This window comes from Carcharodon carcharias, chromosome 12 (genome assembly GCF_017639515.1).
Source record: "Carcharodon carcharias isolate sCarCar2 chromosome 12, sCarCar2.pri, whole genome shotgun sequence".
NCBI lineage: Eukaryota > Metazoa > Chordata > Chondrichthyes > Lamniformes > Lamnidae > Carcharodon > Carcharodon carcharias.
In genome coordinates, this window is record NC_054478.1 from 56357620 (window position 1) to 56635611 (window position 277992).

Genomic DNA, 277992 nt, shown 5'->3' on the forward strand with positions numbered 1-277992 from the left:
GCTGGGTGGGAGAGTGAGCTGTGAGGAGGATACAGAGATGCTTCAGTGTGATTTAGACAAGCTGAGTGAGTGGGCAAATGCATGGCAGATGCAGTATAATGTGGGTAAGTGTGAGGTTATCCACTTTGGTAGCAAAAACAGGAAGGCAGATTATTATCTGAATGGCTATAACTTGAGAGAGGGGAATATACAATGAGACCTGGGTGCCCTCGTACATCAGTTGTTGAAGGTAAGCATGCAGGTGCAGCAGGCAGTAAAGAAGGCAAATGGTATATTGGCCTTCATAGCGAGAGAATTCAAGTACAGGAGCAGGGATGCCTTGTTGCAATTATACAGGGCCTTGGTGAAACCACACCTGTAATACTGTGCGCAGTTTTGGTCTCCTTATCTGAAGAAGAATGTTCTTGCTGTAGAAGGAGTGCAGCAAAGGTTTACCAGAATGATTCATGGCATGGCGCGACTGACATATGAGGAGAGATTGAGTTGGTTAGGATTATATTCACTGGAAGTCAGAAGAATGAGAGGGGATCTCATAGAAACCTACAACATTCTAACAGGACTAGACAGGGTAGATGCATGAAGGATGTTCCCGATGGTGGGGTAGTCCAGAACCAGGGGTCACAGTCTGAGGATACGGAGTAGACCATTTAGGACTGAGATGAGGAGAAATTTCTTCACACAGAGAGTGGTGAGCCTGTGGAATTCGCTATCACAGAAAGTAGTTGAGGCCAAAACATTGTATGTTTTCAAGAAGGAGTTAGATAAGGCTCTTGGGGCAAAAGGTATCAAAGGAAATGGGGAGAAAATGGGAGCAGGCTATTGAATTGGATGATCAGCCATGATCATGATGAATGACTGAGCAGGGTCAAAGGGCCGAATGGCCTACTCCTGCTCCTATTTTCTATGTTTCTATGTCAGGTGGCTTGGAGGGGAATTTGCAGGTGGCTGTGTTCCTATGTGCCTGCTGCCCTTATCCTTCTATGAAGTAGAGGTAGCAAGTTTAGAAGGTGCTGTCGAAGGAACTTTGGTAAGTTGTTGCAGTGCATCTGGCATATGGTACATGCTGCTATGCACCAGTGATGGAGGGAGTGGATGTTTAACGTAGTGAATGAGGAGCTGCTCAAGTGGGCTGCCTTGTGCTGGATATCGAACTTCTTGAGTGTTATTGCAACAGCGCTCATCCAGACAAGTGAAATGTATTCAATCACATTCCTGACTTGTTCTTTGCAGATGGTGGACAGGTTTTGGGGAGTCTGGTCCAGGAAAAAACAGTTTTACTAATCTGATTGATATTGCGAGTTTTTAAAGTCTCAGATTGTTTTGATGGGTTTTACAAGTTATTCGTTGCCATTTCTTTCGGAATATAATATTGCTGCATGACAGGTATTCTCTCCCACACCAGCTGTTGTTACTCAGTCTCCTCCACCAGATATGTAGCATTCAACACCTCCATTGCGCATGCGTTTTGCCGGCCCCGTGACGTCATCGCGGCCCAATGATGGCGTCCGGCTTCAATCTCTGTCGGAGAATCCGGACCTGGGCCTTTTATATAGTAACCGGCATGATGTGTGCTGTCATCGAAACCAGTACCTGCTATACATGTAAACACCGTGTTCCGGATTTGAGAGAGGTGAGCAATAATTACAGGTAAATAAACCGAATTTATAAAGGAAAGGAGCTGGTAAGTTAGAGACTGAGAGACACTGAGCAGAGGAAGATTGAGCCGGAGCGGGCACGGGAGTGGGGGAGGGGGATGGAGCCGGAGCCGGAGCCGGAGCGGGCACGGTGGGGAGCCGGAGCCAGAACGGGCACAGCCGGAGCCAGAACGGGCACGGGGGGAGATGGAGCCGGAGCGGGCACGGGGTGGAGATGGAGCTGGAGCGGGCACGGGGGAGTCGGAGCAGGCACAGGGGGAGCCGGAGATGGAGCGGGCACAGAGGGAGCTGGAGCGGGCACAGAGGGAGACTGAGCCGGAGCGGGCACAGAGGGAGACTGAACCGGAGCGGGCACAGAGGGAGACTGAGCCGGAGCGGGCACAGAGGGAGACTGAGCCGGAGCGGGCACAGAGGGAGACTGAGCCGGAGCGGGCACAGAGGGAGACGGAGCCGGAGCGGGCACAGGGGGTGATCGAGCCGGAGCGGGCACAGGGGGTGATTGAGCCGGAGCGGGCACAGGGGGTGATCGAGCCAGAGCGGGCACAGAGGGAGACTGAGCCGGAGCGGGCACAGAGGGAGACTGAGCCGGAGCGGGCACAGAGGGAGACTGAACCGGAGCGGGCACAGAGGGAGACTGAGCCGGAGCGGGCACAGAGGGAGACTGAGCCGGAGCGGGCACAGAGGGAGACTGAGCCGGAGCGGGCACAGAGGGAGACTGAGCCGGAGCGGGCACAGAGGGAGACGGAGCCGGAGCGGGCACAGGGGGTGATCGAGCCGGAGCGGGCACAGGGGGTGATTGAGCCGGAGCGGGCACAGGGGGTGATCGAGCCAGAGCGGGCACAGAGGGAGACTGAGCCGGAGCGGGCACAGAGGGAGACTGAGCCGGAGCGGGCACAGAGGGAGACTGAGCCGGAGCGGGCACAGAGGGAGACTGAGCCGGAGCGGGCACAGAGGGAGACTGAGCCGGAGCGGGCACAGAGGGAGACTGAGCCGGAGCGGGCACAGAGGGAGACTGAGCCGGAGCGGGCACAGAGGGAGACTGAGCCGGAGCGGGCACAGAGGGAGACTGAGCCGGAGCGGGCACAGAGGGAGACTGAGCCGGAGCGGGCACAGAGGGAGACTGAGCCGGAGCGGGCACAGAGGGAGACTGAGCCGGAGCGGGCACAGAGGGAGACTGAGCCGGAGCGGGCACAGAGGGAGACTGAGCCGGAGCGGGCACAGAGGGAGACTGAGCCGGAGCGGGCACAGAGGGAGACTGAGCCGGAGCGGGCACAGAGGGAGACTGAGCCGGAGCGGGCACAGAGGGAGACTGAGCCGGAGCGGGCACAGAGGGAGACTGAGCCGGAGCGGGCACAGAGGGAGACTGAGCCGGAGCGGGCACAGAGGGAGACTGAGCCGGAGCGGGCACAGAGGGAGACTGAGCCGGAGCGGGCACAGAGGGAGACGGAGCCGGAGCGGGCACAGGGGGTGATCGAGCCAGAGCGGGCACAGGGGGTGACTGAGCCAGAGCGGGCACAGGGGGTGATCGAGCCAGAGCGGGCACAGAGGGAGACCGAGCCGGAGCGGGCACAGGAAGATTGAGCCAGAGAGGGCACAGAGGGAGACCAAGTCAGAGTGGGCACAGAGGGAGACCGAGCCAGAGCGGGCACAGAGAGAAAGGGAGATAGAGATTGAGTGGGTACAGAGAGCGAGCCAGAGACAGCGATTGAGCGGGCACTGAGGGCGAGCCAGAGAGCGCGATTGAGTGGGCACTGATAGTGAGTGCGCGATTGAGCAGGCACAGCAAGCGTGCATGATTGAGTGGGCACAGAGTGAGTGAATGATTGAGCGGGCACTGAGAGTGTGCGTGACTGAGCAGGTACTGAACACGTGCAATTGAACGGGCATGCAGCACTCTTGTGGCTGAGTGGGGATGGAGGGAGCAAGCGCGAGCAGTTGCGCGGGGATGGGGAGTGCGAGTGCTTCGTTGAACGGGCACGGAGAGAGCGCGCATGAGACAGCACACGGTTGAGCGGTATTGGAGAGCGCGAGCACAAGAGGGTGCGTTGTTGAGTGGGCACGGAGAGAGCGAGCATGAGAGGGAGTCTGGCCTAACCACAGAGCATTCACTGAGGGGGTGTGTGATCCAGGCACTGAGAGTGTACTGTGAGAGTTTGACTGAGGCCCAGAGAGGGTTGCTGAGGGAGATTTTGATTCAGGCACTGAGCAGAAGTAAGGGCTTTAGATTCCTGGTACTTTGGGACCAGGTCTGTGTGAGATGGGGCCTGTGCAGGATGCATGCTTTGCACCTAAACAGAGCTGGGACCAGTTCCCTTGCTAATATTTACTAGTGTATTGGGGAGGGTTTAAATTAACAGCGAGGATATGGGAACCAGGAGGTAATATTAAAGAGGACTACCAAGGTGCACAGAATATTCGAAGAGACTAATAGCACTAGAGTCAGAAATAATAAGTTGTTAGATCCACTCAGAGTAAAGTAATAAAGTATAAATTAGGGTTAGTGTGCTTGTATGTCTGTGGAACATGATAAGTAAGATTGGTGAGTTGCAGGCCAGATGCAGATTACCATATGGAAATATGATCTTGTGGCTATAATGGAGACCTGCTGTAACTTTTAATAGCCAGTATAAACATGGCTGCTTTAACCATGTGACCAAGACAAGTCCAGAGACCTTCCCCAAATATGGTAGTGGGTTGGGCCAATAAACACCCTGTGTTGTGGCCTTTCACACTTTCACTGTTTTGAGGTGAGGGTCAATCACAATACAATGAAATGCCAATGACACTCATTTCTGATTTGTCTCACACCCATTGTGTTTCAATGTCTCTGTTGTCCATGGTGAGGCAGGAAGATGAATTGGCTGGTATCATAGTCATGGAGGTTTACAGTTCATCCTTACAAAAGGACTTGTGAGCTTCAGAAGTGGCTGGGATTACTCTTATTTTAAAGAGGTATTTGCCTGAGTTTCAGGTTTTGTCTGGAGCTGATGTTGCCAAAGTCATATGATGTGTTGTCAACCATCTTAAAAATCTGTTCTATTTTTAAAAATACACCTTTAGAATTTTTAATATCTTTATGCCTGTACTGGCCATAACAAGAAGAACATTTCAGTGTTGGAGAGTGAGTATGTTCCAGAGGAGTCAAGGATAGAATCTATTTGGCTAGAGCTACGGAATTAAAAAGGTATAATTACATTGCTTGTTGTATTCTACAGACAACCAACAACTGGAAAAGATATACAGGACCAAGTTTGAAAGGAAATTACAGAGATGTGCAGGAATTGTAGAATTGTTATAATGGGGGTCTTTAGTTAGCTATATATGGTAGTGTAAAGGGAAGAGAGAGGCAAGAATTCCTGGAGGAAAAATTTCTACAGTATATTTCCAGTCCAATAAGAAAGGAGGTACTGCTAGACATGGTTTTTGGGAATGGGTGGACCAAGCGGATCAAGTGTCAGTGGGGGAACATTTATGTGACAGTGATTATTGTAACATAAGATTTAGATTGGCTATGGAAAAGGACAAAGAACAATCCTTCAGAGTAAGAATAATTAACTGGGGGAAGCCAACTTCAATGGGTAAGAATGGATCTGGGCCAGATAATTAGAATCAAAGGTTGGCAGGCAAAACTGTGACTGAACAATGGGTTGCCTTTACAGAAGAGAGAGTTTGCACACAGTCAAGATATATTCCCATGAAAGGGAAAGGTAGGGCAAACAATCTAGAGCTCCCTCTAAAGATAAAGATAAAGAAGAAAAAGTATGATATGGCAGATGTTGATGGATAATAAGAACCAGGCTGGATTTAGAAGGTTCAGAGGGGAATTGAAAAAGCAAATAAGAGAAGCAAAGAGAGAGTATGAGAAGAAACTAGCAGCTAACATAAAAGAAACTCTGAAAGCCTTAAATAGGCATATAAAAAGTAAAACGGTGGTAAAAGGAGGAGTGGAGCTGATTAGGGACAAAAAAGAAGATTTACGCATGGAGGCAGGGGCATGGCTGAAGTATTAAATTAATACTTTGCATTTGTTGTTACCATGGAAAATGATGCTATGCAGATCTTGTGAAAGAGGAGGCAGTTCAGACACTTTAAGGGTTTAACATTGCTAAGGAGTACGTATTGGATAGACTTTATGCACTTAAAATTGATAAGGCTGCAGGACCGGATGAGATGCATCCAAGGATACTGAGGGAAGTGAGAGTGAAAATTGCAGAGACACTGACCATAATTTTACAGTCTTCATTAGATTCAGGGGTGGTGCCAGAGGGCTGGAGAATTGCAACTGTTACACCCTTTTTCAAAAAAGTTGTAAAGATAAGCCTGGCAACTACAGGCCAAGTCGGTTTAATCTTGGTGGTGTGGAAGTTTCTAGAAGTGATAATTTGGAACAAAATTATTGGTCACGTGGGCAAGTGTGAGTTAATTAAGGAAAGCCATCATAGAGTTGTTAAGGGCAAATTATGCTTAGCTAACTTGCATGAGTTTTCTGACGAGGTAACAAAAAGGGTTCATGAGGATGATTCTGTTGATGTGATGTACATGGACTTCCAAAAGGCACTTGATAAAGTGCTGCACAACAGACTTGTGAACAAAGTTATAGCTCATGGAATAAAAGGAGCAGTAGCAACATAGGTATGAAATTTGGCAGAGTGACAAGAAACAGCGTAGTGGTTAATGGATGTTTTATGGACTAGAGGAAGGTTTACAGTGGAGTTCCCCAGGGATTAGTGTTAGAACCTCTGCTCTTCCTGATATATGTAAATAACCTAGACCTTCATGTATGTTAAACTTGTATGAAATACTGGTTTGGCTTCAACTGGAATATTGCGTCCAGTTCTGGGTGCCAGACTTGATGAAGAATGTGAAGGCATTAGAGAGAGTGCAGGAACGATTTATGTGAATGGTTCTAGGGATGAGGAATTTCAATTAGGTGGATAGATTGGAGAAGGTGGCTGTACTTTCCTTGAAGAAGAGAAGGTTGGGAGGAGATTTTTTAGAATTATTCAAAATTATGAGGGATCTGGACAGAGTAGATAGGGAGAAACTGCTCCAATTGGTTGAAAGATTATGAACCAGTGGGCTCAGATTTAAGGAAATAGGAAAAGAATGACAGCATGAGGAAAAACTTTTTAAGCAGTAAGTTGTTAGGATTTGGAATCACATGTGCTGCCTGAGTGTGTGGTGGAGGCAGGTCCAATCAAGACATTCAAGAAGGAATTGGATTATTATCTGAGAAGGAAGAATGTGAGGGCTACAGGGAGAAGGCAGGGGAATGACCAGGTTGCTCCTTCATAGAGCTGTCACAGACATGATGGGCCAAATGGCCTCCATCTGCATTGTAACCATTTTGTGATTCTGGAGAGAGTCTGACCCAGGCATAGAGTGGACACTGAAGGTGAGTCTGACCCTGGCACAGAGCAGGCACTAAGGGAGAATCTGACCCTGGCACAGCAGGGCACTGAGGGAAAGTTTGACCCTGGCACAGAGCAAGCACTGAAAGAGCCTGAACATACAAATATAAGAAATAGGAGCAAGAGTAGACCATTTGACCCCTTGAGCCATTCAGTGACATCATAAGTGACCTGATTGTGGCCTTAACTCCACTTGTGCCCCCCCCATAACCCGTGACTCCCTTGTCAATGAAATATCTGATAAAAATCTGTCTAGCTCAGCCTTGAATATATTCCATGACTGTTCTCTATGGAAGAGAGTTCCTCTGAGAGAAGAAATTCCTCCTTATCTTCATCTTAAATTGGAGACCCCTTAATATGAAACTGCATCCTCGATCTAGATTCTTCTAGGAGGGGAAGCATTCCCTCAGCCCCTGAGAATCTCATATATTTCAATAAGATCACTTCTTATCCTTCTAAACTTCTATTTGTATAGACCCTTCCTGCTCAGCCTTTCCTCGTAAGACAACTCCTTCATCCCAGGAATTAGCTTAGTGAACCTTTGTTGAACTGCCCCCAATGCAAGTGTATCCTTCCTTAAGGAGACCAAACTGTACAAAATACTCCAGGTGCAGCCTCACCAATGCCCTGTACAGTTGTAGCAGGACTTCCCTATTTTTATACTCCATCCCCTTTACAATAAAGGCCAACATCCCATTTGCCTTCCTAATTACTTGCTGCACCTGCATGTTAATGCTTTATGATTCATGTACAAGGACACCCAGATTCTTCAGTATAGTAGCATTCTGCAGTCTCTCTTCATTTAAAAAATAATTTAAATATGTAGTGTGACTCGGGCACCAAGCATGCAGTGAGGACGAACCTGAGCTTGGTCCAGGGTGTACACTAGGAAGCGAGTTGAGCCTGGATCCAAACGTGAATGCAATAGCCTGACAAACACTGTACTCAACGTAAACTGATAGGGAAGATCTAACACAGATATTGGAGACTGAGTCTACACAGAGTGGGTGAGTAGCACAGAAACTGGTCCTTGAGCCTATATAGACTTTTCTAACATCAATGTGCCATGAGAAACAAGATCTAATAATAGGGCATAATGCATACAGTGAGGTGGAAGATCTGACATATCAATACATGCTGGAAGGGAGCAATTGACACACAATGTGTATCGAGGGAGAAATTTGAGAAAAGTTAGAGGGAAAGAAAGTCAGACATGAGAACCTGAGTCTGCATTGAAGCAGAGAGTCTGATGGTTGGGCAGGAAGATAATTGTGCCACTAAATCCATATCCTATTTGGAAGATGACTGGATTTTTGAATGTATCGGCAATGAAGCACTACAGTTGGTGCTTGGTGGCCTTTTTTTAAATGTATTTTAGATGGCAATGTTAGCCAAGATAATTTAGCATTGAGAAATTGTCTGGAAAAATTAATTTATCTATTATCTGTACTTAAAGGTAACTATCTACTTTTTATGTTGGAATAATAACTTTGTTACATTTATAAATGATAATGAAGGATATTAACTCATTTAATTAGCCAGGAATAGAACATGGTGTTATATTTGAAGTTAGGTGTGCAGAACTGATATGCCCAACTGTTAAAGGTCCAGTCTTTATCTCCTTTTGTATATTGATGTCTCCTTTACCAATCCCATCTTTTTTGTTCTAGGTGATTTACCAGGTTTATTTAGAACCAAGTCGAATTACCAGGAGAAGTATTGATCAGCATCTAAGAATAAAAATTGTGTATGATTTAAGTATTGAATAGTAAGTATTGTAATTTGTTGTATTGGAATTTGTCATGTGATAAAATTTGTTAAATAACATCACCGACTTTAACTTTAAACATTGATAGCTCCTTTTTTATTTTTATGTTGCAGTTTACCCATGGATAAAAAATACTTAGTTAAGGTATGTACAAAATCCATGTATTTTACAATATGTAACTATAAATGTATATTTCAGTTGTAAGTTGTGCCTGAAATTCATTCCTTTGCATTATGTTTCTTAGAAACAAAATTAAATCTGAGAGTCCCTCAATCAAATTTAGTACACAAAAATGTAAGCTATAGCGATGGAAGTGAAGAAGGGTTAGTACTTAGCTTAGGAACATAAAGAAATGTAGTGTTAACATTTTAGGTCTTAATGACCCTTTGTTAAAATTGGGTTGCATTAACACCACCTTCTCTCCATAGGTGCTGTGTGTTCTCAACATTTTCTGTTCTTGAGTAAAATGTGGAGTAATTAAGCACTGATGTCTCAGTGAATCTGCAGGATAAGAGAGGAATTTTTGAAATTATTTTTCTGATTGAGTGGGATGATTTTAAGTTATTGCTATGGCTCATTATTTGTAAATTTTGGTGAAGTGTCTTGATATATGTATAGTGAATGGCATACCAAGTTAACTAGATACGGTAAGATGTCAAGTGATTTGTTGAGCAAAAGGAATGTGTAAGAAAGCAACAATCAGACTATTCAAATAAAAATCATTTTAGTCATTAGAAAACTTTAATGTTAAAGATCATTGTCAATATTTGTAAAAACCAGCACTAGAGCGATTGCTAGTATAGGACCATTTCTATGAGTATTTTTTTTCAATACTGGAGAGGTTTTCCTGGTTAAGTTTAAAATTGACTCTTTTTAAAATTTGTTCATGGGATGCGGACATCACTGGCTAGGCCAGCATTTTTGCCCATCCCTAATTTCCCTTGATCAGTGGGCATTTAAGAGTCAACCACATTGCTGTGGGTCTGGAGTCATATGTAGGCCACACCAAGTAAGAATGGCAGATTTCCTCCCCTAAAGGGCATTAGTGAACTAGTTGGGTTTTTATAACAATCGGCAATGGTTTCATGGTCATCATTAGACTTTTTTAATTCCAAATTTTTTAATTCAAATATCACCATCTGCCGTGGTGTGATTTGAACCCATGTCCCCAGAACATTACCCTGGGTCTCTGGAATACTAGTCCAGTGACAATGCTGCTATATCACTGACACGCAATAAAAGATTTTAAAATTGTTCATCATTTGATAGAATATACATGATATTCATAACTACGATAATATTGTGCACATTGAAGCAGTATTCACTTTGTGATGATTCAGTTGCATCTGAGTTTTCATTAAAGATGGCCGCCAATGAACTTCAAAGCAATTAAGATAATTCATTAGAAGGCCATTGAAACAAACAAACTGATTGGAAAACCATGTGATCAGAGTGTAGCCAATAACCCAAACAAAAATTATGGATGTGCAAACAAAGGAGTGGCAAGGTACAAGACTAGCAAAACCATTGTAACAGTTGTCATAGCTGGTGCCTGAGGGAGTAAAAACCATTATCAGGATAGGTTGGAAGTGGATGTGAATGTCCGCCTCTTCTGTTTATTCCCCTTTTAAAGTAGTGTTTGGTCATCCTTTTAATAATGTTTAATTTCAGATGATTACAATGGGGTATGCTTATGTTCAGTTCATTTTATCTTTTTTGCTTGGTGTCACAAATGCTTCTGTTGCATAAATCTAATATTCTCTCCAAAAATTTTGAGGTCGATTTATGGGAATTTGAATTTAAAAATGGAAAATCCAACACTTTTTATTCTCTGGTCTCTTACCCCCTGTCTCTCGCTGTTATTATGAGTAATGAGAAAGAGCGACTGAACCAGAACGGACACAGAGAGAGAGAGAGACTGACCCAGAGTGGGCACTGAGAGAGAGAGAGACTGACCCAGGGTGGGGCTTGAGAGAGAGAGAGAGAGAGAGAGACTGACCCAGGGTGGGGCTTGAGAGAGAGAGAGAGAGACTGACCCAGAGTGGGGCTTGAGAGAGAGAGAGAGAGAGACTGACCCAGGGTGGGGCTTGAGAGAGAGAGAGAGAGAGAGACTGACCCAGTGTGGGGCTTGAGAGAGAGAGACTGACCCACTGCGGGCACTGAGAGAGAGAGACTGACCCAGAGCAGGCATTGAGTGAGAGAGAATCTAATCCAGAGCAGGCACTGAGTGAAAGAAAGTGAGAGACTAACCCAGAGCGGTCACTGAGAATGAGACTAACCCAGAGCGGGCACAGAGCGAGAGGGATACTGACCCAGAGCAGGCATTGAGAGAGAGAGAGGGAGACTGACCGAGAGCGGGCACAGAGAGAGAAGGAGATTGACCCAGGGTGGGGCTTGAGAGAGAGAGAGAGAGAGAGAGAGAGAGAGACTGACCCAAGGTGGGGCTTGAGAGAGAGAGAGAGACTGACCCAGAGTGGGGCTTGAGAGAGAGAGAGAGAGAGACTGACCCAGAGTGGGGCTTGAGAGAGAGAGAGAGAGAGACTGACCCAGGGTGGGGCTTGAGAGAGAGAGAGAGAGACTGACCCAGGGTGGGGCTTGAGAGAGAGAGAGAGAGACTGACCCAGTGTGGGGCTTGAGAGAGAGAGACTGACCCACTGCGGGCACTGAGAGAGAGAGAGAGAGACTGACCCAGAGCAGGCATTGAGTGAGAGAGAATCTAATCCAGAGCGGGCACTGAGAGAAAGAAAGTGAGAGACTAACCCAGAGCGGTCACTGAGAGTGAGAGACTAACCTAGAGCGGGCACAGAGCGAGAGGGAGACTGACCCAGAGCAGGCATTGAGAGAGAGAGAGGGAGACTGACCGAGAGCGGGCACAGAGAGAGAAGGAGACTGACCCAGAGCAGGCACAGAGAGAGAGGGAGACTGACCCAGAGCAGGCACAGAGAGAGAGGGAGACTGACCCAGAGCAGGCACAGAGAGAGAGGGAGACTGACCCCGAGCGGGCGCAGAGAGAGAGGGAGACTGACCCCGAGCGGGCACAGAGAGAGAGGGAGACTGACCCCGAGCGGGCACAGAGAGAGAGGGAGACTGACCCCGAGCGGGCACAGAGAGAGAGGGAGACTGACCCCGAGCGGGCACAGAGAGAGAGGGAGACTGACCCCGAGCGGGCACAGAGAGAGAGGGAGACTGACCCCGAGCGGGCACAGAGAGAGAGGGAGACTGACCCCGAGCGGGCACAGAGAGAGAGGGAGACTGACCCCGAGCGGGCACAGAGAGAGAGGGAGACTGACCCCGAGCGGGCACAGAGAGAGAGGGAGACTGACCCCGAGCGGGCACAGAGAGAGAGGGAGACTGACCCCGAGCGGGCACAGAGAGAGAGGGAGACTGACCCCGAGCGGGCACAGAGAGAGAGGGAGACTGACCCCGAGCGGGCATTGAAAGAGAGAGTGGAAGACTGACCCCGAGCGGGCATTGAAAGAGAGAGTGGAAGACTGACCCAGAGCGGGCACCGAGAGAGAGAGAGTGAGACTGACACAGAGCAGGCACAGAGAGAGAGGGAGACTGACCCCGAGCGGGCACAGAGAGAGAGCGAGTGAGAGACTGTCCCACAGCGGACACTTAGGGTGAGCGACTGACCCAGAGCGGGCACTGAGAGAGAGAGGGAGACTGAACCAGCATGGTCACAGAGAGAGAGAGAGAGAGAGTGAGAGACTGACCCAGAGCAGGCCCTGAGAGAGAGAGAGAGAGAGAGAGACTGACTCAGAGTGGGCACTGCGAGAGAGAGAGAGTATGACCCAGAGTGGGCACTGAGAGAGAGAGACTGGCCCAGACCGGGCACTGAGAGAGAGAGACTGACCCAGACCGGGCACTGAGAGAGAGAGAGAGAGAGACTGACTCAGAGTGGGCACTGCGAGAGAGAGAGTATGACCCAGAGCGGGCACAGAGAGAGAGAGAGAGAGAGAGAGAGAGTGATCCAGAATGGGCACTGAGAGAGCGAGAGGGAGACTGACCCCGAGCGGGCACAGAGAGGGAGACTGACCCCGAGTGGGCACAGAGAGAGAGGGAGACTGACCCCGAGCGGGCGCAGAGAGAGAGGGAGACTGACCCTGAGCGGGCACAGAGAGAGAGGGAGACTGACCCTGAGCGGGCACAGAGAGAGAGGGAGACTGACCCCGAGCGGGCGCAGAGAGAGAGGGAGACTGACCCTGAGCGGGCACAGAGAGAGAGGGAGACTGACCCTGAGCGGGCACAGAGAGAGAGGAAGACTGACCCTGAGCGGGCACAGAGAGAGAGGGAGACTGACCCAGAGCGGGCACAGAGAGAGAGGGAGACTGACCCCGAGCGGGCACAGAGAGAGAGAGGGAGACTGACCCCGAGCGGGCACAGAGAGAGAGGGAGACTGACCCCGAGCGGGCACAGAGAGAGAGGGAGACTGACCCTGAGCAGGCACAGAGAGAGAGGGAGACTGACCCCGAGCGGGCACAGAGAGAGAGGGAGACTGACCCCGAGCGGGCACAGAGAGAGAGGGAGACTGACCCTGAGCGGGCACAGAGAGAGAGGGAGACTGACCCCGAGCGGGCACAGAGAGAGAGGGAGACTGACCCCGAGCGGGCACAGAGAGAGAGAGGGTGACTGACCCCGAGCGGGCACAGAGAGGGAGAGGGTGACTGACCCCGAGCGGGCACAGAGAGAGAGAGGGTGACTGACCCCGAGCGGGCACAGAGAGAGAGAGGGTGACTGACCCCGTGTGGGCACAGAGAGAGAGGGAGACTGACCCCGAGCGGGCACAGAGAGAGAGGGAGGCTGACCCCGAGCGGGCACAGAGAGAGAGGGAGGCTGACCCCGAGCGGGCACAGAGAGAGAGGGAGGCTGACCCCGAGCGGGCACAGAGAGCGAGGGAGACTGACCCCGAGCGGGCACAGAGAGCGAGGGAGACTGACCCCGAGCGGGCACAGAGAGCGAGGGAGACTGACCCCGAGCGGGCACAGAGAGCGAGGGAGACTGACCCCGAGCGGGCACAGAGAGCGAGGGAGACTGACCCCGAGCGGGCACAGAGAGCGAGGGAGACTGACCCCGAGCGGGCACAGAGAGCGAGAGACTGACCCCGAGCGGGCACAGAGAGAGAGGGAGACTGACCCCGAGCGGGCACAGAGAGAGAGGGAGACTGACCCCGAGCGGGCACAGAGAGAGAGGGAGACTGACCCCGAGCGGGCACAGAGAGAGAGGGAGACTGACCCCGAGCGGGCACAGAGAGAGAGGGAGACTGACCCCGAGCGGGCACAGAGAGAGAGGGAGACTGACCCCGAGCGGGCACAGAGAGAGAGGGAGACTGACCCCGAGCGGGCACAGAGAGAGAGGGAGACTGACCCCGAGCGGGCACAGAGAGAGAGGGAGACTGACCCCGAGCGGGCACAGAGAGAGAGGGAGACTGACCCCGAGCGGGCACAGAGAGAGAGGGAGACTGACCCCGAGCGGGCACTGAGAGAGAGGGAGACTGACCCCGAGCGGGCACAGAGAGAGAGGGAGACTGACCCCGAGCGGGCACAGAGAGAGAGGGAGACTGACCCAGAGCGGGCACAGAGAGAGAGGGAGACTGACCCCGAGCGGGCACAGAGAGAGAGGGAGACTGACCCCGAGCGGGCACAGAGAGAGAGGGAGACTGACCCCGAGCGGGCACTGAAAGAGAGGGAGACTGACCCCGAGCGGGCACTGAAAGAGAGGGAGACTGACCCCGAGCGGGCACTGAAAGAGAGAGAGATTGGAAGACTAACCCAGAGTGGGCACCGAGAGAGAGAGAGAGTGAGAGACTGACCCAGAGCCGGCACTGAGAGAGAGGGAGACTGACCCAGAGCGGGTACTGAGAGAGAGACTGACCTAGAGCGGGCACAGAGAGTGAGAGACTGACCCAGAGCGGGCACTGAGAGAGAGAGAGAGGGAGACTGACCCAGAGCAGGCACTGAGAGAGAGAGAGAGAAAGACTGATCCAGAGCAGGCACTGAGAGAGAGCGAGTGAGAGACTGTCCCACAGCGGACACTTAGGGTGCGAGACTGACCCAGAGCAGGCACTGAGAGAGAGAGAGAGACTGACCCAGAGCGGGCACTGAGAGAGAGAGAGAGAAAGACTGATCCAGAGCAGGCACTGAGAGAGAGCGAGTGAGAGACTGTCCCACAGCGGACACTTAGGGTGAGAGACTGACCCAGAGCGGGCACTGAGAGAGAGAGGGAGACTGAACCAGCGTGGGCACAGAGAGAGAGAGAGTGAGAGACTGACCCAGAGCAGGTCCTGAGAGAGAGAGACAGAGAGAGAGAGAGAGAGAGACTGACCCAGACCGGGCACTGAGAGAGAGAGACTGACCCAGACCGGGCATTGAGAGAAAGAGACTGACCCAGACCGGGCACAGAGAGAGAGAGAGAGACTGACTCAGAGTGGGCACTGCGAGAGAGAGAGAGAGAGTATGACCCAGAGCGGGCACAGAGAGAGAGAGAGTGATCCAGAATGGGCACTGAGAGAGCGAGAGAGAGACTGACCCCGAGCGGGCACAGAGAGGGAGACTGACCCTGAGCGGGCACAGAGAGAGAGGGAGACTGACCCGGAGCAGGCACAGAGAGAGAGGGAGACTGACCCAGAGCAGGCACAGAGAGAGAGGGAGACTGACCCAGAGCAGGCACAGAGAGAGAGGGAGACTGACCCCGAGCGGGCGCAGAGAGAGAGGGAGACTGACCCCGAGCGGGCACAGAGAGAGAGGGAGACTGACCCCGAGCGGGCACAGAGAGAGAGGGAGACTGACCCCGAGCGGGCACAGAGAGAGAGGGAGACTGACCCCGAGCGGGCACAGAGAGAGAGGGAGACTGACCCCGAGCGGGCACAGAGAGAGAGGGAGACTGACCCCGAGCGGGCACAGAGAGAGAGGGAGACTGACCCCGAGCGGGCACAGAGAGAGAGGGAGACTGACCCCGAGCGGGCACAGAGAGAGAGGGAGACTGACCCCGAGCGGGCACAGAGAGAGAGGGAGACTGACCCCGAGCGGGCACAGAGAGAGAGGGAGACTGACCCCGAGCGGGCACAGAGAGAGAGGGAGACTGACCCCGAGCGGGCACAGAGAGAGAGGGAGACTGACCCCGAGCGGGCACAGAGAGAGAGGGAGACTGACCCCGAGCGGGCACAGAGAGAGAGGGAGACTGACCCCGAGCGGGCACAGAGAGAGAGGGAGACTGACCCCGAGCGGGCACAGAGAGAGAGGGAGACTGACCCCGAGCGGGCAGTGAAAGAGAGAGTGGAAGACTGACCCCGAGCGGGCATTGAAAGAGAGAGTGGAAGACTGACCCAGAGCGGGCACCGAGAGAGAGAGAGTGAGACTGACCCAGAGCAGGCACAGAGAGAGAGGGAGACTGACCCCGAGCGGGCACAGAGAGAGAGAGGGAGACTGACCCCGAGCGGGCACAGAGAGAGAGGGAGACTGACCCCGAGCGGGCACAGAGAGAGAGGGAGACTGACCCTGAGCAGGCACAGAGAGAGAGGGAGACTGACCCCGAGCGGGCACAGAGAGAGAGGGAGACTGACCCCGAGCGGGCACAGAGAGAGAGGGAGACTGACCCTGAGCGGGCACAGAGAGAGAGGGAGACTGACCCCGAGCGGGCACAGAGAGAGAGCGAGTGAGAGACTGTCCCACAGCGGACACTTAGGGTGAGCGACTGACCCAGAGCGGGCACTGAGAGAGAGAGGGAGACTGAACCAGCATGGTCACAGAGAGAGAGAGAGAGAGAGAGTGAGAGACTGACCCAGAGCAGGCCCTGAGAGAGAGAGAGAGAGAGAGAGACTGACTCAGAGTGGGCACTGCGAGAGAGAGAGAGTATGACCCAGAGTGGGCACTGAGAGAGAGAGACTGGCCCAGACCGGGCACTGAGAGAGAGAGACTGACCCAGACCGGGCACTGAGAGAGAGAGAGAGAGAGACTGACTCAGAGTGGGCACTGCGAGAGAGAGAGTATGACCCAGAGCGGGCACAGAGAGAGAGAGAGAGAGAGAGAGAGTGATCCAGAATGGGCACTGAGAGAGCGAGAGGGAGACTGACCCCGAGCGGGCACAGAGAGGGAGACTGACCCCGAGTGGGCACAGAGAGAGAGGGAGACTGACCCCGAGCGGGCGCAGAGAGAGAGGGAGACTGACCCTGAGCGGGCACAGAGAGAGAGGGAGACTGACCCTGAGCGGGCACAGAGAGAGAGGGAGACTGACCCTGAGCGGGCACAGAGAGAGAGGGAGACTGACCCAGAGCGGGCACAGAGAGAGAGGGAGACTGACCCCGAGCGGGCACAGAGAGCGAGGGAGACTGACCCCGAGCGGGCACAGAGAGCGAGGGAGACTGACCCCGAGCGGGCACAGAGAGCGAGGGAGACTGACCCCGAGCGGGCACAGAGAGCGAGGGAGACTGACCCCGAGCGGGCACAGAGAGCGAGGGAGACTGACCCCGAGCGGGCACAGAGAGCGGGGGAGACTGACCCCGAGCGGGCACAGAGAGCGAGAGACTGACCCCGAGCGGGCACAGAGAGAGAGGGAGACTGACCCCGAGCGGGCACAGAGAGAGAGGGAGACTGACCCCGAGCGGGCACAGAGAGAGAGGGAGACTGACCCCGAGCGGGCACAGAGAGAGAGGGAGACTGACCCCGAGCGGGCACAGAGAGAGTGGGAGACTGACCCCGAGCGGGCACAGAGAGAGAGGGAGACTGACCCCGAGCGGGCACAGAGAGAGAGGGAGACTGACCCCGAGCGGGCACAGAGAGAGAGGGAGACTGACCCCGAGCGGGCACTGAGAGAGAGGGAGACTGACCCCGAGCGGGCACAGAGAGGGAGACTGACCCCGAGCGGGCACAGAGTGAGAGGGAGACTGACCCCGAGCGGGCACAGAGAGAGAGGGAGACTGACCCCGAGCGGGCACAGAGAGAGAGGGAGACTGACCCCGAGCGGGCACAGAGAGAGAGGGAGACTGACCCCGAGCGGGCACTGAAAGAGAGGGAGACTGACCCCGAGCGGGCACTGAAAGAGAGGGAGACTGACCCCGAGCGGGCACTGAAAGAGAGGGAGACTGACCCCGAGCGGGCACTGAAAGAGAGAGAGATTGGAAGACTAACCCAGAGTGGGCACCGAGAGAGAGAGAGAGTGAGAGACTGACCCAGAGCCGGCACTGAGAGAGAGGGAGACTGACCCAGAGCGGGTACTGAGAGAGAGACTGACCTAGAGCGGGCACAGAGAGTGAGAGACTGACCCAGAGCGGGCACTGAGAGAGAGAGAGAGGGAGACTGACCCAGAGCAGGCACTGAGAGAGAGAGAGAGAGAGACTGACCCAGAGTGGGCACTGAGAGAGAGAGAGAGAAAGACTGATCCAGAGCAGGCACTGAGAGAGAGCGAGTGAGAGACTGTCCCACAGCGGACACTTAGGGTGAGAGACTGACCCAGAGCGGGCACTGAGAGAGAGAGGGAGACTGAACCAGCGTGGGCACAGAGAGAGAGAGAGTGAGAGACTGACCCAGAGCAGGTCCTGAGAGAGAGAGAGAGAGAGAGAGAGAGAGAGAGAGAGAGACTGACCCAGACCGGGCACTGAGAGAGAGAGACTGACCCAGACCGGGCATTGAGAGAGAGAGACTGACCCAGACCGGGCACAGAGAGAGAGAGAGAGACTGACTCAGAGTGGGCACTGCGAGAGAGAGAGAGAGTATGACCCAGAGCGGGCACAGAGAGAGAGAGAGTGATCCAGAATGGGCACTGAGAGAGCGAGAGAGAGACTGACCCCGAGCGGGCACAGAGAGGGAGACTGACCCTGAGCGGGCACAGAGAGAGAGGGAGACTGACCCGGAGCAGGCACAGAGAGAGAGGGAGACTGACCCAGAGCAGGCACAGAGAGAGAGGGAGACTGACCCAGAGCAGGCACAGAGAGAGAGGGAGACTGACCCCGAGCGGGCGCAGAGAGAGAGGGAGACTGACCCCGAGCGGGCACAGAGAGAGAGGGAGACTGACCCCGAGCGGGCACAGGGAGAGAGGGAGACTGACCCCGAGCGGGCACAGAGAGAGAGGGAGACTGACCCCGAGCGGGCACAGAGAGAGAGGGAGACTGACCCCGAGCGGGCACAGAGAGAGAGGGAGACTGACCCCGAGCGGGCACAGAGAGAGAGGGAGACTGACCCCGAGCGGGCACAGAGAGAGAGGGAGACTGACCCCGAGCGGGCACAGAGAGAGAGGGAGACTGACCCCGAGCGGGCACAGAGAGAGAGGGAGACTGACCCCGAGCGGGCACAGAGAGAGAGGGAGACTGACCCCGAGCGGGCACAGAGAGAGAGGGAGACTGACCCCGAGCGGGCACAGAGAGAGAGGGAGACTGACCCCGAGCGGGCACAGAGAGAGAGGGAGACTGACCCCGAGCGGGCATTGAAAGAGAGAGTGGAAGACTGACCCCGAGCGGGCATTGAAAGAGAGAGTGGAAGACTGACCCAGAGCGGGCACCGAGAGAGAGAGAGTGAGACTGACCCAGAGCAGGCACAGAGAGAGAGGGAGACTGACCCCGAGCGGGCACAGAGAGAGAGCGAGTGAGAGACTGTCCCACAGCGGACACTTAGGGTGAGCGACTGACCCAGAGCGGGCACTGAGAGAGAGAGGGAGACTGAACCAGCAAGGTCACAGAGAGAGAGAGAGAGAGAGAGAGTGAGAGACTGACCCAGAGCAGGCCCTGAGAGAGAGAGAGAGAGAGAGAGAGACTGACTCAGAGTGGGCACTGCGAGAGAGAGAGAGTATGACCCAGAGTGGGCACTGAGAGAGAGAGACTGGCCCAGACCGGGCACTGAGAGAGAGAGACTGACCCAGACCGGGCACTGAGAGAGAGAGAGAGAGAGACTGACTCAGAGTGGGCACTGCGAGAGAGAGAGTATGACCCAGAGCGGGCACAGAGAGAGAGAGAGAGAGAGAGAGAGAGAGTGATCCAGAATGGGCACTGAGAGAGCGAGAGGGAGACTGACCCCGAGCGGGCACAGAGAGGGAGACTGACCCCGAGCGGGCACAGAGAGAGAGGGAGACTGACCCGAGCGGGCTCAGAGAGAGAGGGAGACTGACCCTGAGCGGGCACAGAGAGAGAGGGAGACTGACCCTGAGCGGGCACAGAGAGAGAGGGAGACTGACCCAGAGCGGGCACAGAGAGAGAGGGAGACTGACCCCGAGCGGGCACAGAGAGAGAGAGGGAGACTGACCCCGAGCGGGCACAGAGAGAGAGGGAGACTGACCCCGAGCGGGCACAGAGAGAGAGGGAGACTGACCCTGAGCAGACACAGAGAGAGAGGGAGACTGACCCCGAGCGGGCACAGAGAGAGAGGGAGACTGACCCCGAGCGGGCACAGAGAGAGAGGGAGACTGACCCCGAGCGGGCACAGAGAGAGAGGGAGACTGACCCTGAGCGGGCACAGAGAGAGAGGGAGACTGACCCCGAGCGGGCACAGAGAGAGAGCGAGTGAGAGACTGTCCCACAGCGGACACTTAGGGTGAGCGACTGACCCAGAGCGGGCACTGAGAGAGAGAGGGAGACTGAACCAGCATGGTCACAGAGAGAGAGAGAGAGAGAGAGAGTGAGAGACTGACCCAGAGCAGGCCCTGAGAGAGAGAGAGAGAGAGAGAGACTGACTCAGAGTGGGCACTGCGAGAGAGAGAGAGTATGACCCAGAGTGGGCACTGAGAGAGAGAGACTGGCCCAGACCGGGCACTGAGAGAGAGAGACTGACCCAGACCGGGCACTGAGAGAGAGAGAGAGAGAGACTGACTCAGAGTGGGCACTGCGAGAGAGAGAGTATGACCCAGAGCGGGCACAGAGAGAGAGAGAGAGAGAGAGAGAGTTTTCCAGAATGGGCACTGAGAGAGCGAGAGGGAGACTGACCCCGAGCGGGCACAGAGAGGGAGACTGACCCCGAGTGGGCACAGAGAGAGAGGGAGACTGACCCCGAGCGGGCGCAGAGAGAGAGGGAGACTGACCCTGAGCGGGCACAGAGAGAGAGGGAGACTGACCCTGAGCGGGCACAGAGAGAGAGGGAGACTGACCCTGAGCGGGCACAGAGAGAGAGGGAGACTGACCCAGAGCGGGCACAGAGAGAGAGGGAGACTGACCCCGAGCGGGCACAGAGAGAGAGAGGGAGACTGACCCCGAGCGGGCACAGAGAGAGAGGGAGACTGACCCCGAGCGGGCACAGAGAGAGAGGGAGACTGACCCTGAGCAGGCACAGAGAGAGAGGGAGACTGACCCCGAGCGGGCACAGAGAGAGAGGGAGACTGACCCTGAGCGGGCACAGAGAGAGAGGGAGACTGACCCTGAGCGGGCACAGAGAGAGAGGGAGACTGACCCCGAGCGGGCACAGAGAGAGAGAGGGTGACTGACCCCGAGCGGGCACAGAGAGGGAGAGGGTGACTGACCCCGAGCGGGCACAGAGAGAGAGAGGGTGACTGACCCCGAGCGGGCACAGAGAGAGAGAGGGTGACTGACCCCGTGTGGGCACAGAGAGAGAGGGAGACTGACCCCGAGCGGGCACAGAGAGAGAGGGAGGCTGACCCCGAGCGGGCACAGAGAGAGAGGGAGGCTGACCCCGAGCGGGCACAGAGAGAGAGGGAGGCTGACCCCGAGCGGGCACAGAGAGAGAGGGAGGCTGACCCCGAGCGGGCACAGAGAGAGAGGGAGGCTGACCCCGAGCGGGCACAGAGAGAGAGGGAGGCTGACCCCGAGCGGGCACAGAGAGCGAGGGAGACTGACCCCGAGCGGGCACAGAGAGCGAGGGAGACTGACCCCGAGCGGGCACAGAGAGCGAGGGAGACTGACCCCGAGGGGGCACAGAGAGCGAGGGAGACTGACCCCGAGCGGGCACAGAGAGCGAGAGACTGACCCCGAGCGGGCACAGAGAGAGAGGGAGACTGACCCCGAGCGGGCACAGAGAGAGAGGGAGACTGACCCCGAGCGGGCACAGAGAGAGAGGGAGACTGACCCCGAGCGGGCGCAGAGAGAGAGGGAGACTGACCCCGAGCGGGCGCAGAGAGAGAGGGAGACTGACCCCGAGCGGGCACTGAGAGAGAGGGAGACTGACCCCGAGCGGGCACAGAGAGAGAGGGAGACTGACCCCGAGCGGGCACAGAGAGAGAGGGAGACTGACCCCGAGCGGGCACAGAGAGAGAGGGAGACTGACCCCGAGCAGGCACAGAGAGAGAGGGAGACTGACCCCGAGCGGGCACAGAGAGAGAGGGAGACTGACCCCGAGCGGGCACTGAAAGAGAGGGAGACTGACCCCGAGCGGGCACTGAAAGAGAGGGAGACTGACCCCGAGCGGGCACTGAAAGAGAGAGAGATTGGAAGACTAACCCAGAGTGGGCACCGAGAGAGAGAGAGAGTGAGAGACTGACCCAGAGCCGGCACTGAGAGAGAGGGAGACTGACCCAGAGCAGGCACTGAGAGAGAGAGAGAGAAAGACTGATCCAGAGCAGGCACTGAGAGAGAGCGAGTGAGAGACTGTCCCATAGCGGACACTTAGGGTGAGAGACTGACCCAGAGCAGGCACTGAGAGAGAGAGGGAGACTGAACCAGCGTGGGCACAGAGAGAGAGAGAGTGAGAGACTGACCCAGAGCAGGTCCTGAGAGAGAGAGACAGAGAGAGAGAGAGAGAGAGACTGACCCAGACCGGGCACTGAGAGAGAGAGACTGACACAGACCGGGCACTGAGAGAGAGAGACTGACCCAGACCGGGCATTGAGAGAGAGAGACTGACCCAGACCGGGCACAGAGAGAGAGAGAGAGACTGACTCAGAGTGGGCACTGCGAGAGAGAGAGAGTATGACCCAGAGCGGGCACAGAGAGAGAGAGAGTGATCCAGAATGGGCACTGAGAGAGCGAGAGAGAGACTGACCCCGAGCGGGCACAGAGAGGGAGACTGACCCTGAGCGGGCACAGAGAGAGAGGGAGACTGACCCGGAGCAGGCACAGAGAGAGAGGGAGACTGACCCAGAGCAGGCACAGAGAGAGAGGGAGACTGACCCAGAGCAGGCACAGAGAGAGAGGGAGACTGACCCCGAGCGGGCGCAGAGAGAGAGGGAGACTGACCCAGAGCGGGTACTGAGAGAGAGACTGACCTAGAGCGGGCACAGAGAGTGAGAGACTGACCCAGAGCGGGCACTGAGAGAGAGAGAGAGGGAGACTGACCCAGAGCAGGCACTGAGAGAGAGAGAGAGAGAGACTGACCCAGAGTGGGCACTGAGAGAGAGAGAGAGAAAGACTGATCCAGAGCAGGCACTGAGAGAGAGCGAGTGAGAGACTGTCCCACAGCGGACACTTAGGGTGAGAGACTGACCCAGAGCGGGCACTGAGAGAGAGAGGGAGACTGAACCAGCGTGGGCACAGAGAGAGAGAGAGTGAGAGACTGACCCAGAGCAGGTCCTGAGAGAGAGAGAGAGAGAGAGAGAGAGAGAGAGAGAGAGACTGACCCAGACCGGGCACTGAGAGAGAGAGACTGACCCAGACCGGGCATTGAGAGAGAGAGACTGACCCAGACCGGGCACAGAGAGAGAGAGAGAGACTGACTCAGAGTGGGCACTGCGAGAGAGAGAGAGAGTATGACCCAGAGCGGGCACAGAGAGAGAGAGAGTGATCCAGCATGGGCACTGAGAGAGCGAGAGAGAGACTGACCCCGAGCGGGCACAGAGAGGGAGACTGACCCTGAGCGGGCACAGAGAGAGAGGGAGACTGACCCAGAGCAGGCACAGAGAGAGAGGGAGACTGACCCAGAGCAGGCACAGAGAGAGAGGGAGACTGACCCAGAGCAGGCACAGAGAGAGAGGGAGACTGACCCCGAGCGGGCGCAGAGAGAGAGGGAGACTGACCCCGAGCGGGCACAGAGAGAGAGGGAGACTGACCCCGAGCGGGCACAGGGAGAGAGGGAGACTGACCCCGAGCGGGCACAGAGAGAGAGGGAGACTGACCCCGAGCGGGCACAGAGAGAGAGGGAGACTGACCCCGAGCGGGCACAGAGAGAGAGGGAGACTGACCCCGAGCGGGCACAGAGAGAGAGGGAGACTGACCCCGAGCGGGCACAGAGAGAGAGGGAGACTGACCCCGAGCGGGCACAGAGAGAGAGGGAGACTGACCCCGAGCGGGCACAGAGAGAGAGGGAGACTGACCCCGAGCGGGCACAGAGAGAGAGGGAGACTGACCCAGAGCGGGCACAGAGAGAGAGGGAGACTGACCCCGAGCGGGCACAGAGAGAGAGGGAGACTGACCCCGAGCGGGCACAGAGAGAGAGGGAGACTGACCCCGAGCGGGCATTGAAAGAGAGAGTGGAAGACTGACCCCGAGCGGGCATTGAAAGAGAGAGTGGAAGACTGACCCAGAGCGGGCACCGAGAGAGAGAGAGAGTGAGACTGACCCAGAGCAGGCACAGAGAGAGAGGGAGACTGACCCCGAGCGGGCACAGAGAGAGAGCGAGTGAGAGACTGTCCCACAGCGGACACTTAGGGTGAGCGACTGACCCAGAGCGGGCACTGAGAGAGAGAGGGAGACTGAACCAGCATGGTCACAGAGAGAGAGAGAGAGTGAGAGACTGACCCAGAGCAGGCCCTGAGAGAGAGAGAGAGAGAGAGAGAGACTGACTCAGAGTGGGCACTGCGAGAGAGAGAGAGTATGACCCAGAGTGGGCACTGAGAGAGAGAGACTGGCCCAGACCGGGCACTGAGAGAGAGAGACTGACCCAGACCGGGCACTGAGAGAGAGAGAGAGAGAGACTGACTCAGAGTGGGCACTGCGAGAGAGAGAGTATGACCCAGAGCGGGCACAGAGAGAGAGAGAGAGAGAGAGAGAGAGTGATCCAGAATGGGCACTGAGAGAGCGAGAGGGAGACTGACCCCGAGCGGGCACAGAGAGGGAGACTGACCCCGAGCGGGCACAGAGAGAGAGGGAGACTGACCCGAGCGGGCTCAGAGAGAGAGGGAGACTGACCCTGAGCGGGCACAGAGAGAGAGGGAGACTGACCCTGAGCGGGCACAGAGAGAGAGGGAGACTGACCCAGAGCGGGCACAGAGAGAGAGGGAGACTGACCCCGAGCGGGCACAGAGAGAGAGAGGGAGACTGACCCCGAGCGGGCACAGAGAGAGAGGGAGACTGACCCCGAGCGGGCACAGAGAGAGAGGGAGACTGACCCTGAGCAGACACAGAGAGAGAGGGAGACTGACCCCGAGCGGGCACAGAGAGAGAGGGAGACTGACCCCGAGCGGGCACAGAGAGAGAGGGAGACTGACCCCGAGCGGGCACAGAGAGAGAGGGAGACTGACCCTGAGCGGGCACAGAGAGAGAGGGAGACTGACCCCGAGCGGGCACAGAGAGAGAGCGAGTGAGAGACTGTCCCACAGCGGACACTTAGGGTGAGCGACTGACCCAGAGCGGGCACTGAGAGAGAGAGGGAGACTGAACCAGCATGGTCACAGAGAGAGAGAGAGAGAGAGAGAGTGAGAGACTGACCCAGAGCAGGCCCTGAGAGAGAGAGAGAGAGAGAGAGACTGACTCAGAGTGGGCACTGCGAGAGAGAGAGAGTATGACCCAGAGTGGGCACTGAGAGAGAGAGACTGGCCCAGACCGGGCACTGAGAGAGAGAGACTGACCCAGACCGGGCACTGAGAGAGAGAGAGAGAGAGACTGACTCAGAGTGGGCACTGCGAGAGAGAGAGTATGACCCAGAGCGGGCACAGAGAGAGAGAGAGAGAGAGAGAGAGTGATCCAGAATGGGCACTGAGAGAGCGAGAGGGAGACTGACCCCGAGCGGGCACAGAGAGGGAGACTGACCCCGAGTGGGCACAGAGAGAGAGGGAGACTGACCCCGAGCGGGCGCAGAGAGAGAGGGAGACTGACCCTGAGCGGGCACAGAGAGAGAGGGAGACTGACCCTGAGCGGGCACAGAGAGAGAGGGAGACTGACCCTGAGCGGGCACAGAGAGAGAGGGAGACTGACCCAGAGCGGGCACAGAGAGAGAGGGAGACTGACCCCGAGCGGGCACAGAGAGAGAGAGGGAGACTGACCCCGAGCGGGCACAGAAAGAGAGGGAGACTGACCCCGAGCGGGCACAGAGAGAGAGGGAGACTGACCCTGAGCAGGCACAGAGAGAGAGGGAGACTGACCCCGAGCGGGCACAGAGAGAGAGGGAGACTGACCCTGAGCGGGCACAGAGAGAGAGTGAGACTGACCCTGAGCGGGCACAGAGAGAGAGGGAGACTGACCCCGAGCGGGCACAGAGAGAGAGAGGGTGACTGACCCCGAGCGGGCACAGAGAGGGAGAGGGTGACTGACCCCGAGCGGGCACAGAGAGAGAGAGGGTGACTGACCCCGAGCGGGCACAGAGAGAGAGAGGGTGACTGACCCCGTGTGGGCACAGAGAGAGAGGGAGACTGACCCCGAGCGGGCACAGAGAGAGAGGGAGGCTGACCCCGAGCGGGCACAGAGAGAGAGGGAGACTGACCCCGAGCGGGCACAGAGAGAGAGGGAGGCTGACCCCGAGCGGGCACAGAGAGAGAGGGAGGCTGACCCCGAGCGGGCACAGAGAGAGAGGGAGGCTGACCCCGAGCGGGCACAGAGAGAGAGGGAGGCTGACCCCGAGCGGGCACAGAGAGCGAGGGAGACTGACCCCGAGCGGGCACAGAGAGCGAGGGAGACTGACCCCGAGCGGGCACAGAGAGCGAGGGAGACTGACCCCGAGCGGGCACAGAGAGCGAGGGAGACTGACCCCGAGCGGGCACAGAGAGCGAGAGACTGACCCCGAGCGGGCACAGAGAGAGAGGGAGACTGACCCCGAGCGGGCACAGAGAGAGAGGGAGACTGACCCCGAGCGGGCACAGAGAAAGAGGGAGACTGACCCCGAGCGGGCGCAGAGAGAGAGGGAGACTGACCCCGAGCGGGCGCAGAGAGAGAGGGAGACTGACCCCGAGCGGGCACTGAGAGAGAGGGAGACTGACCCCGAGCGGGCACAGAGAGGGAGACTGACCCCGAGCGGGCACAGAGAGAGAGGGAGACTGACCCCGAGCGGGCACAGAGAGAGAGGGAGACTGACCCCGAGCGGGCACAGAGAGAGAGGGAGACTGACCCCGAGCGGGCACAGAGAGAGAGGGAGACTGACCCCGAGCGGGCACTGAAAGAGAGGGAGACTGACCCCGAGCGGGCACTGAAAGAGAGGGAGACTGACCCCGAGCGGGCACTGAAAGAGAGAGAGATTGGAAGACTAACCCAGAGTGGGCACCGAGAGAGAGAGAGAGTGAGAGACTGACCCAGAGCCGGCACTGAGAGAGAGGGAGACTGACCCAGAGCAGGCACTGAGAGAGAGAGAGAGAAAGACTGATCCAGAGCAGGCACTGAGAGAGAGCGAGTGAGAGACTGTCCCATAGCGGACACTTAGGGTGAGAGACTGACCCAGAGCAGGCACTGAGAGAGAGAGGGAGACTGAACCAGCGTGGGCACAGAGAGAGAGAGAGTGAGAGACTGACCCAGAGCAGGTCCTGAGAGAGAGAGACAGAGAGAGAGAGAGAGAGAGACTGACCCAGACCGGGCACTGAGAGAGAGAGACTGACCCAGACCGGGCACTGAGAGAGAGAGACTGACCCAGACCGGGCATTGAGAGAGAGAGACTGACCCAGACCGGGCACAGAGAGAGAGAGAGAGACTGACTCAGAGTGGGCACTGCGAGAGAGAGAGAGTATGACCCAGAGCGGGCACAGAGAGAGAGAGAGTGATCCAGAATGGGCACTGAGAGAGCGAGAGAGAGACTGACCCCGAGCGGGCACAGAGAGGGAGACTGACCCTGAGCGGGCACAGAGAGAGAGGGAGACTGACCCGGAGCAGGCACAGAGAGAGAGGGAGACTGACCCAGAGCAGGCACAGAGAGAGAGGGAGACTGACCCAGAGCAGGCACAGAGAGAGAGGGAGACTGACCCCGAGCGGGCGCAGAGAGAGAGGGAGACTGACCCCGAGCGGGCACAGAGAGAGAGGGAGACTGACCCCAAGCGGGCACAGGGAGAGAGGGAGACTGACCCCGAGCGGGCACAGAGAGAGAGGGAGACTGACCCCGAGCGGGCACAGAGAGAGAGGGAGACTGACCCCGAGAGGGCACAGAGAGAGAGGGAGACTGACCCCGAGCGGGCACAGAGAGAGAGGGAGACTGACCCCGAGCGGGCACAGAGAGAGAGGGAGACTGACCCCGAGCGGGCACAGAGAGAGAGGGAGACTGACCCCGAGTGGGCACAGAGAGAGAGGGAGACTGACCCCGAGCGGGCACAGAGAGAGAGGGAGACTGACCCCGAGCGGGCACAGAGAGAGAGGGAGACTGACCCCGAGCGGGCACAGAGAGAGAGGGAGACTGACCCCGAGCGGGCACAGAGAGAGAGGGAGACTGACCCCGAGCGGGCACAGAGAGAGAGGGAGACTGACCCCGAGCAGGCACAGAGAGAGAGGGAGACTGACCCCGAGCGGGCACAGAGAGAGAGGGAGACTGACCCCGAGCGGGCACAGAGAGAGAGGGAGACTGACCCCGAGCGGGCATTGAAAGAGAGAGTGGAAGACTGACCCCGAGCGGGCATTGAAAGAGAGAGTGGAAGACTGACCCAGAGCGGGCACCGAGAGAGAGAGTGAGACTGACCCAGAGCAGGCACAGAGAGAGAGGGAGACTGACCCCGAGCGGGCACAGAGAGAGAGCGAGTGAGAGACTGTCCCACAGCGGACACTTAGGGTGAGCGACTGACCCAGAGCGGGCACTGAGAGAGAGAGGGAGACTGAACCAGCATGGTCACAGAGAGAGAGAGAGAGAGAGAGAGAGAGTGAGAGACTGACCCAGAGCAGGCCCTGAGAGAGAGAGAGAGAGAGAGACTGACTCAGAGTGGGCACTGCGAGAGAGAGAGAGTATGACCCAGAGTGGGCACTGAGAAAGAGAGACTGGCCCAGACCGGGCACTGAGAGAGAGAGACTGACCCAGACCGGGCACTGAGAGAGAGAGAGAGAGAGACTGACTCAGAGTGGGCACTGCGAGAGAGAGAGTATGACCCAGAGCGGGCACAGAGAGAGAGAGAGAGAGTGATCCAGAATGGGCACTGAGAGAGCGAGAGGGAGACTGACCCCGAGCGGGCACAGAGAGGGAGACTGACCCCGAGCGGGCACAGAGAGAGAGGGAGACTGACCCCGAGCGGGCTCAGAGAGAGAGGGAGACTGACCCTGAGCGGGCACAGAGAGAGAGGGAGACTGACCCTGAGCGGGCACAGAGAGAGAGGGAGACTGACCCAGAGCGGGCACAGAGAGAGAGGGAGACTGACCCCGAGCGGGCACAGAGAGAGAGGGAGGCTGACCCCGAGCGGGCACAGAGAGAGAGGGAGACTGACCCCGAGCGGGCGCAGAGAGAGAGGGAGACTGACCCTGAGCGGGCACAGAGAGAGAGGGAGACTGACCCTGAGCGGGCACAGAGAGAGAGGGAGACTGACCCCGAGCGGGCGCAGAGAGAGAGGGAGACTGACCCTGAGCGGGCACAGAGAGAGAGGGAGACTGACCCTGAGCGGGCACAGAGAGAGAGGAAGACTGACCCTGAGCGGGCACAGAGAGAGAGGGAGACTGACCCAGAGCGGGCACAGAGAGAGAGGGAGACTGACCCCGAGCGGGCACAGAGAGAGAGAGGGAGTCTGACCCCGAGCGGGCACAGAGAGAGAGGGAGACTGACCCCGAGCGGGCACAGAGAGAGAGGGAGACTGACCCTGAGCAGGCACAGAGAGAGAGGGAGACTGACCCCGAGCGGGCACAGAGAGAGAGGGAGACTGACCCCGAGCGGGCACAGAGAGAGAGGGAGACTGACCCTGAGCGGGCACAGAGAGAGAGGGAGACTGACCCCGAGCGGGCACAGAGAGAGAGGGAGACTGACCCCGAGCGGGCACAGAGAGAGAGAGGGTGACTGACCCCGAGCGGGCACAGAGAGGGAGAGGGTGACTGACCCCGAGCGGGCACAGAGAGAGAGAGGGTGACTGACCCCGAGCGGGCACAGAGAGAGAGAGGGTGACTGACCCCGTGTGGGCACAGAGAGAGAGGGAGACTGACCCCGAGCGGGCACAGAGAGAGAGGGAGGCTGACCCCGAGCGGGCACAGAGAGAGGGGGAGGCTGACCCCGAGCGGGCACAGAGAGAGAGGGAGGCTGACCCCGAGCGGGCACAGAGAGCGAGGGAGACTGACCCCGAGCGGGCACAGAGAGCGAGGGAGACTGACCCCGAGCGGGCACAGAGAGCGAGGGAGACTGACCCCGAGCGGGCACAGAGAGCGAGGGAGACTGACCCCGAGCGGGCACAGAGAGCGAGGGAGACTGACCCCGAGCGGGCACAGAGAGCGAGGGAGACTGACCCCGAGCGGGCACAGAGAGCGAGAGACTGACCCCGAGCGGGCACAGAGAGAGAGGGAGACTGACCCCGAGCGGGCACAGAGAGAGAGGGAGACTGACCCCGAGCGGGCACAGAGAGAGAGGGAGACTGACCCCGAGCGGGCACAGAGAGAGAGGGAGACTGACCCCGAGCGGGCACAGAGAGAGAGGGAGACTGACCCCGAGCGGGCACAGAGAGAGAGGGAGACTGACCCCGAGCGGGCACAGAGAGAGAGGGAGACTGACCCCGAGCGGGCACAGAGAGAGAGGGAGACTGACCCCGAGCGGGCACAGAGAGAGAGGGAGACTGACCCCGAGCGGGCACAGAGAGAGAGGGAGACTGACCCCGAGCGGGCACAGAGAGAGAGGGAGACTGACCCCGAGCGGGCACAGAGAGAGAGGGAGACTGACCCCGAGCAGGCACTGAGAGAGAGGGAGACTGACCCCGAGCGGGCACAGAGAGAGAGGGAGACTGACCCCGAGCGGGCACAGAGAGAGAGGGAGACTGACCCAGAGCGGGCACAGAGAGAGAGGGAGACTGACCCCGAGCGGGCACAGAGAGAGAGGGAGACTGACCCCGAGCGGGCACAGAGAGAGAGGGAGACTGACCCCGAGCGGGCACTGAAAGAGAGGGAGACTGACCCCGAGCGGGCACTGAAAGAGAGGGAGACTGACCCCGAGCGGGCACTGAAAGAGAGGGAGACTGACCCCGAGCGGGCACTGAAAGAGAGAGAGATTGGAAGACTAACCCAGAGTGGGCACCGAGAGAGAGAGAGAGTGAGAGACTGACCCAGAGCCGGCACTGAGAGAGAGGGAGACTGACCCAGAGCGGGTACTGAGAGAGAGACTGACCTAGAGCGGGCACAGAGAGTGAGAGACTGACCCAGAGCGGGCACTGAGAGAGAGAGAGAGGGAGACTGACCCAGAGCAGGCACTGAGAGAGAGAGAGAGAAAGACTGATCCAGAGCAGGCACTGAGAGAGAGCGAGTGAGAGACTGTCCCACAGCGGACACTTAGGGTGAGAGACTGACCCAGAGCAGGCACTGAGAGAGAGAGAGAGACTGACCCAGAGCGGGCACTGAGAGAGAGAGAGAGAAAGACTGATCCAGAGCAGGCACTGAGAGAGAGCGAGTGAGAGACTGTCCCACAGCGGACACTTAGGGTGAGAGACTGACCCAGAGCGGGCACTGAGAGAGAGAGGGAGACTGAACCAGCGTGGGCACAGAGAGAGAGAGAGTGAGAGACTGACCCAGAGCAGGTCCTGAGAGAGAGAGACAGAGAGAGAGAGAGAGAGAGACTGACCCAGACCGGGCACTGAGAGAGAGAGACTGACCCAGACCGGGCATTGAGAGAGAGAGACTGACCCAGACCGGGCACTGAGAGAGAGAGAGAGAGAGACTGACTCAGAGTGGGCACTGCGAGAGAGAGAGAGAGAGTATGACCCAGAGCAGGCACAGAGAGAGAGAGAGTGATCCAGAATGGGCACTGAGAGAGCGAGAGAGAGACTGACCCCGAGCGGGCACAGAGAGGGAGACTGACCCTGAGCGGGCACAGAGAGAGAGGGAGACTGACCCGGAGCAGGCACAGAGAGAGAGGGAGACTGACCCAGAGCAGGCACAGAGAGAGAGGGAGACTGACCCAGAGCAGGCACAGAGAGAGAGGGAGACTGACCCCGAGCGGGCGCAGAGAGAGAGGGAGACTGACCCCGAGCGGGCACAGAGAGAGAGGGAGACTGACCCCGAGCGGGCACAGGGAGAGAGGGAGACTGACCCCGAGCGGGCACAGAGAGAGAGGGAGACTGACCCCGAGCGGGCACAGAGAGAGAGGGAGACTGACCCCGAGCGGGCACAGAGAGAGAGGGAGACTGACCCCGAGCGGGCACAGAGAGAGAGGGAGACTGACCCCGAGCGGGCACAGAGAGAGAGGGAGACTGACCCCGAGCGGGCACAGAGAGAGAGGGAGACTGACCCCGAGCGGGCACAGAGAGAGAGGGAGACTGACCCCGAGCGGGCACAGAGAGAGAGGGAGACTGACCCCGAGCGGGCACAGAGAGAGAGGGAGACTGACCCCGAGCGGGCACAGAGAGAGAGGGAGACTGACCCCGAGCGGGCACAGAGAGAGAGGGAGACTGACCCCGAGCGGGCACAGAGAGAGAGGGAGACTGACCCCGAGCGGGCACAGAGAGAGAGGGAGACTGACCCCGAGCGGGCACAGAGAGAGAGGGAGACTGACCCCGAGCGGGCACAGAGAGAGAGGGAGACTGACCCCGAGCGGGCACAGAGAGAGAGGGAGACTGACCCCGAGCGGGCACAGAGAGAGAGGGAGACTGACCCCGAGCGGGCACAGAGAGAGAGGGAGACTGACCCCGAGCGGGCATTGAAAGAGAGAGTGGGAGACTGACCCCGAGCGGGCATTGAAAGAGAGAGTGGAAGACTGACCCCGAGCGGGCATTGAAAGAGAGAGTGGAAGACTGACCCAGAGCGGGCACCGAGAGAGAGAGAGTGAGACTGACCCAGAGCAGGCACAGAGAGAGAGGGAGACTGACCCCGAGCGGGCACAGAGAGAGAGAGGGAGACTGACCCCGAGCGGGCACAGAGAGAGAGGGAGACTGACCCCGAGCGGGCACAGAGAGAGAGGGAGACTGACCCTGAGCAGGCACAGAGAGAGAGGGAGACTGACCCCGAGCGGGCACAGAGAGAGAGGGAGACTGACCCCGAGCGGGCACAGAGAGAGAGGGAGACTGACCCTGAGCGGGCACAGAGAGAGAGGGAGACTGACCCCGAGCGGGCACAGAGAGAGAGCGAGTGAGAGACTGTCCCACAGCGGACACTTAGGGTGAGCGACTGACCCAGAGCGGTCACTGAGAGAGAGAGGGAGACTGAACCAGCATGGTCACAGAGAGAGAGAGAGAGAGTGAGAGACTGACCCAGAGCAGGCCCTGAGAGAGAGAGAGAGAGAGAGAGACTGACTCAGAGTGGGCACTGCGAGAGAGAGAGAGTATGACCCAGAGTGGGCACTGAGAGAGAGAGACTGGCCCAGACCGGGCACTGAGAGAGAGAGACTGACCCAGACCGGGCACTGAGAGAGAGAGAGAGAGAGACTGACTCAGAGTGGGCACTGCGAGAGAGAGAGTATGACCCAGAGCGGGCACAGAGAGAGAGAGAGAGAGAGAGAGAGAGAGAGTGATCCAGAATGGGCACTGAGAGAGCGAGAGGGAGACTGACCCCGAGCGGGCACAGAGAGGGAGACTGACCCCGAGTGGGCACAGAGAGAGAGGGAGACTGACCCCGAGCGGGCGCAGAGAGAGAGGGAGACTGACCCTGAGCGGGCACGGAGAGAGAGGGAGACTGACCCTGAGCGGGCACAGAGAGAGAGGGAGACTGACCCTGAGCGGGCACAGAGAGAGAGGGAGACTGACCCAGAGCGGGCACAGAGAGAGAGGGAGACTGACCCCGAGCGGGCACAGAGAGAGAGAGGGAGACTGACCCCGAGCGGGCACAGAGAGAGAGGGAGACTGACCCCGAGCGGGCACAGAGAGAGAGGGAGACTGACCCTGAGCAGGCACAGAGAGAGAGGGAGACTGACCCCGAGCGGGCACAGAGAGAGAGGGAGACTGACCCCGAGCGGGCACAGAGAGAGAGGGAGACTGACCCTGAGCGGGCACAGAGAGAGAGGGAGACTGACCCCGAGCGGGCACAGAGAGAGAGGGAGACTGACCCCGAGCGGGCACAGAGAGAGAGAGGGTGACTGACCCCGAGCGGGCACAGAGAGGGAGAGGGTGACTGACCCCGAGCGGGCACAGAGAGAGAGAGGGTGACTGACCCCGAGCGGGCACAGAGAGAGAGAGGGTGACTGACCCCGTGTGGGCACAGAGAGAGAGGGAGACTGACCCCGAGCGGGCACAGAGAGAGAGGGAGGCTGACCCCGAGCAGGCACAGAGAGAGAGGGAGACTGACCCCGAGCGGGCACAGAGAGAGAGGGAGGCTGACCCCGAGCGGGCACAGAGAGCGAGGGAGGCTGACCCCGAGCGGGCACAGAGAGAGAGGGAGGCTGACCCCGAGCGGGCACAGAGAGCGAGGGAGACTGACCCCGAGCGGGCACAGAGAGCGAGGGAGACTGACCCCGAGCGGGCACAGAGAGCGAGGGAGACTGACCCCGAGCGGGCACAGAGAGCGAGGGAGACTGACCCCGAGCGGGCACAGAGAGCGAGGGAGACTGACCCCGAGCGGGCACAGAGAGCGAGGGAGACTGACCCCGAGCGGGCACAGAGAGCGAGAGACTGACCCCGAGCGGGCACAGAGAGAGAGGGAGACTGACCCCGAGCGGGCACAGAGAGAGAGGGAGACTGACCCCGAGCGGGCACAGAGAGAGAGGGAGACTGACCCCGAGCGGGCACAGAGAGAGAGGGAGACTGACCCCGAGCGGGCGAAGAGAGAGTGGGAGATTGACCCCGAGCGGGCACAGAGAGAGAGGGAGACTGACCCCGAGCGGGCACAGAGAGCGAGGGAGACTGACCCCGAGCGGGCACAGAGAGAGAGGGAGACTGACCCCGAGCGGGCACAGAGAGAGAGGGAGACTGACCCCGAGCGGGCACAGAGAGGGAGACTGACCCCGAGCGGGCACAGAGTGAGAGGGAGACTGACCCCGAGCGGGCACAGAGAGAGAGGGAGACTGACCCCGAGCGGGCACAGAGAGAGAGGGAGACTGACCCCGAGCGGGCACAGAGAGAGAGGGAGACTGACCCCGAGCGGGCACAGAGAGAGAGGGAGACTGACCCCGAGCGGGCACTGAAAGAGAGGGAGACTGACCCCGAGCGGGCACTGAAAGAGAGGGAGACTGACCCCGAGCGGGCACTGAAAGAGAGAGAGATTGGAAGACTAACCCAGAGTGGGCACCGAGAGAGAGAGAGAGTGAGAGACTGACTCAGAGCCGGCACTGAGAGAGAGGGAGACTGACCCAGAGCGGGTACTGAGAGAGAGACTGACCTAGAGCGGGCACAGAGAGTGAGAGACTGACCCAGAGCGGGCACTGAGAGAGAGAGAGAGGGAGACTGACCCAGAGCAGGCACTGAGAGAGAGAGAGAGAGAGACAGACCCAGAGAGGGCACTGAGAGAGAGAGAGAGAAAGACTGATCCAGAGCAGGCACTGAGAGAGAGCGAGTGAGAGACTGTCCCACAGCGGACACTTAGGGTGAGAGACTGACCCAGAGCGGGCACTGAGAGAGAGAGGGAGACTGAACCAGCGTGGGCACAGAGAGAGAGAGAGTGAGAGACTGACCCAGAGCAGGTCCTGAGAGAGAGAGAGAGAGAGAGAGAGAGAGAGAGAGAGACTGACCCAGACCGGGCACTGAGAGAGAGAGACTGACCCAGACCGGGCATTGAGAGAGAGAGACTGACCCAGACCGGGCACAGAGAGAGAGAGAGAGAGAGACTGACTCAGAGTGGGCACTGCGAGAGAGAGAGAGAGTATGACCCAGAGCGGGCACAGAGAGAGAGAGAGTGATCCAGAATGGGCACTGAGAGAGCGAGAGAGAGACTGACCCCGAGCGGGCACAGAGAGGGAGACTGACCCTGAGCGGGCACAGAGAGAGAGGGAGACTGACCCGGAGCAGGCACAGAGAGAGAGGGAGACTGACCCAGAGCAGGCACAGAGAGAGAGGGAGACTGACCCAGAGCAGGCACAGAGAGAGAGGGAGACTGACCCCGAGCGGGCGCAGAGAGAGAGGGAGACTGACCCCGAGCGGGCACAGAGAGAGAGGGAGACTGACCCCGAGCGGGCACAGGGAGAGAGGGAGACTGACCCCGAGCGGGCACAGAGAGAGAGGGAGACTGACCCCGAGCGGGCACAGAGAGAGAGGGAGACTGACCCCGAGCGGGCACAGAGAGAGAGGGAGACTGACCCCGAGCGGGCACAGAGAGAGAGGGAGACTGACCCCGAGCGGGCACAGAGAGAGAGGGAGACTGACCCCGAGCGGGCACAGAGAGAGAGGGAGACTGACCCCGAGCGGGCACAGAGAGAGAGGGAGACTGACCCCGAGCGGGCACAGAGAGAGAGGGAGACTGACCCCGAGCGGGCACAGAGAGAGAGGGAGACTGACCCCGAGCGGGCACAGAGAGAGAGGGAGACTGACCCCGAGCGGGCACAGAGAGAGAGGGAGACTGACCCCGAGCGGGCATTGAAAGAGAGAGTGGAAGACTGACCCCGAGCGGGCATTGAAAGAGAGAGTGGAAGACTGACCTAGAGCGGGCACCGAGAGAGAGAGAGTGAGACTGACCCAGAGCAGGCACAGAGAGAGAGGGAGACTGACCCCGAGCGGGCACAGAGAGAGAGCGAGTGAGAGACTGTCCCACAGCGGACACTTAGGGTGAGCGACTGACCCAGAGCGGGCACTGAGAGAGAGAGGGAGACTGAACCAGCATGGTCACAGAGAGAGAGAGAGAGAGAGAGAGAGTGAGAGACTGACCCAGAGCAGGCCCTGAGAGAGAGAGAGAGAGAGAGAGACTGACTCAGAGTGGGCACTGCGAGAGAGAGAGAGTATGACCCAGAGTGGGCACTGAGAGAGAGAGACTGGCCCAGACCGGGCACTGAGAGAGAGAGACTGACCCAGACCGGGCACTGAGAGAGAGAGAGAGAGAGACTGACTCAGAGTGGGCACTGCGAGAGAGAGAGTATGACCCAGAGCGGGCACAGAGAGAGAGAGAGAGAGAGAGTGATCCAGAATGGGCACTGAGAGAGCGAGAGGGAGACTGACCCCGAGCGGGCACAGAGAGGGAGACTGACCCCGAGCGGGCACAGAGAGAGAGGGAGACTGACCCGAGCGGGCTCAGAGAGAGAGGGAGACTGACCCTGAGCGGGCACAGAGAGAGAGGGAGACTGACCCTGAGCGGGCACAGAGAGAGAGGGAGACTGACCCCGAGCGGGCACAGAGAGAGAGAGGGAGACTGACCCCGAGCGGGCACAGAGAGAGAGGGAGACTGACCCCGAGCGGGCACAGAGAGAGAGGGAGACTGACCCTGAGCAGGCACAGAGAGAGAGGGAGACTGACCCCGAGCGGGCACAGAGAGAGAGGGAGACTGACCCCGAGCGGGCACAGAGAGAGAGGGAGACTGACCCCGAGCGGGCACAGAGAGAGAGGGAGACTGACCCTGAGCGGGCACAGAGAGAGAGGGAGACTGACCCCGAGCGGGCACAGAGAGAGAGCGAGTGAGAGACTGTCCCACAGCGGACACTTAGGGTGAGCGACTGACCCAGAGCGGTCACTGAGAGAGAGAGGGAGACTGAACCAGCATGGTCACAGAGAGAGAGAGAGAGAGAGAGAGTGAGAGACTGACCCAGAGCAGGCCCTGAGAGAGAGAGAGAGAGAGAGAGACTGACTCAGAGTGGGCACTGCGAGAGAGAGAGAGTATGACCCAGAGTGGGCACTGAGAGAGAGAGACTGGCCCAGACCGGGCACTGAGAGAGAGAGACTGACCCAGACCGGGCACTGAGAGAGAGAGAGAGAGAGAGACTGACTCAGAGTGGGCACTGCGAGAGAGAGAGTATGACCCAGAGCGGGCACAGAGAGAGAGAGAGAGAGAGAGAGTGATCCAGAATGGGCACTGAGAGAGCGAGAGGGAGACTGACCCCGAGCGGGCACAGAGAGGGAGACTGACCCCGAGTGGGCACAGAGAGAGAGGGAGACTGACCCCGAGCGGGCGCAGAGAGAGAGGGAGACTGACCCTGAGCGGGCACAGAGAGAGAGGGAGACTGACCCTGAGCGGGCACAGAGAGAGAGGGAGACTGACCCTGAGCGGGCACAGAGAGAGAGGGAGACTGACCCAGAGCGGGCACAGAGAGAGAGACTGACCCTGAGCGGGCACAGAGAGAGAGGGAGACTGACCCTGAGCGGGCACAGAGAGAGAGGGAGACTGACCCCGAGCGGGCACAGAGAGGGAGAGGGTGACTGACCCCGAGCGGGCACAGAGAGGGAGAGGGTGACTGACCCCGAGCGGGCACAGAGAGAGAGAGGGTGACTGACCCCGAGCGGGCACAGAGAGAGAGAGGGTGACTGACCCCATGTGGGCACAGAGAGAGAGGGAGACTGACCCCGAGCGGGCACAGAGAGAGAGGGAGGCTGACCCCGAGCGGGCACAGAGAGAGAGGGAGACTGACCCCGAGCGGGCACAGAGAGAGAGGGAGACTGACCCCGAGCGGGCACAGAGAGAGAGGGAGGCTGACCCCGAGCGGGCACAGAGAGAGAGGGAGGCTGACCCCGAGCGGGCACAGAGAGAGAGGGAGGCTGACCCCGAGCGGGCACAGAGAGAGAGGGAGGCTGACCCCGAGCGGGCACAGAGAGCGAGGGAGACTAACCCCGAGCGGGCACAGAGAGCGAGGGAGACTGACCCCCAGCGGGCACAGAGAGCGAGGGAGACTGACCCCGAGCGGGCACAGAGAGCGAGGGAGACTGACCCCGAGCGGGCACAGAGAGCGAGGGAGACTGACCCCGAGCGGGCACAGAGAGCGAGGGAGACTGACCCCGAGCGGGCACAGAGAGCGAGAGACTGACCCTGAGCGGGCACAGAGAGAGAGGGAGACTGACCCCGAGCGGGCACAGAGAGAGAGGGAGACTGACCCCGAGCGGGCACAGAGAGAGAGGGAGACTGACCCCGAGCGGGCACAGAGAGAGAGGGAGACTGACCCCGAGCGGGCGCAGAGAGAGAGGGAGACTGACCCCGAGCGGGCACAGAGAGAGAGGGAGACTGACCCCGAGCGGGCACTGAGAGAGAGGGAGACTGACCCCGAGCGGGCACAGAGAGAGAGGGAGACTGACCCCGAGCGGGCACAGAGAGAGAGGGAGACTGACCCCGAGCGGGCACAGAGAGAGAGGGAGACTGACCCCGAGCGGGCACAGAGAGAGAGGGAGACTGACCCCGAGCGGGCACAGAGAGAGAGGGAGACTGACCCCGAGCGGGCACTGAAAGAGAGGGAGACTGACCCCGAGCGGGCACTGAAAGAGAGGGAGACTGACCCCGAGCGGGCACTGAAAGAGAGAGAGATTGGAAGACTAACCCAGAGTGGGCACCGAGAGAGAGAGAGAGTGAGAGACTGACCCAGAGCCGGCACTGAGAGAGAGGGAGACTGACCCAGAGCGGGTACTGAGAGAGAGACTGACCAAGAGCGGGCACAGAGAGTGAGAGACTGACCCAGAGCGGGCACTGAGAGAGAGAGAGAGGGAGACTGACCCAGAGCAGGCACTGAGAGAGAGAGAGAGAAAGACTGATCCAGAGCAGGCACTGAGAGAGAGCGAGTGAGAGACTGTCCCACAGCGGACACTTAGGGTGAGAGACTGACCCAGAGCGGGCACTGAGAGAGAGAGGGAGACTGAACCAGCGTGGGCACAGAGAGAGAGAGAGTGAGAGACTGACCCAGAGCAGGTCCTGAGAGAGAGAGACAGAGAGAGAGAGAGAGAGAGACTGACCCAGACCGGGCACTGAGAGAGAGAGACTGACCCAGACCGGGCATTGAGAGAGAGAGACTGACCCAGACCGGGCACAGAGAGAGAGAGAGAGACTGACTCAGAGTGGGCACTGCGAGAGAGAGAGAGAGTATGACCCAGAGCGGGCACAGAGAGAGAGAGAGTGATCCAGAATGGGCACTGAGAGAGCGAGAGAGAGACTGACCCCGAGCGGGCACAGAGAGGGAGACTGACCCTGAGCGGGCACAGAGAGAGAGGGAGACTGACCCGGAGCAGGCACAGAGAGAGAGGGAGACTGACCCAGAGCAGGCACAGAGAGAGAGGGAGACTGACCCAGAGCAGGCACAGAGAGAGAGGGAGACTGACCCCGAGCGGGCGCAGAGAGAGAGGGAGACTGACCCCGAGCGGGCACAGAGAGAGAGGGAGACTGACCCCGAGCGGGCACAGGGAGAGAGGGAGACTGACCCCGAGCGGGCACAGAGAGAGAGGGAGACTGACCCCGAGCGGGCACAGAGAGAGAGGGAGACTGACCCCGAGCGGGCACAGAGAGAGGGAGACTGACCCCGAGCGGGCACAGAGAGAGAGGGAGACTGACCCCGAGCGGGCACAGAGAGAGAGGGAGACTGACCCCGAGCGGGCACAGAGAGAGAGGGAGACTGACCCTGAGCGGGCACAGAGAGAGAGCGAGACTGACCCCGAGCGGGCACAGAGAGAGAGGGAGACTGACCCCGAGCGGGCACAGAGAGAGAGGGAGACTGACCCCGAGCGGGCACAGAGAGAGAGGGAGACTGACCCCGAGCGGGCACAGAGAGAGAGGGAGACTGACCCCGAGCGGGCACAGAGAGAGAGGGAGACTGACCCCGAGCGGGCACAGAGAGAGAGGGAGACTGACCCCGAGCGGGCACAGAGAGAGAGGGAGACTGACCCCGAGCGGGCATTGAAAGAGAGAGTGGAAGACTGACCCCGAGCGGGCATTGAAAGAGAGAGTGGAAGACTGACCCAGAGCGGGCACCGAGAGAGAGAGTGAGACTGACCCAGAGCAGGCACAGAGAGAGAGGGAGACTGACCCCGAGCGGGCACAGAGAGAGAGCGAGTGAGAGACTGTCCCACAGCGGACACTTAGGGTGAGCGACTGACCCAGAGCGGGCACTGAGAGAGAGAGGGAGACTGAACCAGCATGGTCACAGAGAGAGAGAGAGAGAGAGAGAGAGTGAGAGACTGACCCAGAGCAGGCCCTGAGAGAGAGAGAGAGAGAGAGACTGACTCAGAGTGGGCACTGCGAGAGAGAGAGAGTATGACCCAGAGTGGGCACTGAGAAAGAGAGACTGGCCCAGACCGGGCACTGAGAGAGAGAGACTGACCCAGACCGGGCACTGAGAGAGAGAGAGAGAGAGACTGACTCAGAGTGGGCACTGCGAGAGAGAGAGACTGACTCAGAGTGGGCACTGCGAGAGAGAGAGTATGACCCAGAGCGGGCACAGAGAGAGAGAGAGAGAGTGATCCAGAATGGGCACTGAGAGAGCGAGAGGGAGACTGACCCCGAGCGGGCACAGAGAGGGAGACTGACCCCGAGCGGGCACAGAGAGAGAGGGAGACTGACCCCGAGCGGGCTCAGAGAGAGAGGGAGACTGACCCTGAGCGGGCACAGAGAGCGAGGGAGACTGACCCTGAGCGGGCACAGAGAGAGAGGGAGACTGACCCAGAGCGGGCACAGAGAGAGAGGGAGACTGACCCCGAGCGGGCACAGAGAGAGAGAGGGAGACTGACCCCGAGCGGGCACAGAGAGAGAGGGAGACTGACCCCGAGCGGGCACAGAGAGAGAGGGAGACTGACCCTGAGCAGGCACAGAGAGAGAGGGAGACTGACCCCGAGCGGGCACAGAGAGAGAGGGAGACTGACCCCGAGCGGGCACAGAGAGAGAGGGAGTCTGACCCTGAGCGGGCACAGAGAGAGAGGGAGACTGACCCCGAGCGGGCACAGAGAGAGAGCGAGTGAGAGACTGTCCCACAGCGGACACTGAGGGTGAGCGACTGACCCAGAGCGGGCACTGAGAGAGAGAGGGAGACTGAACCAGCATGGTCACAGAGAGAGAGAGAGAGAGAGAGTGAGAGACTGACCCAGAGCAGGCCCTGAGAGAGAGAGAGAGAGAGAGACTGACTCAGAGTGGGCACTGCGAGAGAGACAGAGTATGACCCAGAGTGGGCACTGAGAGAGAGAGACTGGCCCAGACCGGGCACTGAGAGAGAGAGACTGACCCAGACCGGGCACTGAGAGAGAGAGAGAGAGAGACTGACTCAGAGTGGGCACTGCGAGAGAGAGAGTATGACCCAGAGCGGGCACAGAGAGAGAGAGAGAGAGAGAGAGAGAGTGATCCAGAATGGGCACTGAGAGAGCGAGAGGGAGACTGACCCCGAGCGGGCACAGAGAGGGAGACTGACCCCGAGTGGGCACAGAGAGAGAGGGAGACTGACCCCGAGCGGGCGCAGAGAGAGAGGGAGACTGACCCTGAGCGGGCACAGAGAGAGAGGGAGACTGACCCTGAGCGGGCACAGAGAGAGAGGGAGACTGACCCTGAGCGGGCACAGAGAGAGAGGGAGACTGACCCAGAGCGGGCACAGAGAGAGAGGGAGACTGACCCCGAGCGGGCACAGAGAGAGAGAGGGAGACTGACCCCGAGCGGGCACAGAGAGAGAGGGAGACTGACCCCGAGCGGGCACAGAGAGAGAGGGAGACTGACCCTGAGCAGGCACAGAGAGAGAGGGAGACTGACCCCGAGCGGGCACAGAGAGAGAGGGAGACTGACCCCGAGCGGGCACAGAGAGAGAGGGAGACTGACCCTGAGCGGGCACAGAGAGAGAGGGAGACTGACCCCGAGCGGGCACAGAGAGAGAGGGAGACTGACCCCGAGCGGGCACAGAGAGAGAGAGGGTGACTGACCCCGAGCGGGCACAGAGAGGGAGAGGGTGACTGACCCCGAGCGGGCACAGAGAGAGAGAGGGTGACTGACCCCGAGCGGGCACAGAGAGAGAGAGGGTGACTGACCCCGTGTGGGCACAGAGAGAGAGGGAGACTGACCCCGAGCGGGCACAGAGAGGGAGACTGACCCCGAGCGGGCACAGAGAGAGAGGGAGACTGACCCCGAGCGGGCTCAGAGAGAGAGGGAGACTGACCCTGAGCGGGCACAGAGAGAGAGGGAGACTGACCCTGAGCGGGCACAGAGAGAGAGGGAGACTGACCCAGAGCGGGCACAGAGAGAGAGGGAGACTGACCCCGAGCGGGCACAGAGAGAGAGAGGGAGACCGACCCCGAGCGGGCACAGAGAGAGAGGGAGACTGACCCCGAGCGGGCACAGAGAGAGAGGGAGACTGACCCTGAGCAGGCACAGAGAGAGAGGGAGACTGACCCCGAGCGGGCACAGAGAGGGAGACTGACCCCGAGCGGGCACAGAGAGAGAGGGAGACTGACCCTGAGCGGGCACAGAGAGAGAGGGAGACTGACCCCGAGCGGGCACAGAGAGAGAGGGTGACTGACCCCGAGCGGGCACAGAGAGAGAGAGGGTGACTGACCCCGAGCGGGCACAGAGAGAGAGAGGGTGACTGACCCCGAGCGGGCACAGAGAGAGAGAGGGTGACTGACTCCGTGCGGGCACAGAGAGAGAGGGAGACTGACCCCGAGCGGGCACAGAGAGAGAGGGAGGCTGACCCCGAGCGGGCACAGAGAGAGAGGGAGACTGACCCCGAGCGGGCACAGAGAGAGAGGGAGGCTGACCCCGAGCGGGCACAGAGAGAGAGGGAGGCTGACCCCGAGCGGGCACAGAGAGGGAGGCTGACCTCGAGCGGGCACAGAGAGAGAGGGAGGCTGACCCCGAGCGGGCACAGAGAGAGAGGGAGGCTGACCCCGAGCGGGCACAGAGAGCGAGGGAGACTGACCCCGAGCGGGCACAGAGAGCGAGGGAGACTGACCCCGAGCGGGCACAGAGAGCGAGGGAGACTGACCCCGAGCGGGCACAGAGAGCGAGGGAGACTGACCCCGAGCGGGCACAGAGAGCGAGGGAGACTGACCCCGAGCGGGCACAGAGAGCGAGGGAGACTGACCCCGAGCGGGCACAGAGAGCGAGGGAGACTGACCCCGAGCGGGCACAGAGAGCGAGGGAGACTGACCCCGAGCGGGCACAGAGAGCGAGGGAGACTGACCCCGAGCGGGCACAGAGAGCGAGGGAGACTGACCCCGAGCGGGCACAGAGAGCGAGGGAGACTGACCCCGAGCGGGCACAGAGAGCGAGGGAGACTGACCCCGAGCGGGCACAGAGAGCGAGGGAGACTGACCCCGAGCGGGCACAGAGAGCGAGGGAGACTGACCCCGAGCGGGCACAGAGAGCGAGGGAGACTGACCCCGAGCGGGCACAGAGAGCGAGGGAGACTGACCCCGAGCGGGCACAGAGAGCGAGGGAGACTGACCCCGAGCGGGCACAGAGAGCGAGGGAGACTGACCCCGAGCGGGCACAGAGAGCGAGGGAGACTGACCCCGAGCGGGCACAGAGAGCGAGGGAGACTGACCCCGAGCGGGCACAGAGAGCGAGGGAGACTGACCCCGAGCGGGCACAGAGAGCGAGGGAGACTGACCCCGAGCGGGCACAGAGAGCGAGGGAGACTGACCCCGAGCGGGCACAGAGAGCGAGGGAGACTGACCCCGAGCGGGCACAGAGAGCGAGGGAGACTGACCCCGAGCGGGCACAGAGAGCGAGGGAGACTGACCCCGAGCGGGCACAGAGAGCGAGGGAGACTGACCCCGAGCGGGCACAGAGAGCGAGAGACTGACCCCGAGCGGGCACAGAGAGAGAGGGAGACTGACCCCGAGCGGGCACAGAGAGAGAGGGAGACTGACCCCGAGCGGGCACAGAGAGAGAGGGAGACTGACCCCGAGCGGGCACAGAGAGAGAGGGAGACTGACCCCGAGCGGGCACAGAGAGAGAGGGAGACTGACCCCGAGCGGGCACAGAGAGAGAGGGAGACTGACCCCGAGCGGGCACAGAGAGGGAGGGAGACTGACCCCGAGCGGGCACAGAGAGGGAGGGAGACTGACCCCGAGCGGGCACAGAGAGGGAGGGAGACTGACCCCGAGCGGGCACAGAGAGAGAGGGAGACTGAGCCCGAGCGGGCACTGAAAGAGCGGGAGACTGACCCCGAGCGGGCACTGAAAGAGAGGGAGACTGACCCCGAGCGGGCACTGAAAGAGAGAGAGATTGGAAGACTAACCCAGAGTGGGCACCGAGAGAGAGAGAGAGTGAGAGACTGACCCAGAGCCGGCACTGAGAGAGAGGGAGACTGACCCAGAGCGGGTACTGAGAGAGAGGGAGACTGACCCCGAGCGGGCACAGAGAGAGAGGGAGACTGACCCCGAGCGGGCACTGAAAGAGAGGGAGACTGACCCCGAGCGGGCACTGAAAGAGAGAGAGATTGGAAGACTAACCCAGAGTGGGCACCGAGAGAGAGAGAGAGTGAGAGACTGACCCAGAGCCGGCACTGAGAGAGAGGGAGACTGACCCAGTGCGGGTACTGAGAGAGAGACTGACCTAGAGCGGGCACAGAGAGTGAGAGACTGACCCAGAGCGGGCACAGAGAGAGAGAGAGAGAGGGAGACTGACCCAGAGCAGGCACTGAGAGAGAGAGAGAGAGACTGACCCAGAGCGGGCACTGAGAGAGAGAGAGAGAAAGACTGATCCAGAGCAGGCACTGAGAGAGAGCGAGTGAGAGACTGTCCCACAGCGGACACTTAGGGTGAGAGACTGACCCAGAGCGGGCACTGAGAGAGAGAGGGAGACTGAACCAGCGTGGGCACAGAGAGAGAGAGAGTGAGAGACTGACAAAGAGCAGGTCCTGAGAGAGAGAGAGAGAGAGAGAGAGACTGACTGACCCAGACCGGGCACTGAGAGAGAGAGACTGACCCAGACCGGGCATTGAGAGAGAGAGACTGACCCGGACCGGGCACAGAGAGAGAGAGAGAGACTGACTCAGAGTGGGCACTGCGAGAGAGAGAGAGAGTATGACCCAGAGCGGGCACAGAGAGAGAGAGAGAGTGATCCAGAATGGGCACTGAGAGAGCGAGAGAGAGACTGACCCCGAGCGGGCACAGAGAGGGAGACTGACCCTGAGCGGGCACAGAGAGAGAGGGAGACTGACCCGGAGCAGGCACAGAGAGAGAGGGAGACTGACCCGGAGCAGGCACAGAGAGCGAGGGAGACTGACCCCGAGCGGGCACAGAGAGCGAGGGAGACTGACCCCGAGCAGGCACAGAGAGAGAGGGAGACTGACCCCGAGCGGGCACAGAGAGAGAAGGAGACTGACCCCGAGTGGGCACAGAGAGAGAAGGGGACTGATCCTGAGTGGGCACAGAGAGAGAAGGGGACTGATCCTGAGCGGGCACAGAGAGAGAGGGAGACTGACCCTGAGCGGGCACAGAGAGAGAGGGAGACTGACCCTGAGCGGGCACAGAGAGAGAGGGAGACTGACCCTGAGCGGGCACTGAGAGAGAGGGAGACTGACCCCGAGTGGGCACTGAGAGAGAGAGACTCACCCAGAGTGGGCACTGAGAGAGAGGGAGACTGACCCCGAGCGGGCAGAGAGAGAGAGAGAGAGAGAGACTGATCTAGAGCGGACACTGAGGGTGAGAGAATGACCCAGAGCGGGCACTGAGAGAGAGCGAGAGACTGACCCAGAGCGGGCACAGAGAGAGAGAGACAGACCCAGAGCGGGCACTGAGAGAGAGCGAGTGAGAGACTGTCCCACAGCGGACACTGAGGGTGAGAGACTGACCCAGAGTGGGCACTGAGAGGGAGAGGGAGACTGACCCAGCGTGGGCACAGAGAGAGAGAGAGTGAGAGACTGACCCAGAGCAGGCACTGAGAGAGAGAGAGACTGACCCAGAGCAGACAGAGAGAGAGAGAGACTGACTCAGAGTGGGCACTGCGAGAGAGAGAGAGAGAGAGTATGACCGAGCGGGCACTGAGAGAGAGAGAGACTGATCCAGAATGGGCACTGAGAGAGCGAGAGAGAGACTGACCCAGAGTAGGCACTGAGAGAGAGAGAAAGAGAGACTGACCCAGAGCGGGCATTTAGAGAGAGAGTCTGACCCACAGCAGGCATTGAGTGAGTGAGAGAGAGCGAGCGACTGATCCAGAGTGGGTCTGTGTTCTGAAACATTTGTCTAGTCAAAATGCTACTTTTATGAACTTTAAAAAATATTGTGTGATATTACTGATATACTCACATATTTCACAAGTTGCCATCTCTGCAAAATGATTGTGGGAAATATACCAAGGATGAAAATAATCTTCCTACTATGGTTATCTGTCAGATTGTTTAGATTTTTGGCCTTATTGATAATGTTGGTAGATTTCTTAGTGGATACTGTTGCAACAAAGGTTTTTCAGCCTGGCAACAATGACATTGATTATGATTCACACACGAATTGCTTTTATGATAACAGGCTTTATTACAATGAATGATTTGGCCTTCCATTCGTATTAACTGACATACACATAAAAAACAGAAATTGCTGAAAAAACTCAGCATCTGGAGAGAGAAACAGAGTTAACATCTCGAGTCCGTATGTATGACTTCTTCAGAGCTAAAGAGAAGTAGAAATGTGATGGAATTTATACCGTTCAAGGGGGGGGTGGAGCAGGTGAGCAAGATAGAAGGTCAGTGATAGGTGGGGGCTAAGGATTGACAAAGATATCATGGACACAAGACAAAGGGAATGTTAATGGTAGAGGTGAAGACTAAAGAAGGTGCTGATAGTGACATAAAGGTTAAGAAAGCTGAATGTGTTAATGGCAGAACAAGGGTCAGCAGTCTGTGAAAGAACAACATAGGAACAAGTGACAGATAGACCTGTTTGGGGGGAGGGAGAGGTGGTTGGGGAAAAAATATTTAAAAATGAATAAAAATAAGTGTGAAAACAGGATTAAAATGTGGGTAAAGACAGAGGAGAGAGTTCATGGCCTATAGTTGTTGAACTTAATGTTAAGTGCAGAAGGCTGCAAAGTGCCTAATCGGAAGATGAGGTGCTGTTCTTCCAGTTTACATTGGGCTTCACTGGAACATTGTAGCAGGCCAAGGTCAGACATGTGGGCATGAGAGCAGAGAGCAGGATAGTGAATTGAAACGGCAAGCGACAGGAAGGTCTTGCGGACTGAGCGAAGGTGTTCCGCAAAGCGGTCACCCAGTCTGTGTTTGGTCTCCTCACTGTGCAGGAGACTGTATTGGGAGCAGCAAATGCAGTAGACCAAATTGAAGGAGGTGCAAGTGAAGCGCTGCTTCACCTGAAAGGAGTGTTTGGGCCCTTGGACGGTGAGGAGGGAGGAAGTAAAGGAGCTGGTGTTGCACCTTCTGCGCTTGCATGGGAAGGTGCCTTGGGAAGGGGATGGGGAGCTGGGGGTGATGGAGAAGTGGACCAGGGTGTCCTGAAGGGAACAGTCCCTATGAAATGCTGATGGGGGGTGCGGTGTGTGTGAGGGGAAGATGTGTTTGGTGGTATCATGCTGGAGTTGGCAGAAATGGCAGAGGATGATCCATTTGTTTTTTTTATCCTTTTTTTCCCCAACTACATCACCCCCTCCCACCCCCAAACAGATCCATCTGTCACTTGTTTCTATGTTGTTATTTCAGAGTGCTGACCCTTGTTCTGCCGTTAACACATTCTGCTTTCTTAACTTTATGTCACTATCACACCTTCTTTATTCTTCACCACTACCATTAACACTCGCTTTGTAATGTGCCCATAACATTTTTGTCAATGTCTTCTTAGCCCCCACCTATCATTGACTTTCTATCTTGCTTCACCTGCTCCAACCCCCTTAGTATAAATTCCATCACATTTCTCCTCCTCTTTAGCTCTGAAGAAGAGTCATACAGATGTGAAATGCTAACTCTGTTTCACTCTTCACAGATACTGCCAGACCTGCTGAGGTTTTTCAGCATTTTCTGTTTTTGTTTCAGATTTCCAGGATCTGCAGTATTTTGCTTTTATACAAATAATACAACCTAGCTTTCAGGCTCTGAGAACGCACTTTGACTTTGGAGAACAACACGCGTCCTGGAGTGACCAGTTCCCACCCTCAGGCCATCTGTATGGCTGCAATGCTCTTGACCTCTTAAATGCTCAGAGGTTGAAGACCTGGTTCTATTCTTATTCTACAATACAACCTTAACCTGTGCTTATGTAAAACTTGGTTTGGACATTTAGCTGCAGCCTCAGCTTTTAATCTTTTCAGCCTTTGTCTCTTTGCTGCAAGCTTTGTTAATAGTATGTTAAGTCCTGTTAAGTTTAGATCAAATATTTATCCTGTTACCTATACTGTTCCTATATAAAGACAAGATTAAAGCTGGGATTCGTTGACTTTTTAAATCACGTTAAAGCATTCTAGCAAATAATTTATTGTGTCATTTTAAAATATCCTTTTTTTGACATTTATATACAGAAACTGCAGGTACAACATCAGATGGAGCAGTCACCTCATGTTCCATCCTATAGTAAACTGATCTCTTTCCAAGATCATAATATGGTTTGAAAATGTGTACAAAAGTCAGGATTTGAAATTTGTATGTTTTGCTGCTGTTTAATTGTTATGTCATACGGTGTTTAGACATCTGTGCACAAACAAATCATAGCTTTTTACAGCATCGTCACCAACTTCCAGGCAAGCTGTTTTTTTTCAAAAGACAAGATTACATAGTTCCATGAATTGTACAAGACGAGATCCTGTTGAAGCTTTGGATATGCTGAGCAAGATTAAATGTAATAATAAATGCAACTGGCTCAATGAAGACGTATAAAAAATTATACATTTTTGTGCTGTATCTTCAAATGAAAAGTTAATTTAAGTTATTGAATTTGGTAAGCATCCTGATGTATATAAAAAATCTTTCCTAAACAGATTCCTGATTAAATTAAATATTCCCCAGTTTGTTCCTGTCTGCTTACAAGTTAGGAAATCTTTGGCTGGTGGTGACCTGTTACACACAGCAGGATTCTGCCAAGGAAGTCACTAGGGAATGGTGGAGTGCATAAAATTAATTTATCAAATGTTTGTAGGCTTTTAAGCAATGTACTACTTGATGTTACAGGTTTAGTTCTTTTCATTCCTGTGATTACTTTCGAGTTGTTTGAGCCAAACTGATGTGTGAAATAAAATAAACAATTTTTTTATTGAAGAATGGAAAGATTAAACAAGAACCTATTTCGATGTCTGATTTTCATTTTGGGGCAGCTGGATTGAGAGATTATGTGAGAACCCATTTGCACGTGTGCAGGCCAGCCTTAAAAGTGAGGGCAGAGTTAATGAATTCTTATCAGTACCAACTATTGAAATTCCCTTTCATACTTGGCAGTGAGTGGCATATGTAATCAGCAACAAAATATATAAGAATACAGTTAACATTTGGAGTCCAAATGACTCTTCATCAGAACTAAGGAAAAACAGAAAAGAAGTGAAATATAAGCTGGTTTAAGGAGGAGTGGGACAGGTAGAGCTGGATAGAAGGCCAGTGATAGGTGGAGATGGCCAAAAGATGTCATTTTTTGACAATCTCCACCTATCACTGGCCCTCTATCCAGCTCTACCTGTGTTCCCCCCACCAAATAACCAGCTTATATTTCACCTCTTTTCTACTTTTCCCTAGTTCTGATGAAGAGTCATTTGGACTCAAAACGTTAACTGTATTCCTCTCCGCAGATGCAGTCAGATCTGCTGAGTTTTTCAAGGTATTTTTGTTTTTGTTCTAGATTTCCAATATCTGCAGTATTTTGCTTTTAACAAAATATATAGGCCTGTTATGTAGTTCAATACAATTCCATATCAACTCAAAGTTGTATGAAAAAGCCATGGGAGGGGTGATGTGCACGTTATCTCCCATTCCACCTACCTCATAAAATGAAGATCAAACATCGAAGGGTAGGTACTCATTTAATTTTTCCACTTTATTTTGTAGCAGTGTTCGTTCAAAATAATGAGATTTTTACAGAAAACTCTGGCCTTACAATGCCAGCTCAATGAATAATAAACCTGGTCAATTTGTGGTTTCTGAAACACTTTTAATGCAAACCATTGACTGTTGCACGTGTGAGAAAGTGGGCAGTAATACCTAACACTATGCTTCATCCGTTTATATGTTGTAAATCCAAGTACATGTAGAAAAGAAAAACATACCCTCTCCTGAGGATCAAGTTGTTTCCAATTCACAGGTATTTTCCTTCTCCTGAGGATCAAGTTGTTTCCAATTCAAAAGCCAAAGAATAGTTCAATTCTTAATTCTGAAACAACACTATTCTTTCAAGCATGTCCCTTAATTAAAGCGAGCACTAGTATACCTTCTAATCCTGCAAAAGTACTGTTGCAAACGTATTTGCATTGTCTTTTAAGGGCTTGTTTTAAAATGTTTGAAAAGGTTTTTCATTACTCCATCTTAAGTACTTAAGGTCTGCTATTGGGATCATGGATAAATTAGCTGTAGATGAGGCTGCAGCTCTTGTAAAATGAGATTTCGGCACATTTACATCAATTCCAGCTTTGATCATGATGTGTATTTGTCCAGCTATTGTATCTGTAGTCACCTTTTTGTGTGATCTTCTGAAACTCTCAAAAAGATATTTCTCAGTGTTTCGAAGGTGTTCGGTGTGAAGAAAATATTTTCATAGATGTTTGTAGACACATAAACTTGGATCTGATGAGTTTGCTCTCAGCACAAGTTTGCAACCAGTTTTCAGAAGATCATCCACTTTAAAAATAAACGACATAGGAGATTTTTACATATTGCTTGTGTCAAGTAGATGTATGGCCTGTTGACGCTGTGTAGTCTCCAAACCAATTAACATACATGTTTTCATTGACAATTCTTGAAAAGTAAATGACAAAACAAGTGAAAGCTCTCGGAGGTGGTCTAGCACTGGCTTCACGTCCCCTGTGGTATGATATCTTGACACTGGTGGTTTGAGGTTATACTACTGAATGCACCTTATAAAATGAGTGACCAGTGGATGTGAGCCCAAAGTGTGCCCCTTTGGCAATGCAACAAAGGAAGACAAAACTGACTTTGCTGTGTTCATTAAACTGTACCCCAGTCTGTGAAATAATGAAGTTAAAAATTGCAAAACAGCTTCCACAGATGTTTGCAGTTGTTTAATTTATTGTCTACTTCAAATACTCATCCACTGATTATGTGAGTAATGTACTACTTCCTGGTCGATGACCGCCAGGCAGATAGGATGATGTCAGCAGTTTCTGCAGAAAAACCGTCATCTTGTAGTTTTTTTCCCCGATAACCTACAGGTCATAAAGTTAAGATGCTTGTAAAGCGGGGGGTATTTTGTTGAAGTAGGTTGAGAAATTAAATGCTTAATTATTGGGAATATCACTGGTTCTTGCAGTCATAAATTCAATAACTTTGCAATCTATGGCTGTGTTGGCTATTCCGTTACTATCACAAAACCATCAGCTTCCTCCCTTTTAATTTTCTGTAAGCATCTACTTCTCAGGCAAAATGGGGGAAATGCTTAGAAAAAAAAGCTTTGCCAGGCAATTGAAAAGGCATTTGTTGCCATGGAACCTGAGTCTGGTAACCAAGAAACAGTTTTCAACCTGTGCATTTAAACTTGCTGCAAAAAGATCAACATTTGGTTTTCCATACAACTTACACAGCTGTAGGAAAACAGTCCCATCTAGCTTCCATTCAAGCTGGTCATTGAAATTCTCTAATTTGTCATCAGTTATTTGATTCAAGACACTATGCAAAAGTTTAGAAGTGACCCAAATGACTTTCGAAATACACCCTTTCCAGCCTGTGATTTTGTTCCTCCTATGTTGTTTATGTATGCTATTGCAGTTGTATTGTCTAGCTGCATAGCAATGTGAACATGACAAAACTTGTAAGGTGACAAAACTTGTAAGGCAACAAAAGCAGCCTTCAATTCTAATTAATTAATTTAATTTCTTTCTGCTCATGCTGTTCCTTCAGTATTCCATCTTCCTTCAAAGTGTGTGGTACCACTGAATGCATTCCATCCTAATCCCGAGGCAATGCTTGCAATGTGTATTGTTGGTGTTCCCTTGTCAATGTTATTAACTGCAGTTGACACATCATCAACCCACCAGTGAGCTCATGGTGAGCTGCAGGAAAAAGAATCATTTTTCTGTCAAAATGTCCATTGTTTTCTTTCAAAGCCCATATTTTTTTCCTTTTTTAGCTCTTTGTAAAACAGTGGCCCATATTGTACACCAGGGAAAGCAGCCACTAATTTACCAATTACAGAAGAAACAAATCATATTTATGGTGGATATGGGGCCAATAAATGTTTGCAGAGACAATATATTTCCTCAGATTTTGTGTCAGTGAGACTGACTTGCATTGTGGAGGATTGCAGTATAAATCCTAGAAAGGTAATTTTGTATACTGGGTCAAGGACGGAATTGTGTGGGTATATGACAAAACCAAGGTCGGATAGTGTTTGGTCCGTTTGACTGCATCCATTGCTCCCTATTTCATTTTGGCAACAAGTAAGCTATCACCTATATATGCCACTACAGTATTATCTTTGCTCCTCATAGTTGCAAATGGTGGTTTCAACAACTTTGTGAACACATAAGGTCCTGAACTAAGCCATTTGGTAATGCTCTAAACTGCTGTAGTGTCCCTTTCCATCGGAACTTTAGGTATTCTCTCTGTTGCCTTGCAATCAGTACACCTTTGAGGTCTGTTGAGGCCATAAAAGAGACCTTCATGAGTAATTGGACAGCAACATCTAAAGCCTCCATTTTAAAACAGATTTCACATGGGTGGTCCATCTTTGACTAGAGGAACAGTAGATCTAGACCGATCAGCATCAGGCGGTTCATCAGAATCTGGATCTGGAATGACTGCTACACTTGAGGGTATGATATAATCATACTCATAATTGGCGCTTCCATGTTCCTGTTCAGTATAGACATCAGAGGGGATTGAGTTAGAGCATTGCTTATTATCAGTCAAATCTTCATGCTGATCTGCTTAAATGTGGTGACTTCTCGTCTGATGTGACTGATTGGCATTACTTGCACTCTCAAAAGTTCTGCCACTGCTGGCACTACTGGCATTGTTATTGGCACAGAGAACTTCAACCATACTTTTCAGATGCTTGCTTTCCTTTCATGGTTCCAGGAACATCACTTCCAAACATTTGGCTATTAACGAGAGCTAATAGCCCCTTTCTGTCTCTCAGACTCATGGGTCTGGCAACCTTGACTTCAGTTTTCCTGCCTAACTCTGCAGAGCTGGCTGTTCTGGTCTTAACCTTTGGGGGCTTGCGCATTGTGCCTCCTGCTGAGTTATTGCCTGCCCCTGTAAGGTTAGCCTTGCCCTGATCCTGTGTCGTAAAAATATAGCTAGAACCCTCGGGCTCTGCTTTTTGTGGTTCTTTCGTTATCCTTCCTCAAACAACAATCTTGAAAAATTTGCCAAAAGCAATGTTTTCCTCAAGTATTTGGATAAAAATCCCTCACATCCTTATGGTTAGCATGATAAGGTTTTGCAACATAGCGGACGAACTGGCTGCACGTGTGCGAGTGAGATCTCACGTTAGTTGGAATGAACACTTCTGAAATAAAAGAATAAGTAATAAAGATGCCCAGCTCATATCTGCCTTGCCTTTTTCCAGAAAAATATAGATTTGGGATAAAAGCAAAATACTGTGGATTCTGGAAATCTGAAATAAAAACAAAAAATGCTGGAAAAACGCTGCAGGCCTGGCAGTATCTGTGGAGAGCATAACAGAATTAATCTTTTGAGTGCATTTAACTTCAGAGCTGAAGAGTGGTAGAAATGTGATGGGTTTTATGCTGTTGATGAGATGGAGTGGAGAAAAATAGAAGGTCAGGGATAGGTTGGAGGTCATGAGAGATAAACTGACAAAGATGTCATGGACAAAAGACAAAGGGAGTGGCAATGATAGTGTTAAAGATTAAAACTGGCATTAATAGTGGCATAAAGGTCGGAAAGCAGAATGTGTTAGTAGCAGAACATGGATCTGCGCTTTCTGAAAACAAAACATGAGAACAAGATACAGACTGGCACTTAGGAGAGGTGGGAGGAATGGTGGGAGCTGGAAAAAAACAAAATGGAGGACAGAGTTCATGGTCTGAAGTAGCTGAACCCAATGTTCAGTCCAGAAGGCTGTAAAGTGCGTAATCGGAAGATGAGGTGCTGTTCTTCCAGTTCACGTTGGGCTTCACTGGAACATTGTAGCAGGCTGATGACAGAAATCTGAACATGGGAGCAAGATGATGAATTGAAATGGGAAACAACAGGACGATGGTGGTCATGCTTGCAGCCCGAGTGAAGGTGTCCTCAAAGCAGTCACCCGGTCTGTGTTTAGTCTCCCCAACGTAGAGGAGATCACATTGTGAGCAGCAAATATGGTAGATTAAATTGAAAGAAGTGCAAGTGAATCACTGCTTTACCTGGAAGGAGTGTTTGGGGTCTTGGACGGTGATGAGGGGGGAGGTAAATGGGCAGGTGTTACATCTCCTGTGATTGCATGGGAAGGGGATGAGATGTTGGGGTGATAGAGAAGTGGACCAGGATGTTGCAGAGAAAATGTTCCCTTTGGAGGGGAAGGTGTGTTTGGTGGCATCATGCTGGAAATGGCGGCGGATGATGAATATGGAGGCTGGTGAGGTGGAAAGTGAGGGCACGGGGAACCCTATCGTGGTTCTTGTAGAAAGGGAAGAAGTGAGGGCAGAAGTGCGAGAAATGTCAAAGACAGTGTGGGAGAAATCTTAGATCGGGGAAAAAAGAAAACGTGAGAAACACCGTTGTGGAAGGTAGCATCATCTGAGCAGATGCATCCGAGACAACAAACTGGGAGAATGGGATGAGGTCCTTACAGGAAGCAGGGTGTGAGGAGGTGTAGTTGAGGTAATTGTGGGAGTCAGTGGGCTTGTAATGAATATTGGTAGCCAGCCTCACCAGAAGGAGAGACAGTGAAGTCAAGGGAGGGAAGGGACATGTTGGAGATGGGCCATGTGAAGGAGAGAGAGAGATGGAAATTGGAAGCAAAAGTAATGAATTTATCCAGGTCCAGACAAGAGCATGAAGCAGCACCGATACAGTCATCAATGTACTGGAAAAAGAGTTGTAGAAGGGGGCTGAGTAGGACTGGAACAAGGATCGTTCCACACACCACAAAAAAAGACAAGCATAACTGGGACCTATGCAGGCACCAATAGCCACATCTTTTATTTGGAGGAAGTGAGACAAGTTAAAGGAGAAATTGTTCAATGAGAGAAGACGTTCAGCCAGTCTCAGGAGGGTGGTGGTAAATGGAGATTGTTTGGGTCTCCATTCAAAAAGCGGAGAGACCTTCGACCGTCCTGGTGGGGGATGGAGGTATAGAGAGACTGGACATTCATAGTGAAGAGGAGGCGGTTAGGACTAGGAAACTGCCAGGAGCAAAAAAAATCTCAAATTTGCATTGCAATAAATGCAGTTATTTCATAGAGATAAAAACAAAAAAACTGCGGATGCTGGAAATCCAAAACAAAAACAGAATTACCTGGAAAAACTCAGCAGGTCTGGTTCTGTCGAAGGGTCATGAGGACTCGAAACGTCAACTCTTTTCTTCTCCGCCGATGCTGCCAGACCTGCTGAGTTTTTCCAGGTAATTCTGTTTTTGTTTTGCAGTTATTTCATAGTCTGTGCAATTAGCATTTTACTCTTGTATTAGGAATAAGAGGAAAAAGGGTTTTCAATTTCTTCTGTTGGAAAAAATCAACCATGAAAGCCAGTATTTCCTCACCTGTAGTATTAAATTAGCAAAAAAAAAAAATTCTGAAGAATGTCTCCCTTCTCAGTAAATCATTGGACCTTTTATTTGATATGCCTTTCTTGTATTGGACTTCAGTTATGCAATTATTATTAGATTTAATTCTGGTTAACCAATCTTGTATTTTATCTCTATTTGTTTCTTTTCCATATCAGAATAAACTGTTCCCGAAAGCTATTAAGTATTTGCAAAAGGCATTGCAAGTTCGTAAAGTAGTTGGCCCAATTCTGCTAACCAGGTACGGTGAGAAGCTTTGTTGTCTATATAATTTATTACTATAACATTTTTGACTTTAGGAAAAAAAACATTTTTTAATTAGATTGGGAAGGGCAGTTGGTTAGACACTGACCTCACACTTATGGGAACTGTGTTCATTTCCAACCCACACTAACAATGAAAGATCTCCATATGTTGCTGGCATTAAAGGTATCATGTGAAATGAGTTTTAATAATTCTAGTCAAATTCCTCCTGTAAATTGCACTCTGCCCCGCCCCCAGTGCTAAATTGGCATTCACTCAAGCACAGGTTAGCTGCTGTGGTAAATGGAAATATATTAAAACTGTTTAGTAAAGATGCTCTACTGAAGATAGGGCTGGGGCACATTGTTGTGAAAGAGATTTATTCTGCAGTTAACTGTGCATATCTAACCTGGGAGTGCTTGAAGCTGATATTGAGTAGCCAAAGTAGACAGTGCTCCATCACCAGTACTGCCATGCTCACCATTAATAGCACAAAAACATTCTCAATCCAAAATATTTTCTTTTTATATGTTAATAGCATACATTAATTTGAGATTCATGTGTTTAAACTGTTAACTGCAACTTTTTTAGGACGATTGTAAAATATTAACTGTGTTCAATGCCCATCTGTCTTGCAGAAATAATTTTAATAGAAAGTTTGTATTAGTGAAAGAAATAATTGCTAATGTACAATTGCTACTGATTTGCATTTAAGCATTTATTAAGTCTTTAATGTTTATTATTAGCATGTCTAAACTAAACTGTTAATCTGTATTTTGGAAGGCCATGTGCAACCAATCAGTACTTAAGAAAAAAGGATGATCCGCACATGTATTGTCAAGGTGCCTGTGCTGAGATCACAAGATGTGGTCCAGTGATAGTGCCAGAAGAGCATTTGCAGGTAAAACTCCGATAATAATGGACATTAAATTGACTTCAGTATTTTAAAAAATATGTCCTGTATGTATTATTTTGCAAATGTTAAGGTTTTGTATTTTGAGAGTATTTATTTTCAAACTAGTTAGTCACCTGTGGTGCTGCACATGGAGAGTAAAGCTAAGTGGACTCCTCATGTCAAGTACATTTGGGGGCCAGGATAATTGGATCAGCAGCAAAAAGCGGTGGGATGAGTAAGACACTACAGCATAAAGATGAGATTTTGTTGGGGCGAGCAGCATAGTAGAACAAGGAAAGAGGCTGGGGATGAAATTCAAGCAGGGTTACAAGTCCCAGGTGTGGGAGAGATGGTACAAAAATATTTGAGGCTGGTAAACAAAGGAGGTAACACATAGCAAGAGGCTAGAGGACAGTTGAAAGAGTGCTGGAAGATTTTGGAGCAATCTGATGCCCAGAGGAAGTGGTTCACTGGTACAGTCACTGAGATCAGTATGGTGTCTAGATAATGTGGAGTAGCTGAGAATGATGAGAAGGAGAAAAGGGAGGTTGGCTTAATTGCTGTTAAAATATCACCCCCTCCCCACCTCAATACACAAACAGCCAATTATTTATTGAAAGAACAACTCGAGAGCCTTAATTTGTTTCGAGAAATAATCCTTAAGCAGATGAGCTAGAGGAGAAGTGGTCAAAGGAGATGGATAGAGAGAGAACTCGGTGGGGTTGTGGGCTAGGAAGAAAAACAGGACAAAGGATGTGTTGAGCTGGACAGGAGTGACTTGGAGAATGGGGAGAGGAGAAAAGTGGATGAGCAAAGTGGACGAGGAGAGAAGGGGGAATACCAAAAGGGATGTGGATGGTGGGATGGGATGGGCAAATGAGCAAGAGGAGTATGAATGACTGAAATGAAAACAGAAAGTACTAGAAAACTCAGCAGATCTGGCAACATCTGTGGAGAGAGAAACAGAGTTAATGTTTCGAGTTCAATAAGACTCTTGACATGAAGAATCTCATTGGACTTGAAATGTTAATTCTGTTTCTCTCTTGACAGATGCTGTCAGATCTGCTGAGTTTTTCCAACACTTTCTGTTTTTATTTCAGATCTCCAGCATTACAGTATTTTGCTTAGTGTGTATGACTGAAACAGTTTGCCAGAGCCCCCTTGTATGATTTGTGGAGGGGGAAACAAAGGAATAAGGATAATTTTCCTGTTCAGTGAGGGCGAGGCCTGGAATGGGGTCCTTTCATTGGCGAGGAAGGGCCAAAGCCTGTAATGCTGCTTTTTGAACGGAGCTATTTTCTGGGGTATGAATAAAGGAATTCATTGGGGTGAGAGAGCAATGAATTGAAATAGGACTGTCGGGAGATTAAATACAATGTGTTTTCATTTTCTTTTTTATTTGCCTTTACTAAGTACGACTGGTGATTAAAACCATACAAGTTCAAAATGAAACCAGCTCCAATTTTTCTTTACGTTTGTATTTTCTCATGTCAAGCATCATTCTAATGTATCTGCACTGTACCCCCTCTATTGCCTCAACCTCTTTCCCATAGAGTGGAACTCAGAACTGTACACCCTACTCAAACTGATTCTACTATGATTTTAAATACAACCACTATTACAGCTTTTATGTTCTGGGTCTTTTGCTGCAACACCTAATGTTCAATTAATATTTTTATGGCTTTATTTATTTGATGTGTTGCCTTTCTTTTGAGACTGTATTCCCAAATTTCTCTGTTTTTCTACCTATCCAGACTTCCTCCATTTAAAGTGTTGCTTTAGTTTTTTTCGATCTTCTTTCTATTATTTCCTGCACAATTATTGGCATTGCATTCACTCAGCCACAATTTTACACATTTAGTACTCCCTAGCAACCACCTGTAAATCCTACTTACTGTGCCTCCTACTTCAGTATCATCTGTAAATTTGGACACCGCTTTCTTTGGCCCTATATCAAAATCACTGTATCTAAACAACTCTATGCTCATTTTCAGTCACTGTGAGAGACTGCTTGTAACTCCTTTTCCATGTTTCCTCACGTCTTACAAATTTTAATCCAATTTTCTACTCTTTCCCCAATTCCATTGCCCTTAATCTTCCTCTAGTGTCCTGTGTGAATGCTTTTAAAAAACCTTTTGAAAACTTATGTAGACCACATCCACTGTATTTTCCTGACCTGTTATATTTGCCACCTCCTCGCTTACATGGTTTGTCAAGAAACTTTTCTTTCTGAAATCTGTGTTGGGTGCCTCTAATTATCTTCTATTTATCCAGATAATATTTTTATCTTTAAAGATAATTTTACCCATAATTACTTGTTTTTGTCTGTCTTTTTGAAAAAGAGTATTGTATTGATCATTCACCAATCCACTCTCAATAGAATCCAGAAATATAGGGCAGAATTTAAAGAGTGCGACTGTGGTCTCATCAACAAGTGGGAACCTTGCCTCCCACCTCTCTGGGAGGCCGGATGCAATTACCAAGTAATCAGGCACTTAGCTGGACAGTGCCATGGATCCTCAGACAGGATGAGTGTGGGCCTGATGGGGGTCACTGGCTGGGAGGTGGGATGTGGTTGCCAGAGGCAAGGGCAGGAGATTGGCTTCCTACAGGCCCCCCCACCCTCTTGATGCCAGGTCCTTCAATTGGGCACCGAGTGCAGGGTTTGGTGAGCAACATATCCAAATGCTGGGACCCTTCCTACTGCTGGTTGAATACCAGCGACACCACCTAGAGACCCTCAGGTGACTAGTTAAGAGCTTCAATTGGCCTCCAGGCAGGAAGGTCATCCTCCATTCTTCCCAACTGGGAGCTTGATCAGGAGAAGTTGGGAAACGATGGGGTACTTGCTGCACACCCTCTTATATGGCACCTCTCATCTCTGAACTCACCTTGGGAAGCAGGGGCTGGTATTAAAATCTACCAATAATTTCTAGTTCTCTTGGTATTAACTTAAAATATATGTACCTGCTTTTGTTTTAGCAGCTAACATTTTCTGATATTTAGCATAAAAAAAAAAACACCCTATTGCCACATCATGTATAACAGGTGCCATAGTTAAGTGTGCCCCCAGTGTTTCACTTGAGTGAGCGATGGACTTATGCTTGTTTTCATCATTGGCCTTCTGTTCCTCATTTCATAATCTGTTGTGCTGTGGCAACAGAAGGTGCTTCTGTACCTAAGTTAAGCAGACATTTTGATATGAGCATTCATGTTTACAATCAGTTTTTTTAGAGCTTTTGTGCCATTGTAATACCCTCACCTATTGGCTCTTTTATGTCACCCAAATATAGTAGGAGTTTCTTCCCATAGGAAGTTGGAGTTGTTTCAGGTTGAAACTGCAATGATACTAACATAGGACTTAGGAGCAACAGTTGGCCATTCAACCCTTTGATCTTGTTCCACCTTTCAATAAGATCATGGCTGATCTGGTTGTGGTCTCAACTCCACTTTTTGTCTGCCCTCCCTTGTCCCGCATGGGCCCCAGCTATGCCTGTCTCTTTATGGGGTATGTGGAACATTCCTTGTTCCAGTCGTACTCCGGCCCCCTTCCACAACTCTTTCTCCGGTACATCGATGATTACTTCAGTGCTGCTTCGTGCTCCCGTCGGGACTTGGAAAAATTTATTAATTTTGCTTCCAATCTCCACCCCTCCATCATTTTCACGTGGTCCATCTCTGACACATCCCTTCCCTTCCTTGACCTCGCTGCCTCAATCTCTGGTGATAGACTGTCCACCAATATCCATTACAAGCCTACCGACTCCCACAGCTACCTCGACTACAGCTCCTCACACCCCGCTTCCTGTAAGGACTCCATCCCATTCTCTCAGTTCCTTCGCCTCCGTCGCATCAGTTCCTCTGACATGTCCTCCTCCTTCTTTAACCGAGGTTTTCCACTCAGGGTAGTTGACAGGGCCCTCAACCGTGTCCGGCCCATCTCCCGCGCATCCGCCCTCACGCCTTCTCCTCCCTCCCAGAAACATGAAAGGGTGCCCCTTGTCCTCACTTATCACCCCACCAGCCTCCACATTCAAAGGATCATCCTCCGCCATTTCTACCTACACCAGCATGATGCCACCACCAAACAAATCTTCCCTTCACCCCACCCCCGGCGACATTCCATAGGGATCATTCCCTCTGTGACAAACTGGTCCACTCCTCCATCACCCCTACTCCTCAACCCCCTCCTACGGCACCTCCCCATGCAAACACAGAATATGCAACACCTGCCACTTCACTTCCTCTCTCCTCACTGTCCAAGGGCCCAAATAATCCTTTCAAGTGAAGCAGCATTTCACTTGCATTTCCCCCAACTTAGTCTACTGAATTTGTTGCTCCCAATGAGGTTTCCTCTATATTGGAGAGACCAAATGCAGTCTGGGTGACCGCTTTGCAGAACACCTTCTGTCTGTCTGCAAGCATTACCCAGACCTCCCTGTTGCTTACCATTTTAACACTGCACTCTGCTTTCTTGCCCACATGTCTGTCCTTGGCTTGCTGCATTGTTCCAGTGAAGCCCAACCCAAACTGGAGGAACAGCACCTCATCTTCTGACTAGGCACTTTACAGCCTTCCAGACTGAATATTGAGTTCAACAACTTTAGATCTTGAACTCCCTCCTCTACCCCCACCTCCTTTCCACTTTTTCCCACCTATTTCCATTATTTTTAAATGTATTCCACCCATCGTTTATTTCACCCCACCCTCACTAGAGCTACCTTGCTCGTCCTGCTCTCCAATCTTAATTAGCACATTCTTTTAGACAACATCGCCACCTTCAACACCTCTTTGTTCTTTTGTCTATGACATCTTTTGGTTATCTCCTCCTATCACTGCTTGCTTGTCCCAACAACCCCCCCCATTCTCACTCTGCCCCCCCTCTTAAACCAGTTTATATTTCACCCCTTTCTTATTTCTACTTAGTTCTGTTGAAGGGTCATGAGGACTTGAAACGTCAACTTTGCTCTTCTCCGCCGATGCTGCCAGACCTGCTGAGTTTTTCCAGGCATTTCTGTTTTTGTAACCTTTCTCTTTAGTTTGCTATGTTTCTGTTGCAGTCCTCAGACCACTTTATGGAAAGTTCCGAAGCCATCCAACCTTTTTTGTTTGTATTGCATATCATTAGTATACTTTTTAACCTATACTGGATTTGCAGGTTAACCAATGTGTGTTAAATCGTTTTCACCTTTAGAATAGAATGGGTACAGCACAGTAGAAGACCATGCAGCCCATCATGTCTGTGCTGGTCTTCTGAAGGAGTAGCTTACCTAGACCCAATCCCGTGGCTACTCCCCATAGGCTTTACTGACACTTAAATATATCAGGAACATATATTTTTATTTATCTGAGCATTTCTCCCTATTGAAATGGCATGCTCTTTTTGTCAAGAGTTGGTATTAAAAAGTAGAAACAGATCTGTGTCAAAAACATTTTCTGAATGGTACTGGAATAGAATGAAGGGAACTTGGTGTGACAGTAATCCTTATTCTCTTTGGAATTGAATTCTAAGTAGAACACTACAGTGTGACTTATTAATGTTTATTTGATCCATCCAGCAATGCAGGGTGTGTAGTGAAAATGGAAAATCTTGTGGGTCTGCAGGGTTAACTGATGGTCCAGGTGTTTTGGATGCCGACTTTTTACTCTATGTGAGTGCACTGACTACAGAACGCTGTGGACAGGAGGACATTGTAGCCTATGCAGCATACTGTCAGCTGGAAGCAGAATTGGACAGGTGAGATCGATTATGACTAGCCCTTGGTATAAAAATAATTGGAACTTGATTTTGAAGCATTCAAATTCAAAGTGCTTGCCACAATTTGTAAAACCAATATGAAATCATTACTTGGTACTTTGCAGTAATTGACTGTGCAGAACAAAGAAGCTTAGGGTTCAAAAAATGGACACTGAAATCCCTAAAACTAAGTTTTAGTGCTAAATTATTGATATAAGATGTATAGCAATGTTAGGATAATTTTTGGTATTGACCATGAGTTGGCTCAATTGACGAAGATTATTTAGAAGAAGTGAATTTTAGATGGCAATAGTTGTTACCCATGTTCTACACTGCAGGGGGAGCCACTTCATTTTTACTCAGGCACATTGGTAAGAATTTCTATCATTAAAAAAATAAAAATACACTGTAACTTTTCCAGTCCGGAAATCGGTTGTTTGGAAACGTAGGGCGGAATTTTGCAAGCTCGCTGACGGCGGGCATGATAGGTGGCATGCGTGGAAAATATGGCGCAACCTGCTTCACAACAGTGTGAAGGCAGGTTGCGATCGCCTGCTCAGCCCGCCGATGGTGAGCTGCGTTTCCTGCCATCGGTCGATGGGGAGCTAAAAGTAATACATCAGCATATAAGTTAAAAGGCCATCCTGCTAGGCTCTTGGAACCCCACTGTGTTGTCCATCCACTTTGGTGGGAAAGTACGCTGACATGTTTCACAACAGCACGCAGGTGACATGAACTTGGCGGCCTTCACTTTGGGGAAACTGAGGTGAGTGAGCAGCAGTGTTCTCCACAGCTCGCCTGTCGCTTACAAGCCTCGGGTGCCAGGGAACGGGGGCAACTGATGTCTGGTCCCGGAGGCGACCGCTATCGTGGGGTGGAGGGGTGTCTGGGGGCAAGTGCTGGCCAACCTCGGAGGCGACTGCTAAAGAGAGGTGGGGTTTGCGTCCGGGGGCAAGTGCTGGCCAGCATCGCAGGCGACTGCTGCATAAACTGACCGTGTCATTGCAACTGAGACAGATCAGGCGCAGCCACATGATATGATTGGGGTTGGGTTCCTAGCCTGCCCGCCGATGCAAGCAGCGCAGAAGCACCAAATGGCCACCAAGCGCTCCATACCTCACCCCCACCCCACAATCCACCACCCACAAATGCATCCATGAGATCACAGGTGCCACTTTCTCCATGGCACACAACTTTGTGCATTTCGCCTGGGACCGGGACAGCCAGGATGCAAGGGCCATTTGATTCACCCTGATCTCAGGATTCCTACAGGTGCAGGGTGCGATTGACTGCACTCATGTGGTGCTCAGGTATCTGTCGCTACACTTGGTGGATTTAATCAACCGCAAGAGCTTCCACTCACAACGTACAGCTGGTATATGTTCACCAGAAATGCATCCTGCAGTTGTGTGCATGGTTTCCAGTGAGTGTGCATGATGCCTGCATCCTGAGTCCCACGCAGATCCCTGCAATCTTCCAGGGTACACAGAGGCTGCAGGATTGGCTCCTTGGGGACAAGGGCAACCTGCAGAGGCCATGGCTGATGACACTTGTGTGGTGGCCTCAGACTGCAGCAGAGCGATGCTATAAAGAGGCTTATGCAGCAGCTCGCAACTTAGTGGAGTAGACCATCGGGATGCTGACGATGCGCTTTCAGTGCCTGGACCGGTCTGGTGGAGCCCTGCAATACTGTTCGCAGAGGGTGTCACACATCGTCGTCATCTGTTGCGCCCTTTTCAACCTGACGCTGAAACAGGGAGATGAGCTGGCTGAGGAGGAGATGGAGGCGCAGCACGTCTCCTCTGATGAGGAGGACACGGATGGGGATGAGGGTGAGGGGGTCCTCGGTGGTGACGATGACATGAATGAGACTCTCGCACTGGCTAGACGAGGCAGACGTGCTCGAGATGCACTCATAGCTGCCTGATTTGTGGAGGATGATGACGACATGCAGTGAGGTGTCCCCATAGATCCTCACATTACAGTTGTGAACGTTTGACTCCAGTCTGGCTTATGGCAGTGCCAACACCCTCTGTGTGAATACTCCTGTCATGATGACAACATACAGTGAGGACACCCCATAGATCTTCACATAGCCTCTGAGAATGTCTGACTCCTGTCTGGCTGAGGGCAACTCGCTTGCACTCCATGATCAGGACCATCTCCGAGATGCAGCCATGAAACTTTAGGCGCATCTGATGCTGTGTCCACCTTTAGTACCTCAGCCCTTCAGGAGCTGGTGCATAACATCATTGGTCGCAAATGCTGGTGTGGTGGGGGCCAGCTCCACCTTAATGGTGCTGAGAGCACAAAGAGAATAAGAGAACTTTGTGGCACCTGTCCACTACATTCTGGCAGCAGTGACCAGCACCGCTGTTTCCAGGGGGTGTGAGGCTGAACCATCACTTTGGTCTGAAGGCTGCACAGAGCACAAGGGAAGAGGCCGGACTGAGACACCTGCCTTTTGTCTTGCGCAGAAAGGCTTCACGTCTTAGCAACAAGAACACTGCTCATGAGAACAAGGAGTTACAGGCAGAGAGACATTCTTAGGAGTTTATTGACGATAGTGAACAATATGTACAAGTGATCAGCACCTGTGCCAGGCAGTGCAACTACTTTTACCTAACTTCCTAACTGTACTGCTACATCTTGGTGTACCCCGGACATCCACAGCAGAGGTGGAGGCAGCGTGCTGACTGTGACACCCTGTCTGTGATGACTTTGGCGGGCGAACTCTCGAGGGCTGACACTTGGAGGGCCCTGGCCTGCTTTCGGGGTCCGGTTGAGTGGCGATGGTACCCTCCTCAGCCTGTGAATGTGGAGCTGCAGAGGTCACGGGAAGAGGAGATTTGGATAGGCTGGACATTCCCGGAGTCACCTGGATGGATGGCCCCGGAGTGTGCACCTGCTGATCCTCCTCCCCATGGGTGCTCGAGGGCCCCTGGCTGACTCTGTGAGCAGAAGGGGTAGCTGGAGTGAGATCGAGCTGCCCAGCACCCCTCTCATGAACACACTGTTGGAGGCCAACAACGGCATCAGCGATAGAGTTAAGCCCGCGCAGCAGTAACGTCCTGGACTATGGTCTCCATGGCAGCCGGCATCCTACCCGTGTTAACCTCAGTGTGTTGCAATGCTGATGCTACCACCTCAGCCTGAAGACGGGTGGATGGACTCCTCCATCGTGTCTTGCAATCTGAGGAGTGCAGCGGGCATCCCTTCCTGATGTTCCCTAGCTTGCCTTTGCAGCTCCAGCAACTGTGACATGACTGAGGCTCATCATCTGTCTTGGACTCAGCAACGTTCTGGCCTCCAGCAATCCTCCGAGTGCCTGGGACCTGGGAAGTCTCTGCCTCCGCCTGCTGTGGATCAGAAAGTGCGAGGTGCTCACCAGATTGTGATCCCAAGGCCACTCTAAAGCTAGGTCCCACTAAGGTGTGTGCCTTTGCGCTGGTGGAGGGTGTGGGTGAATGCTGTGACGGGACTTAAGGGAGGGTATCTCCAGATTCCTTTTCAGGGATTTCTTTAGAGCTTGATAGGAGGCCCTGGGTCATGGACTCTGTCGGCTGTTTGGCAGATGTGCCTGCAAAAGCAAGGGGAGATAATTAGTGCATGGTAGTGGCCTGTGAAAGAGGACACATGACTCACAGCATGGTTGTCTGATGGATGTTGCACTGATGGATCCTCACTTGGTGGAGCAGCGCTGACCTCACTATCAGCACAGGACCGATCCCGGTCATCGCCGGCCAGCTGGATGGCTCTGTTTTCAAATTCTGTCAGAACTTTGATCTCTGGTATCCCTCCACCTATCTGCGACCTTTCTCTCCTGTTGTGTGCCAGTTTGTCCTGCATGGATAGGGATGGGGAGAGTGTATCAGATCACCTGCTGGGCCAGATGATAAGTATGCCTGGCCTCTGTGGGTTATGAGTGGTCCCAAAGACTGGATGAGGACAATGACTGTGTGTGTGAAAAAGAGTGAATGGTGATGTCTCTTGTACTGGCAGTGAGTGTGGGCCCTGTAGATGTGTGATGAGTTTGTGAGTGTGTGAGTTGGGGGCAATGAGAAAAGTGACTTACTCTGGCAGAATGGAAGAGATCATTCATTGTTTTGTGGCACTGGGCGGCTGTCCTCCTCTGCATGGTGTTTGCGCTGACCACCGCTGCCGTGGCTTCCCAAGCTGGGCTGGTGACTTTACCCTGCCAATCCTGCAGGCAGAGCACATCCCGGCGGGCCTTCACAGCAGCAGTCGCTCAAGGAACCTGTCGTTGAAACGGGGGGCTTAAGTCTATTTTCCTTTGCTGGCCTTGTCTCTTGGGCAGCGGTGGTGAGCTGGTGGCAATGAGCACTTTGCTGGCCGCTGCTTTTTAAAGATGGTGGCCGGCGTGATGCAACAGCGGGATGACGGCACGCGGGTGAATGAGAGCTCACCCGCCATGGAAAATTTGTGTTTCCTGGCAATGAATAAGTAATGAGGTGGGCTCAGGACAATACAGTGTGACAACCCGCCATTTTCATCGGCGGGTAGGACTCTATTTTACCCACCCGCTACTGCACTTAGTGCAATTCTGGGAAAATTCCATTCATAACTTTTCCAGAAATCTTGACCAGACCCACAGCAAAATTTGGGAGCAGAAACATGGAAAATATAGTATTTGGATAAGTGAATCAATTTTTATCACTGTTTTATGCTTTAGGTAAATATTTATATCTATGGTATTTTCCAGTTCACACATTTGTGGTTGAGCATTGTGATGTCGTTCTATAATACAGAGAATTCCAAAATCCGGGAATGACTTGGTCCCAAACATTCTGGACTGGAGAATTTGTAGTGTATTTGATAGGAGAAAAATATGAAGGATATATTTTTCTTGAAGTAAGATAGCCATACAAAACTGTTTGACCTGCTGCTCCGATAATCCTTATATCAACTGAAGTAATGAAACAAGAGTCAGTGAACTTTGTTTTGTGGCTCCTGTTCCTTCCTGTATTGCTATACCTGTCCTCATGTAACTGAGTCGGCGTTAAACTACAAATCCTAGCTCTACCAGAAGATGTAATTTGGACAGATCAGTTGAAGAGTGTTGTGGGGAATAGAGAGAGGAAGTATTATGGGAAACTAAAAGAGAATGCTAATGAAAAGTAGTGAAGATTAAACATATTTGAATCAATTATTGCAGCCTGTTGTCATAAGACGGATAAAAATAAAAGTATATAGTGGTACTATGACGATGATTATGTTCTTCTTTGATTTCATTCCAAATCCCTTTTTGTTCACAAAATTAATTGTCAAAATATTTACTTCCTGGCATTTTGACACTACAAAATGTACACTTGTTGAGCTTTTCAGCATTTCTCCATAATGCACTACACTGCATTCTCCATTCTGCTACACCAATGATCTTCTGTTCTTTAGCCTGAGAACTGTCTTAGTGTATGGAGTACTTCAATAATACCAATGTGCTGTAGATGTTTAATGAACAAGTAGTTCAATATAAATGTTAACAATTTAAATTATTTTAAAATGAAACATTCGAAAAGTTGCATTTTATTTGCAATAATGCATCATTTTCTCGAATACTGCAGGCCTATTGCTGGATATGCAAACCTGTGTCCAAGTATGATCCCCACTGAGCCACAAGAGTTCCAAGGCATGTTGTCAACAGTGAAACATGAAATTGTCCATGCATTGGTAGGTTAACTGCATGGTTTCATTTTCTTAGGGGAATTATGGCAATCAAAATTTTTGTCCATTAACAAATTTCACTTGACTTTACGCACTTTTCTGTGCCAGAGGAACATAGGAAAATGCAGGACTAGAAAAATCTTTGGACCAGTCCAAAAAATTAACTCAATCACCCAGAATTATATCCTAGATTTGCCACTTTATCTGCCTCCACTGCTTCCCTGGGCCACCATCCTTTGTGTAAAGTGGTTAAATGTAAACCAACTCAGCCTTTCCTTTTGAGCCTGTGACCCCTCGTTGGAGAACATGTGGCAATCTTCAACATATTATTGGGGTTCAACTTGCCCCTTGCTGTAAGTCCTGAATGCTTGACTGATCTCTCCCTTATACTTCTCCAGAGTAAACAATTCTAAGCTTCTAAAGCTTTACTTATATTGTTTCAAGCTCTCCTCCTAGTTCAGATCTTCTACGAAGTATTTATTTGGTTCCCTATTGCAACTTGTTGCCAATTGGGAAGCCTGGCAGCTTTCACTGCTCAGGTTATTGTAGACAAGAGGAGGAGGGTACATCCTTTATGGGCCTCACCCCACCCCTGGGTTTCCCATCCCCTCAGTCCTGTCCACCCTGGACCTCTACCTCCCTCACCAGGGCCTGGTAGCCTGGCTCCGCCAAGACACTGAATTCTACTGTCCAGGATATTGTGGTGACTTGCCTGGATTTGTTTAAAATCTATTTTTTTAAACAGTTGCCTTAATGGGGACTAGCTGGAAGCCAGATTAATTAGGAGTTATTATAGTAGTGATTTGTAGACCTATGTATGTGCTTGAAATCTTTTCTTTTATTAATAAATGTTTTATTTAGTTTTGTAAAAAAAAAACCTCTAGTGTCATGGTGGCTTTATTACTACTGAATTCAGGGCACACATCTCAAAATAAAGCACAAATTGCAAAATTGTTATGACCGCATGATCAAATTTCCCTCCTGGATTTGATCTGCCTGGCACACCTCATCTGTCACATCATAACAGTCCTACAGCGGAGAACAGACTTTACCTTCCACCAGTGCTTTTATGGACAGAAGTGGCTGAGGCTGGTAAATTGGTAGCGACATGGCTATGTCATTTTTTTCCCTGTGACAGTTTCCTCATCACCTTACAGGCCCTGTTATGTCTTTCAGGGTGTGATACATCACTGTGAAAAGGGATTCTATTCATGAGATGGCTTCATGTATGGTATAAAATGGTTATTTTTGATGAGATTGAATAAATTGTATAGAAACCCAACTAGTATAGTTTCCATAATAGAGGCAAAATACTGCAGATGCTGGAAATCTGAAATAAATTAGATTAATAATAGATTAGACTGAAAATTCTCAGCAGGTCAGGCAGCATCTGTAGAGAGATATAATGGAGTTAAGAGTTCAGGGCATTGACCTGAAATATTAACTCCATTTCTCTCTCCATGGATGCTGCCTGTTGAGTATTTCCAGCATTTTCTGTTTTTATAGTCCCCATAATATTTGTACTGGAAGAAATTTCTGTTGGGTAGTTTTACTGTATTACAGTTTGTTTTTCCGAAGAGACACATGAAAAAGCATTTCTTTTCTCTTTCAATTTAGGGCTTCTCTGCAGGACTTTTTGCTTTCTACCGTGATGATGAGGGAAAACCTCTAACTACAAGAAAGGCAAATGGTCTTCCACCTTTTAATGAATCGTAAGCTAGATATTTTGTGTTTTTTAAATATTGAGAGAACTTGTTTAGTTGTCACGCAGTGTATAAGAGATTTTGTTTAAATAAATCTTGTAGTTGTGATAAAACATTTACATTTACTTGTTTGTTTAATTGAAAGTCAAAATATTTGCATGATGTTTTAAATTCTAAATTGCATTGGCTACAGTTAGATTTTTTTCATGCCTTGTATGATATTACTATCACAACTTACTCATTTCTATTTGAATAGACTTGGATTGTATCAGTGGAGTGACAAAGTTGCACGCAAGGCAGTAAGGTTATGGGATATACGGGGGAACAAGAAGCTTAACCATGAGGTGGTCCTCCTTGTAACTCCACGAGTTGTTGTGAGTATTAACATAAATTCTTTTTTTTAATCTTTCATGATGGATAATGAGGATGCAATAGTGGCTTTTTAAAAACATTTGATAAAGTGTCTATGAGAGACCAAAGTGGTAGCATGAGTAGAGAATGACTAAATGGCAGAAAACAGAATAAGAGTGAATGGCCCTTTCTCATGGTGATAAAATGTAGCTATTGACATTATCAATGAATCTATCTTAAGATTGTTCCCATTTTAAGCTAAATAATAATACCAAATTTAGTATAGCAAAATGTGAAGACAAATGTGGGAGTCAGGAGGAGCACATTGAATTAGGAGAATAAGCATAAATGAGAATAAGCATAAGTCTAGTTGTTTTTGGTTTTCCTTGATTCACAAATTGGTAGCGTAAAATCATAACACTCCCTTTGTCTTGTGTCCATGACATCTTTGCCAATCTCTCCTGAGCTCCCACCTAATCCTGACCTTCTATTTTGCTCCAACTGCTCCACCCCCTCTTAAACAGTATAAAATTCATCACATTTCTACTTCTCTTTAGCTCTGCAGAAGTCATACAGACTTGAAACATTAAATCTGTTTCTCGCTTCACAGATGCTGCCAGACCTGCTGAGTTTTTTTCCAGCATATTATGTTTTTATTTCAGATTTCCAGCATCTGCAGTATTTTGCTTTTATATAACTTGCCGTAGTTAAGCTTGGCTAATAGTTCAATTAACAATTATTTTGCTATGATGGCTCAAGACGACAAGTGTGACATACCAAGACAGTAGATCTCCTGGTTGGAATAGCTACAAGTAGTGGCAGCAGCATGCTATACTATTCTTATATAGTACTACTTTTTACTTTTCTCGGTGTCTCTGGAAGATATGTGGCTTGATTATCTTTCTCTGAAGGCTATTGACAAAGACAGGCTGATGAATACTTTTTGAAAAAGGACTTGGGCTAAACAAATTTAAATAACTGGCCGCATTTTAAAATTTCATAATCAATCACTTATTTGAAAACATTCTAAAAGTTGCCTATGTTTAAGTGGCTGGGCCCCCAAGTTCTGATATCTGTCAGAGACAAACTAATTGTTAGCACAATTGTATCAGGTTAAGCTGAGATAGAATTCCGTTTTGCTTATGGAAATAAAAAGACAAGTGCTTCACTTTTATCACCAGAGATGAGGTTTTATTAAAAAAGTGGTGTTAAATACAAGATCAATGAAAATATGATGAATCTGATGAGCCATGTATTAGGCTTCAAATGGAGTTATTATCTGTAGTTGTGAGCCGATACTAATACATATTTGAACCTTGTAAAAGGTGGAAAATAAGATCACAATATGGCAACAGGGACTATGTAACAATCTTATGAGAGATTTAGAAAAGAAACTAGGAGTAATAAAAATTGCAAGTGTTCAAAATCTGAATTAAGACAAAACAATGCTAGAAATCCATGTGTTGATCGGTATTTGTAAAGAGAAAAGACAGGCTAATTTTTTTTAGTAATGCCTTTGTCACAACTGAGAACTAGACAATCAATGAGTCAGTAGAAGTTGCTTATGTAATAACTAAGAAACTGCATTTTAAGGATCAGTTTTATATTGACAGTACAAGAGAATTGTCCTTGTTTTTGACATGTTGGTGCAAATGGTAAAGTTTGTATTTGCTGTAAATATATTGTTTTTGCTCAGTACTCTCTATTTAAATAATGTTCAATAAATTTATCTAGTAGTTTAAAGCCTGAGCAACGTTCTGGGGGCTGGGGGTGGGGAGAACGGAAGGGTGAAGATTCAGGATGTTCAAAATCTCACTTCAGCAAACCTGAGTTTGATTTCCTCAGTGTATAGGAGACCATACAATGAGCAATACATACAGTATATTAGACGTAGATTAGAGGATGAATATGTAAATTACTGCTTCACTGTAGAGAGTATTCAGGGTCCTGAATAATGGTGTGCAAGAGGGTTTTGAATCATTTTCTCAAATGAAATAACAAACAAAAATGTGTTTAAAAGTGAGGAGGCTGTTTAAATTGATAAATCATCATTACAAAAGAATGAAAATGGAACACAAGTAAATTAGGGCAAAATGGCAACTTGGTGACTGTTTACTGCCGTGCTAGTTATGGTATGTTACAACAAAATGCATCAAGTAATTCAACTGGAGAACCTATTTTTATTCTTATTCATTAAATCTGACTATCTCTTGGGCAGAAAGAAGCTCAGAAGCACTTCAACTGCCCAATTCTTGAAGGAATGGAACTTGAGAATCAAGGTGGCATGGGTACAGAACTGAATCACTGGGAAAAGAGGTTGCTGGAGGTAAGATTCATTGAAGTTTTGTGTTAAGCAAGTTTTCACCAAAGCTATAATCTATAATAATTACTTGAGCTGTATATGATGTAACAATTTTGTATATTTTTAAAGGCAGAGTCAAAATGCAGTGAGTAGGATTATAACAAAGTACTGAAAATATTAGTTATGTTGGATAACTTGTTCAGATAAGAACAAAATTTCTGTGGTCTAAAATGCATTTGTGATATGAAGAGAATTGGTTCATTGACGGAAAAGCTGTGCATATCCTTAAGTACGGAAAATGCAGCCAATTATTTTGCAAAGACTAACTGTTTTTTCAAGCCCTTTGTACAATTAATTTTGTGAATTCTAAATTAATTAAAATGTCGCTTAATTAATCCAATAGTCTGTTTTTCTTCTAATTGGCATACATATGCTGTTTTGTAAATGCTAATTTGATATTGAAGTTGATATTACTTTTCAGAAGTTGCACTATGGTTTAATTTGTCATCTACAATTGAAAAGCACAGAATTTGCATCCAAACCAGTGGGAGAAAAAATTCCTAGGTCAAGACCAATTATTATAATTTACATGATTGGTCTTGTCCTACAAATTTTATTGTCTCACAAGAATGAGTACTCCACATCCACAAATCACTACATCCAGCAAGACTTCCAAAGTGAGGGGCTTCAAATCTGAATCATCTTCAAAGTTTGGATACAAATTCTGTGCTATTGGCTTTGCAAAAGAACTGGTAGCATTTTCTATCACTTCCAGATTTCTTTGTACTCCCACCCTCGTGCAATTGAGCCACTCATAGTGCCATGGACTTGGCTCTGCCTACATTCCCCACATGAATCATCACTCTCATCAGTATTCAGAACTGAATGCAGGTTTGAGAGTGGGGTGCACTCAAGGAACTCCTGCACCACTTGCCTGTTCCTGATGGTCAGCCCTTCCCTCTCTACCTGCATACCCATAAGCTGTGGGGTGACCGAATCTATAAACGTGCTATCCATGTAGCTCTCGACTTCGCGGATGTACCACAGTGACACCAGCTGCTGCTTCAATTCTGAAACCCGGAGCTCAAGCTGCTGCAACTGACTATACTGTCTGCCCAAATGGTTGTCCAGGACACATCAAGCGACTTGCTTGTACCACATTGTACAGAGTGGGCATTCTTGATGTTGGAGCAGTTGTGTCATTCCTTTTCTTATTATTTAACCTTGTTACTGTTTAAAAAACTTTGCTAACACTAATACACCTTGCTACTATTAGTAAACCTTACTAGTACTGATAAATCCTACCATACTTTATACTTTACATAACATACTTTACTAGTTATAATAAACTTACTTAAATAATTCCAGCTACTCACTTGCTCCTATTATTAATACTTAATGTATAACATTTGTAATTTGAGACTCAGTGCCTAAGCAACAATACTCACCAGCCAATCAACTTATGACCATCTTGTGATATCACATCTCGATTTCTGTTTTTGAAATCCAGCAGTGGCAGTGTTTAGCTCCTAGTCTCCTCTGAACTCTCGCCGAGGCCTGTGTATTCTCCGAGCTCTCGCTGAGCCCCGCATCTCCTCTGAGCTCTCACCCAGCCCCGTGTCTCCTCCAGGCTCCCACTCAGCCCCGCAAATCCTCCGCACTCCCGCTCAGCCCCGCGTCTCCTCCGCGTTCCCATTCAGCACCATGTCTCCCCCTAACCCCTGTTGAGCCCCGTGTCTCCCCTGAGCTCCCACTCAGCATCGTGTCTCCTCCAAGCTACCGCTCAGCCCTGGGTCTCCCCTGAGCTCCCGCTGAGCCCTGCGTCTCCTCCAAGCTCCCCCTCAGCCCCTAGGCTCCTGCGAGCTCCCGCTCCGCCCCGAGGCTCCTGTGAGTGGATCCTGAAAGAAAATCTAACAATGGGGACAACAGAATGCTTTGATTAGCCTTTTAAGTTCTATATTACATTTTGTTCTTTTTTTTCCATCCAGAATGAAGCAATGACAGGATCTCACACACAGAACAGAGTATTCTCCAGGTTAACCTTGGCAGCGTTAGAAGATACCGGGTAAGATGAATGAGGTGTAAGCAGACTTTTACACTGTACAGTAACTTGGGACAAACTTTTTTATTCAAATTAAATCAAAATATTTGAATTAATAATGATTAAAAACAAAAGTGTGAACACTGGAAAAATGAAATACTCATTTCGGGCATTTATGACCCTTCTGCAGATGATTCAAGCAGAACCCCCAGGTGTTGGGCAGTACTTCAATTCTTGGGGCTTTATAGCTTTTCAGAATATTTTAAATTAGAAAGAAAATGTTGTTAGAAAACAATGAATCTACTTTTCAGACTTGCTTGATGCAGGATGCAATTTACTGAGAATGCCCCTTCTCTCTCTCATTTGCTTTTGGAAAGCCAACTGATTAGGTTGTGACAAATCTTTTTGGATCACATGATAAAGCAAATAAATGGAAGATAAAATGCAATTTAACAAATTCTGAAATTGAAGGAGTTGCAGATCCAAACTTTACATGGATTTAAATTTAGAAATGTACAATTGAACAATTTGTTTATAATATGATTACTTCTTGACACATCTGTATCTAAGACATAGGTATTGCTGTAGCTTCTGGTCTCAGATTTCAGAGGTGAGTTATGCAGTCAGCACATCGGAACATCAGCAGTGATTGACTGTTGTGCTGAGGTCAGCAGCAAAAGAGTTTTCACAGGCTAGGATGTCTGTGCAGCGTTCACTTCCCAAGCAGCTCGTTTTGCCATTACTGTATTATGGGAGCATTGGTACTTCCTTGTAATTATCTAAAATTCAATTTCTAAAGGCTCCAGCAGATCCATTGGACTACCTGGACACTTTTGCAATGCAGTTTCAACCCAAGTTTAAAAAGCATTCTCAGGCTTTAATGCCATTTACAAGACCTGTGTTTATTACTAAATCTTCATTGTTTAGATTAGATGCAACTGAGTGGCTTGCTGCACTATTTCAGAGGGCCAATAAGAGTCAACCGCATTCATGTGGGACTGGAGTTACATAGATTAGTCAAGCTACAGATGGCAAGTTTTGTTTCCAGAAGAACATCAGTTGGACTTTTATGCCAATCTAACAGGTTCACAAATACTTCTACTGATATCAGTGTTTATTTCCAGATTTTCTCCATTATTAGTCCAGGCTTTGGAATCAAGTAACATAATCAGTACATTAAAACCAGTTACGAACCCAAAGTGCTACATCATTTTCAGGAGCAAACCAGAAGTTGTTTGGCTTTACTGCCCTCAGAAGTCCAAGTAGGATTGGACTCCAGCCACTTCCATGTCAATCCGCTGGCTGCAAAGTACTTTAAGATACCATGAGAATATGACAACGTTCAATGCACGTACAAGTTCTTTACTCTTTTAATGCACAGCTAAAAACATTGTGTATCAACATGCAATTAGAAATATAATTATGTGGTATAATTACTGTAATTACAGTATAATTACTGAAACCAGTTTAGGGTCTACATATGAATACGGTTGACTCCGAATGGTATTCTTCCTCTGTCTTCCATTTTATGTTGAGATAGGATGCTGCTACCTTTGAGGTTGTCACACAAGGTGAGTGACACATGAAGTGAATAGGAAAAGGAAAAATAACTCTATCCTATTATCTAAGTCTTCTCTGTCTTCCAATATTACTTACGTCTAGGTCAGTCAGGCATCCATTAATACTAAGCCATGCTTTGTAGAAAGTTGATGTAATGATGTTATAATCTTAAAATCTGTCTATGATATTAATTATAAAAGAGCAATCAATGATCAGGGCGTATGAAAAGCTCTATGTAGGTACCTGAACAAGTCACCAGAATAAAATGGCTTATGATCAAAAACGGTAAATTTGTAGGAATTCTGCGTTTGAAGCTCAGCTATATCGAAATGGCTTAATTTTTGTATGGTACAAATATGTGGCAATCTCCTTTAAAAGTTTTAATTATAGCAATTTCTTTCCTCTTTCCTACCACAATTCCCACCCACCACTACCCCCAGCTGGTACAAAGCCAATTACAGCATGGCAGAGAGACTGGAGTGGGGTGAAGGTATGGGCTGTGACTTTGTAACGAAAAGCTGCAAGTTCTGGATTGACCGACAACGGAAGATGTGAGCATTATGTTATGTGTGAATATATATTTTTAAATATAGTGCCCCTAATGACTCTCAGCAGTTTAATGGGTTGATGTAATGAGAGAGTAGTGCCAAAAATGATGACTAATGATGCTTGGGTGGTGGCATGCTTAGCTTTATTAATTATAATTTGCATAGCTTCCCAATACCTATTACTCAAAAGAAAGATTCCCCTGCCATAGGCAAGCCTTTACTTGCAAGCAACTGAAATAGGATCTTATAAATAAAGTATTGGGGATAATGTACAACTGGGTGAACAATAACTGGTACAGAATTGCACTCTGCATTCATGACCCTCATCAATTGACAGTAGACATCATGCTGACAAACTGAGTCAGGCTAAAAATCAGGAATCATGTTTGTTAAGAGTAATGTTAAATGAAGAAAGACCAAAAAATGGCAGTTTTAGCCAGATTGTAATATTTTTCTTATATAACAGTAAAAAATTCTGAATCTCCGGTAATCTCATAACCTTGCAACCCCAAACCGTGAAGGAAATCTTTTGTAAGAGAATGACAAGCTTTTGCTTACCTCCTGCCTTAGTAGTATAGGGGTTCCCTTTCCCCTCAGAGACCCTCCCCACACTCAAAGTTCGTGACACCAGATTCACAAGTGTTTGGCTTGAACAGAATGACCAGCAAGACAAGTTTCATCTGATAATTCACAATTGCTTTATTGAATCACCCACAGCCCCACAGTACAAAACTCAAAATTTAAAACAACCTATTCCCAGTACCCGACACAAAGTCACCACCACTCGGTTAAAACTTACAAAAACACAGGCAAAACATCACGTCCTGCCCTGAAACCTTAAGAAAAAAGCCCTCGGACCAATATCACTGAGATATGGCTGAAACAAGTTACAGGGTACTGGCAACAAACACCAAGATTTCGCTCCAAAATCCTCAGACCAATATCACTACAATTTGGCTAAAACTTACAATCCTCAACACAACTGGTCTGTCCGGTTTTGACTGTAGGCCTGAGTCAAAGTGACCAAACATGACCCTTCTTCCATCTGCAGCTCAGATGCTCAGATCTGCTCAGCTTTTATAATAATTTAACTCAGACACGTCATAACATATTTCCTAAGATAAAAGCAAAAAACTGCAGATGCTGGAAATCCAAAACAAAAACAAAAATACCTGGAAAAACTCAGCAGGTCTGACAGCATTTGCAGAGAGGAATACGGTTAAAGTTTTCAGTCCATATGACTCTTCAACAGAACATATTTCCTGTTGTTCCAATGTCCCTTTAGTTAATTCTATGCAAAGTCTAGACAAATGTCATCAGCTCCTGCTGGTTGAAACAATGCAGGGTTTTCCATGGAAGATGTATCCCGACGAATATTATCAATTAAAAGCAAAAAAACTGCAGATGCTGGAAATCTAAAACAAAAACAAAAATACCTGGAAAAACTCAGCAGGTCTGACAGCATCTGTGGAGAAAACACGGTTAACGTTTCGAGTCCGTATGACGCTTCAACAGAACTAAGGAAAAATAGAAAAGAGGTGAAATATAAGCTGATTTAAGGGGGGGGGGTGGGACAAGTAGAGCTGGATAGAGGGCCAGTGATAGGTGGAGATAACCAAAAGATGTCATAGACAAAAGGACAAAGAGGTGTTGAAGCTGATGATATTATCTAAGGAATGTGATAATAAAGGTACAGATAGCCCTAGTGGGGGTGGGGTGGGGGGAAGGGATCGAAATAGACTAAAAGGCAAAGATAAAACAATGGATGGAAATACATTTAAAAATAATGGAAATATGTGGGAGAAGAAAAATCTATATAAATTATTGGAAAAAAGGGGGATTGGAAAGGGGGTGGGGATGGAGGAGAGAGTTCATGATCTAAAATTGTTGAATTCAATATTCAGTCCGGAAGGCTGTAAAGTGCCTAGTCGGAAGATGAGGTACTGTTCCTCTAGTTTGCATTGAGCTTCACTGGAACAATGCAGCAGGCCAAGAATGGACATGTGGGCATGAGAGCAGGGCGGAGTGTTGAAATAGCAAGCTATAAGGGAGGTCTGGGTCATGCTTGCGGACAGACCAAAGATGTTCCATAAAGCGGTCACCCAGTCTGCATTTGGTCTCTCCAGTGTAGCGGAAACCGCATTGGGAGCAGCAAACGCAATAGAATAAATTGAGGGAAGTGCAAGTGAAATACAGCTTCACTTGAAAGGAATGTTTGGGCCCTTGAACGGTGAGGAGAGGGGAAGTAAAGGGGCAGGTGTTGCACCATCTGCGGTTGCATGGGAAGGTGCCGTGGGAGGGGGTTCAGGTGTAGGGGGTGATGGAGGAGTGGACCAGGGTGTCCTGGAGGGGACGATCCCTGCGGAATGCCGCCAGGGGGGGGCGAAGGGAAGATGTGTTTGGTGGTGGCATTATGCTGGAGTTGGCGGAAATGGCGGAGAATGATCCTTTGAATATGGAGGCTGGTGGGATGATAAGTGAGGACAAGGGGGACCCTATCACGGTTCTGGGAGGGAGAGAAAGCTGTGAGGGCGGATGCGCGGGAGATGGGCAAGACACGTTTGAGGGCCCTGTCAACCACCGTAGGTGGAAAACCTCGGTTAAGAAAGACATGTCAGAGGAACTGTTTTTGAAAGTGGTATCATCAGAACAGATGCGACGGAGGCGAAGGAACTGAGAGAATGGGATGGACTCCTTAGAGCTGTAGCCGAGGTAGCTGTGGGACTCGGTAGGCTTGTAATGAAATTGGTGGACAGTCTATCACCAGAAATTGAGACAGAGAGGTCAAGGAGGGGACGGGAAGTGTCAGAGACGGACCATGTGAAAATGATGGAGGGGTGGAAATTGGAAGCAAAATTAATAAATTTTTCCAGGTCCCGACGAGAGCATGAAGCAGCACCGAAGCAATCATCAATGTACCGGAGAAAGAGTTGTGGGAGGGGGCCGGAGTAGGACTGGAACAATTTGTTCCACATACCCCATAAAGAGACAGGCATAACTGGGGCCCATGTGGGTACCCATAGCCACACCTTTTATTTGGAGGAAGTGAAAGGAGTTTCCTCTACATTGGAGAGACCAAACGCAGACTGGGTGACCACTTTGCGGAACACCTTCGGTCTGTCAGCAAGCATGACCCAGACCTCCCTGTCGCTTGCCATTTCAACACTCCACCCTGGTCTCATGCCCACATGTCCGTCCTTGGCCTGCTGCATTGTTCCAGTGAAGCTCAACGCAAACTGGAGGAACAGCAACTCATCTTCCGACTAGGCATTTTACAGCCTTCCGGACTGAATATTGAGTTCAACAATTTTAGATCATGAACTCTCTCCTCCATCCCCGCCTCATTTCCGATTTTCCCCCCCCCCCCACTTTTTTTTCCAATAATTTATATAGATTTTTCTTTTCCTACCTATTTCCATTATTTTTAAATGTATTTCCATCCATTGTTTTATTTTGCCTTTTAGACTATTTCGATCCCTTCCCCCCACCCCACCCCCACTAGGGCTATCTGTACCTTTATTATCACATTCCTTAGATAATATCATTAGCTTCAACACCTCTTTGTCCTTTTGTCTATGACATCTTTTGGTTATCTCCACCTATCACTGGCCCTCTATCCAGCTCTACTTGTCCCACCCACCCCACCTTAAACCAGCTTATATTTCACCTCTTTTTTTATTTTTCCTTAGTTCTGTTGAAGAGTCATACGGACTCAAAACGTTAACCGTGTTTTCTCCACAGATGCTGTCAGACCTGCTGAGTTTTTCCAGGTATTTTTGTTTTTGTTTTAGATTTCCAGCATCTGCAGTTTTTTTGCTTCTAACTGATAATATTCATCGGGATACATCTTCCATGGAAAACCCTGCATTGTTTCAACCAGCAGGAGCTGATGACATTTGTCTAGACTTTGCATGGAATTAACTAAAAGGACATTGGAACAACAGGAAATATGTTCTGTTGAAGAGTAATATGGACTCGAAATGTTAACTGTGATCCTCTCCGCAGATGCTGTCAGACCTGCTGAGTTTTTCCAGGTATTTTTGTTTTTGTTTTGAATATTATCAGTTCTCATTGTATGAGCAATTCTTCTGCTGTTTGAGGTGGCACAGTAACAGCACCTGGCTCCAAAGTTAATGACCCTATTCCAGTACTATTGCCTGTGGTGGTTGAATAATTCCTTGAGTGTATTGTATTGATGATATGTCCTTCGTGCCATTGTATTGGGTAATCAGATTTCTTGATTGCATTAGTCACGTAACAGCACCTGGCTCCAAAGTTAATGTCCAAACCCTTTTGGTGAGTCACTGTTTTTCACTAAACATCCGAATTAACCCCTTGCTGCCCCGCTCTATACTACTGACTGCAGCATATCTTTTTGAAATTTATAGTTCCAATCATGAGGTCAAAACATGCCCGTGGGTTTGAAATTATGGTCCATAAATTTCCCAGTTGGAGGGGATTTTGTTCCTACAGTAGCATTAAAGCAAGAAGATACTAAAGATCGAGGAATGTCCAGCTCATTTTTAAACCGCACTCCCCTTTTGTGTGTGGTGAATACAAAAAGAACATCACAAAGAAATATTCATTGACTCACTTGAAATTCTTCTTACAGTGGCAGACCAGTCATTCATTAGATTTTACAAACACCAGGGTGGCTTTTGTAATACCTAACTACAAAATTTGTTCACTTTCAGGGAAAACTGGAAATGGGACCCTATGAACACAGACATCACTGTCAATAGCCAGAAAGGGCTCAAGCAATTTAAGTGCCATGGAGTATAAACTTAAATAGCTATCAGCTTAGCGTTTGTTAATTATTTCTAATCACCCGGCTGCACACATCTTGTATGCTTGTTAGGTAGTAAGATTAGCTCTGCTTTAAACAGTCAGCATCAATGTGAATGAGTCCTTTTCTTGGCCATCCACAGGTCCAGGTTGGACACGGCCCATTGGGGTGGTTGATCCGGATGCCTGCTTCCTTCTGTGGCCTTGTCCATGCGTGGGTGGCCCTGGAGAAGGAACAGGCCATATCCGTCGGTATGTTTAAGGCCTTCTGCGACCGGTGGGCAACACAGGGACTGGAATGTTTGAGTTATAATGTGAATGTTATTTTGGTTATAAGTTTTATTTGTTTTTGTTTCAGTCCTTTGTTAGTTGTACCCTCTGAAAAGGGTATGTTTTGTTTTTCTTCCTGTCTGTTGACACTGGGACAACACAGTGTCTCTTTATAATTAATTAAAGAAAAGGTAGACTGCTTTTGTGTGTTCAGTACCTTGTCCCCCATTCAGAAACATTTGTGACTGTGCAAAATTGATGGGCAAATAAAAATCAACTGTTCCATTAAGCTCACCCTGCACTATGATGGCAGGAGCATCATGATTGGACACTTCTTTACATCATGCTCCCTCTTCCCTTCCCTGTAGGTTTGTAATCACCTAGGAGACACAATAAAACAGAAACACATGGACAACAATGGAAAATAATACCCTGGAAACTTTCTCTCCAATCTCCTCAGGCAATCAAAGCCAGTCCAGGAGATAAATGGGCCATGTGTTTTATACATAAAGATACTTGAATTCTATATGATGCAAACTCTGCCCTCTTGAAGAACTGGTTTGGTTCCCTTTTGAAGGCATGCAGGGAGTCAGCATTTACCACATCAACCAGTAATTTAATCCAGTGGCTCAATATTCTCTGGGAAAAGATCATCTAATATCCAGTGTATTCCTGTTGCTTGGTTTAAACAAAATTATGTAAGAGTTAAAATTAAGGCCTTCAAGAAAGTTAGATATGATATAGTTGGTTAAAGTTTTGCAGTACTAAAAAGCTATGAGTAATTATATGGAGCACAAATATTCTAACAAACTGTAATAGGGCAGTTTTCCAATTTGTCACATGATACATCAACTGACTTCTTTTGAAAGATGATGGGATCCAAAGTAGCTTTTTTTCACTCTTCACCTTCACCCTGTAGTTGGTTTCTTCTGCTTAAGCAATTGTTTCCATAAGCATTGATGCTTAGTATGTAACATTATTGTATTTTCAACTACCCAAAATTGCCCTTGATAAAAGTTCTCTTGAATATGGTTCAAAGTGAAACCAGAATAAGATTGATTTAATGTAATTTAAAAGTTTAAAAATTAGTTTATACTACTCATTTCTATGCTTAAAAATAGAATGTGAAAACTGAAAATAGAAGTTTGTGTAAAGCAATTACATTGAATATTTCTCTTCAGGAATAAGAGTGTAACTCCATATTGTGACACACAGAGGGCATCTCCATTACAGTTGACATGTCGACAGGATCAGAAGGCTGTGGCAGTATGTAATTTAGAAAAGTACCCAACGCATCTACCATCCGAGTATCAGGTAAAATGGAATCCTTCTATTTTTGCACCTGGGCTAGCATCGTGTGTGTGAAGTTTTTAGTAAGCCACGGCTGCAAAAGATTCGACCCTCAACCACCACAGCTGAAATTAATCTTTCCTCCAAATTAGAATTGGTCATCGGCTTATTTTAAAATTTATCATTCTAAGCTGTATGACAATATAAGTTGCAAAGAAAGTGTATTTTCAGATTTATTCTTGCATTTGGAATTACTTATTTGGTTGGGGGAGGTGGGGTGGTATTTAAGTTGGAACTGGAGTAGTGAGAGATATCTTCCAATCATTTCCTGTTGGAACTAAAAGATTTGTTTCTTTCCCCTGCCTGAATCGGAACATATGATATACGTAGAGCCATACTATTGTTTGTCCTGACAAAATTCTGGCTGTCTTGTTGAAGATCTGAGCCCCAGAATATCCCCAGCTCTATTCAAGCTCTTCCAATATAGCTCTTATTCGTCCTTGGAAGTGAAAATGGCCTGCTCATTATCTGACGTGTTTGGTAGGGTTCTGGTGGGTATGTAGGTGACTGAAGGGCAATCTACGCCTAGAAGGTTCTGATGCAAATGGGACAGGATACCACAAACTATTGAGTTTTGGACGAGTTGCTGGCTCAGGATTTCCTCTGCTTGCGTTTTCTCTCTGCCTCTGATAGGCACTTGCTTTTGAAGGAGGCAGCACCATTTTTTAAATTTAGTTACAGTGATCCTGGATGAGCTTCTTCCAAGTCTCAAAGTCAATATCAAAACTCCTTCAGAGTGTCCTTGTAGTGCTTCTGTTGACGGCCATGAGAGCGCACCCCAGATTCAAGCTGTTAAAGAAAATTTGCTTTGATAAGTGAATGTCAAGCATTCTTGCTATATGACCAGCTCAGCACAGTTGTGACTGTCTCACTATGGCTCTGTGTCTGATATTTTGTCCTGCCATCTGATCTTCAGAAGCTTCTGAAGGCAGCTCAAGTGAAAGTGGTTGGGCTTCTTGGCATGGTAGGCAAACCTACTCCTCTTCATTCTTAAACTGATATTCATAGTCTGCTGAATTGCTTTGGCAATTCTTGCATGTGTCTTGTTAATCTAGCCAGTTTGAGAGAGAGTGCTGCTGAGATGAGTGAACTGCTGACAGGTTCTGGTCATGGGCTGAAACTTTGGGCTTGAGATAGGGCTTTCCTGGAGCAGACTGGTACATTGCTTCAGCTTTCTTCTGGCTGCTCGCAAGGCTATGTTGTCGCATAACAAAAACAAAAACAGAATTACCTAGAAAAACTCAGCAGGTCTGGCAGCATCGGCGGAGAAGAAAAGAGTTGACGTTTCGAGTCCTCATGACCCTTCAACAGAACTAGGTGAATCCAAGGAAGGGGTGAAATATAAGCTGGTTTAAGATGTGTGGGGGAGGGGGGGCGGTGGTTTGGGTGGGGGGAGAGAAGTGGAGGGGGGGGTGTGGTTGTAGGGACAAACAAGCAGTGATAGAAGCAGATCATCAAAAGATGTCACAGACAACACTATCAGGGAATGGGTCAAAAGACTTGCCATCGTCCGGGACACGTGTGAACATGCCCTCACGGAGCTGTTGAACCATTGTGATGAATTTCTCAGGACAGCTGAATTTCTCCATTACCTTCCAAAAGCCCTTTCCGCTGACTGTATCAAAGGCCTTGGTCAGTTCAATAAATGTGGTGTAGAGGTCCATATTCTGTTCTTGGCATTTCTCCTGGAATTGCCTAGCTGCAAACACTGTATCAGTGGTTCCTCAACCTTTTCTGAAACCGCACTGACTCTGGTAGCAGATCCTGGTCGAAATGTTGCAGTAAGTGATACAGAAGGATTCTGGCGAATGTTTTGCGGGCGATGGAGAGGAGTGAGATTCCTCTACAATAGTCACAAGATTGGCGAGTTCCTTTCTACTTAGACAATGGAGGCATCTCTGTATTCATGTAGGATGGTTCCTTGCTCCCATATACACTGAAAGAGCTTCTTGATCAGGCATTGATCTCCAGTCTTGTAGACTTCAGCTGGGATAGCATCAGCTCCTGGAACTTTGCTGCTAGACAGGAGTTTGATTGTGTTCATCATTTCTAACTATGTGGAAGAGTCATCAAGAGAGCAGTTGATGGCAACCTGTGGCAGCCTGTTGATTGCTTCTTTTTTGATGGATTAAGGCTGATTGAGGATGTGGTTAAAGTACTTTGCTCACCCTTCTAGAATTTGGCCTTTTTCTGTAACCATTCTTGACCTGTCAGCACCAAGGATTGGTGATGAACAAGTAAACTGGGGCCTGTAGACAAATTTCAGAGTATGGTAGAATCTCTTCCAGGCTTTGAGGTTTGCACATGACTGAAATTTGCCTGCTTTCTGATTCAGCAAAGTATTTTGCTTCTCTCAGAACTTGCATTGGTCAATCCTGTAGATATTTCAGTAGGTGTCGTCCTTGGATAATGATGACTTGTCACTTGAGAAAAACTCTGTAAAGGCAATATTTCTCCCCTAATAGGTTCTGGATTACCTCATTGTTTTCATTGAACCAATCTTGATGCTTATGAGAGGTAGGGCCAAGACTAGCTTTGCACCTTCCCCTTTTCCACGACCATTCCGCCACTCCAAAAGAATGTGTAACCACCAATTTCCTTGACTGACTTTCCATAGGTAGGCAAGGCTCAGTGACTGGGGAGGTGATCTGGACATTGTACCTAGCCAGCTCTCTATTGACAAGAGCAGTTCTTTTCTCCAGTCTATTGGCTGTGGCGTTGCCTAAGAGGGTGCGCACTTTTCATGTTCCAATGGTGACCAGTGTCACTTTTACTTTCTTTTTTGAGATTGGCTTATCACTATGTTGATGGGCTCCCTGCCAGCAGCAGCCTGCTGGCAAGGGAGGTGAGGCAGACAATGCTTAGGGCACCTTTTTTGAGCCCCTTCCTCAGACTAAGGAGGTGAGCAGTGTGGTCCTGAAAGGGTTGCCCAGTCACTCTGGGGGCTGCTGAGTTCCACTTCTGCTTCATTCCAGTGAAAATGACCCTATGGCCTGATCTGCCTGTGTGCAGGTTTGTGGCTACAGCTCCCAGTGAACCCAAACCTGCTGTTTCGTCACTCGTCCATCACCATGGGACTTGTGACAGATAGCTGATGGATGACAGATGATGAACATGACTTGTGTGTGAATTGGATTATGGTGAGGGAGAGTTTCACATCATCATTCTCACTCTCTCATCCTGACCTATCTTGGTCCAGTGGCAATATGAGTCTATACAGCTGGTGATAGATCCAGATGCAGTGGGTGGCCAGAGCCAGAGTATCTTGATGGTCTCTACACGTTCCATAACATGGTGCTGGCCTGCCTTCAAGACTGTTGGAGTTTGGATTGGTCTCACCATCCAGTCCACCGGAATTAGCCTTCACATGCGAGGGTAGGCAAATTCCTAAGTCATTGAGGGTAGGAGCCCTGACAGCCACCCTTACCTGCTTTGGCTCACTCATCGAAACATTTTAGCGAAATATGGCAGCTGTCGCATGCTAACAGCTGCAAAGAGCCAAAGGTGCGAGCTGGGTGAAGGTGAGGACCAATACAGGAAGAGCCACTTCAAAGAGTGTGGCGAGCCCACCTGTGAGAGGTGCTGCCCCTCCCTTACATCCCCAGTACAGCTACAACACTGACAAAAACCAAAATTGCCCACAGAAAGCAGGAGCAATCCAATTGAGTCCGTCATCAGCAATGTATTTAGAGATCTTGTCTATGATGCTTTTAAGCAACGCTTACCAATACCTGATTCAGCGATCGCAATTTAGGTTCTGCCGGGATTACTTGATCCAGATCTCATTACAGCCTTGTTAAAACATGGACAAACAAGCTGAATTCCAGCGGTGAGGTGAAAATCACTGCTGTTGACATCAAAGCAGCATTTGAGTGTGCACCAAAGAGCTCTAGTTTACTTGAACTCAATGGGCTGGGGTCATACTGAGCGCAGAGGAAGTTAGTTGCTGTTATTGGAGGCCAATCATATCAGACCAGGACATCTCTGCAGGAATCCTCAGGGCAGTGTCCTAGACCCAACTATCTTCACCTGCTTCATCAATGATCTTACCTCCATCATATGGTCAAAATGAAGTCCTGAAGCTCTGTAAGTAGCACCCTAGCCTCTGAGCCAGAAGCTTCTGGTTCAAGTCCCACACCAGGACTTGTCAACCACAGAAAGAGTGTTCATGATACCGTTCAAACAGCCAGCTAATCCTTCCAACATTTCCTCATTATTCCGCAAAAGGAAAAAGATACAGAATAAACAGAATATGGTCAAAAGTGAGGATGCTTGCTGATGATTATGCAGTGAATATCTTCATTCACAATTGCTTAGAATATGGAGCAGTCCATTCCCCCATGCAGAACACGTGAACAATATTCAGCTTTGGGCTGATGTGTTACATGACTTATTTGGCCATTTAAATGCCAGACAATGATCATCTCCATCAAGATAGAGTTTAACCACCACCTCAGAATATTCAATGACATTACCTTAGTCAACTACACCACCATCAACATCCTTGGGTAACTTAATTGGACCAGCGCCGTAAATAATGTGACTATAAGAGCAGTTGAGAGGTTGGGAATTGTTTGGCGAGTAAATCACCTCCTGACTCCCCAGAGCGTCAAATCAGAAGTGTGATGAAATACCCCCCAATTGTCTGGATGACTGCAGCTCCAACAACACTCAAGAAGCTTGGCACCTTCTGAGACAAAGCAGTCTGCTTGATTGGCATCCCAACACTATTTTAAATGTTCACAGCCTCCAACACGGGCACACGTTGGCAGCAGTGTGTATGTACAAAATACACTGCAATAACTTGCCAAGGCTTCTTCAACAGCATCTCTCAAACCTGCAACCTCTACCACCTAGAAGGACAAGAGCAATTGCTGCATGGAAACACCACCACCTGCAAGTTCCCCTTATACCATCCTGACTTGGAACTATATGGCTGATCTTCACTCTTGCTAGGTCAAAACCCTGCAACTTCCTTCCTAACAACACTGTGGGCTTTACCACTTGGACTTGTGAGAATGGATCAATTTTTAAAAGAATATTTTGGGGAATATTGTGTTATTCTGTAAAGAAGTTTGGGTGTCTGTGTATGTATGTGATTTAATTAAACTGGGCAGAGTTTGATAGGAGTCAGGTTGTCTGGGGGGTTTGAAACATGAAGAGGGATGGAGGTATTAAGTTTGAGGTACAAGTAAATAGGTTAGATCTAATATTTGCATTTTTAGATAAGTTGAGTTTACTTGAAAGGGGAGTCAGAGGTGCAAAAAACATGTTTGCATCTTACAGGAGTTCCATAAGTAAACCATAATGGGGTGATTATATTTTATTGACCCGAAAGCAAGGACAAGGTGGAAACGTGAAACATCTTATATTGGAAATGTTTGAGTTTCAAAGAGGTGTGAGAACAATGGAACTGAAATGAAAAGTGGCCGGGGTGGGTGGGGGCGGGGGGGGCGTATTTCTCCACCTATCTCCACCTGTTTGAGCTGTAGCTGGAGCTCTAGACTGAAAGAGGATGCAGTTTGAATCACCCGTCTAGTCAAGTCAGAAAAGTCTTGGGCTGCAGCAAGTGGTTTTATTCCGAAGTGGATTCCCCGACAGAGTGGGTCAGGGTAAAATTCATGTGGTGTGCCTTTATTGAAGCTACAGGAGTTTGCCTTGTGTAATATTACTGGATTTCATAGTAGACGTCTGTAAGGGAGTGTTGTCTGAAAGATGTTTACTTATGGGTTTGGCCAAGTAGAGAGTTTTTGGAGGAATGTTTTATAAGACTAACCTTAATTATGTAACTGTAACCTTGTGTGCTTAAGTTTTCTTTTATTTTTGTTAATAAACCTTTTACTCATAATTTTATAAATCCCAAAGTGTACCACACCTCTTACTGCTGAGATCGGTGCGTTGTCTTCTAGTTTTCAGAATACAGTAAAAAGGTTATGGCCTGCAAGCCAAGCTTCCCTCTGGGATTTGGTTTATGCAGCAATTAACACTGGCTGTGATCATAACAGACTGCAATGGAACAGCAGGCATTTCGCCACCATCTTTTCAAGGGCAACTAGAAATGGGCAATAAATGATGGTGAGCCCAGATCTTGTAAATGAATATAACTTTTTTAAAAAATCATTGTAAAATGAGATGTTATATTTGAAGCCTAATTGCCGTTGAATAAAACATGTTCCAAGTCATGAACTCATAATGCAGTTGGCTTCTATCAGGGTATTTCTATTTCCTGAAGCAAATGTCTCTTCTTTCCCTGATAAAAGACAACATGAATCTACTTATACGCTTTACAATCTTCCAAACTCAACATTGAGTTCCACAATTTCAGATCATCATAACTGGTTCTATTTTTTTGGAGAACAGGTGCAGATAATGATTCTACAGTTGCAATTTACAGCTGTTCAAGATCCATCTTCTGTTTCTTTACTTGTCCCATTACCATCTTTTGCCTTGCACCATCATCCCTTTTGTCATTTAATCAGTTCTGCCTTTCACCCTATTACAGACTTACCCATTTGTGCTTTCCTTCCCTCCATCTTTTACCTGCCTCTATACTTGCTTAAAACCTTTGTCATATCCATAAGACATGAAAGAGATCATAAACTGTTTAAATCAAACCTTACTTTCAGCTTATTTTAAAAAATAGACTTTGCTGGACCAAAACCATGGCTGCTGTAGGTCACATGATTTGCAAGTTGGCTACAGTTCTGAAAACTCCCAACAATAATTACAGGAAAAAGCTCAACCCTCAACTTTGTGGAATCTCACGCCTATCACTGTGGATCCATTACAATCAATGAAACAAGGGGACAGCAATCTGCTTCCTCAGCCTGGACTTATAACAAAGTGCGAGCCATCTAAACTTGTGATAACTGTGGAGTACTAATAGCCACCTTCTGCATCCTAAGGTGAACAATGGATTTTGACCAGAGACTTAGAAACTGATTTAAAAGCAAAATACTGCAGATGCTGGAAATCTGAAATAAAAACAAAAATAGCTGAAAAACTCAGCAGGTCTGACAGCATCTGCGGAGAGGAATACAGTTACTGTTTCGAGTCCGTATGACTCTTCGTCAGAACTAAAGAAAAATAGAAATGAGGTGAAATATAAGCTGTTTGAGGGGGGTGGGACAGGTAGAGCTGGATAGAGGGCCAGTGGTAGGTGGAGGCAAGGAAGATATGGCCAAAGATGTCATAGACAAAGGGGTGTTGACAGTGGTGATATTAACTAAGGAATGTGCTAATGGTGACTTTAAGGGTAGAAAGCAGGATGAGCAAGTGACAGACGGCCCTGGGGGGGGGCGGGGGGCGGTGGCGGGGAAGAATCGAAATGGACTAAAAGGTGGAGATAAAACAATGGATGGAAATAAATTTAAAATAATAGAAATAGATGGGAAAAGAAAAATATATTAAATTTTTTTTTTAATTATAAATTATTAGAAGAAAGAGGGTGGGGATGGAGGAGAGAGTTCATGATCTGAAGTTGTTGAACTCGATGTTAAGTCCAGAAGGCTGTAAAGTGCCTAATCGGAAGATGAGGTGTTGTTCCTCCAGTTTGCGTTGAGCTTCACTGGAACATTGCAGCAGGCCAAGGACGGACATTTGGGCATGAGAGCAGGTGGTGTGTTGAAATGACAAGCAACAGGGAGGTCTGGGTCATGCTTGCGGACAGACCGAAGGTGTTCCACAAAGCGGTCACCCAGTCTACGTTTGGTCTCTCCATTGTAGAGGAAACCGCATGGGAGTAGCTAATGAAGTAGACTAAATTGAGGGAAGTGCAAGTGAAGTGCTGCTTCACTTGAAAGGAGTTCAATAGAAACTGATTTGATTGTTTATCTGAAACTGACTCATCAGTGGGCAACATCACATGACCTAAGCTGCTTTGAAAACTTTTAATGTTACATTCCTGGACTCCAAGTAAATCAACTATTAATATCCAGCCTGTCAACACCAAAGCAGGGCTCCAGGCTGACAACAAAGCCTGCCTCAAGTCTAAACCTGAACATTCCTACCATCACCTGTTGAGTGGACCGAGTCTCTCTATACCAACCTTGTCTTGCTGCGTCATCACCAACACGCCACAGCCTATTTCAAAAATTAAAACACCTCTGCTTATGGACTGACAGCAAGAAAAATAAAGGAGTTCCATTTGCCTCTCTCCCCTCTTTGTTATGCCCAGAAATGTAATATTTTCTAGTTCTGACGAAAGGCCACAGCATAAATGTTAACTCGTTCTTGAAAGCATTTGCTGTTTATATTTAATTTTTCCAACAACTGCTGTATTCCGCCTTTGCATCATCTACTATATTGTCCTGCATTTCTTTCAGCTCTTAATTTTATCATCAAAGCAAAAATTGTGATCATTTAGTTAATAATGACTTACATTTATTTTCTACAGTATTTTGACTACCTTGATGGTGTACGAGAGGGAGAGCTGCAGTACTATGGTGGATCAGTGGAGATAGCTGACTACTGCCCTTTTAGCCAAGAGTTCAGCTGGTACATAAGTGGAGAATTCCAACGTGGCTCTGATTGCAGGATTTCTCAGAATCAACCAGGTTGGTTACATATCACAATTTATTTAATAGTCTTTGAGCCATGGTCAGATCAATAACAACACTGTGTTTGCTGTTGCAGGGTTGTGAAATTTGATATACTTCTAGAGCCTTTGTATTTACATTGTTAAGGTGTCCAAGTGCCTCGTTAGAAACATTGTCCTTGGTACATTTTATTATTGCACAAGTTGTGAAAGCATTTTGAAGCAATAATGAAGAACTGTATGCGTCTATATTTGTATATCTGGAACTTTATCTTGGCAATGATCATTTAGTACTTATTTTTTACCGATGTCAAATTAATGTATTGGGTGTGATAATTTCAGTGTCATTTTCTTGTTCTTCATGTATACAGCTATCATGGTTTGCAGGAAATTTTATCACACCTTTGATTCATTGGATAACTGATTCAAACCAAAGCTTGTGTTTTTCTTCTTTATTGTCACCAAAAACTTGAACAATGTGAAAGGTACAATTTGGAGGCAGACTGGATTGAAATAAAAAGAGAAAATGCTGGAAAAAGATTAGCAGATCTGACAGCATCTGTGGAGAGAGAAACAGATTTAACATTTCGAGTGCATATGACTTCTTCAGACCTGCTCAGTTTTTCCAGCATTTTCTATTTCTGTTTCAGATTTCCAGCATCCACAGTATTTTGCTTTTATTGCAGACTGGATTGACCTGTCTGCTTTCGTGTTTGCTTAATTTCTTTGAAAAAAAGAGGAAAACTATCTCAAGCATGCTCCATATACGTTTGAGAAATGTTGCAGCTAATGACATAAAGTCACATGTGACCCAAAATGGTTCTGAAAATTATATCTCGAGGATCAAGCAATACAGATGTTCTGATAATGCCATCGACCTGAAACGTCAACTGTTTCTCTCGCCACAGACGCTGCCTGACCTGCTGGTTACTTCGAGCATTTTCTGTTTTTATTTAAGCAATAAATACAAGCTTTTTTAAAAAAAAAAATCATTTATGGGATGTGGACTTTGCTGGCTAGGCCAGCATTATTGCCCATTCCTAATTGCCCTTGAAAAGGTGGTGGTGAGCTGCCACCTTGAACCGCTGCAGTACATGTGGTGCAGATACACCCACAATTAAGTTAGGGAGGGAGTTACAGGATTTTACCCCAGCAACAGTGAAGGAATGGCGATATATTTTCAACTCAGGATGGTGTGTGGCTTGGAGGAGAACTTCCAGGTGGTGGTGTTCCCATGTGTCTCCGGCCCTTGTTGTTCTGGATGGTAGTGGTCATGGGTTTGGAAGGTGCTGGCTAAGGAAGCGTGGTGAGTTCCTGCAGTGTCTCTTGTAGATGGTGCACATTGCTGCCACTATGCATCGGAGATGGGGGGAGTGAATGTTTATAGATGGAGTGCCAATCAAGTGGGCTGCTTTGTCCTGGACGGTGTCAAGCTTCTTGAGTGTTGTTGGAGGCATCATCCAGTCAAGTGGAGAGCATTCCATCACACTCCTGACTTGTGTCTTGTAAATGGTGGACAGCTTTGGGAGTCGGGAGGTGAGTTACTCGCCAAAGGATTCCTAGCCTCTGACCTGCTCTTGTAACCAGTCCAGTTCAGTTTCTGGTCAATGGTAACCCCCAGGATGTTGATAGGAGAGGATTCAGCGATGGCAGTACAATTGAATGTCATGGGGTGATGGTTAGGTTCTCCTGTTGGAGATGGTCATTACCTGATACTTATGTGGCGCAAGTATTACTTGTCACTTGTCAGCCCAAGCTGGATATTATCCAGGACCTGCTGCGTTTGTACATAGACTGTTTTAGTATCTGAGGAGTTGCAAATGGTGCTGGATATTGTGGAATCATCAACGAGCATCCCCAGTTCTGACTTTATGATGGAAAGAAGGTCATTGATGAAGCAGCTGAAGATGGTTGGGCCCAGGATACTATCCTGAGGAACTCCTGCAGTGATTTCCTGGAACTGAGATGATTGACCTCCTATAACCACAATCATCTCCTTTTTTGCCAGGCATGACGTCAGCCAACGGAGACTTTTCCCCCTGATTCATAAGACCATAAAACGTAGGAGCAGAAGTAGGACATTCGGCCCATTGAGTCTGCTCTGCCATTTAATGAGATCATGGCTGATCTGATAATCCTCAACTCCACTTTCCTGCCTTTTCCCCATAACCCTTGATTCCCTTACTGATTAAAAATCTGTCTGTCTCAGTCTTGAATATACTAAATGACTCAGCCTCTACACCCCTCTGTGGTAAAGAATTCCACAGATTCACTACCCTCTGAGAGAAGAAATTCCTCCTCATCTCTGTCTTAAATGGGCGACCCCTTAGTCTGAGATTATGCCCTCTGGTCCTGGACTCTCCCAGAGTGGGAAACACCCTCTCAGCTTCTACCCTGCCAAGCCCCCTAAGAATCTTATATGTTTCAATAAGGTCACCTCTGATTCTTCTAAACTCCAGTGAGTACAGTCCCAACCTACTCAACCTCTCTCATAAGAAAACCCCTCCATACCTAGGGTCAACCTAGTGAATCTTCTCTGGACTGCCCCCAATGCAAGTATATCTTTCCTTAGATAAGGGACCAAAACTGTTCACCGTATTCTATAATAAAAACAAAAAACTGCGGATGCTGGAAATCCAAAACAAAAACAGAATTACCTGGAAAAACTCAGCAGGTCTGGCATCATCGGCGGAGAAGAAAAGGGTTGACGTTTCGAGTCCTCATGACCCTTCAACAGAATTCTGTTGAAGGGTCATGAGGACTCGAAACGTCAACTCTTTTCTTCTCCGCTGATGCTGCCAGACCTGCTGAGTTTTTCCAGGTAATTCTGTTTTTGCACCGTGTTCTATGTATGGTCTAACTAGTGCCTTGTATAGTTTTAGTTAGACTTCCCTATTTTTATATTCCATTCCCTTTAAAATAAAGGCCAACATTCTATTTGCCTTGCCTATTACCTGCTGAACTTGTATGCTAGCTTTTTATGATTCATGCATCAGGACCCCCAAATCCCTTTGTGCTGCAGCTTTCTGCAGTCTTTCCCCATTTAAGTAATATTCAGCTCCTCTATTCTTCCCGCCAAAGTGCATCACCTCACATTTTCCCATTGACTCCAGTTTTGCTAGGACTCCTTGATGCCACATTCAGTCAAATGCTGCCTTGATGTCAGGGGCAGTCCCTTTCACCTCACCTCTTGAGTTCAGCTCTTTTGTGCATGTTTGAACCAAGGCTGTTTTGAGGTCAGGAGCTGAGTGGCCCTGGCAGAACCCAAACTGATCACCTGTGAGCGGATTATTACTAAGCAGGTGCCACTTGAGAACACTGTTGATGTGCCCTTCCATCACTTTACTGATGATTGAGAGTAGAATGATGGGGCAGTAATTGGCTGAGTTGGATTTGTCCTGCATTTTGTGTACAGGACATACCTGGGCAATTTTCCACATTGCCAGGTAGATGCCAGTGTTGATGCTGCATTGGAACAACATGGCTAGGGGCGCAGCACACGTCTTCAGTACTATTGCCACAATATTCTTATGGCCCATAGCCTTTGTAGTATCCAGTGCCTTCAGCCTTTTCTTGATATCACGTGGAGTGAATCAAACTGGCTGAACACTGGCACCTGTGATGCTGGGACCTCTGGAGGATGCTGAGATGGATCATCCACTCAGCACTTCTGGCTGAAGATTGTAGCAAGTGCTTCAGCCGTATCTTTTGCACTGATGTGCTGGGCTTATCCATCATTGAGGATAGGGATATTTGTGAAGCCCCCTCCTCCAGTGAGTTGTTTAATTGTCCGCCACCATTCATGACTGGACGTGGCAGCATTGCAGAGCTTAGATCTGATCCGTTGGTTGTGGAATTGCTTGGCTGTGTCTTAAGCTTATGCTGTTTGGCACGCAAGTAGCCCTGTGTAGTAGCTTCACTAGGTTGACACCTCAATTTTAGGTATGACTGGTGCTGCTCCTGGCATGCCTTCCTGCACTCTTCACTGAACCAGGGTTGATCCCCTGGCTTGGTGGTAATGGTAGAGTGGAGGATATGCTGGACCATGAGGTTTACACATTGTGGTTGAGTACAATTTTGCTGCTGCTGATGGCCCATAATGCCTCATGGATGCCAGGTCTTGAGTTGCTAGATCTGTTTAGCATGGTGGTAGTGCCATATAATGTGTTGCTTCACAAAGTCCGTACTTTGCAATTTTGTGGGCTGCCATTACGAGGAAGGGACTTCTGGCTATTATAAGAGCACTTTAACTTCGTGAGCAACCAGACTCTACCCTTACAACATTTGGCTAACTTGGGCTGCACATAGTTGCACAAGTATCCCACCAAGCTGATCTCATGCTTGAGATATTTACAAGATTTTTGAAAATTCATTCACTGGATGTGGGCTTTGCTGGCTAGGCCAGCGTGTATTGCCCATCCCTAGTTGTCCTTGAGAAAGTGGTGAGCTGCCAACTTGAACTGCTGCAGTCTATTTGGTGTAGGTACATCCACAGTGCTGTTAGGAAGGGAGTTCCAGGATTTTGATACAGTGACAGTGAAGGAACAGCGATACATTTCCAAGTCAGGATTGTGAGTGACTTGGAGGGAATCTTCCAAGTGGTGCTGTTCCCATCTACCTGCTGCCCTTGTCCTTCTAGATGGTAGTGATTGTTGGTTTGGAAGGTGCTGTCTAAAGAGCCTTGGTGAATTCCTGCGGTGTATCTTGTAGATGGTACACACTGCTGCTACTGAGTGACAGTGGTGGAGGGAGTGAATGTTTGTGGGTGTGGTACCAATCAAGCAGGCTGCTTTGACCTGGACAGTGTCAAGCCCCTTCAATGTGGGAGCTACAGTCACCCAGGCAAGTGGGGAGTATTCCGTCACACTCCTGATTTGTGTCCTGTAGATGGTGGACCACCTTTGAGGAGTCAGGAGGTGAGTTACTCACTGCAGGATTCCTAGCCTCTGACCTGCTCTTGTAGCCACAGTATTTATATAGCTAGTCCAGTTCAGTTTCTGGTCAGGACATTGATAGTTTTGGATTCAGTGATGGTAATGCCATTGAACATCAAAGGGCAATGGTCTTGTTGGAGATGGTCATTGCCTGGCATTTGTGTGGCGTGAATTTTACTTGCCACTTGACAGCCCAAGCCTGAATATTGTCCAGGTCTTGCTGCATTTGTTCTGAGCTTTGTGTTTGTACTGTAATGAGTAGGCTAATCTTTATCTAATTATGGCCTTACAGTCTTGATAACTGCCTTAGTGGTCTCTCGGTACTATGAGTTACTGTGGCAACTAGTATCTGATCTAGATATGGGCACTCTCTTGTAATGGCTGTTTATCATAGTTTTGAAACCTGAGCATTCTCTGTACTCTAGCTTCCAAATGTCATTTTGTTCCTGTACAAACATCTTACTTCTCTTCACATTCACACTCTGGGATACTTGACCATTTAAACCACTTTAATATATTCTAAGATACCTTCATTTAAACCTGAGTGGAAAAAGTCAATTTTCACTTTACTCATTAACTTTTTTTCTGGAATTACCTTGGATCACTTTCTAGTTCATAGTCAATTAATGCTACATTTACATAAGCACACATAACATATACCTGTTGCTACAGCAGTTCCTTTGGTCTGACTTCGTTTATTGATGATTATCAGTGACTTCCTCTGTACCTGGGACAGTGTTCTTTTTTTCTTTACAATTTGATGATATTTTGTCTGTGCAATACATATGTGATAACTAGTCTAGATTTCTTTAAGCTAATACTATACCCTTGAAAGGCTGGTAAAATAATGAGTTGTGCAAAATGCTACAGTGCACTTACTATATTATCAAAAAAACATGGACTTCAAATATTTTCAAATCTCCCTTTACCTATATCCATCTTGTAGATAATCTTTGCTAAGTGTTATCTCTTTAGACCTCAATTGTCCCAAATTCACTGTTAGCTCAAAGGAGGGTGGTGGAGGGGGGTTGCCTCACATCCTTTAAAAAGTACCTGGATGAGCACTTGGCACATCATAACATTCAAGGCTATGGGCCAAATGCTGGTAAATGGGATTAGGTAGGTAGGTCAGGTGTTTCTCACGTGTTGGTGCAGACTCAATGGGCCGAAGGGCCTCTTCTGCACTGTGTGATTCTGTGTACCTAACCATGAATTTTGTAAATCCAGATTCATTTTATTTTTAATCCCTCTAACAGGTATGGGCATTTAATGTGTAATCATTTCATTAATTCGTTTCTCTATGGGGCATGTGACAGTGCCTTGATTGAAAATCTTTCTTTGAAGCACCTTGGAATATTTTTCTATGTTAAGAACACCATACAAATGCAAGTTGCTGTTCATTTGGCTTTATTAATAGTTTGTAAAAAAAATGCAGCTCAAGAATATAATTTACTTCATTTCATGAGATTAACTGATAGACTCGCAGTGGGGTGCAATACTTGGAGCAACAGATAGCTAGCTATTGTACAATGTGCTCTCTGTATTTTGATTTAACTTGGAAATGAACATAATGTAGCTACATATGTTGAGATTTGAGTGGCTGGTAAAAATGTTAATCTATTTTCATTCTAGAACCTTCTCGAAACTATGGTGCTGAAGAATATGGACCAGACTCTGTCTGCCTAACTCAGAAATCTCGTTTTGTTATGCAGCAGTGCAACAAGAGCCCAAGCTCTCCAGATTGGGGTAGTGGGTGTTATAGAGTGAGTTGCAATATTTGTTTTTAATAAAGTTTTTTTCCCCCCAAGTCTCAAGCAAGAACGAGGCTTCCATTAACACTTGCCATAATGTGTCTGAAATGAATAGAGTAAGAATATTGTGTAAAGTTTACCTTTAATGAAATCTGTATTCTATAAGGGTGCTATTATGGGATTCCACAGTAGTTAATAGAAATTGTACTATCCCAGTGTACATCTCAAGTAATATTATAAACTTCAGACGAAGATTACAGATCAACCCTTGCAAAACATTTTTCTTATTAGGAAGTAATGATAGGCACTTATCCTGGACTGAGCATGTGATTAAAACAGCCTTTTCTGTTAGAGTTTTTTAAAAATTATGGAAATCTGAAATAAGACAGAACATTGCAGAAAATACACCATAGATTAGTCGGCATCTAATTTAAAAAAATAAACCTTATAAAATTTGAAATGGAAACTGAGCCACTCAGCATTACGACACTGACTAACATCCATTGTTGTCCTTAGCCCTGGCAATTTAAGGCATGGAACACGGTTCAACACACCTTAATCATGGGGTTTTAACATTATAAATTTGAAAATTAGCAAAGGAAATGGAAATTGGTGATTTGCATTGCCCACTGAGGTTAGAAGGCCTGTATTTATGATTTAAAAATGTTGAATTGTGCAGCAATTCAAGAAGGCAGCTCGTCACCACTTTCTCAAGGGCAATTAGGGATGGGCAATAAATGCTGGCCTAGCCAGCAACACCCACATCCCATGAATGAATAAAAAAAATGTGCAGTAATAATTTTGTAACATCTGTGGCGAAATAAAAGTACACTTCAAAAACAGGAGGAGGAAAGGGAAGCAAAGAAAGTTTGATTTGATTTTTTGTGTTTGCAAAACAAGTACATTTCCAGACTACGTTTTGTAATTTGGAGGATAAATTGATCTTTGTAGTACTTTCTGTTTTGTTCTTTAGGTTTCCTGTACAACTGAGGGACTAACCATTTGGGTTTCTAATAAGTCCTATTTATGCAGTCGAGCAGGGCAGGTACTATCTATTAATGTTATGAAGAATGACTGGGTCTACACGGGAAGCCTGGTATGTCCATCTTGTTTTGACTTCTGCAGTATTTGTCCACCAGAGCGGGATCCACCATCAAATAATTTCACAAGGACAATTCCGATAGGTAATATATATTTTTTCTTGCGGTATGTTTTTTGAGCGTCTAAGATTCTTTGTTAAAAGACCACTCACTGTCTGGACCAAAAATAATAATAAATTTAATTCAGAACTATGTTCTTATGTTCACCATCCATCAATATTATTAGGATTTCCAACTCTGGTTAAAAATTAAGATAAATCTGGTAAATTATTAGGTATACTGTGTTGGCATCTGTGTGATAGTTTTAATTTATGTGACGTAACTAAATCAATCTGTGTTTTAATACAATCCTGTATTTTAAATGAATATATAGTGTTGAATAGTTGTAATTTTTTCTAGCCCCCATGAAAAAGCATAGATTCCCCGTGTTTTGTGGTCTCTAATTTAGGAGTGGGGATAAAGGAACTAATTTATGCATGTTGCACTCTTGCAATCTGAATACTGAAACATCAAATATAAAAGCATGTTGTGTTTCCTTTGGCTCATGAGCATATTCGCCATAGTCTGCACCTCAGTAAGATTTTTGGCATTGTTCTCCCGTTTGCTGGCATGGTGAAACAAACTTTAAAATAGTCATAATGGGCAATAACCTCAGAGCTGAGGCATCCCCTTTGGAGGTTCACAGATAAGGTTTGCACGGCAATTGCCTGGAAGTGAAAATTTTCCTTGGGCAATTACTCTGCAGTGGGAACCATCCGAAAATGCGATTTAAATCACAAACTTTGGATGGTTCTGACTGTGTTACACCAATAGTTACCCAAAAAAGGTTTGAAGAAATCAAAACCTTTTCTAACCTCTTGGTAACTGTTGCACAAACCTACACCGCACCCCCCGGCACGGGCCTCTCTACACCCCCAACTCCTCCCAACCCCGCCCCCCACCTCTCTTCAGGCCCAAAGCTGGAAAAACTCAGCAGGTCTGGCAGCGCCTGTGGAGAGAGAAACAGAGTTATCGTTTCAAGTCCATAAGCCTCCAGTTCTGAAGAAGTCATATGGACTTGAAATGTTAACCCTGTTTCTCTCTCTATGGATGCTGCCAGACCTGCTGAGTTTTTCCAGCATTTTCTGTTTTTATTGAGTTAATGACAAACATCTGAGTTTCGGAGTATAACTTTGGTTCTCTGCATATCCTTACAATCTCCAAATTTGCCTTAGAATTTTGTAAGATAATAGTATTAGGCAAACTTCGAGATGAAGGATTAACTCCTAACTCCTGACACTGTTTTGATGATGTCACCTCTTTCATTGTGCATGTGCAAATAAGGCTTTTAAGTGATGTCAGGAGTCACAGTGAATATAAAATTAACAAAATGTAATTGAATGTTAATTTTGTCATTTTAACTTGGATGATATTAGCATTGTAGCTCTCATGTATCTCAGCATAATTCTACATATGGCATACCATACATTTCTCAAACTACAGAAGGCCCAAATGAAAAATTGCCTTGAAGCATGTATTGATTTTGTGATTGTTGTTAACTGTTATGAGAAGCTCTCCTGCATAATAAAGTACATCATCAGCATCAGTAAAAAAGCATTTAGAGTATTTGAAATATGGATCATACCTGATAGATTTAAATATTCTGTCATGTGTCTTATGAATAACCTCAAGTATTCTACAGTTGTGCCACACCATGAAACACTTTCAATTTCTTTTATTCTTTACAGTAATGAGTCTTTACAAAATGTTGCCATTAGAATTTATATCTCCCATTACGACTGTAAGATATGAATACTCTCTCCAGTTCTTGCCTATCACTAACATATAACAGCTTTTTTAAAATAAAGAGATTAATATACATGTTTGGCTTGCACGGACCATGAGAAAGGTTTACTAGTGGTCAGAAGTTGATTGCACATCGAGTTGCACATTGATCTGCATTCCACAGCCTGAAAGGGTAGCAAAAGATGATTCAACAGTAACTTTCAAAATACAACTGGATAATTATTTGAAAAAAAAATGCAGAGCCATGGGAAATGAGCAGGGGAGTGGGACTAATTGAATAGCTCCACCAAAGAACTGGCACAAATACAATAGGCTGGTTGGCCTCCTTCTGCACTGTTAAATTCTTTGTTGCCCTTGATATGCTTATTTTGCAGTAAGAACTCTTAATTTAATAATTTTATTATTGATGGATGGCCTGTGCATTCTGACCTACCTTGGCTTTTAGTCCAGCAATGCATTGATTTAAAAAACCTCTTTCTTGATTTAAATCTCTCCATGGCCTAGTCCCATTCTATATTTATAATCTACAAATCTCTTAGTGCTCCTTGAATTCTGACCTCTTACGCATCCCCAATTTTAATCACTGTCATTGGTATCCTTGCTGTCAGCTGCCTTCGTTCTAAGCTCTGAAATTCCCTACCTAAACTTCTTCACCTCTGCCTTTCTCTCCTCCTTGAACACACTTCTTAAAACCCACTCTTTGACCAAGCTTCTGGTGATCTAAATAGATCTTTTTGTTTGGTGCTAAATTTTGTTTGATAATATTTCTCTGAAGCCCCTTGGACCATTTTACTACATTAAAGGCACTATTAAATGCAAGTTTTTGTTGTTAACCACTGACCTTCCAACAGGGGAGGGCTTCAACAATGAAGAGTGGCAGATAATATTCAAATTGAAACTAACACTTCTGAACAATAATTTCACTGTTCTCTTTACTTACCTGTCAGTTGGAAGTGTACATTGCTGAAAAAAGAGACATGCTGTCAAAACTTTTTGCCTTGCTCTCATTAGGACAGATTCAAGAATGTCAAATTTCAAAGGGAGCAACAATTTTTACTGCAAGAGAAAACAATGTTGATTTTTTGGCAAGTCAGCTCTGGTCAAGATGTTGCCATGGGAAATACACCAGGGGATTATTGTTCTACTGTGCTTTTTAATTCAAGAAAGACACAATACCTGAACATGTTCCTTTTTGCCTACAGAGGACAGGTCCCTGTGCATGAATATCTGTAGCTTCCAGCAAGCGTAAGTGAGCCACATTGTGAGCTTGACTGATGACCTTAAATTGTTAAATAAATTGTTGCTCCCTTTGAAATTTGGCATTTTTGTGTTGTCCTAATGAGTTCTAGATGAAAAGCTTTTACAGCATGTCTCTTTTTTCAGTAGTACTGAAGTTCTATACTACAGGTACACTCGTACAAAACTACAAAGGATTCATCCATGTTTAAAAGTAGAAAACTGATGAATGCTGATCCAGCAATGGTCATATAACACTTATTAAAATAATTTTAAAACCATGTAGCTGCTTTTGTAATTATGTAACAAAACTCTTTCTAAAGGGAACACCTTGACTGATTGATTGATTGACCAAAACCAGTGATGGGTGGGTCCTCTTATGAGGAAAAGGTGGACAGGTTAGGCTTGTGTCCACTGACGTTTAGAAGAGTAAGAAGTGACTTGATTAAAAACTTAAAGATCCTGAGGGATCTTGACACGAGTGGATGTGAAGAGGATGTTTCCTTTTGTGGGAGAATCTAGAACTAGGAGTCATGGTTTAAAAATAAAGGGTTGCTCATTTAAGACAGAGATAAGACATTTTTTTTCTCTGAGGGTCATGAGTCTTTGGAACTCTCTTCCTCATAAAAGAGTGGAAGCAGGGTCTTCGCATATTTTTAAGGCAGAACGAGATAGATTTCTGATTAACAAGGGCGTGAAAGGTTATCAGGGGTAGGCAGGCGGCTACAATAAGATCAGCCATGATCTTACTGAATGCAGAGCAAGCCCGAGGGGCCGAGTGGCCTACTCCCCCTTCATGTTTGTATGTTGTATGTTTGTATGTTCGCACGTAACAAATTTCCACATTTCTAATAAACTTTCTGGTAGTTTGTGTTCTTAGACTTTCATATAAAAGATTTTAACATTCAGCTTATGGTAATGTATTGCCACCTCTAAAGGAGATATTTTGTTTTGGTGAGGAAGGAAAATTCCGTGCAGGACTTCATTAGAAATGTCCACCAATTTAAATGCAGCATGGCATTCTAACAGTGATATTGTTACGATGTTTGAATCTTCACACAGAAATATAATGAATAGATATTTTCTATGGTACAGAAAATCAAATTTAATTCAGTAATTTAGAGATTTTGTTCAATTTGATTTTTTTTCATCAACCCTTTTAGATCCCTGCTCCAGCTCATCAGGATTGGTGGTTACTCTTTGGTTGCTAGTGACTAACTTCCTCCCTCTGGTGGTTGGCTTCTTCCTTTGTGTGTGGAATTAACTTCAGTGCACTATCCCATTAAAGGATATACTAAAGTGGTACAGTTTGAACACTGCCACAGTTAAGCATCATTCTGCAAAGGAATCTACAAGGTGCTTTTACCAAAAGGACTGAATTCTGTCTTCATGGTAGGTACAAGGCCTGATTGCAACTTTTAACCTCAGTTGATTAAACACTTCAAGAAACCATGACTATGTTAAATGACAAGGGTGCTAACACTGTACTTTGTGTATTGAACAGAACTGAACTACCTCTACACCTCTTCATGGTGAAATGAGTTAAATGTAATCTCTCCTCTGATTCCCTGAATTTGCTCAGTGATTTTCAGTGTTTGAACGTCATACATAAATGGTACTGACTGGCACAAATTGTCGAGTAGACTTCACGAGCATGTCAATCCTACCATCACTATTTGCACTTGTGTTGCTTGTTTTACTTTTAGTGCCTCAGTTTTATCAAAAAAATCCTGCACAATTGTTAATAATTGGTAGAACTTCCGTATTAATAATTCTGTGAACATCAGAAATTTGATTATTGTTCTAAGTAAAAAAGTTTACCTTGGATGTCATGTTTAACAATAAGTAACGTTGCCCATTTTGTAACCCTTTTCTGTTTTCCTTGCACTGTATAGTCTGTAATCAGATGTAAAAATGCCCATAATTCTGGGTACCATAGAAGTTGGGTATACAACATTACTTAAAAGAAAAAATTGACAAGGGATTAAAATAAAATATTGAAGACTAGTGGATAACTTTTCCACTTGGATCCCTTAATGGCTCAATTGAATCGCTGGTGGGGAAAAAGGTCCCAAGTTGGATCAGGCTCAGTTACAATGCTCCACAAGATTGAATTATTGTGAATACTAACAGGCAAGGCTTGTAAATGAAGAGTTGTCACTTGTGTGAGTTATTGATGGCTGCCTAACACCTGTGACCCAGCAAGACATTGGCACTTTGAGAACAGGTGGAGGAAAAGCTGAATTAAAAACATTTATTTTTGTCAGTTTTTTAAAAGCTTATTTAAGGTAAAATTAAACCAGATAGCTCCCTTTTACAATGGACCTATAGAAGCCAAAGCAGTCTATGTAAGTTAATTTTATCTGTGATCATTTAACCATAACATTTAACTATAAAATTACTAAGATTATACTGGTCAGATAACCATCCTGAACAGGGAGAACAAATTTCCAATTAGGTATCTCCTCGTCTTTGTGACAGACTGTGAATATTAAAGAACTATGATTGTGCAATACATGTTTTGCAGGCACATATTAATGTTATTCAGTTATGGTTTCTTTTTCTAATAGGTCAGAAATTATTTGGGGGGTCAAATCAAAAACTGTTCTATTACAGAGCAGATAGGTCAGATTAGCTATGTGAAGAATTATTAGACCTTGAGAATTACTGCTGTTAAGATAACAGTTTTCATGTTGCATTGCAGTTCTACATTCTATCAAAAAAAAAGCAAAAATGTTTGTGACACAAAACTACTGTCAACTGTAATCTTTCAGGCTTCTCTTTGGTTCATTTGGCACCATGCCATGGATTTCACAAGATGATAATGTAGACCAAATAATTTTATTTGACCCTATGAATAAAAAGTGACCATGGCTTTACTCTGCAGTGCATCCTGTTCATAGATATGTTTTGTGGATTTGTTGGTTCAGTTTTAGGGAGGCAGTCTATGTAGACATAAAACATATTACTGTTTCACTGTTTAACAGTTACTTGAATCTTATTAGAGAGAATTTTCATGCAGATTAAATTTTGTTGTGAGTGTGTTTTGAATGTAGGTCTCAAGAATGTAATCAACTTATCTCAGGATATGAATTATCAGCATGGCTAAACACATGTTTTAATACTTAAAATATTCTAGATAAAAATCCTTTCTGTTCATTATGCTGTTAACTTATCAGGCACTTTCTAGTCAACTATATCACTTGCTAGCGTGAATCTGATGAAGATAAAAACCATGTGCAATATATCCAATGTTTTTCATTTTTTCCTAATAATTGTATATTAGGAAATTCATTGTACAAGCACAGGGGGCTAGCTACTGTTGCAGTTCATTTATTAGAATGTTCAAATGTGCTTTTTATATTTATATAAATTGAAGGAATGATGTAGATTATCATTATGCTCTTAGCAGTTAGGTCTAGAAGAAATAACTGACCTTCATAGCTCAATATTTGGATTACAAATGTGGCAATTGCTAAGAGTAGACAAATAACCTGTTTTTAAAAAACATCGTAAAATGGAGAATGATGAGTATAACACTTACAGTAACCGTTACACCTGATCAGGCAATTTACTATTTGTTGAATTTTCATGGATATGAAATAAAACATTAACTAAATCAATGCCTTGGTGTGATATAGTTGAGAGCAGTAATTATGTTTTCTTCTGACTATTTTGAAGATTGTAAACGCAACATGTAGCACATTGATAAGTAGAATTGTCAGACTGATATTTCTAATTGCTGAAAAAGTTTGGATGTTTCATTTCAAATTGCAATATTCAAATATTATTTATCAAGTTAGCCAGATTTGCTTTTGGAAGAAATTATGTAATGTTCTCAGAAATGGGAATATTTAGTATGAGGGGTGGGGAAATGTCGTGTTCTCTGCCATGTTTTGTGTTTTTCCCCTAACATACATGTGTTACGAAATCCATTCATCTGTGTCTCTGAGTGCTATGTAAGCTTATAGTCTGTAGAGATTGTAACATTTAAGGTACAGGATGTTCCATTGTTTGTTACATTTATTTCTGCCTAGTAACAAGGGTAGGACTCTCTTTGAGTGTTTTGAAAGGTCACCAGATCAGTTCAAGGGTCAATGAACAGTCAATTTGAGTCAGTCATTCAGTTTTAATCAGAAAATAAGTATCCCAGGGAGAGGGACAGGGACAGGTCTCAAAAGGAAGTCCCAGGTAAGATACAAACACAGGGGACAGAAACGGTTACCAGTTAAGTAAAAGGAAAGGATCAGAGAAACAGGCTACAAGTTAAAGAAAGGGCTGTGGGGAGTGGACTTTAAGTGAATTGGGCTTGGGAGAAGCGGTGATAATCTAAGGGGGCTCATAAAAAGACCTGACGATCCGAGAAGGCAGCCGAAGGTTGGTAACTCCGTGCTGCAGGCCACAGGGGCAAAGGTATTCCTTTGAAGCAATGGTGTCCTGCTTGACACCGCCAAAGATCTGAATTGTAAATTGATGCTTGAGTGTACTCGGAAATTCAGGGGAATGTAATCTCAGAGGGTGAGATTGAAATCCTGTGAGATGGGCCGTTGTTGAAACTGTCTGAGTTGGAGAGACTCCAAGGCAAGATCTTCGAAGTGAAGATTGGGAACCCTCATGAGAGAGACGAAGTTTCAGTGAGATTGCTTGACTCAGTGTGATGAACGTCTGGGCAGGTTGTTGAGAAATTGATGGAATCTATTTTGGTAGCATTTGGCATTTATTCTGTAGTGGGATGTGTTCAACCACAGTTTGCCTGTTAATTCACACATAATTCACACTTACCCTGAATGTTGGAGTATATGATAGATATTGTAAAGTGTTTACCTTTCTGAACTTGTATAGTAAAGTTTATCTTTGTTCTAAACCCATGAAATCCTGTGGCTTTCTTCACTCAGTAAGTGTCTTGAATCTCAAACTTTGTCTACTTAAAAAAAAACGTTATTGGTCCTGAACCGAGCCTCACCAACAACTTGGGGTCTGGCCAAGAATCGTAGCATTTGTTTTACAACTGGTTGGTGGGTGCATATATGATCTATAGCACTTTCATCTGAATATTGCTGTGTAGCTCAGTTTGCCCCCATGTAGTTAGAAATTTGAAGAAATTTTCTTTGGTACAATTCCCTTCATCATCAAGTATGTGATAAATGCACCATACTGAGTATTTACAAACCAAAACAGTCCTAGATTCAATTCTTTATTTGGATTGATTAAGGTGATCTTGTTAAAGGCTCAGTGTGCTACAGTTCTAGAATCCAAAATTCAAGATTTAGGCAATTCTGACTTCACTGTGTCGAGACAGGGACTGTCCAAAGTGAACTGGACAAATCTATTAATGGGTAAAAATAGACAGAAGAGGTGTTCACAAATAATTTAATGTTACAGGACTAGTTTATACCCTAAGAGACAAGAGCTCTACTCGCCAAAAAAGCAGCCATGGACAAAAAAATGAAGTAAGGGCAACATAAAACTAAAAGGTAAAGCATACAAAAATGCAAAAATACAAGCGTAGATCCTGATATTAAGTTATGCAGAAAACAACAAAAGTTGATGAACAGTTTGAGTTACAAGAAGGGAGTGTGAAAAGAAACTTTCAAGGCATATTAAAATCTCACAAAAATTCTTTACCATTAAAAAAAAAAGAGGGTGGTAATGAGCAATGTGGGTGCCTTGTAAACTGGTAACAATGGTATTATAAATGAAAGTAAGGAAATGGTGGGCATGTTGAATAATTACTTGGTGTAAGTATTTAGGGTAAAGGAAGAGGATAGCATGCCAGACATCCCAGGGAAATTAATATTCAGTCAGGGATGGAAATTCAACAGAGATAAACTATTTTCACTCATTGAGGAGTCTAGGACTAGGGGACATAGCCTAAAAATTAGAACCAAGCACTTCAGGAATGAAGTTAGGAAACATTTCCATACACAAATAGGGGTAGAAGTTTGGAACTCTTTTGCAAATAGCAATTGATACTTAGAATAATTGTTAATATTAAATCTGATATTGATAGATTATGTATTTAGGAATATGGAGTTAGGTATCTGATCAGCCTTGGCCTCTTTGAATGGCAGAATATGTGGTAGGTAGTGATCACAAGGTTTGATCTGCATAACTTAATATCAGGATCTACGCTTGTATTTTTGCATTTTTGTATGCTTTACCTTTTAGTTTTATGTTGCCCTGACTTCATTTTTTTTGTCCATGGCTGCTTTTTTGGCGAGTAGAGCTCTTGTCTCTTAGGGTATAAACTAGTCCTGTAACATTAAATTATTTGTGAACACCTCTTCTGTCTATTTTTACCCATTAATAGATTTGTCCAATTCACTTTGGACAGTCCCTGTCTCAACACAGTGAAGTCAGAATTGCCTAAATCTTGAATTTTGGATTCTAGAACTGTAGCACACTGAGCCTTTAACAAGATCACCTTAATCAACCCAAATAAAGAATTGAATCTAGGACTGTTTTGGTGCATTTATCACATACTTGATGATGAAGGGAATTGTACCAAAGAGTGGAGAGTGAATGTTGAGGTATCCCAGCATTACTGCTGTTATGCCCCTACCTCTGGTGGATCTATCTCAGTGATGGGGCAGGACCTAACTAGGGCTGGTGATGGAAGAGTCTCGGATGTTAGCTAATAGATATGATACCGTGAGTACGATATCCCAGGGGTCAGTATTAGGACCATTGTTTTTCTTGATGTGCATGAATGACCTAGATTTGGGTATGCAGGGCACAATTTTATAACTTGCAGGTGACAAAAAGCTTGGAAGTATCGTGAACTGCGAAGAAGATAGTGGTACACTTCAAGAGGACAGTGACAGGCTGGTGGAATGGGCAGACACTTGGTAGGTGAAATATATGCAGAATAATATGCTCCGAAAACAGGATTGTTATGCGTTTTGTTGAAGGGTCATGAGGACTCGAAACGTCAACTCTTTTCTTCTCCGCCGATGCTGCCAAACCTGCAGAGTTTTTCCAGGTAATTCTGTTTTTGATTTGGATTTCCAGCATCCACAGTTTTTTGTTTTTATCTATATTGTTATGCGCCCTTGGCCAACATATTATTGGGTGCAATGACATTGGGTCAAGTTCCCAACATCATCACGCCAGTTCTGGATAATATGGCAGTTGGGTGGGGCTAAAAATCAGGAGCCAGTCTGCCTTATTCAAATGCCATTAAATGGGGTATTTAAGATCATTAATAGGGCAAATGACTGGAGTAAAACGTCGTGAGTGATAAAACACTTGTAGAATGTATTTCATGCCAGGTGCGTTTCCCAGTTATATTTTTATTATTAGGCAGGTTGTTAGGGCGGGTTTAAAGGATTCAGCTGAGCCCTGAATTTCAGCTTAGCAGTTCGGAGTTTTGTGACTGCTAGAAGTACTTTATACAAGAAGCAAAGTTAGTATTTCTAACTGACCTTGTGTAGAGGTCTTATTCCTCATGCAAAGAGGTCCATTCAAACTTTGATCATCATCTTAGCCTTCAAATTGGACTAAACATGAGGATTGTGGTCTCTGTGGGAGACACAACCTCCAGTGAGGAGGAGAGCGAGAGGAAGAGGGGCACATCAGGAGGTCCAGGATGCACTGGTGATGCATGAGGGTGGAAACCACCATGAATCCCCAAGGGAGGCGTAGAAGGACTTATGCAGGCCCTTGAGTATATAGGCAGAGACTGAGCTATCTGCAGATATCCAAGACACAATGCAAGAGGTAGCTCAGGCTGCCAAGAGCCACAGTCACATCCCTTTATGACATGCTGGCAGGGGAAATTTTGTCCAGCTGCATTGGGGGTCACCCAATGCTTGTAGCTGTCAAGGTCACTGTTGCATTCAATTTCTTTGTGACATGATCCTTTCACGCAGCATATGGAGACCTCAGTGGCATAACGCAGCCTAATACACACCACTGTATCATCACTGATGCTATGTTCAGAAGGGCAGGAAATTACACCTCATTCACAATGGATGGCCAGAGACAACTGAAAAGAACCAGAGGGTTCACGACGATTGCAGGTTTCCCCAGGGTTCAGGGAGCCATTGACTGCATGCACATCACCATAAAGGCTCCAGCTGGACAGCCCTGCACTTTTATTAACAGGAAGGGCTTTCACTTGTTGAATGTTCAGCTTGTCCGTGATCATCATCGATGAGTCATGCAAGTATGTGCCAGGTATCTGGGCAGCAGATTTGAGTCCTTCATTCTGTTTAACTCACATGTGCCAGACCACAATAAAAGTCACAGAAGCACCAGGGCCATTGTTGAACAGATCATCGGGCTATTGAAAAGGAGCTCCAGATCCCTTAACAGATAAGGAGACAACTTTCAGTATGCTCCATCATGTGTCGTGGTGTGCTCCTCCCTCTATGACCTCACTATTCAGAGAGGGGATGTCCTTGAGGAAGAGGGGACAGTAGATAGGGGCCATTCATCTGAGGATGAAGGGATGGTACGTGATGACGATCAGGTGGAAGGCTCAGGACTTGATTGCTTGGATGGCTGGGACATTAGGGACGCCTTGATTAGGCAGAGGTTTCAATAGTTTATGAAGTTCTCGCCTCATGGCATGTGTCCAAACCTTGCTCCACGTGGAATGGGAAACTCATGTCACTGTCCTGTCAACACACTCACTCTATCCAGTTATTGACATTGAATGCATCCTGCCCTGCTTCAAATTATTAAAGCTAATGTCTATCTCCCTAAAGAGGTTCAACAGCATAACATATTAAAATAATCTCTACATGAGGGACAGCGAGGTTAGGGTTTACTTACATAATAACTATGAGACATTACATCAACAACCTTAAAAAACAGACTCATGTGACTCACCTGGTGACTACTGCAGAGTTTTCTTGATGCATTTCCTTGTGCTCTGGTGTAGTGCTCCCCCCCTCCCCTTGCTTGCAGTTGCACTGATCCACTTTCCTCATCCTGGATGACTTTGGCAGGTGTCCTCTATGCGTCTGAGGCCTTGAGCAACCTGCCACATTCGAGAACTACTGCTGAGTAGCAGGAGGAGCTTCTGTCACTGCAGCACTGGCCAAGGATTGTGTCAACAGCAGATGGATGAAGGAGATGCACCCCCCATTAGAAGTGTCCTGAGAGGTGTTTCCAGAGGATGGAAGCTGCTGCTTATCCTTTGCCACTGGGTCCATGTGGTCCTCCCTGCCTTCTCGTGAGGTCCCAGGAGCTGGCTTGGTGCCCATGCTCCTAGTCCCCCTGTTGTCCTGGCTATAGGCCCCTAAGATGAGATAAAGTGCAAGTTGAAGTGCATACCGATGATTGTGTCTGCAGTATGCTTGGTTTGCCCCTCCAGGACAGTTGCCAGTCTGCCCATGAAGGAAGCTTGGCACTCTGAAGAGTGGGTGATCACAGCGCACATAGCCTGGATGGGCACCTCCACAGTCCAGGCCAGAGTATAAAACCCCTCCGGTATATCCGCCAAATCCCCACGGACCTCGTGCTGGACACCCAGCATCTGCTGCCTCATGGCTGACTCCAGAAGCTCATCATTCAACTCAAAATCAGTCTCTGGATCACCCTGGGCACTCCTCCAGCAGCCCGAGGCCTGTTCCACCACATTCTCTGGCAGCTGCATATGCGAATGTGAAGTGGCCTCACCAGATTGTGCCTGTTTTTGTCCTGACACGCTAAGTCCTGCCAGCATGCCGATATCTGCACTGCTGCTTGGGCCAGAGAGAGGATGTGATGGTGCTTTGTCTGAGCGTTCTTCCTCATCCTTGGAGGAGAATGACAGCCTGTCAATGATATTCAGGTCAGCAGAAGAGACTTCACCTGCACCGGAGACAGAAGAAATGGCATTAGCAGGCTTCAAAAACCTTTCCACTGTTGTGCAAGGTCACAGTGCTGAGCAACTTTACAGTCATGTGTGCCATGATGTGACAATGCAAACACTATACACACTTACAGCTTTTGGCTATGAAGTTACCCGGGGTTTTAGCCTTGGGCTAAGATTCAATCTTTCTTTGAATCCTGCAAAACATCATCCACCTCCCACTTAACCTATACCCCATTCTTCTGATTTCAGTCATATGTAAACTCACCAGACCCATGCCTTCCTCTAATCTCACCTCTGCCAATCAACCTGGAGGATTCAGTAACGGAGAGCATGAGAACCTCTTCGAATGGCCTCAAACAGTATCACCAGGTCTGGCACACCCCCTCCAGTTTGGCCTCTCTCTCGGGCATTGTGAGCATTCTCTTGAAAATTGGTGTAACATTGCAATCATTAACATTGTTAGGTTATTTCATGTCATCCCACCTATGCATTATTAGCACAATGCTTGGCTGCCAAGATGCTGTCTTCATCTGCACAGGCTCCCGACCCCACACCCTCCACCTGGATCAAAGCAATAAGTGCACACAGACATCAGCACAAACACCAATGTCTTTGCTGCATCATGCTACCTTGGACCTCCTGACAAATTCACATGCCTCCAGCATTTGCAACGCTACCCTGTAACTTCTTGTCACAATCATGCACAAATTGAGGATTTACTCACTCTGGCCAACCTCAGGTCATTGAGCCTCCTCTGGCATTGTGTTCAAGTGTGCTGCACTAGCCCAACGCTGCTGACCTCTGCAGCAACCTCCTCCCAGGTTATGCGTCTTGCCATCAAATGTGGAGGCTGATTTGACCCTTCTCCCCTGCCTCTCCCCTCACTCTCTTGCCTCGGCCATCTCTGGAGGGAAACTGGAGGCAATAACTGGACAACTTCTCTCTGCTTAGGTCAGGAAAACTTGTCAATGTTCAAGTTGAATGCCATCTGCGATCAGTGGCAAACCATGAACATGTCAGAGAAAGCTTAAACAGATGCACAATTACCTTAAAGGCCTGCAAATATCTCCAAGTCACAAATGCTGAAGAACTGTGCTGGTGGAATACATTTTCTGCATCACCTGATTCTTCCCTGTGCCAGGTAAGCCTTTAAATGAGTGGCCGTGACCCAACAAGCTCTGACGCCGGACATCCCACTCTCCCAGGTTGATTGGGCAAAATCCTCACTTCCTTGGGACCTCAACCCGCCCTCCGCTCCCAATTGGCCTACTTGCCGTTTAGTCTGTTAGGATGGCGAGCCCAGAAGTCAGAAGGCCACCCACTTCCAGGTGCGGCTCCCACCCACGTGCCGGAATGTATTATTCAGCCCATAGAGTGTAAAAGCAAGTAAGTTATGGTGAATCTTTATTAAAAAATAAACCCTTTTGGCTCAACTGGAGTATGTCTCCAGTTCTGAGCAGCACAGTTAGGAAGAATGTGAAGACATTAAAGAGGGTGTAGAAAAGATTTATGAGAATGGTTCTAGGAATGAGAGACTTCAATTGCGAGAATAGATTGGTGGAGCTGGGGCTGTTTAGAAAAGAGAAGGTTGAGAAGAGATTTAATAGAGGTGTTCAAAATCATGAGGGGTCTGGACAGAGTAGATAGGGAGAAATTGTTACCATTGGCACAAGGGTCGAGAGCCAGAGGGGACACGATGTAAACTGAATTACCTAAAGAACCAATGGCGACATGAGGAACAACTGTTTTATGCAACGATTAGGATTGAATGCACTGCCTGAGAATATGGTGGAGACAGATTAAATCGTGGCTTTCAAAAAGGAATTGGATAATTATCTGTGAAGAAAAATATTTGCAGGGCTACAGGGAAAAGGCACGGGAGTGGCACAAGCTCAGAAACTGTTACACAGAGCCGGCATGGAGATGGCAGGTCAAAAGGCCTTCTGTGCTGTAACCATTCTATGATTCTATGTCAGGCTGCCAAGTCTGTGGGACAGCTAACCCAATTTAGGTATCAAGAAGAAAACTTAGCAGGGTCAACTGGGCTGAGATTATCCTCAAAATGCCTCTATTATTGATCATAGACATGTCTGATTTTCTTGCTGTATTTTGCAGTGAATGTTCACAACTGAATGGCTTGCCAGGCCAATTAAGAGGACATTAAATGTCAACCATGTAATATGGGAATGGATGCCAGCCAAGATATGTGACAACTTGGCTTCCCTAATGAACAGAAGTTTTTACAAGAATTTTTGTTGTTATATCGAGGCTGGCTATATTGCGGCAAGTGACTTCTCCAAACTCCTGATATCACAAAAGCTAAGTCAGAATTGTAATGGAATACGTTCCATTTGCCCAGATGATTGCAGTTGTAACAATCAAAAAGCTTGATACCATCCAGTAGAAAGCGGTTTGCTTGATCAGACTAACCACCATGTTTAAACATCCATTTCCCTGCACCACCATGGTGCACCATGGCTGCAGTGTGTGCTATCCATAGGATGCACTGCAGCAACCCAGCAAAGCTTCTTGAATGGCATCTTGCAAACCTATGTCTTCTATCACCCAGGACAGGTTCATGTGAACACCATTACCTGCAGATTTTCCTCTTAAGTTTTCTTCCAAGTTGCGCACCAGCCTCACCATTCCTTATTGTCACTGTGCTAATATCCTGGAGCTCCCTACCTAACAGCATTGTGCGAGTAATTTGACCACAGCCACTGCAGTAGTTCAAGAAGAAGGCTTCCATTCACACTCTCAAGGGGAAATAGGAATGGGAAATAAATACTCGCCTCGCCAGTACCGGCCCTGCATTTTTCAAAAAACGTTTAACATTTCTCATACTAGTCTACAAGTTAACAAATTTATTGAATTGAATTTCATAATCTGCCACAGTGAGATTTGAATGAAATCTGTGGGTTGCTAGTTCGATATTGTAACCATGAGTATGCTGTAAATATTTAAGAAAAAAATAATTATTTTAAATATGGTTCACTTTGTCCTGCTAGGCTGCTACATTTTTCCAGTAATAAAATGGATCCCTGAATGTTCTGTGAAGACCACAGTAAAAGCACTTTCAGCCGGCTGAAACGTTCGGCAGGATTTTATAGCCCTTACCACCGGTGCCGGTGGGATTTCTCGGTCCCACCGAAGTCAATGGACTTTTGAATGGCTTGTCGCGTTTTTTGGCCCTGCCCCCGCTGCAACGGGCTGTAAAATTCCACCCACTGATTCACAATTTCAGTCTGTCTTGAGTCTCCCGTTCAATTGGATTATGGCTGATCTACCTCAGCTCCAGCTTGCCACACTATCCTCCTCCCCATCTCTTAATATGCAAAAATCTATTGATCTCTGCTTTGAATATACTCAACAACTGAGTATACATAGCTCTCTGGGGTATGGAATTCACAAAGATTTCACAGTGAAGAAATTTCTCATCTCAATCCTACATAACTTATTTTTATTTTGAGCCTGTGACCCCAAGCTCTAGACTTACCATCCAGGGGAACCATCCTCCAAGCACTGTCTTCCCTGTCAAGTCCCTTAAAAAAATTGTTTCAATGAGATTGCCTCATGGACTCAGGGGATTGGGAGTGATATATTAGCATGGATAGAGGACTGGTTATTGGACAGAGAAGAGTAGGAATAAACTGGAAATTCTTGGGTTTGCAGGCTGTACCAGGGTACTACAAGGATCAGTACTTGGGCCTCAGCTATTTACAGTCTATATCAGTGACTTAGATGAGGTGACCAATTAATGTATCAAAGTTTGCTGACGATGCAAAGTTAGGTGGGACAGTAAGTGTTGATTAGGATGCAAAGAGGCTGCAGAGGGATGGAGACAGGTTGAGTGATTGGGCAACAAGATGGCAGATGGAATACAATGTTGTGAAGTTATTCAATTTGGTAAGAAAGATAAAAAAGGAATATATTTTGAATGTTGGGAGAATGGGAAATATTTGCATTCAGAGGTACCTGATTGTCCTTGTTAACCAGCAGGTTCAGCAACCAATTGGGAAGGCATTGCTGTAGTGTCTGTTATTACTAGTATCAGGGTCATGGTTACATCACAAAGTGTTCGTCTGGCAATGTGGTTTCCTGCAATCTATGCTTTCCATTGTTTTTACTGAAATAACTCCAGAATATATCAGCATAGCCTAGCAAGAAGATCATGTTTGCATACCTCTACCTAGATGAGAAAATTGACAAAGTAAACATTGAGTTTAACAAATGCAACATTTGATCACGAAACCTACATTAGGATCAAATGTCTGTAAATTTTCAGTTCTTAAATCTTCCAAAATTATAGCAAAAACATATACAAAAATTAAGGTTCCAGTTTTACGTAATCACCATTTGGGGTGATACTGACATCAAAGGGAAAGTTAAAAATCATAGAGTAGATGATAGTATCATCCAAATCATTCTTGAATTCATAAATTATTCTAAAGGGCTTAAATAGCTGTTTGAAAGAGTGAAATATCCAAAAGGAGGGCAAGCAAGAAAGAGAATGAGATGCAACTAGGTGGCTTAAATGGACAAACAGTAGGGGAGTTGATGAGCCTAATGGTCTACTAATGGATCATAATCTTCTGAAACTTTGTAATATTACATGAGAAATAAGCTTTGTGATGTTGCACTAAACTGATTAGTACTGTGGAGTCAAATTATTTAAGTGCTTCAGCACAAATATATACTTAAAAAGCTACAAGACCAGTATTATTACAAATATTTTATTGTGATTGAAATATAATTAGTTACAAAATTATCCAGTTTTTACATCACATTCAAGGCAAAGTTGGATTTTCTCCACTATTAATATCTCATCATATTTACCTAACCACAACATTTCTATGTTGACTATTGAACTGATTTATTTTTAAAAGTTAGTGTTTTTCTATGCACACAAGTCTCTGTAAACACTTACTGTTAATTGCATTATGTTTTTTAAAAATTCTAGTGCTTCATTTGTGTGAAGCCAAGCATGACAATGAGCAAGATATATTTTCAAAAACAATTACACTAAAATATTTCTTAGGCATAAAATTCAAATTTGTCTTCAATGTAAACATTATCTTTAATCAGTCCATTTTATTGAACCAAGGGCTACCATGTGCAGTCAATTCCCATAACCCTAAAATCTTCAGTTAGAATCAACACTCATTGCTGAATGAAACAGAACTGGATGACCAACATTTGCTTCATGATCTAAGGCCAGCATTTATTAATATAAAAGTTAAGGCAACAGAAGAAACATGCTGAAAAATTGCATTTATAAAAGTAGGGAATGATTGAAGATGTTGTTGAAACATCAATAAGCGTTCTAGAGCTTGCAACGAGTTTTCATAAGCACATATAAAAGCTACATTTCCCTAGTTCAAATGAAGAATTATTGTGGAATATGGAAATCGATTTTCATTAAGTTTCACAAAAAAGCCTATTAAAAGATCACCTTATCAAAATGATAAATTTAAAATAAGGCTACTGAAATAACCTGTTTCTATACTTTGGCTGCAAAAAATTGAAAAAGATTGCGATTATAACATGGACTTGCATGAGTTGGTTCAAGTTACATATGTTCTGGGTGGTTCTGAAGGCATGTAATGAAGTCTCTGACTGGTCTGCACTCATAGCAGATTTGATAAACTGCAGCAAATAGTGGAAATCTGTAAAAACAAACATTACAAAGGTTGGTATGAAGTAATTTAATATGGGATGCGACCATTATCCCCAAACTTGAAGTAGCAAGTGGAGGCTATGCACTTTAACAAAAACGCACATACACATTAGTGCTAATCATAGATTTTCATATATTTTACTGTAGAATGGATACAGTAGCATAGTAATTATTTTACTGAACTAATAATCCAGTCAGTTTTCGGTCACTGGCCTCAATACCTCCTTATGTGACATGGTGCAAATTTTATTTAATAACACTTCTGTGAAGCACCCTGGGGCATGATACTACATTAAAAGCATTATATAAATGCAATTTTTATATTATTACACAATCAATGATTCACTGACACATTCATTAAAATTATAGGTAAATAAGCCAACTTATTTACTCATCAAAAATACTTACTCATTCACTAAGTTCTTCTGTGCAAGTATTTTGTAAACTTCAGCTGAAGTCTGAGGACCTTGCAACTTCTGCCCATTCAGCAACTCTTTTTCCAACTCCTCAATGGACTGGATAAAACATAGGTGAAAGACTATGAAAATCTAAGGTATGACTGGCCTGTATTCCAATTATTTAGCAAAATCACAATTAGTGGCTAATACATTGTGCAACAACAGTGGTGCATATCTAGATGTGACATTACCAAAAACTAGAGTGACATGTGTCATCCAAAATACAATCTAGGGTCAGTCTCCCTCTCGCAACAAACAGAAAGACCTATTTTTCTATTCACTGAACTCTCTTATTTTTGTACAGTTTGACCTTTTGGGTTACATTTCATGGGACTTATGTTGTACTTAACCCTGTAAATCAATAAATGCTTGACTTCCAAGGATTGTTTATATTTAGAATGGGGTGTATTACTGCTATGTTATGAAATTGAGAGTTTTATCTTTCTACTCATTAATATGTGACTTTTTCATGAAAAACAAAACATTAAAATGAGAATTATTTCTTCAATGTCCATAAATGCACTACTCAACAGCATAAAATATTAAACAAAAAAAGCATTGTCATAACTGAGTTAAAATAACCCCTACTTTTCCAGTTTTCACAAATGCTTCTGCTACTTTTCTGTTGCGCCCTCCATAGCAAGTTGTAACAAGATCAGCAACTCCGCAACTCTCCAGGAAGGTGGCTGATGTAACTGGTCCTTTACAAAATAATTTGGCAAAAGATAACATTTCCATCAATCCCAAGCGGATAACAGCAGCTTTAGTATTGTCACCATAACCAAGCCCATCACAGAATCCAGCACCAACAGCCACAATATTCTAGGAAGTAAAACAGTTAATAAAATTGAGGTTAAAATACAAAGTAGGTATTGGAAAAGTTCAGGCTGAAATTCATATTTCATATGGAATCAATATATGAAACAACACAGATCAAGTGTGAAATGTGGAATTTAGTGGGGCTTTAAAAAGACTTCAGATCTTTTGTCTATCTACTTAAGTTTTCAAACTATGATTTCTGAGTCTTTTAGGAAGACCCAGGATTTCTGACAAGAAGTGATCAGATTTTCTATTTATTAACTTACAGGGATGTTAAATAAAAATACTTTTTCCGATGAGTGCACTAATTTTTTTTGATAGCTAATAATCTGTTAGAAGTTAGATCAGAGGAGGTCAGAACGTGTCAGCATTTATGGAGTTCTCTGAGGCATTAATATTTGCAATGGGTTCCTAGACAAAAGTCAGAAAAGCAGTTACTGCCAGCACTAATGTCTCTTAAAGATTTGGGTTAAAAGTTAACGTAGTGTAAGTAATTAAGTTTTTCATACATTTTGTCAGTATTTTCTAATTTTTCAGAAAGATTGGGTATAACCTTCAACCTTGGCAGTGGTAGAAAACTAGTGATTTTGGATTTCTCACTTGTTTCACACCCTGACTGATTTTCCTCTCAATCAATAGAGGGAAAAATTGGATAGAATGTATATAACAGGTGACCAATCTGATAAGCTGGGACAGGAAACTGGTGTTATATTGAAAGTTATCCCTGTTTTAATTGTAAATATAACTTTGAAGTAATTCATCTCATCTCCTAAAAACAAATACACTTTGTCAATCTGATTTCCCTTCACTAAAAGTACAATGTCAGGATACTATTATTTTTTATTCATTCAAGGGATGTGTGCTTTGCTGGCTAGGACAGCATTTATTGCTCATGCCTAATTGCCCTTGAGAAGGTGGTGGTGAGCTGCCTCCTTGAACCACTACAGAGCCTATGGTGTAGGGACACCCTACCTATGGTGTAGGGAGGGAGTTCCAGGATTTTGACCCAGCGACAGTAAAAGAATGGTGATATATTTCCAAGTCAGGATGATGAGTGACTTGGAGGGGAACTTTCAGGTGGTGGTGTTCCCATCTATCTGCTGCCCTTGTCCTTCTAGATGGCAATGGTTGTGGGTTTGGAAGGTGCTGTCTAAGGAGCCTTGGTGAGTTTCTGTAATGCAACTTGTAGATTGCACACACTGCTGCTACTGTGCGTTGGTGGTGGAGGGAGCGAATGTTTGTGGGATGGGGTACCAATTGAGCAGGCTGCTTTGTCCTGGATGGTGTCAAGCTTCTTGAGATTGTTGGAACTATGATCGATTACACCTCTCACTACCCAGGTGTATCATGGAAATTGTATCGTACTACAGTTGGACAGGAAATGTTATCTATTATTAAAGATTTCCTAAATCCAAAACAGAATCCGACAGGCGAATAAACATTTCTGTACATTTAATAGTTTTATTTTTATGTATGCATGCATTAAATATGCATACATACGTATTTTCAACAATGCCAAATTGAAGTTTATAGGCACTTCAGCAATAAATGTGTTTCCTTTTTATTTATGCTTTCCAATAGTAGTTGATGCATATATATTTCTGTTCAATGGTACAATGTGCAAAGCAGTTAGCAGCCAAGGGATGCAGCAGAAGTTGTATTTGAAAAGAAGGAGAAATAGAGAACTTTTGGTCAGTGGGGCAAGAAGGGGACAAATACCCATATTGTTTAATTTGTTGACAGCGTGAGTAGGATTTTATTCAAGATAGAAGCTATATTTATAAAGTAATAATTTCCATTATTTATTTTACCGCCTTGTCACCTCTCAAATCCATTCCTATCTTCCTGGAACTCCATGTTTAAATTCCAACAATTAGGTTTCCTCCCCAGGATAGTACCAAATGGCTCTTACCAACATCACAAATAGCATTCTATGTGACTGCCCCAAAGATAAACTTTCCCGTCTCATCCTACTCAGCATTTCTGCGGCCTTTGGCACATTTGACCACATCCTCCTCCCAAATTCTCTCCATTCTCATTCAGCTGGGTGGGACTGCACTCATCTGGTTCCATTCTTGTGTATCCGATCGTATCCAGAGAAAAACTGAAATGGTTTCTTTTCCCTCACCTGCACTGAGACCTCTGGTGTCCCCCAGGAACGATCCTTGGCCCCCTTTCTATTTCTCGTCTACATGCTGTCACTTGACAACATTATCCAAAAGCATAGCTTTCATTTCCAAAGGTGTGCTGACAATATCCATCTCTACCTAAACACCTCATGACTCCCTTCACTAAATTATCAGACTATTAATCTGATATCCAGTACTGAATGAGCAGAATTTTCCTCCAATTAAATACTGGGAAGACCAAAGACCAAAACTCCTCAGCTACCGACTCCTCTTCCTGACATCCATCTGAGGCTGAACCAGACTGTTTGAAATCTTGGTGTTTTATCTGACCCCGAGATGAACTTACAATCAAATATCCACGCCACAACTACAACCACCTATTCCACCTCCATAATATTGCCAAGCTCACCCTTGGATTAGCTTATCTGCTGTTGAAACCCTCTTTCCTTGTTACTTCTAGACTCAACTATTTCAATGCCCTCCTAGCTGGCCTCCCACATCATAAATTTGAGATCATCCAAAACTCTTCCATCTGTGTCCTTACTTGCACGAATCCTATTCACCTAATATTTTAGCATTTGCTGACGTACATTAGACTCTGTTTATGCAATGCCTCTATTTTCAAATTTTCATCCTAGTTTTCAAATCCCTCCATGGCCTCCCCCCTCACGATTTCTGTAATCTCCTCCAAATCCATAACTTTCAAGATAGCTGTGCTTATCTAATTCTGGCCTCTTAAACATCTCCAGTTTTACTTGCTTCATCATTAGTAGCTTAGCCTTTAGCTGTCTTGGCCCTAAGCTCTGGAATTCCCTCCATAAACATCTCCGCTTCTCCACCTCTCATTCCTCTTCTAAGACACTCCTTAAAACCTATTCCTTTGCCTAAGCTCTTGGGCAACTGCCCTTACCCTGTATATCAACTTATGTGGCTGGGTATCAAATTCTGCTTTACAGAACTTCATTGTATTAAAGGTGCCATATGAATACATGTTCTTGTAAGGTATAAAGTCAACTTCTGGAAAATTATGTAAAAATGGGTTTATCTAAATACAATTAGAAGAAAATAAATAAAATCCTGGTGTAAAATGTATGAATATTTCAAAAACTTTAACGATCTCAAGATCTACAGGAAACAAGTAGGAAAATGCAGCTCTTTTATGCATATTTCCAATCTATAATCCAGATTTATTGCTTAAAATTTATCAGTCACTTACTTTCAATGCTCCACATAATTCGACAGTGTCACATTCCGCTACTACAGTAATTCTGAAATTTGGGGTCTGCATCAGCTCCTTGAGGATCTCTCCATGAGTTTTATTTTTGGATCCTAGCAAACAGACATAAAAAAGAATAGTAAAAGTATCAGATCCACGCAGAGCCTGGAGGTTGTTTACAAAGCCTTGCTAAGCATTTCTACAGACCTTACATTGCAACATGATTACACCACAACCTGGATGCTGCAACAGCATGTTAGCTTAATTCTTGTTTACTAAATTTCTTTGTATGCACTTTGTTCTTCGTTTTTAAAGCAATAAAATTATATGTAAGCATTATGAATGAAACACTCATTTGCACAGAAAATTTGAGGTTTTATAACATCACCTTTTGGCAATAAATGAAACGGAGTAACCAGATTATACTCTTACCATTACAACACCAATCCAAAAGCAAAATACCACGGATGCTGGAAATCTGAACTGAAAACAGAAAATGTTGGAAATATTCAGTAGGTCAGGCAGCCATGGAGAGAAGCACAGCTAACGTTTCAGGTGGATGACCAGAACTGAACAAAGATAGAAAGGTAATATGTTTTGAGCCGGTGGAAGTGGGGGAGGGGAGGGTGCAGGTGTTACCCTCTACAGATGCTGCCTGACCTGCCGAGTATTTCCAGATTTTTCTGTTTTGATATACTGTATCTTTACCATTTTGTCAGCAACAATGGTGAAAAAAAGTCTGTTTTATATGAATTAAAGAAACTGGCTGAGATTAATTAACCAGTTACTGCTTGATTTCTTTATGATTGGAAGAGACTGAAGGTGTGAATGCCACATTAAGGGTGACTCCAGGTTCAATCACTAATTTTCCATTTCAATTTTTGTAACGCAGCTAACATCCAACTAGGAATCCATTAGTGCCGAGTGAAAAAATGCAAGTAAACTATAAGCTTATATATTATATAAACTAGAAGCTTATCTAGTTTTTAATAAACGGAAGAATGCCAGGAGCACACGGTGTCACACTCCTTACCAATTGTTGTCTCACAGAATTTTTCATCTGCTACCTCTTTAGCAATGTTGGCACCCATCAGTACAGACATTTCAATGCCAAGTTTTTCTTGAATTATATGTGATATTAACTTAAGGCCATCAGGACCTTCATCAATTCCCTGAAGAATTAAATATAAAAATTAACTTTGGTATGGTTAGCTTAACATTGTTAGCTTATAGAAAGAATATTAAACTCATACATGATAATATAAGAAATAGGGGCAGACGTTAGCCATATAGTTCCTCAAGACTTCAATATTCAATAAAAGTATGGCTGCTCTTCTACCTCAACCCCATTTTTCCCACCCTATCAGCATATCCTGTGATTCCCTTGGTGTCCAAAAATCAAATCTTCTGCCCTCAGTTTTGATTGGAATTAGCAACTTAATGGAATTAAGCATCCATAACTCCCTGGAGTTGAGAATTCCAAACATTTATTATGCTCTGAGAAAAGAAATGTCTCCTCATCTCAGACCTAATGGAAACCAACACATATGATCATAAAGCAAGGCTAGAAGAAATGCCGGTCACTATATGTAGCAATGCTGTAAGTGAGTTCGAAAGTGAGTTTTTGATGTTTCTCTCTGAAACTCCAAAAGTAGTTCTGCATCTAGTTTTTCCAAAATTAGCTCCATAATATTGTTCAGTTATGAAATGAAACCCGGACACGTTCAGGGCCACTGTCTGCTCTTCCCCACAAATTCACCACCACACCCACTGCAGCCATGGTCATGTTCTCTCCAGAACAGCAAGAGTTAATTGTGTAGAGTGTTAACTTGGCTCAGTTGCTAGCACTTTCGCCTCATTCCTGGACTGGAGTGCATAATCTAAATGGACATTTGAATACAATAAAAGAGTACTGCACATTTGAACTCTTGCATCATCATAGACAACGAAAACCTTGGAAAATGAGGCCTCGTTAGGAGATAAAACATCGGCACTGGTGCAAAAATTGTTCCAAGGAATAAAACTGCATTGAGTCTTCTGAATACAAAAGGCTTTTTTTAAAATTAGGGACACTTGTCCTATGTTTTTCTCAAAGTCTCCATTTCTTTTTCACACCCTCATAAGTGCAAAATTAGCAAATAACCTGCTACATCATCAAAAGTGTCCGATTTGGGGAAGTTTTAAAATGACAGATATAAGAAGCGCTTCTCATTACTTCCTGTACTAATATTCAATAGTGTAGTTTCTAACACTAAATTAGCCATTAGTTATAAATATATAAATAAGCTACCGTATCATATTACTGTACATAGTACTGCAAATACATTTAAGTATGGGATTAAGAAAATGAACTTGGAACATCTTATTGAAGAAGAGTATAGAGGAAAATACAGGTTGGAATTTTCCACTCCAGAGACTAGGTGCGGTGACAGGCGGGATTAGAGGTGAGCATCCCGCTGATTGGCAGGTCGGGTTCTCATGCCTGATCTTCCGCTTGAAACCTCATTAATTATGCACTGGCGAGCTGCTCGCTGAATCACATGGTGGGGTGGTCCGTCTGCCGCACCCTCGTGGGGTCGAATTCCTGGAGCCATAATTAAATGCCAACCAAACACAGACATTACTCTATGCAGCCCAGCTGTATGGTTGGAAGTTCCGGAGATGGTCCCGAGGAATGTAGAGTGCACTAAGATTTAGTCACGGCCCCTGGAGGCTTTAACTAGATAAGTCCGCCAACACCAGGAGGTCCTTTTTCCCAGGGATGGATCCAGGAGGTCCACCAATCTCACCTGGCTGGCCTGGGAAGCGGTCTCGAAGGAGGTCTGCTCCACGAGCAACTGCCAGAGAAATGCCGTCTAGTGCAGGAAGAAGATGAATGATCTGATCCACACCACCAGGGTAAGTCAACGTTCAGCTCACTCCAAACTCTCACTCTCACAATGGCATCATGCACTCAAAGTGTCACACATCTTAGGGATCTCACACAATATTAGTGGGGGAGAATATCAGCATTGAAAGCCTATTCACCAGCATCTCATCTATCATCCTGCACAATCTTCAGCCTTACTTGGGGTGGCAGGGGGGAGGGGCCAGGGGTGTGGGAGTTCAGCACGTACAGCAGGCATGCTTCTAAACCTCTGCTCCATCCCTTCTCATCACATTCCATCCATTTGTCTTCATGCAGGCCAAGCTTGCCTAGAACAAGAGGGAGAGATCCCAGACTGGAGGAGGGACAACCAACATCCAAGAGCTCTCCAAATTTGAGGAGAATGCCGCCAAGTTGGCGGGCATGGACAGAGATCCCTCCTGTGACGAAGGTGAGATTGGCCTCTCGCAGCAAGCCAGTGCGGACGAGCCCTCCATGAGTTGATCACGTTCTCACATTCACAGTGAGTGACATGCAATGTTGTATTTAACCTGTTCATGAACTAAATCCATCTTCCATCTCTTATAGACAGCAGCAAGTTCAGACAGGACAGCACAGCAACATAAGCCCCAGCCCTCAGGCCATCTCAGAGGAGGATGCTAAGGAACCATTTGAAGAAGACCTGTCACAGCATTCACCTACACCCTCCACCTGCGCAGAGATACAAACCCTGGTGGGTCATAATTCTAGATTAGACTCAGGGTCACATTCTGAGGAACACCTAATTGACATGATTCCACAACAGTCAGAGGCAATGACAGCCCAGGTCTCTGGCACTCGGAGGACTACTGGAGTACAGCCACCACTGAGCCTGAATCAGATGATGAGCCTCTGGAAGTGGCCGTCGCACACATGCTGGAGATGCAAAGACAGGCGGCAGTCCATCAGAGTTGCAAGGGGCTGTCAACAGACTAGAGCGAAGGATGGAGGAGTCTGTCCGCAATCCATCTAATGTCGTGGCTCCAACATGCAGGTTCCTCGGGGTCTCTGTGTGAAGGGTAGTGGCTGCCTTGGGGACTTTAGTCCAGCAGGTTCTGCCAGATTTGCATTTGGACCTGCGCTCCATTGCTATAGGCATTGCTGGGATCCACCAGTGGCTAGGCAAGAGGGGGGGCAGGGCACTTAGACTACCTTCTCCTTCGGGCACCACAGGGAAAAGGACCAGCAGCTAGACACTCTGAGGCCATCCACCCAAGTGACTCCGAGTGTTCAGCTGATCCCAATCCCCTCTGCCTTTGACCCCATCACTTCCATCTCCACAGGCTGAGGAGGGTGCACCTGCCTCACAGTAGGGGACCCAAAGGAGGCCAGGGCCCTCCAAAGTCATCAAAAACAACAGGGCGTAGCAGTCAGCAAGCTGCCTCCACCTCTGCTGCGGATGTCGGGGATGCACCAAGATCTAGCAGTAGGGTTAGAAAGATTAAGAAACCTTGATATCACTTTTGGGTCACAGGTGTTCACTCACTGTCTACATCAAGCAGCTTTGTAAATACATTTTCTGTTCATGACAATGGTGTCGTCATTTGAATGCATCCTGCATATGTATTTATGTGACCTCTTATTGTGAGGGTGACCCAAGCTCCCACTCCATGATTGCCTCCCTTTGTGAGTCTCACATTTATGTGACGTCCAGCTGACTCATGTTAGTTACTCGCCCCTTGTCTAATATCAGGGAGATGTGTCAACCTCTTTATTGAAAGTGACTGAAAATTGCGTTAGGAAGTGATATTAATTCAAAGACACCATGGAGTTATGTGTACTCAATTGCATTGAAGGGTTACCACTTATGTTACCTCATTATCAAATAGTTATCTTCATTGTTTGTGCCTGTAGCCATGATGGTCTCTCCAGTCATGTGTGCATCTCTGTGGCAGCAACAAGCCTCTTATTCAAGAGGCCACGGGTGCATCGAGTCCACTTGACGCAGGCTTTGTGCTGGTGCGCTGCCTTTCACTTCCCAGAGCGGCTGCATACAGCTTTGACCTTTCTAAAGATTAGAGCCTGGTGAAACATGAGGGTGGAGATCCAAGGCCCAATGCTGACATTGCTCTCGATGTCAGTGTTTGTAAAGGCCTTTCAGATCACTGGGATGCCATTAATGGACAGGAGAAATGGCTTTAGGTGCCCTGGCCTGCACTTTACTCTTCCTGGAACCTTGTGACTGTGAGTGTGTCATGGCCACGTCTTTCACATCTTGCAGCTTCAATTGTATCCTCACAAGGAAGCTCCCCACCATCATCCTCTTCAGGTTCCTGCCCTTGCAGTTCTTCATTGTCCAAGGAGTTCTCAGCCTCCTCCATTACGCCCTCTGGCAAATGATCTCCCCTTTGAAGCACAAAGTTGTACAGGGCGCAACAGACTACAATGATGTGGGACACCCTCTCTGGAGAGTACTGCAGAGCCCCACCTGAACAGTCTAAGCATCGGAAGCACATCTTCAGGATGTCAATGGTTTGCTCTGTGATGGATCTTGTCAAATTATGCACCGCTTTGCCATGATATATCTTTCCTCCCAGCACTTTGAGGACAATGCACGGGAGTCATGAGCCAAGCAACCGGTCTGTAAGTGCCACTTACCCGCCGCTTACTAAGTGTCTCAGGATGTATGAGTCATGGGAACTCCCAAAGTACCTGACACAAACATGCATGATGTGCTTCTGATGATCGCACACAGCTGAACATTTATTGAGTGGAACCATTTCCTGTTAAAGAACATCAGGGGCTGCTGTCATGGAACTCTCAAAGCCACTTGTGTGCAATCGATCACACCCTGTACTCTAGGGAAGCCAGAGTTTGCAGCGAAACCCAGGAATATGGCAGCCTGGCTAGCTGTCATGTAGCTGAGGTGTCATCTTGGTCACTTAGATCAGTGAGGTATGCCTCAACTGGAATGCTGGATCAGGGAAAGGCGAGTAGTGCAAATCCATCTCTAGGGCATGATAGTGGCTTTCTATTCTCGATTGGAAGATCTACTATAGTTGTCCATTACTCTTTAATCTGTTGGCTCTGACTGTCCACAGGGAGAAGAAGGATTGCATAATGGATGCTGCACTCAATGCTGCCTTCTTGATGGCAGTGGCTAGCTTCATCCAGTGTGAATTTCACACAATGATGAGCCTTACTGTAGAGGGCATCTGTCACCTCCTTGATACATTTATGTGCTGAGGGCTGAGAAATGCCACATTGGTCCCCTGTGGAACCCTGGAACAAATCGGTGGCAAAACAACTAAATGTGGCTGTGACCTTCAGGGACACTGGCAGGGGATGTCCTCCTGGTTCATATGGTGTTAGCTCCTCCCGCAGAATGTGACAGATATGAGCCACCACATATCTTGACAAGTGTAGAAATGCGTGGCATTGTCTCGTGCTCATCTCCAGATAGGAACAGTGTCTTCAGTAGACACTTGATCATACAAGCTGCCTCCATGGGATGGGTCTGACCTCCTCATCCCCTGGACCATGGTCCTTAGGCTGGGCTTCTTCTCGAAATTGCGGTAGGTGGCGCTGGGTCCTTCTTCTCTTCCTCTTCAATTGGATCACAGCCATCAAGAAGGCCGCATTGAGCGCAGGATCCATTATGCAATCCTCCTTCTCCTTGTGGACAGATAGAGCCAGCAGATTAAAGAGTAATGGACAACCAAAGTAGATCTTCCAATCAAGAATAGAAAGCCAATATCATGCCCTAGAGATGGATTTGCACTATTTGTCTTTCCCTGATCCAGCATTGCAGCTGAGGCGTACCTCACAGATCTAAGTGACCAAGATGACACCCCAGCTACTTGACATCTTAATCTCAGAGAGGTTGGAAGAGGCTTCAGTGCACCCTGGATATTTCAACCTTACCTAATGCACTCCTACTGTGTCCAATCTGGCATATTTTTTGTGCCTAAACTGCACTTTTGGAATGACTGGAAGCCATGCCAATTGCGGAAAGCACCTTAGAGGCTTTTATTGGTCATCTTGCAGATATCCAGCAGCTGTGCTCCCTTCATGGTTGGCCGCATCTTCCATTCTCACATTCCTCTCTGATAATACTCAAATTGATCAACTTCAGTGTGAACCCAATGACTCCTGCAGTCTCACATTAAAGCGCTCCAACTTTCAGTGGCTCCAATTGCACCTTCTCAATAAACTCTTCCTGAGTTCTGTCAGCTCAGACTCCATTTCCATGTTGTTACACTGAGCAGTGTGAGGGTGCCTCCTACTGCGGCCCCTGAGTCCAGCTGTGGGCTTCTCCTACACTGCCTCAGGCTTCTCCTTTGCAGATTCTTTTCCAGTTTTGATTTTAAACTGTATCATAGCTTTGGAGTCTCAAGATGGTGGTGCTGTATTTTTACTTTGAGACCAACTTTGACCCTCTGTCAGAGTTCGAGTCCCCCCCCAATCTTCCTGGAGCCTCACGATGTGCAGGTTGAACTTCCTCCGGTTATTCTGCATCCTCCCCCAATAACCCTGGATCCCACTGTCATTGTAGTGGACATTCCTGCCCCTACCCCCTGAACCTATCGTTGTCAATGTACTCATGTCCCATGTGGGCTTCACCTCTCCCCATCTTGAGGCGGTATGCATGGTCACATACAAAGGTGACCACCCCCCAGCACAAGCCCGCCAGAAGAGTTTTGAGTACCCCTTTCCCTTTATTACGTCATCCCCACTTACAGGCTACAGATATCTCCCCTGACCATGACCAACCCATCTGCAGCCCAGTACCAAGTCAGACACCCCTGACTGTGAGACAATGACCATGTTCTGCTCACACCAAGCTGTGTTGATCTCCGATGAGCACTCAGGCAGCCACCATGAGCAGCCCAGTCAACATCTGATACAACAGGATGAGCAGCCCAGCTCAACACTCGAGGCAGCCCCACCATACACCCCCACCAGTCTGGGCTAACACTGGCATTGCTGAGGAACCGGAGCAGCGCTGTTGCAGACAGACTTTGAATGTTGCACTCACCTCAAAGTCTCAAGTGAAATGAGGGTGGACAGCTGCACGCCACTTATATCTGATTGTGATTTAGACCGGTCTAATTTGCCACTGGCGTGTCACATAATTGGGAGGGGAATGTGATTCTGGCAAGTTGCGTTTTTAATGAGTATTCATGACATGCTAATACATACAAATGGAATTCCCGATATGAAACAGCAGGGAAGCTGAGCTGCCATAATCCCGTTATTAAAGTGGCAAGGGGAAAATTTTCCACTCCCACCCACCGCGAAACCAGTCGCTGGTAGGGCTGGAAAATTCTACCCCTAGATTTTTTTTGAAACCACACCTAGAACTGGAACGCAAAGCAATTTTTTTCAAGATAGTACATAGTCACATTGTGATAAATAGGGTTTCAGTCACATCACAAAGAAAAATGACCAAGACTTGTTATCTCAGATAATTATGAACAAGACTTCATCCAAAGGTAAAAGGTTAATAATTAACATGTGGCAGTGCCTGTTAAATTGGTGGTGCCTTTTGTTTCTGTATTTACATCTGAAAAAAACTACTTCAGCAGGTTCAGCAGGAAGTAATTCACATATAGTTTCTTAGACATTATACATCAATAAAACAAAATATGATTATGAGTGGCAAATTATGAAGTATGGCAGCACTGGAAATAATGCAATAGAATAGTATTAAAGTATATGATTCAAATCATTTTCAGTTTCTTAAAAATACTAGTATAATAGATCCTTCTTGCTAACACTCAGATATAAGCCACACATTAAGAAACCATGAAATAATGTTCTTGTTGTAAACACTTCCTGTATCAATCCCAGTGACTATTTTAGAAAAGATCTGTTGTAAATGTCTAATTTCTACAGCCATGAGGAAAGAAACATGTAGCAGTCTGAAAGTGCAAAGACAACATATTCTAAATTACATTTGCAAAAGAGTAATGAAGGAAAAAAATAAATCAGCAGCACAGGTCTGTTACAAAAATAAAACCAAGATCTTTTGTATTCATTGAATTCTCAAACTTTACCTTTATTAGTGAAATTCCAATTGCATCAGCCTTCACATGATTTTTCATTTTATCACAAAGTGACGCAATGAACTGATGGGGTAAAACAAAGACAAATATATCTGCTCCATCTGAAGCTTCAGTGATGTTTGGCACAGCGATCTATAAAATAGGAAATAATTTGTAAACTGAGTGCCAAAAATGATTGAACAAGTTGGAAGTTATTTATATTGTTGGACTTTACCAAAAAGAATTTGAAAAGTATAGGTATAACCTGTGAGTAAACCATCAATCAAGCTAACATCTAATATGGTGGAAGACCTATTACATGCATTCTGGAATGCAGTTAGTTAAAAGGGTTAGTCTTGCAGTCTGAGAGTTCCCTACAAGGCAGATAATCATTACACATTATGTTCATATTAAGTAGACAGTACCAGCCTGCTAAAATTCAAAAATACCAATATAATCTCACAAGATCTTGGAAGAGCACTGCTATCAGAAATTCTAGCTCCTCAATACAATGTATATTTGCAAAACAAAGACAGGCAAAAGAACCACTGATATTTACAACACAAGTTGCTATTTGCCCCTTCATGTGTGCGCGAGCTGTTTTCTAGAGCAATCCAAGACGAATTCCACTGCCCTGCTCTCTTCCGCTAACCCTGTATTTTCACCTGCTCCAAATATTTATCCAGTCGTCCCTAAAAATGCCTCAACCACACCCTTCAGCAAAACGTTTCATGCTCTAACAAGCCCTGGTGTAATCACATTTCTCCAAACCACTCTCCTTTCTTAGTAATAATTTTAAATTGGTAACCTTTTGTCGCTAATGCCTCATCCAGGAAAATAATAATTTCCTATTCACTATCAAAACCAGCCATGTACTTTTTAAAAAATTCTACTAAATCTCCTCATAGCTTTCTTTGAACTAGTAGAATTAGACACAGTATCTCATCCCTCCTCATAGCTATAGTTTTGCATCCTGGCATCATCCCGATGAATATACACAGTACACGCTTCGGTGCCCAAAGCTCTAACTGTGACATTTGAAACCCAGTGCATATAGATCTTAAACTAAACGGATGATTCTAACTGTTGCCTAAACAATATTTAGTATAAATTTATCATTGCTTCTTTACTCATGTATTCTGCATTCCTGATTTATAAACCCTAAATGTTATTGACTTATTTGTGGCTTAATCGACCAACATTCACACTTTTTTGGGGATTATGTACCTGAACTTTGGGGGTCTCTGTCATCTATACCCTTCAGTATCTTTCCATTAGGTATACAACTCCATTTCTGCCTGTCACTAGAATATAACAGCTTTTTTTTTCCCCACAAAGATGTTATTAATACATGTTTTTTAACAGCCAGAAAAAAGGTTTATCAGGTGTCACAGAAATTTTTAACACAGTGAGTTATTGTGATCCTGGAATACACTGGCCGAATGGATGGTGGAAGCAGATTCCATAGTATCTTCTAAAGGGGAATTAGATAAATACTTGAAGGGAAAAATTGCAGGGCTATAGGGGAAGTACAAAGGAGTGGGACTCATTGAATACTCTACCCAAGAGCTGGTATAGATATAATGGGCCGAATGTGCTTTATTGTTCTATGGGCAGAATTTTTTGGATGTTGGCATTTCCCACCCAGCTACTGAAGAAGTTGGCAGGGAACACGTCCTGGCTCCTGACAGCTGCCCCTCAATCATTTAATGCTCTGAAGGGTTATATGGCTGGAAGTGGGCTTTTCACCCCCATCTGGGAAGGAAGTACCACCCTGCAGAGAATTGCTGGCCAATCTGATTGGTTGGCAGTTCTCTAGTCCCAGCAGTACCACTGGGAACGGTGGCCACAGAACAGCCGGGAGCCCAGGATGCAGGTAAGTCTGGGGATCTCTCGACAGGACCAGAAGAGGAGGCCCTGGGTGGGGGGCCTTCTTGCATGGGTCTAAAAATTTCAGTCAGGCAGCACTCGGTCCTTAAGTGGTCACTTAAGGGCCTCAATTGCTGCCAGGTCAGGGGTAGGCGGATAGGCTGCAGGTAGGGCACCCACGGAATTTTATGGGCCACACCTGCAAACCTGCTGGCGGGGAATTGTAAAATTCTGCCCTTTGATTCTATAGACTCATTTCATATATTTTTTTCTCAAAATCTACTACCTTACACATATCCACATTAAGTTGTGTCTTTCACAGCTCTGCTTATTCTGATAACCTGAAGTATTTTATAGTTGCTCATTATTTCCCTAACTCCCTACTTTTGTGTTGTCAGTAAATTCTGAGCCTATATTCCATTTAATCCTATGATGAACTTTATAAGTTTCCATCAGGTTAAAACCACCCCAACAGGATTTCAAATGTTACACTTAGGACCCCATTATTTAAAAATCACAAAATAAACACTGGTTAAACTTCATACAAAAATATAATAAGTTTTCATAACATAGCTAATCTCAAAATCTAATTTAAAAGTCCAAAGTTGCATTTTGTTTCTACTTAATCTTATCTGTTAAAAGGAAATGGAACATTTTGCATGAAAACTTACGTGGAACTGCAAGTAGACTTTGGTAAATTTGAACGAGGGCAAAGTTGAGAAACTCCCATTTATGAGTCCTTCTAACTCTATGTGTCATACGAGCAACTGATTACAACACATATTTCCCTTCCACCATTTTCTTAGCTTCTTATTCATAAATACAATTTTCATAGTTTGTATGAATATAGTAACTTTTTCTAAACAAAGCAACCTTGAAATTTAAATCTTACTCCTAAATCACACATAACTTGGCATTAAGATGTAAACTTTTCTTAGCTTAAAATCAGGGCTTTTTCTCTGTTAATCAGAAATTGACAGTCATTTGACTTAACTTGAAATGGTACCATCTTGCTTATTTGTGTACCATACAGCACAAAGTGCCTTTTGAATACCAAAGTTATATGCCAGATTATTATTATGATTTTAATGACTATCACAACTACCACAGAAATGAAACATCCTTTTTGTGATTTACTGATATGTTGTATCTTAAGATTTTAAAAAGCAATTTTATGTAAACATATCCGCCTTGAAGTTCAATGTTTTAGCAAGATCCTTTTTTTAAGAAGTCATTGTGAAGTCTTTAAAAGGGTAATATTGAGAGTAAAAAACAAAAAACTGCGGATGCTAGAAATCCAAAACAAAAACAGAATTACCTGGAAAAACTCAGCAGGTCTGGCAGCATCAGCAGAGAAGAAAAGAGTTGCCATTTCGAGTCCTCATGACCCTTCAATAGAACTGATTTTTCTTTACAAGGAGAGGGGTGAAATATAAGCTGGTTTAAGGTGTGTGTGTGTGTGTGTGTGGGGGGGGGGGGTGTTGTTGTAGGGACAATCAAGCAGTGATAGGAGTAGATCAGCAAAAGATGTCACAGACAAAAGAACAAAAGAACACATAGGTGTTGAAGTTGGTGATATTATCTAAACGAATGTGCTAATTAAGAATGGATGGTAGGGCACTCAAGGTATAGCTCTAGTGGGGGTGAGGGAGCATAAAAGATGTAAAAATAATGGAAATAGGTGGGAAAAGAAAAATCTATATAAATTACTGGAAAAAAACAAAAGGAAGGGGGAAGAAACAGAAAGGGGGTGGAGATGGAGGAGGCAGCTCAAGACCTAAAGTTGTTGAATTCAATATTCAGTCCGGAAGGCTGTAAAGTGCCTAGTCGGAAGATGAGGTGCTGTTCCTCCTGTTTGCGTTGGGCTTCACTGGAACAATGCAGCAGGCCAAGGACAGACATGTGGGCAAGAGAGCAGGGTGGAGTGTTAAAATGGCAAGCGACAGGGAGGTTTGGATCATTCTTGCGGACAGACCGCAGGTGTTCTGCAAAGCGGTGGCCCAGTTTACGTTTGGTCTCTCCAGTGTAGAGGAGACCGCATTGGGAGCAACGAATACAGTAGACTAAGTTGGGGGAAATGCAAGTGAAATGCTGCTTCACTTGAAAGGAGTGTTTGGGGCCTTGGACGGTGAGAAGAGAGGAAATGAAGGGGCAGGTGTTACATCTTTTGCGTGAGCATGGGGAGGTGCCATAGGTGGGGGTTGAGGAGTAGGGGATGATGGAGGAGTGGACCAGGGTGTCCCGGAGGGAACGATCCCCACGGAATGCCGACAGGGGGGGTGAAGGGAAGATGTCTTTGGTGGTGGCATCATGCTGGAGTTGGCGGAAATGGCGGAGGATGATCCTTTATTCAGAGTATATCAGAGAGGACCACAATACCATGCAAGCTACAAAATGGCAAGTAAAATCTTATAATTTTTGTGCAATGTTTCTTGAACTTTGACTTACCACATTTTCTGGAAGCTTATAACCTGGCAAGTACTTAACATTTTCGTGGTCTGTGTTTATTATATCTGTGAGTTTTCTACCATTTATCATTTCTTCAAAAACCCACATTTTTACAATAGGGTCAAAATGGTTTGACTTTGCTGCATTTTTGCCAATAATCATGGCAACAGCAGAGCCCCTGAAAGAGACAGAAAGAAGTGAGTTATAAATTGTGACAGTCCTGTCAAAAATATCTTCCCTACCGATTGATTGAAAAGAAGGATATTGAGACTCTAAAATGAGTCTCTGCAAACATGCAGCAACTGACACCCATAACTCTACAAGCATCCTCTATGGCAACATTAGGGAAGCTTTATTTTGTTGCAGACCAATGGAACATGTGGAGGTTTCATTGGAATCTGCAGTAACTTGCTTCCCCTGATACCCTCTTCCCCAACGTCTTACACCACCCTGCAACTAAGACCCGGGACCAGCCAGTATCACATCCTCCTTGAAAGCACAAACTCCAACTCTGGGAGCAGCTAAAAAGAGATTCAACAGCACTTTAGCTTTCAGATACAAGGCTGGGATGTGGACTGATAACTTCCAGAATTTTCAAGACCCAATAGGAACATCGGAACAGAATGAGGCCTATGGGGGATGGTGGTAGCCTAGTGGTATTGTCACTGGGCTGGTAATCCAGAGACCCAGCATAATGCACTGGGAACCTGGGTTTGAATCCCGCCACGGCAGATGGTGAAATTTGAATTCACTAAAAATCTGGAATTAAAAGTCTGATGATGACCATGAAACCATTGTCAACTGTCATAAAAGCCTATCTGGTTCTCTAAAGTCCTTTAGGGAAGGAAATCTGTCGTCCTTACCTGGTCTGGCCTACAAGTGACTCCAAACCCACAACAATGCAGCCGACTCTTAAATGCCCTCTGAACAAGGGCAATTAGGAATGGGCAATAAATGCTGGCCCAGCCAGTGATGCTCAGATCCCATGAACGAACAAATAAAAAAAATTTAGCCTCTCAAGCCGTTCCACCATTCAATTAAATCCAGTTGATCTCCATCTCAACTCTATTCACCTAATTTTCCACAAACCTTAATATCCAATCCTAATGAAAATCCAGCAATCTTAGTTTTTTTTTAATTTTCAAATTATCTAGCCTCAATAGCTTTTTGGGATTCCAGAGTTCCACTATTAAAAAGGGAAGATGCTGGAAACAGGTAATATCTATAGAGAAAGAAACGGAACAGAGTTCATGTGTGGAATTTAATGGAGCCCTCTGGAGCAGGCATGAAGGTGGGGCATGGGGGCACTGTGTCCAGTTCCCAGCAGTGGGAAAACTGTCCTGCATTTAGTGGCTGGAGGGATGGGCCCGACGGATATTAGGCTCATTAACTCTTGAGAGCCTCTTGAGAGCAATCATCCCTGAGCCCACCGGGATTTAACATGGCTCGCACGGGTCTCCCACATCTCCTGAAAGGCAGCTGCTGGGTTTGCCTGTGGCTTTGTGGGTGGGAGGGTTGTCCCTCATTCACAGGCACTCAGTACCTGATCGAGGTATCTGGCTTCGGGAAAGTGGGGGTTGGGGGTGGGGTGCTTGCTGGAAACCATCCACTGCCCTCGCATCTGAACTCTCCTTGACTCCCTTTTCCCACTTGCTGGAAATCCCTTCCCCACAACCCCCATCTTGCTCCAGTTATCTGTCTCCAGACATCCGGCAATGATCCCTGGTGAAGGCACCTGAGCATTGCCGGCAGCAGCCAGCACTCCAGGTAATCAGCCAGCAGCTCACGGGAACAGGATTTCCGCCTAACTGAGGATTGATCGAGTGGGAGGCCTAACACTATCCAGGCAATTGTCTGATTCGACTTAATTGTGTCAGGCCTCCTGTGTACAAAGGTGACATGGTATTCCCACTGGTTCTCCAACCAGTGTGCAGGATCCCCGTCCCCTCAATTAAATTCTACCCAATGTTTCAGGGCAATGGCCTTTCGCTAGATTTCCACTTCCCTTCGTGTGGTGCTTCCTAACACTACCCGGGAACAAGACTAACTCTAATTTTAAGGTTGTGCCCTCCGTTTGTGGATTTTAAGGTTATACCCTCCCACCAGAGGAAATCCCAGCATTAGTACAGCGATCCTGTTGATCATAAGAGACACAGAGGCCAGTGGAATGGCAATAGCTGAAGCAGCCTGTCCATTTCTCAGGGCATCAGTTTATACCAGACCAGTCCTCCCCGCTCAGAGCACCCACCAAAGGAATGAAGGAAGTGACAACAGGCTACCAGTCACAAGGTCCAGAGATGCAGTCAGCGGTGATTTTCTCCTATGGTCAAGCTGCCCCTATCTCATAAGCCTTTAATGGCACAGCAGAAGTCAAACACCTCTCACAATACTGGCAGCAAGTTGCACAGAGAAACAGTAGAATAGAAGGAAACAAAAGCTACTTTTAATCTCCCAGGGAAAGCACAGTGTGAGGAATGGACAGATTGGCTTTGGTTCACTCTGGAGTTTGTCATTTTAAAGGAAAATGTGAACTTAATTTGTGCTTAGGTATTCATGGCGATCAGAGGAAAAGTTGCAAAAAGTGCACTTATTTCATGCTGACTACAAATTAGGTGATTATTGCTGGCATGGTCATGTACGAGATGGGTGAATGATGTTCTAATTACAGGATTGAACGATTTGTTTGTTATCAGAAGATGAGGGAGAAGGGAGTTATAGCAGTGATGACAAAGATAGATTGTGTTAAACGGATGAGAAAGTTTTGATTATTCTTCAATGCTTCAATGCTATTTGTAGCATTCCCTGAAAAGTGATAATCATTAAGATGCTCTCCCCCATCCACTTCTGACTAAATTAGTCTATGTCTAAATTTATTAGCTTGGCAAAGTTTTGCTGAGAACAGGCTACAAGTATGCCAGACATACAAAATGTTACATTTTTTCTGAAGGGGGTGCTTTGAGGGTCCCGATCTTGGGGGTTGGGTCAGCCTGATGGTTTGATGGGTGGCTCCACATCACCAAAAGCAGTGCCACAAAAGCACTTACTTGATGGATTCAGCCTCCTCACATCCTTTTGTTGCTGAGTTTCCTGAAATCCAGGAAACTCAGCCGCCTATGATGAAAGATAGAATAACAGTTAAAATGAAGGCACACATCCTTATTAGTTTATTTAAATTACCACCCGGATCCCTGTAGCTGATTGGTCACCTGCCCCTTGTGCTGCCTCTGTTAAAACCTGAAACTGGCAGGTTTGAGGAGGTTCAGTTCCTGGTCCAAATATATTTTTGCATTTTAACAAGCCCAATTTTTTGGAGTTAATATTCAGTTTATTTTGGGTGCAGATTGTACTTTATTTACCATGTATCTTTCTTTTCTCTGGAAATAAATCACGCATCACCATAGAAAAAAAGAAGAATTTGTAAGAACAGGAGACAGAAGAAGGATTTTAAGAAGTGGGTGGGTTGCCTGTTGGACTTCTGAACTTCTTTTATCCAACAAGAAAGGAATGTGAAAGCAAAGAGCACAGGGCGGGCTGAAAACTTTGTAATAAATTACAGCTAATATTGCATTGACGTGGAGGGTTCTTAACACATTTTTCCATAGAATCTGATTGAGATTAACTCCTTCTGTTGTGGAAGTTAAGGTTTAACAATTGCAAATTCATAGGGCAGAATGTTGCCTCTGGCGTGTGGGACCAGCGAGGCAGGGGGGAGCCACCCGCCGCTCGTGATCGGCAGCACACCACAATTTTATGTGGACGGGCCAGTTAAGGCCCGCCCAGCGTAAGATGCTGCTGCGGAATGAGCACGAAGGGGCAGGCGGGGGTGGGTGCTCAGTGTCCACTGGGTCCAATGGAGACCCAGCGGCCGATTCAAATGCGGCCTTGGCAGCCCCGGGAAGGCTGCCACTGAAGGACGTGGAAGTCATGATGGAGAGCGTTGCAGGCGGACACCACAGGCAGGAGGGCAGGTCGGAGGGGCATTCGGCCTTGTGTTTCTCCGATGAGTGCCTCGCTGCCCTCCTGGAGGAGGTGGCAGCGGGGAGAGAAATGCTTGTCCCCAGGAATGGGAGGAGGAGCCCACCCCCCCACCTCACCAAAAAGGCCTGGGAGGAGATGGAATCCAGAGTTAACAGCCACGATATGTTGAGGCGCACATGGGCGCAGTGCCGGAAGCACTTCAACGATTCCCTGCGAAAGGGAAGGATGGGTACCGTGTTGCCATGGGTCACTTTGCAGAGCAGTTAAGAGCTGCCCATCCCCTCCACGGACCTCAGAGGTGTTAGAGTGTGAGTGCCAAATGTCAGTGAGGCAGTATCTGCGCAAGGGGGTGAGCTCTAGTTGCTTGGATGAATGCCTTGCAGCTCCAGGGTCACAAATTGGCTGAGCCCTGCGAGGTCTTCCTCAGGTGGGATTGGCCAGGCTGGAATGGCACTACTAATCAATGCTCCTCTGTCCTTTCAAGGGGAAACATTCCATAACATCGTCTAATCCTCACTTGGTATGAGCAGGAGGCCCTGGAGCTGGAGAGGTGCATACACCTAGGTCAAGCGGCTGCAGTGAGGCTGGGGTGCAACAGGGAGGTAAGAGTGCAGTGTGCTGAGGTGAGAATGTCTGTAATTGCAACCATTCCACTGTAATCTCTATATTGATGTGAGCCTTGAACCTAGAATCCCCATTATTAATGGAAAGACTAGGGCACCCTGATGCATATCTCTGTCTCATGAGGGTGCCAGGCATGCACAGTAACAGTGTGATGATTTCAACTAATGACATGTCCTTGTTCTTCCTTTTAAGCTCACCAGCAGCCCTTTGGGATGAGGGGCTTGACCCCTGAGGACCACACTGATCAGAACGCACCTGCGTCACACCCACTCTCTCAAGCAGGCACCAGCGCAGATACCAGCACCTTGGTGGGCATTAGAAAGCCGGCTACTATCTTGGTGCACATTGGTGAGGGCACTTCACGCTTGCTTGAGGTGCAGGTGAAGGCAGAGAGTGCCCAGGGCACCAGCATTCAGAGGACTGCTGGGGACCAAGACAATGCTCAGTCAAAAGCTGATGATGTCCTCTGCAGTCATCCATGAGGTAGCAAATGCTGGACCTCCAGCAGGGTGTGCGGGAGGATCTGGCAGTAATACATGAGGGAATGCGTGCCATGGTCACCGTTGTGGAGGAGTCCTTGCGGAGCGTGAGCAATGCGTTGATCCTCATGGCCGAGCACAATGCCTCCTCCATGGAAAGAGTGGTGACTCTCATGAAGATACTCCTCCAAGAACTGAATCAGGGGTTCCTGGGGGTGTGCTCTGACCTGCAAGCCTTCATACTGGTAATGAGCTCAGGTGGTCAGTGTCAGTGTGGAAGTTAGATTGGGCAACCAGTATCCCAGCTAGGTGCCCATTTATCAATGGTGAGCAGGGAAGTCCAGAGTGACCTCATGTTGGCGCACGAGCTGCCTGTTGTCTCTGCAGCTTCCTTTCAGGGTGCTTCGGATGAGGCAGCAGCTCCTCCGCCCCTCTGCCAGTGACCGTGGCATCCGATGAGGCTGCTACGACTGGGGAGATGCCAGGCATTGCAGTGGCCACTCACTCCCAGGCGGGGCCAGCACAGGCTCCACAGGCCAGAGGGCACCCGCCAAAATTATCAAAGCCAACAGGACAGCAGAGTGAGCAGGCTGTCTCCAATGCCAGTGCCAGTGAAAGAGGAGCACCAAGACGTAGCAACCCCAAGTGAAAACTTAAAGCACCTTAATCACAACGTGGCCCTGATATTTGTTTCCCCCATTTTTCCGTTCAGTGTTCACTGGTGTGATGGAAAACACCCGTCAATGTTAATTTGTATAACATTTGCCAGGCATCAGTTAATTAAATGTGTTTTTGTGCAACTGGCCTCTGGATGCTTCATTTGTTCTGCAAGTGCCGGGTAAGCCATGATGTTATGATGGACGTGTTTCTCCTGACATTATGTGCCATTTCAATAAAGTTTATGTTGTTGACCAAGGAACTGATCCTGTCAGGGATCGAGTATGGAGCCTGCAACCCTGGCATGTGGTGGTGGCTCTTATTTGGTAGTCTAGCCGAAGGAGCGTTGGATCAAAGCGTCCTGCGTGTTCCTGCTCCCTGGAGGTTGCCCACGTCAGTGTCTATGCCCTCAGCGTTCTCCTGATCATGCTCATCTTTGGACTCACTACTGGACTCATCGTCTGTTGCCTGTGCAGCTGCGTCAAGATCTTCTTCCTACACTGCATCCCACCTTTCCAGTGCCAGATTGCATAGAGCACAGCATGCAACCACTATCAGTGAGGGGTATTGGAATGCGGCCCCTAAATGGTCCAGGCATCAGAAGCGCATCTTGAGAAGACCAATAGTTCTCTCTACCACCGCCCTTGTGGAGGCATGGCTCCTGTTGTACCGCTGCTTGGATTCTGTTCTTGGGTGGCGGAGAGGCGTCATGAGCCACTTTTTGATGGGATAGCCCTTGTCACCCAATAGCTATGATCCAGTCGGGGTAGAGCACTGAAGAGCCTCAGCACCTGGGAGTGTCTCAGGATGTAAGCGTCATGGGAGCTGCCAGGATACCTTGCACAGACTTGCAGAATCTGCATCTTGTGATCACACTATCTGCACGTTCATGAAGTAGAATCCCTTCCTGTTGACGAAGGCACCCAGCTCACCCATGGCACCTTGATGGTCGTGTGTGCATTCGATTGCACCCTGGATGCGGGAAACCCAGCAATCTCTGCAAAGCCTCTGGCTCACTCTGCTTGGCAGCCTCATCCATACTATAGTGAATGAAAGTCAATGCATGCCTGAACAGAGTGTCTTGACACAACTGTGGACAGCTGATTGGAAGACTCCAAACAGTTCCACCACTGACCCTCGAAGGAGCCGGAGGCATAGAAGTTGAGGGCCACCGTGACCTTCAGCGCCACTGGCATGGGTGTGGGGTGTCCACCCACACAATCGGAGCTGATCTCAGGGCCGATCCTCTGACAAATGGAGGTCACTGTCTCCCTTGAGAGACGGAGCCTCCTTCAGCACTGCACCTCAGACATACTGAGGTAGCTGCATTGCAGCCTGTAAACACTGGCAGCAGGATAGTGGCGTCTTTGGTGGCACCCACCTTGGACTTCTTGTTGGCCCTGTGCCCCTTGTGCCTGTGCCTCTCCTCCCAAAGATCACTCGCCTGGTGGGTGAATAGGGACACCTGGCATCCTCCCCCTTCTGGCCCTCTCTTTTTCCTCAGAGGATGTGCCTCCAGCAGAGACCACAATGCCCATTACCAGGGTAAGGGAAGACTGTCTGATACCTGGAACGCCCCAAGTGGTATGAATCCTCTGGGGGCCTGGAAAACAACACTGAGTCCTGAATTGAAGCCTCTTATTTCTGTCAAAGCAGCTGTGAAGCAAATGAAGATGTCCTGTTCACACAAGCAACCAGCAGGAAAGGGAGCGAGGCTACTATTTGAAGATAAATTTTGCCTCACACAGTTTTCCTACATTCTCTGTTGCATGGCAATGGCATGCAAAGGCAATCCCACATTTGTCCCTCTCTCTGTAGGAGAGAGTTCCAGTGTTCTCATAATCCTCCAGGCAATCAGGGGCAAGTACAATGGTGTCAAGGCTCAAAATAAAAGTAAGACATTGAAAAAAATAATTCCCAGTTGCAGTAATTGGTGCATAAACCTTCAACAGTATTCAGGCTCAAAAGGTCCTCACTTGCACTAGTCACAGATATCCTGGTGTGGCTTGTGTTTCTTCAGCTAACTTGGCATAATGTGAGCATAACTCCTGGAAGTTCAAGATACCAGCACCACTGTCCCTCAACTAAATGTATGTAAATCAAGTGCGCAAGGACCTGGTGACCAAATAATAATCATCAATCTCAGCAGTTTTATTTTGGGCCAGGAAACTGGCAGAAACAGCTTTTGCAAAAGAAAGACTTGCATTTAATTTAACACTTTTCATGACCACTTTTCATGTCCCAAAGTGTTTTACAGCCAATGACATACTTTTGAAGCGTAGTCGCTGTTGCAATGTAGGAAATTGATTTTTCTGGTCAGAAAATGTGACTGTTCCTATTTTAAGCCCTGCATTGGATTAAAAACATGGAAATTCGGGGCCAATTACATTATAACATAAATAATAGTGTTATAGAATACAATCATAAAATGATCGCAGCACGGAGGAAGGGTGTTCAGCCCTTTGTGTCCATGCCAGCTCTCTGTAAGGGCAACTCAGCTAGTCACACTCCCCTGACTTTTGCATGTAGTACTGCACTTTTTTCTCTTCAGATAATAATCCAACACCCTTCGAAAGCCACTACTGAATATGGCATTGCCACATTCTCTGGCAGTGCATTCCAGACCCTAATCCTCTGTATAAAAAAGTTTTTCCTCATGCCACCTTCGGTTTCTTTTGCCATTCACCTTAAACTGGTGTCCTCTGGTTCTCAACCCCACCTCCAAATGGAAACAGTTTCTCCCTATCTCCTGTGTCCAGACAGACACCTCGTCAACATTGGGATAACGTTTTTCAAACATACTAAAAGAAATAACGATACATTTAAAAAAAAATGCCCATATGAGAATCGAGGTACAATGTCAGGAAATTGGGATTAAAATTTAATGACTGGATCGTCAGTAATGAAGATTCGTCAGTAGCAGTGTATACAGTTCATGATCTAATATCGTTTTGCTGTTACCAGTGACTAGAGAAAATATTATTTCTTTTCTTGATGTTCCCTATTGAAGCCTGTTGAATTTTCTGACAGCGTTGGAGACATTCGTGCTCAGGGTAGTAATGGATTTGCATTCTACAATTAGCAATCACCAGATGCTGGAGTAAAAAAAACCCAAGGATCCTCCCTTTTAAACGGGACAAAACTAACAACATCCAAAAGGAAGAAATGTAACTAGTGTCCAACATACCAGTTGCCGGATCCAACGATGCAGATCTTCTTGCGATCAGGCATGTCAGTGTTGTTATATCAGACAATTTAGGAATAGTTGAGTTTCACCTGACCTTTTCAGGCTGTTTCTAGAGCTACACGGCGAGGTTGAGAAATCGTTGGAAATGCTGTAACTTCCTTGCTACCTTTCCCGTAGTCAGTGATTGGCTTGTGGCTCTGTCGATCATACAATCATATTCACATTGCACTGCGGTTACTGTCCAGAAGAGGAGGCATTTCTCATTGAAACCCAACTTCATCGAACGCCACTTGTCAGTGTTTTCTCTGATCTGAAATATTTTCCAATATTTGGATTTATTTCATCGCGGATAAATTAAACACAACACTTTAAATTATTCTGCATTTTTCAAGGCAGTGAAGATGTAAATTCAAATGTACAGTAGCCGTGTAATCAGTGCAGGCTTCAAGCCTAGTAGCCAGGGCACCCAGCCTATATTGTCGCCATTGTTTTCGGTCCTACAATGAAAATCAGAAAATGATCATCTAAAAGGGGCAAGTCACTTCAGCTTTCCAATTTTTGATCTAACGTTGGACCAAATGACCTGTTCCATTGCTGTAAATTCTGTGAAACAAAAACCATCTTCTGACAGGTCTGGGAAATTTACCACTACATATTAAATTATGTTACTCAATTAAAAAGCAAAATTAGGAGAAATAATTTTGTTTTCAAATAATAAAGAATATTTTGTCTAGTGCACAACGTATTGTCATGTATGAGAATAGAATGTGTATTTCTGAATAAATACCCCTATAATTTTTTTTTATTGTTTCAACCTCACCCTAAGCACTATTCCACAGGTATTAATCACCATCTGTTATCCTGCTGACGTTGCCATCCTTCATGTATGAATTTAAGATCGTGAAGGTCAGCAGAGCATATTCATCTGATAGCCATATAAGATCTCAGGAAGGGAATGTTGCCCAGAATTTAGCACCAAAATGTATTGTATCTTCCAAAGCCGTTTTTTTAAGTAGAAAATTGGAAATCATTGTGTTTTCAGTGCTCACATGTCAGTTCCAGTTATGAAGCAACCGTATCCGCACAAACAGTAGACAGTAATCTCATAATATCACATTTGTATTCGTTGTCAGGTAATGCATTTGGGGAGGGCAAACAAGACAAGGGAGTACACAATAAATGGTAGAATACTTAAGTGCAGAGGAACAGAGAAACCTTGACGTGCTTGTTCATAGGTCTTTGAAGGCAACAGGGCATGTAGAGAAGATGATTAAGAAGGCATTCAGGATACTTTCCTTTAACCCTGTAGTACAAGGGTCTAGTACATAACAGGGTCACTGAGGGACTGAGGACAGTGCTGCCCACACAGTGATGTAAGAGATCACGTGACCCACACCCAGGGTCAGTCTAGTGTTGGACAGAGTTGTGTATACCAGCAAGCATGGAGACAGCTCCTATCCTTTACTGTGTATTTGTAAATAATTCTAAGAGTCAATAAAGACTGACAGTTAACCTACATATGACTATGAAGACTTCTTCAGACCGACTGAACTGTAACCAACAGCCTACAATATGGTGGCAGCTTGTGCAAAAACCTAAAACCTAACAGAAAATGTAGAGAAAAACTAAAATGCTGCAAGACTGAGAAAAAATTTAACAAAGCATTCTGACCTGAAAAGAATCACAGAATCACACAGTGCAGAAGAGGCCCTTCGGCCCATCGAGTCTGCACTGACACGTGAGAAACACCTGACCTACTTACCTAATCCCATTTACCAGCACTTGGCCCATAGCCTTGAATGTTATGACGTACCAAGTGCTTATCCAAGTACTTTTTAAAGGATGTGAGGCAACCCGCCTCCACCATCCTCCCAGGCAGTGCATTCCAGACCGTCACCACCACTGGGTAAAAAAGTTTTTCCTCACATCCCCCCTAAACCTACTGTGCTCACCTTGATCTTATGTCCCCTTGTGACTGACTCTTCAATTAAGGGGAACAGCTGCTCCCTATCCACCCTGTCCATGCCCCTCATAATCTTGTACACCTCGATCAGGTCGCCCCTCAGTCTTTTCTGCTGCAACGAAAACAACCCAAGTCTATCCAACCTCTCTTCATAACTTAAATATTTCATCCCAGGCAACATCCTGGTGTATCTCCTCTGCACCCCCTTCAGTGCAATCACATCCTTCCTTTAATGTGGCGACCAGAATTGCACACAGCACTCCAGCTGTGGCCTCACCAAGGTTCTTTACAACTCTAACATGACCTCCCTACTTTTGTAATCTATGCCTCAATTAATAAAGGCAAGTGTCCCATATGCCTTTTTCACTACCCCACTAACATGCCCCTCCGCCATCAGCGATCTATGGACGCACATGCCAAGGTCCCTTTGTTCCTCAGAACTTCCTAGTGTCATGTCATTCATTGAATACTTCCTTGTCAAGTTACTCCTTCCAAAGTGTATCACCTCACACTTTTCAGGGTTAAATTCCATCTGCCACTTATCTGCCCATTTGACCATCCCGTCTATATCTTCCTATTGCCCAAGATACTCAACCTCACTATTAACTACCCGGCCAATCTTTATGTCATCTGCAAACTTACTAATCCTACCTGCCCCATAGTCATCTATGTTGTTTATATAAATGACAAGTAATAGGGGACCCTGTGGTATGCCACTAGACACTGGCTTCCAGTCACTAAAGCATCCTTCTGTCATCACCCTCAGTCTCCTACAACTAAGCCAATTTTGAATCCACCTTATCACATTACCCTGTATCCCATGTGCATTTGCCTTCTTTATAAGTCTCCCATGTGGGACCTTGTCAAAGGCTTTGCTGAAATCCATATAAACTACATCATCTGCATTACCCTCATCTACACACCTGGTCACCTCCTCAAAAAATTCAATCAAATTTGTTAGGGCTGACCTCCCTCTGACAAAGCCATGCTGACTATCCCTGATCAAACCTTGCATCTCCAAGTGGAGATAGATTCTCTCCTTCAGAATTTTCTCCAATAGTCTTCCTACCACTGACATGAGACTCACTGGCCTGTAGTTCCCTGGCTTATCTCTACAATCCTTCTTAAATAGCAGAACCACATTAGCTGTTCTCCAGTCCTCTAGCACCTCCCCTGTAGCCAGAGAGGAATTAAAAATTTGGGTCAGGGCCCCTGCAATCTCCTCCCTTGTCTCCCTCTGCAGTCTAGGACACAAATCATCCAGACCTGGAGATTTGTCCACTTTTAAGCCTGCCAACACCTCCAATACCTTGTTACTCCCTATATCAATTTGCTTAAGAACCTCACAGTCTCTCTCCCCGAGATCGATACCTTCATCCTCACTCTCTTGAGTGAAGACGGAGTGTCAACACTCTAGTGATGTCCTCTGGCTCCACCCATAGATTGCCCCCTTGGTCCCTTATGGGCCCTACTCTTTCCCTGGTTATCCTCTTCCCATTGATATACTAATAGAATAGGATTTTTACCAGCCAGAGCTGAAATGCACAGAAGACCAAAGATCATCCACGAGGTCGAGATTGCCAGCCTGGAAGACACACAACATGCTTCTTGGGTGAAGTCAAAGATCTTATTTTCTCATTTTGGGATGTGGACATTTCAGTCAATAGCCATTTAACAAATTTTAAATCAGACAGAGGAGCCAGCGTAACAGTCCTGTTGTACTAAGAACCATGGCTAAAAGACCTCTGGCTTCAAACAACAGACACACCACTCTATGGACCTGGAGGAATCTGACTTCCAGTCATAGGCATGATTCTGGAACCACCAATGTCTGGCAGCAAACAAATCTTCGAGCTGATGTACATCATCCATGACCAGCTTTTCTATCACTTGAGCAGAGATACCTGGATCTCTTTAAAACAGCAGAAGCTGTAAAGACAACCACTGTCGTTAATCATACAGAACTGCAAATTCCTGAGTATGCAGAGTATCCTAACTGGGACTTCAGCTCTGAACTGTCTTCTCTCTTTGTGGAGCAGGTTTGTCCATTCTCGTTACAAGTGCCGGAAAACCTTCAATGGTCAGACCAGCCAAACACCCAGGAGGTAACCACGATACCTCCATTGGAGGATGTGAAAAAGAGCAGCCAGTAGTCTGACGAGCCTCAACCTCCAGCTCCGATGATGGTACAGTAGGTCAACACTGCAACCATTGAACGTACACCTCAGCTCCCAGCCAGCATGCCAAAGCCACAAAAGATGCTGGAACCTGGTATCAGCCGTCTATTGCTGACAGCGAAACACAGAGGTGAGTATACCACTAAATCTCATTCTAGTCATAGGAATGTTTATCCTCCACCACAGAGGACATCGCCATGACCCACACGACAATGGAAGAAGCAAAAGAAATGACAAGGAGATGAACACAATGTCTATTCGCCTAGCAAGAAAAAAGTTAGGGTAGCAACCACCGACTAATGCAACAGCCGAACCAACCAAGTGCAATTCCTTACGAAAGAATGGAAGAAAAGGGTGAAAACATATTGGATGCCAGGTCAGCTTCCAAACCTACAGGAAGAATCAGCAGCGACAGAGCCTACCACTCCTCCGAAGTAGCGTAAACAAGATATCGAAGGGTTATAAGGCTCCAGACTGCCTGAACCTTTGAATTCAAGGACTTGAAGGGGGAGATGGGATGGTGTTAACGTAGTAATGACAATGTAAATATCTGATAGTAATAACATTTTACGACATAAAGTAAACTATAATCACTTAACTTACTTTGGCTAAAGACTTGGGAGAAGGTGTAGTATAAGGGTCTGGCACATATAGGGTTAATCTGGAACTGAGTACAGTACTGCCCACAAAGTGATGTAAGAGAGCACATGACCCACACCCAGGGTCAGCCTAATGTTGGACAGAGCTGAATGTACCAGCAAGCATGGAGACAGCTCCTAACTTGTACCCTTCACTGTATATTTGTAAATAGTTCTAAGAGTCAATATAGATTTACAATTAATCTACATATGACTATGAAGACTTCTTTAGACCTACTGAATTGTAACCAACACTTACAAAAAGCCCTATCAAAACTAAAACTCTCTCCACTGATTGGAGTCACATCTATCAAAAAGGAAGATGAGTGTGATTGTTGGAGGCCAATCATCTCAACCCAGAACATTGCTGCAGGTGTTCCTCAGGTTAGTGTCCCAGACCCAAACATCTTCAGCTGCTTCATCGATGACCTGCCATCCATCAAAAGGGCAGAAGTGGGGATGTTTGCTGATGATTGCACAATGTTCAACACCATTCGCCAATACTCAGATACTGAAGCAGTCCATTCCCAGATGCGGCAAGGCTTGGACAACATTCTGGCTTGGGCTTGCAAGTAACATTCGTGCCACACAAATGCCAGGGAATGATAATCTCCAACAAGAAAATGTCTAACCATCTCCCCTTGCCATTTAACAGCATTACCATTGCTGAATGCCCAACCATCAACATCCTGGGGTTACCATTGACCAGAAACTTTATTGGTCTAGCCGTATAAATACTGTAGCTACAGCAGGTTAAAGGCCAAGAATTCTTTGGTGAGTAACTCACTTCCTGACTCCCCAAAACCTGTCCACCATCTAAAATGCACAAGTCAGGAGAATGATGGAATACTCTCCACTTGTCTGGATGAGTGCAGCTACAACAACACTCAAGAAGCTTGACATCATCCAGGACAAAGCAGCCCACTTGATTGACAACCTATCCACCACCTTAAAAAAAATTCACTCCCTCTACCACTGACACACAGTGGCAGCAGCGTGTACCATCTACAAAATGCAGTGCAGCAACTCACCAAGCCTTCTTCAACAGCGCCTTCTAAATCCAAAACCTCTACCACCTAGAAGGACATGGGCAGCAGACCTTTGGGAACACCATTGCCTGGAGATACCCCCTCAAGCCACAAACCATTCTGATTTGGGAACTATATTCCCATTCCTTCACTGTTGCTAGGTCAAAAACCTGGAACTCCCTCCCTATTCACATTGTGCTTGTACCTACGCCTCATGGACTGCAAGGGTTCAGGAAGGCATCTTTTCAAAAGCAATTAAGGATGGTCAACAAAGTGCTGGCTTGGACAGCAACACTCACATCTTGTGAGCAAATAAATATAATTAACTGTGCCAGAGAATATAAAAGCAGGGAGGTTACGCTAGAATTGTATTAAACATGAGTTAGGCCACAGTTAGAGTATAGCATGCAGCACTGGTGACTGCATTACAGAAAGGATGTGATTGCATCAGAGGGGGAACAGAGGAGATTTATAGGATGCTGTCAGGACTGGAGAATTTTAGTTTTGAGGAAAGATTACATAGGCTGCGACTGTTTCCTTTGGAATAGAGGAGGTTGTAGGGAGATTTAAGTAATGTGTGTATAATTATGAAGAACATAGATAGGAAGAACCTATTTCCCTTAGCAGAAAGGTCAACAACCAGGGGACACAGATTTAAGGTAATTGGTAGAAGGAGTTGAGATATTTTTTCACCCAGAAGGTTAAAGGAGTCTGTAGCTCACTGCCTGAAAGTATTGTTGAGGCAGAAACCCTCACTGTAGTTCAAAAGCACTTCGTAATGCACTCTAAGTGCCATTACCTACAGGGCTACAGTCCAAGAGCTAGAAAGTGGGATTAAGCTGGAAAGCTCTCTCAGATAGCACATACAAGATGGGCTGAATAGCCTTCTTCTGTGCCATAAATTTCTATGATTTAATTCTCATGGAAAAGTTGCCTCAATAATTTTTCCAACAGTTTATTTGGTCATTTTTCTCAATAGTACATATTCAAAAGGAATGAATAGAGAATTAGATTAACATTAACTGGATAATTATTGAGCATCTTAAAAGCTGAAGAAAATCCCAAATGATTTAAAAAAAGACTAGTTGTTCTTGGGAGATCTGGTTTATGCTGGTAAGGCGACATTTACTGTCCAGTCGTAGTTGCTTGGAGAAGCTGTTGGCAGGCTACTCCATGAACCCATGCAGCCATGAGGTAATAGTGCTTCTAAAATGTGGTTATGTGAGAATTCCAGGATTTTGACCTGATGATGATCAAGGAAAAGTGTCAGCACATGGCTTGGAGTCTGCGACTGGAAGGGACATTAGAGGTAATTGTGTTCCTGTTATGTTTCCATCGTGCTATGATGAAGATAAAAGCAAAAAACTGCGAATGCTGGAAATCCAAAACAAAAATAAAAATACCTGGAAAAACTCAGCAGGTCTGACAGCATCTGCGGAGAGGAGCACAGTTAATGTTTCGAGTCCTTATGACTCTTCAACAGAACTAAGGAAAAATAGAAAAGAGGTGAAATATAAGCTGGTTTATGGGGGGGGGGTGGGACAAGTAAAGCTGGATAGAGGGCCAGTGATAGGTGGAGATAGCCAAAAGAAGTCATAGACAAAAGTACAGAGAGGTGTTGAAGGTGGTGATATTATCTAAGGAATGTGATAATAGGTGACATTAAGGGTAGAAAGCAGGATGAGCAAGGTACAGATAGCCCTAGTGGGGGTGGGGTGGGGGAAGGGATCTAAATAGGCTAAAAGGTAGAGATAAAACAATGGATGGAAATACATTTAAAAATAATGGAAATAGATGGGAAAAGAAAAGTCTATATGAATTATTGGAAAAAAGGGGGATCGGAAAGGGGGTGGGGATGGAGGAGAGAGTTCATGATCTGAAATTGTTGAACTCAATATTCAGTCCAGAAGGCTGTAAAGTGCCTAGTCGGAAAATGAAGTGCTGTTCCTCCAGTTTGCGTTGGGCTTCACTGGAACAATGCAGCAGGCCAAGGATGGACATGTGGGCATGAGAGCAGGGTGGAGTGGTGAAATAGCAAGCGACAAGGAGGTCTGGGTCATGCTTGCACACAGACTGAAGTTGTTCCGCAAAGCGGTCACCCAGTCTGTGTTTGGTCTCTCCAATGTAGAGGAAACCGCATTGGGAGCAGCGAATGCAGTAGACTAAATTGTGGGAAGTGCAAGTGAAATGCTGCTTCACTTGAAAGGAGTGTTTGGGCCCTTGGACGGTGAGGAGAGGGGAAATAAAGGCACAGGTGTTGCACCTTCAATGGTTGCATGGGAAGGTACCTTGGGAGGGGATTGAGGTGTAGGGGGTGATGGAGGATTGGACCAGGGTGTCCCGGAGGGAATGGTCCCTGTGGAATGCCACCAGGGGGATGAAGGGAAGGTGTGTTTGGTGGTGGCATCATGCTAGAGTTGGCGGAAATGTCATAGGATGATCCTTTGAATGCGGAGGCTCATGGGGTGATAAGTGAGGACAAGGGGGACCCTATCATGTTTCTAGGAGGGAGTTGAAGGCATGAGGATGATTGTGTGGGAGATGGGCCGGACACAGTTGAGGGCCCTGTCAACCACCGGTGTTGGAAAACCTCGGTTAAGGAAGAAGGAAGACATGTCAGAGGAACTGTTTTTGAAAGTGGCATCATCAGAACAGATGCGACGGAGGCAAAGGAACTGAGAGAATGGGATGGAGTCCTTACAGGAAATGGGGTGTGAGGAACTATGGTCGAGGTAGCTGTGGGAGTCGTTAGGCTTGTAATGAATATTGGTGGACAGTCTATCTCCAGAAATTGAGATAGAGAGGTCAAGGAAGGGAAGGGAAGTGTCAGAGATGGACCATGTGAAAATGTTGGAGGGATGGAAATTGGAAGCAAAATTAATAAATTTTTCCAGATCCAGAGGAGAGCATGAAGCAGCATCGAAGCAATCATCGATGTACCAGAGAAAGAGTTGTGGGAGGGGGCCGGAGTAGGACTGCAACAAGGAATGTTCCACATACCCAATAAAGAGACAGGCATAAAAGGGACCCATGAGGGTACCCATAGCCACACCTTTTATTTGGAGGAAGTGAGAGGAGTTTAAGGAGAAATTGTTCAGTGAGAGAACAAGTTCAGCCAAACGGAGGAGAGTAGTGGTGGATGGGGATTGTTCAGGCCTCTTCGCGGAAGAAGTGGAGAGCCATCAGACCATCCTGGTGGGGGATGGAGGTGTAGAGAGATTGGACGTCCATGGTGAAAAGGAAGCGGTTGGGGCTAGGGAACTGGAAAATGTTGATATGATGTAGGGTTTCAGAGGAATCACAGATGTAGGTGGGAAGGGACTGGACTATGATGAAGTTTGGCTTCTATGACAAAACAGAAAGAAATATTACAAATTATTTATCTAAATTGTATTTTGTAATATAGGAATTCAATAAGCTTTAAAGGAATCAAGATGTGAATCCCAGTTATTTTTTAAATACAAAGAAAAAATTACAGAATTCAGCATTTTCACTAAAATCACATAAAAAATTACTTTAACACCTACATACCTCCCATGTACATAAACCTCCCATTTCTATATCAATGATTAATAGTTCCGCCTTAAATAATTAATGCTATAGACACCTTATGTTTGGTATATCTCATGTAAAACATTTAAAAGCACTTTTGTGGATAGATGGGCATTGAGTAGTAAAAAGAGCATTTTTAACTGGGCAAGAACAAAGGTGGGGTAGAATGGGTGGGTATTTGTTGTTTGGAAAGATTTTGAATTGGGGATGGGGGTAAAGTGTAGAAAACCAAAATATTTTGTAGAAGAGAATTTGGAGCTCTGGACCAGAGTAACTGTTATCAGTCTCTCAGAAACAAGTAGAAATCCATAGTCAAAAGGAACGGAGAGTACAGTTGGTGAATATAGCTCATTTTGGAGACAAATAGGCCCTGGAGAGGTTTGAAGATGAGGACAAGGATACCAAAATCAATTCACTGGGCTACAGGGTATTATTGCAGCTCAGTAACAATGGGATATGACAAGACATGGACTGTGAGCATCTAAATCAGTGAAATTTATTAAGGGCAAAGTTTAAGAAGTCAATACGTGAGGCAATGAAACTGTGGATTAACGTTTCCATGGCAACAAGAGTCTGCAGAAAGTTTCTTGGACAAGGAAGAATCTGGTCTTGGCAACAGACCCATGCACTTAGGATCAAACAGAAGCGAAGTTTGCGAACCACCAGCTTCATCCTGAGGGAGAAGCTGAGGATGTTCAATGAGGTGGGGTAATTAGGAAGAGCAAGGGAAGGATTTGCAAATGAGCAGCTTCAGTCTCTGGGTGCAAGGAGCAAGGACGCCAATGAAAAGGAGTCGCTGTTGATTGTTATCTGTACAGAAGCAAAAGAGAGGCAGATGTGCCATGGCCAACATCAGCAGGAATGGATGTCAGGTCAGATCTGTGTTGGCTGTGCCCCGCACAAATATGGCGACTTGACATTATTAACAAAGGGGTTTCCCCTCTCACCTCGGTGGCAACCCGGAAGAAATGACTTTGAACTGACGTCACTACAGATGACCTCGACCGGCCATTGTGACGTTGTTGCGGGAAACCGGCGGCGCTCGTCAGTGGTTTCCGTTCCTCTAACAGCTTCCGGGTCAGTTTGGTGGGTGACAATGTGGGCAGGGGGTCTCTGCTAATTGTCACTTGTAGCGGAGGCGCTGGCTGGGTATCCTGCAGCCTGTAACACAGCCGCATCCCCAACCCCGGCGTACCTTCTCACCGGCTCGGTCTCACTGTAAACCCGGAGCCCCCGGCCGGGAGCGGCTGCAGGCGTTCAACAATGCAAGGAGGGGATGTGACAGTTACAGCTTCAGCCTCCATGAAAGTGCCTGAACCTGATGTGAAAGCAGAAGCGTCTGTCCACAAACTGGTGGGGAGAGGAAAGGGCTGGCAGTACAGGTAGGTGCGTCCTGGTGTTTGGAAAAGAGGGCAACCCAACAATACATAGGTTGTGTGATCATGGTCGAGAGAAACATGGAATTCAGTAAGGTGTAATTATGATGTGAAACCTCCATTGCATTTATGAATCGAGCAACACTGCTCCTTCAATCACTGACAGGAACTTGTTCTGGTTGGAAAGGCAATTTTGAACTATCTGGAAACCCTTCAGTTCTGTTACTTTCAGATAGTGGGATCTATTCATATCAGTGCATTTTGAGATAGCTTACACCAGTTGAAGCATTGATGGCTACAGTTCCATCACCTTTGGTAGGGAAGCTGATCCACCAAACTAGCCAAGTGGCACCACTGCGCCCATGATTTTTCTATTTTTGATTTTTTTTTTTTGATGAATGCTGTCTTTTAATTTGCATTGTTCGAGACCAAATTGGAATATTTGAAATAGATTTATTGGATTTGCTGGATTGCAAAAAAAAAAGGTATCAACTTTGCATCTTACAGCAGTTAAGATGTGATGGACAATTGTGTGATCTATCTGGCAATCTGTTTCCATATTACTATTCCAGGAATTTTACTTTTTCACAATATTGAAGTTGCTGCAAATGAAATTATCAGAATAATACCATATTCTTCTATCTCATCTTATACTTTATAGACAATATCCCAAACGCCACCATCACCGTCCCTAGGTATGTCTTGTCCCACTGGCAGGACAGACCCAGCAGAGGTGACAGCACAGTGGTATACAGTCGGGAGGGAGTTGCCCTGGGAGCCCTCAACATCGACGTTGCACCCCATGAAGTCTGATGGCATTAGGTCAAAATTGGGCAACGAAACCCCCTGCGGATTACCATGTACTGCCGTCCCTCAGCTGATGACTCAGTGCTCCTCTATGTTGAACACCTATGTTGGAGGAAGCATTGAGGGTGACAAGGGCACAGAATGTACTCTGGGTGGGGGACTTCAATATCCAACATCAAGAGTGGCTCAGTGGCACCACTACTGACCGAGCTGGCCAAGTCCTAAATGACATAGCTGCTAGACTGGGGCTGCAGCAGGTGGTGAGGGATCCAGCAAGAGGGAAAAGCATACTTGACCTCATCCTCACATCTGTCTGTGACAGTGTTGGTAGGAATGACTGCTCCACAGTCTTTGTGGAGACGAAGTCCTGCCTTCACATTGAGGATACCCTCCATCGTGTTGTGTGGCGCTACCACCGTGCTAAAAGGGATAGATTTTGAACAGATCTAGCAACACAAGCTGGGCATCCATTAGGCACTGTGGGCCATCAGCAGCAGCAGAATTGTACCCAAACACAATCTGTAAGCTCATGGCCCAGCATATCCCCCACTTGACCATGACCATCAAGCCAGGGGATCAACCCTGGTTCAATGATGAGTGCAGGTGGGCATGCCAGGAGCAACACCAGGCATACCTAAAAATGTGGTGTCAACCTAGTGAAGCTATAACACAGGACTACTTACGTGCCAAACAGCATAAGCAGCAAGTGATAGACAGTGCTAAGTGATCCCACAACCAGCAGATCAGATCTAAGCTCTGCAGTCCTGACACATCCAGTTGTGAATGGTGGTGGACAAGGAATCAACTCACTGGAAGAGGTGGCTCCACAAATATCACCATCCTCAATGATGGAAGAGCCCAGCACATCAGTGCAAAAGATAAGTTTGAGGCATTTGCTGTAATCTTCAGCGAGAAGTGCCGAGTGGATGAACCGTTTCAGCCTTCTCTGCAGGTCCCCAGCATCACAGATGCCAGTCATCAACCAATTCAATTTGCTCCATGTGATCACAAGAAACAGCTCAAGGCACTGGATACTGCAAAGACTATGGGCCCTGACAATATCCCGGCAATAGTACCGAAGACTTATGCTCCAGAACTTGCGGCACCCCTAGCCAAGTTGTTCCAGCACAGCTACAACACTGGCATCTACCCGGCTATGTGGAAAATTGCCCAGATATGTCCTGTACACATAAAGCAGGACAAATCCAACCCGGCCAATTACCGCCCCATCAGTCTACTCTCGATCATCAGTAAAGTAATGGAAGGATTCATCAACAGCGCTATCAATCGGCACTTGCTTAGCAATAACCTGCTCACTGCCCAGTTTGGGTTCCGCCAGGGCCACTCAGCTCCTGACCTCCTTACAGCCTTGGTTCAAACATGGACAAACGAGCTGAACTCCCGAGGTGAGGTGAGAGTGACTGCCCCCGACATCAAGGCAGCGTTTGACCGAGTGTGGCATCAAGGAGCCCTAACAAAACTGGAGTCAATGGGAATCGGGGGAAAACTCTCTGTTGGTTGGAGTCTTACCTAGCACAAAGGAAGATGGTTGTGGTTGTTGGAGGTCAATTGTCTCAGCTCCAGGACATCGCTGCAAGGATTCCTCAGGGCAGTGTCCTCGGCCTAAACATCTTCAGCTGCTTCATCAATGACCTTCCTTCTATCATAATGTCAGAAGTGGGGATGTTCACTGATGATTGCACAATGCTCACCATTCGCAACTCCTCAGGTACAGAAGCAGTCTGTGTCTAAATGCAGCAAGATCTGGACAATATCCAGGCCTGGGCTGCCAAGTGGCAAGTAACATTTGTGCCACACAAGTGTCAGGCAATGACTGTCTCCAACAAGAGAGAATCCAACCATCGCCCCTTGACATTCAATGGCATTACCATCACTGAATCCCCCACTGTCAACATCCTGACCAGAAACTGAACTGGATTAGCCATATAAATCCTGTGGCTGCAAGAACAGGTCAGAGGCTAGGAATCATGCGACAAGTAACTCACCATCTGACTCCTCAAAGCCTGTCCACCATCTACAAGGTACAAGTCAGGAGTGTGATGGAATACTCCCCGCTAGCCTGGATGAGTGCAGCTCCCACAACACTGAAGAAACTGGACACTGTTCAGGACAAAGCAGCCTGCTTGATTCCCATCACATCCACAAACATTTACTCCCTCTGCCACCAATGCATAGTAGCAGCAGTGTGTATCATCTATAAGATACACTGCAGGAATTCATCAAGGCTCCTTTACAGCACCTTCCAAACCCAGGACCACTACTATCTAGAAGGACAAGGCAGCAGATGGAGGGGAACTTCCAGGTTCTGGTGTTCCCATCTAAGTGTCTCACCATCCTGACCAGGAAATATATCACTATTCCTTCACTATCGCTGGATCAAAATCCTGGAACTCACTCCCTAACAGCACTGTGGGTGTACCTGCATCAAATGGAAGGCAGTTCACCACCACCTTCTCAAGGGATGGGCAATAAATACTGGCTCAGCCAGTGAAGCCCACATTCTGTGAATGAATAAAAAAAAATCTAATTGTATAAAGCAGGCCTCAAATGTTTTTTCTTTGTTAGCTACCTTGTAGTGCAAAGATGGTAAACGTTGGTCATAAATGACTTCTTTATCAGAAAGCCAAAGTACAAATGTCTTGAGGCTTGGTGTAGTGCTCTAGTGTCCTCCCATAAATGAGCTTCTGAAACAGTTATTCATAATCCAACCCCAGTACTATTTTGGCACCCAAGGCATCTTTATTGATTTCAAAGGCCTTTGATACAAATGTTCTAGCAAGTGTCAAGGGTGGGTGAAAGAATGAATTTGCATTCATGTAGCACATTTCATGTCCTCTGATGTCCTAAAATGCTTTATAGTGGTGTAGGTTCAGATGTAAATTTTGGACATTTGACAGGAATGCTCTTCTGCAAATAATGCCATGAGATCTTTAATGTACACCTGAACAAGCAGACTGGGCTTTAGTTTAAGATCCCTTTTGAAAGGTGACACCTAACTGTTGGATTCTGCCAAAGTGTCAATCCAGATTCTGTGCTCATCTCCCATTTTAGAATATGTTATCACTGTATGAAGTTCATGAGCTCAATTTATCACTGTTCCTTTTCTTTCTAATCCGAAATTTGTTGAAGTAAATTCAGAAACTCTGGAGTAAGCTGATTTGATTTACATATATCATAAATGTAAAAAAATAAAAGCAGAAATAGCCTGTTCCACTATTCCATAAGATTATGATGGATTTTCTAGACCCCACTTTCCTGTGCTATCCCCGTTTCCCTTAGTATCCAAAAATCTGTTGATCTTTTTCATAAAGATACTGAACTGCTGAGCATCCACAAACCCTCTGGGGTAGAGAAGTCTAAAGATTCACACTCTTCGGCTGAAGAAATGTCCCATCTGAGTCTTAAATGATTAACTAGGGAGATGCATGAAACAAAAACAGAATTACCTGGAAAAACTCAGCAGGTCTGGCAGCATCAGCGGAGAAGAAAAGAGTTGACGTTTCGAGTCCTCATGACCCTTCGACAGAACAGAGATGCATGGTTAACTAGGGGAGTCAATCTCTTAGCATCTACTTTGTCAAGCCCTGTAAAAATTTAAAGGCATTGTTCTCTAGTTGTGATCTCAACAAAGCCCTATACAATTGCAACAAAACATTTTTACTCTAAAGTCTAACTCCCTTGCAGACATTGGCTATAAAGCACCTTGGAACGTTCTGTGGTTGTGAATGGCACTATATAAATGTCAGTCTCTTTTTTCTTTTCAAAGGCTGACATACCTTTTCATTTCCTAATATTTTGTTGCACTTGCATGTTAATTTTCTGTGACATATACTTGTTAATTCAAATTCACTATTAGCTGCGTTATGGAGATAAAGCCTGCAATTGTCACCACATTTGCATGGCAGTACCAGTATCCAGGAAAATTGGAGAAAAGGAAGAGTAAAGGCATTATGGACATGACATATGCTCCAAATGCTTCTGAGCACCAACATTTACTAGTATATTACCTTCAAATATTAAATTCTGGTGTTCTACTCTTAGTGCAGTGGACAATTTCACATTTCTCCAGACTTTTTATTATTCATTCATGGGATGTGGGCGTCACTGGCTAGGCCAGTATTTATTGCCCATCCCTAATTACCCTTGAGAAGAAGATGGTGAGCTGCCTTCTTGAACTGCTGCAGTATACCCACAGTGCTGTTAGGGAGGGAATTCCAGGATTTTGACCCAGTGACAGTGAAGGAATGGCAATATATTTCCAAGTCAGGATGGTGAGTGGCTTGGAGGGGAACTTTTGGATTGTGGTGTTTCCATGCATCAGCTGCTCTTGTCCTTTTGGATGGTAACGGTCGTGAGTTTGGAAGGTGCTGTAAAGGAGCCTTGGTGAGTTTCTGCAGTGCACCTTGTAGATGGTACACACTGCTGCCAGTATGTCAGTGGTGGAGGGAGTGGTTGGTGTGCTTTGTCCTGGATGCTGTCAAGTTTCTTGAGTGTTGTTGGAGCTGCACTCATCCAGGCAAGTAAAGAGTATTCCATCACTCTCCGGACTTGTGCCATGTTGATGGTGTACAGGCTTTGGGGAGTCAGCAGGTGTTACTCGCCATAGGATTCCTGGCCTCTGACCTGCTCTTGTGGCCACAGTATTTATATGGCTAGTCCAGTTCAGTTTCTGGTCAATGTTATCCCCCAGAATGGTGGTTAGTGGTGGTGGTGGTGGTGGTGGTGGTGGTGGTGGTGGTGGTGGTGGTGGTGGTGGTGGGGGGGGGGTGGTGGGGGTGGGTTGTTCAGTGATGGTAGTGCCGTTGAATGTCAAGAGGTGATTGTTAGATTCTCTCTTGTTGGAGATGTTCATTGCCTGGCACTTATGGGGCGTGAATGCTACTTGCCACTTGTCAGCCCAAGCCTCGATATTGTCCAGGTCTTGCTGCATTTGGACATGGACTGCTTCAGTATCTGAGGAGTCATGAATGGTGCTGAACGTTGTGCAATCGATCAGTGAACATCCCCACTTCTGATCTTATGATGGAAGGAAGGTCATTGATGAAGCAGCTGAAGATGGTTGGGCTTAGGACATTACCCTGAGGAACTCCTGCAGTGATATCCTTAAACTGAGATGATTGATTGCCAACAACCACAACATCTTCCTTTCTGCTAGGTGTGACTCCAACCAGCAGAGAGTTTTCCCCCTGATTCCAATTGACTCCACTTTTGCTAGGGCTCCTTGATGCCACATTCAATCAAATGCTGCCTTGATGTCAAGGGCAGTTACTCTTGCTTCACCTCTGGAATTCAGCACTTTTGTGCATGTTTGGATCAAGGCTGTAATAAGGTCAGGAGCTGAGTGATCCTGGTGGAACCCAAACTGAGTGTCAATGAGCAGGTTATTGCTAAGTACGTGTTGCTTGATAACACTTTTGATTACCTCCTCCATCACTTTTCTGATAATGGAGAGTAGGCTGATGGGGCAGTAATTGGCTGGGTTGGATTTATCATGTTTGTTGTGTACAGGACATACCTGGGCAATTTTCCATATCGCTGGGTAGTTGCCAGTGTTGTCGCTGTACTGGAACAGCTTGGCTAGGGGCTCGGCAAGTTCTGAAGCATGTCTTCAGTGCAGGAATGTTGTCAAGGCCCATAGCCTTTGCAGTATCCAGTGCCTTCAGCCGTTTCTTGATATCACATGGAGTGAATCGAATTGGCTGAAGACTGGCATCTGTGATGCTGAGGAGGCTGAGATGGATCATCCACTCTGCACTTCTGGTAGATTGTTGTAAATGCTTCAGCCTTATCTTTATCACTGATGTGCTGGGCTCCCCCATCATTGAGGATAGGAATATTTGTGGAGCCTCCACCTCGAGTGAGTTGTTTAGCTGTCCACCATCATTCATGACTGCAGAGCCTAGATCTGAGCCATTGGTTGTGGGATCGCTTAGCTCTGTCCATTGCATGTTCCTTAGGCTGTTTGGCAAGCAAGTAGTCATGTGTTATAGCTCGCCAAGTTGATGCCACATTTTTAGGTATGGCTGGTGCTGAACCTGGCATGCCCTCCTGCACTCTTCATTGAACCACAGTTGATCCCCTGGCTTGATGGTATCGGTAGAGTGGGGGATATGATGGGCCACAGGTTACAGATTGTGTTTGAGTACAATTCTGCTGGTGCTGATGGCCCACAGCACCTCATAGATGCCCAGTCTTGAGTTGCTAGATCTGTTCGAAATCTAAAATAAAAACAAAAATACCTGGAAACACTCAGCAGGTCTGACAGCATCTGCGGAGAGGAATACAGTTGACGTTTTGAGTCCGTATGACTCTTCATCGAAATCTATCCCATTTAGCACATTGTGTGGCACTACCAATATGTTGGAGGGTATCCTCCCTGTAAAGACGAGACTTCATCTCCACAAGGACTATGCGATGGTCACTCCTACTGATACTGTCAAGGACAGATGCATCTGTGGCAGGCAGTTTGATGAGGATGAGGCTAAGTATGTTTTTCTCCTCTTATTGGTTCCCTCGCCACCTGCCACAGACACAGTCTAGCAGCTATGTCCTTTAGGACTCGGCCAGCTCGGTCAGTGGTGGTGCTTGACATTGAAGTCCCCCACCAAGAGTGCATTCTGCACCCTTGCCACCCTCTGCTTCCCCCAAGTGGTGTTCAGCATGGAGGAGTACTGATTCATCAGTTGAAGGGGGTGGGGTGTGGAGGAGGGGGGCAGTAGAGATGGTATTGGGACATGGTAATCAGCAGGAGGTTTCCTTGCCCATGTTCCTGGGATGGCGGCACTGACATATGAGGAGAGATTGAGTCGGTTAGGATTATATTCGCTGGAGTTCAGAAGAATGAGGGGGGACCTCATAGAAACCTATAAAATTCTAACAGGACTAGACAGGGTAGATGCAGGAAGGATGTTCCCAATGGTGGGGTAGTCCAGAACCAGGGGTCACAGTATGAGGATATGGGATAGACCATTTAGGACTGAGATGAGGAAAAGTTTCTTCACTCAGAGAGTGGTGAGCCTATGGAATTCCGCTACCACAGAAAGTAGTTGAGGCCAAAACATTGTATGTTTTCAAGAAGGAGTTAGATATTGCTCTTGGGGCAAAAGGGATCAAAGGATATGGGGAGAAAGCGGGAGCAGGCTATTAAGTTGGATGATCAGCCATGATCCAAATGAATGACAGAGCAGGCTCAAAGGGCCGAATGGCCTACTCCTATTTTCTATGTTTCTATGTTTAACCTGATGCCATGAGACTTAATGGGGTCCGGAGTCAATGTTGAGGACTCCCAGGGCAACTCCCTCCTGACTGTATACCACTGTGCGGCCACCTCTGCCTGGGTCTGTCCTCCTGGTCAACAGGACATACCCAGGGATGATGATGGTGGTGTTTGGGACGTTATCTGCAAGGTACGGTTCCGTGAGGATGACTGTGTCAGCCTGTTGCTTGACCAGTCTGTGAGACAGTTCTCCATATTTTGGCCTTATATTTGTAAGGACTCCTTTGGACAGGGCTGAGTTTGCTGTTGTCATTTCCAGTGCCTAAGTCGACACTAGGTGGTCCGTCCGGTTTCATTCCTGATTGACTTTTAGTGCTTTGTTACAAATGAGTGGCTTGTTCTGCATTTCAGAGTCAACCACATTGCTGTGGCTCTGGAGTCAAATGTCGGCCAGCCCAGATAAGAGCAGCAGATTTCCTTCCTTAAAGGACATTAGTGAACCAGATGGGTATATATGACAGTTGTTTCATGTTCATCATTAGACTTTTAATTCCAGATTTTTTTATTCCATCCTTGTTGGGATTTGTACCCAGGTCCACAGAGGATTAATCTCTAGGTTACTAGTCTAGTGACAATACCACTACGCTACTGCCTCCCCCTACACTCCGCCTGCCAACTTGCCTACTCATTTAACCTGTCCATATCCCCTTGTAGCCTCTGTGTCCTCCTCTAGATTACTCTCCCACCTAGCTATGTATTGTCAGCAAACCTGGGTACATTACATAGAAACATAGAAAATAGGAGCAGGAGTGACCATTCGCTCTTTGAGCCTGCTCCGCCATTCAATATGAACATGGCTGATCCTCTATCTCAGCGCCATCCTCCTGCTCTCTCCTCATATCCCATAATGCCTTTAGAACCTAGAAATCTATCTATTTCCTTCTTAAACCTATTCAGTGACTTGGCCTACACAGCCCTCTGTGGTAGAGAAGAAGTTTCTCCTCATCTCAGCCCTAAATGGCCTACCCCATATCCTGAGATTGTGGTCCCTTGTGCTACACTCCCCCAGCCAGAGAAAACATCATCCCTGCATCCAGTCTGTCCATCCCTGTCAGAATTTTATAGTTTCATAGTTTCTTCTAAACTCCAGTGAATAGCCAACCCAATCTCTTCTCATACGACAATCCTGCCATCCCAGGAATCAGTCTGGTGAACCTTTGCTGCACTCCCTCAATGGTAAGTGTAACCTTTCTTAGGTAAGGAGACCAAAGCTGCACGCAATACTGCAGGTGTGGTCTCACCAAGGCCCTGTACAGCTGCAGTGAGACATCCTTGGTCCTTTACTTGAGTCCTTTCTTAATGAAAGCCAGCATACCATTTGCCGCCTTAACTGCTAGCAGCACCTGCATGCTTGCTTTCAGTGATTGGCATACAAGGACACCCAGATCCCTTTGTCCATCCAACATTTCCTAATCTATCACCATTTAAATAATACTCTGCCATTCTGTTTTTTCTACTGAAGTGGATAACTTCACACTTATCTATGTTACACTGCATCTGCTATGTATTTACCCACTCACCATCCTCCTGCTCTCTCCCATATCCCATGATGCTTTTAGAGTCTAGAAATCTATCTATTCCCTCCTTAAACCCATTCAGTGACTTGTCCTCCACATTGGCCTACTCACTTGTCTAAATTGCCTTGAAACCTCTTAATATCCTCCTCACCACTCACATTCCCACCAAGTTTTGTGTTATCAAATTTCAAATTTTTTTGTACTCAATGTTTTTTTATTCGTTCATGGGATGTGGGCATTGGTGGCTAGGCCAGTATTTATTGCCCATCCCTAATTGCCCTTGTTCAGAGGGCATTTAAGAGTCCGCCAAATTTGCTGAGGATCTGGAGTCATATGTAGGCCAGACCAGGTAAGGACAGCAGATTTCCCACGTATCTGCTCCCAGATAATTCTAGCTGCTCCCATGCGGCATGTTATAATTTAACTAATCTCATATTCAAACATTCTTGCCTTGATTCTATCTCCCTCCCTCCAAATTGCAACAGCAAGTTCTGAAATTGCAAAAACGAAAGAAGAAAAATATAACATCGTGTTAACTAGATAATGAAACATCAAAGCAAACAGCTCCCTTTGCCAGAAACACTTGCTATCTAGTTTTCAAAGGTAAATTCAAATCTGGCTAATAATTAGCCGCATCATTGCACCACTCCTCTGACCCTCTCTCCTTGGCCCTGGAAACTTTGCTGCCTCCCTTTGCAGGCCATACCATCCTGGCTTTTCTTTTCTAATGTACCATGGTGCTGGCTGCTTTTTTTTTCTTTCTCAGCTGACTGTAGCTCCCTGAATTTTGCTGGAATGAGAAGACCTACCCTTTCTTCTGCCGTTGACTGATTAAGAATTTATCAACGAATTGTAGTACTAAGAGTAACTTTTTCCACGATCATGAAACTGAACAGGACAAATTAACTGAACAAGAAATAACATTTTACAACATGCCAAAATTGTATGTAAAATTTAGAAAAGTGAATTTGTGACAAGCTGTTAATTGGTTTCAGATCCCTCTGCCACAGCGATGTGAAATTGAGAACTTGGAAACATGAGACACCATGTAATAAAATTGTTTTTCCATAACTACACATTTACTGCCCTAAACACCCATCTATCACCTAGACAATCATGAAGTTTTGATCTTGAGTTTCAAAACTTGGCAAAGGAGCTTCCCTTTTCTGTGTTTTGCAATACTGATTTGAATCATGTGTTGTTGTACCAGTTGAAGCTAGTTTTTGTCAGTGAGTTAAAGGGGACATTTTTGACTATGCATTGTGTGTGCTAGTGATTTTACCCCTTCCCATAGCAAGTCGTACATTGCAATCTGGATTGTTGTACTGTAGAGTGGCTTCAAAGAAAGAAGGAGAAAAATATACTTGTTCATAAAGCCCATTTAAACTTTGAATTTAGATGTTTTTGGTGCTCGGGAACAACTAGTTTTCATGCACCTTTCCTAACACCTGTAGGATTCCGAAGCGCTCTCCATGCCTTACTACTCAACTCAGCATTCTGAACTGCTTGTAATATTTTTTATAAATATACATTTCTAATAATGCAGAGAGAAAGGCTGAGTTAGAAAAAAAACATATAGACTAACCCCCTCGCTAATACATATGGCTAAAGGGGCCATAATTAAAAGTAATCTCAACTATTTATTGCTTTATACTACATGGTTCTTGCAAATTGTAATAAGTTCAATGAATATTTGGGTAAAATAAATACCTTAAAGAGAATTATTTATTGAAATATAATTTTGCAATAATCATTTAGTTTGAAAAGAAAGAGGTTATGTGGAGAACAACCTATATTTTATCCTACCACTTTGAAAGACCAAGTAAAGGGATTGATGAAGTTATGAATAGGCTTTGTAGATATTTTTCTCATGGGTAGGCTAAAAAACATTCCCACAGTTAATTTTAACTACCTGTGAGAATAATTTTTTACCTATCCATGGTGGATAGAATGAATCTTGGATACTTTTAAAATTTTAATTACTTGCCATTGTATGAGGTAGCTTTATCCCCCTCAATTTTTTCCCTGTAGATTTTAAGTTGAACTGGTTGCTCTTCATATTCACCTGAGACGTTGGTGCCAGGCTCTTTATTCTCTGGGTCCATAGCAGCTGAGTCGCACCTTGATGTTATAAATCAGACTCATTCAATATAATGATTCAATACAATACAATATAATGATCAAGAATAGAAACTCGAGCTCTTTTTTTTTCCTTTTCATGCAGCTTTCACTTTTTTTCAGAGATAGAAAATTGTCCATGCTGTTGTGATTTATATTAAATGCCATAGATTGTTCAGCTCTAATTAAGTTTTTATTAGCTGGTTACCAAGATGCTTACAAAGTCTTAATTCCATTATTATCAAAAAACTTCTAAAACAATGTAGGCCTTTGCTAGATGAGTGAAATAAAGAAAGAGCTTTTGGTTTATATAGTTTCTCAGAATGCCTCAAAGGTGTTTTGCAGCCCTTTAGACTATTGTCACTATTCTTTTGCTGCAAACACAGCAACCAGTTTGTGCACAGCGAGGTGCCAAAACCAAAAATGAATGAATGAAAACATGTGTTCCCTTAAACAGATGTTGTTTCCTCAGAGGTGGAATTACTGACAATGCAACATGCCCTCAGCATGTGGACAACAATTTGCATTTATGTAGGGCCTTCAACATAGAAAAACATCCCAAGGCATTTCACAAAGGTGTAGTAAGAAATAACTGGGCCAAAGAACCAGGATATTAGGTGCAGTGGCCCAAAGCTTGGGTAAGAGTTGGCTTTTTAAGGAAAGAAATAACTTTCATTTGTTTAGTGCCATTCACAACCTGAGAATACCTCAAAGCACTTCCCAGTGAATTAAATATCTTTTGAAATGTAGTGCCTGTTGTAATATAGGGAAATTTTAGGAGGATCAGAGGGAGATAGATGTGGTGAAGTGGAAGGGAATTCTAAAGCTTGAGGCATAGGTGGCTGGAGGCATGTTAGGGCATTCACAAGAGAGCTGAATGAGATAAACAGAGTACAGAAGGGAGCTCTGTGGGAAGGAGTGGTGAAATCATGGGATTTAAACATAAGGATGAGAATTTTAAGTTTGACTCCTAGAGCCCCAACACCTCAATGTAGGTCAGCAAGCATTGCTGTACTGGGTGATTGATCTTGGTGAGGGATAGGGTTAGGTGATTGAAGTTTGTAGTGGATGGGTGGTTGGCTAGCAGAGCATTGGAATTATTGAGCTTGGAGGAGACAAAGGCATGAATGAAAGTTTCAGCACTGATGGGCTGCGCCAGTGGAAGAGGTGGGTGATGTTATACAGGTGAAGGTAGGCGGGGAGTGCATATGGAAGCCGATCTCATGTCTGTATTTGATGTTGCTTGGGCAGTGGCATGTAGATGAGGTGGCTGAGTGTAAATTCTTGGCAAATTGGAGTTAAAGGTGTGGAGGTTAAAAGAGTGGAACTTGGCAAAGGCAATCTTACTGAGCTGGACAATGGAGGAGAGGTATTGGAGGAGGATGTTGTGGTCGACTGTATCAAAGGCTTCAGTGTTCAAGGAGGGTTGTTACATTAGTCACATGATATCAATTATGACTTCTGTTAAGGCCATTTGATGCCTTGGGTTGGATGCAAACTTAATTTGAGTGATTCACACTTGGAGCTGTGGGGAAGATGGGCATGGACTTTGAATATGACAGCATGTTCAAGGGCTTGGCAGAGAAACAGAGACTTATCCTAGATTCTGTAGTTAAATCAATACCGGAAACTGTCAGTGAGAGAGCCGCTGACTGGATCAAACTGACATGTCAGTCAAGTAGTTTGAAGTAAAATAGTTTGATAATGTCAGTATTTTGGAGCAAAAGTCCAGCTCTCTACAGTTAAATCTAATTTCAGTAATGTAATTAAATGTAAGAGTTGGTCATACAACCACTTTGAAAATGACCAAAATGTAATTGGTATCGTATTTTGGGGGGTATATAGATAAATAGAAGAATTACAACTGACTACACATTATGAAAAGCTGAAATAAAAACAAAAATGGTGGAAAGGACAGTAGATTTATCAATAAGTAATAAAAGACAACTAGAAACTTTTGGGGAGAGACCCTCAGATGGGGAATGTAATGGGACAAGTACAAGATGTGCAATTATGGAGTTGTTTGGGGCAAAATGAAAATAGTTCTAATTGCATTCATGTTCTATGGTTAACAGTGGTTGATTTGCTTATTTTTGCAAAGATTGTAAATGCATGGTTGGTCCAATCTTTGAAACACGCAGTGAAAAAGTGAGCATCCTGGAATATGGTTTTTGTTTGATCTAGCTCGTTGTGCTTATTTTTAACACCAAGCATTGTTCCCTCATAGAACTTCCTGAATGAACCATTGGTTTACAGAAAGTAGCCTCAGTGAGAGGCTTTAAAGAATAAAGAAAAGAGAAAACTTGCATTTATATCACACCTGCTGCTACAGTTGTACTGGGCATTGTTGAGACCACATCTGGAGTACTGTGTTTAGTTTTGGCCTCCTTATTTAAGAAAGGATATAATTGCATTGAAAGCAGTGCAGAGAAGATTCACTCAGCTGATTCCTGGATGAAGCAGTTATCTTATGAGAAAAGGTTGGACAGGTTTAGAAGAATGAGATTCTAAAAAAAAATTCATTCATGGGATGTGGGCTTTGCTGGCTAGGACAGCATTTATTGTCCATCCCTAGTTGCCCTTGAGAAGGTGGTGGTGAGCTGCTTTCTGAAACTGCTACAGTCCATGTGGTGCAGGTACACCCACAGTGCTGCTGGGGAGGGAGCTCCAGGATTTTGACCCAGCGACAGTGAAGATATATTTCCAAGTCAGGATGGTGAGTGACTTGGAGGGGAACTTCCAGGTGGTGGTGTTCCCATCTATCTACTGCTCTTGTCCTTCTAGGTGGTAGCGGTTGTGGGCTTGGAAGGTGCTGTCTAAGGAGCCTTGGTGAATTCCTGCAGTACATCTTGTAGATGGTATACAAAGCTGCTACTGTGCTTCAGTGGTGGAGTGAGTGAATGTTTATGGATGTGGTGCCAGTCAAGTGGACTGCTTTGTCCTGGATTTTGTCCAGCTTCTTCAGTGTTGTGGGAGCTGCACTCATCCAGGCAAGTGAGGAGTATTCCATTACACTCCTGGCTTGTGCCTTGTAGATGGTGGACATGCTTTGGGGAGTCAGGAGGTGAGTTACTTGTCGCACGATTCCTAGCCTCTGACCTGCTCTTGTAGCCATAGTATTTATATGGCTAGTCCAGTTCAGTTTCTGGTCAATGGTAAGTTGATAGTGGGGGATTCAGTGATGGTAAGGCCATTGAACATCAAGGGCGATGGCTGGATTCTCTCTTGTTGGAGGTGGTCATTGCCTGACACATGTGTGGTGTGAATGTTACTTGCCACTTGTCAGCCCAAGCCTGGATATTGTCCAGGTCTTGCTGCATTTGGACACTGTTATTGAAACATATGATCCTGAGGGGACTTGACTGGGTGGATGCTGAAAGGATATTTCCACTTGGGAGAGACTAGACTAGGGGACACAGTTTTTAACAGAAGGGGTCTCCCATTTAAGACTGAGATGAGGAGAACTTTTTTCTCTGAGGGTCATTAGTCTGTGAAATTCTCTTCCCCAGAGAGTGGTGGAGGGAGTGTCATTATTTTTCAAGCTGAGTTAGATAGATTCTTGACTGACAAGGGAGTCAAAGGGTTAAAAATAAAAAAACTGTGGATGCTGGAAAGGATATATGGGTAGACAGGAAAGTAGAGGCCTAGCACAGAAGAAGTTGGCTAAGGTTGTTGGAGGTCAGCCATCTCAGCCCCAGGACATCGTTGCAGGAGTTCTTCATGTTAGTGTCCTCTGCTCAACCATCTTTAGCTGCTTCATCAATGACGTTCCCTCCATTATAAGGTCAGAAGTGGGGATGTTCACTGATGATTGCACAATGTTCAACACCATTCATGAATCCTCAGATACTAAAGCAGTCCATGGCCATATTCAGCAAGACCTGAACAACATTCAGGCTTGGGCAGATGTGTGGCACAAATGTTAATTGCCGCTTAAGCGCCAGACAATGACCATCTCTAACAAGAGAGAATCTAACCATCTTCCCTTGATATTCAGTGGCATTGCAATTGCTGAATGCCCCACTGTCAGCATTCTGAGGGTTACTACTGACCAGAAACTGACTTCGGCCAGCCATATAAATACTATGGCTACAAGATCAGTTCAGAAGCTGGAAATTCTGTGGCGAGTAATTCCCGCCCTGGCTCCCCAAAGCCTTTCCAGCATCTCCAAGGTGCTATTCAGGAGTTTGATGGAATACTCTCCACTTGCCTGGATGAGTACGACTGCAACAACCGTCAAGAAGCTCAGCACCATTCAGGACAAAGTGCCTGTTTGATTGGCACCTCATCCACCACCTTCAACATTCAATACCGGAACTTTCAACCCTTCAATAGATTTGAATGTGGAGCTGGGGAGTGAGATGCTGTCTGGTGCAGCCTATGGAGGGTTAGCACGCCTCAACAACAATAACCTGAATTTATATAATGCCTTCAACATATGGTAATGAAAAAGGTCTCAAGGCAACTTTACAGGATTGGATTGTTATAAAGCAAAATTTGACACGTTGCCATATGAGGCAACATTAGGACGGATGCCCAAAATTTGGTCAAAGGGATAGATTTTAAAGAGCATCTTAAAGGAGGAAAACAAGATAGAGCATTAAAGAGGTTATCAAGGGAATTCCAGAGCTCAGGGCCTAGGCAACTGAAGGCACAGTTATCAATGGTGCAACAATTGAAATCAATGATGCTGAGGAAGCCAGAATTAGATGAGCACAGACATTTCGGTGGATTGTAGGTTTGGAGGAGGTTACAGAATTTGGGGATGAGGCCATGGAGCAACTTGAAAGCAAGGATGGAAATTTTCAAAATGATCCATTGCTTGACTGTAAGCTGACGTAGATCAGCAAGCACTGGGGAACAAGATAGTGCGAGTAAAGTTATGGCCATCAAAGTTTTGAATACTCTCAAACCTACAAGTGTAGAATATGGGAGAATTGCGAGGAGAGCCCTGGGAGGCAAGGCAGACAGTTTCAGCAGCAGATGAACTGAGACATTGGTGGAGTTGGGCAATGTTATGGATGTGAATATAGGTGGTCAGCAATCTTGAAAAGCACTCCTAAGTTTTTGCATTTAGCTACATTTGAGCACTCGCCAGATTGTGCAGTCCAATTTGCACATAAAGCACATAAGCAGTTGACAAAAATGATTGTTTTGGTAATTTGATGCCTAAATAAACTGAACTATAAGGGGAATTAGGAATTGTATTTCATGTGAATGAACCATTATTCTCCAGTGCCTCATTTCCATAAACTGCCCTCATTTGATTCCACTTATCAAGCCTGAGCATCAGTACCAAAGGCTTCTCTGCCTAGACAGTGACCCCCTCACCCCACCCGAGATCTTCAAGGATCCATTGTTTGATTCTCAGCTGTACTTGCAGCTCCATGTCCTCTCTCATCTTCACCCACTTCCCCCTCATGAGGTAACATGGTGGTTATGTTGCTATCTAATCCAGAGGTTTGAAGTAATAATTCAGAGTTTGAATTCAATCATAGTAGCTTGGGTATTTGAATTCAAGTATAAAAAGGCTGGAAATAAAAAGCAGGGATCCTTAAAATTGCGTTGCCGCTGAGGGATTCTTGTAATGACACAACTAGTTTGCCAATGCTCTTTATGGAAGAAAACTTGATAATTTTACCGGATCTGGCCTGTATGTGACTCCAGTCATTGATTCTTGCCTGCCAACTGAAATGTAGCTAGCAAACCACTCACTTATACCATGTGAAGACAGCTCACCACCAACTTTCCAAGACAGCCAGTGACTCTCAGATCCTAAGAATTAATTTTAATTAAAATCCCTCCGTAGCAGCACCTGTCTCCATCCCCTGCTGTCAACATGACCTTAGTTCATCTGTTGTTCACATTCTCATTCATGTCTTGATCACCTACAGATTCGACTATTCCATTGCTCTTTCCATTCTCCACCTTCCTTCAATCTCTTTTTATCCCAAGACTCCTGCTGCCTGTTTCCCATCAACATGCGCTCTAATTTTTCTTATGTTGTATGCAACCTATTTATTTAATTGTGTGGAGCCTTTAATTTTTTTGCATGGTCATGCACGCATGCTAACTTAAAGAGGCTGACCTGTACTCAAACTTCTGGGAGTTTCTAGGTTGCTGTGGGGCTGGGCAGTTTAGAGGGAACATTGTTTCCCACCATTTCTCTCCCCACTGGCTCATTTGCATCCCAGACTCCCATGCCTCAACTGTAAAATTTGTATTTAAGTCCCTCCATGACCACTGCTTTTCTATCTCTAACCTCCCAAATTCACAACTTCCCAACCCTCGAACATTCCAGCTCTTTAATGCCAAGCTTTCCCCTTTGGCCTACCACCAATGGCTGAGTTTTTAACTGTCCGGCATCCAATGTTCTGGAATTCCCTCCCTAAACCTGTCCACTGTCCCTTGTTCCCTTAAGATCTTGACTTAAAACCCAACTGTTTGACCAGGTTTTCGGTCAGCTCTCCCTTTCCCTCCTTTGGCATCTGCTTTTCCTTATGGCTGAAGCAATTTAAAAAGTTTAGTTTTTCTACGCTAAAGTTGTATATAGATATAAGTTTTCAATTTAAATCATTAATGAGGATAGTTTGGCCTGCATAATGATTTTCTTACCCAACAATATACTCAGTTACCTTGATTATTTATTCTTGGGGAGGAGTTTCAATTGCTACTAATTGCTATCTTACAAATTGTACAAAGGCATCTTGAAAATCCTCATCAAAAAATAAAATCAGCAACTACTTGGAGTTCTTGAGACTCTCTTTAGAAGAGAAGCAACCTTGACTTATATTTAACTTTAAGAAGAGCAGTTGAGAAGTGGTTTTTGCTGGTATTGCTTATTTAACAGTAAAATAAATGACGTTCCCTCCAAAATGCTGTGGGTACTGGAGGTCAGAAATAAAAACAGAAAGTGATGGAAAAAGTCGGCATGTCTGGCAGCATCTGTAGAAAGAAGTAACAGAGTTAACATTTCAAGTCAATATGACTCCTCTTCAGAATTGAAAAGAACGCTACCTCTCTCCAGTTCTGAAGAAGAGTCATATTGGACACGAAATGTTAACTCTCTCTCTCTCTCTCTCCGCAGATGTTGCCAGACCTGCAGAGTTTTTCCAGTGTTTTTAACCATGTTCCCTAAATTGTTTGGTTGCCCTGCTGCTTCCTGAAGATAACTGTACAACCAAATGTAGCAACTACTGGCCATTCTCAGACAGCATTACTTTGCATTAAAAGTCTTAGGATTTATGGAGTCAATTTTTAAAACCTTATTATTCTAGTACACAACTTGATAACTGTCCTTATGTAAAATGTTTTCTCTTGCTCTTTCGGTTTCCTAAATGAAAGGACAGACAATTGATGTACTGCAGATATTATGAGTTGGTTGCTAGAGATGCACATGCTCATACATTACTAACTTGCCTACAGCTTCCTTTTATTTCCCTTTTCATGCCCTTGTGGGAGGAGCATTGGACCTTCATTTGAGGGTTTCTTTGGTACAATCAGAAGCAGAAATCTTAGTCCAGTTACATCAAGTTCAAGAGTGCCAAGCGCACAAAAGTTGGTATCAACAGTGGCTCAGTTGCAACTGAGACCCCAACATACTGAACCAGTTTTCAAGCTTCAGGAGAGGGAAATGATTTTGGGATTAAGAGGGACTGGTGGTGAGGGACGGTTGTGCAAAACTTTGATTTTTTTTTGTGGATGAGTTATCTTGCTTACTATATCTTTGCCTATGGTGGGACCTTTTTTCTGCTAGGCGTTCTAACTGTGTCTGTATGATTTTTTAGTATATGAGGGTCTCATTTTATTTTGTATGTATAAACTTCTGCATTTGACTGGTGCTACATTTTGTAAATGATTAAGTCTAAGGTCTTCATTTTTCTGTATGCGGGCATTTGTATTTCTGAACAATCATGCAGACTTCTGACTGGTCTTAACGAGTATCTGCCTCCTAAAAGTTGGACATCCTTGATCTCTGTAATTAAATCATGTTTGTGGCATGGAAAGCAGAAGAATGTTACTCCAGGGTGCATAGTGGGCATAAAGGAAGCTTTATTCTGCATATGTCCATCTGTTGTGCCTGACTGCAAGTGCTCAGTCAACAGGTGTCTTTTTTTTTAATCATTCATTTTTTAAAAATCATTCATAAATCGCTGGCTAGGCCAGCATTTATTGCCCATCCCTAATTGCTCTTGTTCAGAGGGCATTTAAGAGTCAACCACATGGCTGTGGTTCTGGAGTCACATTTAGGTCAGACCAGGTAAGGACAGTAGATTTCCTTCCCTAAAGGGGCATTAGTGAACCAGATGGGGTTTTTTTTACAACAAATTGGCCAATTGGTCATCCAAATTTTATTTTGAATTCAAATTTCACCATCTGTCGTGGTGGGATTTGAACCTGGGTCCCCAGGGCATTTACCTGTGCCTCTGGAATAATAGTCCAATGACAATGCCATCACCTCCCCTTGAAATGGAACATGTTCATTCCCCAGCACTACAAGCCTCACGCTGATGAATAAAAACTCACAAAAGATCATGAAGAAATGCTATCCTGTTTTATAGTGAAAATGTGAATGACAGCTTTCTCAACATACGAGAGCCACCCAAGTCATTTTGCCCATCTCTGATAAGCCATTTTATGTTGACACTAATAGGGCTTTATTCCACTTTAAACAGGCCTTATTACAGACTGGCCTTGGAGTCAATCTAGAACTACTGGACCCTGGAATGCCTGTAATTGGCTGGATTAGAAAGTTGTAAATGCCACATCATTATTCAAGGAGGGAGAGAGAAACTAGATAACAACTGATGTTAAACTAACATTATGTAGTGAGGAATCACTGGACTCTCCTATCAGACAGTGATTGAACTCAGAGAACTGTAGGCTGATCAGGGGGAGTTAACATATATTTATGAAGTATGGATAGAAGGCACATGATAAGGATTATTGGCAAAAAGGAAAGTGCACAAAATTGAAATTAACTTTATGGTTGGTAATTGGTTGGGAGATAGGAGACTAGTGCAGGGATAAAAAGTAACATTCTTTGATTGGCAAGTTGTGAAAAGTGGTGTTTGCCAGTAACCTATACAGGGACTCAGCATTTCATCTTATATGTTAATGATTTGAATGGGGTGCAGATAACATGCTACCGGACTAAAGCGTTAAATTATGAGGCCACATTGTATAACAATGACAACAGCACTCATTTATATAGTGCCCTTAACTTGATAAAATGTCCCAAGACCTCTTTAAATTTAATATGTTTGTATCTGAAATCTGTCTACTCCTAAATCAAGGGATATGTTTCCTGATTTGCCCATTCTTCATGATTTTTTGCTTTAAAGTGTCATGATTGTAACAGCTAGAAATGTTTCTGGTACAATGCTATTGATTGAACAAAAAATTAGTTATTTTAATAATGTAGCAATAAAATTTCAGAGGAATTAAAAATTTAATAACATCTAAGATTACACAGACTGTTTATGTTTATAATGACCAATATTATGTAGATAGATTTTCGTAAACTGTTGGCCCTCTGGTTTAAAAGATTGATCTACAGCAGGCAACTGTGTGCTTAAACTCGTGATCTCTTTTGAAATCCTATGGGTAATAGTTTGCTGCTGCAGTTATCACTTGCAGTCACATGCAGTACAAACTAGCAGAAACATTATATATCATTACCTGTTGGTCATATGTTTATAACTTAAATAATTGTGAAGCTAAAACTGAAAATACCTCTGTAGTCAAAATGATGAAGCAATAATTATTTCCTGTGTTCATTTTATTTCATAAATCCTTTAATACCATCCTCATTATGTAATGGGGGAAGTGATAACCAGCAGATTTTTTCACTGCATCTGCAGAAATGAAAAAGTGCTGTCAAATAGAAAATAGTGTTTAGATTTTTCTTTCATTGGTTTTGCGATGGACCTTTCTGGTTTTTCTGTATTATTATGGGTCAGAAAAATATGTGGATACTCTTGTGTACTCAATATTTTTTACCTGGTGGTGGAGTGGGGAGAGGGTTGGGTGGGGAGACAATAAGGATGTAATTTAGATGTGAAGTATTCAAATGAAATTTATACATTTTGGCTTTCCACTCGATAGTTGCCCATCTGCTAACAATAAAATGTAATCGACAATTATACCAGTGAGCGCTAAAAAACAACACAAAGCCAACAATGTAGCTTGAGTGTGCCAGCCCCAAGTTAACCTTCTAACAGCAGCAGCAGCAATTGGTATTTATACAATGCATTTAATGTAGTAAAACTTCCGAAGGCTCTTCATAGGAGTATCATCAAACAAAGTTTTACACTGAGCCAAGTTAGGAGATATTGGGGAAGATGACCAAAAGCTTGGTCAAAGATGAAGGTTTCAAGGAGTGCCTAAAAGGAGACAAGAGAGGTAGTGAGGTGGAATGGTTGAGGGAGGGAATTCCAGGGCTTAGAGACTTGGCAGCTGAAGACATGGCCACTATTGATGGAGAGGATAAAGCCAGGGATGCTTAAGAGACCAGAATTGGTGAAATACAGACATCTTGGAGTGTTGCAGGGCTAGAGGAGATTACAGCGATAGAGAGGTGTAAGACTGTGGAGGGCTTTGAAAACAATCTAAGCAGCCAGGAGTCTCAAAGCTTGTAATGACATCCTTTAATATGGTTTCAAGTTTTCTCCACTTTCATCCTCCAGACTTATACGCTGACGTATGTGATATTTATAAGTCAACCTTTGAAGCCTCAAAAAATCCTTCCATAGGAACATAGACCTTAAAAGCAGGAGTAAGCCACTTGGCCCTTCAAGCCTGTTCTGCCATTCAATAAGATCATGGCCAATCTGGTTGTGGTCTCAGCTCCACTTTCCTGTCTGCCCCCTGTTACCTTTGACTCCCTCATCCATCAAAAATCTATCTAACCCAGTCTTGAATAAATTTAAAGACTCAGCCCCTACTACTCTCTAGGGAAGAGAATTTCACAGACTCTCAACCCCCTGAGAGAAAACATTTCTCCTTATATCTGTCTTTAAAGGGAGACCTCTTATTCTTAAGCAATGTCCGCTAGTTTTAGTCTCCCTCAGAACAGGAAAATCTTCCGGATATCCACCCTATTAAGTCCCCTCAAGACCTAGAGGCCCAATCTGTTCATTCTTTCTTAAGATAAGCCCTTCATCCTAGGAATGAGTCAAGTGAACCCTGTCTGAACTGTTTTTAAAGCAGTTCTATATTTTTTTTCAAATAAAGAGATAAAAACTACACAGTTCCCTAGATGTGGTCTCGCCGAGGCTCTGTACAGCTGCAGTAAAACTTCCCTCCTTTTATATTCTATTCCTCTTGTAATAAATGCCAACATTCCATTTGCTTTTCTAATCACTTGCTGTATCTGCATACTAACTTTGTGATTCATATACCAGGACACACACATCCTTCTATAGCACCGAGTTCTGCAATTTCTCTCATTTAAGTAATATACTGATTTTTGATTCCCCTGCCACAATGGAGAAGTTCACATTTACCCATGTTATACTCCACTTGACAAAGTTTTGTCCACTCACAACCTGTCTGTATCCCTTTGCAGACTCCCTGCCCCTCTGACAACTTACTTTCCTACCTACATTGGTGTCAACACATTTAGCTACCATACATTTGGTCCCTTCATCCAAATCATTGATATTGACTGTAAAAAGTTGAGGACCCAGCATTGATCCCTGTGGCACTCCACTAGTAACAGCATGTTAATCCAAAAAAGACCCATTTACCCTTATTCTCTGCTTTCTGTTAGCGAACCAACCTTTTAACCATACTAATATGTTACCTGCTACACCATGTGATCTTACCTTCTGTGACACCTTTGTGTGGCACCTTATCAAGTGCACCATATCTGCTGGTTCCCCACTGTCCACTTTGAATGTTACTTTGTCAATAAACTCTAATAGATTAGTTAAACACGATTTCCCTTTTATATAGCCATGTTGGCTCTGCCAGATCATACTGTGATTTTCTAAATATTCTGCTTTGATAATATTTAATAATAGATTCTAGCATTTTCCTTATGACAGATGTTAGGCTAACTGGTCTATAGTTTCCTGCCTCCCTCCTTTCTTCAATAAAGATGTTCCCTTAGCCATTTTCCAACATGCTGGGATCATTCCAGAATCTAAGGAATTTTTGGAAGATTATAACCAATGTGTCTACTATCTGTGCTGCCACTTCTGTTAAGACCCTAGGATGCAGGCCATCCGGTCCTGGGGTCTTGTCAACCTTTAGGTCTAATAACTTTCCTAGCACCTTTTCCCTGGAGATCGTGATTGTTTTTTCATTCCCCCCGATCACCTCTTGATTATCAAGTATCTTTGGGAAGTTTTTTAATTCTTCTACAGTGAAGACAGATACAAAATACCTGTTCAACGCCTCTGCCATTTCTTTGTTTTCTATTGTCAATTCCCCAGACTTACTCTCTAGAGGATCAATACTAGCTTTAGTTACTCTTTTCTTATTCAAATATTTGTAGAAACTCTTACTACATGTTTTTATATTACTAGCTAGCTTTCTCTCATGCCCTCCATCTATCATGTTGTGGTTGTTATTACCTCAGGGCTTCTTTATCATGAGGTTATTGATTAATCCTCACTCATTGCACATTACCAGGCCTAGGATAGCCTGTTCCTTGGTTGGCTCTAGAACACTCTATGAACTCAGTTTCCAGGCTACCTTTGTCAATTTGATTTGTCCAATCTACATGTAGATTAAAGCCACCCGTGATTATTGCAGTACTGTTCTTACATTCTTCATTTATGTCTTTCTGTACACTCTGTCCTACAATGTAACTACTGTTAGGGGGCCTAGAGACTACCCCCAGAAGTGACCTCTTACCTTTACTGTTTCTTATCTCTACCCATATTGATTCTACATCTTGATTGCTTAAGTTAAGTTCATCTCTCAGTACTGAACTAATGTCATTCTTAATTAACAGAGCAACGCCACTGCCCTTTCCCAGCTTCCTATCATTCCGAAATGTCAAATATCCTTCAGAATTCAGGTCCCAGCCTTGATTGCCTTTCAACCACATCTCTGTAATGGCTATCAGGTCATACATATTTATCCCTATCTCTGCTAGCAGTTCACCCGTTTTGTTACAGATACTGCATGCCTTCGGATACAGGGTCTTAATGTCTTTTTTAAAAACCATTTTTGCGATCTCTGGCCTTAGTTGCACTTCCTGGTTCCTTCCTGTCACACTGTGGTACAAATTGCTGCCTTGTTCTTTTGCTTTGCTGTTTCCTGTACCACGTTGCCTGTCACTTGATCTCTTCCTTCCCACTATTTAGTTTAGAGCTTTCTCTACTGCCTTAGTTATATGATTCTACAGAACAGTGACCCCAGCATTGTTTAGGTGTAGACCATCTCTACGGAACAGCTCCTACTCTCTGCAGTACTGATGCCAGTGGCCCATGAATCAAAGCCCATTTCTCCTATGCCAATATTTGAACTACATATTCATCTTTCTAATCTTATTTATCCTATGCTATTTTACTCATAGCTCAGGTAATAATCCAGAGATTATTACCCTTTAGGTTCTGCTTTTTAATTTAGCCCCTAGCTTCTCATACTCCCTCAGCAGAACCACTTTCCTGTTTCTACATATGTCGTTGGTACTTATGTGGACCATGACAACTGGATCTTCCCTTTCCACTACAAATTCCCCTCCAGCCCTGAGCAGATGTCCCGAACTTTGGCACCAGGCACGCAACACAGCTGTCTGGACTCTCGCTCTCGGCTGTAGAGAAATGTGTCTATCTCCCTGACAATACTATCCCTACTACCACTACATTCCTATTTATGCCCATTGCTTGAATGGCTTACTGTAAGATGTTGCTGTGATCATTTTGCTTATCCACTCTGCAGCCCCTGCTCTCATCCAAACAAGCTGAAAGAACTTTGAACTTGTTGGACAATTAATTGCTGGTGCTGAGGCTCCTGCACTCCTGCCTTACCTACCTCACTTGCAGTCACACCCTCCTGTCCCTGACCACTGAACAAATCAGAAGACACTGTCCTAAGGGGGGGTGATTGCCTTCTGGAATAAAATATCCAGATAATTTTCCCCTTCCCTAATGTGTCTATGCCTGCAGCTTAGCCTCCAGCTCAATGACTCTCAGCCGAAGTTCCTCTAGTTGCAGACACTTAGTGCAGACATGTTTGACCTGGATCACATTGGCGTCCAGAAGCTCCCACATTCTGCAATCACAGCACATCACCTGCCCTGCAACCCTTAAATAATTCAATAAAATAATTAGTTAATTAAAACACATTATTTCCCTTTTCTTTATTTTATTTAGTGCCTTTCCTTACCACCACCACCTGTACGAATTTAAACCTTCATAATAGAATAGACCTTTACCATATAAAATATTTAAAAATGTATGTCTTTTCTAATTTTCAGCCATTTACACTCTCCCTAAGAGCAGTTACTCACCAGCCAATCAACTTACAATTTCTTGTGATGTCATGATTTGATTTGTTTTTTTCAAACCCAGTGTTCTCCAAAAACAGGGTTGACTTACATGTCGAGTATAAAAGTAAACAGCGGTATGGGTGGGCACCATCTTCGTCATTTGCCATGTGGGGTCTGCTATGTGTGGGTTTGTCTTTAACTCCTGTGCATCTTCATAACACAGCCCTTATCACCTGCCTCATCCATTGCACCCGGTTACAAGGCACCAGTAAGTAAAACGTGCATTTGTGGGGTGAAAAATTGAGGCTGACTACTAATATGTGTGACCTGTAATGGCTGAACAGGGGAGAACGACATATAAGCTAAGTAGACGCAAAACATGATTTTTGGGCTGAAAAATTGGTGTCAGCTTATTCTGCGCAATCTATGGTGGTGTTCTAAATGATGGATTTGGGAACAGGCTGATAATGTATGCTGTACCAGGGAGTAAGACAAGAATGTATAATTGATTCCTGCAATAGCCAATCCACAATTTAAGTTAAACCTTTTGCATTTATATGATATCTGAGGCTGAGTTTCAATGCAGTGACTTTTGTCTTTTGAAACTGGCAGCTATTCTGCTAGTCCCGTAAACAGATGTCAGATAAATGACTGGTTAATCTTTTCTTTCAATTGTCTATAGGACGAATGCTGGGATGCAGCTTCTTGGTGCTGCATCATATTTTTATATTTCACACAAGCTGTATGTGTCTTGATAGTGAATCAAAGGCCAATTCTTCAGAGAGTACATTAAAAGTAAGGCTGATGTTGTCCTTCCCTGATATCCGGCAGAGACTACTGCATAGTTAGATAAACAGGATTTGCATTTATATTCTGCTTTTCACAGCTTCAAGACAACCTTAACAGCTTCTAGCCAATTAATCATTTTTTGAAGACAATGGTTGTGCAAGCAAATGTGGCAGCCAGTTATGTGCACAGCAAAGTCCCACAGTTATGAAATAAAATAAATGACCAGTAAGTATATTTTGGTGGTTACAGTTGAGGGATAAATCTTGGCCAGGATACCAGAACTTCCCTGCTCTTTTTTGAACTGTGCCATGGAATTTTTTTTCTCCAGCTTAACAAGCAGACAAGGCCCACATTCAATATCTCTTCCAAAAGTCAGCACAGCAGTGAACTCTGCACTCCTCAGCATCAAAGCATTAATTCAGGTTACAAGTTTGTAATGGAGTTTGAGTCCACAATTGTTTGTGTTGAGAGTGCTGCTGCTTTACCATGTTGACACGTAGATAACAACCAGACTCTGTAAACTGTAACCAATTGTTCCCTTCTATAATTGCTATGTCAATCTCTGTAAAATAACAGAACCTATTTTCACCATCAATGATTTTCTCATTATGGCAATGCATAAGCTCTGCACTCTCAGGCCAGCAATGTTTCAATATTGTTGAAATGTAGGGAAAACATCTTTTTCCTTTTCCCCCATCTCTTAAGGCAGTTGTTGATTCTGCTCATAACCCCACAACTTTCTGGGATGTTTCTTCAACATTATATTTGTATAACTTGAATATCAGTGCATAATTATGTTAAATAGTTCTGTTAAATTGAATTGACCTGTATTTGCATCAGGCTTCAAATTCTGGTAATCTTATGGAACTTTCCCAGCTATTAGTTGACAATCTGTACTGTGCTTTTGTTTCCCTACTAGGCAGAATTTGAACTTGGAACATAGGTCCGAGGACCTACTTCTGTTCCTGTTTGGCCATTCAGTGAGATCATGACTGATCTTCAAGCTCACTCCATATTCCTGCCTTTTCCCCATATCCATTAATATCTTTGGCAAACCAAAACACACACATCTCAGATTTAAAATAATTGATCAAGCTACAATTGTGCACCGGTACAGAATTGAATTACTGTGAGTTTGGCGAGAAGGGGGTGAAATTTTGAATTTTAAGGGTTAATCTTTCATTAAATCTAGTACTGTTTGCTTGCAGTTTAGCATTTCACTTAAATTTACTGTTTTTAAGTCCTAAATTTTTTTTTAGAGACTTGGGTGTGGCTAATCGAGCAAATCAAGCCCTCTGCTGGAGAGCAGGTGAGATCAGCAAACTATGTAACTGGCCTATTCTGGTTCTGTAACGGCCAGATTCATTTGAATCCCAGTAGTATAAATAAAAGGAGTTAAGTGCCCTGGCATGGAGTGCAACTGATAAAGTGGAATTACTGCAAGTTTGGTGAGAAAGGAGTTTGGTTGGTGGGTGGGGGGAAGGAGGTGTTGTTTATCTTTTTCAGCCTGCAGGAGACCAAGAGTTGAAAAGCTGCATGAGAGGGCTAAGTTTTGAAAACATCCAACTAAACTAGATTGGCAGGTGGCGGGGAACCCAAGGGCAAATTCGGAGCAGGGAACAGGGGATGGAGAATGAGAGAGTGAGTGAAAGACAGAAGAAACACAGGTTAAAGAGTATTACCTGGAAAAACTCAGCAGGTCTGGTAGCATCGGCAGAGAAGAAAAGAGTCGACGCTTCGAGTCCTCACGACCCTTCGACAGAACTTGAGTTCGAGTCCAGACTCGAACTCAAGTTCTGTCGAAGGGTCGTGAGGACTTGAAGTGTTGACTCTTTTCTTCTCCGCCGATGCTGCCAGACCTGCTGAGTTTTTCCAGGTAATTCTGTTTTTGTTTTGGATTTCCAGCATCCGCAGTTTTTTTGTTTTTATTACAGGTTAAAGAGTGTATGGCACAGGAAATTGGCAGTATTAAAAGGTGTATATGTAAATGTAAAGAGTATAGCAATTAAAACTGATCAGCTGAGATCATAGATAGACACATGGCATCATGATATCTTTGCTATAATGGAAACTTGGTTTAAAGAGGAGCAAAAATGGCAGCTCAACATCCTTGGATATAGAATTTTCAGGCAGGATAGAGAGAGGGATAAAATGGTGGGAGTGTAGTATTATTGGTTAAACAAACAATTACAACTGTGAGAAAGGATGATATACTAAATGAAGCATCAAGTGAGGCCGTATGAGCTCAGAAATAAAAAAAAAGGGCAGCCACGTTGTTAGATGTGTACTAAAGACCTTGAAATAGTGGGTGGGAGTTAGAAGAGCAAATATGGAGGCAATTTTCCAAGTGCAAAAACGATGGAGCAGTAATATTAAGAGACTTCAACTACCTTAACATCAGTTGGGATGCGGACAGTATGAAAGGCACAAGAGGGTACAAAATTCTTAGAACTTTTTTTGCCAGCACGTATTAAGCCCAATGAGAGTGGGCACAATTTTGGATTTAGCCTTAGGAAATGAAGCAGGGAAACTGGATGAAGTAACAGTAGGTGAACATTTTGGAGAAAGTGATCATAATACAGTTAAATTTAGCATCATTATGGAAAAGGACAAAGAGAATAGGAGTATAAGTTCTAAGTTGGGGAAAGATAAATTTTACAAAGCTGAGAGTTGGACTGGATACAGCTACAAGAAGGGAAAACAGTGTCAAATCAGTGGGAGGTACTCAAAAACAAGATTCTATGGGCACAGTGTAGACGTGTCCCCCACAAAGAAAAAGGGTGGTACTGCCAAATCTAGAGTCCCCTGGTTATTCAGAAGCATACAAGGTAAACTGAAGCAGAAAAAGAAAGCTTATGACAGTCAGAAAAAGCTTAATACTGTAGAAAGCCTAGAGGAGTATAGAAAGTACAGGGGTGAGGTAAAAATGGAAATTAGGAAAGCAAAGAGACATATGAAAAAATATTGGCAGCTAAAATCAAAGGAAATCCAATGTTTCCAGTTTAACCAGTACACTTAAGAGCAAGAGACAAACTGAGGAAAAGTTCAGGCCTATCAGATGTACATGGTAACTTGTGTGTGGATGTAGAAGATGTGGGCAGGATTCTCAATGAGTACTTTGCCTCTGTGTTCACTAAGGAGAGGGATGATGCAGACATTCTAGTTAAGGTGGAGGAGTTTGAAATATTAGATACAGTAAACATAATGAGAGCATAATGGCACCTTGAAGGTGGATAAATCACCAGGGCCAGGTGGATTGTATCCCAGGCTGTTAAAGGAAGCCGGGGAGGAAATAGCGGATGCTTTGAGGAGTATTTTTCAATCTCACTAGATATGGCTGTGATACCAGAGGATTTGAAGTCTGCAAACATGGTGCCAGTATTTAAAAAGGGTGCAAGAGTGGGCCAGAAAATTATAGGCTGGTAAGTCTGACTGTGGTGGTGGGCAAATTACTGGAATCAATTTTGAGAGACAAGGTAAACTTGCTTAGAAAGGCACAGATTGATCAGGGATAGTCAGCATGGTTTTGTTATCAGAAGATTGTGTCTTACTAAGTTAAAGAAAATTTTTGAGGAAGTAACAAGGAGGATTGATGAGGGTAGTGCAGGGGATGTTGTCTACATGGATTTCAGTAAAGCATTTGACAAGGCCCCACATGGCAGACTGGTCAGAAAAGTGAGATCCCATGGGATACAATAGAAAGTGGCAAATTGAATCCAAAATTGGCTTAGCTACAGGAAACAAAGGGTAATGGTCGAAGAAAAACTTGGCGGAGGGAATATAATGTGGGAAAATGTAAGGTAATGCACTTTTGCAGGAAGAATAGAAAAGCTGAATATTATTTATATGGAGAAAGACTGCAGAAAGCTGCAGCACAGAGGGGTTTGGGAGTCCTCTTGAATGAATCCCAAAAAGCTAGCATACAAGTTCAACAGGTAATAGGGAAAGCAAATGGAATGTTGGCCTTTATTTCAAAGGAAATGGAGTATAACAATAGGAAAGTCTTGCTAAAACTATATAAGGCATTATTTAGACCACACCTAGAATACTGTGAACAGTTTTGGTCCCCTTATCTGAGAAAAGATATACTGGCATTGGAGGCAGTACAGAGAAGGTTCACTAGGTTGATCCCGGGTGTAGAGGGAGTTTCTTATGAGAAGACGTAGAGTAGGTTGGGCCTGTACTCATCGGCATGTAGAAGAATGAGGGGCGACCTTGTTGAAACATACAGGATTCTTAGGGGGCTTGACAGGGTAGATGCTGAGAGGTTGTTTTCCCTTGTGGGAAAGTCTAGGACCAGAGGGTATAATCTCAGAGTAAGGAGTCAATCGTTTAAGACACAGGCGAGGAGGAATTTCTTCTCTGAGGGTAGTGAATCTGTGGAATTCTTTACCACAGAGGGCTGTTGAGGCTGGGTCGTTTAGTATATTCAAGGCTGAGATTGACAGATTTTTAATCAGTAAGGGAAGCAAGGGTTATGGGGAAAAGTCAGGAAAGTGGAGTTGAGGATTATCTGATCAGCCATGATTTCACTGAATGGCAGAGCAGACCCGATGGTGGGATGGCCTACCTCTGCTCCTACGTCTTGTGGTCTTATGGATGTTTGTGTGAATGGAAAGTGGTTTCCAGCGGCGTTCCACAGGGCTTTGTGTTGGGGCACTTGCTGTTGTATATATTAATGAACTGGACTTAAATGTGGGAGGCATGATCGGGAAATTTGCAGATGCCACAAAAATTGGCCATGTAGTTGATATTGAAGAGGATAGCTGTTGTCTTCAGAAAGATATCAATGGTTTAGCTGAGTGGGCGGAAATGTGGCAAACGAATTTCAATCCAGAAAAGTGTGAGGTAATGCATTTGGAGAGGGGCAAACAAAGCAAGGGAATACTCAGTAAACGGGAGGATAATGAGAGGGGTTGAGGAAGTGAGAAACCTTGGATTGCATGTTCACAGGTCCCTGAAGGTGACAGGACAGGTGGATAAAGTGGTCAAGAAAGCATGTAGGATACTTTCCTTTGTTGAGTGAGATATTGAATACAAAAGCAAACGTAATGCTGGAACTGTATAAAATGCTAGGTCGGTCACAGCTGGAATTTTGTGTACAGTTCTGGTCACCACATTACAGGATGGACATAGAGAACAGTTGGCCTCATCTTAACGTCTCATCTGAAAGATGGAGAAAGAACGTACAAGATTACATGGAAATTATCTACCTTATATTTTGTTCATTTGCCAAATTGTCATGATCTGCTGAACTGGATAGGACTTTGCATGGGTTTTGTTACTTAAAAGTGTGTAGGTTTTTATTTTGAAATGCAGAAATAAAATCGATACAATTGTACGATAAAATGGCAATATTTGGCCCATCAAGTTTGTGCCATTGCCAGCTCTACACTGGAATGATCTATTCTAAACCCATTCCTTGATGTTTTCTTGTGCTGTTTTTCATATTCTTGTTGGTGGCAGCCAATTGTTTGCGTCATGGTAGTTGACTCCATGTTAAGCATCATCTGGTGTGGCTCAGGAACCCCACTCTGGCATGGCAGCCTCCACTGCAGATGAAGACTGGGCTGAGTTGATGCACAGCTTTCTGGTCTCTGTTTTCTCTGGGCCCTCTTGGCCTGCTGAGCTTTTTGTTTCTGCTCGCCTCTTCCAATGCCCTTCCAAACATCCAGCTTCCAGAGGTCACGTCCGTCAGTGACCGTCTCCCAGTTGTCGGTGTCAATGTTCATATCATGCTTGCAGGTGTCCTTATAGTGGAGGTACATACACCCAAGAGATCGTGGCCTAGTGGCCAGTTCACACTTATAAAATATCTTTGGTATGCGGCCATCATCTGTCCAATTAACTTAGCCAAGGCAGTGCAAACATCGTTGGCTTAGCAAACTAGCATGCTGTAGGACCTCTGAGTTGGTGATCTTGTCCTGCCAAAAGATGCCAAGGATTGTCTGAGACAGCGAAGATTATGACCCTGTACAAGAACAAGGGCAACCGCAGCGATTGCAACACCTATTGAGGCATCTCCCTGCCATGGGAACATCATGGGAAAAATATTTGTCTGTGTTGTCCTGATCATACTGCAGATTCTGGCTGAACGCATCTACCCCAAATCCCAGTGTGGCTTCAGAAGAAGATTTACAATATTCTTAATTCCCTTCTAAACATAATAGTTGACTTTAAATCAGTAAAAGTACCCAAGCTGCACTTGGAACCCCCTAAGCCTTAGCTATTGCCAACCAGTACCTAATCTATCTGGACTTCAGTAAATGAGATGTGAAATAATAGGGAAAGTGTACACTCCATATTATGTTTCCTTTCAGCTGCTTTTGGAAACTGTTAATTACAACAATGGGTTTCTATTCGTGCCTGACACTCGATTGACCAAAACAAAATTCAATAGTAATGTGCTCCACATTCTCGTTCTATCAATAACTTCTAACCACTACCTTTTTGCTTCTAATACTAATCTTAAACTTATGCCCTCTTGTTATAGATTCACTAATTAGAAGAAATAATCTTTTATTTTTTACCCTTTTCAACCTTTGCAAAGTTTCCAAAACTTCCATTTGATTAACCTGTAGTCTTTTATCCCCCTATAAATGTTGTTTCAAGTATCTCATAATTATGTCCTCTCATCCTTGGTACCATTCTAGTGAATTGGAACTGCGGCTTTTTCATGGCTCCAGTAACTTTTCTGTTACGGAGTGCCCAAGAACTCAGCACTTTTTTCATTTGAAGCATGTTCCTGTTTCCTACTTTCTGCCCAAAATGTCCACCTGCTCTTCTAATCTGTTTTACACCTTTCTCCAATCTCCCATCTATGCCCCTGCCCAAAACAATGCACAGGTCACAAAGGTCACATCACAAATTTCTATGGTTAATCACTGTAAAGTTTTCCAGTGTGTAGAAAACAAAATGGCTAGAATAGATATGGTTGTCTCATTGCTTTGATATTTTGAGTGACTAAAGTGTTCTGATGTTGTATTAGTTTCTTTGCTTCTGTAGATTTATGTGCCACTGAACTTTATTCTCTCTCCTACAGTGATCACATGGAGAATGTGTATGGATACTTGATGAAATATACTAATCTTGTTACTGGCTGGCAATATCGGTGAGTTCATTAAGCAGAAATTGTTAAATGGCTGTTTGGTTCTTCAGTTGACTCAGAGTGCTTTTACATACAAACTTAGTGTTGGTACAATGTAGTTTTGGCCTCACACTGATGCTTAATGTGTGTAAGGAGTGATTCAGATTGTATTTACACAACAACTAGCGCTGCAAAATCAAACTACTTTGTACATCTTTTGAGGTTTAGCTTAAATGCGCCCTCGGATACAATTTTATTTAAATTTTAGAAAGTGCTTTGCTTTTTCAACTGGATCATCTTGCACAATTGATATAAGATTAAAGCATTTGGTGTAAAATTGCAACTGTGGCTTTGGTTATAAAAGTAGTCACTGTTTTGAATTGTGGTTACATCAATTGAAGCAATTATGAAATAACAATCTTATTCATACATATTCCAATTTTTCCAGTAAAGTGCTTCCAAAGAATTAAGTGGGGTGAGGGATGGGATCTGCACTACTTGAAAGGGTGGTGGAGACAGATTCAATTGTGGCTTTCAAAAGGCTGGTGAGCACCAGAAGATAAAAAGCTGTAGGTTATGGGGAAAGGATTGGGTGGATGGGATTAGCTGAATTACTCTCCCAGCAAGCCAGTGTGGACTTGACAGGCTGAATAGCCTCCTCCTATGCTGTAACTATTCTATGATTCTAAAACATGGCTTTGTTTAATAAAACTGTTCAAGAGGGTTTTAGGGCTGGTGAAGCTTACAGAGATGAGTTTTTTTTTATTGTATATAAAATCCATGAAGGGGTTTCAACAAAGGGTTAAGAATTTAAAATGTTGAAATGTTGAAAGATTGGGAGACAATATAGGTCAGCAAGGATAGGGATGATGAGTGAGCTGGATTTGGAGTGGAATAGGATACAGACAACAGAATGTTGGATGAACTGAATTTGAGGGTGGAGGATGGGAGGTTGTACAGGAAGAGCATCAGAATATATAAAAACCTGGAGATGACAAAGACGTGGATGAGGGTTTCGGCTCAGTACATGGATTGAGGTGCTCGCAATGTTGCAGAGCTGGAACTGGTTTGTGTGTGCACATTAATGAGTGTAGGAAGAGAGACCTCAACATCTTTCTCCATTGAGCCAACTACTGGTCAAAGTATACAACAACATTGTGATGCTCAAGATGGTAAATTTGAATGAGAAATGTTGATGCAGTAAGTAACCATAGTTAAATTTTGACAGAAAAGCATGACTAAAATTCCTCACCACAAGAAGTAGAGTTTTTGGGTAAGGAGTTTGTGCCTCATGCAGAATTTTAAAGTATGTTTGTATATCTGCAGTATTTGAATACATGTTAGTATTGTTAATGTTATCAATTGCTTTGATATACACTGTATATGTTTGAAAGTGGTAGTTTTGACTTATGACATCTTCTGAATAATGTTGAATGCACATTTAGCCTAGAAACACTCTTTTAAAATTTAATGCATCCAACATTTGAATATTTCAATATGTTGGAATATCTAATTACAGAAATGGTTTGGTGCAGCTACTAAACTCACAATTTACTTAGTTCACGTGAAAGTAATCAACTTTAGTTCTGCTACTTAATTTAGTGTTTATTCCAGTATGTTACAGGAAAAATAACACTTAATCCAATACTTTTAATAGTGCAATACTTTAATTTATCCTTAAAATTGCATCCAATCATCTCTCCTTGCTCTTCTGCCTTGGTTGTGAGTTGAATGCTACCTCCAGGATTTAAGTATATAATCTAGACTCAACCATCTTCAGCTGTTTCATCAGTGACCTTCTCTCCATCATCAGGTCGGAAGTAGGGATGTTCGCTAATGACTGCATAATGTTCAGTACCATTTGTGACTCCTCAGATACTGAAGCAGTCCGTGTCCATATGCAGCAAGACCTGGACAACATTCAAGCTTGGGCTGATGTATGGCGCAAATGTTACTTGTCACTTAAGTGCCAGGCAGTGACTATCTCCAGCAAGAGAAAATCCAACCATCTCCCCTGATGTTTAATGACATTACAAACCATCAACATCCTGGGATTACTATTGATCAGAAACTCAACTGGAACAACCATATAAATACTGTGGCTACAAGAGCTGGTCAGAGGCTGAGAATTCTGCAGAGAGTAACTCACCTCCTGACTCCCCAAAGCCTGTTCATCATCTACAAGGCACAAGTCAGGAGTGTGATAGAGTACTCACCACTTATCTGGATGAGTGCAGCTCCAACTAAAGAAGCTCGACACCATTCAGGACAAAGCAGCCTGCTTGATTGGCACCCCATCCACCATGTTAAAAAACATTCACTCCCTTCATCACCAACTTAGTGGTAGCAGTGTGTACCATCTACAAGATGCATTACGGCAACTCTCCAAGGTGCCTTCGACAGTGACCTCTACCACCCATAAGGCCAAGGGCAGTCAATGCACGGGAACACCACCACCTGCTTGTTCCCCTCCAAGTCACACACCATCCAGCCTTGGAAGTATATCGCCATTTCTTCACTGTTGCTGAGTCAAATCCTGGAACTCCATTCCTAACATTACCATGGGTGTACCTATACCACGTGGACTGCAGTGGCTCAAGAGGGCAGATCAACCACCACCTTCTCAAGGGCAATTAAGGATGGGTAACAAATACTGGCCCAACCAGCGAAGCCCACATCCTGTGACCAAATAAATAAAAAAAGGTCTGATAATCAGTGCAGGCTGAGTTTTGCATTGTCAAAGTTTCTGTCTTTTGATGAGATGCTAAACCTGTATAATGGTTCAGCTGCATGTAATAAGTGGATTTTGTGAAGTAGGGTTCTTCTAGTATCAATCTAAACAAATTAATTAGCTTATTTTTCTGTTTTTGGAATCTTGCTGTGCATGTTTAATGAGTTTGTCTGTAAAGTAAAAGTAATTTGTTAGTTTCGGTGCTTGGGATGTCCCGAGGGCAGGTCAGCTCTGTATAAATAAGAATTCCTTTCTCTTTCCCTCCCTCAATAGTGTGTGTAGTCTTCGTATAGTAGCAAAAAACTGCTATTATTTTAGTTCTTTATAGTGATCATCTTTTTTTCCCCATCTACCAGATTCTTTGTTTTAAATAATGAAGCTGGACTGCTAGAATATTTTGTCAATGAGCAATCCAGAAATCAGAAGCCAAGAGGCACTTTGCAGCTAGCAGGGGCCGTCATCTCACCAAGTGATGAAGATTCTCACACATTTACTGTCAATGCAGCCATTGGAGAGCAGTATAAACTAAGAGGTACAGTACTGAAGATGGTGCTTCATTTTGATGCCTATTGATTTGTGCTGTTGAGACTAACATGTTTAGATGACATTGTACATTGGAGTCAGTTGTTGGTTGATCCTGAGCAGAAGAGTGAGCATCCTGGACTGTGTCATGTCTCCCATCCTACCCCCCCCCCCCCCCCCCCCCCCCCCCCCCCCCCCCCCCCCCCAGCAACCACTGCACTATGATGGAAATTTTAGGTGCTAGATGGCTGCATTTCACAGTATTGACTGCCTTTTCGTATTGAGGAGGAAAGAATAGGAACATTTTGTCCATGTTTCTTTTTCTTTGTGTTTCTTTAAATGATTGTTTAAACATGTTATAAGCAAAGTGGAAATTGCAACCACATTGAAAGCAGTTTGCCTGTTTGGTACCAACCAAATTAAATGTCTGTGGAGAACAATACATTTTAAAACATAAATAGGTTCATTGTAAAGTTGTTAAGTGCCATTGTTCCAGTAGTGCACTTAGTTTAGGTGTCGGCATATAAATTGATCTTTGAAGCCTCAAAAAATCTCACCCAAACCGATGGGTGGGGGTGGTCGACTAATATGCTGAATATAACAGTGAACTGGCAGTGTGGGTGGTTGCCATTTTGAAATGTCAGCCACATCCAGCGCAAAAAGTGGGCATATCTTAAAGTCAAGCGCATCTTTACAACACAGCCCATATTTGATCCCTGTTTGATCCCTTGTGGCCAGTTACAAGGTACGGTAAATAAAACATGCATTTGTGGCGTGAAAAATTGAGGCTGATTACTAATGTGAGTATAGCATGTCATGGCTAAAAGGGGGGATTGTCTTATACATCAGGTATATTCAAAAACATGTTTTTTAGGGCTGGAAAATGGGGCTGGCTTATACACAGCATTTTAGGGTAATGATTATCATTCATACTCTTTTGCCCAACAATTGATGTTATATAACAAAATGGTCACTTCATTGAACATTGGAATAGGAGTAGGCCATTCAACTCTCAAGCCTGTGCCACTGTTCGGTTAGATCATGGCTGAATGTACCTGACCTCCATTTATCTGGTTGTACTCCATATCCTTTATGACATGTCACAAAACTTTACCAATCTCAGCCTTGAAGTTTTAATTGACGGGTATCCAAAGCCTTTTGAAGAGAGTGAGTTCTGTTCCAGATTTCCAGTACCTTTGTGTGAAATAGTGCTTCCTGATTTCCCTCTCAAATGGGTACCCTCTAATTTTATGATTTATGCTCCCTAGTTCTGGATTCTTCCAACAGGAAATAGATTCTCTGTATCTACATTATGAATTCCTTTCTCAATTTCAGTATATCACCCTTTAACCTTCTAAACTCAAGAAATTGCAAACCAAGTTTTTGCAGGCTCTCCTCATTAAATTTCCATTTGCTTTTCAAGTGCTTTGCCACATTGGTAATTAAAGGTGATCACTCTATAAACCTGACCCTAAGCTTTTGATTTCTGGCCATTTTAATGTCTGTTCTGACCTTGGCCTTCTACATTGTTCCAATGAAGTTCCACAGAAGCTTGAGGGACTGCACCTCATCTTTTGATTAGGCACTTTACGCCTTATTGGACTCAACATCGCACTCAACAGTTTGAGATTGTAACCACTACTCTTTCACTTTCATTCTTTCCTTCCCTGCCTTGCTTCTCTACATCTATAATGTTTTCCAGCTCTGATAAAAGGTCAACAGCCTGAAACGTCAATCCCACTTTTCTCTCTACAAATGCTGCCCGGCCTACTGAGTATTTCCACCATTTTCTGTTCTATACCCAATAAAGTTTCTGGGTCCCTTTCTCAGTTTTCTATGTTAATTCAATTCCATTTATTTAATATTTGGTACATGTTTGACTTGTATGCAATACTTCACATTTATCAGTTTTGGAACATTGCCCTCCTTGTTGCATGAGTTACCTTTGTATTAACTTGGCTCAGGTGGTAGCACACCTTACTCACATTATGGGTTCAAGTTCCACTCCATGTATTAAGTACACAATCCAGGCTGATGTTTTAGTGCAATAACAAGGGAAACCGGAAGTTAACTGCCTGTTGACGCGGCATAAAAGGTATTGTTTGAAAAGGGGTGGAAGAGTTCTTCTAGTATCCTGGGCTATGTACCTCACTAGCCAATGCCATCAAAATAAAAATTGATCATTTGTCTCATTTGCTGCTTGTGAGATCTTGATCTGTGCAAATTCACTGTCATTTTTGTCTTCATGAGAACAGTGACTGTACCTAAGAAGTAATTAATTGTGAACTGTTTAGAACATCCTGATAACATAAGCTTTCGTGCAATCTTGAGCTGCATCTCTTTGATTGCATTTCCTCATTGAGTTAGACATATCGGATATGGTTTCCATTTTAATGTTCATTCATGATTGCCTTGATATATGGATTATTTTGCCAGGTAACTGGAAATTGTTTTGGAGAAATTATTTAGTTTTGCTTACCTTGCTTGAGTAAACCTAAATTTTTTTTATAGCCACTGATGCAAAAGAACGTCAACACTGGGTTAGTAGACTTCAGATCTGTACTCAACACCATACAGAAGCTATTGGGAAGGTGAGATGTGCTTGTGTTGAACCCAGAATTTAAATGTTTTGCACTTTTTATATTAATTAACATTGAATGATAAACAGTAAGTTTATTTTCTTTATACTTTAATAAATTTAGTATGGTTATAATGTCAATTACATATTTTTTATAACCATTATAGCATTAAAGTTTGCAAGTGTTACAAGTATCAGTAAATTTTAGCTGTTCATAACTTTGCAAAAATATGATTTCAGGGCTTTAAAGTTAAAACTTTTTACTGCTTGGACCATGATTCTTTATGCAGCAAATATAGCTAATCTATTTTTGTAACCCCTTTTGCCTAGGTATTTTTAAGTGTGATTTAAGTGCCTCTACCAAATATTCATGTCTTATTTAAACCTAATTTATAGAATAATCCACCCTTGAAATCTCGAAGTTTTTCCCTGGCTTCTCAGGGAAGCAATTCTCCAGGTGTGCAGAGAAGAGCAAGCCAGAATGCTGCTACTTTCTTTGGTGTAACTCATCACAAGGGACTGGGGCTGTCAAAGCGGTCCCACACCTTGCAGCCAGACCACTTGGTGGATGTTCGAGAGGTCGGTATTACATATTTGTTCTGTAATTTGTGTGTATTTTATTTTATCTAGAAATTCATTGTCAGTTTTAAAATTTAATCCTGTATATTTGCAATGCTTTTTTTTCAGCATTTGTTAACTGGAAAATTATTATGACCTTTTCAGTTTTACTGGTCCAACACTCCAGCTACCTGCCTCAGAATTTGCTGTACCATGTACTTATGAAAGATGTTTTGAAAAAGTGAGTGGGGGAGTTAGCTTCAGCCTTGTTAATGTAATTCGAGGAATAAATGCCTTTTACAGTTACAAAATAAACAGCTGAAATCACTTTCAGTAAACGGGAGTATAATGTTTTATGAAATGATTTCTTTTTAGATTGAATAGAACTTCGGCCAAAGTAAAAACAAGAAATGCTGGAAATACTCAGGTCAGGCAGCATCTGTGGACATGTGATTCCACGATTGGGCAAGATTTCCTAAATAATCCTCAGTGTGCTAAAAATTACCCTGACAACCAATTTAAGATTGTCAGGCGGGCTCGCAGTGTGGAGCAATTGTGTGTACTGGAAGCTACATATATTAATACACAGGGCTCTGTTTTTGCACATGAAAAGAATGTGTACACACACTGCACCTGTTTCAGCTAAACAAAATAAGTGACAGCCATTCGCTGACTCATTCCTCAGGGCAATGACTTGACCAATCAGGGTCAAGCTGTCTGGTTTAACTTTCAAACAATGCTTGGCAGTTAATTTCTGTTTATCTAGAACTGGATGTCAGATGAGGAGTCTGATAATTGAGCAACAGTGGAGGAATCGTTAGAGGTGGTGATAACGTAGAACTTGGTGTCATCAATACACATGCGAAAGTTACCACTGCGTTTTCGGATGCTGTCACCGAAGGGTAGCATGGAGATGAGAAATAGGAAGAGGCCATGGGTAGATCCTTGGGGGACATCAGAGCTAATGGGGTGGGGAGAGAAGCCATTCCAAGTGATTCTCTAGCTACGATTAGTTAGAAAAGAATGGAACTAGGCAAGTGCAGTCCCACCAAGTTGGATGACAGATGAGAAGTGTTGGATGATGGTTTAGTTAACCGTATCAAAGGCTGCAGACCAGCTGAGAAGGGCAATGAGGTGTAGTTATTTCGTCACAATCACATAGGATGCCATTTGCGATTTTTATAAGAGCCATTTTGGTACTGTAGCTGAGCTGGAAACTTTGATTGGAGGAACTCAAAATAGAATTCTAGGAAAGATAAGCACGGATTTATGATGTGGCAACAAGGACTTGAGAGGAAAAAGAGGGATATATAGGGCAGTATTTCACAAGGAGGAGTTTTTTTAGGGGAGTAGTGATGACAGCATATATAAAGCAGAGAAAGGCAATATCAGCCTAACATGGGGACCAGGAAGGGAAGTTGGATGGTCAGCATTGAACAGAAGGAAGCTGTTGTTCCACTGGGCCTGTGCTCTTGGGCAAAGCTATTCAGTTAGGGGGAAAGGGGAAAAAGCTTGGCTTTATATAGAATCTTCCAAGAACTCTAGGTGTCCCAAATTGCTGTACAGCCAACAAAATATTTTTGAAGTGCAGTCACTGTTCAAATGTAGGAAAACTGGCAACCAATTTACACATATCAATTTTCCACCAACAGCAATATGACAATGAGCAGATGATGTGTTTTTAGGAATGTTGATAGGAGGATACATATCGAGCAGGACACAGGGAATAACTCTCCTGCTATTCTTTGAAATAGTACCATGAGGTCTTTATACATCCCTTGAGAGAACAACCAGGGTTTCAGTTTAATGTCCTATCTGAATAACAGCATCTTAGGTAGTGCGGCACTCCTTCAGTACTGCACTGAAGTGGCAGCCGAGATTTTTATGTTCAAATCTCCAGCATGGGACATGAACCCACAACCTCTGACTCTGAGGTAAGGACTATGGATGACACTTAAATCATAGAACCATGGAAAAGTTACAGTACAGAAAGAGGCCATTCAGCCCATCATGTCTACGCTATCTAAGAAGAGAAAGAAGAAACTTGCTGCTCATTTTAATCCCACTTTGCAGCATCTGGTCCGTAGCCTTGCAGGTTACAGCACTTCGGGTGCAGATACAGGTATCTTTTAAATGAGTTGAGCATTTCAGCCTCAACCACCAACTTAGGCAGTGAATTCCAGATGTCCACCACCCTCTGGGTGAAAAAGCTTTTCCTCATGTCCCCTCCAATCCTTCCACCAATCACCTTAAATCTATGTCCCCTAGTAATTGACCCCTCAGCTAGGGGAACTAAGTCTTTCCTGTCTACCCTACCTAGGCCCTTCATAATTTTGTACACCTCAATGTGGTCACCTGTTAGCCTCCTCTGTTCCAAGGAAAACACCCCTACCCTATCCAATTTTCCCATATACATGCAATTTTCAAGCCCTGGCAATATTCTTGTAAGTCTCCTCTGCACTCTCTCCAGAGCAATTGTCTTTCCTGCAATGTGATGACCAGAAAGGCACACACAATTCCAGCTGTGGCCTAACCAGCATTTTATACAGTTCCATCATTGCATCCCTGCTTTTATATTCAATACATTGCCCAATAAAGGAAAGCATTCCACATGCTTTCTTGACCACCTTGTCCACCTGTCCTGCCACCTTCAAGGACCTGTGGACATGCACTTCAACGTCTCTCAATTCCTCAACCTCTCTCAATAACACCCCCTTTATTGAGTATTCCCTTGTTTTGTTTGCCCTCCCATATGCATTACCTCACACTTTTCCAGATTGAATGCCATTTGCCACTTCTCTGCCCACTCAATCAAGCCATTGATATCATTCTGGAGTCGACAGCTATCCTCGTCACGATCAACTACATGGCCAATTTTTCTGTCATCCACAAATTTCCCAATCATGCCTCCTACGTTTAAGTCTAAATCATTAATAAATGCAACGAACAGGGTCTCCAACACTGAGCCCTGTGGAATACCACTGGAAACCATTTTCCATTCACAAAAACATCCTTTGACCATTGCCCTTTGTTTCCTGTAGCTGAGCAAATTTTGGATCCAACCAGCCACCTTTCCCTGTATCCATGAGATCTCACTTGCCAGACCAGTCTGCCATGTGGGACCTTGTCAAATTGCCTTACTGAAATCCATGTAGACAATATCTACTGCTCTACCCTCATCAATCCTCCTTGTTACTTGATCAAAAAGTTCTATTACTTTAGTAAGACAAGATCTTCCCCTCACAAAACCATGCTGATTATCCCTGATCAATCCGTGCCTTTCTAAGTGACAGTTTGTCCTGTCTCTCAGAATTGTTTTCAATAGTTTGCCCACTACCAAAGTCAGACTGACTGGCCTATAATTTTCTGGCCCTCACACCCTTTTTAAATAATGATACAACCTTTGCGAGCCTCCAGTCCTTTGGGACCTCACCTGTATCTAGTGAGGATTGGCAACTGATCATCAGAGCATTCGCTATTTCCTTCCTAGGTTCCTTCAACAGCCTGGGATACAATCCAAAACAAAAACAGAATTACCTGGAAAAACTCAGCAGGTCTGGCAGCATCGGCGGAGAAGAAAAGAGTTGACGTTTTGAGTCCTCATGAACCTGCAACAGAACTGAGTGAATATTAGGAGAGGGGTGAAATATAAGCTGGTTTAAGGTGAGTGGGAGGGGGAGTGGGGAGGAGAAGTGGGGGGGTGGTGTGGTTGTAGGGACAAGCAAGCAGTGATAGAAGCAGATTATCAAAAGATGTCACGGATAGAAGAACAAAGAGCTGTTGAAGGTGGTGATATTATCTAAACGAATATGCTAATTAAGAATGGATGGCAGGACACTCAAGGTACAACTCTAGTGGGGGTGGGGTGGAAAGACTACAGGGCATAAAAGATATAGCTTTAAAAATAATGGAAATAGGTGGGAAAAGAAAAATCTGTATAAATTATTGGAAAAAACAAAAGGAAGGGGGAAGAAACGGAAAGGAGGTGGGGATGGAGGAGGGAGTTCAAGATCCAAAGTTGTTGAATTCAATATTCAGTCTGGAAGACTGTAAAGTGCCTAGTCGGAAGATGAGGTGCTGTTCCTCCAGTTTGCGTTGGGCTTCACTGGAACAATGCAGCAAGTCAAGGACAGACATGTGGGCAAGAGGGCAGGGTGGAGTGTTAAAATGGCAAGCGACAGGGATGTTTGGGTCATTCTTGCAGACAGACCGAAGGTGTTCTGCAAAGCAGTTGCCCAGTTTGCGTTTGGTCTCTCCAATGTAGAGGAGACTGCATTGGGAGCAACGAATGCAGTAGACTAAGTTGGGGGAAATGCAAATGAAATGCTGCTTCACTTGAAAGGAATGTTTGGGTACTTGGACGGTAAGGAGAGAGGAAGTGAAGGGGCAGGTGTTGCATCTTTTGCGTATGCATGGGGAGGTGCCGTAGGTGGGGGTTGAGGAGTAGAGGATGATGGAGGAGTGATTGGAGAGAACAAACGTAAACTGAGCGACCGCTTTGCAGAACACCTGCGGTCTGTCTGCAAGAATGACCCAAACCTCCCTGTCGCTTGCCATTTCAACACTCCACCCTGCTCTCTTGCCCACATGTCTGTCCTTGGCTTGCTGCATTGTTCCAGTAAAGCCCAATGCAAACTGGAGGAACAGCACCTCATCTTCCAACTAGGCACCTTACAGCCTTCCGGACTGAATATTGAATTCAACAATTTTAGATCATGAACTCTCTCCTCCATCCCCACCCCCTTTCCGTTTCTTCCCCCTTCCTTTTTTTTTCCAATAATTTATATAGATTTTTCTTTTCCCACCTATTTCCATTATTTTTAAATCTATATCTTTTATGCCCTGTTAGTCTTTCCACCCCACCCCCACTAGAGCTGTACCTTGAGTGCCCTACCATCCATTCTTAATTAGCACATTCGTTTAGATAATATCACCACCTTCAACACCTCTTTGTTCTTCTGTCTGTGACATCTTTTGATTATCTGCTTCTATCACTGCTTGCTTGTCCCTACAACAACACCCCCCCACTTCTCTGCACCACCCCCCCCAACCCCACCTTCCACCTTAAACCAGCTCTTATTTCACCCCTCTCCTAATATTCACTCAGTTCTGTTGAAGGTTCATGAGGACTCAAAACATCAACTCTTTTCTTCTCCGCCGATGCTGCTAGACCTGCTGAGTTTTTCCAGGTAATTCTGCTTTTGATTTGGATTTCCAGCATCCGCAGTTTTTTGTTTTTATCTGGGATACAATCCATCTGGCCCTGGTGATTTATCCCCCTTCAAGGACCCCAGTCCCTCCAGTATTTCCCCTCTCAATATGCCTATTGTATCTAATATATTTCACACTCCTCCTCGTTAACTAGAATGTCTGCATCGTCCCCCTCCTTAGTGAAGACAAAGCACTCACTGAGAACCCTGCCCACATCATCTGCATCAACCCACAAGTTGCCATGTACATCCCTGATAGACCCTACCTTTTGCTTATTTATTCTCTTGCTCTTAATGTATGGTAAAACATCTTCGGGTTTTCTTTGATTTTACCTGCCAATATTTTTTTTTGTATCCTCTCATTGCTTTTCTAATTTCCATTTTTACTTCACCCTTGAATTTTCTATTCTCCTCTAGGCTTTCTACAGCATTAAGTCTTTTCTAACTCTTATAAACTTTCTTTTTCTGCTTCATCTTGGCCTGTATGCTTCTGGATAACCAGGGGGCTCTTGGTTTAGCAGTACCACTCTTTTTCTTTGTGAGGACATGGGTACACTGTGCCCATAGAATCTCACTTTTGAATGCCTCCCACTGACTTGACACCACCTTTCCTACTAGTAGCTGTATCCAGTCCACTCTTGCCAGTTCACCTCTCAGCTCTCAGTAAAATTTATCTTCCCCCAGTTTAGAACTTTTACTCCTGTTCTATCTTTGTCCTTTTCCATAATGATGCTAAATCTAACTGTATTATGGTCACTATCTCCAAAATGTTCACCTATTGCCACTTCGTCCACTTGCCCTTCATTTCCTAAGTCCAAATCTATAATTGCACCTGCTCTCATTGGGCTTTTTATGTGTTGGCTAAAACAGTTCTCTTGATTGCACTTGAAGAATTTTGTGCCCTCTGTGCTTATCACACTGTTTGTATCCCAAGTGATACATTAGGGCAATTGAAGTCCTCAATAATTACTGCCCTATTGTTTTTGCACTCTGAAATTTGTCTACATATTTGCTCTTCTAACTCTCTTGCAGTGTTTGGGGATACACTGCTAGTCGTGTGACTACCCCTTTTTTTTATTTCTGAGCGCAACCCATTTGGCTTCATTTGATGCTTCATTTAGTATATCATTCTTGCTCACAGCTATAATTGATTGTTTAACCAATAATGCTACACCCCACCTTTTTTATCCCCCTCCCTATCCTGCTCGAAAACTCTATATCCAGGGATGTTGAGGTGCCATATGTGCTCCTCTTTAAGCCAAATTTCTGTTATAATGATGATTTCATGCTGCCTTGTGTATATCTGTGCCCTCAGCTTATCGGCTTTATTTACAATGCTCCTTGCATTTACATATATACCTTATAACACTGCCAAATTCCTCTGCTGTACACTTTTAAACCTGTGATGTTTCTGCCTTTCAGAGTCACTCAGTAATTCTCCATCTCCCGCTCCCTGACCTGAATTTGCCCGCCGGTTCCCATCCTCCTGCCAATCTAGTTGTCCGACTCCCTTGGTCTTTCCCGAAAGCTCTGTAATTTTTTTTATCTGAATGATTGTACAGTCCCCTTTAATATCTACCAGAGCTTTTAGCAAGAAATTGTGATTAAAACAAGTTCAATTGTGTTTCAGTGCTGAGTATCTGATTTTGCAAAAAGGTTTTGCAAAAAGACCACATTTACCTTCAGTCACTGGACCCAAAGGCAAGCCCTCAAAAATATCTTTATTCATGATCCCATTTATCTTAAGATAAAAAAAATTGAACTGTCATGTAAACACCTGAAAAAAGGAAACATAAAGCTCTTGTAATTTGTATTTGAGGGACATAGGAAGTGTTAGAGAAGGAAAAAAAACAAAGTCCATCCAGTTTGCCTTCTACCATCCTATGACCAAAAGACAACAGGGTTTTTTACTCATTGTAGTAATCAATCTCTATCCATTAGTTTACAATAAAGCAACGTGACTGAGAAAAAAAAACCCAGTGGTGTGGAGCTTTGGAAACCATGGATCCAAAGTCATCTATTGCTCTCAAGCATGCTATACCTCCCTGTTGCCATATCTCAAATTACTCATATACTATATCCCAAAATGTTAATTTCTGAAAGAAATCTATTTAATTTTCTTTTGAATCAATCAAAACTAACTACTTCCACCATCTCTCTAGGGAACATGTTCCATAGAATGACCACTCGCTCACTGAAAGATTATTCCCACAGATTAGATTTCATTTCACAATGTTCACAAGAGCAAGCTGTGTTTAATGATTCTACCATTCTATCAAGGTGCAATATAAAATTAAATTGAAAAAAATGCAGCAAGTGATGAGGACCTGGAGTGCACGGCCTGGTGGAGGCATTAAAGAAGGAATTGGGTTATATCTGAAAGGGAACAATGTACAGGGCTATGGGGAGAAAGTGGGGGAGTGGCTGTAGGTGAATTGCTCTTTCAGAGAACCAGCATAGACATGATGGATCAAATGGTGCCTTTTGTGCTGTAACCATTCTATGATTTTATAAGGAACAACAGAGCCCTGTGTTCCACTGAGCAATATTCTCTCTTGAATTTTTGATTGAAATCTTCATGTTGAACCACTTATTGCTTTTGATGACTTTGGCTGTAATTCAGTGATATTCACCACACAGCCCTTGGGCCACCTGCTCACCGACCCCCACCTCTACCGTCTTGCTCGCCACCTCCCGCCCACTTGCTGCCTCCCTATCACTCGCCGTCCCACTTGCTCGCCGCCGTCTCCTGCTTGCTGCTTCCCTCCCAAGCATCTGCATTGCCACCACTCCCACTTGTCACTTCCCTCCTGACCCTCCCACTCACTGCTTCTCCTGCTTACTGCTTCCCTCCCTGATCCTCCCACTCACAGCCCTTCTCGTCCCTTGCTCTCTCTCTCTCTCTCTCTCTTCCCCCCCCCAGGAGCCCTCTCCTGATGTTTTGGGAAGGGTAAGTAGCAAGTTGAGAGGCAGTGTTGATGGAGGGAGGGAAGCAGTGAGCGAGAGGGTCGGGAAGGGAAGCAGTGAGTGGGAGAATCACCAAGCAGGAGGGAGGCAAGCGAGTGGGAGGATTGGCCAATGACAAGGACGGGTGGAAGTTGCGAGTCAAGAGAGGTAGAAAACAGCCAACAGGCGGGAAGCTGAAAGAGTTCGTAAATTATTAAAAGTTAGCAAATTATGAGTTAGGTTATTGAGAGTTAGTAAGAGGATTTTCGGGCCAGTTAGGTTAACTTCAGCCAATAGGTTTCTAGTGTAAAAATGACAGGTCAGGACCATAAACCACCCATATCACAGCACATGTTTTCTTAGGGGAGAGTGATTTTCATTTAACACCGCATTTCTAGGAACATATTAGGAGTGATAAATGAGCGATGGCTATATAAAGTAGAGTGGTTATGCTCAATGTATTTCAAGCTTGGTTGGATCACACTTGGTGTACTATATACAGTAACTAATGTGTTTTCTTTTTTATAATCATTTTTTGTGTTTTATGTACCAAGATACCTTTTTGAAAAAATAAATTGCAATTATAATCTATAAATTTTTTTTAAAAATTCTGCTTGCGGCCCTATTAAAATTTTCCAATATCCCAAATGGCCTTCACTGTTTTTCTAATGAGCACCACTGCTATATTTAAAGCGGAAATGTCTGTTTATTCTTTTTGATGAAAATACGCAACAGCATTGTATTATTCAGCAATATTTTACTTTGAGCAGAAGATGAACCAGGCTGAAGGACAACACAAGGATCTGGTACGAACCATTGAAGGACTTCCACCCTTTGGAGAACAAATATCAGCACTGGACCAAGATCTGCTTATGCTCAAAGCCACTACAATGGCAACAATGAACTGTTTGAATGAATGCTTTCACATTCTGCAGCTCCAGCAGGCAGCCTACCAGAGAAGTCCCTTTTCTTCAGGTTAGTCATGTGAAGGGTAGAAATGTTTTCACCAAATAAAAACAGAAAATGCTAGAAATACTCAGCAAATCTGGCAGCATCTGTGGAGAGAGAAAATGCTGAGTATTTCTAGCATCTTGTGTTTTTATATTAGATTTCAATGGGTCGAATGGCCTACTACTGCCCCTATGTCTTATTTCCAGCATCTGCAGTATTTTGCCTTTGTTTTAATGTTTTCACCAAGCAGCATAACTGTGGCTGCCCCCTTGAAACTAAACCACTTGCAGCGTTAGTAGTGACACTTACTGTTCCCTTATATAAGTCAGCTTAGTTCAGGTAGTAGCACTCTTGCTTCTTGACTCCAGAGGTTGTGGGTTTAAACCTGGATTTGAGCATATAATCTAGGCTGACATTTCAGTGCAGCATTGAAGGAGTACCCAGTTTCAGGTGAGATGTCCACCCCTGTCTGTTGGGAAATTTTGAGACAATAATTCAGGACAAAATTAATTGACATTTGGAAAAGTATGGGCTAATAAATGAAAGTCAGTATGAATTTGTTAAAGAAAAAAAACTTGCATTTATATAGCGTCTTTCATTGTCTCGAAGCACTTCACAACCAATTAAGTACTTTTGAAACGTGGTAATTGTTGCAATGTAGGAAATACTGCAGACAATTTGCATGCAGCAAACTCCCACAAAAGGCAATGTGTTAATGGCCAAATAATCTGTTTTTGTGTTCTTGATTGGGGGATAAATATTGGCCAGAACACCAGGGATAACTCCCCTGCTATTCTTCAAAATAATGCCATTGGATCTTTCAGGTCTGCCTGAAGTTGCCTTGGTTTAACGTCTCCTCTGAAAGAAGGCAGCTCTGAAAGTACAGCATTCCCTTGGTACTGCACTGAAATGTCAGCCTAGATTTTTGCGTTTAAGTTCTGTAGTGGGACTGAAACTCTCAAATTTCTGATTGAGGTGTGGGTGGTACCACTGAGCCACAGCAAGTCTTCTTTTTCATTCGTGGGATGTGAGCTTCCGCTGGCTGGCCAGCATTTAATGCCCATCCCTAATTACCCTTGAGAAGGTGGTGGTGGGCTGCCTTCTTGAACAGCTGCAGTCTGTGTAATATCGAGTTCTTTGAAGTAATGGATAGGGTTGATAGAGGTATTACAGTGGATGTTATATATATGGAGTTCCAAAAGGCATTTGACAAAGTATCACATAATAGATTGGTTTGCAAAATTAAAGCCTGTGGAGTTAGAATTGGTTGCAGCATGGCAACAAAATTAGATAGGCACAGAAAGTAAAGTGTTGTGGTGAATGGTTGGTTATTTTTCAGACTGGAGGCAAGTGTGCTGTGGCGTTTGCCAAATGTCAATATTAAGATCATTGCTCTTTTCCTATACATTAATGACCTGAACTTCGGTGTACAGGGCACAATGTCAAAGTTTGCAGATGATATGGACCTCAGAAATGTAATAAACACTAAGGCAAATAGTAAAAGTCTTCAGGAGGACATAGGAACAGGGGTAGACTATTTAGCCTCTTGAGCCTGTTTTGTCATTCAGTGAGATTGGTATTGATCTGTGACTTAGTTCCACTTATTCTCTTTTCCTCCATATCCCTTAATACCTTTGGTTAATAAAAACTTATCAATCTCAGTTTTAAAATGAACAATTGATCTTGACTCAATCACTGTTTGTGGAAATGAGTTCCAAGTTCCTGCCACCCTCTGTATGGAGAAGTACTTATTAATTTTACTCCTGAAAGGTTTAGCTCTAATGTTTAGACCATGCCCCCCTAGTCTTAGACTCCTCAACCAGCAGAAATAATTTCTCTCTGTCAACCTTAATCTCGTGAAAACTTCGATCAAGCCTTGCTTTGATCTTGTAGTTTCCAGGGAATATAGCCCTAAATTGTCTCCTTGGAGTCCAGGTAGCATTCTGAAAAATCTATGCTACCCTTCCACCCATGGCCAATAAATACTCCTAAGGTGTGGTATCCAGAACTGCTCGCAGTACTCCAGGTGTGGTCTAACCAAGGCTTTGCAACTGAAGCATAACTTCTCTCCCCTTTCATTCTCATCCTGTAGCTATAAAGGCCTGCATTCTGTTAGCCTTTCTGATTTTTTATATACCTGTTCATGACATTTTAATGTTCTGTTTACCTGGTCTCCTAAATTACTTTGGACCTGCACTGATCCTAGTTTTTTCACCATTTAGAAAGTACCCTGTTCTATTTTAGATTTAAAGCGAATTGCCTTACATTTGCCTACATTGAATCATTTGCCATTGTTTTGCCCATTCATTTAATTTATTAATATCTCCCTAATTTTATGCTCTGCACTGCTTACAGTGTTGGCTATCAGTGTCATCAATAAACTTGGATATGTGGCTTTCTGTCATTTCTAAGTCATTAATCAATACAGTCCTTGGTTGAGTCTTCAACATGGTTCCTTGCAGGACACCACTAGTCACTTCCTAATCATTAGAGTGCCTAACCATTATCCCTTCTTCCTGTCTCTTGTCATTCAGCCAATTTCCTAACCAGGTCATTAATTTGCCTACAATTCATTCAGCTTCAACTTCAACTAATCTCCTAGAACCATAGAAAAGTTACTGTGCAAAAAAAGGCCATTCAGCCCATCATGTCCACACTGGCCAAAAAAGAGAATAAAGAAACTAGCTCATTTTAATCCCACTTTCCAGAACCTGGTCCGTAGCCTTGCAGGTTACAGCACTTCGGGTGCAGATCCAGGTATCTTTAAAATGAGTTGAGCATTTCAGCCTTAACCACCAACTTAGGCCCCCACCACCCTCTGGGTGAAATGGTTTTTCTTCATGTCCCCTCTAATCCTTCTACAATCACCTTAAATCTATACTCCCTGGAGATTGCCCCTCAGGGGAAACAAATCTTTACTCTCTACCCTGCCTAGGCTCCTCATAATTTTACACATCTCAATTAGGTCACTCCTTCGCATCCTCTGTTCTAAAGAAAACAACCCCAGCCTATCCAATCTCTCCTCACAGCTGCAATTTTCAAATTCTGACAACATTCTTCTAAATCTCCTCTGCACTCTCTCCAGAACAGTTATGTCCTTCCTGTAATGTGGTGACCAGAACTGTACAGAAAATTCCAGCTGTGGCCTAACCAGCGTTTTGTACAGTTCCGTCATTACATCCCTGCTTTTGTATTCAATACCCCACCCAATAAAGGAATGCATCCATTATGCTTTCTAGATCACCTTGTCAACCTGCACTGCCACCTTCAAGGACCTGTGGACATGCACTCCAAGGTGTCTCACTTTCTCAACAACTTTCCGTTTATTGAGTATTCCCTTGCTTTGTTGCCCTCCCCAAATGCATTACCCCTCACTTTTCTGGATTGAATTCCATCTGCCACTTCACCCACTCAACCAAACCATTGATATATATCTGGAGTTGACAGCTATTCTTTTCACTATCGATTACACAGCTAATTTTTGTGTCATCTGCAAATTTTTCGATTGTGCCTCCCACGTTTAGGTCTAAATCATTAATATAAACAACAAACAAGGGCCCGAACACTGAGCCCTTTGGAACACCACTGGAGACTGTTTTCCATTCGCAAAAACATCCATTGACCACTATCCTTGCTGTCACTGAGCCAATTTTGGATCCAACCTGCCACCTTCCCTTGTATCCAATAGGATCTCACTCTCCTGACCAGTCTGCCATGTGGGACCTTGTCAAATACCTTACTGAAATCCATGTAGACAATACCCACTGCACTACCCTCATCACTCCTCCTTGTTACTTGATCAAAAAATTCTATTACATTAGTAAGACATGACCTTCCCCTAACAAAACCATGCTGACTATCCCTGATCAATCCATGCCTTTCTAAGTGACAGCTCATCCTTTCTCTCAGAATTGTTTCCAAAAATTTGCCCAAAGTCAGACTAACCAGCCTATAATTTTCTGGCCTATCCCTCGCACCCATTTTAAGGAATGGTACAATGTTCACAGCCCTCCAACCCTCTGGGACCTCACCTGTATTGATTGGAAAATGATTCTCAGGATGCCAGCATCCCCCCCACCCCCCCACAGTACTTCCTCTCTTTCTATGCTTATTGTATCTAATACATCCTCCTCTTTAGCTAGAATGTCTGCATCATCCCTCTCCTGTGAAGATTAAGTACTCATTGAGAACCCTGCCCAGATCTTCTTCATCAATCCAAAAGTTACCATGTACACCCTGATAGGCCCTACCTTTTCCTCAGTTATTCTCTTGCTCTTAATATACTGGTGAAACATCTTAACACCTTAGGATTTTCTTTGATTTTTTACCTGCCAATATTTTTTTGTATCCTCCCTTTGCTTTCCTAATTTCTATTTTTACTTCACCCCTATACTTTCTATTCTCCTCTAGGCTTTCCAGAGCATTAAGTATTTTGTGACTGTCATAAGCTTTCTTTTACTGCTTTATCTTGACCTGTGTGCTTATGGATAACCAGGGGGCTCTAGATTTGGCAGTACTGCGCTTTCTCTTTGTGAGGACATGTCTGCACTGTGCCTGTAGAACCTCACCTCTGAATGCCTCCCACTGATTTGACACAATTTTTTCTTCTAATAGCCGTATCCAGTCCGCTCACGCCAGCTCACCTCTCAGCTTTGTAAAATTTGTCTTCTCCCCAATTTAGCACTTTTGCTCCTGTTCTATCTTTGCCCTTTTCCAGAATGATGCTAAATCTAACTATATTATGGTCACTATCCCTAAAATGGTCCTTCAGTGCTACTTCATCCACTTGCCCAGCTTCATTTCCTCAGACTAATTCTAGAATTGCACCCCCTCTTGTTGGGCTTATTATGTGCTGGTTAAAACGTTCTCTTGAATGCAGTTCAAGAATTTTGAGTCTTCTGTGCCCTTCACATTGTTTGTATCCCAATTGGTATTAGAGTAGTTGAAGTCTCCAATGATTACTGCTCTATTGTTTTTGCGCTCAGAAATCTGTCTATATATTTGCTCATCTAACTCCCTTCCACTACTCCTAGCAGTGTACTGTGGACCCTTGTAGTACACCCCTTTTTTATTTCTGAGCTCAATCCATTTGGCCTCATATGATGTTTCATTTAGTATATTATCCCTCCTCACAGCTGTAATTGATTCTTTAATTAATAATGCTACACTCCCACCTTTTTTACACCACCCCCCCATCCTGCCCGAAAACTCTATATCCAGGGATGTTGAGCTGCCACTTTTGCCCCTCTTTAAGCCACGTTTCTGTTATAATGATTTCATGCTGCCTTGTGTATATCTGTGCCCTCAGTTCATCGGCTTTATTTACTATGCTCCTTATATTTACATATATACCTTTAAACACTGCCAAATTCCTGTGCTGTACATTTTTTAACCTGTGCTGCTTCTGCCTTTCAGAGTCACTTGCTGATTCTTCATTTCCTGTTCCCTGCTCTGAATTTGTCCTCTGGTTCCCATCGCCCTGCCAATCTAATTTAAAACCTCCACCCCCACCCCCCACCTTTAACAGCACTAGCAAACCTCCCTGCGAGGAATTTCGTCCCAGTCCTGTTCAGGTGTAGACCATCCGGCTTGTACAGGTCCCACTTTCCCCAGAACCGACCCTAAAGCCTCAGAAATCTGATACCCTCCCTCCTACAGTAGCTTTTTAGCCACGTGTTTATTCCTCAATTCTCCTATTTCTATACTCACTTGCACATTGGACTCTGAGTAAACCTGAGATGACTGTTTTAGAGGTCTTGCTTTTCAGTCCCCTTCCTAGCTTGCTTTCAGGACCTCATCCCCTTTCCTACCTAAGCTATTGGTACCAACATGGGCTACGACCTCTGGCTGGTCACCCTCCCCCAAAAGGATGTCCTGCAGCTGCTCTATGACACCCTTTACCCTGGCATCAGGGAGGCAATGTACCATATCCATGGCCACAGCACCAGTCTGTTCCCCTAACTAATGAATCCCCCATTACTACTGCTCTTCCCCTCTTCTTTCTCACCACCAGTACAGCAGAGCTGCCTGTGGTGCCATAAACTTGGCTCTGACTGCACTCCTCTGCGGAATCAATACCCTCACCGGTATCTAAAACTGAAAACCGATTGGTGAGCGGAACCCCAGGGGACTCCTGCACTACCTGCCTTGTCCTTTTGGACCTCCTGGTAGTCACCCATTCCCTTTCTACCTCCAGGCTCCTAAGCTGTGGTGTGACCACCTCCCTGAATGTGCTATCCACATAGCTGTCAGCCTCGGAGCTTAAGGTTATGCAGCTTGTGACACTTCCTACACCACATGTGGTCGTCTAGGACACTGGTAACATCCATAACTTCCCCGCATATTACAAGACACATATTTCACTAGACTGAGCTGTCCTGACGTGGCTTCAATTTACTTCCCTTACATTAACTTTATTTTACTTTGGTTTCCTTATGCAACTTTATTTTACGTGGCCTCAACTCAACTTTATTTCCTTATTGCTTGTGTTTCTTACTTAAATTTAAGTAGCCCCTTATTTTAAAAAAAAAAGGGTTTTTCTAATTCTCAGCTACTTGATGACACTCCCTAATGGCAGTTTCTCACCACCCAATGAGTTTATGTTCCTCCTGTGATGTTAGGTGGTAGGCGCTGCTGATTGCCTGGCTCGGTGTCCTCCTCTCACACTCTCCTCCTATGAGTAACTTTGTCAAATGCCTTCTGGAATCCAAATAAATAACATATGCATTCTCCTGGCAACTACTTTAGGCACCCGTTCAAAAATTTCTACCAGGTTTGTCAGACCTACTTTTGCAAGTTTATATCCCACGACCGGGATGGGAGGAGTGTTCTGTCTGTCTCTAGTTCCACTACTCTGGGGGTCACAACATAATTTCAAATTATACTTCCAGCTAGCTTTATGGCCAAAAGTTTAAAAGACTAATAGAAGGTCAAGGGAAAAATATAAATGGTGGAGTCCTTGAAATGGCAACCGAGTTGGCTTCTCAGCACTGGTGTGCGAAACAATCAAATGACTCTTGCACTACTTTTCAGTTGAGCTTCTAGGAAAACTTGTAAGTCAGTTGATTTCAGAACATGGAGCAACTTCAGAGCAACTTCCGTTCACTTTTTGCTTTGGACTGGGGCTGGACTTTCAGGAGCTGTTGTCTTTTTTGCCCAAGCAGTTGAACCTTCTTGTTTTCTCCCCAAAGCGAAAACAGCCTACCAGCTTTTAAACAGTTTTCAAGGCCTAGTTTTTTCCCAAAGTTATAAACCACCATGTGACCCTGTTGTAAACAGTTCTCCCGGGACAAGAGGTTTCCAGCTTCTTTAAAACTGCTTGATTACCTTTTCTTGTAAAATGCTGTTTTTTTTCCCAGGAACAGCCACAAGCATCCTTGCATTAACTCTTTATGGGTCAGTGTCTTTTAAAAACCACAAATTCTTCCAGAATATTCTTAGTCCTGGAAGATTAACCAATTTCCATGATTGAAGCACTTATGACACTATCCTAACACTTTCTGATCATCTGAAAATTTTTAGTCACTCCATTTTTAATTCTAGTAATTTCCCAACAACAAGTGTTAGGCTAACTGGCCTATAATTCCATCAGTTTCCTCTCGTGACCATTCTTAAATAGCAGTACGGCATGCACAATTTTCCAATCTAAAAGAGCAGTCTATGAATTGAGAGAATGAAACGAGCTTAAAGTTAGGACAACTGAACTGCTGTGACCCACTTCCTTTGAAACCCTGGTGCTGAGAATATACCACTCCTTAGTGTCATTATTTACTTCATTATTGTTTGCTCATTTTGGTGACTTGATTCAGTATTAGTTTCCTTGGGGTTTCAAGCATGTTATCCTTTTTTCCTGTTTTAAGTACTGATACAAAATAATCATTCAACATTTCTGCCATTTCCTTATTTTTAATGACAGCATCATCATTATTAGTTTTTAAGGGTTCCATGTTGGTCATGTCCACCTACCTTTTCCTAATATAATTTTTTTTTTAAAAGGCATTGATTATGATATCTCTTGTAAGTTTTTTTTCTTACTTCCTTTTTGTAGTTTGTGCTATCTGGTTTGTCACCTTGTGCTGCTCTTTGTATCCCTCCCATTTGCTAGGACCTGTGCTGTTTTCTGCATTAGTATAAAAGCAAAATACTGCAGTTGCTGGAAATCTGAAATAAAAACAGAAAATGCTAGAGAAACCCAGCAGGTCTGGCAGCATCTGTGGAGGGAGAAACAGAGTTAACTTTTCGAGTCCGTGTAATTCTCTTTCAGAGCTGAAAAGAGATAGAAATGTGATGGGTTTTATACTGTTGAAAAGTGTGTGTGGAGCAAAATAGAAGATCGGGGATAGGTAGGAGCTCAGAAGAGATTTGACAAAGATATCATGAACACAAGATAAAGGGAGTTGTAATGATAGTGTTAAAGACTAAGGCAAGAGTTAATAGTGGCATAAAGGTCAGTTAGCAGAATGTGTTAATAGCAAAACAAGGGTCAGCACTCTCTGAAAACAAAACATGAGAACAAGTTAGAGACACAGGCCCTTGTGGGGGGAGAGGGTTAGAAAAGAATATAAAAATGGAGCACAAAGCTCATGGTTTGAAGTTGTTAAACTCAGTGTTAAGTCCAGAAGGCTAGTTCTGTATCACATCAAATGCCTTATGAATATCTCCCACTGCCCAATCTTCTGGCATTTTACCATTAACAGATTTGTCTAGTTTATTATAGACAGCCTGTCTTATCACAGTGAAGTTAGCCTTACCTCAATCTAGAATTGGAGCACCTGTTTTGTGTTTCTCCCCTTCAAACAGTTGTGCTCAATTGTATTATGATTGCTGATGGAAAAATATTCCTGTATCGTTAGGCTGTTAACTAATTCTGGCTTATTAGTTACTAATAACTCAAATATGGTTTGCCCCCTTTCTGGTTCCAGTACATCATCAGATTAAGCTTGGCCTAAATAGCCAAGTGGTTATGGTACTGGGTTTGTAACCCTAAGATCAAGAGTTCAAATCTCACAATGGCAAACTATGAAACAATGTAACTTCATCTGAAACAGATGGAAACAGGTTTACTCAAAAGAGTATCAAGAGTTCAAATCTCACAATGGCAAACTATGAAACAATGTAACTTCATCTGAAACAGATGGAAACAGGTTTACTCAAAAGAGTATCAAGAGTTCAAATCTCACAATGGCAAACTATGAAACAATGTAATTTCATCTGGAAACAGATGGAAACGTGTTTGTACTCGAAAGAGTTACATCATCAGATTAAGCTTGGCCTAAATAGCCAAGTGGTTATGGTACTTGGTTTGTAACCCCAAGATCAAGAGTTCAAATCTCACAATGGCAAACTATGAAACAATGTAACTTCATCTGAAACAGATGGAAACGGGTTTGTACTCGAAAGAGTTGCCCCCTTTCTGGTTCCAGTACATCATCAGATTAAGCTTGGCCTAAATAGCCAAGTGGTTATGGTACTGGGTTTGTAACCCCAAGATCAAGAGTTCAAATCTCACAATGGCAAACTATGAAACAATGTAACTTCATCTGGAAACAGATGGAAACGTGTTTGTACTCGAAAGAGTTACATCATCAGATTGATGAAATGAGCAGACACATGTCAGATTAAATTTAACACAGAAGTGTGAAGTGATATTTTGTGATGGGAAGAATGAGAAGGGGCAATATGAACTTAATGGCACAGTTTAAAGAGGGCGTAGGAACCAAGACATCCAGAGTTGTATGTACACAAATCTTTGAAGGTGGCAGGACAAGTTGAGACAGTTGCCTAAAAGACATGTAGAATCCTTCCCTTTATTAATAAAAGAATAGAGTACAAGAGGAAAGAAGTTGTGCTAAATTATATAGGTCACTATCTAGGTCTCACCTTGGGTAATGTGTTCAGTCCTGGGCACCACATTTTAGGAATGATATCAAGGCCTTGGAGAGGCTGCCGAAGAGATTTACTAGAACACTACCAGGAATGAGGGTCTTCAGTTATGTTGAGAGTCTGGAAAAGCTGGGGTTGTTCTCCTTAAGAAAGAGAAGGCTAAGAGAAGATTCTTCCTCTTTCCCCCAACTCCCATCATCAATCCTGGTAGGCAGAGAAGTGCTTTCCAATGTGGAAAATTGGAGAGGATGCTCGCCATTTTCACAATGTTACTTGAGCTCAGATGTCACAGATATAGATGTAGCGCATATACCAGTTCCCTCAAAACTGTGCACCAACAGAGAGGATCTAAAGACATTGCTGATGACTTTTTAGAAAGCAATTCAGAAGTTCTGAAACATTGTACAGATTGGTTGTGTTGATCTAGGTTAGAAAACGTTTTGAAACCTTATAATTTTGATGTGCCTTTGAAACTGATGAACTTTTAATAATTTATTAGGAAACAAGACTATGCTGATAAGAGGTACAGCAACCTGAGATCCATGAAACATTAACTGGACTGTTTTGCCAGTGTAAAGCTGTTGTAAAGCTCAACTTCTATCAAAGACAGAAGAATATTAATTAACAATATACTGTAATAAGGACATTTTTCTATGATTCCTCACTTCTTCCAATTTAAAAATTAGTTTGTCAGAACTTGTACTATATCATATTTTTATTTCTTCCTTTTTGGACTGGTTCTGAAAGGGTTTTAAGTATCACTGCTGTACTTTCCAGTCTCGGATGATTTTCAAGATCTGCTTGCCCCTATCATATTTCAGTAGATTTGATAGGCATAGATTAAAAAGAATGCACCAGTCAGAATCCTGATACCTTTAATGACGACAATAGGCGTTGTCGCCGGCTTCAATCATAGCCTTTTCCTTTGCAGGTTTTGTTTTGTTACTAAGGAATGCAACTAGTTTCAATGGCAGTAATCTTCTGCTGGGTGTGATTATGAAAAAATTTGAAGCTGAACTACCATATGTTTCAGGGACAACTATTGAATGGTTGGAACCCAAATTGCCACTTTCGGACCATCTTAAGAATGGAAGGGCACATCAATCGTCAACTGAGAAAGATCAGTCAAAAGCTGCTAGTGGGGAACAGCCTGTTTCTGAACCCTGCCAATCAACACGGGTAAGGTAATTCAGAAAGTAATTATTCTGGGGCCAAACTTTTAACTTTTTAAAATCTTGTCTAATATCAATGAGTCAGTGGCTTTAAAACGTTGAAAAAACTAATGCCACAATGTAAGAAAATGATGTCAGTGTTTCAAGTGTACTTGTAATATACCAATGTATGTGCTTTACAATTGGTTCAATAGTTTAAATTTGGATCTTGCTTTGGAAACATTCCTATCGTAGGATGGTTGTTGGGTGTGGTTTCCTTGAACAAATGTCTGTTTTTGCCCTGGGGACAAAGAACTGCAGTATGACTTGAAATGCACTAGGATGAGTTTAGTAAAGATTTTTAAAGATTCAGTTTACAATAGCAAAGAGTATTGATCCTGGACTCAGCCAAATACATTTTTGCTGTCAATTATGATTTGCAAACTCTTTTTTGATTTAATTATCTGTGATTGTCAGCATAATTTAAAATTTTAAAAGCTGTGAGTATTTAAGAAATATAGAATGGAAATGTCACTTTTTGTCATCTGACATTAAAAAATATTAAAATCGAGAAAATAAAGGGGTAGAAATTTTATACAGTGAAGTAATTCAGCAAGAGTATAAGTGTCAATCCTCCAAACGATCCAGTTTTTTTCAAATTATTCATATCATATTTAAATACTGTAAAGGAGGGCTAATGCTATATATGTTGCTCTTCACCCTAAGATTAAATGGGATGGTAGTTTTGTATGTGAATTAAAAACACAATAAAAATTTTTACGTTTTGAAATCCAATCTCTTCTTACAGAAATGCCCTTGCATACTTTTTCATCATTTTGAGGAGAAGTGGAGTGACCAATTGAATCTTGCTGAGCCAGGGTTACAGGAGAATGCATTAGGCAATAAGAAAGCTGTAACTTGCCCACTGGTACTTCATTACAATTTTTCTAAGGTCTGTATTCTCAGGCATCACTAGGGTTATCTTTCTGAGCTCCTTGAACTGCGTCCTGTTGTGCTGGCTGCTCTTGTCATTGCACCCCACAAGACGTTGCTATGCTGTAACTTCCCTGGCTTGTTCCTTCTACTTTTCAAATGTGCGAGTCTTGCACACCCCTACATCCTCATTGTGTTGAAATCAATATTCATTACATAGTCTTGTACTCTAACTTACTCCACTACATCAAAACTGTGGAACCCCTTGCCTTCCCCCACTTTTTCCCTTTCTCCTGTAACTTTCAGGTTGTTAAACTTGTGCTTAACATCATCCAATCACCATTTCTTGACTTTCGTTGGTTTCTCTTTTAATCTTCTATTTTGGTTTCTCAATTTGGAGGGAAAAAAACCATCTATGGTAGTTCCTGCTGATTGCAAATCCAGAAACTTAGGTATTTCAACATTATGTTTTTTAAAAAATTTTAATTCATGAAAAATACTAGATGACCTACTTTCCCAATTCAAAGAGACATAGAAACCCAGCTTCCAGAAGTAAGGAACGGCATTGTGAACCATTCCAGATTATTCTCATATACAAGACTTTTATTGGAGCGTTAGCATGTTAGAAAGTGAATTTTTAAAAAAAATTAAACCTCTTGTAATTCTATTAAGAAATATTAACCCATTCTGCAGTTTGAGTTTAGTTTGTCAGAGGCAATAATTAATGGAAAACTCCTTGCAAGGCACAAAATTGTTGTGAGATTTACTTTGACATCTTTCAGCCAATTAGCTAAGTAATTAAATTTAAACTTACAGCCATTTGATATCTAACTTGTCAGACACACGTATTTTGTATAATTGGATAATTGCGCTCATACCTTTTACCCTCTGCTCACTTTCACAAAGCTTGATGCTAATTTCAGCATCAATGCCAAGTTTCTTTGCCAAGAATTCTTATAATCTGGTGTTCTTTATTTATATATTCTATACAAGCATTATATTTTCATCACCCCTTTTTATTGGGAGATAGTGGGATAGTATTCCCTGAAGCTATTTTTGTGCACTTCCCTGGTACAATGCTCCAGTCAAATTGCTTTGGAACATGTCAGAAATTATCAGTTGTATTCACCATTCCTTCACCTTTCAAAATACATTTTGTGAAACTTGGTCAAATGTTTTTTCTGCTATGATGGCAAAAGGCTCCCCATATTTTATTATCCATTTTGTGTTTACTTGTAAATTGATCATTATAACGTGCGTAAACAGTAATGAGGGAAAATGATTTTTTTTTAAAAGATCAGAAAAAAGAGTTGAGTGTTCACAAATATTTCACCAATTTAAGATTGCTACAAGCACGTTTTGTAGTGGGCATGCTCTTGGCCACTGATTTGCTGCAATATGATGCTCTGCACTATTTATTTGATGACAATATTCTGATGACAACACTTTTAATTAAGGTAAACATGAGGTTTTAGGACAATTTTGTATGATAGCTAATTAATCTGGGTAGTAAGTTGAATTTAAAATTCCATTTAAAATTTTGGTTTCACTAATTTACATGATTTGGATTTAAGCTGAAGCCTGATAACACTATACTTTATTACTTATGCTGATCTGGATCAGATTTTGTTGAGAATTAGAAATATCTTGATATTTTTAATGGTTTGCACTGTAAAGCACTTAGAGTTTTCAGGATACATTTTGAATGACTGCAGTACTTTGCTGAAGCTTTCATCTAAGCCCTTTTTTGTAGTCCTCCTAGCTGCACCTCCTCCCATCTCTCCATCAGCCACTTCACATTTCCAGTTTTTTTTATATGACGCTAACTTTAAAATATGAATGTGTTTTTAAAAAAAATCTGGAGTTATTGTAAAGTATCCTAGTATTTCACTTCTTTCTTTATTAATTTTTAATTTTGACAGGAGTTTGGATCCGCTTTCTGCTCCTCCCCACTATTTCCCCCACTCCAATGACCACCTATGCTGGCTGACAAGCTCATGTTCCCTGTAGCTGAGTAATGATGTTCATGGGATGCAAATTATCTGCCCATGCCCTTTTTTTTAATTATCTCTGACCTATGATTATTTATTGCTGTGTATAGTGATACAATTGGAAGCCACATTAATTTGAGTGTCATATTTCCTGCAAAATCAATGTAAACCAAATTTTTGTTAGAAGTGGCATATTGTATATGCAAGTCAGCATTTATCTACCTGCCTTATATGGATACCTGTTAAAACTCATTTATCTCCATCACTACAGGCATTTGACTTGTGCAATTTTACTTACTTAAGCCTTTTTGAGCTGCCATACAGGTTTGCGAGTTTTTTTTTCTCAATAGCCTTTATAATTATGCTCATGCTTTTTTTTATCATTTTGTAAAAATTGTCATAAAAAGATATACACAAATTTAAGTCATGGTGACTCACACACTAAAACATCTTGCTGTTTGCTCTTGAGTTGGAACAACAGGGTATGTAAATCAAGTTGTAAAATTACACGCAAAAGTTGTTAGCCTAATCTGAGTTCTAGCTGGATTAATTTTTTTAATTCTTTCAATGGATGTGGGTTTTGCTGGCTAGGTCAGCATTTATTGCTCATCCCTAATTGCACTTGAGAAGGGGATGTAAAAAGTTGGAGAGAAGCAACATTCATTAACAGTTTGCATTAAGTTTAAACAGCAACAATAGACAGAGTTTGGTTTGTGAGACATGAGTGCCCCCTAAGTTTGCATCCCATGTGATCAAGGCCCCAATAAGATGGAAATCGCTCTCCCGAGAGCTGTAGGCCAATCAGAAGTTGGCAACTCTTCGTTACTGGCAACGCCACCGAGAGTGGTGACTGCTGCTGGTAATGCTCAGAGGCTTTGACTGGGCATCATCACTGGATCTCTGAAGACAAGTGGGTGGGGCAAGATGGGGGTTGTGGGCAGGGTGTCACTGATGAAAAGGAGCAAGAGAGACATAAGCATGTGCAGGGGCTGATTTTCAGCACCACACCCCTTCCCAATGCCTGGTCCCTTAATGGCGCATTGAGTGCCTGTTAATGAGGACCCCCACCCCTGTAGGCTACTGGCAAATGGAACAGGGTTGTTTGGGAGGCATGGGAGACCCATGTGAGTCACTTTAAATCCCTGAGCCACCATTAAATCCTGATTAGACTCAGATAATTGGCTTTAAGTGGTGCCAATGAGCTCCATTAAATTCTGCCCAATATGTTTTCCTAAATTTATGCTGCGCAATACCTTGCCAGTATGAGTGTGGAAATGTACATGTCTTTTTTATATTCTTTTCATGAGATGTGGGTGTCACTGGCTAGGTCAGCATTTGTTGTCCATATCTAATAGCCCTTGGGAAGATGGTGGCGAGCCACCTTCTTGAGCCATGTGGTGTTAATGCACCCACAGTGCTTTTCGGAAGGGAGTTCCAGGATTTTGACCCAGCAACAGCGAAGAAACAAAGATATAGTTCCAAGCCAAGATTGTGTGTGACCTGGAGGGGAAGCTGCACTGGTGGTGTTCCCATCCATTTGCTGCCTTGTCCTGTTAGCTGGTTGAGGTTGCAGGTTTGGAAGGTGCTGTCAGAGGAGCCTTGGCGAATTGCTGCAGGACATTTTGTATATGGTACACACTGCTGCCACTGTGCTGCTGGGGTTGGAGGGAGGGCCTGCTGCCTGTGTTTCACAAAATATTGCATGTTGGATTTCTTTGATCTGGTTCAGTTATAACCTTTTAAACTGTACAAATTATGTTAAATGAAAAGCAAGTGAACAAAAAAAATTTAATGATGAATCACTTTTACACTTGCTGTGGATTGGCGGCAGTTGAGGACACCCTCTAAGTTCCCTGCCAAGTCACACACTATCCTGATTTGAAAATAATATCACCTTTTCTTCATTGTCATTGTACCAAAATCCAGGCACTCCCTACCTAACAGCACTGTGAAATTACCTACACCACACAGACTCCCCACCACCACCACCTCAAGCAATTGGGGATCAGTATTAAATGTTGGCCTTGTCAACCTTGCCCCTGTCGCATGATAGATTTATTCAGTCTCTAACCTTAGCTATGCTCAAGGTTGAAAAATTATACAATTTGTCTTGCTAAACATAAAGACAGGAGATGCATTTGGGAAAAAGTGAACAATTGTTTTTATTAAAATTCTGTAATCTCTCATCAATTCTGAGTACCAGTGTACATAAGAATTTAAGAATGAACAGCGAAGCTGCAATCTATTTGTCCAATCCCAAAGCTGCTTTTTCCACCAACAAACAAAGCTATTCAGCTCTTGAATGCACTGACACCACCCATTGTCTGTTAACGGATTTTAAAAAAAGTTTTATGAATGCTGGAAAGATGAAATAGAAACTGAAAACACGCTATGTGAAGGAAAATGTTAAACCATTGTTTCTGTTGAGGGATACTTACCCTTAAGTGTTAATGTGTCTTTAGTCATCGTTTGACTGTGAGACGCTTTGGAATAGCTTGAGGATATAAACGATGCTATATAAATGCAGGTATTTTCTTTCTAACCCAGAATGAATTTACAGTATATTTCTAGTTTTTTCATTATTTCTTCTTCTTACTCAGTAAATGGCCAACCTATTGCAGTAGTTGTCCACCTCTTAAATGAGCAATAGGACATATAATAATTATTTTCACTAGCTATTATTGCTTTGTAGGTTGCAATTTAACACTTTCTCAGCCACCACAAAAGATGTTCCAAATATTCTGGTACCTACTTTCCAATGAATGTTACTACTATCAAATGTATTGGCATTTCTCATTTTATCACAAATGCTAACAGGTAGATAAGGGTGAACCAGTGGATGTGGTATATTTGGATTTTCAAAAGCTTTGATAATGTGCGACAAGTTACTTAACAAAATTAGAACTCAGAAGTTGGGATAATATGTTGAAATGGATTAAGGATTGGTTAACAGACAGAGAACTAAGAGTAAGAATACACAGGGAATTTTTAGGTTGGCAGGCTGTAACAAGCAGGGTACCACAGGAATCAGTATTTGAACTTCCACTATTTGCAATCTATATCAATGATTTAAGTAAGGAGACTGAGTGTAATATATCCAAATTTTCTGATGCTGTAAAGTTAGTTGGGAAAGTAGGCTATGAGGAGGGTGCAAAGAAATACAGACCGGTTAAATGAGTGGGCAAGAACATGGCAGTTGGACCATTATGTGAGAAAGTGTGAGCTATCCACTTTGGTAGGAAAATAGAAAAGCAGAATATTTTTTAAATATTGAGAGACTGGGAATAGTTGGTATCCTGAGGGACCTGGCGATGCTTGGACATAAATAACAGAAAGTTAATATGCAGGTACAGCATGTTATTAGGAAAACAAATAGTCTGTTAACCTTTATTACAAAGCAATTGAATGGTTAGATTAAAGAAGTCTTACTGCAATTATATAGGGTCTTGGTGAGACCTGCAGTATTGTTTGTAGGTTTGGTATCTTAATCTAAGGAAGGATATACTTAACATCGAGGGAATGCAACGTAGGTTCACTGGACTGATTCCTGGAATAATGGGTTGTCCTGTGAAGGGATATTGAGAAGCCTAGGCCTGTATTCCCTCTAGTTTAGAAGAATGAGAGGTAATCTCATTGAAATATAAAATTCTTAAGAGGCTTTATAAGGTAGATGCTGAGATGATGTTTCCCAGGTTGGCGAGTCTAGGGCTAGGAGTCATTGTCTCAGGATAATGGGTTGATCATTTAGGACTGAGATGAGGAGAAATTTCATCACTCAAAGTTTTTTGAGTCTTTTGAATTTTCCAGCCTTGGCAGCTTTGTAAGCTCATTCGCTGAGTATTTTCAAGACCGAGCTTGGTAGATCTTGGGGTACTAAAGGAACCCAGGAACTGCAGGATATGCGAATAGTGCAAGAATGCAGAATTGCAGGAGAAAATAGTCATGATCTTATTGAATGATGAAGAAGGCCCAAAAAGCCAAATGGCCTTCTCTTGCTGTTAATTGTATGTCAATTTTGTTTAATTATATGCAGGAAAGGACATTAATTGGGGTTTGAGTTGAACATATATAAGGAGAGACTTACTGAAACTGTGGTGTTGTTGAATTAGAAGGTGTATGCTTGTAATGTTTTGCCCTGTAAGTAAATGTAAGACTGAGTAAGTATTGGTTCCAGTATCATCCTTCACCAACTGGCTTTCTGGAATAGAATGTTGCTCCTATTTCTTATTGCGTAAGTTCATGATCACACTGCTTTGTGCCTTAATCATGCAAGGAAGTTTGCTATGCATACTAAGAACTATAAATGCAAAATTTTTTTTGTAAACTTCTAAATGAAATGCTATAATTGGACTTAACTCCTAGAGCCTGTCATTCAAGACCCAGGAGCTCAAACTCTGGTTTCTTTGGTAACTTCTTCATACTGCTGTGTGAAAACTGTGCAAAAGACTGATAAAGGATGTGTTTAGAATCAACTTTATAATAAAAATATGACTCTGGTAATCATGTTTGCCAACATAATTTTGTCTTTAGGAGCCTGAGAAAATAAATCCAGATGATGAGATAGAAGATGCTTTTGAGAACAATGAGGAAGATGATGTTGGAGTTGTAGAAGAGCAGCGTAGTGTAATATTGCACTTACTGTCTCAGCTGAAGCTCGGTATGGATTTGACACGAGTAAGTGCATAGTATTAAAACTAGCAGTATGGTAAGCATAACAATTTGTAATAACACATATATTTATAATTGTCCTTCATTGGTTGTAAAGTGTTTTGAGACATCTGGTGATATTGTGTAAGAAAAATTAATATAAGACTTCATTTTTTCTTTTATTTCAAGTATGCCATCATTAAGTATAGATGGTTTTTAGGTGTGATTGTTTTAGTTCCCATCTGCTAACCTTTTTTAAAAAAATTCTTAGTAATTTTTTTTTGAAACCAAAGGTACAAAATTCCCAAATACATCTTCTTTCTTGCTTTAATCCCCTAAGAATAGAAAGAAAAGGTTTGTTTCCAGCATACTTCCCCACACTTCAACTGGGTAATTAGGGTGTTCTGATCACAAGAGGCATTAAATAACCTGATAACATGTTGGAACTGAGCGTTAATAACCTTAGAACATTAATAGTTCAGAGAGTTTTCTGAGTCTAACAGCGCAACTAGAGTACTTCCAATTTAGTAATCAAAATTACTGAGCCATCCTGCATTATTTAACTGTTAATTAATTACTATTAAATTTAGTAATCCATAAAGTAAATTTTCTTCCTTGCTTGCATTCTCTTCAATGTCCAAGCTTCTTAAATAGTACCAATGATTCTGAGCCCAGAATCAAAGAATTTGATTATACTAAAAGGCTTTCTGCAAACGTATAATTTATTTACAAGTTCTAGATTAGAGGCTTTAAAAAAAAAATGAGGAAACCAAGGTGATGAAATCATTGTGCACCAGTAAAGTTGAGAAAGTTTGAAGAGAAGAATTGTTAGGTAGTGACTAGATCAATGATATTCACTAGAAAAATAGTGAGGCCCTATTGGCATATCGGGAAATCTTAATCAGGCCTCAAATAGAATTTAAAATAATACTTATAGATTCATTGCAATTTATTTCTTCAAAAAGGCATCTTGATATGTAAAAATGATTATAAAAGGTAACCACATTATTAATTCTATGCAGTACGCCAAGTGTGATCTAGCCAAAATCTATATACATTGAGCATAACTGCACTATCCCTTGTTTAGAATTTCTAATAATGTTCTTAAAAAAACATGATAAACAAAAATGTGGTAAACAAAAATCACTTTCCACAAAACATGTTATAAGGGTGGGTTAGGTTCTTGACCTGTAATTTTTATATTAAAAACTTATTGGCTGCCTTAAACCTAACTGGCCCAAAAATTCCCTTAATAACTTACTAACTCTTCCAACAATGCCTCACTGTTTCTGCCTTCAGCTCAGCACTTCTACCATCTTGCCACCTTTCTTGACTTGCCATTTCCATTCTTTCCCCTCCTACTTGACGACCCTTCTTCTTGCCACTTCCCCTCGCCACTTCCCTCCCTGACCCTCTTACTCCTCTAGGCTCGCCAACAATCTCTCTTGACTCGCCGCTTCCCTCCCTCAAACCCTCACTGTGAGTGAGGGCTTGGGAGAGGGACAGCAAGAGAGTGGAAAGCAAGCAAGGGAACGAAAGAGGCTGTGGGTGGGAACTTCGGCAAGTGGAAGGGAAGCAGCAAGCTGGAGAGGCACTTAGTGAATAGCACTGGACTGGATGAACCAAAACCTGAATTTCCCTAAATCCACCTGCCCCTAAATCCTATAATATAAACAGTGAATACTCACCAGATCACCCAGTATCTGTGGAGAGAGAGTTAACAGGCTGAATTTTAGCATCTGGGATGTGGGAACGCAAATCCTTTCCTATCGCCATGCCGTTTTGCCAACCACTGGAAAGTTGCATTATAGGGAGATGGTGATGTGGTGATGGTGTCACTGGTCTAGCAGTCCAGCCCAATGGCTTGAGGTTAGGGGTTCATAACATACCATGGCAGTTGATGGAATTTAAATTCAGTGCAGTGATGATATTTCTCCTGGCTGCAGAGGTCTAGAACAAGGGGTCACAGCCTCAGGGTAGCCATTAAGGACTGCGATGAGGAGAAATTTCTTCACTTGGAGGGTGGTGAACCTGTGGAATTCTCTACCACAGAAGGCTGTGGAGGCCAAGTCACTGAATATACTTAAGGATGAAATAGATTTCTAGACACTAAAGGCGTCAAAGGGTATGGGGAGAGAGCAGGAGTATGGCATTGAGGTAGAGGATAATGTAGAATGGCAGAGCAGGCTCAAAGGGCTGAATGACCTCCTCCTGCTCCTATTTTCTGTTTCAAAACTCTGAGAATCATAGGATCAAAGAAATGCTAAAGATGAGAGGAGTTCTGTAGTTTTCCAATCAGAATAGGAGATGATGAAATAACTTTCATTTCAACACCAGTTGGATATAGAAAGGTGGGAGCACATCGGGTGGTAGCTTAGAGCTGGGACAAAACATTCAGAGGAGTACTGACCATTATCCTCCTCCTGCTCAGGTACCATGTGCTAAGAGGGTGTTGGCGACCATGGACTTCCATTGGATTGGTCCATGATTATGCTTGGCAACTTACTGAGATGGTTTGCTGCTGCCTTCTGTAGTATGGTTGACCAGGAAACATTCCCACTTTGGGCATACTAGAAAGATTTACAGGCTGATAAGCAACCTGTTTGACCACGCTATGAATGCATCTTACATGGCCATCAAACCCTTAAGTGGGACTTGAGCATGGAGCTTCTGGCCAAGAAGTATAGATGCTACCACTGCACCACAAGACCTCCCATTGACCATTATAGCACTGCTAAAAGATACAAAGGAAATTGCAACAAGGGTAGACAAGAGACAAAGATTGCTCCAATTGGGAGTTGGAGGTAAGAGCTTTGTTTAGAAGGGTTAACTAACCCAGCTGTGAAAAACAATGTTCCAATCCTGAGAGTTAAGAATTCTTATGTTGAAAACAAATCTGTGGCACTAAAGAGGAACTAAGCTTTTTACCGACATCAGTAGAGAGAGAGAGACGAAAGAGACCCAATTAAGTTCAGAAATGATGTCAACAAAAAGGTGCAAAGTGAAAAAGGATAAAGGGTAGACCATTTAAAGCCAAGTCAGCAGTTGTTGTTTAAAGTTATGAAAGGTATTAAAATTTCTGAAGAAGCAAAAGAAATTGAATTATCACTGATCTATTGAAGCACACGGAAGAGGTTCAAGAGAAATACATTCCTCTTGCATTTCAAACAGACGTTCAAGTTTGAGCTCTAAACTGTTGATTTATGTTGCTTGTGTATTTTTTTAAATCTCTTAACACAGTGAGTTATGCTATTTTGTTCACCCACTAACTACTATACCACAGGAGGAAACAATGCCTTGAACTTCAAGCTACATGCAAGTGGAGAAGCTAATTATGTATTTGTTGAGGCTTGCAAGTTGGGACAGCATCCTTGACTTAGGAATTCAGTCATGCTAATTGATTTCCAGTTTCTGTTGGCTGATTTACCTTGAGAAGGAAAAACAGGTCTTTGTTGAGAACATTGCCATCAATGAATTGATTCGGGATGGAAAAGGAAGGAAGAATGCATTTATAAAGCAAATTGTTTTTAAATACAATACACACTGGATTTAACATTTCACACTTGTAACAATGCAAAAGGCCCCCAGACTGCAAAATATAACAGTTATATGGATATTTTAATAATAGCCCTGATGAAGTAAATTAAGATAAATGCTTTCCACTGGCAAACGGAAGTCAATAATTAGAGGACAGAGATTTAATATAATTGGCATAATAAAAGAGATGAAAGTTTTTTTGTACACAGCAAGTTGTGATCTGGAGTGCATTACCTGGAAGGGTGGTGGAAACAGATTCAATAGTAACATTCAAAAGGGAATTGTAATATTTGCAGGTCTATAGGAAAGAACAGGGGCATCGGACTAATTAGATAGTTCTTTTATGTGACACCCATGATGGGATAAGTGACCATATTCTGAGCTGATTTAATGAGGAGCTATGCAATGTGACTTTGTGTAACTAGCGAAGGCACTCAAGAACGTGAAGAATCAAGATAGGCCAAATGGTTTCCCTAATCATCCTGTATAGTGCCTATTTGCTAATTACCATTTTGTGAAATTTCACTGAATTGAGGGTACATTAAGGGTGCATTTAAAATGTACTTTTCTGCATCTGCCATAGGTGGTTCTTCCAACTTTCATACTGGAAAAACGTTCGTTGCTGGAGATGTATGCAGATTTTATGTCCCATCCAGACCTCTTCATTGCTATCACAGATGGTGCTACCCCTGAAGAGAGGATGATCTGCTTTGTTGAGTATTACCTCACCTCATTCCATGAAGGCCGCAAGGGAGCCATTGCTAAGAAACCATACAATCCAATTATTGGTGAAACATTTCACTGTTCATGGAATATACCAAAAAACACAATAAACAATAAATCATCCAATACCTCATCGCAGAGTTGTCATCAGAAGACAAAGTGTTCTGATGGGACAGAGGGAGGAGGCCAGTCAGACTATCATTTAAGATTTGTGGCAGAGCAGGTATCCCATCATCCACCTGTTTCAGGATTTTATGTAGAGTGTGAAGAGAAAAACATGTGTGCAAATACACATGTATGGACGAAAAGCAAGTTTATGGGCATGTCCATTGGAGTTGTAATGATTGGAGAAGGTAAGGATGCAGTTGCTTCTGTCTTGAAGAATGAGAGAAGTGGGTGATATAATGGAAACTTTGTTATCTTATTAAATTTAATATCCACAGGTTCGAAATATGACCAGACTGGGTACAGTTATGAAACAACAAATTTACAGTAATTGGGTTGTGAGCTTTAAAAAAAAATTGAGTTCAGTTTAAGTTTAAGGTTCATGGCTGGTATGAGAAACTGATGCCAATAAAATTGTCATACGGAGTTTTTACATGATATAGTATTTGATTAGAAACTAAAGCTAACTCACCATGATGATCCTTGATGGCACAGTAAACTACACACGTTTTGCTCCAAGGAGCGGCATAATGTAGATTGGCACCTGTAATTTTGTCAGAGAAATCCAAGGAAAGAATGTGAGTGGTCATGACTTTTCTAATAGCCTTCTCTCTCTCTTAGGAGTAGTGCAGAAGCATTCTCAAGTACAGTGACACTCAATTAACAAAATTGTGAGGAAGAGTATTATCAAACAATGACCAGTTGCTTTTGTGGGTAGCAGCAGATTCTTTGTCCAAGCTACTGTCTGAGCTTTTATCCCTTATGTAAGTTCTTGAGCCACCTTGGAAATGGTCCAAGAACAGCTTAGTCCACCTCCCCTCTCTTTGGAATGGTATTAACCTTGGTGAAGAGGTCTAAAGAGAAAGACATTTTGCTTGTTTAAGTCACATTGATTGTCCATTGAGACTATTACTTCCCAGCTGAAAACATTTACATTCCTTTTACTTATATGTCCAAGGAAAAAGTGCTGTAACTTGACTTGTAGCACAACAATTATCTATATTGAAAACATTAATACTACCCAGAAGCTTTAAACTAAACCTTCTATAAGAGGAAGAAATCTAGCAACTTCAGATTTTGTGTTACATTACCCAAGTCACAGGTTTATGATTGACTCCTGAACAAGAGATGTGTGGTTTAATATGGTTCATGAGTTGTATCGATTTAGTTTAACACAAATATTTTTTTTGTGAAATATTAGATTTCTGATCAACATAAATAACTAGCAATAAGACTGAAAAGTGATTGTTGTTCGAGCTTTATGGGTTGATGAATAGATCGCACTATAATATTCTGATGAATCAAAACCCCTGGCGTATTTCTGATTTAATGTTGTCCTGACATAGGAAATGCCTTCTGTTCCCATATCAGGAAGTCATTAATGACGATTCCCCTGTGTCATATTGCACTTTTCTCATCTTCAAACCTTACAGGATGTATGAAAACAATAAGTTTCATACATTTGATAATGATATTAGTAAATTACTTAAGAAGGTCATGGTTTCATTTTGAAGTTTAGTTGGTTTTAACCCACTTGAGGTTTACTATTATAGTTTGTGGTTTGGTTGAATTTTTTGATTGCCTTGTTACTTGCTTTGCTTTATTGAAAGCTGGTTTCTTTGATATTGTATTTTATCAAAAAGAGGCGAAGAGTCTGCAGTATTTTGCATGCTTAGGTTTTCAAGGTGAATCTCCATTATGTTATGTGTATATATATATATATATATATATCTGCTTAATATAAATATCAATGTTTAAACTAGAGTTATAATTTTCATTCAGTTATTATGAGCTTTGCATTTTCGAGTTTATTAGATTCACATAGTCTTCATTTCCATATCCTTCATTTCAGCATCCTTTACATTCTGTAGGATCAGCCAAGTTGTCATTGAGAAAAATCATAAGGACCCAGTCTCTTTAAGATATGTTTGTACATTACCTATGTGACTATGCTATGTAAATGAGCCCCCCTAAGATGGTAGTCAGTTCTGAACACTACTGTCCAACAGAACAATTTCTATCATTGCTGCATTCAGAGTTTTCATATCATGTAACTTGAAAAAGCAAGTCAGCATTGCACTTTCATCTACTTTGCTTACAAATGATGTAATTCCTTCAGGTAATAATCATTTTTGAGACTTGAGCACTGTGTGAATTCCACAGTTACTGCTGAGATTCATGAATTTTGCCTTTGTTGGCATTTCTAACTCTAACTGACCTGACATGGCTGTTTGTCAGTTGTACCTGGAATTTGCTGCCTTTACTGCAGGTGCAAGTAGGATCTCTTAGGACAGGGTTCACCAAAAGAGCCAACCCTGTGTCTTGACTTAGCCAATGCAATGCTTTGATGGTGTAACTGAGAAGCGATACCTGAAAAGTTTGTTCTCCTGGCGCATCAGCATTGTGTGATCATGACTCTTTTTCACATTTGCTGTTTGATAGTGCCACTTGCTGTTACAACATATTACTGCATAAGAAATTATGCAATTTTCCCGAGGACACGCTAGGTCTTGAGCATCTTTTATTTTAGTTTTGCTGCTGGGATTCAGTCCACAAATCTCTCTCTTATGAAATGGCAATTAACTCATCTGTTATTGTTACCAATTTGATTATGCCCTGAAGTAAAGTTATTGGGGCACTGGAGCATTCCTAGATGTTATGCCACCCCTTCATGTTTTGTAGAGACATTTTCTTTCCATCCTTGTAGACTGCTAGGGTGTAGTGGAGCAGAAAATGCTTCAATAAGCAGGTGAGGTCCAAAATAAACTGCATATACAGAGATTTTACAAGCCTCTTTAGATTGTGTATATTGCAACAGCAACCAATCCTGCAATAGTCTGCTTGGTGTAATTGAAGCCCAAGAAGGGACCCTCTAAGGACAGAAATTCCATGTTACTACTTGTGGAACTATGTATAATGAACATCACTGTATCAATAGTAACTTGCTACCACCCTCAGTGGTACAATTCATTCTCCAAGCGTCATCAGAAATCTTGTGTATGCATTTCTGAAGCTCTAGACCATGCTTATAGCAATGTTTGATATGAATGAGATTCTGCTGGTGTGTTGTAAATGCCAGCAGGAGAGCTTCAAGACTAATGATTACTCAATATGGCACAAGTCACCTTGGCCAAAGACACTGGCAAGGTCTTTAACCCTTTTGAATTCCTGAATCAGGAATTCAGTAATTACTTCTGTCAACGTCCTTCAAGCAGGATGTTTGAAAAAGCCCCACCTCCTGACAGGCTACCTCAACCATTCAGCAATTATGCCATTTTGACATTACTATGTGCATCCCAGGTGAGGCACCAATTTTTTCTGTCACAACCCTGTGAAGAACCATTACATCAGATAAGTGAGTCAGGGAAACAGTAAAGGAGCTTACTCCTTACCAAGGCTGGTGGAAATGAGCATTCAGACAATTTGCCAAACCCAGCTTTTGCAAATATTGCAGTTTTGCTGTACTGTGCTGCCAGAGAGGAGCCTGAAGTTAGAAGGAAGTCGTGAGGCTGTCGGGTCTGAGGCAAGGGCTGACAGGCTGCAAAACTGTGTCCAGAACAAAGCCCAAAATGGTGGCATTGGGACTGTGCCCCTTTTTTGAGAGGAGGATTGGGCATGAGGTTTGCTCGGGTGAGGAACTGTCAGGGCAGCAGTATTTCAGTTTTTTTAGAATTGTAATTGTTGAGGGTTAGAAAGGAGAACAACACAAGCACTCAAGAAAATCTAAAGGCTGCATAAGTATTATGAAGCTTTGCACTTTGGCCCTCTGAATATTTTAATTGCCTGTTGAATATAATGAGCATGAGTAGATATCTTGGTGAACATCCTTTTATGCATATAAGAGACATGGTCAACTAACCCAGCTCTCAAAAGCTTATTAGGCCTTCTATTTACTCTGCCAAAAACTTGTGTATGCATCATTCAAAGTTTTGCTGTAATTATATTATTACATGAAAGCTGCACTCTTGATGACACTGACCATGTCTAGCCAAGTCATTTAAGCCCCTACACCAATGGTTGATTTGTCCTCATTTTGTAAGTTATGATAACTGTATCATCCCCAACTTGTGCTATCAAAATTTAATCTTCTGCAGCAAATACTGTTTTTTTCTACTCAACCTTCACAAGGATAGGCTTGGTTGTAGCTTTGTATATGTGGATGCTAAATGGACCTTCTGCTTCCATGTAGATAGAACCAAGTCAATTTGAAGAGCTGGGCTTCTGGTATCATGTAGATCTCAAGTCTCTAAGTAAAGATTAACTGTAGCTTATATAATTTTATCCTGTTGCCAATTTCAGGCAGGAAACCTTTCAGGAAATGATAATTCCAACACGTCTTGTGCTACATTTTGAGCCAGTTATATTTATGCTTTAAGTCGCTTTAGACAGCATCTGCAGTAGTGCATCTGAAAATAGTCCTTTTACCAAAATTGGCTGGACTTAGCCTGGAGTTAAGAATGGTCTTTTGATTTGGAAAACCTGTTCTAGCTACATATATTTAGTCTGAACCTGAAGCCCGTGCCTACTATGTGGCACCACTGGGTTAAGCTCCTATGGTATGTGGCGGATGTTAGAATGAATATCTACCAGTGAGGTTATCTTTCATTCTTTGTAGTTTCCTCCACGTACCAAGGATCGGCTGATTCAAATCCTTCATTCCCATTTCCTTGAAGGGTATTTAAAATCCATGTTTAAGCTAAATGTATGTCTGTGTTGACAATTTCTTTGTTCTGCTCCCTCTGGTTAAGAGCTACAAAGTAGCCCAGGGAGGTGCCTTTATATGGCGCAAGAAGGGAAGATCACATGATGTCAAAACTATCTTAAAGGGCCCTTGTGATTTTCTCTGTTGACAACCTGGGCTGATCCTGCGGTATGTGGAGGATGCATCCTTTTGAAGAATGAAGAATGTCATTCAAGGTAGGGAATTGCTTTCCCTTTAATTCAGTCATTATCCGGTAACTTGTGTTTCGAATGTTTTTTTCCTTCTCAAGGCAGTGACTCATACTGGGTTGTTTACGTTGGAACCAGTAGACTGCTTGATTTTAGATATGAGTCTAGGTCATGAATACTGTGTCGACATAAAAATTCAGTCTGGACCTTTCCTCAATCAGAATCCAAATAATCATATTATTCATGAGGGGTTATTAAGAGGACAAATCATGATTGACTTCCCTTTCACCTCAAATCCCTGCAATTAGTTTGGAAATGCTGAAGCTACTTATAGTGCAGGTCACTGCCTTGACTCCAATTCCACCACCCCCACCTCAAAAAAAAGAGAAACTGACACCCATCAGGCAACAGTATAGATCAGGGGACGAATCTGGGGCTTTCCTGTATGACTTGGTGTGCATCATATAGTGCACAAATCCCCGTCCCCTCAGAACCATTGGAGAACTGTTTATTCAATAATTAAAATTTGGGCTCCGGATAATGAATGAACATAGCTTAATGGAATGTGCTGGTGTTTTCCAGTAGCTACTTGTATGACACCTGATTTTTTTTTCTAAATACTGCATTCGAAATTATTATTATGACACATGCATTTTGAATTCTCATGATACCCTGTAAAGAAATATTAGATAGTCATTAATCTCAATTTGTGCATGTAATAGTTCTAAAATAGTTATCTTCTTCTATAAGAATATATAAAACAATTTGGACCAAATGCCCAACATGCTTTTTATAGGTTGCTTTTCCGTTTGATAATATGCAAGCCAATTTATAACAAACAAATTGCTAATAATACAATGTTCTGAGCTTGCATTGAAGGCTACAAACCATAGACTGAATTTATTTGTATGGTATCTACTCTAACAGTGTACTGTTGTAGCAGTGCCTTTTCAAGTGATGCAAATGAAAATACTGTAAATGATAAAAGCAAAATACTGCGGATGCTGGAAATCTGAAACAAAAACAAAAATTGCTGGAAAAACTCAGCAGGTCTGACAGCATCTGTGGAGAGAAAGACAGAGTTAATGTTTCGAGCCCTTATGACTCTTCTTCAGAAGTCTGAAGAAGAGTTAAAAGGGCTCAAAACATTAACTCTGTCTTTCTCTCCACGGATGCTGTCAGACCTGCTGAGTTTTTCTAGCAATTTTTGTTTTTGTTTCATGTTGTAAATAAATATCTTTTTGCCATTTAGGTCTATTGTGCCTCTTGGAGCATGGAGAGGAGTACACATTTACCCTTCCTTGCGCGTATGCTCGTTCCATTTTGACAGTTCCTTGGGTAGAACTTGGAGGAAAAGTTAATGTCAACTGTGCAAAGACAGGTTACTCTGCAGCTATAACTTTCCACACAAAGCCATTTTATGGTGGCAAACTTCACAGGTACAGTTATCCCTAGTTACGTGCATCAATAATCTTATGGTAACATTTACACGCAATAGAAGTGTATAGAATTTTAAAGCTTTCTTTTAAATGTAAAGAAAATTGCACAGCAGATAAAAACACATTGAAATATGAAGTACAAATCTGTAATAAAGTGAATACTCAGGAATATACAGCACAAAAACTAGTGTAGATTCTTTTTAGACAATGACTAAAAGACCAAAGTGATAACTATAAAGTGTTTTACTTTCATTCTGCAAAACTGTTCTGTAGACATTTGGATTTCAAATTTCTGAAACATCTGTTTTGTTCTATGATTGCAGCTCCAATAACAGTTTGTATTTAGCATAGAACAATATCCCAATTTGGCTGATAGAGGTTGGAATGGATGAAAAACTTTAATGAGGAAAGTGAGGAGAATGCTTTATTAAAGTCATGGGCTTTAATAAAACCAAGCCAAAGTGAGATAGAGAGAAGGGGTTTCAAATGGGAGTTTCAGAGAGTAGAGCCATGACACTCAAAAGCTTTGCTACCAAGGCAGGATGTTAGGAGAGGTGATGTACAGAAAGCCAGAGTGAGAGGGCCAAGGAGTCGCAAGGCTCTAGGAGGTTGCCGAGAAGAGATGGGGAGAGTATGGAGGCATTTAAAGAAGAGGACTAGAGTTCCAAATGCTATGAGTTGGGGATTAAGAGCCCTATATAGGTGAGCAAGGATGGGGAGGATAAGTGAGCAGAACAGGTTGTAGGCAACTGAATTTGATATGCATTAGAGATTATGGAGAGTGAATGATCAGAGTTGGCAAGCAGGATGTTGAAAAAAGTGTCTCAAGGTGATGCATGGTTGAGGGTTTCAATAGAGGTGTGTTCTGTTGAAGAGATGAAATAATTGATCTGGTGGGCAATAGGATTTAGAGTTTGAAGCTCAACTCTGCATTGGATAGGTTGCTAAGCAGCCTGGGCAGGCAGATGAAGTCAGTGGCAAGGAAATAAAGTTTATGGTAGGGGTTGAAAATCATGACGTTAGCCTCGCCTGAGATCAGTTGGAAAATTTTTGATTCATTCACAACTTGATGTCAGACAGACAGGAGCCTGATGGCATTGATATGATGGAATAAAGTAATGGAGCAATAAAGCATTCTCAAATACACATGAAAATTGACCCCCTCTCTTCAGAAGTTGTCAGTGAGAGCAGCATGTGGGTGATGAAGACAAGATGGTTATATCCCCTTGTCCAAGACTTGACACCGGCGGAAAATGTTTCTGTCTCACGACCCTGTCAATTTCTTTCAAAATTCTAAAAACATAAAACAAGTCGTCCCTTAACTTACTATGTTCCAAGGAATTCAAGCCTAGTTTATATAATCTCTCCTCATAATTTAACCATTGGAACCCTGGTAACATTCTGGTGAATCTGCACTGCACTCCTTCCAGGTCAATGTATCCCCTCTATAAAGTACAGCACTCAGTACTGTACACAGTACTCATAATGTTGTGTGACCGAGGCCTTGTGTAGCTATAGAAAAATTTTCCTTTTCTAGCCCTCTAGATATGAAGGCTAACCTTCCGTTAGTCTTTAATGCTGCCTTTCATCCAAAAACACAGTGTCATTTTCCACTCATATGCTGATATCTACCTCACTACCACCTCTCTCAACTCCCCCACTGTCTCTAAATTGACTGACTACTTGACTGGCACCCGTTATTGGATGAGCAGAAATTGTCTCCAACTGAATATTGTCTTAGGTCCTTGCCACAAGTTTCATCCCTTCGCTGCTGACTCCCTCCCTCTCATTGGCTGAGGCTGAACCACCATGTTTGACTCCGAGAAGTCCTTCCAACCACAAATTCACACCATTGCTAAGATTGCATATTTCAACTTCATTGACATCATCTGACTCCCCTTTCTCAGTTTATTTGCTGAAACCTTCATCCATGCCTTTGTTTCCTCTAGACTTCCAATGATCTCCTGACTGGCATCCCATCTACACCATCCATAAGCCTGAGGTCACCCAAAACTCTTCTACCTGTATGCTAACCCATGCCAAGTTCACCTATCACACTTTTGCCTGCTTACCTACGTTGGCTCTGTTAAGAAAAGCCTAATTTTTAAAATTCTCATCCTTGTTTCCAAATCCTTCCATTGTCCCACCTCCCTATCGCTGTATCCTTCTCCAACACTACAACCCTCAGATATCTACACTCCTCTATTTCTGCCCTCTTGATCATTCCTGATCTAAACCATTCCATCATTAGCCACTGTGCCTTCAGATGCTAAGTCACTGAGCTCTGGCATTCTCTCTCTAAAGTTATCTGTCTCTTCCTCTTTTCAGACTCATCTTAAAATCTACCTTTTTGATTAAGCTTTAGGTCATCTATTCCAATATCTCCTTATGTAGTTCAGTGTCAAATTTTGTTCCAAAAAATTCCCATGAAGCACCTTGAGACGTTTAATGTGTTAAAGGTGCTATGTAATAAAAGTTGTTTTCTTGTAGCTGACTATGAAATTTTAGTGATCTGTCCATGGAACCTTAAATCTCTTTCAACCTCCAAACTTGGCTATATGCCTCTCTCTTATGATATCTAAGCCATTAATAAATATGGTGAGTAGTTGAGTCCGCAGCATATATCCTTGCAGAACACCACTTGTCACTTCTTTCCAATTCGAGAACAGGGTCATTGTCCCTACTCCTTTGTTAGAGTCAGAGAGCAGTTACAGCACAGAAGTAGGCCATTCAGCCTACTGTGTCCATTCTATTGAAGAGCAGCTCAGCTAGTCCCATTCCCCTATCTTTTGCCCCGACCCTGCAAATCTTTTCTATTCAGATAATTTTCTCATTCCCTTTTGAAAGCCATGATTGAATTTGCCTCTACCACACTCTCGGACAGTGCATTCCCGATCTTATAAAAGTTTTTCCTTGTTGCTTTTGGTTCTTTTGTCATTTACCTTAAGTCGGTGGCCTCTGTTTCTTGACTATTCTGACAATGGGAACAGGTTCTATCTATCTCATAAGACACCCGATGATTTTAACACCTCTCTAAAGTCACCTTTCAACCTACTGTCCTCCCAATCTATCCATGTAACTGAAGTCTCTCATACTGGGAACCATTCTCATCAATCTTTTCTGCACCCTTTCTAATGCCTTCACATTCTTCCATAAGTGTGATGCTCAGAATTGGACACAATACTTCAGTTAAGGCTGAACCAGTGTTTTATAAAGGTACTCGATAATACCTGTTTTTGCATTATGTATCTCCATTTTAAAATCCCTGAGTCCTGCATGCCACTTTCTGAACCTGCTCTGCCATCTTTTGTACACAAAATGCCAGGTGCCTCTGTTCCTGCACCTCTTTTAAAATTGTATCCTTTATTTAATATTGCCTCTCTTCGTTCTTCCTACCAAAACATATCACTTTACACTTCCCTGCATTAAATTTCAGCTGCCCACATGTCCACCCATTCCGCCAACTTGTCTATGTCCTCTTGATATCACTTTCCTTCCTACAGTCCACAGCACTTCCAAGTTTTGAAATTGTGCCCCTGCACATCCAAGTCAAAGTCGTGGATAGAGATTGAGAAAAACAGAGGAACAAATACTGACTGCTGGGAATCCTCATTGTTATTTCCTTCAGACTGAAAAGCAGCCATTCACTATTACTTTCAGCTTCCTGTCACTCAGCAGACTTCGTACTCATGCTGCCACTTTCCCTTTTATTTCAACTTGGGCCAGAAGCATCCTGACCTGAAAATTCTCTTGAACATACTTCAGAAACTTCCCTTTGTACAATTACTATCTCAGTCTATATTAGGATAATTAAAGTCCCCCATCATAACTGTATCGACTTTGTGCTCTATAATTTCCTTGCAAGTTTATTTCTTTACATCTTTCCCAACAGTTGGTGCCTTATAGTAGTGTATATATACTATATACACTACTATAAGTAGTGTAATGATACCTCTTGTTTCTTAAATCTAACCAAATGGATTCTGTCCTTGACCCTTCTCTTTCCAGCAGTGCAATATTCTGCTTAATCAAAACTGCCACCTCTCCTCCTTTCTTTTCTATCTTTCCTGAACGTGTTATCCAGAAATATTTAGTAATCAATCCTGTCCTTTTTTAAGCCAGATCTTTGATGTCACCCTGACATCATATTCTCACATGACTATCTGTGCCTGCAGCTCACTAATCTTATTTACCACTCTCTTTGCGTTCACAAACATGCATTTAAACCTAATTTAGACCTTACTACATTTCCTTTTACTCTGATCCCATATAATACCTGAGTATTTCTTACTATAATGTTTTGAATCCTCTAATTCTTGGTGCACTTTGTTTTTCCTCTTTAATGTTACAACCTGGTTCCTATCCCCTGCCAACGTTGTTTAAGTCTCCCCCAACATTACTAGCAAATCACCCCACAAGGGCATTGGTCCCGGCTCTGCCTATTTCTGTATTCACTGGTGTGTATGGTGTGTGTGTAAAAATAATGGAAAATGTTTGCATAAGCTTGTCACACTGTAATTCCAGCCTTCAACCAAACTGCTTTAAACCTACCTCACTTATTCCATTTAGTCATTTGTCCTAGTGTCTCATTGTTTGGCTTAGGTGTCAATTTTTGACTGATTACACTCCTGTGAAGTACCTCAGTATGTTTTAAGATGTTAAAAAGGCCATATGAGTGAAAGTTTTCATTAAGATGGAGAAGTGGTTAGAGATGTGTCTGTAGTTTGGGAAGGATGAGCGATTCTAGAATGGACATTTTGAGCAGGGATAACAGTAGCTTTAAAAGGGAGAATGACAATTGGAGGGCAAAGGGAACTATTAACTAGGTCACCAAATATGGAGTCTGATAAGTTAGAGTCTGGTAGGATCTGTAGAGTCAGAGGTGAGTCTCCTGAAAGAGTTGTTCCGTGAGAGGATGATTGGGTAAAAAAAGAAACTGCATAACTACATGGGAATTGGGAGTAGCTTGATTGAGGGGCTGGGCAGATCACACAGATCACAAGTGGGAAAGGAGATAAAAGCCAAGGCAAAGGCAGTCTGTCTAAGTTTTGGAGACTAAAATTAATCTGCTCCATCCATTTGACCGAGAAGTAGATAGAATTATGTTTGACAGCTGAAGAAGATGGGTGTTCAGCTGGTATTTCATTCTTGCTCCTGGATATTTTGATTGTCCATATTCATAGCATAAGAAGAAGCTGGAACTGAAGTTGCTTTTTAGTTTACTAAATTCTGATGGATTATATTCCAACACATTTTTATGTGATGTGGAAATGTGTAACTTCTTTCTTCAGGGTGACAGCTGAAGTAAAACACAATTTAACGAACACTGTTGTGTGCAGAGTGCAGGGTGAATGGAATGGCCTGCTTGAATTCACTTATAACAATGGAAACAGTAAAATCGTAGATGTAACTAAACTTCCTGTCACAAAAAAGCGAGTGCGACCAACTGAGAAACAAGGCCCCTTTGAATCCAGGTAAGGAAATTAATAATGCTCGGTATTCAGCATAGTACATAGAACCATCATTTCTGATACTACAATAATGTTGTCCAATTTGAAATTACTGACTAGCCACAGACACAGCTATTGCCACATGCATCAATTTTAGTAGAAAACACATTCACAATACAGGTAGGTGTTCTTCACATGCATATTTGCATGACTCAATGTGAAACTTTGCAGTCTTTCCTCTTCACCCAAGTTTCAATTCTAGCTTGAATTTTTCAGACATAGCACATCTTAACGCAGCTTCTCGATTTGGTCCAGCAGTTGTGATTGATACTTTGACTTAATTGGAGAGTTTGCTGAGTACTGAGTCTTGCAAGATAGGCCAGATCTGCCCCTGCTTTCCAATGTAGTTAGATAGCATTTTATCTTTGCTACGACATGCCTTGTTAGAACAGTTCATTGTTCATAGTCCTTGCTTTTTCAATAGCCCTAGATCAGTTATTCCACAATGGTAGCTCCACACTCCATTCAATGTTGATGATGTTTACCTGGTGATGATGGCCAGTATTTTGAGTGAATGGACAAAACTGTCGCAAATGGACTTCAATCTAGGCAAATGTGAAGTCATCCACTTTGTTCCCAACAAGGATAGAATAGCAAAACAAAAACAGAATTACCTGGAAAAACTCAGCAGGTCTGGCAGCATCGGCGGAGAAGAAAAGAGTTGACGTTTCGAGTCCTCATAGCCCTTCAACAGAACTGAATGAATATTAGGAGAGGGGTGAAATATAAGCTGGTTTAAGGTGGGGGGGGTGGGGGGAGAGAATTGGGGTGGGGTGTGGTTGTAGGGACAAGCATCAGTGATAGGAGCAGATAATCAAAAGATGTCACAGTCAGAAGAACAAAGAGCTGTTGAAGGTGGTGATATTATCTAAACGAATATGCTAATTAAGAATGGATGGCAGGACACTCAAGGTATAGCTCTAGTGGGGGCGGGGTGGAAAGACTAACAGGGCATAAAAGATATAGATTTAAAAATAATGGAAATAGGTGAGAAAAGAAAAATCTATATAAATTATTGGAAAAAACAAAAGGAAGGGGGAAGAAATGGAAAGGGGGTGGGGATGGAGGAGGGAGCTCAAGATCTAAAGTTGTTGAATTCAATATTCAGTCCGGAAGGCTGTAAAGTGCCTAGTTGGAAGATGAGGTGCTGTTCCTCCAGTTTGCCTTGAGCTTCACTGGAACACTGCAGCAGGCCAAGGACAGACATGTGGGCAAGAGAGCAGGGTGGAGTGTTAAAATGGCAAGCGACAGGGAGGTTTGGGCCTTTCTTGCGGACAGACCGCAGGTGTTCTGCAAAGCGGTGGCCCAGTTTACGTTTGGTCTCTCCAATGTAGAAGAGACCGCATTGGGAGCAACAAATGCAGTAGACTAAGTTAGGGGAAATGCAAGTGAAATGCCGCTTCACTTGAAAGGAGTGTTTGAGCCCTTGAACGGTGAGGAGAGGGGAAGTGAAGGGGCAGGTGTTGCATCTTTTGCGTGGGCATGGGGAGGTGCCATAGGTGGGGGTTGATGAGTAGGGGGTGATGGAGGAGTGGACCAGGGTGTCCCAGAGGGAACGATCCCTACGGAATGCCGCCGGGGGGGCGGTGAAGGGAAGATGTGTTTGGTGGTGGCATCATGTGAGTTGACGCAGAGACTTCTTCCTACCTCTCCCTGGACCATGACCCCACCACTGAACATCAAGCCATTGTTTCCAGGACTGTCACTGACCTCATCTCCTATGGCGATTTTCTTCCCACACCTTCCAACATGATAGTCGCCCAACCTCGGACGGCCCGCTTCTACCTCCTACCCAAAATCCACAAACAGAACTGTCCGGGCAGACCGATCATGTCAGCCTGTTCCTGCCCCACGGAACTCATTTCTTGTTATCTTGACTCCCTCCTCTCCCCTTGTCCAGTCCCTTCCTACCTACATCCGTGATTCCTCTGACACCTTACGTCACATCAACAATTTCCAGTTCCCTGGCCCCAACCGCTTCCTCTTCACCATGGACGTCCAATCCCTCTGCATCTCCATCCCCCACCAGGATGGTCTGAGGGCCCTTAGCTTCTTCCTCGAACAGAGGCCCGAACAATCCCCATCCACCATTACTCTCCTCCGTCTGGCTGAACGTGTTCTCACACTGAACAATTTCTCCTTTAACTCCTGTCACTTCCTCCAAATAAAAAGTGTTGCTATGGGTACCTGCATGGGCCCCAGCTATGCCTGTCTCTTTATGGGGTATGTGGAACATTCCTTGTTCCAGTCCTACTCTGGCCCCCTTCCACAACTCTTTCTCCGGTACATCGATGATTACTTCGGTGCTGCTTCATACTCTCGTCGGGACCTGGAAAAATTTATTAATTTTGCTTCCAATCTCCACCCCTCCATCATTTTCACATGGTCCATCTCTGACACTTCCCTTCCCTTCCTTGACCTCTTTGTCTCAATTTCTGGTGATAGACTGTCCACCAATATCCATTACAAGCCTACCAACTCCCACAACTACCTCGACTACAGCTCCTCACACCCCACTTCCTGTAAGGACTCCATTCCATTCTCTCAGTTCCTTCGCCTCTGTCGCATCTGTTCTGATGATGCTACCTTCAAAAACGGTTCTTCTGGCATGTCCTCCTTCTTCCTTAACCGAGGTTTTCCACCCACGGTCGTTGACAGGGCCCTCAACCGTGACCGGCCATCTCCCGCGCATCCGCCCTCACGCCTTCTCCTCCCTCCCAGAAACATGATAGGGTCCCCTTGTCCTCACTTATCACCCCACCAGCCTCAGCATTCAAAGGATCATCCTCCGCCATTTCTGTCAACTCCAGCATGATGCCACCACCAAACACATCTTCCCTTCACCCCCCCGGCAGCATTCCGTAGGGATCGTTCCCTCCGGGACACCCTAGTCCACTCCTCCATCACCCCCTACTCTTCAACCCCCACCTATGGCACCTCCCCATGCCCACGCAAAAGATGGAACACCTGCTCATTCACTTCCCCTCTCCTCACCGTCCAAGAGCCCAAATACTCCTTTCAAGTGAGGTAGCATTTCACTTGCATTTCCCCTAACTTAGTCTACTGCATTTGTTGCTCCCAGTGCGGTCTCCTCTAAATTGGAGAGACCAAACGTAAACTGGGCGACCGCTTTGCAGAACACCTGCGGTCTGTCCGCAAGAATGAACCAAACCTCTCTGTCGCTTGCCATTTTAACACTCCACCCTGCTCTCTTGCCCACATGTCTGTCCTTGGCCTGCTGCATTGTTCCAGTGAAGCCCAGCGCAAACTGGAGGAACAGCACCTCATCTTCCGATTAGGCACTTTACAGCCTTCTGGACTGAATATTGAATTCAACAACTTTAGATCTTGAGCTCCCTCCTCCATCCCCACCCCCTTTCCATTTCTTCCCCCTTCCTTTTGTTTTTTCCAATAATTTATATAGATTTTTCTTTTCTCACCTATTTCCATTATTTTTAAATCTATATCTTTTATGCCCTGTTAGTCTTTCCACCCCGCCCCCACTAGAGCTATACCTTGAGTGTCCTGCCATCCATTCTTAATTAGCACATACGTTTAGATATCACCACCTTCAACACCTCTTTGTTCTTCTGTCTGTGACATCTTTTGATTATCTGCTCCTATCACTGCTTGCTTGTCTCTATAATCACACCCCACCCCACTTCGCTCCCCCCAACCCTCCCACCTTAAACCCGCTTATATTTCACCCCTCTCCTAATATTCATTCAGTTCTGTTGAAGGGTCATGAGGACTCGAAACGTCAACTCTTTTCTTCTCTGCCGATGCTGCCATACCTGCTGAGTTTTTCCAGATAATTCTGTTTTTGTTTTGGATTTCCAGCATCCGCAGTTTTTTGTTTTTATATACGGATAGAATAGCATACTTTCCAAATGGTGAAAAACTAGAAACAGTGGATGTCCAAAGATACTTGTGGTCCAGGTACATAGATGAGTAAAATTTCACAAACAAGTAAGAAAATAGTCAAAAAGACTAATGGAATGCTGGCCTTTATATACCTAGAGGACAAGGTGCAGTGGGTGGAGAATGGGTAGAAGTTATGCTACAGCAGTACTAAAGACTGGTTAAACCACACCTTGAGTACTGGAGCAGTCCTGGGCACGACACCGTAGGAAGTATATATTGGCCTTAGAGGGAGTGCAGCTTAGATTTACCAGAATGATACCTGAACTTGAAGGGTTAAATTACGAGGAGGGATTACACAAACTGAGGTTGTATTCACTGACATATAGTAGGTTAAGGGCTGATTTGGTCAAAGTTTTCAAGATATTGAGGGGAACAGATAGGATAGATAGAGAGAAACTGTTTCTGCTGGTTGTAGAGTCCAGGACTAAGGATCATAGTTTAGGAGTTAGAGCTGGACCTTTCAGGAGTGTAATTAAGAAATGCTTTTTACACACAGTAGTATTGGAAAACTCTTCAGTAATTGATGCTAGATCAGTTGTCAATTTTAAATATGAGCCTGATAGACTTTTTGTTAACTAAAAGTTAAGTAAAACTATTTTGCAATGAGGCAGCTTTAAGCAATCTCATATTAGAAGATTTTCTGCAGGGGTGGGGGGTGGGAAAGTGACTTAGTACAATTGTATTCCATGTTAAGTTTGAAAGTGGCATATCCCAGTCTCAAACAAAAACCTTAAACTTAAAGTGAATTACATAGGTAGAAGAGGAAAGCTGACTAAGGTTGATCAGATAAGTAGACTAAAATGTATGGCAGTAAATAAACAATGGGAAACATTTAAAGAAACAATTCAAAATACGCAACAAAATACGTCCTATCAAAAGCAAAATTTCAGTAAGAAAGATCGAGCAATGACTTAGTAGGAAAGCTAAGCATAGTAATGGGTTAAAAGAAGAGGTTTATATTGTTTTGAAGAATAAGAAGAAGCCTGAGGATTGGGAGTGTTTTAGAAATCATCAAAGGACAACCAAAAACTTAATGAAAAGGGAGAACGTAGAATGAGAGTAATCGATCCAGGAATACAAACCAGATTGTAACTGCTTTTATAAGTACATAAAAAGGAGAGTAGCTGAAGTAAATGTTGGTCTCTCAGAGGCAGAGACGGGGAAAATAATCATGGGGAATAAGGAAATGTCAAAGACATTGAACAAATATTTTCTGTCTTCACAATAGAAGATGCAAATTGTAAATGGAGAGTAGCCATGGGATGAATAAGAATGAGGAACTTAAGGCAATTGGTATCAGCAGAGAAAATGTATTAGAGAAATTTAATGGACTAAAAGCTAGCAAATCTCCAAGACCTGATGATCTACACCCTAGGGTTTTAAAAGAAGTAGCTGCAGAAATAGAGGATGCACTGGTTATGATTTTCCAAAATTCCCTAGATTCTGGTATGATCCCAGCAGATTGGAAGTTGGCAAATGTAACTCCGCTACTCAAGAAAGAAGGAAGAGATGAGAGAGAGAGAACTACTAGCCTGTTAGCCTGACATTAGTCATAGGGAAAGTACTGGAATCTATTATTAAGGAAGTCTTAACAATGTACTTAGAAAATCAAAGTATGATCAGATAAAGGCAACATGGGTTTACAAAGGGGAAATCATATTTGACAAATTTATTGGAGTCTTTTGAGGATGTAACTGGTAGGCTAGGTAAAAGGGAGCCAGTAGATGTAATACGTTTAGATTGCGAAAAGATATTTGATAATGGGCTACATAAAAGATACGAGATCATGATGTTGGGGGTAATATATTAACAAGGATAGAGGATTAGCTAACTAACAGGAAACAGTCGGGATAATTTTCCGATTGGAAAATTGTAAGAAGTGGGATACCACAGAGATCGCTGCTGGAGCCTCAAAAACTATTTATAATCTATATTTATAACTTGGATAAAGGGACAGAGTGTATTGTAGCCAAATTTGCTGACAGTACAAAGATAGGTAGGAAACAAGTTGTGAGGGCACAGTCTGCAAGGGATATCGATAGGTTAAGTGAGTGGGCTAAAATTTGGCCTATGGAGCATAATGTGTGAAAATGTGAATGGTGTCTACTTTGATAGGAAAAAAAGAAAATACAGTTTTGGCCTCTTTACTTCGGGTGGGATATACTTGCACTTGAGGCAGCTCATAGAACGTTCAATAAGTTGTTTCCTGGGACAAAGGGGTTGGCTTGAAAGGAAAGGTTGGGCCTATACTCACTGGATTTTGGATGAATGAGGGGTGATTTTATTGAAACATATAAGATTCTGAGGGGGCTTTACAGGGTGGATGCTGAGAGGATGTTTCACCTTGTAAACTTAGAACTAGGGGGCACGGTTTTGAATTCTCTACACCAGGGAGCCGTGGAGCCTGGGCCCTTGAATATATCCAATGCTAAGTTAGTCGGATTTTTGATCCACAGGGGATTCGAGGATTATGGGGGACAGGTAAGAAAGTAGAGATGAGGCCATGATCTTATTTAATGTATAATGTGGGGAAGTATGAGTTTATACACTCTGGTAATAAGAATAGAAAAGCAGAATATTTTTAAATGTGTGAAACTTATAAATATTGATGTTCAGAGACATTTTGTTATAATTGTACGAGGAACACAAAGTTAGCATGCGGGCACTGCAAGCAATTAGGAAGACAAAACGCACGTTGGCCTTTTTTGCAAGGGTTTTGGAGTACAAGAATAAGAAAATCATGCCTCAATTGTTTCGGGCTTTGGTGGGACCACAGTAAGCACAATTTTGGAAGAATGTACTTGCCTTGGAGGCAGTGTAGTGAAGGTTCATTAACTTAGTTCTTGGGATGAGAAGGTTGTCCTATGATGAAAGGCTGAGTAAATTAGACCTATGCTATCTGGGCTTTAGAGGAATGAGAGGTGATCTGATTGAAACATACAAAATTCTGAAGGGGCTTGACAGGGTAGATACTGAGAAGTTGTTTCCTGTGCCTGGAGAAACACGGGCACAGAGTCAGGATAAGGGCCTGATCACTTAGGGCTGAGATGAGAAGTTTCTTCACTCAAAAGTTTATGAATCATTGGAATTGTCTACCCCAGAGGGTTGTGAATACCCCATTGTTGAGCATATTCTAGACTAAGATCAATATACTTTGATTTCTCAGGGAATAGAGGAATATGGGGAACCGACAGGAAAATGGATTTGAGGTCAAAGATCAACCAAGATCATATTGAATGCAGCAACAGGCTTGAGGGGCCAAATGATCTACTGCTGTTATTCCTTATGTTCTTGAAGGTATTGAGATATATGGGGCAAAGACATATATTTGTAGTTAAATTGCGGATTAACATGATCTCACTGAATGGCGGAACAGATTCAAGGGACTAAATGGCCTACCCTAGTTCCTGTGTTCCTGTATTTTTACCCATGCTGCACAGCATTTTAACCAATAAGGAAGCAAGGCAAACACAAGAAGAAAAAGAAATCTCTCTGCTTTTTGAATCATCATTTTACCAACAAACATACAAGTATTGAAAGCACATGCTTAATGACAGTATCCTTAATTAATTTAAAAAAAATTATTGATCAAAATTATTTGACAACTCGAGTTAAATGTTTAATGGATTTTCATTAAATGAATAAAGCACTTTCTTCCTCTGACAAATTCCCTTTTGGTACCAGGCAAGCTGAAAATTATTCTTCATGACATTTAGTGATGCACTGCAGGAATTCACCAAGGCTCCCTCAACAGCACCTTCCAAACCTGTGACCACTACCACCTAGAAGGACAAGGGCAATAGATAGATGGGAACACCACCACCTCGAGTTTGCCCTCCACGTAATTCACCATCCTGACTTGGAAATATATCACCGTTCCTTCACTGCCGTTGAGTCAAAATCCTGGAACTCCCTTCCTAACAGCACTGTGGGTGTACCCACACCACATGGACTGCAGCAGTTCAAGAAGGCAGTTCTCCACCACCTTCTCAAGGGCAACTAGGGATGGGCAATAAATGATAGCCCTGCCAGCGAAACCCACATCCTGTGAATGAATTTTTTAAAAAAATTAGTTGTAAATGGGGATTGAATCTGAGGAGGGAGAAAGAAATAGAATGAATCAGCTCCACATTACAATACTTCAAGTAACTGATGTGACATGGAGCAGTCACTTCAGAATACACTGCATTTTCCTGTGATTTATTGCAGCTACAATTATAGATGCTGGGTAAATTAAATAACAACATGATCACCTTGTTCTTTCAAACTGGCCTAATGTTGCTCTTACTAGCATATATCATGACATATTCTTACCCATACCTTGTATCCTTTGACAAGGTTGACCACACCATTCTCCTCCTCCACCTCACCACTGTTTAGTTGGGCTGTGTGCAATTGGTTCCATTCTTGTCCAACTAATCGTAGCCAGAGAATCATCTGCAAAGGCTTCTATTCATGCTACCACACTGTTACCTCTGGTGTTCCCAAAGATCTGTCTTTGGTCCCCTCCTATTTCTTATCTGCCCCTCAGCAATATCATTTAATAACATAGTGCCAGTTTTCACATGTCTACAACCAGTCCACCACAGTCTCTAAATTGTCAGATTGCTTGTCCAGTACTAGATGAGCAGGAATTTCCTACACTTAAATATTGGGAAGACTAAAGCCATTGTCTTTGGTTTCTACTACAAACTCTATTCCCTAGCAATCGACTACATGCTGCTTCTTGGCAACTTATCAGACTGTTTGCAACCTTGGTGTCATATTTGATTCTGAGATGAGCCTACCGATCACGTATCTGTGCCATCACTCAGACCGCCTATTTCCATTTCTATAACATTGCCGACTTCGCCCAGACTCAGCTCACCTGCTGCTGAAACCTTCATCCATCCTTTGTTATCTCTGGACTTGACTGTTCCAATGCACTCTTAGCCGACCTCCCACATTCTGCCCCTGTAAACCTGAGGTAATCCAAAACTCCACTGCTCATGTATTAACTCACACTAAGTCACATTCTCCTTTTACCCCTGTTCTCTCTGACTTGCACTGGCTCCCTGTCAATCAATGTCTTGATTTTAAAGCTCTCATCCTTGTTTTCAAATTCCTCTTTGTCATGTCCCTCCCTAACTCTCTAATCTCCTCCAATTCCACGACCTTCATATTTTCTTTTTGAGTTCTCTGCCCAAAGGCTGGTCCTTAATGATTATTTGCTGAACACCAACTAAGTGCCATGGTTTCTACTACAAGTTTGGTGAGGAGGCAGGCCTCAAGTTAGAATCAGAATCCCATGCTGTTGACGTTAGTCGAATTCACACACTAGCCGCCTAGCCAACAGAGCTAACTAGCACCACCCCCGACCATCTCCAAACATCTGCACTGATCTAATTCTGGACTCGTGAGCATTCCCAATTTTAGTTGTCCTACTGTTGGTGGCTGTGCCTTCAGCTGTCCTAAATTTTGGAATTCCCTCCCTAGACCTCTCCACCCATCCACCTCTCTGTCCTCCTTAAGATGGTCCTTAAAACCTACCTCTTTGATCAAGCCTTTTCTGACCTAAGATCTCCTTATGTGGCTCAGTGTCTAATTTCATTTTAATACACTCCTGTGAAGTGCCTTGGGATGTTTGATTACATTAAAGGTTCTATATAAATGCATGCTGTTAAGTTTTAATTTTTTTGAATCGTGGTATTTTGGGAATTGAATATTAGCTGAGGCAGATGTCTAACCAGGCTTGCGTACTTCTCACACATCTGCTTACTTTTTGTGTTTGGGTGCAGGAAATTGCTGTAGGTTGCGAGAATTCTTTGTCTCATAATAGATAAGGAGTCCTTGCCCGCAGCATAAAGTACACTGTTAGAGTGAAGCAGCAGTGTAAAGTCCTTCCAGCAGCCACAACCAGTAGTGATTTCATCAAAGAGGTAGAAGTCCTATATGAACTGGTAAACTGTGTTTGAGAGAAAAGGGATATTCTCCCTGAATTGTAGGGGATGGGATAAAGGAATTTATGATCTTCTATCTAAAAAGCGAGAGTGTTACCACTGAGCCAATGCTAACCTGACTTGTCATTTTTTGACAAAAATGTGAGTGCAAGTTACATTTAAGAAGCATTTTCACCCTTCCTGCATTGCCTCACACCACCCACCTCCCCGCAACCTCAATAGTAGTTTGCTGTTTCTGCCCATGTATGTCCTGTCCACAAAAAGCAGGACAAATCCAACCTGGCAATTGTCCATCAGCAAAGTAATGGAAGGAGTCGTCAATAAATGGCTTGCACGTTTTGGGTTCCACCAGAATACTTTGTTCTGAATCTTTTTACAGCCTTGTCACCTGAATTTCAGGCAACGATTGAGAATGACTGCCCTTGTCAACAAGCCATTATTTGACTGAGTGTGGCACCAAGGAGCCCTAGTCAAGCTAAAGTCAGTGGGGATCAAGGAGAAATCTTTCCAGTGGCTGGAGTCATTTCTAGCACAAAGGAGTATAGTTGTGGTTATTAGAGGTTAGTTGGCTTCAGCAACCCCTACTTCATAAGTTAAGAAGTAGGCTCTTTGTAACAAAAAAGATTTCAAGCACATACGTAACATTACAATTACTTAATTTTAGGATTTGTTATAGTATTAATTAACCTAACTCCCAACTACACACCCCCTTTAAGGCAACAGTCCAAAATAGATTTTAAATTAAAAAAAACAAGCCAGCAAGTTACCACAGCACCACTTGACAGTAGAATTCCAAAGGCTTTTCTCCAACTTTAGTTACTTGACAAAGCAGACTTTTGCAAAAATGGCTGGAGGCTTCTTCAAGGCTGTTTCACACACCCCTGATAGACCTTACATGGCCCCCCCAACATATTCTCTCATTCCCCTTTATATATGTTTTTCTCTCTCTTTAACCTGTAAATTTCATTGTTCCATATGTCTTTGCAAATTTACTTTTCCTATAATATAAAAATCTTTCATGTTGCCAATATGACCTCTTTCCTTTTGGGAAAAGTAAACACACTGCTTGGCCTTGGTTATCTTGCCAGTTGTAAACATTTTACCATCCCTTTGAAATCTAAACAACTCCTCCACTTATCTAAAAATGCAAATTTCCTTCACACTTTATATGCTAAGATCTCATCCATGTTTACTCATTAGAATTTCAAGTACACTTCTATACTTAACTCCTTTTGATAATTTCAAGCTTGTAGCCCAGCTGACTCCAAGTCAATTAAATCACACACACAGAATTATCCATACTCACCCCTATAAACCTACCTTATAATAATGTTATGCAAATTATTATAGTTTCGTGACACTGCTTAGATAATGAAGCAGTCCATGCCCACTTCAGCAAAATATTCAGCTTCTTGTTGATAAGTGATGAGTAACATTCTTGCTCTCTCTCTCCCTCCGTCTCCCCCTCTCTCCCTCCGTCTCCCCCCCTCTCCCTCCGTCTTCCCCTCTCCCACCGTCTCCCCCTCTCTCTCTCCATCTCCCCCTCTCTCTGTCTCCCCCTCTCTCTCTCCCTCTGTGTCTCCCTGGCTCACTCCTTCCCCCTCTGCCCCACTCTCCCTCTGTGTGTGTGTGTGCCTCTCTCGTTCTCACACTCTCTGCCTCTGTCCCTTCTGGCACCATGCCCTGAAAGATTGTTGGCTACCATGACTTCTGTGTTGGCCCATGGTTCATAATTTTGGAGCTCCTTAACTAACAATATGGACTGCAGTGGTTTAACAGCATGACTCTCAACCACCTTCTCAGGTGTGATAGGGATGACCAATAAATTCTGTATAATGTATCCAATTGTGTAATTTGTATATTTGACAGACACTTGTGGCAACGTGTTACCGAAGCTTTGAGGATAAGCAACATAGAGAAGGCAACTGAATATAAGAGCTTACTGGAGGAACGTCAGAGATCAGAAGCACGACATCGTGCAGAAACAGAGACACCATGGCAGACAAAATATTTCCATCAGGAGGTAACCTTTTAAATGTAGATCCTTATAATTCATGGAAAAATCTTAAGTATATATTAGTAACATCCTTGTAGAACTGAGGAATCTTGAATTATTTGTATGCTGTTTTGGTCACTGCCATTTTTCAGGGTCAAAAAGGAGGCCTTACTGCTGTTTTGATGAGTGTTTCCATCTCTATCAATTTTGGTATTTTTGGGGGGCTCCATGCCAAATACTGCAATTATTCCCTGAAATCTGCAACTTCTACTGAACTGCCTGATGATTCTAAATTGCGTGCAGGTTTCTCTGAATAAATATTATTTTCACAGGATTTGTTTTATAGCTTGTTGCAGTTACTGTAGGCTGCTGGTGAATATCTGTGCTGTCAGTCCTGTTGCCAAGTTGATTTCGAAAATTATAGCACTGAAATAGGCAATGTGATCCATTATTTCTGTGCTAGCCCATTGTTAGATCAATACAAAACTAATTACAATGTCCTGCATTCTCCAGCCCTGTCTTTTTCTGCTTCAAATCTTCATAGAAGATACGATCAAAAAGACCATTCAGCCATTGTGCTGGCTCATTGGTAGAGCTATCCAATTAATCTAACTCACCTGCTCTTTCCTGGTAGCCCTGAAATTTTCTTTCTCCAAGCATTTATGCAATTGTCTTCTTAATGTTACTAATGAATCTGATTCTCATCATTCTTCCAGGCAATGCTTTTCAGATCACAGGTACTCGCTGTATAAAATAGTAAAATATTGTCATGTTGCCTCAGGTTGTTTTGCCAATCGCTTTAAAACTGTGCTTTCTGCTTATCAACCCTTCTGCCACTGGAAAAAAAGTTTCTTCTTATTTGCTCTATCAAACCTATTCATGATTTTGTGCACCTCTATCAAACCTTCCCTTAACCTTCTCTGCTCTAAGCACATCTCCAGCTTTTCCATTCTCTCCACATACCTGAAGCCCTAATCCCTGGTACCATTCCAACAAATCTCTTATACATTCTCAAAGGCATCATCTCTAAGGTGTGGTGCCTGAAATTGAATACACTACTCCAGCTGAGGCCTAACCAGTGTTTTATAAAGGTTTAGAATAACTTCATTGCTTTTGTGCTCTGTCTCTATTAATAAAGTTAAGCATCCCATATGCTTTTTTGATAGTCTTCTCAACTTGTCACTTTCAAAGATTTTCAAAGTAAAACACCTTCGTGTCTCTGTTACTGAATACCCTTTAAAACTGTATATTTTAGTTCATATTGCCTCTCCTCATTCTTCATACCAAAATGTATAACTTCACACTTCTGTGTTTAATTTCATCCCCCATGTGCCTGCCCATTTCACAGCCTGTCTGTTGACCTTCTAGATCTGTTATAATTCTCCTTGTTCACCAGATTTCTGAATTTTGAGTCATTGGCAAACTTTGAAATTATGTCCTTTTATATGCAAGTCCAGGTCATTAATATGTAACAAAAAGAGCAATGGTCCTAATACAGACTCCTACTGAATACAGCTGTATGCTTCAGCCTGGAAACAATTGTTCACCACTCTTCTCGGCTCGCTATCCCTTAGCTAATTTTTATGTCCCTTCAGCTACTCTGCCTTTAATCCCATTGACTTTAATTTTACCAACAAGTCTAATATGTGGTACTTTGTCAAAAGCCTTTTGGAAGCCCAAATACACAAGACCTGTGGCTGTACCCTTATTAGCTTTCTCCATTCCTTCACCAAAGAACTTAATCAAGTTAATAAAACACTATTTGCCTTTAACAAATCTTTTAACAAATCTTGCTGACTTGTTTATTAAACCATGTTTTTTTTCAAATGGCAGTTATTTAATTTCAATTATTTTGCCCCAAATAATTGTCTATTATGAGAAATGGAATTTATTTTTTAATATTTTTGAGAAATATTGTGTTATTCAGTAAAGAAGGTTGTGTGTGTGTGTATAAATGATTTAATTAAGCTGGGCAAAGATTACTAGAAGACAGGTTATCTGGTGGAGGGGTACATTTGAAAGGATTTGAGTTTCAAAGAGGTGTGAGAACAATGGAATCTGAGATGAAATGGGAGGAAATGATATTTTGGAGTTACTGTGGAGAGCTTGGGGTTGAACTGTTGGGAGATGGAGCTATTGGTTATAGCTGTTGGCTGTGTATGGAAGATCTCCTGGAAACAGCTATAGGCAGGGAGAAGATGCAGTTTGAATCAGCCATCCAGCCAAGCCAGAGAAGTCTTGGGCTGCAACAAACAGTCTTGTCCTGAAGTTTTGGATTTCCACAGTGGAATGGGAGAGAGTTTGAGGTCATGTGTTATGTCCCTATTAAAGCTACAGCAGTTTGCCTTGGGTAATATTACTGGATTTTTATAGTTAAACATCTATAAGGGAGCGTTGCCTGAAAGGTGTTTACTTCTGGGTCTGACCAAGTAGGGCATCTTTTGGGGGAAAGTTTTTAACTGTGCAACTGTAACCTTGTGTGCTTAAGTTTTCTTTTATTCTTGTTGATAAAACTTTTACTTTTAATTTTTTAAATCCAAGACGTGTTACGGGACTTCTTGCTGCTGAGATCAGTACATTTTCTGCTTGTTTTCAGAATACAAAAAAAGGGTGTGGCCCATAAGCCAAGTTTCCTTCTGGGATTTGGTTTGCACAGCAATTAACATTGACTGTGGCTATAACATCTATAAAAGTCCACCTGACGTTAGGCTGGTTGACCTGTACCTGCTAGGTTTATCACCTACCTCTCTTTTTGAACAGAGTGTAATGTTTTCAATTCACCAGTTCTCTTGTACCACCCCAATTTCCAAGTGCAAAGGAAAATTGTAGCCAGCGCCTTTGCAATTTATACCCTTACTTCCTTCAGTGACCTAAGATGCATTCTATTTGGATAAAGTGACTTTTTGTCTTTGAGAATTTTAAAAAAACATCTTTTATCTATTTATCCAATCCAGTATTTCAACTGTCTCCTCTATTACTGCTATATTTGCAGCACCCTCTTCTCCAGTGAAAACAGATGCAAAGTATGCATTTCATGCTTCAGCTGTGCCCTCTGACTCCACAAGAATCTTTCTTTTTTGGTTCCTACTCAGCCCTACCCTTTTTAATTACCGTTTTACTATTTGTGTTCCCAAAAGACTTTTGGGTTGCCTTTTTATGTTAGCTGCTGATCTAATCTCATACACTTTTCCCCTCTTCTTCCCTTTTGTAATCTCTTCTGTACTTTCCATATTAGCTTTGTTCTCGACTGTATTATGAACATTTTTCTGTCTCATTTTATCCTCTATATTTTGTTGAGTCTTTGGGGCAACCCTGGTTTTGGATGCCTTTTTACCCCCCAACATGCTCCTGCACCTCCGACCCCTACGGCCTCCTATTTTTCAGTTACTGCTTCGTCTCCCAATTTTTGATTGTGATCCACCTGGACAAGACCCCTTCTTGACTCAATGAATCTAGCCCTCCTGCAGTTAAATACTTTTCCATTTGAATGTTCCTTCTACTTTTCATAACTATTAGCCTTCCCTTAGAAGATATCTTGGCTATTCCCTTTTGGAAAAGCATTCTATGCCTAATAACATTTTGCGACCATAAGAAATGGGAGCAGAAGTAGAACATTTGGCCCATCAAACCTACTCCACTTTTCAGAATGATCATGGCTGAATTTCTACATCATCTTCCCCACCCTATCTCATATCCCTTGATTCCCTTAGTGCTCAAAAATCTATCAGTCTCATTCTTGAACAAATCCATCAACCACTGGGTAGCGAATTCCAAAGACGTGCAACCTTTTAAGTCAAGAAAAGTCTCCTCATCTCAGTTCTTAATGACTGACCCCTTACTCTGAGACTATGTCCCTATTTCTAGACTCTCCAACCAAGGGAAACAGCCTCTTAGCATCTGCCCTGCTCTCTAAGAATTTTATGTCGCAGAGAATATAGCCCTATTCTACTCATATCTCTCAACATAGGACAGTCCTCTCAGCCCAGGTATCAATATAGTGAATCTTTGTTGCACCACCTCTAAGGCAAGGATATCCTTCCTTAGGTAATGAGGCCAAAAGCTGTACCTGGTGCACCATGTGTAATCTCATCAACATCCTATATAATTGCAGCAAGGCTTCCATTCTCTTATACTCCAATGCCCTTGCAGTAAAGGCAAACATACCATTTGCTATTCTATTTGCTTGCTGTACCTGCAAGTTAACTTTGTGATTTATGTTCAAGGATCCCCAATCCCTCTGCCAACATTTTGGTGTCTCATCTTTGAAAACTTTCTCCCCCCCTCTTAATTTATAAATTTAAACCTGCTATAGATATCAAAATTTTTCTTTGACCCATCTTTTGTAGGGTGATGCATGGATCTACTACAAGCCACTATGGAGATCTACAAGAGACAGCATTGAGACAACTGCACCAGCACCTTAGATTCTGCGCAACTGGACTAGAACAACATGGCTTTAAGTAATAAGCATTCAGAAACAAAGCTGTGACCAATGTTGTTTAGCCATAATGACTTCATATTAAAATGTAAAATGCAGTTAATCTCTCAGCTGCTTTTATCCAACATTGTGTGTCTGTATGAGATTGTATAAGTGCTCTAAGTGCACATTGGCATGGTAACATGAAGGGGACTTTAAAGTTAAGGAAAACAAGTGAACGCAGTTTTTATCTTCAACTACATTTTGTATCTTACCTAAAGCCTTTTGACTTAAATTACTTTTTGGCAAGGATCTTGTATTATTTTGACACCAGTACTTGAAAGAGGTATTGCTTCAGTGATTGATGCTGCCTCAGAACAAAGATTTATTTCTAACTGGCACAGTGTAGTGCTTTTTTTGGCTTGTTTGTGCAGTTGACAAGAATGGCTGAGAGACAGGACTGTTGATTCAGCCTGTGAACTGTTGTAACTAAAAGATGCCAGGGTGACCTTTTGGCTTAATCTATTATTTAAGTTGTTTTTTAAAGAAAAAGTCTATTCGGGAGAAATTTGTCGTAAGAAATTCCTTTTAAGTACATTTCTTTAAAAATTGCAGGCAATTAAAAAAAAATCCCAACGAAGGGTAAGCAAATTGAAAACAGAGTTCTTGTTACATTGAGTAATGTCATTCAAAACACCTCGTTTCCGAAGCATTGTGCCTTACGCTGTATTTTTTTTAGCATAGTCTTCCAGTTAGTGCATGTGACATTGTCTGTTGCATCTTAATTATGGCTGAGTTAACTTTTCTTCATGAACTGAAAGTATAATGAATTTTATGAATTATTTGTTTCAAGTTTCTTGCAGAAACGACTTAGTAAGTAAACCAGCATAAGTATGAGGATGTGATTTTAAAATAATTACTTTCAAGGGAACAATATAGAAAAAATGTCTCTAGTGATGGTGAAACCATGATGATTTGCTTCATGAGTGGAAAAGTCCCATATGTCATGATTGCTATTGGCACAAAGTAAACTATGGTCTTTCACACTGGTGGAAAAACCTGGAACCACTAACATTGCTGAGATATGCTGTTTACTCTTTGCGTGTGTGGCTCTTGAGCATTGCAATAAATCTGATATGCCACAAGTTACTGCTGACCATTAATTGTTATGTCACATGAATTTTTTTCTCTTTAGTTAAATTTTGACCTTGTGACAGTGAAAGCACTATTCACGCTTCATGGAATAAATTTTGCAGTCCATGCATTGACAGTTGAAAGATGGCTTTTTCTAATTTATGTGAAAGACATAGCTTACAAAATAAGCTTAGAAGTTCTGCAATGTTCCACATGTTAGATAAGTTGTCACTCATTTGTGTGAGATTCTGTTTGTATTTTTTTTTTAAGTTTAATTGAAATTTAACAGGACAGATCTGAATTCAAAAAAACCTTATCATGTTTAGTTGCTGGGATATTTAGGAGAGAAATGAGCAGTACACATACTGTAGAATTTTTCATCTGAGGTATCTTAATATCTAAAGCAGAAAACATCATTACTCATTGTGTTTAAAATCAAAATGAAAGTGTATTGATAGTCACACAACATTTTGAAGATGCTACAGTCCTGTATATTTTGCAATCATGTACAATGCACTGAAGGAAACTCAAAATGACACTCCTGTAGTAGTAGCAAGTGTGAAAAGATTGAATTAAATATACTGCAAAAACAATCAATTTTACGATATTTTATTTTAAAGTTTTCCTATTTGCACCTTTCAGTTGTCAATTGTAAGTGCAGAATGTGTGTTGTAAAGCTGATCTTTACAACTAGGTTAATGAATAGTGGCTACAACCAGTAATTCAGATAAGTCTTTATAAATGTGTTGAATGTAGTTGATTGCAGCTGTGTTTTGGAAGGAAACTTTTTCCCTCAGTTAAGAGTACAGAAATACTCTGGTATTGTCACAAATTTTGGGCTTTTTTGCTGGTTATTCTTTTGGGTTAAGGATCATTGGGCAATTCTGAAGCAGCCATCACATCCTCCATGATTAGGTTCAGCTTTTACTGCCCAGTATCTAGTTAAACATTAGGATAACACAAGGATCTTAAGAGAACTCTTGCTCCATATACTGACTGTCAAAATATTGATGTTCCACCATATGGATTCTCTCTAAAGAAGGTGCACTGAAAAGCATTACATCAAGGCAAGACTTAATTTCAAGTAACAACTGGTTTCTTTTGAACAAAATCCATTAAGTGAACAGTATACAGATTTCACAGTAAGAACAGTAAATATCTTACATTTTATGTTTGTTTGAACAAACCTTTTCCTTGGCAAATAGAATAGGATGACACCTGGTATCACAGGTATTGCATGCAGTGCTGCACCGAATTTGCCCTGACACGCTTGAGATTATACATTATCATCTCAGCACTCCTTTGAATAGCTAATTAACACTTTCAATTTCAGGTTGCTGGCTTGAAGAAAAATTATTAATTTTAAATCAAGGATTTTTTAAAAATTAATTCATGAAGATGTTGCTGGTAAGGCCAGCATTTATTTATTTATTCCCTTCTGACCACTGTGCTGCCATCTCTGGTGAGCCTGCCCGACAGATGGAACAGGACACACCTAGGTATAGTAATATAGGCACCTGGCATGTTGGCTGAGAGAGATGATTCTGAGTTTGTTCCTTGACTTATCTGTGGGACAGCTTCCCAGATGTTAGTGAGGAGGATTTTGCAGGGTCAACTGGGTTGGGTATGTGTTTATCATATCTGTTGCCTAGGCTGATGCTAGCTGGTCCGTCCTGTTTTATTATTTGTCTTATTTATAGATATTTGATACAGCTGAGTGGCTTGCTAGGCTATTTCAGAGGCCAGTTAAGAGTCAACCATATTGCAGTCATACATGGGCCAAACTGGGGAAGAACAGCAGATTTCTTTCACTTCTGGTTATTAGATGGGTTTTTGTAACAATCCAGTAGTTTCACGGTCACTATTACTGATATCAGTTTCTTTTATGTTCCAGATTTATTTAATTAATGGAATATAGCTGCCTATACTTCACTGCAAGGAGTCTAGTGAATAAAGCAGATGAGGGGAGGATACAGACAGACACTTGGAAGTATGATATCATAGCTATTACTGAAATATGGCTTAAAGAAGACCAGGATTGGCAGCTCAACATTCCCAGCTCCAAGGTCTTCAGCTAACATAGAGAAGGAGACATAAAAGGAGCGGGTTTGCAGCATTGGTTAAAGAAGTAACCAAGCTGAGGCAGGGTGATCTGCTAGAAGGATCATCAAATGATGCCATGAGGGTTGAATTGAAGAATAGAAAAGGAACAATCACACTGCTGGAAGTGTACAATCAGCTCCCAAACAGTCAGAGGAAGATGAAAGAGCAAAAACAATTGGCCAGTAATAGAAGGGGATTTCAATCACCCTCTTACTAACTGGGATAAGATTAAACAATTAAAAGGCACAAAATTCTTAAAATACATTCAGAAGCACTCTTGTTGGCCAATACAAAGCAAGTACAACAAGGGAAGAAGTAATTCTGGACTTAAGTTTTCGGGAATGAAGGTAGATGGAAGCAGTATTGGTGGGAAAACATTTTGATGATAGTGCCCTAATTCAGTTAGTTTTAGGGTGGGTATAGAAAAGGACAAAGATAAATGAGAGAGGACATATTAAGGAAGTTAGCATCTTTTTGAAAGTAGATAAATTACCAGACCTGGATAAGTAATACCCTAGGCTGCTAAGAGAAGCAAGGGAAAATATAGCAGAGGTTGTGACCACCATTTGCTAATTCTCTTTGGCTACAGGCTTGGTGCCGGAAGACTGGAGAACTGATAACGTTGTACTGCTGTTTAGTAAAGGGAGAAAAATATAAGCTTAGTAATTACAGGTTAGTCAGCCTAACTGGTGGGAAAATTACTGGAAAAATTCTGAGGGCCTATACTGTCATTCAGAAAGACACATTAATCAAGGACAGCATGGATTTGTTAAAGGTCTTGTCTGAGTAACTTGAGTTAATTATTTGAAAAGGTAACGAGGGTCGATGGGGGAAGTGTGTTTGATGTAGTCGACATGGATTTTAGCAAGGCATTGGATAAGGTTCTACATGGCAGACTGGTCAGAAAAGATATGTTATTATTGTACGTTAAAGGTGCTATATAAATACAAGATGTTTTAGAAACTAGGAGCAGGAGTAGGCCATTCGGCCCTTCGAGCCTGCTCTGTCATTCATTATGATCATGGCTGATTTTATGGTGTCCTCGTTCCCTGATTCCCACAGTTTAATTTAAATACTAAAATAAAAGCAAAATACTGCGGATGCTGGAGATCCAAAATTAAAACAGAAGGCGCTGGAAAAACTCAGCAGGTCTGGTAGCATTTGTGGAGGGAGAAACAGAGTCAATGTTTCGAGTTTCGGAACTGAAGAGAGGTAGAAACATGATGGATTCTATGGTGTTACAAAGTGGGGAGGGTCAGGTGGAACAAAAGGGAAAGTCAGGGATGGGTTCAAGGGTGAGGGAGATTGAATACCAACGATATCATGGAACAAAAGGCAAAGGGAGTGGTAATGGTTGTAGTAAAGTGTCAAAGCATAGGTCTAGAGCAGCTGTTAATAGCAGAATAAAGGCCAGCTCAGCCTGAAATCAAAAACAAGATTTAGACAACCATTTGGCAAAAGAAATATCAAAATGGAGGACAAGAGTTCATGGTCTGAAGTTGGTGAATTCAATGACTCCAGAAGCCTGTAAAGTGCCTAATCAGAAGATGAGGTGCCGTTCTTCCAGTTTGCATTGGTCTTCACTGGAACATTGTAACAGGCCGAGGACAGAAATTTGAGCAAGAGAGCAAGATAGTGAATTGAAATGACAAGCGACCGGAAGGCCGGGGTCATGCTTGTGGAGGTGTTCTGCAAATCAATCACCTTGTCTGCATTTGGTCTCCCCAGTGTAGAGGAAGACCACATTGTGAGTCATGAAAACAGTAGACTAAATTGAAAGAAGTGCAAGTAAATCACTGTTTCATCCAGAAGGAGTGTTTGGGACCTTGGACAGTGAGACTTGAATTTAAATTTTAAATTTAAACACTCTTTTTCATTAAGCTTTTCTTAGCCATTTGTGATCTACACCCTTCTAAAATCACCATTCTGGTGCCTCCTTTCGAGACTGAAAATCTCCAGTTCTTTTGTGTAACTCAGACCTCTGACATTAAGGATTTGTCTTGAGTCTTTGTACTGCTATTATTGCTTGAATGTCTCCCTTATTTCTAGGTGAGCAGAGCTGGACATGGTGTTCAGGGTGGCTTTGACTAAAGCACTATACAGTTGGATCAGGGCTTCCTCTAACTTGTTACCTCCACCACTGAAGTTGTGGGGAGGTAATGTTTCGCCCCCATTAGTTTGTATGTCTGCAGACAATATATCTCAAAAACTAAAGGATAGATTTCAACATATAGGGTATAGCCCAAGGAAAAACAAATTAGTTTTTGGTGAAGATGTGGATCCTGATCTGGTCCTGGAATTTTTAAAGAATCCATCTGTTAAGATTGGGAAATAGGGTGCACTGCATTTTTCTTTTAGATTTTTATGGGTTGTTTGATTTAGAATGTGGTTGATTGTTTTAGAATCTTGTGGATTGTCTCAGCTGCTTTAGTCCTCTTTGTCACAGCTGTCAACATGTGAGCTGAGTTTTTAGAGTAGATTGTTGGATATCTGTGAATCTCCTCACTAGCCTCTCAATACTCTGGGATAAATTCCATCTAACCATTCAGATTTAGTTGTTTAAGCCCATTCAGCTTGTATAGAACCTTGATGACCTTATCTTGAAGTCCTAAATTATGCCAAGGACCTATTGTTCACATCCACCTCTGTGAATATTTGAGGCAGTAATTATTCAGAATCAACAGTAGATATTGGCTAGGCTGGGGTTATTTTCCCTCAAACAGAGGAGGCTGAGGGGTGACCTAGTTGAGGTGTACAAAATTATGAGGGGCCTAGATAGGGTCGACAGGAAAGACCTGTTTCTCCTGGCTGAAGGGTCACTTACCAGGGGGCATAGTTTAAGGAGATTGGTAGAAGGATTAGATGGGGCATGAGGAAAAGCTTTTCACCCAGAGGGTGGTGTGCACCAAGAATTCACTGCCCGAATTGGAGGCTGAGGCTGAAATGCACAACTCATTTAAAAGGTACTTGGATTTGCATGTGAATTGCTATAACCTGCAAGGCTACGGACCAGGTGCTGAAAAATGGGATTGAAATGAGCAGCTAGTTTCTTTTTTCCTCTTTTTTGGGCTGGCACAGAAACGATGGGTTGAATGGCTTCTTTCTGTGCCATAACCTTTCTATGCTTCTATGGTCTCAAGCCTATTTTTAATGTTCTCACCTCCTCTGACAATCCACTTGCTTTTGTAGTACTCAATGATTTTTTTGGAGATGTTATTCTGCCTCTGCATATATACCCCTGGGCTATTTACCAATGACAGACCAAGATGATCAGTGCCTCTTGTGGCTTCCCTTATGTGCTGAGACATAAAGAAACCATTCAATAAATTTACCAACTCTGACTCTAAACCACTTGGATTTTCTCAAGTAATATTGGATTATTTACAGTCTCTCATTACAATGATGTTCCTGTTTTCCTACATAAATCTTATTTCTTGTATTGCCAATATTTTTCAATGCCAGAGGCGAAAAGGTCATGAGAGAAGCCAGCCCTGCTCTCCCAGAGCATCTCAGCATTGGTGTCACAACATCTGAAAAATCGATTTGCTGATGGCACCATCTTAATGGCTGAAGATGAGCGAGACCTATCCATAATGGCTGAAGAGCTGAGAAGGTCAATTTGAAGTCTGAGTTGAACATCAACCACAGAGAACATTGTGGCATTTCAGTCCTCAACCATTGAGAACATAAATCATTTTCAATTTCTGCAACCAAAAGTGACCAAAAATGGAGATAGCAGCACTGAAATCAAGACAAGGCAAACAATTGCCTGCTCTACAACTTGGCAGCTAAATGAAATACAGAGGGCACATAGTTATACTGCACAGAAACAGGCCATTCGGCCCATCTTGTCTGTGCTGGCCATCAAGCACCTATTCTAATCCAATTTTCCAGCACTTGGCCCATAGCTCTGTATGCTATGGTGTTTCAAGTGCTCATTTAAATACTACTTAAATGTTGTGAGGGTTCCTGCCTCTACTACCCACTCAGGCAGTGTGTTCCAGATTCCAATCACCCTCGGGATGAAAAAAGTTTTCCTCAAATCCCCTCCAAACCTCCTGCTCCTTACCTTTAAATCTATGTCCCCTGGTTATTGACACCTCCCCTAAGGGGAAAATTTCCGTCCTATCTACCCAATTATGTCCCTCATAATTTTGTATACCTCTATCAGGTGCCCCCTCAGCCTTCTGTGCTGTAAGAAAAACAACCATAGCCTATCCAGTCTCTCTTCATAGCTGAAACATTCCAGCCCAGGCAACATCCTGGTGAATCTCCTCTGCACCCTCTCCAATGCAATCACATCCGTCCTATAGTGTGATGACCAGAACTGTACACAGCACACCAGCTGTGGCCTAACTAGTGTTTTATACAGCTCCAACATAACCTCCCTGCTCTTGTCTTTATTAGCCGAGGCATAGAATATAAGTATCTCATATGCCGCCTTAACCACCTTATCTACCTGAGCTGCTACCTTCAGCTACTAATCAATGCTCTTCTCTCCTTTTCAGGAGGATGCACATGATGCCGCCGAGCAGGTGAGGACTGGCAGAGGGCTGGCCCAGGTGGCGATGCTTAGCCAGTTCGAGCAGGAGGTCCTAGATCTGGAGAGACGCAATGCACCCAGGTCCACCGATCTCGGTGAGGCTGGGGTGCCACAGGCACCTAGGTTTGCCCAGCAGTGAGGTCACCATTTTTCTCCCAACAGCCATGACAGTGCTGAATGTTCAGTGATTGAAGTTTGCAACATGGCTTAACTATTGCTTAGGGAAAGATGAGCTTATAATGATCCTGAGGACAAGGATGCACTTTGACATTGCCTCCACATTAACTGATACAATGTCCATGCTCTTCCTTTCAGCATCAGCAAAGCAAGGCCAGGAGAAGGAGCAGGAGGGGCCCCTTCACACCTGAGGGCCCTGAAGTGAAGTTTCGGACTCACCGGCATCACGCCATCTCTGCCAGGCAGGCACCAGTGCAGTTAATAGCACCTCGGTGGGAATTAGAACATTGGCTAGTGTCCCGGAGCACAGTGGTGAGGGCACTTCACACTCGCTGGAGGAGCTGGCAGAAACAGAGTGCTCATGGTGCCAGCAGTCGGAGGAGTGCAGGGGACCAGGCACATGCTCAGTCGGTGGCTGCTGATATGCCTCTGGAGTCATCCGCAATGCAGCAAATGCAGGAAATGTGGCCGGGTGTGCGGGAGCATCTGGAGTCGATATGTGAGGCTATGCTTGGCTTGGTGTCTGTGGTAGAGGAGTCTACGCAGACCATCGCTGATGCAGTGAGCCTCATGGCCAAGCGCCATATGCCATCCATGGAGAGAGTGGCGACTCGTGGAGAGGGTCCTCCAGGAGACCAATCAGGCCTTCCTGGGGATGCACTTGGACCAGCAAGCCCTCACATTGGCATTGACCTCAGCTGGTCAGTGCCAGTGTGGGAGATGGTCAGGGCATCAAGTTTCCCAGCTCGGTGCCCATCCATCCATGATGAGCAGGGAGGTCCGAAGCAACCTCACGTCGGCGCAGCAGCTGCCTGCTGTCTCTGCAAGCTCCTCTCAGGGTGCTCCGGATGAGGGTGGCAGCTCCTCCACCCCTCTGCCAGTGACTGTTGCATCCGATGAGGCTGCGATGACCGGAGAGATGCCAGATGTGGAACTGGCAGATTCCCCCCAGCCGGGGCCAGCACAGGCTCCACGGGCCAGAGGACGGCTGCCAAGGTCATTGAGGCCTACAGGACAGCAGAGTCAGCAGGCTGGCTCAGGTGCCAGTCCCAGTGAGGGGGCAGCACCAAGACATAGCACCCGAAAACGTTAACATAAGGCACCTTAGGCACACCACAGATTTATCACTGAAGCTTTTGTGTTGACCTGCAATGAGGCCTTTGTGTTGGTGTGATGCTTAACACCTTTGACATTTTATTTTCTTAAGTTCCTTTTGTTATAATATTAAATTCAGACATGTCACCATCGTTGAGGGTGCCTCTTCTGCAGGTGAATGGTTACTGATAATGTTATGAATGATTTGTGGGACATTCAGCTTTATTGACAAGGCCCTTAGTTAATGTTCCTATCCAGGAAGATTTTGCACTCAGGTATTAGTATAGATTTTGCACTCAGGTATTGAGTATAGAGCCTGCAGCCCAAGCTTGTCCAGGAGGAACATGTGTGGTGTGCTAGCTGAAGGTTCGTTGGATGAAAACCTCCTGGGTGTCTCTGCTTCCCTGTAGTATGCCCGGGCCAGCATCTACCCCCTTAGCATTTCCCTGTGCATGCTGATCCTCGGACTCACTGCTGGACTGTGTGTGCAGCCGCAGCCACTGTGCCTACATCTTTGTCATCCACGGCATTGCCCCTTTCCAGCGCAAGATTGTGGAGAGCGCAGCATGCAACCATGATCTGGTGGGTACTGGACTGTGCCCCCTGAACTATCTGGGCATTGGCGCACATTTTGAGAAGACTAATGGCTCTCTCCACCACAGCCCTTATGGAGGCGTGGCTCCTGAGGTGTCATGAGCCACCATCTGAGGAGGTAGCCTTTGTCACCCAGCAGCCATCCATCCAGCTGGGCTGGAGCACTGAAGAGCCATAGCACCTGGGAGTGTCTGAAGATGTAGGCATTGTGGGAGCTGCCTGGGTACCTTGTACAGACTTGCAGAATCTGCATCCTGTGATCACACACTATCTGCATAACAACAGCCCTTCCTGTTGATGAAGGCACCAGGCTTAACTGCTGGTGCCTTGCTGGCCACATGTGTGCAGTCTATTGCACTCTGGATGCAGGGGAAGCCAGCAATAGCCATGAAGCCTTTGGCTCACTGTGTCTGGCTTGCTTGGTCCCAAAGGTAGTGGATGAAGGCCAATGCATGCCTGAACAAAGCTTGACACAAGTGTGGACAGCTGATTGGGAGACACTGCAAAGATCACTCACTCACCCCTGGAAGGAGCTAGAGGCATAGAAGTTGAAGGCAGCTGTGGCCTTTAGAGCCACTGGCATGGGGTGTCCACCCACACAGTTCACAGAGATCTCAGGCCCAATCATCCGACAGATGTAATTGACTGTCTTCCTTGAGAAATGGAGCATCCTTCAGCACTGCACACTAGACATATTGAGGTAGCTACTTCGCTACCAGTGTACCCTGGCAGCAGGATAGTGGCGTCTTCTGCGGCCCCTTACGCGGACTACCTCTTGGCCCTGCACCCCTTGTGCCTGCGCCTGTCCTCCCAAAAGTGGCTCCTCTGGAGGCTGAATGTACACTCCTGGCCTCCTCCCCCTTCTAGCCCTCCCTTCCTCCTCAGAGAATATGCCTCCAGTGGAGAGTTCAACTCCCATTCCCAGGCTAAGGGAAGGCTTCCTGAAACCTGCAGGCCCAAAAAAGAGTCTTCACTGCAAAGTGCTGACCTGAAGGTTGAGAGTCCAGACCAAGCAGCTGGTATGCTTTTTGAAGATTGCAGATCACACAGGCAAGTATCAGTAACTTTGAAAAATAAATATTTGACAGAGCAAACTTGCGACCCCACTGGGCCCTCTTATCCCGCCTGTGGATGAGGTTTATACAAATGTCTTCTATCCGCCTACCCGTTACACCCGTGCGACAACCCGAAGATTGCACGGGCGCTGAAAAATCGCTGTCAATTGGTGCCTTAAGGGCCTTAAGTGACCCGTTAATTAATGGCAGGCGTGCATCAGAGATCATCGTGCGCCCACCCAACGAAATATCGTGATAGCACACGGTGACGTCTGGACACTCGCCCAACGTCACCATGCACCCCACACCCCCAACGCACAGAGTTACGGGAGGTATACGGAGCCTGTATTTGGGGAAAACATATTAAAGAGGTTGAGGGGGAAATGTGAAGCTCTCTTGCCAGGGGGGTGGGGGGTGGCGTGGTCTTCTCTAAAGATGACCCTGCAGCCTCTTGATGAGGGGAGATGAGGTCTACATGGGGCATGGGCACATCAACATTTTACACATCGGTGTGTGGGTTCCGCCCCCACACACCAATGGGAAAATTCTGCCCCAGGAAATCACCGGTCTGAATCACATTTGAAAAAGAATGGCATGCAACAGTTGGGCCTCACTTCACTCGCTAATTTGAGGTGAGTGCAGCATTCATAGCCCACCTGTCACAGTGCTGTGCCGGGCTTGTTCCGATGCCAGTGGAACACCTTGCTGCTGGAGGTGTAGGATTGGCCTGCTCCCAGTGGGTGCCCCCGTAATCCTGGAGGATATCACTGTGCAGCAGTACTCAGGCAGGAGTGAACACGCAAACAGACCAGCATTGCGACTGGGACAAGGTTGGGGGGGTGGGGAAGGGTAATGGACACACGGGGCAAGTGGGCAGGAAGACATTGCAAAGGGGTGGGGGAGGCCTGGGAACAATGGCAGGCAGAGGGTGACTGAAAGGTGGGAAGCTGGAGCCCGAAAAGGGAAACTGAAATAAAAACAGAAAATGCTGGAAAAGCTCAGCAGGTCTGGCAGAATCTGTGGAGAGAGAAACAGAGTTCCTTTCGAGTCCTTACGGCTTCTTCGGAGCAGCTCTGAAAAGTCATACAGACTCGAAACGTGGTTTCCAGCATTTGCAGTATTTCACTTTTATTTAAGGGAAACGGAAACTCTGACACGCAAGGTGCTGGATGGGGTATCACGTTTATGAATGGACGGAGATCCTAGAATAGGAAAGGGGGGTGTTGGGTTGTTAGTGTGGCACAAGAAGGATAGCCTATCCTTCTTGTGCCACACTAACAACCCCACACCCCCAATGCACAGAGTTATGGGAGGTATATGGAGCCTGTATTTGGGGAAAACATATTAAAGAGGTTGAGGGGGGAAATGTGAAGCTCTCTTGCCGGGGGGGTGGAGGGTGAAGTGGTCTTCTCTAAAGATGACCCTGCACGCAGCCTTTAGATGGGGCATGGGCACATCAACAGCGATGGGCTCAGGGGGAAGGGTAGGAATGTCAACCACACCAACAATGGGATATAGTATAACTGGTGGAGGCTGGAGAATAACAGGAGGAAACTCTACCTGCACATTGTGAGATTCCAGGTAAATTTGTTCGATGCAGACAGTGAGAGGGGGAGCGTTGAAATAATAGTGTAGAGCCACCATCTTGCACATACAAAGTAATGGCGCAGTTTAAAATCAAAACTAGAAACAAATCTGCATTGGAGGGGTCTGGGGCAGTATGGGAGGACCACTGGACTGAGGAACCCTTTCTGGGGCACCCTCTAACCTACTGGTGCCACAAGATTAAAAATGTGCCAGAGCTGAGAAAAACTAGGAAGACTTCCTCGAGAAGGTTGCCATTGGAACCCATGCCTTTTGCCGCACAGTAATCGGGAAATGTAGGAGTCACTGGCTTAACATCAGAGTTGCTCCATTTCAACATTAACACTCAGGAATGTGAAATTTGGGAATGCAGGCAACTGTTAAGGAACCACAGATGCTGCATATTTGGCATCCCATCAATGAAAGACTTTCATGTGCTTTCCACAGTTGGCTTCATATTGGGCCAAAGGGCATACAATCATTTATCACAAGTATATTATTGTTAATCAGTTTGCCTGATCTGAGATTGCAACATTGAGCTAGGTCAGGTCGTGCATGTCATTTAAACCTCCTGCAACCACAGTGGGATTCAGATATTAATTTGCAGGGATGGCATCTTGATCACCTCGATGTGTCTGTTTGCACCTCAGATACAAGGCTGCATCAGTGACAAGGCTAGTAGGGCAGAAGCCACTCAAGTCTATTACAGTGCTTTTGGTTCAAGATTGTAAGATGCATCGTTTATGCACGTTATTCACAAATGCCCTGAATCTATCATTTCAAACAGAAGGACAAAACAATAATGGAGCCTGGGTTCAATGCTGCCTTCTTGGGAATTCTAATAGAATGGAAGAGGAGAAGAAGGGCCAGGCGCCGCTGAGTGCAGCTTCAGGAGGAGGCCCCGCCTGAGGTCCTGGGTACAGGGAAGCCACAGCAACAACGTGACGCTCAAGAGGATAGACTCAGACCACGGAGGTGAGTCGCTGGACCAAAGGTCTACCAAAGAAGACTCTCCTATCTGTAGATGGGAGAGAGACAATGCCATGCACGCCGGTGCTTGTCCCAAGCTCTGGTGGATCACATTCACCACATTCTTCAGGAGGAACTAACTCTCCATGGAGTGGGACACGATCCCCTGCCAGTGGCCTTAAAAGGTCATCGCTTCACTCAATATTTTTGCCTGTGGATTGTTCCAGGGATCCACAGAGGATCTGTGTGGCATCTTGCAGTCCACCACATAGATGCATCAAGGTGGTCACAAATGCCTTCTGTAGCAAGGCACATCAATATGTCCGGTTTACACTTGATAAAGGTAGCCAGACTGCTAGATTCAATGGGTTTGCAGCTGCTTAGGCTTCCCTAGAGTACAGGGTGCAATTGACTGTACCCATGTGGCTTTGAGAGCTCTATCGCATCAGCCCCTAATGTTTATCAACCATAAGAGATTTAATTCCATCAATGTTCAACTGGTGTATGATCATCGGAAGCACATAATGCACATTTGTGCCAGGTACCCTGAGAGTTCCCAAGACTTATACATCCTGAGTCACCCCCAGGTTCCTCAGATATTCAAAGGGCCTGAGCGACTGCAGGGATGGCTGCTTGGACATAAGTGATACCCACTGAAATGCTGGGGCTCATGACACCCATGCAACAGCCTCAGGGTACCTTGGAGGAGAGGTACAATGCAGCTCATAGCTTCATGTGGTCCCTAATCGAGCAGACCATTGGCATCCTGAAGATGTGCTTCCAGTGTCTAGACCGCTCAGCTGGGTCTCAGCAGCACAATCCAGGTAAAGTTTCCTGCATCATTGCTGAGTGTTGCGCCCTTCACAACCTGGCACTGCAAAGGACTTATCCCTTGCCAGAGGGAGAAATGAAGGAGGATGAGAGCTTCTCAGAGGATGAAGAGCAGGAGGGCCAGGAACCTGAAGAGGGAGATGAGGTTCAGCTTCAGATGGATGATGTCATTGAGGAAGACATGGAAGACATTCCTGTGTCACTTTACTCCTCCTGGAATCTGGTGGCAATTAAAGTGGAGGTAACGGGAGATGGTCGTATTCCTCCAGCACTGTGCATGTCAGCTTGTGATGAACTCATGGAGGTGTCATCCATACTAGGTTGCTGGGATAAGCCGATTTTCCCTTCCCCACGTGAGCGAACCCTGCCCTCCCCAGCCAGCTCAGCGCCATCCTCCTCCAATTTGATGAGGGGTATAATGTTGGCCATCCCTCATCCGGTCTAGGATCTTTCCCATCTGTAGTGGGCTAACTTGGCCTGCATGAGGATAAAAGAAAGGAATGTGATGAGAAGGAATAGAGCAGAGGTTGGAAAACATGCATGCCCCTGTGTGTGTGGTGAACCCTCCCCAGAAGGGGCTGAGGATGCAGTGTGAGCAACATGATAAATGAGGTGGTGATGTGAAAATATACATGAGACAATCAGTGGTGATTTGTATCCCCCACTATTGGTTGTGTCAAATCCCTGAAGGGAATAGCCATATGATGCTATGTTGAGAGTTTTATATTGGAGGGAGTTGAAGGTTAACTTAGCCTGGTGGAGCAGCTTAGATCATTCATCCTCTTCCAACACTGGACCATGTTCCAGATATGGTGGTCAGCCACACTGACCTACTCTGCATAGGCCTCCTAAGTTGAAGAGATGAGGCTTTGCTTCTTGGAGCCGTCCCTGGAGTAAAGGACACCCCTATGTTGCCTGACTCCTCTGATTAAGGCCTGGAGGGCATCTTGGCAGAAGCGGGATGCAGCCGCCTTCTGGTTTGCAGCCATCTCTGTGGGTCTCCTGGAGACAGCTGGGCTGGAGAGAGTGAAATGTGTGCACTCGGGAGGCATTTAAACATGACGCCTGGACCTTCAACCCCGCTAGGTAATGGCAGGGAGGCTGAGTCAGTTCCTGACCCACCGTGTGATTCAGAGAGATACTCGCCTGTGCATAATTAATGAGTTTCTGAATGCTGAATGTGTTGCAATCTCCCACCAGTGGAAGACACGCCACATAACCTGTCCGCCACTGCACTTGGCTTCAAAAATGCAAAATTGCACCGTCTGTGTTTAAATACCTTTATGGCATTGCATTTTCCCATCTTTAATGTCTTCCAACCTTCCCTCCCCAATCTCCCTGTTCTCATGAGTCTGGCCTCTTTTGCATCCCCTCTCCCATCAGTCCACCCTTCCTGGTCATTCCCTCCCCAAGCCTCTCCATTCCCCTGTCCTTCTTTAAGACACTGTTTAAAATCTACTTCTTTGACCAGGCTTTTGGTTGTCTTCAAATAACTCCTTCTTTGGTTCAGCATCCTTGTTTTTTTGCTGACACCTCTATGTAGCACTTTGTTGTGGGGAGGTAGTGGTGATTGTCTCTCAATCCTAATTCAGACATGTTACTTCTTTCCATTGATCTGTTTAGCTATAGAAATTTAAAATCGACCATTTACACAAATGTGATTTAATACAAATTTAACTTATTGTTTTGTGAAATTATTCAAAATGTACAAATTTGGAAACTTAAATGGCTCAGTGCCTGTGGTTTGTATGATTTGCAGTAGTTTTGGAACAAACATTTGCAAAGGTTTTCAGCAAATTTTTTATTGGTATCCAAAATGGATCGGTTAAATATGGGAAGAGCTTCAAGTTTACAGTAGACATAGATTCAAAAAGCAAAATTATGTTATCTTGAGGTATCCACCACGAACATTTGTTTAAGTTAAAGTTGCAAGCTCTGTTTAACCTCGTACTGAATATGGCTTGCAGCAGCACTGTGTATCAGAAAGTGGAGGAACAACACTAAGTGCAGAAATAATTCATGTAATCTATTGTATATTGTCAATCATATACAAGCAAGGGAGTGTCTAGATTTTAAGAGCACAATTTCCAATGCATAATGTACTCCCATCAGAAATCTGGCTGGATATATGGCTTTGGGAGTGTCAGCTTCTGGAATCTATATCATTATTTTTTACCCACGGCAGAAGGCCTCCCCGGCACAAATGTTGATGTGATAAAATCCTGTTTTTTTTAACCAAAGAGTCATTATTAATTTATACGTAAAACCAACATCATGAACTGTCTTAACAAAGATAAAATGAGAAGGTATTTGGGCTCTGGAAAGTCATCCCCTTTCTGAAGTGCCTCATAGAAGTTCACAGGTTTGTATTTATTCCCCTTCAGCAATAAATCATGTGCATCCTTTGCTTAGATTTTTGATATTTCAGTATAAGAGACATACGATAACACAGGAATAACCTTCTTCCTAAATATTTTTTGTTCCTCTAAAACCTAATTGCCTGGCATTTCCTTGGGAACTTTGTCAATCAGCTGCCATAATTCTTATATGACTGAATATGCATAATACATTTCAGGAGATATAAGGAATCAGATAAACAAGGTCCAAAACTAATTTCCTCCACATCAGCATTTGTACTTGGGAGCACTCCTGCTGCGGGTAAAATATGGATACAAATTCCAGAAGCTGACACTCCCCAAACCACACGGTTTTAATGGTTTAGCAATATTAATTGGTTTTCCTTAAAGCACCAATAAGAACTTGTCTGTTAATCAAATATAATGTAGCAACATGCTAAAATGTATTTATTGCATTAAAATATTAACAGCAATTAAAAGTCAAGAAAGTTTAAAGAGTACACACACAAATGAGAATAACCCACCAATACATTGAAAAACTTTCCATTTCAATCACATATGTTTCATTGTAAAGCCAGTAAAACTCATATGATGTGAATTTCACAAAGGAATAGTTCATACAGTTCAAAGAAACAGTTAGCTTTGACTTTCCATTACATCATTGTATAATATGAAACAGATGGAGTAACATAAATCTCAGGATTCAGATAACAGCGAAGCATACAAGCCTGATTCACATGGTTTATAATTTAATTTTGAATCCTTTAATTGTGTTAGCGGCTAGTAAAACATCAAGAGATAAAACACAATGTATATAATACTATGGCCTAAATGACCTTTATACTTTCCAGTGAATCACGTAACAGTAGTAATGATACACTAATGCCTCTGAGCCTCAAAGTCATTTGAACACTGCTTTTAATCATTACAATTTTGTTTTCATTTTTTACACCACAGTATAAATTAGAAAAGAAAGAGCCAGTACAGATTGAACAAATCCTGTAGTTTAATCCTAGGATTTAGATAAACTACTTGAGCTGTTCTTCCATGCTGTAGTGGCCAGACCATTTAACTAAATTATAAACTTAACCATTCCTTAGCTATCCATAATTACTTTTATAATGCAGTATATATACTATAATGATACCATTAGTAGCAAAAATAATTGTAGAATTCTAGCAATTGCCACATGATATAATCTAACCTTATTTGTTTTTTGATACCAGCTGGTACTTTATAACTTAATTAAGCAAAGATTTTTTTAAAAATATCCTCCATTTGAATAGGGAAGCAAATGCAAAAAAAAAAATTGCTTCAGACTTCTGTTATAAACTGGTTATGCTTTAGAACCCCTGTTGCTGGACTGCAACATCCTTCTACTTATCGTGTAAGCCTTCAATTCCACCACCATCAGCTACATCACTCTTGCTAGAAGAGCAAGCTATTATTTAAAACTGAACACAGCAGTGCTCTAGTCACCCTGTAATTATTTTGTGACACGTAGATAGGCATTTAAGTTAGTCTATTAAAATTTTATTTCCTTCCAAATACGATTTGTTCCGAAGTTATTCAGATTGCTGTATGAGGCACTAATTTGAGGAATGTGCAATCTGTGTACTCCCCCTCCTGAGTTCTGCCCTTTGCTCCTAAGCTCCTACAAATCATTGAGTCAGACTCGAGGGTGAAAGGTGGAGAACAGCATGAATATACAGACTGCATGTTCCTGAAGCTGAACTTGCCTGTGGAAAAATAAAGATCTCCAAAACAGCTGGTACCTACTTGCAAGAATATTTTTAAGGTTTTTCTAAGACAGAAGTTTGTAGTTTCGAACAGCTTTGGGATAAAAATCTTGAACAAAACAATTACATTTAAAAACAACAGTAACTAGAGGGGCATTCCCTTAGTTCTTATTTTCTTCTGAAAACAATGACTCACACTGAGGTGTGGCTCTACAAACACCTGTAATTCTCCAGTATCTCACTTTAGTGGCCATTGTGGGCAAACTATTCATTACAGAGGGAAAATATTATACCTGAACCAATTCTGTCTTTACCCAACATCCACACTTTCCAGTAGGCTTGACAGGATAGTGATGAAAATTAATAACATAGGAGCCGGAGTAGGCCATTCAGCCCATCGAGCATACTCTGCCATTCAATACGATCATGGCTGATCACCCACTTTGATGCCTTTTCCCCAAACTTTCCCCATTTCCCTAGAAGTCATTTGTATTTAGAAACCTGTCAGTCTCTAGTTTAAACATACTCAGTGACTGAGCTTCCATAGCCCTCTGGGGTAGAGAATCCAAAGATTCACAACCCTCTGAGTAAAAAACATTCTCCTCATCTCAGTCCTACGTGGCTACCCCCTTATTTGAAATTATGTCCCCTGGTTCTAGACTCCCCAACCAGGGGAAACACCTTACCTGCACCTACCCTGCCTATCCCTTTAAATATTTTGTAGGTGTCCTGTAACCAGGTATCATACATCTCTGGCCAATTCCCCTTTACCCCTCCCCTTCAATCCTGGAGTCAATTTATAGGACTCCCAGGACCAACACAACTGGCAGCAATTAACTAAGCAGGAATTATGAATTGAATTCGGAAACTCCATGGTTTGTATAGTTCAGTAGTATATTACACAGTGCATTTATTAATTGAGTGAGTACATAAGAAATAGAAGCAGGAGTAGGCCATTCAGCCCCTCGAGCCTACTCCACCGTTGAATAAGATCATGGATAATCTGATCATGCCCTCAATTTCACTTTCCTGTTTGTCCCACATAACCCTTGACTCCCTTGTAGATCAAAAACCTATCTAACTCAGACTTGAACAAATTCAATGACCCAGCCTCCACTGCTCTCAGAGTTGAGAATTCCAAAGATTAACAGCTCTCTGAGAAGAAATTTTCCTCATCTGCATCTTCAATGGGAGACCCCCTATTCTGAAATTGCCCCCTTATTCTATATTCCCCCATGAGGGGAAACATCCTCTCAGCATCTACCCTAACTGTCAAGCCCCCTCAGAATCTTATATGTATCAATAAGTTCACCCCTTATTCTTCTAAACTATAATAAGCATAACCCTAACCTGCTCAACCTTTCCTCATAAGATGTAAGTAAGGAGACCAAAACTGTAGTCAGTACTCTAGGTGTTGTCTCACCAACAATGTGTACAGTTGTATTAAGACTTCTCTACTTTTATGCTACAATCCCCTTACAATAAAGGTCATTCCATTTGCCTTCTTAATTACTTACTGCACCTGCATGCTAACTTTTTGTGATTCATGTACTGGACACCTAGATCCCTCTGTACTGTAGCATTCTGCAGTCTCCATTTAAATAATAATCTTTTTTTGTTCTTCCTGCCAAAGTGGGCAGCCTCACATTTTCCCACAATATGCTTCATCTGCTAATTTTTTGCCCATTTACTTATCCTATCTACATCCCTTCGCTAACTCTTTGCGTCCTCCTCACAACTTGCTTTCCCATCTATCTTTGTATCATCAGCACATTTGACTACAATACAGTCGGTCCCTTCATCCAAGTCATTGCTATAGATTATAAATAGCTTAGGCCTCAACACTGATTCCTGCAGCACCCCACTAGTTCCAGTTTGCCAACCTGAAAATGACCCATTTTTCTCAGCTCTCTGTTTCCTGTTAGCCAATCCTATATCCATGCTAATATATTACCCCCAACACTATGAACTATTATCTTGTGCAGTAAACTTTCATGTGGCATCTGATCAACTGCCTTTTGCAAAACCAAGTATGCCTACTTGGTTCACCTTTTATCCCATCCTGCTTGTTAGATCCTCAAGGAACTCTAATAAATTTGTTAAACACAATTTCCCTTTCATAAAACCATGTTGACCCTTCTGATTTGTATTATGATTTTCTAAATGTCCTGCATTCATATCCTAAATTCCAGCATTTTCCCAATGATAATGGCTAACTGGCCTATATAGGTTCTGCTTTCTGTCTCCCTCCTTTCTTGAATAGGAACATTACATTTGTGAAATTCCAAACCACTGGGACCTTTCCAGATTCCAGGGAATTTTGGAAGATTACAACCAATGCACCCAGGGGGTGTAACTCTTTTGTTACAAACAAATAAACTAAATTAACAAAAACAGGGACAAAGTAAAAGGCAAACCCTTAAAGGGAAACTGCAAAAACAAAAGACAAAATTTAAAGGAAACTTAAAAACATTAAATTAAAATATGATTAAAGGGGGTTGATAAAAAAACCCCAGTCCCCGCGGTGCCCACCAAGCATGGAAGGCCTCAACGGTGCTGGTGGACACTAGGCCACGAACGTAGCCTCAGAAGAGGGGCAGACTGTCAGATTGGGTGACCCCCTCGATTGCCCGCTGTCTGGACCTGTGAATGGTCAACTTGGCCTGGCCCAGGAGCAGATTCACGAGGAGGTGCTCTTCCCTATCCCCCTCCACACTGGGTACCTGTAGATCAGGAATCCAGGGGATATAGTTGGAGAAGGCCCAAAAGTTTTC

At 44.5% G+C, this 277992-nt stretch overlaps 3 protein-coding genes and 1 long non-coding RNA gene across 11 annotated transcripts; 2 read left to right on the forward strand and 2 right to left on the reverse strand.

The window, feature by feature from the left end:
* The first annotated feature begins 1460 nt into the window (after positions 1 to 1460).
* lmln (leishmanolysin-like (metallopeptidase M8 family)) lies at positions 1461 to 108228 on the forward strand. 4 transcript variants are annotated; one of them, XR_005944618.1, is made up of 18 exons: positions 1482 to 1630; positions 8737 to 8834; positions 8948 to 8978; positions 56714 to 56796; positions 57582 to 57699; positions 63252 to 63430; positions 69013 to 69118; positions 70730 to 70824; positions 71072 to 71189; positions 73385 to 73492; positions 75457 to 75533; positions 77510 to 77620; positions 83854 to 83986; positions 92418 to 92577; positions 99125 to 99255; positions 100217 to 100427; positions 104528 to 104756; positions 104869 to 108228. XR_005944618.1 is itself a non-coding variant. In XM_041201608.1 (17 exons), exons 1-17 carry the CDS (start codon positions 1496 to 1498, stop codon positions 104626 to 104628), a joined length of 1995 nt encoding a protein of 664 aa, XP_041057542.1. In that variant the 5' UTR covers positions 1482 to 1495; the 3' UTR covers positions 104629 to 108228. The 4 variants fall into 4 exon arrangements, 3 of the variants coding, with proteins under 3 accessions (XP_041057545.1, XP_041057542.1, XP_041057544.1); XM_041201608.1 differs by having other exon boundaries at positions 104528 to 108228; XM_041201610.1 differs by having other exon boundaries at positions 1562 to 1647; positions 104528 to 108228.
* Positions 102245 to 112375, reverse strand: LOC121285242. The gene is made up of 3 exons (XR_005944619.1): positions 112200 to 112375; positions 105186 to 105260; positions 102245 to 102292 (listed from the first exon to the last, which is right to left on the reverse strand). It is a non-coding gene; the product is annotated as an uncharacterized LOC121285242 (long non-coding RNA).
* Positions 112376 to 117886: 5511 nt separating this feature from the next.
* On the reverse strand, positions 117887 to 145775 carry LOC121285241 (glycerol-3-phosphate dehydrogenase [NAD(+)], cytoplasmic-like). Of its 2 annotated transcripts, XM_041201613.1 has the most exons (9): positions 145603 to 145768; positions 139722 to 139788; positions 136678 to 136855; positions 132373 to 132513; positions 124502 to 124640; positions 123469 to 123581; positions 119893 to 120126; positions 119255 to 119361; positions 117887 to 118835 (listed from the first exon to the last, which is right to left on the reverse strand). In XM_041201613.1, the coding sequence occupies exons 3-9, from the start codon at positions 136837 to 136839 to the stop codon at positions 118739 to 118741; spliced, it is 993 nt and encodes a 330-aa protein (XP_041057547.1). In that variant the 5' UTR covers positions 136840 to 136855; positions 139722 to 139788; positions 145603 to 145768; the 3' UTR covers positions 117887 to 118738. The 2 variants fall into 2 exon arrangements, with proteins under 2 accessions (XP_041057547.1, XP_041057546.1); XM_041201612.1 differs by lacking the exon at positions 139722 to 139788 and having other exon boundaries at positions 145603 to 145775.
* Positions 145776 to 155996: 10221 nt separating this feature from the next.
* osbpl11 (oxysterol binding protein-like 11) lies at positions 155997 to 258764 on the forward strand. Of its 4 annotated transcripts, none has more exons than XR_005944616.1 (14): positions 155998 to 156342; positions 190353 to 190421; positions 193485 to 193660; positions 196162 to 196241; positions 196625 to 196807; positions 205713 to 205917; positions 216809 to 216954; positions 217735 to 217878; positions 224381 to 224524; positions 228618 to 229110; positions 235065 to 235251; positions 240543 to 240725; positions 251004 to 251184; positions 252494 to 252587. XR_005944616.1 is itself a non-coding variant. In XM_041201606.1 (14 exons), exons 1-14 carry the CDS (start codon positions 156224 to 156226, stop codon positions 257042 to 257044), a joined length of 2361 nt encoding a protein of 786 aa, XP_041057540.1. In that variant the 5' UTR covers positions 156000 to 156223; the 3' UTR covers positions 257045 to 258764. The 4 variants fall into 4 exon arrangements, 2 of the variants coding, with proteins under 2 accessions (XP_041057540.1, XP_041057541.1); XM_041201606.1 differs by lacking the exon at positions 251004 to 251184 and adding an exon at positions 256967 to 258764 and having other exon boundaries at positions 156000 to 156342; positions 252494 to 252647; XM_041201607.1 differs by lacking the exons at positions 217735 to 217878; positions 251004 to 251184 and adding an exon at positions 256967 to 258764 and having other exon boundaries at positions 156001 to 156342; positions 252494 to 252647.
* Positions 258765 to 277992: the final 19228 nt, after the last annotated feature.

Coding starts and splice junctions, on each gene's coding strand:
- lmln (XM_041201608.1), top strand. CDS start 1,496: ATGATGGCGTCCGGCTTCAATCTCTGTCGGAGAATCCGGACCTGGGCC. Junction 8,835..8,947: donor TATGATTTAAGTATTGAATA/GTAAGTATTGTA, acceptor TTTATGTTGCAG/TTTACCCATGGATAAAAAAT. Junction 57,700..63,251: donor TGCCAGAAGAGCATTTGCAG/GTAAAACTCCGA, acceptor TGATCCATCCAG/CAATGCAGGGTGTGTAGTGA.
- LOC121285241 (XM_041201612.1), bottom strand. CDS start 145,646: ATGCCTGATCGCAAGAAGATCTGCATCGTTGGATCCGGCAACTG. Junction 136,856..145,602: donor ATCGTTGGATCCGGCAACTG/GTATGTTGGACA, acceptor TGTCTCTTTCAG/GGGCTCTGCTGTTGCCATGA. Junction 118,836..119,254: donor CAGAAGAACTTAGTGAATGA/GTAAGTATTTTT, acceptor TTGTTTTTACAG/ATTTCCACTATTTGCTGCAG.
- osbpl11 (XM_041201606.1), top strand. CDS start 156,224: ATGCAAGGAGGGGATGTGACAGTTACAGCTTCAGCCTCCATGAAAGTG. Junction 193,661..196,161: donor AGAGCAGTATAAACTAAGAG/GTACAGTACTGA, acceptor TTTTTTTTATAG/CCACTGATGCAAAAGAACGT. Junction 252,648..256,966: donor CAAAATATTTCCATCAGGAG/GTAACCTTTTAA, acceptor CATCTTTTGTAG/GGTGATGCATGGATCTACTA.